The sequence below is a fragment of the Symphalangus syndactylus genome, chromosome 7, assembly GCF_028878055.3.
Source record: "Symphalangus syndactylus isolate Jambi chromosome 7, NHGRI_mSymSyn1-v2.1_pri, whole genome shotgun sequence".
NCBI lineage: Eukaryota > Metazoa > Chordata > Mammalia > Primates > Hylobatidae > Symphalangus > Symphalangus syndactylus.
This window is the reverse complement of record NC_072429.2, coordinates 7,887,226-8,174,477: the sequence shown is the minus strand read 5'-3', so window position 1 is coordinate 8,174,477 and position 287,252 is coordinate 7,887,226. Positions and strand designations below refer to the sequence as shown.

The window sequence follows — 287,252 nt, the reverse complement described above, 5'->3', positions numbered from 1 at the left end:
ACCACTTCTCATAATTCTTCTCAGTTCAGACTGCTGTCTTCTCTCACAGAGATGACCGGAATAGCCTAACTAGTCCTAGTCTATCTGCTTTTTCCTTTGACCCTTCATTTTAGTCTCAGCACAGCAGTCAGTGATTATTTAAAAATGGAAGTCAGAGTGTGTCTCTTTTCAAATAAAAATTATTCTTACACTGAGATAAGAGTTTATTCAAAGCTAGTACAATAGGGGCATTGCAATAGGGGAGGGAGATTTGCTTTACTGCAAATCCAACAAGGACAAGTTGGGTTTAATAGGCAAGGGTAAGGATGAGGGGGGGCAATGGATAGAAAATTACTAAGAGGAGATGTTACAGCAGACCAATGCACCAAAAGCAGGAGTCGCAGCAGAGAGTTTAATAATTGTAGGGCAGCCAAATGAGGAGATGGGAGGAAACCTCAAATCTGACTCACCGAGAGGTTTGAGAATGGGGTTTTTAAGGGATCTGGCTGTGTGAAGGGCTAAAGTGTGGGGATTGATGATTGGTTGAAAAGTGAGGGGTCAAGTTACGGGACAGGGAGAGGAAGAAACTGCATTCCTGTGTTTGGTTGGTTCCCTGGCGGGGATCTTCAGACCCATTGGTGTCAGCCATCCTGCTGGAATTCAGGATCTGGAAAACACCTTAAGCAATTCTTGGGTTAGAAGATCCAGTGTCAGAGATTGTCTATCGGAGCACTGGGGGAGCAGGTGGTCAGCACACTACATGACTCTTGCTTAGTTAGAGCTTCAGGGAGTGGGTCAAAGTGCACCACTACACCCTGCTCAATGTCTAACTGTAATTCTGCCTAAACTCTGGCTTGTAATTCTCGCTAACCCTGCAAGGGTGGTTTCAGAGCCATCGAGGGCAAGGGAATTCTTGCTAGGCTGGCTTTACAGCATTCTTGCGAACACATCAAAGGTGGGGGATGAGAAACTCTGTCAGATATTAAGAATGATCAGATGTCAAGAGTTGGGGGATTCTTGCTAAACTGACTTACCAAGACTCTTTGCAAAGACTGGGCTGGGCAGGACAGGATGAGGGCCAAGGTCGATGCCTAGTGAAAAAGAGGGCTCAGAACGGCCTGACTAAAGTTTGGTCAAGGAGGGAGTCTTTATCACTCTCCGCTGCTCAGAGCATTCTTGTCTCATTCAGACTGAAATCCACTGACACAGAACCCATTAAGAACCTCCACATTCTGCCCCCTTGCCTAGGATCTCCTACTGTTCTCTCCCTTTTCTTTCTGCTTCAGCAACAGTGTCCTTATTGTTCCTTCAACAAGCCAGGCCTGCTTCCACCTCAGGGTATTCGAATCCGCTTTTCATTCTGCCAGAAAGACTTCCTTCCCACAGATACTTAAATTGGCCCATCCCTCATCTTCTGCAGGTCTTTCTTCAAATGTCACCTTCTCAATGAAATGTTTCTTAACCATTTTGTGTATAATTGCAAACTCTCCCACCCTCCATGTTCCTGTTCACTTTTTAAATTCTTGTTTGCACTCATAGGGAAGTTTAAATTTTTCCCCTGAAGTTTTGATAATTTGAGTCTATAAAACAAAATGATACATTGCTTAACAGGAAAAAAAGGCATACAAATTTTATTGAAGTTCATACAAGCACAGGAGTGATACGACATACAAAAACTCAAAGCCAAGAGAGTTGATATTTTTATACCATCTTGAAGTTACAGGAAGAACAGGGACTTGGATCATGGCTAAGGCGGGTTATAGGAGGGGCTTGGATCATGGCTAAGGCGGGTTATAGGAGGGGCTTGGATCATGGCTAAGGCGGGTTATAGGAGGGGCTTGGATCATGGCTAAGGCGGGTTATAGGAGGGGCTTGGATCATGGCTAAGGCGGGTTATAGGAGGGGCTTGGATCATGGCTAAGGCGGGTTATAGGAGGGGCTTGGATCATGGCTAAGGCGGGTTATAGGAGGGGCTTGGATCATGGCTAAGGCGGGTTATAGGAGGGGCTTGGATCATGGCTAAGGCGGGTTATAGGAGGGAGAGAAGAGGAAAGACCTGAAGAAAAGGTAGACTCATTATGCAAATGAAGCTGCACAGGTAGCAGCCTGAGAGCAGATGGTAGCCCATGGTTAAAGTGTGCGCCAAATTTTCAAAGGTGTCAGACTCTCAGTTAATCTTTCCCAGGTCTGGATGAGAGGAGAGCCTCAGAGAAAGCCTATTCACATCTGTTGTTTACTTCACTTCATTTCCTCTACAGATGCAAGTCTCCTCTATAAAAGACAGCTTTTCAGGACTATTCCTGTCTGCAAGCTCTCTGAATAGCCATCTCAAGATATGTCAGGAAAGTATGTTTTGGAGTGAAGTATTTTGGTTGCCTTCACACTCATCACTATCTCAAAACATATTTATTCCTCTTATTATCTTTCCTCTCTCTCTTCCAGTAAAATTCAAGCTGCATTTGTGCACAGGTTTTGCCAGTTTTGCCCACTGGTGTATTTCTAGAATCTGGCACAATGCCAGACATAGGATAAGTGTTCAATATAATTTTTGTTGCTGTTGAATGAATCAATAATGAAATCCTATACAGTAATGAAAATGAATGAGCTTTGCATGTATCAGACTAAAAGTGTTTGTGTTGAACACATATATACATGATACATATATGCATATGTATATGTACACATATATACACGATACATATATATACATATATACACATGATACGTATATATGCATATATACACATATAGGCATATATACATATATATGCAGAAATCTTTATATAAAGGGTATCTGCTATATACATACATATTGTATAAAAGTTGAATACAATATACAATTGAATATTGTATGTATATAGCAGATTACCTTTATATACATACATACTGTATATTGTATGTATATAGCAGGTTGTCTTTTTATAAAGATTTAAAATGCTGCAAAAGTAAACAATGTTTAGGGACACATGCATGTGGAGTAATTATCAAACAAAACACAGGAATGCTGAAAGCAACTCAGGAAAATGACTTGGGAGCACTGTGAACAAGGCTTCCAAATTTTGGGTAAATTTCTCTTTTGTAACCCAAGTGTTGGGTATGTGGGTATTTGTTTTATTATTATTAAACTGTGGGCTGGGCACAGTGGCTCATGCCTGTAATCCCAGCACTTTGGGAGGCTGAGGTGGGCAGATCACGAGGTCAAGAGATCAAGACCATCCTGGCCAACATGGTGAAACCCCATCTCTACTAAAAATACAAAAATTAGCTGGGCATGGTGGTATGCGCCTGTAGTCCCAGCTACTCGGGAGGCTGAGGCAGGAGAATTGCTTGAACCCAGGAGGGGGAGGTTACAGTGAGCCAAGGTCACGCCACTGCACTCCAGCCTGCCAATAGAGCGAGACTCCATCTCAAAAAAATAAATAAATAAAAACAAACAAAAACTGTGCCTATGAATATATTATCTTCTGTGTATGGTACACATTAAAATAATTTAAAATAACAATTATCTTGTGATTTTGATTTGCATTTCTCTGATGATTAGTAATGTTGAACATTTTTCATATACCTGTTGGCCATTTGAATGTCTTTTTGAGAAATGTCTATTCATATCCTTTGCCTATTTTTTTTTTTTTGAGGCAGGGTCTCACTCTGTCACCCTGGCTGGAGTGCAGTGGTGCCATCATTGCTCACTGCAGCCTCAACCTCTGGGCTCAAGCAATCCTCTGTACTCAGCCTCCTGAGTAGCTGGGACTACAGGCCTGCACTGGGACACCTGGCTAATTTCGTTTATTTTTTGTAAAGACAAGGTCTCACTATGTTGCTGAGGCTGCTCTGGAACCCCTGGGCACGAGTGATCCATCCACTTCCACCTCCCAAAGTGCTGGGATTACAGGCATGTGTAATCGCCATTGTGCCCAGCCCTTTGCCCATTTTTAATGGGATTGTTTGTATACTGTTGTGGTTTTTTTTGTTTTGTTTTTTCTTTGAGATGGCATCTCGCTCTGTCACCCAGGCTGGAGTGCAGTGGCATGATCTGGGCTCACTGCAACCTCCACCTCCCAGGTTCAAGCAATTCTCCTGCTTCAGCCTCCCAAGTAGCTGGGGTTTCAGGCATGCACCACCACGCCTGGCTAGTTTTTGTATTTTTAGTAGAGATGGGGTTTCGCCACATTGGCCCGGCTGGTCACGAACCTGTTATTTGAATTCTTTGTATATACTGGGTATTAGTCCCTTGTTGGATGAGTAATTTACAAATATTTTCTCTCAAGTTGTTGCTTCACTCTGCTGTTTCTTTTGCTGTGCAGACACTTTTTAGATTAATATAGTTCTGTTTATTTTTCTTTTTGTTGCCTGTGCTTTTGAGGTCTTAGCCATAGACCTCAAAAGCACAGGCAACAAAAAGAAAAATCTTTGCCTAGATCAATGTCCTGAAGAGTTGTCCCAATGTTTCCTTCTATCAGTTTTATAGTTTGGGGTCTTTAAATCTTTAATCTATCTGGAGTTGACTTTTATATATGTTGAGAGAGAAGGGGTCCAAGTTCATTCTTCTGCATATTGTTATCCAGTTTTCCCCAGAACCATTTATTAAAGACGTAGTCCTTTCCTCATTGTGTGTTCTTGGCAACTTTGTTGAAAATCAATTGGCTGTAAATGGGTGCACTGATTTCTGGGTTCTCTTATTCTGTTCCATGGGGGGGTGTGTGTCTATTTTTATACAAATATCATGCTCTTTTGGTTACTAACACCTTCTAATTAGATATAAGCTCACTCCAGTTAGAATGATTATTATTAAAAAGACAAAAAAAATGACAGATGTCGGTGAGGATTTGGAGAAAAGGGAACTCTTATACACTATTGGTGGGAATGTAAATTAGTACAGCCACTATGGAAAACAGTGTGGAGATTTCTCAAAAAACTAAAAATGGAACTACCATACAATCCAGCAACCCTACTACTGGTAAAGGGAGAGAAATCAGTGTATGAAAAGGATACCTGCACTCACGTTTTTCACTGCACTATTCACAGTAGCCAAGATATGGACTCAACCTAAGTGTCCAGCAATAGATGAATGGATAAAGAAAATGTCATACATAGACACAATGGAATACTATTCTGCCATAAAAATGAATGAAATAATGTATTCACAGCAACACGGATGGTGCCGAAGGTCATTATGTAGAGTGAAATAAGCCAGGCAGAAAGACAAGTACTGCATGTTCTCACTTATATTTGGGAGTTTAAAAACTTGATCTCATGGACATAGACAACAGGAGGATAGATACCAAAGGCCAGGAAGGCCAGAAAGGAAGGGGAATGAAGAGAGGTTGGTTATGGGTACAAACATACAGTTAGATGGAAAAAATAATTTCTAATATTTAATAGCAGACTAGGGTGACTATACTTGGCAATAATATTATGTATATTGCAAAGTAAATCGAAGAGAGGGCTTGAAATGATACCAGCGCATAAAAATGATAGATGCTTAAGGTGATGGATACCCCCAATACTGACTTGATGATCATTACACAGTCTATGGATGTAACAAACACTCACATGGACCCTATACATTATGTCAATTATTTTGTATCAACAGAAAAGTAATCACAACCAGCGGTGGGAGCTACAGCACACTGATCCTCCTAAATGCATCAATTTCCGGTTTTGTTTTTTCAAACCACTCCCGCTTGCTTAACAAGTGCGCGGGCTGTAGGCAGCACGGCCAGGAGCTGGAGACCTCCTGCCTCGTGTGCGGCGTGCCTACTCCCTCGCACTGCAGCCCCTACGCGGACTGCCGCGTTTGAAAGCTCTCGCTGGCGGAGGCGGTTCCTCTCCCGGAGGTCGCAGCACGCACCGCGGCGTCCCCTGGGAAGTGTAGTCGGCGTGGGGCCCGAGGCATGCCGGGAGTGGTAGTACTCCCGGGGTTGGCGAGGTTTCGGGGACAGCTCGCGGCCTTTCGGGGGTTCTCCTGGCTTGGGCCATCCAGGCTTGGCTAGGATTGCCGGCCTAGGGTTGAGGCGCTCGCGGTGGTTTCTTCCGGGCCGGGGTGGATCCGGGCGTCTCCAGCGAGTGGGCGGCGTGCAGCCTCGTCTGGGCTTCTGGGACCAGCCCTGCGCGGCTCGGGGCCCTTGGCCACTGGGTCCCGGGGCGCCGTCCGCGAGCGGCCTGGACTGCCGGAGACCCGCGGGAGGGAGCGCCTCGCCAGGTGAGCTGGGTGCGCCGGGCCGTTGGGGTGGGGGTGCCAGCCTTTTGTCATTGTTCATTCTGCGATTTTCTTCTGTGCATTTTCTTCTCAGTAACGGAAATAATAAAAGCGGTAGCTGATGCCCGCCGAGAGCGCTCGGGTGCCAGGCACCAGACTAGTGCATCGCCCGAACGAACTCCACGCATCCCTGCTAACAGATAGGGTGGCGGTGCGCTGTTCCCGCTCTGTCAGGAGGAGACCGAGGCAGAGTGGCGAGGTCATTGCCTCAGATGTAACTGGGGCCTGGGGCTTGGATCGGGATCCCCTTCCCGGCACTTTGGGCAGGTCACGACCTCCTGATTTTCAGTCTCCGTCACATCAGTAAATGTGGAGATTAAAAATACTGCATGGAAAACACTCACCGCTTCCTGGGAGGCGGTGCACGTCGCCGCGGAACCGAGGCCTTGCACGGCAGCTTCCCCTGGGCTGGTCGAAGCACCCGCTGGAACTGGCCCGGCAGAGCCCCAGGTTGGCTCCGTGCCAGGGGGCACCCTGAGGAGTCGCTGCAGATCGCGGGCCTAGAGGCCCTCACACTTCCCTGGCTGCCCCAGGCAGCCTCTTCCCTTGCTCTCTGTGGGGCAGGAACGGTTTCCACCCCTCGCACCTGGGGTTTGTGTTTGGGCAGCGACGGCTGTTTCTGGTTGTGGATGCCATTAGAGGCGGCACCTGTGGAGTATTACTTAGGAGAGACAGCAAAGCTCTGGCATGTGTCTTGGGTGGGGACAGTGTCTTAATCCTGTTACCTTGGGTAAAGTGTGGTAAGGCCCGACGAAGATCTAGTAAGAGGCTGGAAAAGCTGAGTGGTTGGATTATGCTCACAGTTTCTTGGGGAGAACACAGCATTCCACGGAAGGGCCACTCAGGGCAAGCAGTGGGGTCTGTCACGAGGGTGGGGACGCGGGGAAGCCTCTTTATTGTGGCTTCCACAGGGAGGAAAGGGCCAGGCAGGGCAGGCAGGCTGAGGATCAGCCAGCTAGGCTGGAAAGTGGCACCCCAGGAGACTGGATATTCATTGCGACTTTTAGGGCGTGCAGTTTAAAGCTAGCTAAGGACTCCAGACATCCATGGGTGAGTCACAGTTTGCCTAGAGGTAGCTGAGAGGCCCTAAGGTGGAAGCTAAAGAGTCAAAGTACAGAAATAGAAGTATGGAGAAGAGATGGAGGTTGGCAGATTGCCCTAGTAAACACTCTTCTTGGTTTACAGCATTATGGGGGGTGACTTTTTTGAGACCTGATGGACATTATGGGTGGTTGTAACTTCCTCTCTCCAAGCCATCTCCTGACGCCAGGGTTCCTCTTGACACCTTTTTCCTCTGCAGACCCACCGTGTCCACACTTTGCGCTCCCTGGGCAGGAAGACTGAGGAGGAAGGGATGGCTGTGGATCTGCTGCCCACTCAGGTGAGAGTGAGTGAAGGTTGTCTTTTTCATCAGTTGGCTTCTGGATTCAGAGATGGTAGACATGTTTCCAGACTTTGTCCAGGTACTTTTTGGTCCAACTAAAACGATGAAAAATCCGGAACCTCAAAAGTTTTTCCCAGTGTCTTGGGCTTAGCAAGGGGCTGCTGAGGAATGTGCCTCTTTTGTCCCAAGACTACTCTTAATTCACCCCGTTCACTTTGTGATCCACATTTGAGGCGGTTCTGAGCATATGCTTCCTGCTACAGTGGTGCTGGGGGGGGAGAGTGGGGCATGAAGCAGTCTTTGTCTTCATAGAGGATAGAGTCACTCTTGGGGCTACGATGTGGAAGGGCCGGAAGACACCCTCCACAAGCCTTTATTGAGCCCTATGTACAGGATCCTGTGCAGCACACAGGGGATGGAAAGAGGAAAGCTGTCATTTCCATCTTCTGGGAGTTCGTGGTATCGATCTTAGGAAACATGATTAAATGTTCAGGGGAAATATCCCAGAAGTGGGGGCATTCTGAGTTTATACTGGAGGCCAGGACTGATATTGGTACTTAGAGAAGACTAAGGGCATCCCAGAAGGAGTTCAGCGTGGTTTGGGCTTTGAAGCCCAGGAGGACGCAGGCCTGGGGCCTTCTCCTAGTGCAGCGGGGATGTTAAGCTGTCCAAATGTCCATCTCACCTGTGTAATTGATTCCTCTATTTCCTTCTCTGAGTCTTTTCTTTTTTCCTTGCTAGTGTAGCCTCCCTACCTGGGCTCTTTTTTCTTGTTCTTTCCCCATTTGAGATTCATTTTCCTTACTTTAACCCTCAGCTTTCTGAGTATCTTCCCCAAATCTGTCCTCAGGCCTGACCTTTTTCCTAGCATTCCTGTCTGTCATTCCGATGTGGAAGTCCCATCTTTCCTTCAACACCAGCTCCCTTTCCTCTAGTCCCCTCCCTTCTGTGCATTTTCTTTTCTGCCATACCCCAAAGCCTATTCTTCATTGACTCCTTTTCCAATAGCCCAGAGGCTAGAAATGTGGACTCTGGAGCTTGACTTCATGGCTTCAAATCCTAGCTAGGGATGTAGCCCTGAGCAAGTTATTTTATCTCTCTGTACCCCATTTCCTCAATTTTGGTGGGGTTAATAATATACATACCTGAGTTGCTATGAGCATTAATAACAGTAGTAGCTGGGCACGGTGGCTCACGCCTATAATCCCAGCACTTTTGGGAGGCCAAGGCAGAAGGATTGCTTGAGCCCAGAAGTTTGAGACCAACCTGAGCAACATAGTGAGGCCTTGTCACTATACAAAATTAAAAATAAAGTAGCTGGGTGCGGCAGCATCTGTAGTCCCAGCTACTCGGGAGGCTGAGGCAGGAGAATGGTGTGAACCCAGGAGGCGGAGCTTGCAGTGAGCCGAGATTGCGCCACTGCAGTCCAGCCTGGGCGACAGAGTGAGACTCCGTCTCAAAAAAAAAAGACCAGCAAAATGCAGTGCACAGGAATATCCAGCTATTACCTGGGCTATCTGCTGCCCAAAGGTATGGTTCTTCACTATCGGAGCTCTCCCACACCCACAGCAGGAGAGACTTACTTCATTTTAGCCAAGGGCAGAGGTAGGTTTGTTTGCAACTCAGAGCCAGTTTTTGTTGTTGTTGTTTTTGGAAGGGGTGACAGCTAATTCAATATCTAATCCTTTTGTGGGTTTTTGTTGCTGTTGTTGCTTTTTTTTAGAGACACAGTCTTGCTCAGTCGCCCAGGCTGGAGTGCAGTGGCGCCATCTCAGTTCACTGCAAGCTTCGCCTGCCGGGTTCACGCCATTCTCCTGCCTCAGCCTCCCGAGTAGCTGGGACTACAGGCGCCTGCCACCACGCCCGACTAATTTTTTTTTTATTTTTTTTTATTTTTAGTAGAGACAGGGTTTCACCATGTTAGCCAGGATGGTCTTGATCTCCTGACCTCGTGATCTACCCGCCTCAGCCTCCCAAAGTGCTGGGATTATAGGCGTGAGCCACCGCACCCGGCCTATGTAACCCTTTTGATTAAGTCTCCTGGGGACCTAGAGTGTCCCAATCACAGGTCTCATTACCCCATTTAAGTCAGTGCAGTGGTGATATCCATTATCACATTCTGTCCTCATTAAGGGTACCGAGGGACAAATTTCTCTCTACTTTTTAGGAAAACAGCAAACAAGCATATTTTTTGGAAAAAAATAGGTTCTTTGCAATATTACATACTTCTGTGTAATATATAATTTATCGTCTGGGGAAAAGACACATGGAATTTGGTATTGATTGCTTAATAGTCATAATTTGTTAATTACATATTTTTCTGCAGTAAATAAGTACTTTTTTGATATTGTCAGTATTTTTAAAAAGAATAATCTTTATTTTTTTACAACAATTTTAGATGAGAGAATAATTACACAGTTATCATACCCTGCACTCAGCTTCCCATTATTCACATCCTACATTAATATGGTATATTTGTTACAATTAACGAGCCACCATTGATATATTATTAACTGAAGTCCATGCTTTATTCACATTTCCTTAGTTTTTACCTGCTGTCCTTTTTCTGTGCCAGGGCCCCACCAGGATTCCACATTATATTCAGTTTCACATCTTCTTAGGCTGCTGTGGCTTTGGGGCTTTCTTAGACCTTCCTTGTATGTAATGGTCATAATAGTTTTGAGGAGTACTGGGTTAGGTTGTTTTTTTTTTGTTTTTTTTTTTGAGGTGGAGTCTCACTCTGTCACCCAGGCTGGAGTGCAATGATGCGATCTTGGCTCACTGCAACCTCTGCCTCCTGGGTTCAAGTGATTCTCCTACCTCAGCCCCCGAGTAGCTGGGATTATAGACATGTGCCACCACGCCCTGCTAATTTTTGAATTTTTGATAAATACAGGGTTTCACCATGTTGGCTGGGCTGGTCTCGAACTCCTGGCCTCAAGTGATCCGCCTGCCTCGGCCTCCCAAAATGTTGGGATTACAGGCGGGAGCCCCCATGTCCAGCCCTGGTTCGGTATTCTGTAGCGTGCCCCTCCATTGTGATTTGTGTGATGTTTTTTTCTCATTATTAGCCTGGGGTTTGGGTTTTGGGGAGGAAGGTCACAGAGATGAAGCGTCAGTCTGATCACAGCATGCTACAATTGCATACTCATAACATGACTTATCCCTGTTGCTGTTCACCTTCATCACCTGACTGAGGCACTGTTTGTCAAGTCTCTCCACTCCACAGTTACCTTCTTTTTCTGCCTTCCCATACTGTATTCCTTGGAAAGACGACGCTATGTGTAGCCCACACTTATGGCCTGGCAAGATAGGCACCACTCCTAGAGGTGAAGAATCGACATACATTTGGAAATCTGTATGGAGGATTGTCGCTTTTCTCCATTTATTTATTCAAACATTTATTTATATCAGTATGGCAACCATGGATCTTTCTGCTCTCTGTACATATCAATTATGCTTTAAAAGCTTTTTTTTTAGTGGTTACCCTATAGTTTTCAATATAAATTTACAACTAATCGAAGTCCACCTTCAAATAACATTATACTGCACCATGGGTAGTGGAGGTGCCTTCGAGTATTCCCGCTTCCTCCCCCTCTTCCTTACAGCATTGCTGCCATTCATTTCACTCATCCGTATGCTATCACCACCCGATACACTGTTACTATTATTAAGCAAATAGTTATCTTCTAAATCAAGAGTAAGAAAAATGTTATCATTTGTTCCTTCTCTATCTTCCCTCCTGTCTTTATGTAGATTCAAGTTTCTGACCTATCTTATTTTCCTTCCCCATGAAGAACTTCTTTTATTATAACTTGCAAGGCAGGACTGCTGGTAATGAATTCCCTCAGTTTTTGTATGTCTGAGAAAGCTTTATTTTTCATCCTTTTTGAAGGATAATTTCTCTGGATATTGAATTCTACATTGGTGATTTTTTTCCCTCAACACTTTAAATATTTTGTTTAACTCTCTTCTTGTTTACATGTTGCTAATGAGAAAATCTGCTGTCATTCTTATCCTTGTTCTCTATAGGTAAGATTTTTTTCCCCTGTTTTCTTTCAAGATTTTCTCTTAGACTTTGGTGTTCTGCAGTTTTAATATAATATGCCTAGGTGTAGATGTTTTGGTAGTCATCCTGCTTGGCCTTCTCTGACCTTTCTGGATTTGAGGTTTGGGGTGTGCTGCTAATTTTGGAAAATTCTCAGCCATTATTACTTTGGATATTCACTCTGCTCTGTTCTCTCTTTCGTCTCCTTATGGCATCCCAATTACATTGTAATTTTAAATGATCAAGTAGAATTGTATTTTTAACATGGAAGGATATACATGTTATATAGTAAGAAAATTCGGGATATGAAACAACAGTAATCATTTATCATTTCTCACAGTTTCTCTGGGTTAGGAATGCAGGTGTGTGGGAGAAACAGCTTACCACACAAAGTCTGGTGTCTCGGCTGAGAGATTTAAAGACTAGAGGCTATAGAGTCATTTGAAGCCTCAGCCATTCACATGTCAGGTAGTTGATGCTTGCTGTTGGCTCACTGCTGTGATCACAGATAGGGCTATTGGGTGGAACATCTACCCATAATCTCTCCATGTGTCTTGGGCTTACAACATGGTGACTAGGCTCCAAAAGTGAGCATCCAGTGAGCCAGGTGAAATGTGTATTATTTTACTACCTTTTCTTAGAAGTTACATGCATCGTTTCCATTGAATTCCACTGGACAGCTTCAAAGGGAGGAAACACAGAACTCACTTCTTGGTGGGAGAAATGTCAGTGTCACATTATACAAAGAGCATGTAAGATGAGAGAGAAATTGATGTGGTCATCTTGGGAAAGTATAATCTTCCACATCTGTCAGAATTAAAATATGTATAGCCTGTAATCCCAGCACTTTGGGAGGCCAAGGCAGGCAGATCACCCTGAGGTCAGGAGTTCAAGACCAGCCTGGCCAACATGGCAAAACTCCGTCTCTACTAAAAATACAAAAATTAGCTGGTTGTGGTGGCACACGCCTGTAATCCCAGCTACTTGGGAGGCTGAGGCAGGAGAATCATTTGAACCTGGGAGGTGGAGGTTGCAGTAAGCTGAGATCACGCCACTGCATTCCAGCCTGGGTGACAAGCGAGACTCCATCTCAAAAAAACAAAACAAAACTCTCTCTCTCTATATATATATATATACACACACATGCATAGACTTTGATCCAATACTCCAGTGTCTAACAGTTTATCTTATAAACATAGGCATACCCAGAGATAATCTATATGACATTGGTCATTGTGCATTGTGACAGCAAAAAACAGAAACCATCTAAATAATACTAAATAAGGAAAATGGTTAAAATAGTTATAGTATTTATACAGTGGAATATATCATGCAGTAATGAAAAAGAATACACATTTGAAGGCCAAGGTGGGCGGATCATGAGGTCAAGAGATTGAGACCATCCTGACCAACAAGGTGAAACCTCATCTCTGCGAAAAATACAAAAATTAGCTGGGCGTGGTGGTGTGCGCCTGTAGTCCCAGCTACTCAGGAGGCTAAGGCAGGAGAATTGCTTGAACCTGGGAGGCAGAGGTTGCTGTGAGCCAATACGGCGCCACTGCACTTCAGCCTGGTGACAGAGTGAGACTCTGTCTCAAAAAAAAAAGAAGAAAAAGAATGAGGTTTGAGGCTGGACATAGTGGCTCACGCCTGTAATCTCAGCTCTTTGGGAAGCTAAGATGGAAGAATGGCTTAAGGCCAGGAGTTCAAGACCAGCATGGACAACATAGCAAGACCCTGGCTCTACAGAAAAACAAGAGAATTATCTGGGCATGGTGGTGCACATCTATAGTCCCAGCTACTCAGGAAGCTCAGGTGGGAAGATCACGTGAGCCCAGGAGTTCAAGGCTGCAGTGAGCTATGATTTATTGCACTACTGCACTCCAGCCTAGGCAACAGAGTGAGACCCTGTTAAAAAAAAAAAAAAAAAAAAAAAAGATTTCTATGTGCGGATGTGATAAAGATCCATGAAATGCTAGTAAAGCAGGATTGAGAATTTTCCCATTAAAAAAGGATACATGTGTAAAGCACTGCTAGTTACCTGTGGAATGGGACCGCTAATTGGAGTTAGGAGAGAATCCCTAACAAACATCGCACTGCGTGTTCTTTTGTATCCTTTCTATTCTTTAGCACATGTCTGTTTTCATATTGTTTTGTTTAAAAAACAGTCAAAAGAACACGTGTGTGTAATTGGATCTAAAATCTGGAATCTATTCCTAAAAGAGGAACAAAAGTTGTCTTGAGTAATAGAATTTAGTATCATTTACATTGGGTTGTTGTTTTCAATTTAAACTTTTTTTCTGAAGTTTAATTTGTTTAATTTTAGTCTCTGATTATGTTTAATTTGTATACTTTTTAAAAAGCGAATGAAATTTTAAAAGAAAAAGAATGCTTTTTTTTTTTTTTCCTGGAAGTATTCTAAGGCCTGGGGGAACAGGATTGGCGGTAAAGACGGAAGTTGGGTTTGCCGTGAGTATCCTGTTAACGGCAACGCGGAGCCTGTATTAGTGTGCCAGGACCATAACAAAATACCAGAGACGAGATGGCCTCAACAATGGAAATGTGTTTTCTTGCAGTTCTGGTGGCTGGAAGTCCAACATCAAGGTGTGGTCAAGTCTGGCTTCTCCCGAGGCCTCCTTGGCTGGTTGATGGCTGCCTTCTCGCTGCCTCCTGCCGCATGGCCCCTCCTGTGCATGAGCATGTCTGTGTCCTAATCTCCTCTTCTTATAAGCACATGCCATATTAGATTAGGATCCAGCCTAAAGGCCTCATTTCAACTTAATTACCTCTTTAAAGATCTTGTTTCCAAATACTGTTACATTCTGAGGTATAGGGGTGGAAGCCAAAAATAAAATTAGAAGACCCCCTGCAGCTGTCCGAATGGACTTCCTCCTTGGCTTTCGAAATTTAACCTGAAAGACTGGTTCAGGCCGTGACAGGAAGTAGTGGTTGGACATGCCTCATTGTACGCTCCAGCATTAATATCTACACAAACCTTAAATCTGGTAAGAAACATTTAGTCTATTCTCTCTAAAGCCTGCTACTTGGAGGTTTCATCTGCCTGACAAAACCTAGGTCTCCACAACCCCTTATCATGACCCAGACATTCCTTTCTACTGATGATAACTCTTTCAACCAACTGCCAATCAGAATATGTTTACCAAAAATACAGAAATTAGCAGGGCATTATGGCACGTGCCTATAATCCCAGGTACTCAGGAGGCTGAGGCAGGAGAATCACTTGAACCTTGGAGGCAGAGGTTGCAGTGAGCCAAGATTGGTCACTGCACTCCAGCCTGGGCAACACAGCAAGACTCCATCTCAAAAAAAAAAAAAAATCGCCGGGCGCGGTGGCTCACGCCTGTAATCCCAGCACTTTGGGAGGCTGAGGCAGGTGGATCATGAGGTCAGGAGATCAAGACCATCCTGGCTAACACGGCGAAACCCCGTCTCTACTAAAAAATACAAAAAATTAGCTGGGTGTGCTGGCGGCGCCTGTAGACCCAGCTACTCACTCGGGAGGCTGAAGCAGGAGAATGGCATGAACCTGGGAGGTGGAGCTTGCAGTGAGCCAAGATCGCGCCACTGCACTCCAGCCTGGGCGACAGAGCAAGACTCTGTCTTAAAAACAAATAAACAAAAAAACACCAGATACTTACTTTTCTAGCTTTTTTTTTTTTTTTTTTTTTGTTTTTTTTTTTTTTTTGAGACAGAGTCTCGCTCTGTCGCCCGGGCTGGAGTGCAGTGGCGCAATCTCGGCTCACTGCAAGCTCCGCCTCCCGGGTTCACGCCATTCTCCTGCCTCAGCCTCCGAGTAGCTGGGACTACAGGCGCCCGCCACCGCGCCCGGCTAATTTTTTGTATTTTTTAGTAGAGACGGGGTTTCACCATGGTCTCGATCTCCTGACCTCGTGATCCGCCCGCCTCGGCCTCCCAAAGTGCTGGGATTACAAGCGTGAGCCACCGCGCCCGGCCACTTTTCTAGCTTTAATTATAGGTAAGGTACAGGCTTGTGACCCAAGCTTGACCTACTTCAGACTTTCAATCAGGAGCTAGAGATACGAGGAAACAGGAGGAGAACAAAGGTCTCCAACCCCCAGTTTTGCAGACCGGTACCAGCTCCTGGCCTATTAGGAACCAGGCTGTACAGCAGGAAGTGAACAGCAGGTGAGCGAGCATCACCACCTGAGCTCTGCTGCCTGTCAGATCGGCAGCGGCATTAGATTTCATAGGAACATGAGCCCTATTGTGAACTGCGCACATGAGGGCCCTAGGTTGTGTGCTCCTTATGAGAATTTAATGCCTGTGATCTGAGATGGAACAGTTTTATCCTGAGACCATTCCCCCAACCCTCCTGTCTGTGGAAGAATTGTCTTCCACAAAACCTGTCCCTGGTGCCAAAAAGCTTGGGGGCCTCTGATGTTGAGTACAGTCTGGTAATTTGTGGCAATATCAGTAACACTGAGTTGGTACAGGAAGGAGTGGCACAGCAAAAGCAGTAGCTGTCTCATGTTGGTGAGGCTGTACCATCTACTTTTCCATGACAACAGTATTCTTACAAGTCTGGTTTCCTAGTGTGATCCTGGCTGTGGTCCGGAATGTTGCTGCCCTAGTTTCTGTTTTATTTTCCAAGCCTAGTTCTGTGACTATCAGTTTCCCTGGAGCTACCTGGTCCCTTGTGTAAATGAGCCAAAGTCAGTTTCTATTGCTGGAAACCTAACAAACTTCACATTTCTTATAATCTTCTTATAAAGCCACCTGCCACAACCCAGATTCTCATCTTGCATTTTAAAAATACAGCTTAGACAACAAGTGTTTCTAAGTGAGAACATTATAAGCATTTTGGGTGGAGTTACCTTTCCTTATGCAGCACTTTCTCATCCATTTCCAGATGATAAGCAGCCTTGATCTCTCTCTCTCTCTTTTTTTTTTTTTCATATAGAGTCTCACTGTCGCCCAGGCTGGAGTGCAGTGGCACAATCTCGGCTCACTGCAAGCTCCGCCTCCCAGGTTCACGCCATTCTCCTGCCTCAGCCTCCCAAGTAACTGGGACTACAGGTGCCCGCCACCACGCCCGGCTAATTTTTTGTATTTTTAGTAGAGACAGGGTTTCACCATGTTAGCCAGGATGGTCTCGATCTCCTGACCTCGTGATCCACCTGCCTCAGCCTCCCAAAGTGCTGGGATTACAGGCGTGAGCCACCGCACCCGGCCCTGATCTCTTTTTTTAAATGCCAGTAGGACTCCCTTAGTCACTGTGAAAAATGAAACACCCTTACACATTGCTACTCACTCTAGGGAGGTCGAGGGAGATACCACACACTCATGAGAACAACTGGATGAGATGATTGATAAGAGGTCTGGAGTTCTAGGGTCGGTCATTTTATTATTTCTTAATATTTAATGAGCTTTGCTAGGCTCACTGAGTTTTTAAAATATATTTTCAAAAAGTTACATGTGCTTCCAGCTTCTGGTAATAGAGAAATAGCTCCTTTCAGACTAATTCATCTGTGGATAACAACTACACTCTGGATAAAATATAAGAAATCTTAAGGTACTGGAGAGAAATCAAAAGCAGACAGATATTGGACACCTGTGTATATTTGGAAGAAGGAATTGTCACCAGATAAATTTTCTGGTTTTTACAGCTTTTTGCCTGGGAGTAGGCCACAGTCAGCACCAACAGAATGATCAAAACTTGGTCACAAACTTGCATTCTTACTGGTATGAAGAACCAACCACAAGATAGAGTTTGAGGCAAACTTAGCAGTTAGAAAGTGAGAGGAGGAATCTTGGAAAGGAGAGAGGCAAAGAAGGGAAGCCCCAAATTCTGTGCACAAACTCTGCCCAAATCTCTAGCTGACCCCTGAACCATACATGCATAGGACAGACTCAGAGTAGCCCAAATAAGAACTGAACAAAGATATTTGATGCTGCCCACTAGAGAGGTGGCAGAGTTTGGAATTTGACTCTAACTAAATTAACTACCTGCTTAAAAAAATCAGTTCTCTTCAAAGGAACATAACAAAATCCAGAGTTTCTACACATTGTATACTATACAATTTCCAGGATAAGGGAGGCATATGAAGAAATGGGAAAGTGCAACCACAACTCAAGAGGAAGACAATCAATACAGACAATGACCCAGATGACCCAGGTATTAGAATTCACAAAGATTTTAAAGCAACTACTATAACTGTGCTCAAGGACTTAAAGGAAAATATACATGTAAAGAATGAACTAATAGGAAATGCAAGCAGAGAAATAGAGACTGTGAAAAAAGTAATTCTAGACTATGAAATTTTAGAACTGAAAAATAAGATACCTGAAATTGTAAAAAAAAAAAAAAAAATTACTGAATAGGCTTAACTTTTGGAAATGAACATAAGGAGAAGTCAGTGACAGTTGAAGGTAGATTGACAGAAATTATCCTATCCGAAAAACAGAAAAAAGAGCCTCAGTTACCAATTAAATGATATTAAAAGGTCTAATATACATGAAATTAGAGTTCTAGAAGGAGAGGGGACAGAGAATGGGACAAACTATATTAAAAGGAAATAATGGCCTAAAATTTATCAAATTTGGCAAAAAACATAAATTTACAGACTTACAACATTTGATGAATCTCAAGCAGGATAAATACAAAGAAAGTCACAGCTACACACATCATTGATCAATGACATGCAATAGAAATAGAGTGTGAACCAAGAATGCAAGCGACATACCTAATATAAAATTTTCCACAAGCCACATACCTAATATAAAATTTTCCACATCTACATTAAAAAAGTAAACAGAAGCAAATAAATTAACTTTAATAATATATTTTCTTTGACCCAGTAGATCCAAATATTATTTCCACATGAAATCAATATAAAATTGTTATTGGGATAACTTGCATATATGTTTATGTATGTATGTATGTATATGTTGTATGTGTGTGTATATATGTTTTAAAGTAAATCATCTGGTATGTATTTTATACAGATAACATATCGCAATTCAGAAGAGCCACATTTCATGTACTTAGTAGCTACATATAGCTAGCTGGTTTCTACCATATTGGGGAAAGTCATAGAGAAATCATAAAAACCAAAGATTTGAAAGCAGCCTGAAAAAAATTGTACTACATGCAGAGAATCAGTATTTGAATGACCATTGGCTACTCATCAGAAACAACAAAGACCAGGAAGCAATAGAATGACATTTTACATGCTGAAAGAGAGAAAAAAAAAATCAACCCAGAATTCTATATCCAATGAAAATACTCTTTAAGAATCAAGATGAAGGGAGGCCGAGGCGTGCGGATCACGAGGTCAGGAGATCGAGGCCATCCTGGCTAACACAGTGAAACCCCGTCTCTACTAAAAAATACAAAAAATTAGCCGGGCGTGGTGGCGGGCGCCTGTAGTCCCAGCTACTCGGAGAGGCTGAGGCAGGAGAATGGCGTGAACCCGGGAGGCGGAGCTTGCAGTGAGCCGAGATTGTGCCACTGCACTCCAGCCTGGGCGACAGAGTGAGACTCCATCTCAAAAAAAAAAAAAAAAAAAAAATCAAGATGAAATAAAGGCATTTTCAGGTAAAATAAAATTAAGCTAATTCATTGCCAGCAGGCCTGTACTATAAGATACACTAAAAAGGAAGTTATGTAAGTTAAAAGAAAAATATGCCAGAGGGGAACTCTGATTTTAGGAAGAATGAAGAGCATTAGAAATGGTAGCTATCTGGATAAATATACTTTTTTTCCTTTCGATTTCTTTAAAATGCAGCTGATTGCTTAAAGCAAAATAATACTATTGTATTATAGGAGGGGGTTTACAATGTAGACAGCTATAATGCAAACAACAACCATGAAGATAGAATTTATTCACATCTGAACTGGAAAAGCTCTATCTTTTTCTCTAGAAAAGCTCTGTTTTTATCTCTGGGAATTCTTGGTGGTCTATTTTTTTGACTCTTGGCCAAAACAAGACAAAGGCAGCCTTTTTTTTTTTTTTTTTGAGACAGTCTTGCTCTGTTGCCTAGGCTGGAGTGCAGTGGTGTGATCTTGGCTCACTGCAGCTTCCCTGAGTTCAAACAGTTCTCATGTCTCAGCCTCCTGAGTAGCTGGGACAACACGTGCGTACAACCAAGCCTGGCTAATTTTTTGTATTTTTAGTAGAGATGGGGTTTCACCATGTTGCCCAGGCTGCTCTTGAACTGCTGAGCTCAGGCAGTCCACCCACCTTGGCCTCCCAAAGTGGTAGGCGTGAGCCTAGCGTGAGCCACTGAACCCAGCCATCAGCTTGTGTGAGTTTTTGTTGTTGTTGTTGTTTTGTGTTGTTTGTTTTTTCAGACGGAGTTTCGCTCTGTCTCCTAGGCTGGAGTGCAGTGGTATGATCTTGGCTCACTGCAGCCTCTACCTCCCGGTTCAAGTGATTCTCCTGCCTCAGCCTCCTGAGTAGCTGGGATTACAGGCATGTGCCACCACTCCCGGCTAATTTTTGTACCTTTTTTTTTTTTTCATAGAGATGGGGTTTCACTGTGTTGACCAGGAAGGTCTCAAACTCCTGACCTCAGGTGATCTGCCCACCTCCACCTCCCAAGGGGCTGGGATTACGGGTGTGAGCCACCACACCCAGCCTGGCTTGTGTATTTTTAAGATCTCAATGCCACTGGCTACTCCTGGTAAGCTTCCTTACTGATGGCTTGCAACTGGCCTAAATGATTGGACAGGACTTGCTTGATTACATAAAAGGCCCCTGCTGAGAGTTCCTCCTTTGAGCTCACCCACACCAAGATTCTTCACACAGATCTGGAGTCATGGCATGGTCTGTGCAAATAAGGGGGACTGCACATGGAGTGTCTCTTGGCTTTCTAGTGCTTCCCTGAACTCTCTTCCTCTTGCTGTGCTGTACCCTTTGCCTTTAAATAAAAACCTTAACATGAATATGCTCAGTGAAGTTTGGTAAGTGCTGTCAACTCTCTGAACTGGGAAAATCTTTGTAACAACTATAGCATAAAGAAGGGTGTGATGTCCTATATACTTGCAAGATTCTGGCATTCTATGTGAAACGATATATTAGCTCTAAATAGGTGATGAGTAACCAAAAATGTATAACTATTCAAGTAACCACTAAAAATACAAAGAGGTCTAACTAAAAAGTCAACATATAAATTAAAATAGGCTGGGTGTAGTGGCTCACTCCTGTAATCCCAGCACTTTGGGAGGCTGAGGCAGGTGGATCATGAGGTCAAGAGATTGAGACCATCCTGGCCAACATGGTGAAACCCCGTCTCTACTAAAAATACAAAAATTAGCTGGTGGCACGTGCCTGTAGTCCCAGCTACTCAGGAGGCTGAGGCAGGAGAATTGCTTGAACCTGGGAGGCAGAGGTTGCAGTGAGCTGATATTGCGCCACCGCACTCCAGCCTGGTGACAGAGCGAGACTCCATCTCAAAAAAAAAATAAAATTAAATTAAAATAAAATAAAATAAAATAAAATAAAATAAATAAAGTAAAATAAATAAAATAAAATAAAACATAAAATAAAATAAAATAAAATAAAATGGAATTTAAGAAAATTCAAAGCAAAAGAACACACACACATACATACACACAATCTCTCTAACTGAAAAAACTGTAAGCCTAATGATAGGGTATAAAGTAATAAGTGAAAGTTTGCTTTTCTGCCCCTCTCCACAAATATCAAAGAATAACGAAGGTGACAGCTTGTATTCTTCCAGATAGTTTTGCATGCGTCATACATATGTATATACAGATGTAGAGTTTTTCAACAAATATAGATTCTTTTGTGGCTGGCTTTTTCATGTGAAACAATAATATATCAAGGTCAAATTCCAGTGTCATAGAGATCTACCTCATTCTATTTAATGGCTGCATAACATTTCATGGAATAAATGTACTTATCCATTCCCTTATTGATAGATATGTAGGTTGTCTTCAATTGTTCACGTTGTATTTCTTTCTTATTGATGCTGTAACAAATTACCACAAATGCAGCATCTTAAAACAGCATAAATGTATTCTTTTACAGTTCTGGAAGTCAGAAGTCTGAATTCAGTTTTACTGGCTTGAGGTCAGGCTGTCGGCAGGGCTGGGTCCTTCTAGAGGCTCTCGGGGGAAGATCTGTTTCCTTGCCCTTTTCACCGTCTAGTGGTTCCCTGCAGCCCTTGGCTTGTGGCCCTTTCATCCATCTTCCAAGCATAGCACTCCGGTCTCTGCTTCTGTCATCACATCGCCTTCTCTTGAGAAAGATCCCAGGCTGGTATTTAAATTCCTTGTTGGCAGGAACTTTGCCTGTTTTCCTCTACTCCCACTGCACGTGGCATGTGTCATTGTTCCCAGTGAGTACTCCATAAATACTTTTTTAATTAAATAGCTAATGGGTGGTTCCAAAAATTACATAAACACTTGACGTGAAATACTTAGAATCCTGAGATTTTCTGTACATCCCACTGTCACTTTCTTCTTGCGTTTTCCATTGAAGAAGACGGTCCTGGGTGAGCAGGTATGGGTTTGCCATTACAGGAGCATGTGACATTCAGGGATGTGGCCGTGTTCTTCAGCCAGGACGAGTGGTTGCACCTGGACTCTGCCCAGAGAGCCTTGTACCGGGAGGTGATGCTGGAGAACTACAGCAGCCTGGTCTCACTGGGTAAGAATTTTTGCCTATGACGAAGAATCTGTTATAGGAATGCCTCACAGGTCCATCTTTGGGGTTCCGAGCCTGTGGCCTTGTACCCTACTGAGCCCCTCGGAAAGGCTGAATTGCTGTAGAGTGGAAAGTGTACATCTTTGTTGTGATGCCCTTCTTGCTATCTGTTTCTCTACCCTCCACTCTCCCTCACATCCCACCGCCAATCAGTTTCCTCCTTGGAGTAGGCCAATGACTAGATCCCAGTTTAGATTCTGAAAAACATATAGGGACCCCCCATCTTAGAGGCCTTCATTGCCAGGGCCCTATAATGGTTCTGAACTGAGACCTTCCCCCCCACCCCCCCCGCCATTGACAGCTCCAGTGCCCCTGAGAAGTGCTTATGCTGCCTTGTCTGCCTCTCAGGGCTTGCCTTCTTTGCCGTGTCGGTTCAGAGTGAGTAGTATGTCAGTTCTTGGACTGGTCTTCATGCTATTTGTTCAAACTTCATTTCCTTCCTCATGAGCAGGGATTCCATTTTCAATGCCAAAGTTGATTCATCAGTTGCAACAAGGAGAAGATCCCTGCATGGCGGAAAGAGAAGTCCCTGCAGATACCTGTCTAGGTAAGTGAGAGGCTGGGAAATGGGCACAAGGGGGTCTGTATAGATAAGTAGGTCACAAAGAGGCAATTCTTGGGAAACTCTTGGAAATACTGAGTCCTATTGAGATGCTCAGGCCAGTTGTATTTTGTTTGAGTTGTATAGGTTAAAGTACACACAATTACCTAATTGCAATTATCTAATGTTAACCTATTTTCTACCATTGATTGATGAAAGGAAATCAGGTTTTAACAGAGAGTGGTTTAGAGTCACCTCAAACTAAATCTTTTCACCCAGAATCAAAGCTGAGCTTGGGGCTTGGGCTTATTTCAGGACGTTAAGACATACTGACTTCAAATCTCCTGCAGATTTTCATTATTCTCAAGAGATTCCTACAAAAAGAGTGCAGTCTTTTGGTTGCAGCTTATTAGAAGAAATGAATATGTCTCTCTTTGTGATAAAATAAAAAGGGGAAAATAAAAAGAAAGGTAATATGAAAAAAATTGTTATTCTTCCAATCACCAGGGATAGATTGTTGCACGGGGGTGATATACTCCATGTTTTCCTCTTTTTTATAATGAGCATCTTAAACTTTGATCACACAGAATCATCACAGTCATGCTGCAGGGCTGTTGTAATTTTCAAAACCTGAATGTCCCCCCCACTCCTTTTTTTTTTTTTTTGAGATGAGTCTCTGTCACCCAGGCTGGAGTGCAGTGGTGTGATCACAGCTCACTGCACTCTCCGCCTCCCAGGCTCAAACGATGCTTTCACCTCAGCCTCCTGAGTAGCTGGGACCACAGGCACCTGCCACCACTCCTAGCTAATTTTTTGTATTTTTGGTAGAGACGGGGTTTCGCCATGTTGTCCAGGCTGGTCTCAAACTCCTGAGCTCAGGTGATCCACCGGACAGCCTCCCAAAGTGCTGGGATTACAGGTGTGAGCCACGGTGCCCAGCCTGTCTTCTTTTTAGCAGACTGTTTCCCCCTTCACAGACTACAATATAAAATCACAGTCACATGAAATAAATTTAAGAAAACCAATCCAAATATTTAAAAAATTATTGGGTATAGAGTTTCAGAGAGAGCATGGCGAGAAAACGTAATGAAAGGGACATGTGAGTAAGAAGGAGAAAGTGGACAGGCTGCCTGCTTCACTGCCTGGTATATGCACAGTGGAAAATGATGGCAGAGTGGAATATCCCATGGTATTCAACGTGGGCTTATCATTTGGCATTTTTCTGTATCCTCATATCTTCTACTCAGCCTGTTCTTCTGCATCTAACTTCACTACACCCGGGTGGAATCGCTTCATTTTCATTGTTAATTTGTCCAGTGTATTCTCCCATGCCATTCCTTAACCGGTTTGCCCCACTTTCCTTTATCCCATCCTGTTCCTCCCAAGATTCAAGTCAGCATTTGAAATCTGATTGTATCACTCTTCTTTCATATATATGTTAGCAGTTTTATTGTCTCACTGACACATCAGTTTGTTTCTTCCAGCAGAGGAGGCATTAATTCTTCTGATTCACTTTAGGTTTTAAGACGTGGCCTGAAACAGAAGCATTGCCTCATAGACAGGACATTTTTATAGAAGAAACATCTCAGGGAATGATAAAGAAAGAATCCATTAAGGATGGTCACTGGGACATTAACTTTGAAGAAGCTGTGGAATTTGAGGGCAGGATAGAAGAAGAGCAAGAGAAGAAACCTCTTAGACAAATGAGAGATTCGCATGAGAAAACCATCAATGAAGATGGAAGCCTTACAAGTCTTGAATTGGGGAAAAGCTTATTTATAAATACAGCTCTTGCCACACAACAGAGTGTTCCTATAGAAAGGATACCCAATATGTATTATACATTTGGGGAAGATTTCAAACAGAATTTTGATCTCATGAAATGCTTCCAAATTTACCCAGGAGGAAAACCTCACATCTGTAATGAATGTGGGAAGAGCTTCAAGCAGAATCTTCATCTTATTGAACATCAGAGAATTCATACAGGTGAGAAACCCTACAAATGTAATGAGTGTGAAAAAACCTTCAGCCACAGATCATCCCTTCTTTCTCATCAGAGAATTCATACTGGAGAGAAACCTTACAAGTGTAATGAATGTGAGAAGGCATTTAGCAACAGTTCAACCCTGATCAAACATCTGAGAGTGCATACTGGAGAGAAACCATATCGATGTAGGGAGTGTGGTAAAGCCTTTAGCCAGTGTTCAACCCTCACTGTACATCAGAGAATTCATACTGGAGAGAAACTCTATAAATGTGGTGAATGTGAGAAGGCCTTCAACTGTAGAGCAAAACTTCACAGGCATCAAAGAATCCATACAGGTGAGAAGCCCTATAAATGTAGTGAGTGTGGGAAGGGATACAGCCAGTTTACATCTCTAGCTGAACATCAGAGGTTTCATACTGGAGAACAACTGTATAAATGCTTGGAATGTGGGAGAACCTTCACACGTATTGCAACCCTTATTGAACATCAGCGAATTCACACTGGACAAAAACCTTATCAATGCAATGAATGTGAGAAAGCCTTCAACCAGTATTCGTCCTTTAATGAACATCGGAAAATTCATACTGGGGAAAAACTTTATACATGTGAGGAATGTGGGAAAGCCTTTGGTTGCAAATCTAACCTTTATAGGCATCAGAGAATTCATACCGGAGAGAAACCATATCAGTGTAATCAGTGTGGAAAGGCCTTCAGCCAGTATTCATTTTTAACTGAACATGAGAGGATTCACACCGGAGAGAAACTGTATAAATGTATGGAATGTGGGAAAGCCTACAGTTACAGATCAAACCTTTGTAGACACAAAAAAGTTCACACGAAAGAGAAACTCTATAAATGGAAGGAATATGGAAAACCTTTCATCTGCAGCTCCTCACTTACCCAGTATCAGAGATTTCTTGCAGGAGATAAGGCCTATGAGGGTTAGTTCATCTCTCAAATAATCCAAGACTTCTCACTGGGGAATAAGGGGATAATAAATAGGGTACAAACTCCTAAAACATTTGTCTTTTTTACTTCTCCTGAAGGAAATACATTAGTTGCCACTAAGTCATAATAAAATTGATCAGTGAGACTATGAAGAGCACTGACTTGTTAAGTTTTAAAAGAACCATAAATTCTAAGGTATCTAAAAACCTATGAGTATTTAATTCATAGAAAAAAATGTAAAAGGCCTAACTTTTAAAAACTCATGAAAAATAGTTGAATATACATTTTGTTTCTCTCATAAGACCATATTCCCTTTATAAGAGTAAGCATCAATATGTGAATTTTCTTTTAAAAACAGTCACTGAGTTAATAATGTAAATAAGCATGTGGCCTTCTTTAAAATAGCCGGCCAACATAGGAAGCGCTTCTTTTCATAAAGAAAAGCTAAACATGAAAAGGAATTATTTAAATTTAACTCTTCACATGGAAATAATAATAAAGCTCTTTATATGAGCTGTCCCACCAGCAACTTACATATGTAAACATACATATATACACATATGCATGTGTGTGTGTAAACGTAAAAGTCCTTTATTATTAAAAAATGTAGTTTTATTAATTTAGAATTTAGTTCTTAAAATCTTGCCCAAAGGTAGACTCTCTTTTACTTTCTTCTGTTATTTCTTAAATTGATGTGGTTTTATATAACTGAACAGAGTACTATTACAGTACCGTAGAAGGCAGATTAACTGAAGCAGCTGGAAAGACTGTCAAGCACATACTTTGTTATCTGTTGCAGAAGGGATGTATTTGGCAGAATCTCAGGCTACATGTCTGGTAGCTCATTAGAGCCAGGAGAGATTTTAGTTTAATTATAGCCTTTCATTGTACTAATGAAGGATTTGAACTTAGTGAACAGAGTCAAGATTAGAATCTAGGTCTTCGGTTCTGGTGTTTTGTGATCATTATAGGCTCATTTCCAACCTGAGGTCCCAAGAGCACTATTTGTTTTGTAGCCTGGTTAGACAGAGTTGCGGTAATTTTAAGTTACTGTGTTATCTTTAAGGGTTTCTTCTCACCTTAATCTTAATAATTGACTCACAACTATATTCTTTTTTCTTATGAGTCCCTAATTATGTCTGCTTTTATTATAATTGTACTTAAATCCTTAAAGCTAGCTGAGGTCCAGATAGTGTAATTGCTTTTGGAGGCTTCACATATAAGGTTGCCTTCTTATTACACATATTTTAGGAATTATTTTGTGGAAAGTTATATATGGAGAGTTTATTATTAAGCATTCTTTTCATCAGTTTAAATGTTTAGTTCCTCCCAGGCATTTTTCCTCCAATTTTATATTTGATTTTCATTCAATTCACAGTTAGTGTCATTAAAAAAAAATTCTAATACAATTAGCTAGACCTTCTGAGAAAAATGTTAGAATTAAACTCAGTCAGTATAGTGTATTTCTTAACTGACTGGTTTTAGCTTATCAGAAAGTAATTGTTTTATGTATTTAAATACATTTACAAAGAAAATGAGTCTTTTAAACAGACCTCACTATTTAACATTGTACGCAGTAGTGGTGAGCATGCTTAGTACCCAAATTTTGGTTTCTAAATGCCATTCCCCACTAAAAGGAACCAGGGTTCCTTGGAGAAATGGCTGATTCCATGTTTGCAGCAGGGGAAGTGGGTGGTGTGGCTAAAATACCTTTTTTATTAAGAAAATAAAATAAAAAGCAAGATAGTATTTGAAGACTAATGGGGTAATGTCAGAAGGGGAAAGGCACCAAGTTGAAGGTATTCTCACTGGCCAAATTTAGGACAACTTAAAGTCAAAAAGAATAATCACTCTTATTGATGATAATACTAAGAAGGAAAAGAAGTTCATAATGATGAAAGTAGAGAAAAAACAAAACTATAAAATTATTTGAAGAATGTTTTCTTTTAAATGTACATGGAATGATAAATTTGGAAAAATTACCATTTTACAACCCTTAATATAATTAAATCTGGCAAAAATCAATGGTAAAACCCATTAAGTGAAAAAAATTTTAAGGAACTTTGTTTACAAGGTGTCAGAACATCACAGACACCTATTGCAAAAGAATTGCCTTTACAGTGAGATTTGGCTGTCAAACTGCATTTCACTACTTCTGGAATAAGCCAACATTATGTGGCTCTTGATGGGATGCAGTATGAAGCATGTGTGATCATCCTTGATGTACTGCCAAAAATGTTTACCTCAAATTTAATTAAATCTTTTGTCTAGACTTATCTTCCTGTTTAAAGAAATACAGGAATAGAGGAACAAGTTGAATTACACAGTATGGAAATAGACAAGTCCAGAGTTGGTATAGGACAACTGGTCTGGACTTTTTTTAATATTTATTTTAAAATGGTTTTCTTAAATTTATTTTTTTAAACATAACACGAGGAAGGTGTTAAAACTGGTGTAATAGCTCAAAAGAATAAGTATTCCAGATTTCAGGAGGGATGAAGAGGGAGATATTCAGAAACCTTACCAGATTCCTCCCAACTTGATCATAGTGGATTAATGATGTGCTTTGTGGATGTGGTTAGTCAATGATACCAGCTTGACCGATCTTTCTTTCTGCACCAAACCCCATTGAGTTATCTGGTCCCCTTGGCTGACAAAGAGCCATTAGGCGAGGATCACTGGCATCATCCAGGCTGATGTTCTTCAAGCGACTGACCAACCGATCAGGTCGAGGAGCTGCAACAGCCTTGGGGCCTTCAGACTCGCCAAACATTCCAGGCACTGCACTTGCCAGTGCACTGATGAAGAATCACTGAGAACTCCACCTCATCTCCTGCCTGGAGCTCAAGGCCATCCTCAACTTCTTTCACATGGCAAAAGAGCTTCTTGCTATCCCCTGCTTCATAGTTAATGAAGCCAGACTGATCTTGCACATTCCACTGTGGTCCTGTGCAGGGGTTGTGATGTGGTAAGCCACAGCTTGTGCATTTTGGCCCTGTTCTGGACTTTTCAAAAAGCAAATGTAGTAAAACAAAAAGTGGTCTCTTCTAGATTAAGAGACATAACCAAATGGAAAGTGTGATCCTTTATTAGCTTCTGATTCATAAGAAAAAAAAACCTATAAAAGACATTTGGGGGGATATTTGGGGAAATAGGAAGATGGAATGGGTATTAGATAATGTGGTATATTTGATTTTTCTAGAAGTGATAATTGAGTTACATAGGATAATGTTCTTAGAAGATGCATGCAGAAGTTTTTTTAAGTTTGAAAAGTCATGATGTTGGCAGCATATTTTCAAATAAATATGTACAAAATTAGTCAATTTTTTTTGTGGTGGATCTATATGTGGTGGATGTTCATTGGTCATTTAAAACATTTTTCTATATGTGTCAATTTTTAATAAAAATTAATGCAAAAAGTGATTGGATAAAGTGATGAATATTAATCTTTCAATCAGAATTCTCCATTTATATTCTTAGGAAGTTCCTGTTTGAGAGTTTATCCTCCAGGGATGTAATCATTGGAAATAAAGTAACTAGGTGGTATTGGTTCCCCTTTGAATGGAATGAGCATGCTCCACTTTATCTCTCATGCTATATGTAACTAAGGCATGGAACAGCTGTCTGGGGACCCTCAAAAGTAATGATAACAGGCAGATTTGGGAAGGAAACTAGAATTTGAAACAAGATCATTGTGGCACTCCTGGGCATTCCTGTGGTGAGGACGCAGATGGCTGAGCAGGCATCTGAACCTCAGAGTTAGGAACCTTTCACTCTGGTTAGAGGATATGTGAGCCAAAAAGGGTTAGGAGAATCCCCGTTGCTTTTCTTCCCTCACTATCTTCCTGCTACTTGGACCTGGAGGTGATGTATCCATGAGGTGTGTAGCAGAGAGGAGAACCTAAACCCTTGAGTTTCTAACCTGAAGATCAGGAAGAGGAAGTGGCTCTGAGAGCTGGAAGGTGTCAAGGTGGTGACAAAGATAAGGAAGCTGAAGAAAGTGATCTCATAACAGTTGTTTATGCAATCTGGGGCTCTCTCCTGGTCTATACATATATAGGTCTGACCCGATAATTGTTTGGGTCTGACACTGGGCAAAGATAGATCCAAATAGCACTGAGAATACTTAGAAAACTGGACTGACATTAGAACCACAGCCCACAGGAGATGGATTGGAACTGGTGATCAAGACATAGGCAGTTAAATTGCCTGCTGGAAAAAATACTCTAACATATTCTGGAAGAATTAAATACCCAGAGGCTCATAATATTCAAAATGTCCCAGATGCAATGCAGAATCACATGCAATACATGAGTCAGGAAATTTTCAACAATTCAAAGGAAAGACAACAGACACTAACCCCAAGATGACAGATGTTGGAATTATGAGACAAAGACTTTAGTGTGACCATTCCAGAAATTGATGGAAATGTTAAATTTTTCAGCAGGAAAAGAGTAATTTGACTCACTTCTAATAAATAGAAATATGACAGAAGTGATGCGATGTCACTTAAAATATTTGGTTATGAAAAGACTGGGGCTTCTGCATAGGCACGTGCTCTCTTGAATCACTTGTCCTTTCAGAAACCAGTTGCCTTATCATGAGGACACAGCCTGTGGAGAGTTCCACGTAGTAAGTAACTGAAGCCAATGGCCAACAGCCAGCAACAAACTGTGGCCCTCTAGCAACCATGTGAGTGAGCTTAGAAGTGGATCCTCTCTTGCCTGAACCTTCAAATAGGACTGCAACCACAGCCAACTACTTGCCTATAACCTCATGTAAGACCCTGAGCCAGAAAGACCTAGCTAAACCACTCACTTCTGGCCTCTTAACCCCCAGAAACTCTGGGTTAGTAAATGTTTTAACTGGTTGGTTTTGGGGTAATTTGTTATGCAGCAACAGATAACTGACACAGAACTTTGGTACTTGGAGGTGGGCAGCTGCCATAATGAAAACCCAGAATATGGGAGGGGTTTTGGAACTTGGCAGTGAGTGTTAAGTAGGCATGTGCTGGTAAAAACCTCAAGTGCTTTGAAGAAACTATAGCAGCATCATGTCTGACAAAGCTGTAGACTTCTAGAAAAGTGAGGTAAGTGTTATTGGAAAACTGGAGGAAGGAAGAACTTACGTAGTGGCAGACTGAAAGTAAAACATGTGCCTAATATGATCTCACTAGAGAGATTTCCTGGCCGAGTGTTGCAGGTGCCCTCTGGCTTCTTGATTATGGTAACATATGAGGAGAGATTAAAAACTGTAGGAAAGACCATTAAACAAAAAGGATCCAGGGCTTGATGGTTTTGGAGATGAGAAGTCTCAAGACAACAGGATTTGCTAAAATTAAGAAATCACTTCTCAGCAAAGATCAGATTTAGAGAACTTGGAAGACACCCTCCAATAATGAAGCTCCTTATAATATTTAATAAAAATTAATAAAAAGAGTTGACAAAGATGTGGAAGAATTGGAACCCTCACACACTGCTGGTGGGAGTATAAAATGGTGCAGCCTCTTTGGAAAACGGACTGGAATTTACTTCAAAGATTAAATATAGAGTTACCATGGGACTTAGCAATTCCACTCCTAAATTTATACCCAAGAGAAATGAAAACATTTATATATGTACATGAATGTTCATAGGAGCATTATTCATAATAGAAAGTGGAGACAACCCATTGTTCATCAGCTGATGAATGAGTAGGCAAAAAGTGGCATATCTGTATAATGAAACGTTGTTTGTCAATAAAAAGAAATAAAACACTGATAAATGCTACAACATGGATCAACCTTGAAAACGTGCTGAGCAAAGGAGGCCAGGAACAAAGGACCACATACCGTATGGTTCCGTTTATATGTGATTTTCAGAATAAGCAAATCTGTAGAGCCAGAAAGTAGATGATTGATCTCCAAGGGCTTTAGAGAGTTGGAGAAAATGTGGGGTGACTGCTAATGGATGTGGAGTTTCTTTTTGGAATGATGAAAATTTTCTAAAATCATGCTAATTATCACGCAACTCTGAATATACTACAAGGCTTTGGATTGTACACTTTATATGGGTGAATTGCATGGTATGTGAGTTCTATCTCAATAAAGTTTGTTGTAAACAACCTATTGCAAATGCTTATCTGTTAATGCCAATCTGTAATAAAATTTTATATAGTTCATCTTTGGAAATGTTCTTTCACACTGATAGCATTGTTGGATGCTGGTATCTGTCCATAAGCATATTATTTCAATTGGGCATATCCATTGCTTGGAAGTCATTTATAGAATTTCGTTAGATTCTTTGGATCTTTGCCTTTCAGCACACTGTTACGTTGCAGATTAAGAAGGGTTGGGTGGATGCTCCTCAGTTGTACTGTTAAGTGAATTTTGAAATATGTATATTTCTTTTGCATTTGCATTAGGATCTAAAAATGCTGTTGGAACTGGAGTTTGTGCTCAGAATCCATATGTGTGGAAAATATTTGTGAGAATGGAGATATCACTTCTTATTTTAAACTTGGACAGCATGTGAAATATATAAAGCATTTTCACATTACTTGCGATTCAAATATTAGTTGTCATTGAAATGACTTTGCAGCAGAATAAGCTTTGCACATAAGCTCTGATTTGCTTTGAAATGTTAGGTTGAATTCATTAAGAAACATCAAGTTTGCAGCAAAAGCTAGTTTCTAAAGGCATCCCGTGTTTAATGATAGTGGTTGAACAAAGTTCTTCTCATTCAGAAAAATTTCACCCTCAGCCCTGAGCTTAAAAAATTGCAGTCAAGGTGGAGCCAAGATGGCCGATGTTAGACCTAAAACCATTAAAATCCTACAAGAAAACCTAGGCAATACCATTCAGGACATAGGCGTGGGCAAGGACTTCATGTCTAAAACACCAAAAGCAATGGCAACAAAAGCCAAAATTGACAAATGGGATCTCATTAAACTAAAGAGCTTCTGCACAGCAAAAGAAACTACCATCAGAATGAACAGGCAACCTACAGAATGGGAGAAAATTTTTGCAACCTACTCATCTGACAAAGGGCTAATATCCAGAATCTACAATGAACTCAAACAAATTTACAAGAAAAAAACAAACAACCCCATCAAAAAGTGGGCAAAGGACATGAACAGACACTTCTCAAAGGACATTTATGCAGCCAAAAAACACATGAAGAAATGCTCATCATCACGGGCCATCAGAGAAATGCAAATCAAAACCACAGTGAGATACCATCTCACACCAGTTAGAATGGCCATCATTAAAAAGTCAGGAAACAACAGGTGCTGGAGAGGATGTGGAGAAGTAGGAACACTTTTACACTGTTGGTGGGACTGTAAACTAGTTCAACCATTGTGGAAGTCAGTGTGGCGATTCCTCAGGGATCTAGAACTAGAAATACCATTTGACCCAGCCATCCCATTACTGGGTATATACCCAAAGGACTATAAATCATGCTGCTATAAAGACACATGCACACATATGTTTATTGTGGCACTATTCACAATAGCAAACAGTTGGAACCAACCCAAATGTCCAACAACGATAGACTGGATTAAGAAAATGTGGCACATATACACCATGGAATACTATGCAGCCATAAAAAATGATGAGTTCATGTCCTTTGTAGGGACATGGATGAAACTGGAAAACATCATTCTCAGTAAACTATCGCAAGGACAAAAAACCAAACACCGCATGTTCTCACTCATAGGTGGGAATTGAACAATGAGAACTCATGGACACAGGAAGGGGAACATCACACTCCGGGGACTGTTGTGGGGTGGGGGGAGGGGGGAGGGACAGCATTAGGAGATATACCTAATGCTAAATGACGAGTTAGTGGGTGCAGGAAATCAACATGGCACATGGATACATATGTAACAAACCTGCACATTGTGCACATGTACCCTAAAACCTAAAGTATAATAATAAAAAGAAAAAAAAAGAAAAAAAAAAAAAGAAGCTGGGGGCCAACAGCTAAAGTGAAGCTATGCCTCACTTTTGGGTGCTCATATCTTGTAGTAGTTCATAATGGGTGCTCGTATCTATTATAGTCCACAATGGAAGATGAGACAATGGTGCTCATGAGACTCTGCCACCTGGGTGAGCAATGATAGCTGATGATGTAAGTCACAGATATCAGATATGCTCTGAGCAGAAAAAATTCTGAGAACCACCCCTCTACAGACACCTCCATCAAAACTTTTATAACAGAGAGCAATAACTATTCTTGTTTTTGGTCTTTTTGCCTATGGATCATGAGCTCCCTGAGATATGCTCACTATATCTTTGTACCCACAATTAATGAAAGTCCCTGGCTTAGATAATAACTAAATTAGTACAAGTTAATAAAAATAAACAAGTTAATGGCATTCACAGCAACCTGGATGGAACCGGAGACCATTATTCTCAGTGAAGTAACTCAGGAATGGAAAACCAAACATCGTATGTTCTCACTCATAAGTGGGCACTAAGCTATAAGGATGAAAAGGCATAAGAATGATACAGTGGACTTTGGGGACTCAGGGGGTAAGGCTGGGAAGTGGGTGAGGGATAAAAGACTACAAATTGGGTGCAATGTATACTGCATGGGTGATGGATGCACCCAAATCTCACATATCACCCCTAAAGAACTTATGTAACCAAATACCACCTGTTTCCCCAAAACCTATGGAAATAAACAATTATAGATAAATAAATAAATAAGTACAGGCTAAAGGAGCAAAGATGGAGAAGTGATGATGGTTTTGAAACCATGACATGTAAGCAATGTTTGAAGAGACTAGAGGATGTTGATCTTGGAGAAAAACCAAGAGAAGAAGATGTCAGCCACAATAAAATACATGAAGGACTTTAACAAAAATAAATAAATAAATAAATAAATAGAGAAGTGCTTCCTTTCCCCATTATTAACTAGAAGAGTTTGTATAACAGAATTATCTACTTCATGAAGGGTAGCATTTGTCTACTAACATTCTAAGCCTGGTATTTTCTTTGTGGAAATATTTTAAATTTCAAATTTGATTATTTTTACGATTATAATTCTATCAGATTTTCTATTTATTCTTGTGTAAATTTTATTTTTCTAAGAATTTGTTCATTTTACTTATTTCCATTTTTTGGCATGAACTTGTTTATATTATTTTTTTCATTAACCTTCTAACTTCTACTCCATGAATTTGTTTATATTATTTTTTCATTAACCTTCTAATTTCTACTCTTTCAGTAGTTAAATTCTGTCCTTCTTTTTTTTTTTTTTGAGATGGAGTCTCGCGCTGTCGCCCAGGCTGGAGTGCAGTGGCGCAATCTCGGCTCACTGCAAGCTCCGCTTCCCGGGTTCACGCCATTCTCCTGCCTCGGCCTCCCAAGTAGCTGGGACTACAGGCACCCGCCACGACGCCCAGCTAATGTTTTGTAGTTTTAGTAGAGACGGGGTTTCACCGTGTTAGCCAGGATGGTCTCCATCTCCTGACCCTGTGATCCGCCCGCCTCAGCCTCCCAAAGTGCTGGGATTACAGGCGTGAGCCACCGTGCCCGGCCAATTCTGTTCCTTATTTCTAAAGTTTTTGTGTATGCATCTGTCTTTTATTCTTCATCAACATTACCAGAAGTTTGTAAATACTAAGTCAACTTTTGGCTTTGTTAATCCTTTCTTGATAAGTTTTTTTATAATTAAATTCCATGCTTAATAAACTTGGCTTTTTATTTCCTTCTAATTTCTTTAGTTTTGTTCTATTATATAGCTCATTAATTAATTTTCAAACTTTTTTTCCTAATTTTTGTATCAAGATTATAAGTACTTCCAAGCACTTCCCTGACTAAATTTCATAGTATTTTATTTTTCAGTCAACTTTCTCAGATTGAATCACAAGTTTTGCTCTATGATATTCAGTTAGGAGTATTTTCTATTTTGTTTTGGTCATATTAAAAACTTTAGTGATATGCTTAGTTTGTTCAGGGTGTGCATATAGGCATTTAATATGAGGAATATAATTTCTCTCATAAATTTTATTTCATTACAATTACAAAAAGATAAAGAATTATGAAATAACATTTCCCTAAATTAATTACCTGTGAACACACTTTAAATGATCAATGTGATATACTTGTAAGTCTTTAATTTTTCCTATGTTTTACTTGCTTTGCTTATATTTGTTGAAATATCATTTTATACCTGCATATAACAAAAGTTGGGGAAAAACTGGGCATGCTTTTTGTTTTCGATTTCATTTTCCTTTAATAATACACTTATTTTTATTTCACAATTTTTAATTGGTATGTAATAACTGTACATATTTTGGGGCTACATGTATTTTGATACCTATCTATAATGTGCAATGATCAAATCAGGGACATTAGGATATCCATCACTTCAAACACTTATCTTTTCTTTGTGTTGGAAATACTACAATTCTTCTCTTCCTATTTTGAAATGTACAACACATTATTGTTAACAATAATTTTCCTGCTGTACCATTTGAATACTAGAATTTATTCCTTCTATTTAACTGTATTTCTGTACCCTTAACCAGCTTCTCTTCATCTTCTCCTATCCACTTCCCTTCCCAGCATCTGTGGTAACCACCGTTCTAATCTATACTTCCATGAGATCCACTTTTTTAGTTCTCACATATGAGTGAGAATGTGATATTTGTCTTTCTGTGCCTGGCTTATACATTTTGATGGAAATGATAAAATTTTGTTCTTTTTTATGGCTGAATAATATCCCATTGTGTATATGTACCATATTTTCTTTACCTGTTCATCCATTAGGTTGATTCTGTATCTTGGCTATTATGAATAGTGTTGCAATAAACATGGGCATGCTGATATCTCTTCCCTATAGAGATTTCCTTTCTTTTGGATACGTATCAGCAGTGGGATTGCTGGAGCATATGGTAGTTCCATTTTTAGTTTTTTGAGGAACCTTCATACCATTTTCCATAATGGCTGTACTACTTTACATTCCTACCAACAGTATACGAGCATTCTCCTCTTTCTGCATCTTCACTAGAATTTTTTTTTCTGTCTTCTTGATAACATTCTAACTGGAATGAGATGATATCTCATGTGCTTTTGGTTTGCATTTCCCTGATGATTAGTGATGTTGAACATTTTTTCGTATACCTGTTGGCCATTTGTATGTCTTTTGAGAAATTTCTATTCAGGTCTTTCGTCCATTTTTAAAATTTAATTTAATTTGTCCCTCATCTTCTTTGTGATGGTATTTTTCCATCATTAAGTCAGATTGTTTCTTTTTTATTGAGTTGTTTGTATTTTTTATTATTCTTGTTATTAATCCTTTGTCTGATGGATAGTTTGCAAATATTTTCTCCCATTCTGTAGGTCTCTTCACTTTATTAATTATTTCCTTTGCTGTGCAGAAGTTTTTTAGATTGATGTAATCCCATTTTTGTTTTGGTTGCCTATGTTTTTTTTATTTTTTATTGTTTTTTGAGACAGAGTCTCACTCTGTTGCCCAGGCTGGAGTGCAGTGGTGCAATCTCGGCTCACTGCCACCTCTCCCTCCCAGGTTTAAGCAACTCTCCTTCCTCAACCTCCCAAGTAGCTGGGATTACAGGCACCCACCACAACATCCGGCTAATTTTTGTATTTTTAGTAGAGACAGGGTTTCACCATGTTGGCCAGGCCGGTCTCAAACTCCTGACCTCAAGAGATCCACCCACCTTGGCCTCCCAAAGTGCTGGGATTCTAGGTGTGGGCCACCATGCTCAGCCAGTTGCCTATGATGTTGAAGTCTTACCCAAAAAATCTTTGCCCAGACCAATGTCCTGTAATGCTTTCTCAGTGTTTTATTTTAGTTGTTTCATAGTTTTAGGTTTTATGTTTAAATCTTTAATCCATTTTGAGTTGATTTTTGTATATGGTGAAATATGAGGATCTAGTTTTATTCTTCTATGTGTGGATATCCAGTTTTCCCAGCACCATTTATTAAAGAGACTGTCCTTTCCACAATGTGTGTTCTTGGCTTCTTTACTGAAAAGCAGTTGGCTGTAGATGTGTGGATTTATTTCTGGGTTCTCTATTCTGTTCCGCTGGTCTATGTATCTGTTTTATGTCAGTACCATGCCAGTACCATGCTGTTTTGTTTACTATTGCTTTGTAGTATAATTTGAAATCAGCTAGTGTGATGCCTCCAGCTTTGTTCTTCTTGCTCAGGATTGTTTTAGCTATTCAGGGTCTTTTGTGGTTCCATATAAATTTTAGGATTTCTTTTTTTGTTTCTGTGGAGAATGTACTTGGTATTTTGATAGGGACTATATCTGTGGTTGCTTTGAGTAGTATAGACATTTTAACAATGTTAATTCTTGCAATCTATGAGCATGAAATATCTTTCCATTTTTTCGTGTCCTCTTCGGTTTCTTTCATCAGTGTTTTATAGTTTTTCTTGTAGAGCTCTGTCACTTGTTTGGTTAAATTTATTCCTAGGTATTTTATTTTTTGTAGCCATTGTAAGTGGGATTGCTTTCTTGATTTTTTTTTTCAGATTTTTGTAGCATATATAAACACTACTGATGTTTGTATGTTAATTTTGTACCCTGCAACTTTACTGAGTTCTTACATAAGTTCTAAGAGTTTTTTGGTGGAGTCTTCAGGTTTTTTAAAATATAAAACCACGTCATCTGTAAACAAGGGTAATTTGACTCCTTCCTTTCTAATTTGGATGCCCTGTATTTCTTTCTCTTGCCTAATTCTTCTGGCTATAATTTCCAGTACTATATTGAATAAAAATGGTGAAAGTGGGCATCCTTGTCTTATTCCATATCTTCGTGGAAAGGATTTCAGTTTTTCCCCTGTGTGGCTTACAGAAAACATCTTATAGATATAACAGGTTATTTTAAATAGATACCAACTTATCTCTGATCATACAAAAAGAAACAAAGAAAAACCTTGTACACATTAACTCTCTTCCCCCACTTTGAATTTTTGATGTCACAATTTGCATTTTATATTGCCTATCTCTTAACGAATTGTAGTTATTATTTTAAATAGTTTTGTCTTTTAGTCTTCTTAGTAAATATATAAGTAGTTTACATATCACGATTATTACATTAGTGTAACAATCATGTTAGTGTCCTTTTCTTTTGGTTTGAAGAATCCCTTTAGCATTTTTTTATAGGTCCAATCTAGTAGCAATCAATTGCCCTAGCTTTTGTTTGTCTGGGAAAGTCTTTATTGCTCCTTCATTTCTGAAAGATAGCTTTTCTGGGTATAGAATTCTTGCTTGGCAGATTTTTTTCCCCCTTCAGACTGGAAATACATCTTCCTACTCCATCATGGCCTGTAAAGTTTCTACTGCAAAGTCTTCTGCTAGGAATATTTCATCTCTCTTACATGTTATTTGCTTCTTTTCTCTAGCTACTTTTAGAATCCCTTCTCTATGTTGGACCTTTGAGAGTTTGATTATATGTCTTGGAGTATTCTTATTTGGGTTGAATCTGATTGCTAACCTTTGGTCTTCCTGTACCTGGATATTTGTATCTTTCTCCCGGTTTGGAAAGTTTTCTATTATTATTTCTTTAAATAAGCTTTCTACCTATTTTTCTTCCTCAGTTCCCTCTTTAAGTCCAATAATCTGAATATTTGCTGGTTTGATGTTGTCTTATAAATCCCCTAAGCTTTCTTTATTCCTTTTCATTATGCTTTATTTCTCTCTTCTATGTATTTTCAAATAGTCTGTCTTTGAGCTCACTGATTCTTTCCTATGTTTGATCAATTCTGCTGTTGATGTTCTCTATTGAATTTTTCATAGTATTTTTCAACTCCAGGATTTCACTTTTTTTTTTTCTTTTTTGAGATGGATTCTTGCTCTGTTGCCCAGGCTGGAGTCCGATGGCGTGATCTTGGTTCATTGCAACCTGCACCTCCTGAGTTGAAGCGATTCTCCTGCCTCTGCTGCCTGAGTAGCTGGGATTATAGGTATGCACCACCATGCCTGGCTAATATTCATGTATTTAGTAGAGACAGAGTTTCACCATGTTATCCAGGCTGGTCTCAAACACCTGACCTCAAGTGATCCACCAGCCTTGGCCTCCCAAAGTGCTGGGATTTCAGGCGTGAGCCACCGTGCCTGGCTGATTTCACATTTAAAAAATTTTTTTATTTTAATCTTTCTGTTAAATTTTCTGGTACATTTCTGAATTAATCCTATATGTTTTCCTAGTTTGTTGAGCTATTTAGAACAGCCATTTGGAATTCTTTTTTTTTTTTTTTTTTTGAGACAAGAGTCTCACCTCTGTCACCCAGGCTGGAGTGCATGGACTGTAGTGTGGCTATCTCAGCTCACGGCAGCCTCCGCTTCCTGGGTTCAAGTGATTCTCCTGCCTCAGCCTCCCGAGTAGCTGGGACTACAGACGTGCACCACCACACCCGGCCAATTTTTGTATTTTTAGTAGAGATGGGGTTTTACCATGTTGGCCAGTATGGTCTTGATCTCCTGACCTCGTGATCCGCCACCTTGGCCTCCCAAAGTACTGGGGTTACAGGTGTGAGCCACCATGCCCGGCCTGGAATTCTTTATCTGAGACATTATACATCTCCATCACTTTGGTCTGCCTCTGGCACCTTGTTTTCTCTGTTTGCTTAGGTCATATTTCCTTGAATGTTTTTGAGCTTGTGGATGTGCAACAATGTCTGTGCATTTAGGGACTGAAGATTTATTTTAGTCTTCAAAGTCTGGCCTCATTTGTGCTTGCTTTCTTCAGAGGGCCTTCCAGGGATTCTAAGCCCACTGACTATTGAGTTCCCTGAGCCTGTGACCACTGTACCCATCTCAGCACTGGAAGATGCTCTACGCCCAGGCTTGCTGTGAGTCTCATGAGGACTTTGAGGTTAATGAAGTTTTGTGTCCCAGATGGACCTGGGGAAGACCCAAGGAATGGATATACTGGGACTCTGTGGGAATGCTAGCCAGGGACCTGAGTCTAGAAGACTGTACTGTAGGCTCAGATGGGTGCGCCTCCTAGCAGGTCTTTGCATAGGTGGAATGGGTTCCTTACTGCAGCAAGAGGAGCTGGAGTTGAGACTGGGTCCCCTCGGAATCTGCTGTGGGACAGAGGCTGGAGAGCCCATTATGTTGGCCCAGATAGGTGAGCATCTCCCGGCAGATCTTGGTACAAATGAGATAGTTCTCTGATTGCAGTGGGAGGGGCTGGAGCTGAGACTGGTTCCCCTCAGGATCTGTTGTGGGATAAGGTTGGCAAGCCTGTCAGGAAGGCTCAGACTCCTGGGATTGAGGTATGACTGAGTCTCCCTCTGGGTCCTTGTGTGAGCAACTCCGAGCTAGGACCTACAAGGGAGTGATGAGGACTGGAGCTGAGCCACAAGGCAACTTTGAGGTTTACTTCTAAGATGGAGATGACCAGGCAGATGCCTTTCCACCAAGGCACTAGTGTACACAATTCCTTCTGGATCCTTTAACAGATGGTTTTGGTTGCAGGTTCTAAGTCAAACAGTGTGGTAGCCAAAGCCCCTTGGGGGACTGGGCCATTTCTGGGCTTGAACCCAGGAAGAAGATTGGTGGATCAGCCAACTGGTGTTAGTCTGCACTCTCAGAATAATCCTCCAAGATCTTGGGCTCCACCAAGATTTCACAAACTGCTATCTGAATCCTGAGGCAGAGAGACTTTTGATTGTGGATAGGTGCAGAATTCTTGTTGTTGTGGGGAGATAGGAGCAGGTTACCTTCTATTCTGCCATCTTGGTGACCAGAATTTTCTAATTTTCAATGTTTTTTTGACCTATGATTTATTTAGAGGTATGATTTTTAAATTTCAAATATGTATTTTAGCTAAATTTTTAAATATTGATTTCTAATTTAATTATGTAAGGTTACATTAAGTAAAAAATCATTTCAATTTATTATTATTCTTTAATTGTCCAATATGTTGTCAGTTGTCATAAATATTTCATATGTGTTTGAAAAGAATGTGAGTTGTTCAATTGTTGGAGGCTCAGAGATATAAGTGTTTTCCTTAGATCAAGCTTGTTTGTTGTATTATTCAAATTATATATTATTATTTTTTCTGCTGAGCTGTCAATTACTGAGATACATGTTAAACTTTTTCCCTAGGATGGAAGCTTTGTCAGTTTCTCCTTGATGCTATGATAACTTTTGATACATTAACCAGGTTAATTGAACTTTGATATCTTTATAATATTTATTTCATGACCCTTGTCTATCCAGTAATGTTTTTTTTTTGCCTGAAAATCAAAAGCCCTGTAGATACAGAATTATGGTGATATATATTAGAAACACTGTAGTTTAAATTGCTTTAGAAATAAGGAAGAAACTGCCACATTTGGGAACTTTGCTAGGAATATAAATGCCTATTCTCTTTCACCACTAAAACTTTGTGTTACGGGTTTGTCACACATTATTGGAAATGGCACTTAGTCTAATTCCAATTGTTAGAAATGGACAATTTTATATTAAAAGTTGAAATATAGGTTCCAGAAATTTCTGATTTGATAATTCAGGCCAAATATCCTGCTGAAAATAGCTAAAAAGGCAAAAGGCTGAGCAAGGAAAAAAAAAAAAAAAAAAAAAACTCTTGAAAGCATCAAATAGCTGGAAGGTGAGTTGGAAATTCTCAGCCAACATCAGGGAGGGGATTGGAATTCAGAGAGGCAAGCCATAGCCACTAGAAAACGTAAACAACCATATGAACCAACTTGACCTAACTGACACCCCCAGAACACTTCAGCCAACAACAGCAGACTACGCATTATTTTCAACACATACAAACCATATACCAGGCCATTTACAAAGTCTCAATACATTTAAAAGGATTGAAATAACACAAAGTGTGGCTTTTCTGGCCACAATGATATTAAATCAAAAACAGGAATAGAACAGACCCAGGCGCAGTGGCTCACACCTGTAATCCCAGCACTTTGGGAGGCTGAGGCAGGTGACTCACTTGAGGTCAGGCATTCGAGACCAGCCTGGCTAACATGGTGAAACCCTGTCTCTACTAAAAATATAAAAACTAGCTGGGTGTGGTGGCACACACCTGTAATCCCAGCTACTCGGGAGGCTAAGGCAGGAGAATCGCTTGAGCCTGGGAGGCAGAGGTTGCAATAAGCTGAGACTGCACCACTGCACTCCAGCTTGGGCAACAGAGTGAGACTCTGTCAAAAAAAAAGAAAAAAGAAAAGAAATAAAATTGGGACATACCCAAGTATTTTGAAAATTAAAAACAATTTTTAAATAATCCACGAGTAGAAGAGCAAACTAACCCAAAGCAAAGAGAAGAATACATTAAGGATTCAAATGAAAACCAGTGCAGTAGAAAATAGAAAGACAGGAGAGAAAAATCAGTGAAACAAAAAGTTGCTTCTTTGAAAAGACCAACAAGATTGAAAAACCTTTAGCTAAGGTAAGAAAAAAGGTAAAAAAAACACAAATGCATAAATAATAAGCGAATATGGGGATGTCATTACTGACCCTACAACAGTTGAAAGGATTATAAGGGAATACCAGGAATAATTGTATGGCAACAAATTAGACAACTCAGATGAAATGGAAATTTCAAGAAAGACACAAACTACCAAAAGTGATTCAAGAAGAAGAAACATAAAATCTTAATAGATTTATAATAAGCAAAAAAGAAAAAAACAAAACAAAACTGAATTCATAATATAAAATCTGGCCACAAAGAAAAGCTTGGGCCAGAGGTGTTCACTGGTGGTCTATCAGACATTTAAGACAGAGGTAATATCAATTCTTCACAAACTCTTCCAGTAGAAGGAATAGGAAGGACCACTTCCTAGTTTGTTCTATGAGGCCAGTATTACCCTGAAACCAAAGCCAAAGACATCATGAGAAAACTACAGAATATAGGTACAAATGCCCTCAACAAAAGATTAGCAAAACAACTTTAGGAACAGAGAAAAAGAATTATATACCATGACCAAGTGGGATGTATCTGTGGAATGCAAGGTTGATTTAACATCTGAAAATCAATTAATATAATAGACAATATTAATAGGATAAAGGACAAAATTTATGTGATTATCTCAGTAGATACAAAAAAGATATTCAATAAAATCCAATACCCATTCATGATAAAAAAAAACTCTCAATAAATTAGGAATAGAAGGCACCTTCCTCAATCTAATAAAGTGCATCTATAAGAAGCTTACAGCTAACATCATACTTAATGGTGAAATACTGGATGCTTTTCCTATAAGATGAGGAATAAGGCAAGCATGTTTGCTCTGCCATTTCTAGTCAGCATTGTAGGGAAGTTCTAGTCAGTCCAATAATAAAAAAGAAGGCAGTCCAGATTGAAAAAGATAAATAAAACTGTATTTATTCACAAATATGAAGAAAATACCAGGACAGGCACAGTGGTTCACGCCAGTGGTACCAGCATTTCGGGAAGCCAAGGTAGATGGGTCGCTTGAGTCCAGGAGTTTGAGACCAACCTGGGCAACGTAGCAAAACCCTGTGTCTACAAAAACAAAACAAAACCAAAATAGCCAGGCATGGTGGCATGCACCTGTAGTCCCAGCTACTTGGGAGGCTGAAGAGGGAGGATTGCTTGTGTCCAGGAGGTCGAGGCTGCAGTGAGCTGTGATTATGCCACTGCATTTCAGCCTAGGCAACAGAGTGAGACCCTATCTCAAAAAGAAAAGAAAATACTGAGGAATCCATAAAAAAAAAAAAACCCAGCTACTAGAACTAATAAACATGTTGAGAACATTTGAGGACCCAGGATTAAGACACAAAAAGCAACTGTACTGCACTATACTAGCAATGAACAACATGAAAATGAAATTAATAAAACTAGTCCATCAAAGAGAATAAAATGCTTAGGAATAAACTTAACAAAAATGTGTAAGACGTGTATGTTGAAAACTACAAAACACTGACTGAGCGATATTAAAGAAAATCTAAATAAATCGAAAGACATTTCATGTTCATAGACTGAAAGACACAATATTGTTAGGTATCAGTTGTTCCCTGACTGATCTAATAAATTCAGTGTGACTTTTCTCACATGCCAATAGGCCTTCTTGCAGAATTGACAAGATGACTTAAATACTTACGTGGAAGTGCAAAAGACTCCGAAGAGGCAAAACACTTTTGAAAAATAACGAAGTTAAAGGACTTCATACTCCCTGATTTCAAAGCTTACTAAAAGTTATAGTAATCGAGACAGTTGTGACACTAATGCAAGGAAAGATGTAGATCAATGGAACAGAATTGATAAAAAAAATTCATTTGTGATCACTTGATTTTTATCAACATACCAAGGAAATTTTATAGGGAAAAGACAGCCTTTTCAACAAATGATGTTTGTTTTCAAGAAATTATGCAACAAAATGACAATCGGATATCTACATGCAAAAAGATGAATTTAGACCTTCATGTCACACCACACATACAAATTAAATCAAAATGGACTATTGGCCTAAACATAAGAGCTAAAACTGTTACACTTTTAGAAAAAAAAAGGAAGTCTTCACGGCCTTCAGCAATTTCGTGGGGAAATTTCAACACACGGCACTACCATGCTTGGACATCAAGATGCAAAAAGATCAACGTGTATCCAAACTTCACTTTATATACAAAAATTAACTCAAAATATAGACAGAAATGTAAAACCTAGGAACATAAAACTTCCAGAACAAAACATAGAAGAAAATCTTTGTGACCTTAGATTGAGCGAAGATTTCTTACATACAATATGAAACACACAGTCCATAATAGAACAAATTGATAAACTGAACTCTAGTAAAATTAAAAACTTCTGCTCTTCAGAAGACACTGTTAGGAGAATAAGAAGAGAATAAGAATACAAGCCACGAACTGGGAGAAAATATTTGCAAAGCATATTTTTGGTAAATTACTCATAATATATAAAGAACTCTCCAAACTAAATAAGAAAATAAAAAACCTAATAAAAAGTTGGCAAGGTTTCACAGATGCCTCACCATATATGCACATATACATGACAAATAAGGGCATGAAAAGATGTCCATCAACTGGTAAATAAACAAAGTAAATATATCTGTACAATGGACTACTACTCAGTAATAAAAGGGGATGAACTATTGATGTACTCAATAACACGTATGAATCTAAAAAATTATGCCGACTGAAAGCAGAGAGTAGATACTGTTTAATTTCATTTTATGAAAACTCAAATGAGAGACCAGTAGCTGCCTTGAGATAGGAGTGAAGGGGAGATTACAAAGGAGCAGAAAGGAATTTTGGGGGCGATGGATAGGTTCTCTGCCTTTTTTTTTTTTTTTTTGAGACAGAGTCTTGCTCTGTCGTCCAGGCTGGAGTGCAGTGGTGCGAGCTCAGCTCAACCCTCCCAGGTTCAAGCAGTCCTCTCTGCCTCAGCCTCCCGAGTAGCTGGGATTACAGGCACGTGCCACCACACCTGGCTAATGTTTGTATTTTTAGTAGAGATGAGGTTTCACCATGTTGGCCAAGCTGGTCTCGAACTCCTGGCCTCAAGTAATCCACCTGCCTCAGCCTCCCAAAGGGCTGGGATTACAGGCATGAGCCACTGTGCCTGGCTGGTTCCCTGTCTTGATTGTTATGATGGTTTCCCACTTGTATACATATTTCAAAATTTGTCAATGTATACACCCAAATATGTGCAGTTTATTAGATGTCAATTATACCCCAAAACTATTTTTAAAAATTGGGTATGCATTTTATGTATGTTTGGTTTATTTCCTTCTTCTATAAATTATTCTTTATTCATTCACAATGAAATAAAAACAGTACGTGGCTTCAAAACTAACAGAAGGTTAAAATGGAATGGGCAAAAAAGCAGCCAATCCAAAGAAAGGTGAGAAAGAAGCGGAGAAAGAACAGAGAACAGTCAGGAGGAACAGAGAGCACAGAAGGCGGCCAGAGGGTGCTGGCTGCAGGGATGCCATTAGATATAATGAACTAAATGGTCCAATTAAAGGATTAAAATGTTAAGCTACATTAAAACTGATACGTCTACAAAGCTCAAATAGAGCACATAGGATACAGAAAATTTGAAAGTAAAGGAGAAGTTATATCATGCACCCTTTAACTGAAAGCAAGCTGATGTAGCTATACTGGACTAACAATGGGGGAAATTAGCAAGACAAGTTATTTCTGGGAAGTCAGTCAGTCAATTCATTAGGATAAAAGGATGATGTCACCAAGAAGATAACAATTAGAAATGTGTATGTTCTAAATGTGGTTTCAAAATAGTAAAAAGCTCATTCTTTAAAAGAAGGGTAAAAAGGGGCCAGGTGCTGTGGCTCATGCCTGTAATCTGAGCACTTTGGGAGGCCAAGGTGGGCGGATCACCTGAGGTCAGGAGTTCAAAGACCAGCCTGGCCAACATGGCGAAACCCTGTCTCTACTAAAAATACAAAAATTAGCTGGGCATGATGGCAGGCACCTGTAATCCCAGCTACTCGGGAGGCTGAGGCAGGAGAATCCCTTGACCCAGGAGAAAGAGGTTGCAGTGAGCTGAGAGTGTGATAGGCACTCTAGCCTGGGCAACAGAGCAAGACTCGGTCTCAAAAATAAATAAATAAATAAATAAATAAATAAATAAATAAATAAATAAATAAATAAATAAAAATTAAAGAAGGGTAAAATGGACAAAACTGCAATTGAAATGGGAGAAATAGTAAAATCCACGATCAGTGGGAGCTACTGAAACAACTTTCTGGCTGGGCACAGTGGCTCACGCCTGTAATCCCAGTCCTTTGGGAGGCCAAGGCAGGCAGAGCACCTGAGGTCAGGAGTTCAAGACCAGCCTGGCCAACATGGCAAAAACCCGTCTCTACTGAAAATACAAAAGTTAGCTGAGCATGGTGGCAGGTGCCTGTAATCCAAGCTACTCATGAAGCTGAGGCAGGAGAATCACTTGAACCCGGGAGGTGGAGGGTTGCAGAGAGCCAAGATTGCGCCATTGTACTCCAGCCTGGGAGACAAGAGCGAAACTCCCTCCAGTAAAACAAACACCACCACCAACAAAAAAACCCAAAAACCCCAACTTTCTGTCAAACTGATAGAGCAAGGAGACAACAAAATCAAGATACAAAATATTTCAATAACAAATTAACAAATTTGACATCATGGGTATGTATAGATACTATCCCCAACAACCACCAATTCCATGTTCTTTTAGAAGGCATGGGAATACTTACAAAAATTGGGACAGAAGAACTCTCCTCTGCCTTCCTACCTCTGCTTCTCCCTATAGTCCAGAGATAAGGGAGTTTTCTTTAGAAGTGGAACATGAAGGCCGGGCGCAGTGGCTCACACCTGTAATCCCAGCACTTTGGGAGGCCGAGACGGGCGGATCACGAGGTCAGGAGATAGAGACCATCCTGGCTAACACAATGAAACCCCGTCTCTACTAAAAATACAAAAAATTAGCTGGACGTGGTGGCGGGTGCCTGCAGTCCCAGCTACTCAGGAGGTTGAGGCAGGAGAATGGCGTGAACCCGGGAGGCGGAGCTTGCAGTGAGCAGAGATCGCACCACTGCACTCCAGCCTGGGCGACAGAGCAAGACTCCATCTCAAAAAAAAAAAAAAAGAAGTGGAACACGAAGTATAAGTTGGGTGACCAAATTTAACAAATAACAACACAGGATTCTCAGTTAAATTTGCATTTCAGAGAAACAAAAAATAATTTCTTAGTATAAATATGTCCCATTTTCATGCTAAAAAAAAAAGTGTGTGTGTTGTTTCTCTGAAATTCAAATTTAACTGTGCATCTAGAATTTTTTCTGGAAGCCCTAATCATAGGAGAGTGGGGATTGTCATCTGGAGAGTCTTCATCTCTTCCCTGAACTAAAGGTTTGGTTTGGGGCCCCTGGCTCAGTCATGTGACTTGGAGAGCCGACCCGTGGGGAGCTAGGAGAGGGAACCTTTCTTCGGGGTGCCTTCTACCCTTTGCATGGTTCTCCCTTGAGCAGCCATGGCTCAATGCTCCCCGGCGCCCTGACCTCTCGGCCTTGTGAAGGCAGCACCTCCTTCCATTCCACCCATGTTCCAGCCAGGCACGGGCACGAGTGTAATGAAGACAACAACAAACACAGGCATGATTTGCGAAAACACAGACATTTTAACTTTAATAAGTTATAAAAGTAAGGAGTCAAATTTTACATTACAGAACAAAGATGTATTGATTGCTGTATCGGTAAGCCAGAATTTTGGGATTTGAGTTCAGCACCTTGATTCAGTATAGTGGCTACCTGTCATACAGGAGGGAGTAGAATCATAAAATGCTTCATCTGCTAAGATGTTGCTATTGAGCACCATTTATATACTCAAACAGAAAAACCTTAAAATACAAATGAAAGGCTTATACATGAAATTCCATGGGTTTTCCAAAAGGAGTAAATCAGAGAGCTGGGTTCCACAAATCTAACACGAGTCTGCCCACTAAGGAGAAGTGACTCAGGGACACTGTTGCAGATTTTCTAGTGCAGCGGAAGGTCTGAGTCTCATCATGCAGTTAGAAACTCAGCTAGAAGACATCTGTCTCCTCTGGGCGCCAGGAGCCCCTCAGATGCAGAAGAAGCTGGCTTGCGAAGATCAGGACTGTTACTAAGCCGGTTCTCCGAGTGGTCCCCAGCTCAGAGGAGATTGCGTCGCTTCTCAGAGCCTGGTGAACGTTGGCATTCCTTGGACAGAGAGACTTTTGAGGACCATCCGGCTCTAGAGGACTCTTTTGATATATGGCTCAAGGATTGAGGATGGCACAGAGGGTCATGGCCGTCAGTCCCAGAGGGCACCTTGCCCCCTTCAGCAGAAGACAGGTGCCCAGGGAATGTCCCAGCTGGGCCACTTCCCAAAAGCTTCCAGCCTCAAGCCAGGAAGCCCTGCTCTGCTGAGATCTTGGAATGGAGTGTTCCCATCCAGAGGCCCCTAGGCTGGGTAAACCAAGTCATACTCTCTGCCTAGCGTTAGTCCTGAACTTCCTCCACATCCTAGGACAGACCCAAGTAAGAACCGCCCAGTTCTTCAGCCTGTGAATAGCACCAGCTGTCCTGGGTTCAACCAACAATGGAAAGCCTCAGGCTCCATTTCCTAATTACAGAGGCAGGATTGCACACACGCTGTAAACCACATCTTAAGGAAGGGGTACTATGAGAGATACTCCGGAAGGTTTTCTCCAGTTTGATTCTCCAGGAGACACGGGGACAGTGCACAGCACGTGTGGGATGCGGTGGCAGAGGGCGGGAGGCTAGCCATCACCCAGGTGGAGACTGCAGCATCAGCCCAGATTCCGTTCTTGCTGGTTCCTACGTCGTCATTTTGTCCCTTGGATCATACAGACCCACCTACACATGTGCAGCCTCAGACAAACATACTTAGCACCTCAAAACTCAATAGAAGGTAGCCACTATGCTATTATCCTGAGCCTCATCCATATAACGGGGAAATCAACATGAACAAGTTCTCGAAGAGTGAGGATTGGTGAGAGTACACAGCCTCTAGAATTTTCTTAAACAGGAAAAGCTTAAGAATTATGTGTCAGGCTAAGCCCAGCTAAGGAGCTGATGTGCCCCTGGGTCTTGTAATCCCAGAAAGTTTAAGCTTCACGTTCACAAAATATCAATGCGGTGAGAGGTAAAAACGAGCCACTCTTCTCCCATCCGCCCCCACTCCCTCCTATTTCTCTCTTACTCGCATGCTGCTCACAATGCACCATTCTCTGGAAAATAGGAGCTATTAAAGTTTTTAGGAGCAAAAGATAAGGTAGGCTCTCTCCATCTCCCACCCCGTGCCCCCATCAGAGGCCACGTTTTACGGGTCACTGCTGGGTTCTGGAGCTTCTGAGAGACAGAGGCGAGGTGGGGCACGGCTGGACAGGGAAAGCCCATCCCTAGCAAGCAAGCAAAGCCCACAAAGCCCAGAATCCCAGAATCCCAGAAGCCGTAGGCTTGGCCACAGGGAGATTCCAGGCCCTTGAACCGCTCACTGAATCTTCCCAGCAGAGCACGTGCCTCTCTCATCTTTCTCAGGTTCTTGGGGAGGGAAGAGGCTCTCTGGGGAGCCCTGGAGCCGAGGTGGCCAGGGAGGAATGCAGGAGCTCCTCCCCCGAGCCTGGAAGGCAGCCAGCAAGGCCAGGGTTAGTGGCCAGGGGAGAGGCCTGGGAGAGCACCCCACTGTTTTCTTGGCATGGACCCTGTTTAGACCTATCCTTATGTCCCATCATAGGATTCTCATTACTTTCGCAGGTGAAGAGGACAGCTGCACAGCTCAGACTCGGTCGAGACATCCAGATGAAGTACAACATGAGCACCAAGTAGGTCAGCAGGCCTTTAGTTCTTAACTAGCAAGGCTGCATCAGGCCAAGTGGAGGCCTCCTTAAAATACTCTGAGTTGACCTTTAAAGATTGAGTTTTTTCATGCAAAAATCTAGACTTCTTCCGAAAAAGGACACTGTCTGACAAGGCCGGGGATAGTGGAGCAGAGACGAAGAGAGACACAGATTTCACAGTGGCAGTAACAGCCAGAGCCAACAATCAGCTCTAGGTGGGTGTGGCTGTCAGGGTGGCCACGGTCCCCAGTGGGCCACTGCACTCACCCTGGTCGGCTGCCTGGCCCTGGAAGATTGAGTTCATCACCTCCACTTCATTGTACTCATCTTGGCAACTGGTCAGTTTTGCAGTAAATCACCATTTCTCCTCAGAGTCCCACAGGCTGTGTCTGGGGATCGGTAGGGAATGTCATGCATTACCACCAAGGAAAGGAAGATTCCCAGTCACTGCTTAGCAACTTGGGGCCTATTTTCTTTCTCTCAGAGTGATCCCTCTTGCCCTGCCCTCACTGATGGTGGCCGTAGAACCTCTATATTCCTCTCCACTCCACACCTGACACCACCGCAGGATTTGGTCGCTCCTGGGCTGGGAAGCACACGTGCTAACCTAGTTACCACATGCTCACGCCTATCTTTCTTACATCATTCCCCTTCTTTGTTTTCTCAAAACCTTTTGGAATCGGGAATTTTGACTTCATCTCCATGACACAGGATTTGCTATCCCATGGAATATCTCTATAAGCAAGAAAAAAATGCTAGTGATGCTATCTTTCCATTTTATCAGAACTTTCCGAGCAGCTCTTTCTTCCGCATCTCATCAATGAGCTCTTGGATTCTTTGGTTTCTGGTCTTTTCATATGGGCTCGGTCGTCGAGGGATTAGGTTGGGTGGCTGGACTTCATCTTCCAGACCATGGATTTTGTAGGGTTCATCTACAGCATTGGTTTCTGGGTGATGCTCTGTGGCATTGGTGCTGGAGGCATTGAGAGGGACCTCCAGGGGGGTGCTCGGTGATGGCTGCACCTCCATGGCTAGAGTGGGCACTGGGAGGGTGGGCATGAACACGTCAATGTCGTTGTGCTTCCCAGGCGGTGGCTCTATCCTGCCCTCCACGTTGGTGAGGTTGTTGTGCAGGTTACAGGACTTGCAGCACAGCTTGTTGTAGCCTGGGATGGAGCAATAGCGAGACAAGACTTCCATCCTACAGAATATTGACTTGTCGCCTTGGCAGTGGCCCTCTGAAAAAGAAAAGTGGGACAAATAACCAAAGGACAAGATAAGGGGAACTTTGTTCCCCCACAGGGCGCAGCTTGCTGGCGGAGGCATATGGAAGAGCCCAGAGACAGCACAGAGGCAAGTGAGCCCAGTCAGAAGGTCTGTGTGGGTTCAGTGTCAGGGCACCCCCAGTGCAGGCAGCGTCCAGGGACCCCTGCCCGGAAGTGCTGACACACAAGCTGTGAGCAAGGCTTCCCTCTTCCAAGCAGGCCGCAGCTGAACCTGGATGTTTCAGTATCTCTTAAAGTTTGAGAAAGAAATGAGGCCCGTTTGTTCTTACAGAGTGATTCCAAACTCATCTTAAAGAACAGGATTTTATCACATCTTCACATTTGACATCCCAGTGGTAACCCCAATGAAATTCTGTGGCAAGGCTTGACTCTACAATCATCTATAAGTAGTAACTGTAACAAAATTAAACCTAAAAGAGCCACTTCCTAAGACCCAATATAGCAAATCCCAGGGCCGCTGTGGCCCCACCATGCTGCACAGCTCCGGGGTGTTGCTCCCATTCTGACCCAAATGCCCCAGATGACCTTTTAACTGAACGGCACCTAAAGGAAAGTTAAAAATCACCCAAACCTGCGTGGGCTTTCTCACACTTGCCTCAACTTACCCGACAATCGCAGGTCCAGCCTCTGCTACATCCCCCATAGCACCGCCACCTTGCGCATCCAGCCATTTCCCAAAGAAACGTGCTGCCCTCACACAGATTAATCGTTCCACCCTGCACATGCTTCTCTTTCCTTTCCACCCAAGAAACTGGTCATCTGTGGTCCAGCTTGCATGGAGAGCCCCGACTCTCCACAGAAGCCACCACTATCTCTCACTTTCCACCCGGCCGTCTTCTCCCTGGCCCATCTCGACCACTGTCTCCAGCTCCCTTCCTTCAACCCGTCAACTCTTCTTGCGCTCACTCTCTCTTTACTTTCTGTCGTCTTCCCAAGTTTTCACCCCTTCCCTCTTCCCATCCCCTCATTCCACAACACAAAAATTAAGATGAGTTTTAAAAATTCACTCAAGAAGAAAGAATAAGTCATGTTACAGGAGATACTTGATCCACTATAAATTCCGAATCACTGACCTCCATGAGCCCAACACCACCTGTTGTGGTCTCTGCTCAGCCGCTCTCTACCCTCCGCAGTGATGACTTCAGACCTTTCCCACACAAACCCCCGATGTGCCCTCCTTTTCCCTCACTCTCCTTAGTTGGACTCATCTACTCTTGAAAGGAAGGAAGGAGGGAGAGGGTGAAAGGAAGGAGGAACTGAAGGAAGGAAAGGAAGGAAAAAAGGAAAGGGAGGGAGGGACAAAAGGAAGCGAGGGAGGGAGAAAGGCTCAGGCATTGGATGGGAGCCACATCTGACAGTTATCCCATACACCAACATATGCCACAATCTACACCTGAACTGTCCAAAGCAGACAATACCCCTTCCTTCCATCAAGGGCCAGTGGTTCTGATGTCCTGCTTCTTAATGGCCACTGCTCCAGCCTGTAATTTTCCCTTAGAAGCTGGTGACAGACCATCAGCTCCAAACCCCTGAAGCTTCAGACTTGCTACAAGCCAAATCCACCAAGGGCCTGTAGGTCCCAAAAGCCCCTGAGACCCAACCCCTGCAGCGTGAGCTTAGGGCCTCTGCTGCACCCCCCGTCTCGGTGCATGGTGTTTCCGGCACACAAGCCAAACACCTGGGTGCCCCGTCCTAGACACTCTCAGATATGCCCTTGTTCCTCCCCTTCTCCCACCTCCACCCTGGCTGAGCTGCCTCTTGGCTGCACTATGGGAGGGGTCTGTGTCCATTCTTCACCCATGCCATCTAGCTATCCTGCTTCAGTCAGAATGCTGTTTTCTCACTGAAGATGTGACCACGGCACACCCACCCCCACCTCGCTTGAAGTCCCTGACCTGTCCCCTTCCCCTCTCCAGCCCCCCTCTGGCCTTACACTCCTTGCTCTGCATGGACCTCCTTTTGGCCACAGGGCCTTTGCACATGCAATGCCTCTCTCCTGCCTTCAGCTACCACCCTTCCTCCTTCAGGGGCAGCTGGAGCACATCTTCCTCAGGCACGCATCCCCTGACCTCCTTGAGCAGGTAAGGTCTCTGCAGCACATGGTCTCAGCAGCTGTGCCTTCTCAGCCAAGCTCACATCTAATTGTCAGATGAGTGACTAGTGCCAGACTTTTTCATTATCCTGAAAGCTCCACAGGGCAGAGCCCCAGAGCCTAGAACAGTGAACCAAATAATGCATAAAGGTGTAAAAAAGATAAGGTATGAAAAAGATCAATGTGAATAACTGAGGAAGTTCAAAACAGGGAAATTTTGAATCTGAAAGTGGCAAAGCTCCAGGCAAGAACACAGGGAGGCCCATGCATCAGAGGGCGCCCAACTTTGGCCCTGAGCTTCTAAGTGGCCAAAATAAGAACACATGACTGGCTGCAGGGTCCACCAAGAAAAGGGAGTTAAAACCCATCGGCCATCAGGAGAAGCGGGGATCTCCCTGACACTGAGCCCAAGAACCACGCTCACAGTGCCAAGGAGGAAGGGGAGGGCCTGCTGCCCAGGGGAGATGCCAGAAATCAAATCGGAAGATCCTGAGATGTGGCTGTCAGGATTTTAAAACTGGCAGAAGGCTTTTCTCAGATAAAAATCTTACACAGTTGCCCAATATATGAAACAGATAGACTCAGACTACTGATGGTAATACTGTTTGAAGGTAGGTGGAGGAGACACAGAGCTCCCATCCTTGCCCCACCCCATCCTCTCCAGCAGCCTGGTTTGTGAAACCACTGAGCCCCACCCTCAGGGAAACACAGGGGGTTCTGGATAAGAGCTGATGGTAGCCTCCCCACCCCCTACCCCATAGGTTTTGACAAAGAAGGCAGCCTGCGCCTGATGGTGCTGGGAGGGACGCCCCGGCTGCACACTGCCCCCTCTCCTGCTGCCCATGGTTTTTCCTTCACACAAATAAGGCTAGTGTTACACATTTATCCACATCTCCACTCCCTCACTGTCTCCCCCACCAGGCTGGGATCCCTGAAAAGCAGGAATCACATCAGCCTGGTACAGTGGTGGGCCACCTACGGCTAGTGTGCCAAGTCCCTCCCTCCACCTGGTTTCATAAATAAAATTTTATTGGATCAGGGCCACGCCCATGCATTTCTTTTTTTTTTTGAGATGAAGTCTTGCTCTGTCACGCAGGCTAGAGTGCGGTGGCGTGACCTTGGCTCACTGCAACCTCCACCTCCTGGGTTCAAGAGCCTCCCAATAGCTGGGACTACAGGTGCACGCCACCATACCTGGCTAATTTTTGTATTTTTAGTAGAGATGGGGTTTCACTATGTTGGCCAGGCTGGTCTCGAACTCCTGACCTTGTGATCCATCCACCTCGGCCTCCCAAAGTGCTGGGATTACAGGTGTGAGCCACCATGCCCGGCCCATGCATTTCTTATCTGTGGCTGCTTTCCCACTATAAAGGCAGAGCTGAGTCCTGTGGCAGAGACCATGGGGGCTCCAATGCCCAAAATATTTACTACCTGGCCCTTTACAGAAAAGGTTGACTGATCCCGGGTCAAGTGCATGCCCAGGTCAGAGCCAGGCATGAGAAAGTGCTCCGTAAATGTCCACTGAGTGAGGGCGGCAGCCGCAGGTGGGGTCCCCCTTCCACCCGGTCTACATACGGGACTTCTATGTCTGATTTTCTCCCAACAGTGGGTGGCACTGCTCTTAGTTTTTAACAATAAAAATACGTCAATGAATAAATACAAAATTGAAATAAAATCCTGGCCAAGAGCTTGACTATGCAAATATCCTACAAAAATTTCAAAATAGCCTAGAAAAATTTCAAAGTCATCATGACCAACTGATCTTAAAGGCACCCCAGGTTTGTGCATTTTAAGTATTATCACAGACCACAGGGAAGAGTGATGCACCTGCGGCAATGACTGGCGGGGCCTCTCCGCCAAGATGATCACTGTGGTTTTCTAATACTTAGTCTTCAGCCATTTCCAGCAGCAATCAAGTAGTGAGACCTATTGTCTTCCAGTGAATGACAATCAACCATTGAGAGTAAACACCGTTTTCATAAACTGAAGTCACTGTGGGCTACTCCCACGATCTCGGCTACACCTGAACAGCACCTGTATTATTCTTTGCTTAGTCATATCCTTTAAATTAACTCCTTTTTACACTTAAAATTTGTTTTAGGAGAAGACCTTATACTATCACCACTCATGGAAAACTACTGCAGTGAACAAAGGTAACCTAAAATAGGAATACAAAAAAAAAAAAGTTTTAAGTCCTTTTAAGTCAATTTCAAAGTCAAACTTTAACTCATCAAATTCTAGAGAGAGACTCCTGCCTGCCAAGCTCTGAGCTGAAGGGAAATGAGCAAATGTGAGACAGGCTAAAGCTGGTAGCAAGTGAGGCCTTCTTCCTGAGGTCACCGTAAAGCATAAAAGGAACTAGGAAGGGACTGCTCAGCGCAGCGCAGCCCCGGCTATGTTTGTGCACCACCGAATCACCTTCCATTTCCCATGCTTTGGAAAATGCTGGATGGAGAACACCTCATTCTCATTTCTCAGTAAAGGAGTGGTAGGCTCAGGCACCCATGCCAACACTCAAAAGGTCATGCAGCTGGTTAAAAAAGCAAGAGGCACCCTCCTCCAGATGCACCCTCCTCAGCACCTGGGCTGTAGGCGGTGTCTCTAGCTCTGGCCTAGGAGCCGCTTCTTAGCGGGAATTGCTCCTGACCCATCTCTGGGAAGAGAGACTGAGTGGAGGCAGGACACAGCCCGGGCCCCAGGTCAGGAAGTCTCTGTTGAACCTAGACCCTCTTTCTGGCCATTGTCAGCAATGTGAGAGGCCACAGGCCCTGTCGCTGCCTGGGAAGACCTTGGAAGATACAGGCAGGCCAGGTGCCCAGACAGCCACCACTGCCCTGCCCCTCTCCCGACCCAGGCTTTCCTGGGGCTGGCCCAGCCCCCCACCTGAGCCAGATGGGCACCTCTCCTTTCCTGAACAAGTAGCCCAAGGCTGAGAACTGTGCCTGGAGCCAGGGTAGTGACCTGCTGGTGGCTCACAACAGGTGACCTGGACCAGCAATGTCTGGGCTACTGACCCTACATTCCCACCCCACAGGCTCTGCTCCCAAGATGAGGAGAAACCCACCTCAGGCCCTTTTCCTGATGAGGAGACCTCCATAGAGAACCTAGATATTCTTGCGAGGTGCTCATTTGGCTGATTCAAAACCTGGAGGCACGGTGGGGTACCCGCACGGTTTGCTATCAGATTTTGGAAAATGCCTGCGGAGGGGAGATACACCTTTCAGAGGGAGGGGCCCTAAATATCTATGTTGGGCAGTGGGGAGTGGGGCAGTAAAGTCATTCGAATCAGAAACCGGGGTAATTAATGCCTGAGTGAGGCCCCACAACTCCTCAGCGTCTGGGCCATGATAAAGAGAAGGAGCCATCAGCTTGCCAAACCCACGCACCCAGTTTTATGGAATTTTATTGAGTTTATTTGTGGGATGCATGACAGGAGGTCTTTCCATCATTAGTAAGAATAAAAGGTCATTTTCACAGTCACTTTGGCACACGCTAACGTCTCATAAAAAAAAAACCAGAAAAGCAACGACAATGGAACCTATAGAATACGTCACTAAATACATACAAAACACTAATAAAATATCCCTGATAAACCAAAGTGCATATGCCCAGGACAGTATTGCACCTTCCCCAGTCGCGCGTGTCGCTCGCATGGCCTCGTCAAAGTTGGAAGTTAACAGTCGAGATTAGTACGCAGGTGCACACCAGTTATTTACAGAACAGTGGTCAGAGCCGCAGGAGTAGGGGCCGGCCGCCTGGCAGGGGTGCGGTGTGAACAGAGGCGGTGGCTGGGGTGGAGGGGCCGGGCGGAGTGCTACATGGATCGCGGCTCAGGGCCCAGGGGGTCGTCCCCTGGGTGTAAGGCCGCACTGTGGAGCACCCTCGGGGGCTCCATGCAACAGTCGGCGCCGACTGGCCAGTGGGCATCAGGGCAGACTCCAGTCCGCAGAGACGGACCGTGCGCACCGCTCAGCCCAGGGAGAGAAGCCGTCTGCACTTGGAAACCTTAACCTTGGCAAAAGGTGGATGAACGCTCCAGCTCGCCTACACCTTCCCTGCCTTCTACCTGGCCCACGTTCCCCCTCTGAAGCTGGAGTTAGCAGCCAATCCTGTTACCTTTCAACTTTAAGGCATTTTCTACATAGTTTTTCTAAGCAAAAAAGCAATAAAAATTGAGGTAATTCTGTAGTTGTTCACACTGGTAGGCGAGGCACGCCCGCACCACACAGTCACTCTCTCTCAGCCCTACGGAGGGGGTCCTGTGCGCGAGATGAGAAAAGGCCATTGGGGCTAATGGGCGGACAATGGAAGTGGGGAGTGTCCCCACGCCCCGGAGGGACGCGCCCCTCTGCCGCCTCCGTGACCGGACCCCCGCAGGACAGGGCCGGGCGGGGCTGTGAGTTGCGCGAAGGCCGGGTGGAAGCAGGCCAGAGTTTCACGAGTCAGAAGGACACGCTCAGCAAAGGGTCAGCAGCAGCAGCGACAGCGGTGGCAGCCGGGAAGCCCCTGGCAGTGCCGGAAACTCGGGGTGGGGTCCCCGCACGACGACGCAAGACCGCGCCCCCGAAACCCCCCAGGCCGCGCCTCAAGGGTGGGCGGGGCTGGGGGCGGGCTCGGCCCGGAGGGTCGCCCTTTGGCCACCGGCCCCTCCTGCAACCACAACAGATCTTTGCCCCTTTACAAGCCATCACCAACCGGGTTCCGGCCCCAGCAGAGGCCCGAGCCCCTGCCACGCCTCGGCGAGCCTGGCCCCGCCAGCAGGCAGTGCGGCCCGGAGCAGACGCCGAGCTCAGAGGCCCGGGAGAAAACGGTCACCCCAGAGCGCGCCCGAAGAGTCAGGGGAGCTTTCCATAGACAGAGAGGAGGGGGGCCCAAGGCAAGCTCCACAGGGCGCAGGGCATGCACTGGAGGGCAGAGGCAGAGTTATAAACGGGTCGGTTACTTGACGAGATCTTCTGGATGGGCGAGTCAGGGTCCGGGCGGGACAGCCACTGAACTACGTAGCTCTTCTTGGAGGGATCTGAGATGTTTCCTAAAGGGAGGAGAGAGGCGCTGCGGCTGCAGGGCACCAGGCTGGGGCCCCCACCCCAGGCAGAGAGGCTCCAGGTCTCCCCGGGTCCTGGGGAAGCGTCATTCAAGGCCCTCCCCTCCCCGCCTCCCGGGGCTCCCACCTCCTGCCCCTCCTGACAGCGTGCTGGGTCTCAGCTCTCCCGTCTGTCTCGCTGCCCTGGCATGCAGGCCCTGCCGCCTTCTTTTCTGGGCCGGCTCCTCTGCCCCTGCACCCTGCCCGCTCCCCCGGGTTCCACCTGCTGACTCGAGCTGTGAGCTCCCAGAAAGCTGGGACAGAGCAGTGCCATGGGAATGAGAGATGCTGGATACACCCTCCCCAGTGGGGGGCAGGTGCCTAGACCCCCCAGAGCTCCCTCCTCTATAGAAGGGAACTGTGGCAGGCAGGGTCTACTCTTGAGCTGTGTGTAGACCTTAGAGGTGACACATGTATAGCATTTGGCCAGGCATCTGTGCGCGGTAGGTATTCTGGTTCTCCTCGAAGGGCACAGAGCACCCCCTACTCACACAGGCGTCCCCCTGTTCACACAGGCACCCCCTACACCATAGCCACCGGCATTCCCTAGCTGGCCGAGTCCTGCTGTCACTGTGAGTATGCAGTGCCCTGAGGGCAGGGAGGGGCGAGTCAGCTCCACACAGCTCCCTCCATTTCCTGCCAGGCAAAGTCCCAGACCCCGCCTGCAGTGCTCCCCTTCTCCACGCTCACAGATGTTGAGTCCAGCTACTCTCTAAGAAAAGCCAGACTGGCCTGAACCAAGCCTCCGACACCCCCGCCCTGGGCTGCTGCATGCTGGGAGCAGGGGCAGGGGCTGCAGGGGACTTACGGGGACAGGGGCCAAGCCTGCAGGTCCTCGCCGTCTCAGGCCGCTCCTCCTGGCAGATGCCGAAGCTGTCATCCGCAGTGCGGCAGAGCACTGGCCGCTCCTGGGTGCCATTGCCACAGGTTACTGAGCACTGCAGGGGGAGAGTCGCCAGGCAGGGTTCACTTCCCACACAGGGCCCACACTGGCAGAGCTGGAGGAGCCCACGGTCCCCAGGCACATGACCCATGCGCTCAGGAGGAGGTGTGGGACAGTGGGGAGAGTGGGGTTGGAGGCTGCCTTGTCCCACCTTCGGGGGCTGCCTCAATCTCCTGGGGCTCTAAAGAAGGGACCCACATGCCTGTCTCTCTGAGCTGCTGTGAGACGGTGTCCATATACAGACTGGCATAGGCTTGGCACTGCTGGGCTCTCAGTGACATTCTCCCCTCTCTGGCTGGAGGAGGTCCAAGGCCCAGGAGAACCTGCTGTGCCCTGGGCAGGGGTTGGGGTGGGGCACTGGGAAAACTCTGACCCAGCCTAGGAGGCGCCAGTAGGCTCCCCACAATCCTGGACACGAGGCTCTACCACTAGTGCCCTCACTGGCTCCTCCAGCCCCCAGCACCACCACTGGTCCACCGCACTGACCAGGGAGGTGCCAGAAGGAGCAGTCACGCCCAGCCTTGCCCAAGGAAAATGTTCCGGTCCTCACCACACGCGCAGGAAAAGGCTGACTCAGCAGACCCGGATTGCTCAAAGCCTGCACGTTCCCAACAAAGGCCTGTTTTGTTTTTGTTTTGTTTTTTCTTTTGTTGTTGGTTTTGAGACAGGATCTCGCTGTGTGGCCCAGGCTGGAGTACAGTGGCACGATATCAACTCACTGCAACCTCCGCCTCCCAGGCTCGAGCAATCCTCCCACCTTAGCCTCTTGAGGAGCAGGGAGTACAGGCACACACCACCACACCTGGCTAACTTTTTTTTATTTTTTGTAAAGACGGTGGTTTGCCATGCCGCCCAGGCTGGTCTCCAACACCTGAGTTCAGGCCATCCACCCACCTGGGCCTCCCAAAGTGCTGGGATTACTGGCGTGAGCCATTGTGCCCGGCCAACGCCTGTTTTCAAGACTGGCCCTTGTGCAGCTCCTGGGAACCAAGCTCATGGAAGGTTCCACCCATCAAGAGTGCTTTTGCACACCTGAGGCCTTGGGTCATGCAGTACCAGTTGGTCTGGGTAGTTTGTACCAACAGTGATGGATGGGAACACCCGCTTTTCCTCTAAAGTCTGAGGTCACACCTATGCAGCTGACCCCAGTGAAAGCCCTAGACGCCCAGGCTCTGGTGGGCTTCCCTGGTTGGCAGCATTTCACATGCATTGCCACACACGGGGGCAGGGCATTTCTGTGACCCCACTGGGAGGGGACACTGGGAGCTTGCGCCTGGATTCCTCCCAACCTCCTCGCCTGTGACTTTTCTTTTTCCCGATTCTACTCTGTATCCTTTCACTGTAAGCCCCTGCAACTGTGAGTCCCACTTCTGAGTCTGTGAGTCCTCCTAGTGGATTACTGAGCCTGAGGGTGGTCTTGGGGAGCCCCTGATACACGCTCCTCCAGCTCTGCCAGCGTGGGCCCTGCATGTGACCGGGCTGTCAGAGCTCACGTCAGCTCTGGCGTGGCCTTGGCTGGCTCTCAGGCCCTGCCCCTAGGACCACCCCTGTAGCCCTTCAGTCCATCCTCATTCTTCCTCCCAGCACAAGCCTAAGCACGCCCTGCTCATCTCCCCTCCTGCAAGTTTGGCTGGCCTCCTAGACCCCTCCCACCTCTGCATGAGACCCAGACCTCCCCTAGGATCCCGGAGCCCCAAACCTCCCACTGGGCCTTGGAGCCCGGGCTACCCTCAGTTTCCTGGGATTCCAGACCCCGTATCATACAGAAGCCTCTGCCTGTTCAGTAAAGACACACATTCCACTGGTTTCCTAGCACAGCACTGACCACGTGGCACCCACTGGTGCCGTGAAACCCATGGGATGTGGCTCAGGACAGGAGCTACATCCAGGCCCACATGCCAAAAGGGGAGTACTCCGGTCACCTCAGTCCCACCCAAGCTCAGTTTGGGAGCTGAGGGCAGGGGATCGGGGGATTGCTTACCTGGGACCAGGGCCCGGCTCGCCAACGACCGGGGCAGAGCTCACGGCTGCAGGCCCGGCGGCTCTCGGGCCGGGCATCATTGCAGTGCTTGGTGTGCACGGAGCGGGTGGTGTTGTTGTGTAGGGGCTGAACGCAGCGCACGGAGCGCACCTGCATGCCTGTCCGCCCACAGCTCTGGCTGCATGGCTCCCATTCGCCTGTGACCCACCTGCCAGGGCAGAGCAGTGCACGGTCAGGCTTCTGCAGCACTGGAGAAGCTGCGTGGCTGAGCTCCAGCGCCACTCCCTGCAGCCCAGGCAGACAGCGAGAACAGAGGGCAGCCTACTCCCCTCCCCGGTGCACCTTCTCTTATTCTCACTAAGATGCTGGCCATCCAGGCTTGCACAGAGGGGAAACTGAGGTTCAGCTGCCCCAGGTCCTACTGACGATGAGTCCCATGCATGTCACCCCTGGGAGGCCCTGGTGGAGCTGGTGGCTGTGGAGGTCCCTAGCCTCAAGAGGTTTCCCAGCCTCCTTAGGGTCTGGGCCCTGCTACCCGGCCTCACCTTCTGCTGACGTCACAAATCCTTCTTGGCAGAGCTCGAGAGCAATGTGGGTTCCCCAGCACCCCGTCCTATGTGGCCCCACCTGCCCATTTACCAACTGGCTTCCCCACTGAGGTCCCTGGACCCAGAAATGCAGCTGGGCCCAGCCCCAGGGCCTGAACGTCAGAGCCACTGCTTAAGAAACATCGACCCTGCGGTACAGGGCCAGGAGGCAAGCCCCGGGCCTCCGAACCTCCATTTCGCCATCTGGGCATCCCTGTTTCTCGTCATCTCTAAGATGCACATAACTGTTCAGTTTGGCGGGTCTGAAGCTGGGGTGCGCCTTCTGCCCTGCAGCATCTTAGATTCCATGAAATGTGGTGAGAGAGACTTGGTCAAATGCCTTGGATGATGCCAGGCCCAGGCCCCACACCTCCAAGCACGGGAGCCCCTAGTGGCCCCTCGCCTGTCTCCTCTAGTGGGAGCCCGAGCTGGGGGCACTCACACTGGCTGGGAGCACTCCTGCGGGTTGCATGCTCTGCGGATGGCTTTGGGCTTCGAGAGGGCGGCACAGAAGCCGCGGTGCACCATCTTGTGGTCCAGCCTCCGGCGGCAGCCGTACTTGGTGAACTGGGACCCTGAAGACAGAGAGCTCGAAGGGGCTCGGTGGAGCAGCACGACCCGCCCAAGGGTACAAGGAGGGGTGGGCTTCACCAGCAGTGCTGGCCTCATTTTCCTGCTCACCCTTGTGATGACGATAAGGGTGGGCACGGCACCGAGCCTGCGGCTGGCTGGGGGAGGCCTTGGTGCACCCCAGGTGGAGAGATGAGAGGGCAGGAGAGAGGCCACTTTCTCCCCTAGGCTGCTTCTCCCTCGCTGGGCTCCTGGGTCAGAGTGGAGGCCCTATTTCCTCTCTACTGCTAGGGCACCGCTTCTACCTTGACTTCACATGCCCAGCGGGCCTGGTGCAAGCCAGGAGCCGGGCAAGCACTGGGCCCGCAGCCCACATGCTTCCTCCCACAGGCCCGCAGCAGCCGTGCTCAACCCGGGAGATTTTCTCCAGCAGGGGACATCTGGCCATGTCTGGGACATGTTTGGTTGTCACAACTGGGGTAAGGGGTGCTACTGGCAACTGGTGAGCAAAGGCCAAGGATGCTACTCGGCGCACCCCACTGTGCACAGGACAGCCCCCATGGTGGCGAGTGACAGACCCCAAAATGTCAGTGATGCCCAGGCTGCGAAACCCTGGCCTGCTGGGTAAGACCAAAGAAAGCACGGAGATAAAGCCCGACCTCCTCTGGGTGCCTGGAGGCATCCCAGGAAGCGGAGGCTGGGGAGGCTGACGTGGTGGAAGGGCGGTGGAGGGCTCAGGCGAGGAGAAGCCTGCGCAGAGGCCCCAAGGGGGGACACGGTGTATCCAGGAAAAGCCCTCAAGGCCAGCGTGGCCAGGACCTGGGGGCGAGGCACAGGGTGGAAATATACCGGGAGGGGCCAAGTTGCCCCAACCCTGGAGGCCGTGAGGAGAATTTTGTTTTTTATCCTAAGAGCAGAGGAAGCTGTTGAAGACTACGACACCAGGAAGAGACACTGTCTGACATGTTCCCTCAAAAGGTCACTTTGGGGTGAGAGTGGACACACAAGGGCCAGTCCAGAGGAAGGTGCCAGGACCAGGGGAATGGCCAGGAAGATGGGAAGAGCACAAAGGCCCAGGAGATTTGCAGGAATCACCAGGGGTGGATGCGCTGATGAAATCCAGGCCCGGCGTGGGGCCAGGGGTGCCCAGGGGCCCTGGAAGAGGACCCTTCCATCCGCCTGGGCCAGGGAGTGACCCCACCTCTTGGTGAGCTCCTTGTCCTCTAGGTGTAGGCCCAGCACGGCATTGAGGGAGGACTGTCCTGGCCACTTGCCTGGTATTGCCCAGCCCGCAGGAGCACGGAGAACAGATCAGCGCTTCCTGTCTGCCTCTGGGTCCTATGTCCCATCAACTGCAGACTCTCTGGGGTCCAGGGTGGGTAGGACCCCTCTGTGCTCAGCCGTGTCCCAGAAACATCTGGGAGGCTTTTCCCAGTGAACAGAGGGAGAAGCCTCTGGGGGTGTCATCTGCACTGCCAGAGTCTTGCCTGTGTGATCCTGCCAACGCCATGGCGTGATCCTTCTGAGCCGTCCACACATCAACCTCCTGCCAGGCCAGCCTGTCACTCCCACACTGAAGCAGGCCCACAAATACAGGGTCCACACCCCACACACCCTTTGGCCACATTTGACCCAATGCCCCAGCACCCCCCCCTTCCTGCCCACCCACCGGCCCCTCCAGTGCCATTAAGCCCTTGCCCACCCAGGCAAAGGTCCCTGTTGTGGCTCCTCGGCCCCTGCTCATGCTGGCCCCACCCCAGGGATGCCCCCTACCTTCTCGTGGCCACCCTCATGTCACCCAGGTCCCCAACTTCGAGACCCCCTCACCTCCGCCACAGGGCTTAGAGCACGGAGACCACTTCTTCAGGGCCCACTCGTAGACCACAGAGTCATCTTCCAGGACATTGTTGTCATCGACATGCAGCGAGTCCTCATGGATCATGTATTTGTACGTCAGTGAGACCCGGGTGTCCCCCACCGGGATGACCTGTGCCGGCCCAAGAGCCTTGATGTGCCTGACCTGCCCTCCATGCTTCCTCCCCAGCCAGCTTAGGAACGGCAGCCGAGGCCGACCCCAGAGGAGTCTCATCATTCATGGCAGTTACATTCCATGAAGTCGCCCCGAGCACCAAATTCTTGAATACAGAACTATTACCCCAGGGGGCACAGGGTGAGGTTCCTGTGAGCCTCTGTCTCAACATTTTTGTTACCCGAACAATATATAACCTTGTTTTATGTGTGAGTCTGTTTATTTTTTGTTTGTTTTTGTTTTTGTCTTTGAGATGGAGTTTCACTCTTGTAGCCCAGGCTGGAGTGCAGTGGTGCGATCTCGGCTCACTGCAACCTCCGCCTCCTGGGTTCAAGCCATTCTCCTGCCTCGGCCTCCTGAATAGCTGGGATTACAGGTGCCCGCCACCATGCCTGGCTAATCTTTGTATTTTTAGTAGAGACGGTGTTTCACCACGTTGGCCAGGCTGGTCTTGAACTCCTGACCTCGGGTGATACACCTGGCTTGGCCTCCCAAAGTGCTGGGATTACAGGCAGGAGCTACTGCACCTGGCCTATGTGTGAGTCTGTTTAAAGACACTTTATTTAATATTTACTGTGATTCATTAACACTGAACCCACAGTCAATCACACTGCAGCCCATGCCTGCACGAAGCTTATTCAATACTTGTATTTTCTTCTTAAGACACCACCGCTTCCTGGGCTTAAGAACACTGGACAGTGCTTCAGCAATAGGGTCGGGGTGATTTTAAACAGCGAAATCACCCCCAAAATAGCACAAAATGTGACGTATGTGACACTCAACAGACTGCAGAAAGAACCCCCGTTTGTAGGATGAGAGCAGAAACAAGCAGACAGCGTGCCGAGTTGCTCCCACCTCCGCTGGGGACACGTGTGTCAGGCGACTCACGTGCGTGCCCGTTTGGGGCTCACAAATCAGTTTTAGTGAGCAGGTGAATTTGCAAATACAGAAACCGTGAGGACCGAGGACCAACTGCTCACACTGACGCGGGTAGGTCACCAAGGGCACTTCTAGGGGGCAAGAAGTCACTGCAGGTGAGGAAGGCAGGGTGGCATGGGGTACACAGGGCATACCTGGCTCACTGCTGCACCTGCTTACTGGTGCACCCACGTGTGGAGCGCTGGGGGCTGGTGGATTAATCCCAGTGCCAGCATGCCCACCTTAGGGGAGGGGCTCTAGAGCACGGGAGCCTTATTTGTGATATGTACCTTTTTGACAAATACAGTATATCCCTATGCAGTTAAAATTAAATTTTAAAAAGTGATCTGACCTCCTCGAAACCAGGTAAAAATAAAAAGTGATTTGAAAATCCAGCCCCCTTGGTACTTTCCTGTAACCAGGAGATCTGGGGTCCTGTCCTCTTAGAGACACATTCCAGCTCAACCTGGGTCTGGGCATCTAGCTTCCCAGATCCTGAGTGTCACCTCCCAGAGTGTCACCGGGTCCCAATGTAACAGCACACTCGAACGAGCATGCTGATGGCAGCTGTGAATGTCATTCAGACAGTGAAACCGAAACCCTCAAAGGCAGAGTGTGCCCAAGGTCACCTAGGGGTCATGTGGGGTCCAGAGCCCCGGCTCGTGGACGCATGTCCCTTCCTGGCTCTGACCAAGTCGGAGCCCCTTGGTGCCAAAGGCAGGCCAAAGGGGCCATGCAGAGTGTCACCTGAAGGGTCAGGAGGCTCAGCATCCCAGGCACCCCCATCCCTCCCCCAGTGGCCTCCCGCACCCTTGCCTGGCCCCAGCCCTGCCTGCACTCACCAGAACGGTGATGGTGCCGTGGAGGGGGCCCACGGTCTGCAGCGTCTCCCGGCCGTCCTCGTCCCTGTACTCCCACTCCACGCCCATGGCAATGAAGGTTTTGGAACTGGCATCCACGTCATTCTCTTCATTTAAGATGAACTTGCCTGTCTCCAGGTTCTTGACGGCTGAGAATGGCAAGACCAAGTCCCCCGTTGTGGTCACCCAAGGGCAGGACTGGTTTGGGCTGGTCGGGGAGTGGGGGGCAGCTAGCTGGACCCCTCGTCTCTCTGGCTGCCCCCCCCCACCAGTTTCCTCTGTGCCACAACAGCCCAAATGGCTCTGGGAGCCCCGCTTGCCCGTCAGTGCTCCCTTGGGCACCAGATGACCCTCGACTCGCATCCTCTGCTCCCACCAGCCCTGGAGCTGCCAGCTCCCCTGGGAAGCCACTCGGTAGCTGTCAAGCCACCTGCCCACAGCCTACTGGGAGCACTCAGTGGGCACCTAGAGGCCACCCTGGGCAGGATGGCTGGGAGGGGTCCCTACCCCGTGCAGGGCATCTGCAGGACAGGCGAGCACAGGACCCTGCTGGGGTAGGGCTTCCTGCCACGGGGTGAGTATATGTCTGGCTGAAACTGCAGAATCCCCACCCCATCAGGGACCATGGCCCAGCCGAGGCCCCAGCAGCTCCCCACAGCCCCAGGAGAGGCCTGGCCTGATTGGGTGACACTCAGGTCATCTAGGAGCAGAGGATCTGGCTGGCCAGGAAGCCCCATGCTCTCTGCAGTGTGGGGGGTGGCTGCTGCGGGGCAGCTGGGTGATGTGAGTTGGGCCGCAGACAGGGCACTAGTGAGAGAATCATTCCCTGTCACATCCGCTGTAATTCTGTCCACTCACAAAGCCTCTGCTTGGTGCCACAGGTCCCTGCTTCTCTCTGGCCCTTGCTCCCTTTCCACAGAGAACGCCCTCAGCCCCAGAGGTGGTGGCAGGAAGCAGTGTTGGGACAGAAACGTCTTTTTGTTCAGAAACTGACTTTTCTGTTCACCTTCTGCTTCAGGCAAGTGGTACAGGTTTTTGTATTTAGGGTAGCAATCGAAAGTTTCCTCTTAAGTAAGAGGCCAGGCACGGTGGCTCACACCTGTAATCCCAGCACTTTGGGAGGCTGAGGTGGGCGGATCACGGGGTCAGGAGATCAAGACCATCCTGGCTAACAGGGTGAAACCCCGTCTCTAGTAAAAATACAAAAAATTAGCCGGGCGTGGTGGCACATGCCTGTAGTCCCAGCCACTTGGGAGGCTGAGGCAGGAGAATTGCTTGAACCCAGAAGGCGGAAGTTGCAGTGAGCCAAGATCAGGCCACTGCGCTCCAGCCTGGGCGACAGAGAGAGACTCAAAAAAAAAAAAAAAAAAAAAAAAAAAAAAAAAAAAAAAAAAAAAAAAAAAAAACAAAGAAAAATGAGTATCAAAAGAGAGTGAGATCCTGTCTCTAAATAAAAACAAAATAAAATAAAACAAAAGGGAGATAAAAGGGCATGGTGTGTTTGTCAGGCAGCGTGAGAGCTCCGACCCTGTCCAGCCTCCTGGGGACGGGAATGAATGTGGGGCTCAGATTGGGGAAGGGGCTTATCCAGGGGCCCCAGCAGTCCCTGATATCACTTCTGACCTTGGCCCATGAATTCCCAGAAGGTAGGGCCCAGGCACCTTCAGGGGGAGGGTGGACAGGACCTGAGAGCCTCCTGCGTGGCCTGGGAGGTCACGGTCTCCCAGGCAGCACTGCTTCGTGGAAAGGGGCACCCAGAGGTGTGAGAACGTCCATATTTTCAGGAGATACCAGGATCCCTATTTTCGCTGGAATCTTTTGAATTTAAAATTAAACGAATTGAAAATGTAAGTGCACCGTGTGCCCCCACCTGCCAGCTGGCCTTGCTGAGGGGATGGGAGGGCTGCCCAGGACCCTGCTGCCTGCAGACCCTGCCTGCCTTCCTGAGGGCAGGGGGCCTTCCCGCCCCGACTGTGAGAACAGGGGACAGGGAGTCATCCTGTAGACTGAGGGACACATGTTTTGCATATATGTCCTTTCATAGCTGCTGCCAAGTGGAGCCCTCTGATCCCAAACCCTGGCCTCTCCACAAGGGGAGGACCCTGGGAAAGGGCCCAGGTGGGCTGAGCAGAGGGACAGGTGGGGGAGGAGCTGCCCTGGCTCGGGTCATGGCTGCACAACCCGCGTCCCTGACCCCTGGCACTCTGCCCATTGATCCCAGAGGAGCCAGGTCTTGAGGACGCCGAGTTGTCTGGCTCTGAGACTCACCCAGATGGTGGCTGGTGGCCTCTACCTCCTGAATGAGCAGGTGTCTGGCTCCTGCAGGGATCTCAAACATCTTGATGTAACCTTTTTTTGATGAGGAAAGACACAGCAAACTGAGAAGGGAAGGGGCTGCTCAAATTCGCACAATGCAAGGAGGGGCCTCGCTCTTGAAGGCAGTTCCTTTGGGGGCTCTCCCAGGACCCTGGTATTTCTCAGGCTTTGAGCACCCACCTGAGAGGGGCCACCAGGAAAGCTGCTGCCTCCGGGCTAGTCTCTAAGGCCCAACCCGGGCATCCTCATGTACTGGCATTCTCCAATCTGACCCCTGTGACCCCGGCCCCCACTCTCCTCTTCCCCACCCACCCTGGCACCCAGCTGGGGCTGTCACCCTCACTGTCACAGACCTCTCCCCCTCCCCAGAATAGTCACGACCCGGACAGCCCCAGGATGAGCCAGGCCCGCAGCTGTCCGGGTATGAGCTGCTGCAGGCATCCAGGCTCCAGGGTGGAGGGCAGGGACTCACTCACCATGCTTCTTGGGTGACCGTGTGAACGTGCCCTTGACCACTTTGCAGTGGCTGTTGTCCCCTCCGCACACGCCACACTTGTCTTCCTGCTTGCTGGAGCCGATCACACCGTCACAGCCCACCTTCTGTTGGGGGAGGAGGCAGTGAGCACTTGAGACGTCCAGCTAGTAGAGTCAGGGTCATACTATGTTGCCCCCAGTCTCGAACACCTGGCCTCAAGCGATCCTCCTGCCTTGGCCTCCCAAAGCATTGGGATTACAGGCGTGAACCACCTCGCCTGGCGTCATCTTTTATTCTCTCCAAAATCAGAGTGCGTCTAGTCATCAGTTAAATGGACCTCGCCTGCCACCTGCAGCAGCGTCTCGACCTGGCAGCTTCTGTCTGGGCCCCTGTGCATGTGGCTGGTCTTGGGCAGGGGACTCATCGAGGCCCAGGCAAGCACCGTCCCTGGCTTCATGAACATTTATGTTTGGCAAGCAGGAGATGCTGTTTATTTTTACTTATTTTTGAGATGGAATCTTGCTCTGTCGCCTAGGCTGGAGTACAATGGTGCAATCTCAGCTCACTGCAACCTCTGCCTCCTGGTTCAAGCAATTCTTCTGCCTCAGCCTCCCGAGTAGCTGGGATTACAGGTGCCCACCACCATGCCTGGCTAATTTTTTTTGTATTTTTAGTACAACAGGGTTTCACCATGTTGGCCAGACTGGTCTTGAACTCCTGACCTCAGGTGATCCACCCTCCTTGGCCTCCCAAAGTGTTGGGATTACAGGCGTGAGCCACCGCGCCCAGCCAAGTTTTGATATTCTTTAATAGACAGAATCCAGTTGGATATTATTTTTTGACCCGGTATTAGGTTCCCCATGAATATTTATGTTTTCTAATTATGCAAAATTGAGCAACCTGCTATTACCTGTCAAAATCAACGTTAATAAAATATTTACCTATTATTCTTTTTTTTTTTTTTTTTTGAGACGGGGTCTTGCTCTGTCGCCTAAGCTGGAGTCAGTGGTGCAATCTTGGCTCACTGCAGCCTCCGCCTCGTAGGTTCAAGTGAGTCTCCCACCTGAGCCTCCCGGGTAGCTGGGACTACAGGCATGTGCCACCATGCCCGGCTAATTTTTTTTTTTTTTTGTATTTTTAGTAGAGACGGGGTTTCACCATGTTGGTCAGGCTAGTCTCGAACCCCAGACCTCAAATAATCTGCCCGCCTCGGCCTCCCAAAGTGCTGGGATTACAGGCGTGAGCCACCGTGCCCAGCCCCTATCCTTCTTTAATATCAATGTCAGGAGTGAAGTGATAGCCACACCCACGGAGATAGTGAATTAGTGATCTTCCCTCCCCGTTAGGTTTACAACCATGTTCACAGCTGCCATCTAAAGCTACTTGTACTACAACTGTTTCTCATGCTTGCTGCCTGTATTAATTATGTTTTTGTTTTTCAAAATTTCCTGTCTTGATATTTTGACATCTTAAAAATCTTCCTGTCTGGGGAGAGACTACACCTCCCAGGGCTACCCAGTTCTAAGGGGCAGCAAAGCACTGGGTGGGGGACACACCTTCCATATGCAAACCAGCCAGTCCTCAGTCTATACCCCAAGCACCTCCTTTATCCAGGCTTCACATACCAAACCAAGATTCCTTCACCCTACCTCATCCCACGGTTGGGTACCAGGCAACTGGGGACCACCCTAAACTCCAGAGCCCACTGGAATGATTCAAACTGGCCATTCCTGAGCTGTTCCCCTTGCACTGCCCTGCCTTCCTGAGGAGGCCTTTCAGTGACACTGGCCTCCCCACGTCCTCACTGGGTCACCTCCCTAAGTTAAAATCCCAAGGGTACAGAGCAGACACCACCTGTTCTTGTTTTGGAGTATGTGGTGTCACCATCTCTGAGCCAGCTGTATAGCCCAGGCTCCCTGCCAGGCTCTGGCTGATCTGGCTGATCCGGCTGAGCCAGCCTCCCCGCCCTGCCGAAGTCACAGGAGCAAATGCAGAGCAGCCCTTGAGCACCCTCCCGGCTCCAGCTCCCGGCTCCAGCCCCCAGCTCCCAGCCTCTAGTCCCCAGCCGCTGCCCCTGCGCCCACTCCCCTAGAGGTGCCTTCCTGCCAACGCTGCTATTTCTCAGGAAGGTCAAGCCAGAGTCAGCCTCCACGACTCCTGCAGTCAGTTCTGTCTACACAAGCCCTAAGCAGAGGCTTCCAGTTGTTTTCAGGGGAGCCTGGCAGAGACAAGTCTATGTTCACGTCACTGTCACATGCTACGGTGACACGACTGTTTTTCCTGACAGCCAAAGATTGAAGCCAAAGGCATCATAATAAAAGAAAACAGAGGAGGGCATTTCTACAAAGCACCAAACCAGTGACGCTCACAGTGGCCACCCAGATCCAGCAAGAAGCTGCCCAGTGCCCTGCAGGGTGCAAGGATGGGGCCTGCTTCACAAGGGTCCCCTGTAGGTCATGTGCATTGGAAATCACCTGGGATGCTCCTAAAAATTCATGCTCCCAGGCCACCGCCACACTGACCTGTGGAATCAGGATGTCTGAGGCGGAGTCCAAACTCTCCAGGGGAATCCTAGGCATACTCAAGTCTGAGGCTCCCAGCACCGGGGGGGTAAACGGACATTCGCTAAGAGCCTGCCCTGGTCCGGGCGTTGTTTCTGACACTTCGTGTGCTTCACCTCACGCATCTTCCCAGTACCCCGAAAAGGGGGAGGTCAGTACCCAGGAAGCTGAGACTTGACACGGTAGCCCCCGTGCCGGCCTCTGTGTACTCACCCTGCAGTCCCCGCGCACACAGAGGCTGAAGGCGTCCTTGTAGGAGCAGCGCGTCCCGTCATGCACCATGCGCTTCATGGACACCACCTCCCCGGTCTCCCTGGACTCGCAGTACAGGTGGCATCTCTCCTTGGCTGGAAGGGAAGCAGCTGGGGGTCTGCAAGGAGCCCTGATGGCTTCCCCATGTATGTGCAAAGGAGGCACCATGCAGGAGAAATTTACACAAGGGTATTTAGCACTCACCTGCCCCCATGTGGTCCGCCTTCCAGGGCAGACAGAGAGGGAAAGGGTGGGGTAGGGGAGACAGCAGCCCCCTTCCTGTCTCTGTGTCTCCTGAGCCTTTGACCCTGGTGGTTGTGGACTTCGGAAGAGCTTTTCCCAACCAAGCCAGCCAGGCTGTTGGTGCAGCCCGGCTCTCACATCCCCGAGGCCCCGCTTGGAGACCCCTGAGGCTGCAAACAGCTGTTTGCTGGGTCGCGATCTAAAGAACCCTTTTCAGGCCGAGCAAGATGGCTCACGCCTGTAATCCCAGCACTTTGGGAGGCAGAGGCAGGCGGATCACTTGAGGTCAGGAGTTCCAGACCAGCCTGGCCAACATGGTGAAACCCGTCTCTACTAAAAATACAAAAATTAGCTGGCTGTGGTGGCTGGCACCTGTAATCTCAGATACTTGGGAAGCTAAGGCAGGAGAATTGCTTGAACCCGGGAGGCCGAGCTTGCAGTGAGCCAAGACTGCGCCACTGCACACTGCACTCCAGCCTGGGTGAAAGAGCAAGACTCCATCTCAAAAAAAAAAAAAAAAAAAAAAAAAAGCCAGGTGCGGTGGCTCACGCCTGTAATCCCAGCACTTTGGGAGGCCGAGGCAGGCGGATCACGAGGTCAGGAGATGGAGACCATCCTGGCTAACAGTGAAACCCCATCTCTACTAAAAATGCAAAAATTGAGCTGGGTCTCGTGGTGGGCGCCTGTAGTCCCAGCTACTCAAGAGGCTGAGGCAGGAGAATAGCTTGAACCCAGGAAGCAGGAGGTTGCAGTGAGCTGAGATTGCGCCACTGCACTCCAGCCTGGGCAACAGAGTGAGACTCTGTCTCAAAAAAAAAAAAAAGTAAATAAAGACTCCTTTTCAGTCAATCTCTGAAATCCAGAATGAGGCCAGCCTACCTCGATTCAGACTCAGGTTCCTGGAACCTTCCCTTCTCAGCCTTTATCTCAGAGGCAACTAAAATGCTGGGCCCCCAGACTGTAGCCTCCGCCAGAGGGGGACCCCACCTGCTGTCACCTCCAACCCTGCATTGGCCCACATGGGGCAGCAGGCGCTGGGCTCGGGTGACAGCCATGGAGGAGAAACAGGGACTGTATGTTTACAGTCCGTCCCAGGAGGGTCCCCAGCTGCCACACAAGCACTGCCATGCCCAAGGCCACCAGACTCCTCAGGTCCCTGAGCCAATAAATGCCTTCTAGTGCTGAAACTGGTTGGAGTCAACTCTCTGACACTCACAACTGAGAGTCCCGACTAACAGAGAAGGTCAGAGGTCACCAGATTCCTTGGCAGGGTCAGCCCCGGCCTCAGCCCTGAGCTGACCACACAGCTCAAGCCTTGTCCACCCATGGTGGACTGCAGGAGCCCGGCCCCTGCCGAGCCCGCAGCCCAGCCACCTCTTCTGTGTCCTCAGCTACTCCGGGTGTTCTGGCTGCTCTGGGATTGCAGCCCTGCTAGGAACTTCAATGCCCCACCCAGGAGTGGGCCAGGGCAGCCACACCAGCCACAGTGGGCTCTCCTGCCAGCCCAGGGTCGCGGCAGCCTTGCCCCATGCAGGATCAGAGGCACAAGCCCCCATGTGCCCACCCTAGGACCTGCCTGCTGAGCCCCCACTGCTGCCTCCCAGAAGGGCGGGCTCACCATCCCGGTGCTCGTGGGGCAGCCAGTGGTGCTGGGCGTCGCCGTGCTCGAAGTACAGGTCCCACTGGCGGCACTGCTCCTCGCGGAAGTCAGCTAGGGAGTCGGGGCAGTCCTGGCGGCTGCAGAGCTGGAAGTCGTAGGCAAGGCCCGAGCAGGTGCGGCCCCCGTTGGCCGGGCTGGAGGAGAAAGCAAAGCCTTGCTGCTCGGTGCCATCGGAAAGAGGCAGCACCCGTGTGCCACTTGTGAGATCTTTTTAGGGGGGATCCCTGAGTCTCAGGTGTCGGGGGGGCAGCTCTGCTGAGCAAAGGGATCTTGCCCTGCCATGTCCCAGCTGTAAGACCTGGGCAGTTCCCCAGCCTGTCAGGCCTCAGAGTGAAGCTCTTGAAAGGATAGGAAAGGATGGCCACAACCTCCCTCCTGGGGCTCCTGTGCGGAGGCAGCATCTGCTCACACCCCCTCCCCAGCACTGATGCCTGGGCTTGGAAATGAACAGGGAGCTGTGATTGGGGGTTTAGGTTTTGTGTTCCCCACAGGGCGACAACCCCAGCATGGCAGGAGATGAGTGAGTCTCCTCTGCAGCTGGCCCTGGGCACCGAGCCTGGCCCAGAAAGAGGCATGCTGAGGCCCCAGGGTCCCGGTGCTGCAGTTCTTAGCAAGTGTCTGGCACGAGGCAGACGTACCACAGCCTCCGGGTTTTCTCCCTGCGGAGAAGGCGGGCTGCGTTTCTGTAACGTCTTTGCTTCACTGGGAACAGCACCAACCCACGCACTGCCTCTTGAGGTTCTAAATGCCCAGCAATCTCTTCCCGAGTCTGGCGTAAAAGCCCCAGGGGTGCTTGAGGAGGGGCCACAGGGCTCCCTGTCTGCTCCTGGCCGGGAGGGCAGCCTGGAGCCTGGGGCAGGAGGACAGCAGGGGTAGGAGAGGGCTCCATGCACACGCGTGTTCACACGTGCTGCTGAGGGAGGCTGTCTTACTGCAGGATCCCTCCCCAGAGCCGTGACTGCTGTCCCTCTCTGGCTCCCCAGGGTCCAGTTCAGGCCTGGCCAGAGCAAGCAGAGCAGCCCGAGTGAACAGGACCCAGGAGCGGCTGCAGAGGCTGGAGCCCAGCAGCTGGGACGCACCGGAGCCCTGCCCGCCAGCTGGTAACTGGGCCCGGCTGTGCATCTGTGATGCCCAACTTGGAGGCTGGAAATCTGTCTTGTTTGTTTTTCTAATGTGAAATTACAGACTGTCAATATTTTCAGGCAAATCAAAATCTTTAAAACACCAGACAGGCCAAAAAGGAAAGACGGAAGCTCTGTGTGTCTAAGCAGCCACAGGGCCTGCGACGTAAGGGCCCGCTGGGCAGGTGGGAGACAGGAGTAATGCTGATGTTTGTGGAGGGTTCTCCCTCCACCCCAGCCCCCCGGGACACTGCCTGGGTGAGGCCAGGGCTAGCGTTCAGGCAGGAGGAGACAGGCAGTGGAGGAGGGAGAGGAGGGTGTGGATAAGAAAGTGGCTATGGGCTGAGGAGGCAGCATGGGCCCGGGAGATATTTACGGGGTGTGTGGGGTGAGGTGGGAGGAATGAGAAGGGGCAGGAGGACAGCACAGGGCATGGGGCCTGCGTGGCGGGCGGGGTTGAGGTGTATCTGAGCATGGGGATGCAGCTGGCATGGTCCGGCTCCACAGGCTGTCCCTCCCCTGGGCAGCCAGACACTGATGACACGTCCCGACCCTGCCCTCACCTGGCTGCAAATAGCTGCCCAGGTGCTAGCATCCGGGGGGGCTGACAGACCACCCCTGCTTACCCCCATTTCCCCAGCTCGGTCCCACCTCCTCTCCTCCATGCCCGTGGCCGGGAGAGACAGAGTAAACCTGTTAGAGTGGGCTGCAGGCAGGTGGGCTGTGGGCCCAGGCCAGGGGAAGGGGTAAGAGGCAGAGCTAAGTGTTCCCTGAGCCGTCACCCCCTCCCAGGTAGGGTGAGGCAGGCGGGGCAGCCTGCTCTGAACCTCTCCAGAACTGGCGTGCAGCCACAGGGCCCTCCAGGACAGGGCTGGCTGGAGAGGGTCTCCTGGACCCTCAGCTGCCACTCAGGAAGGCCAGGGGAACATGGGGCCAACTCACTGTGGGTTGTCGCACTGGCGGGTCCTGAACTTCACGCCCGTGCCGCAGGTACGTGAGCAGGAACCGAACGGACTCCAAGCGCCCCAGTGGCCGTCCCGCTTGAGGATGTCAGGCGTCAGCCAGATGCAGTGTCCTTTAAAACAATGCTGAAAGACAGGAAGCCAGTCCCTCCACTCACCCTCACACCGGGCCGTGGGGACAGTCCTGCGCTCTGCAGCCTGCAGTGTCTGGGACACGTCCTGGCCCCACTCTGGGGCACAGGGGGAGCTCACCCTCCTCGCCCCTAGATGCTCAGAGCCCCTGGAAGACAGGCCTCATCGGCCAGAGGCAGTAAGAGGCACAGTGAGGGGCTGGCCCGCCCTGCCTCCTGCTGCCTTCCAGCAGCTCTGTGTCTCCTCAGCCGCAACCTGCACCACACCACGTCGCCAGGATAGATGCCTCCTGGGTGCCCACACACAGCCCGTTTATAAAGATGCCACTGGCGTATCAGGCCAGTGACTGCAAGACGTACAAGGATTATTTAAGCAAAAAAGGCACTTTAGAGGAAAATACTATGGAAAAAAGGGACAAGTAATATCCGACATGGTAAAAACCGGGAATCAAGTTCAACGCTGGCATGTAGGAAAAACGATTCCACATCTTAATCTGATCACAGTGCTCTCATTCCTCCAGGGGGAGGAAGCGTCCACAGTTTAGGGACCCACTTTAAGAAAAAGATCGCAAAATTAAAGAATTAAATTAGGTGCAAAATGGATTATTGACTTGAAATGAGAAAACATATCACACGAAAACGTTTTAAAACTGACAATGACCACAAACAACCAAAAAACAGAGCACAATGATTTCTAATACACTGACCGACAGGACTTTTCCTTCAGTTCTGACTGCATACGCTTTTTTTTTTTTTTTTTTTTTTTTTTTGAGACAGAGTCTCACTCCGTCCCCCAGGTTGGAGTGCAATGATGATCTTGGCTCACTGCAACCTCCATCTCCTGAGTTCAAGCGATTCTCTTGCCTCAGCCTCCCGAGTAGCTGGGATTACAGGTGTTCACCACCACACCCAGCTAATTTTTGCATTTTTTTTTTTTTTTTTTAGTAGACACAGGGTTTCGCCATGTTGGCCAGGCTGGTCTCAAACTCCTGACCTCAGGTGATCCACCCACCTCAGCCTCCCAAAGTGCTAGGATTACAGGCGTGAGCCACCGCACCCGGCCGACTGCATACTCTTTAACCCTTCTTTGTATGACCTAATTTTGCAGCACTGTTTCCACAAAGAGAACAGAAAGAGAATGCAGCCATTCCTTAGCAAACTCTTCTCAGCAAACCATTCCTCAGCAAATTCTTTCTGTAAAAGGGCCAGAGAGTAACTATTGTAGACTTTGCAGGCTATATAATCTCTGTTGCAATTAATCAATTCTGCCATCAGAGCTTGAAAGCAGCTATAGACGACCTATAAATGAATGGACATGGCTGTGTTCCAATAAAACTTTATTTACAAAAACAGGCAGCAAACAGAAACTTTGAACAGAGTCTCTGTTACCCAGGCTGGAGTGCAGTGGCATGATCTCAGCTCACTGCAACCTCCACCTCCCGGGTTCAAGAGATTCTCCTGTCTCAGCCTCCCAAGTAGCTGGGAATCACAGGATGTACCACCACGCCCGGCTAATTTTTGTATTTTTAATAGAGACAGGGTTTCACCATGTTGGCCAGGTGACCAACCTGTGTAACTAGCAAAGTTAGAGCAGCTAGCACTAACTTTGCTAGTTACACGTTGAATGGAAGTATAAGGAGGTTGGTGAACCCTCTCCGCAGTAACTGATGAAAATTAGTTTTTAAAAAGCAGCCATTTAAAGTCTCTGGAAATTGTCCTAAGGTCTATACAACAAATGAAGAAGCATTTTTTTTTTTTTTCAAGAAAATCTATTAAATCTTGGTAAGAAAAGCAAAAGTCTATGGCATTCGAGCCACAGCCCTCCCCCATTCCTGCCCTAGCTCAGTGTGACAGAAGCTTTACTGCCAAGAAGACGGGGCTGCCTCTACTCCAAGCTCCAGGTCTGAGGCTAGAGTTTCATATTGAGAAACCCAGGCCCCACTCATAGGGCAGAAGCTCTGCCCTAGGTACTCCAGGCCAAGAATAGTGGACCTGATAGTCCCCCCACAGATTGCTTGTAGGGTAGAGGTTCCACGCTGAAAGGGGCAAGCCCAGAAAACTAGTGGCCACCATTCCCATCTAGTGAGCAGTCTGTAGGCCAGGAACGACCTTGCTCCTAGCTCTGGCGCAGTGGTGCAGGGGCCTGCCCAGAGGGAGAGTCAGAACAGAGGGCTTCATAGCTCTCCCTAAGGGGACTGACTTTGATCTGAAACAGAGCGTGGAGGATGTTCACGTCTAAGGGCACTGTCAAAAACAACAGGGGTCTTAGCAGTGAGCAATTAAGAGGAGGCCAGTGGTCTCTAATAGCAACAAACAAAATGTTAAACCAGCTACACGTTGAGTATCCCTTATCTGAAATGCTCGGAACCAGAAGCGTTTGGAACCAGAAGTGTTTCGGATTTCAGATTTTCAGATTAACGATGCTCAACCTATAGAAGTTAAACAGACAGAACCAGGGACAAAGACAGCTAAGAGCCCTCCTGAAGGTCTGAATACACTCTGCCCTGTGAAAGGTCTAGAATTTAACTAGATCATGTTATAGAGCAAGCTATATACCCCAGGACATTGTCAAAAACAATACAGCAATCAGTCGCACTAGCAGTTAGTAGCAGCTAGCAGTTAGTGAAGGCTAACAGTTGGGTGTGATAGCAATACAGGCAGAATGACCAGAAACTTAATGGAAAGATCTGGGAAAGAGATAGTCAAAGAGAGCCTGGCTAATGCCACTGTCCCAGGGGGTTAGGGGCAGGGGTGCAGTCAGGGTGACTGTGCATATGACCAAGGCTGTGACCTCTGGGGAGCAGTATCAGTGGCCGCACACTGCAGGGGAAATAAGCTTCATTGAAACAGCAGGACCAGGGCACTAAAATCAACAAGCAAACAGTAGCAGCAAGGCCCAGGGGGATCATTATCTGCAGTTTCTTCAATGTATTATCTAAAGTTTCCAGTTTTCAAGGAAACTTTCTGAGCCACGAAAAGAAACAGGAAAGTGTGACCCATACACAGGAAATTAAGCAGGTGACAGAAGCTATCTCTGAGGAGGCCCAGATGTCTGACTCAGCAGATACAGATTTCAAAGCAGCTATAATAAATGTATTTAAAGAACAAAAGGAAATCATGTCTAAAGAACTAAAGGAGACTACAGGAATGACATGTCACCAAATGGAGAATCTCAGTAAAGAGACAGAAATTATAAAAAGAACTGAATAGAGGCCGAGTGCAGTGGCTCACACCTGTAATCCCAGCACTTTGGGAGGCCGAGGTGGGCAGATCATCTGAGGTCAGGAGTTCGAGACCAGCCTGGCCAACATGGTGAAACCCTGTCTCTATTGAAAATACAAAAATTAGCCGGGCGTGGTGGTACATCCTGTGATTCCCAGCTACTTGGGAGGCTGAGACAGGAGAATCTCTTGAACCCGGGAGGTGGAGGCTGCAGTGAGCTGAGATCGTGCCACTGCACTGCAGCCTGGGTAACAGAGACTCTGTCTTGAAAAAAAAAAAAAAAAAAGAACTAAATAGAAATTCTGGAGTTGAATAGTACAAAAACTTAAAAGATAAATTAATTAGCTGGCTCAATGGTAGATTTGAGCTAGCAGAAGATGCAATCAGTGAACTTGAGTATAGATTAATCAAAACAGTGCAATCTAAACAGCAGAGAGAAAAAAATGAAGAAAAATGAACAAAGCCTCTGAAAAACACGGAAGCCCATTAAGTACAATAAAAAATGCATAGTAGAAGTACCAGAAGAAGACACAGAGAAAGAAGGAGAAAATATTTTTAAAAGAAGGCTGAAAACATCCAAAATGTGATGAAAAACATTAACTGACACATCTAAGAAATGCAATTAAATTCAAATGGGGGTAAATGCAAAGAGGTCCACACCCAGACACACCATAGTCAAAATGTTGAAATTAGACAAAGATGAGGAGAAAATACTGACTACTGAACGACTCACCATATACAGGGAAATCCCAATAAAATTAACAACTCATTTTTAATCAGAAATAATGAAGGCCAGAGGCAGTAGTGTCAACCAAGAAGATTTAATTCAGCAAAACTATCTCTCATAAATAAAAGTGAAATAAAGATATTGCCAGATAAACAAGGACGGAAAGAATTCATTGCTAGCAGACCTGCCATGTAAGAAACACTGAAGGAAGTTCTTCAGGCTGAGAGCAAGTAACACCAGAGAATAATTCAAATCCCCATGGAAACTGAAAAAAGCACTGGAAATGGACAAACTTCAGCAAAGATACAAACTACCAAAGCTGAATTAAGAAGGTATAGAAAATCTGAATAGACCTAAACAAGAGATTGAATGAGTAATACAAAAACTCCGCAAACAAATACCCAGGCCCAGATGGCTTCACTGGTGAATTCTACCAATTGGAATGTAAAGAAATCTAAACATTAAAAAAAATTAATATCAATCCTTCAGAAACTCTTCCAAAACACAGAAAAGGATTCCCAACACATTCCCTGAGGCTAGTATTACCCTGATACCCAAATCAGAAAAAGACATCACACAAAAAAACTACAGACCAATATCTCTTATGAGTATAAACATAAAAATTCTTAACAAAATACCAGCAAACGGAATCCAAGAGTGTATTCCAATACGGATGTCTTCCTTTCCAATACGGATGTCTTTTATTTCCTTTTCTTGCCTACTTGTCCTGGCTAGAACTTCCAGGACAATGTTGAATAGAAGTAGCATGAACAAACATCCTTGTCTTGTTAATGATCATAGGGGGCTATGGTTTGAGTGTTTGTGTCCCCTCCGAAATTAGAAGCTTGATTCCTAATGAGACAGTTTTAAGAGGTGGGGCCTTAAGGAGATCCTTAGGCCATGAGGGCTCCATCATTCTGGATGGGATTAGTGGCCTTATAAAAGCGCCAGAGGGAGCTAGCGAGGCCCCTTTTTGCCCTTTAGTCCCTTCTGACATGAGGACAAATAGCCATTAAGCACATGAAAAGCAACGGAATAGGATTTTTTTTTTTTTTTTGGTGACAATGAGCTTTTTGAAGTCAGTTATTTTTCTTGATTTCATTGCCCTTTTTTATTACTTTAGTTGCATATCCCATTAATTTTTATCTGAATTTTCTTTCCTTTCTTTAACAAATAAATTTGAAAATAATAAAAGAAGGTACTTTTTATACATATATGCCAATCAGAGTCTGTCATTTCTCCCTTATTTTATCAAAACATTCCGGAACCACTTTCAAAATGGCAGTTAAAACAGTATATTATCTTTATTTTCAGACAAAATGATCTTCTATATAGAAAATCCTAAAGAATTCCCTACAAAACTTAGAGCTAACAAACAAATTAAGTGAGGTTTCAGGAAACAAGACCAATACACAAAAAAATCAATTGCATTTCTATAAACTAATAATAAATGATTTAAAAGTGAAATTAAGAAAATAACTCCATTTACAATAGCATCAAAAAGAAGAAAAGAACCTTAGGAATAAATTGAACAAAAGAAATGCAAAACATGTCCACCAAAAATTACAATACATCATTGAAAGAAGTTAAAGTTCTAAGTAAATGGAAAGACATCTCAATGTTCATGGATCAGTGTTAAAATGGAAATACTTTCACATTGATCTACAGGTTCAACGTAATTCCTATCAAAATGCAGACTAGAATTTTGCAAAATTGAGAAGCTGCTCCTAAAATTCATATGGAAAGTCATAGGATGTAGAATAGCCAAAATAATACTGAAAAAAGAGCAAAGTGGGAAGACACTTCATCATTTCGAAGCTTACTATTAAACTACAGTAATCAAGACAGTGTATCCCTGGCATAAGGACAGACAAATATACTGATGGAATAGAATAAAGGCCTAGAACTAAACCTTTACATTTGATAAGTTAAACTGTGACAATTCAATGGAAAAGGAATAGCCTCTTCAACGAATGGTTCTGAGACAACTGGATATCCACATGCAAAAGAATGACGTTGGACCTCTTCCTCACACTTACACAAAAATTAACTCAAAAATGGATCACAGATATCAATAGAAGAGCTGAAACTCTGAGAGTAAAACATACGAGTAAATCTTCTTGACCTAAGTAATGGTTTCTCAAATACAACACCAAAGCACAAGTGATAAAAGTAAAAATAGATACATTAGACTTCATCAGAATTAAACACTTTTGCACCTCAATGACGCCATCACGAAAGTGAAAAGACAACCCACAGAATGGGAGGAAATATTTGCAGACCACTCACACTGCTGAGTGTGATAACAGACTTGTATCCAGAATAAATAAAAAAACTCTTAGGATTCAATAATAAAAATATAAATAACTCCATGAAAAAATAAGCAAAGGATCTAAATAGACATTTATACAAAAAATATATACAAATTGCCATTAAGCACATGAAAAGACGGTCATCATAGGTCACTAGGGAAATGCAAATCAAAACCCCAGTGAGATATATCACTTCACATGCACTAGGATTGGTATAACAAATACAATAACAAGTTTTGGGGAGGATATGGAGAAATCTGAAGCATCATTGCTAATTGGAATGTAAAACGGGCTGCTTTGGGAAACTGGCAGTTCCTCAAAATGTCAAACATGGAGTTACCATAAAATCCTATGACTCCGTTTCTAGGTCTACATCCAAGAAAAACGACACATGCGTGCAATACTTTGTACACGAATGTTCGTGCGGTATTTCCCATGATAGCTGAAAAGTGGAAACCACCCAAATGTCCATCAACTAATAAATGATGAATACCCACACAGTGGATTATTATTCAGCAACAGGAAGGAATGCAGTGCCGTTGCACAGTACAACAGAGATGAACCCTGTGAACACTATGCCAAGTGAAAGAGGCCAGGCGCAAAATGTCGCATGTTGTATGATTCCATTGATATGAAATGTCCAGAATTGGAAAATCTATAAAGACAGCAAGAGGATGAGTGGCTATGAGTGGCTATCTGGAGTTGGGCGAGAGTGGGATGGATTGGGGTGGCTACTAAGGGGTTTGGAACTTTTCGGAGTGACAAAAATGTTCCAACACTTGCTTGTTGTGATGGCTGTAAAACTCTATGAATACACTGAAAATCACTGAATTGTACGCTCTGTTTTATTTATTTATTTATTTTTGAGACAAAGTTTCGCTCTTGTTGCCCAGGCAGGAGTGAAGTGGCGAGATCTCAGCTCACTGCAACCTTCGCTTCCTGGATTCAAGGGACTCTCCTGCTTCAGCCTCCTGAGTAGTTGGGATTATAGGTGCCCACCACCAGGCCCGTCTAATTTTTTTGTATTTTTAGTAGAGACAGGGGTTCATCATGTTGGCCAGGCTGGTCTCGAACTCCTGACCTCAGGTGATCCCCCTGCCTCAGCGTCCCAAACTGCTGGGATTACAGGCGTGAGCCACGGCACCCGGCCTGTACACTTTAAAAAGTGAATTTAAATACAGATCTCACCTTATTAAAGCTGTTAGGGAAAAAAACCAACACCAACCAAACAGGTAGCAGACGGAGTTGGCCAGCACCTGCCCTGACATACTGAGGGAAATTCTTTCTTTTTAAAAAAATGATCAGTACTTTAAAGAAGTTATGGGTGATGCCATCTGAACATTTAGGATGATGAAATTTGGAGGAGGTGCTCTCTGGTTTCCGTCCTTGATGTGGTTTTCAGGGCATTTCAAGTTTTCTCTGTGGGAGCTTGACTTTAAGATACTCTTTGGATGAGCAACGCTCAGTAACAGTTGCTGTGGATGCCCTCACTGTAGTGGCAGCATTTGCAGCTCCCTGGCGTCTTTGATGTTGTCAACATTTCATGTCAAATCAGAAAGATGTCTGAACCATTTTCCTATGTGTTCATCAGATTCACTCTTCTTCATTAATGAGACTGTCAAACGCTCCAAGGCCTGTGAATTTCTTTGATATGTGTCTCTTCCTCCTAATGAACAACTGCTTTTAGTTTGATATAAAACCTTTCTTTTTTTGGTGACAATGAGCTTTTTGAAGTCAGAGTTATTTTTTTTTTATTTCCTTGCTCATTTTCTACTACTTTAGTTTCATATCCCATTAATTTTTATCTGAATTTTTTCCTTTCTAATAAATTAGAAAATGATAAAAGGTATATTTTATACATATATCCAAATCCAAGTCTGTCATTTCTTCCTTATGGTATCAAAACATTCCCAAGCCACTTTCAAAACGGAAGTGAAAATAGTGCATTCAGACGTAACCAGCATTTCTGCATCTCGCTTTCATTGCAGTTTCTCTTCTGTCTTTGAAATTTTTTAGAGCCCTTCATTTATTGTCATCCATACGTTGTGAGGCTAGGCCAACTTTTATTTATGTTTTATTTATTTTATTTTTTTGAGATGGAGTCTCACTCTGTCATCCAGGCTGGAGTGCAGTGGCGTGATCTTGACTCACTGCAACCTCCACCTCCCAGGTTCAAGTGATTCTCCTGCCTCAGCCTCCCCAGTAGCTGGGACTACAGGCGCCCGCCACCACGCCCGGCTAATTTTTGTATTTTTAGTAGAGATGGGATTTCACCATGTTGGCCAGGCTGGTCTCAAACTCCTGACCTCAAGTAATCCTCCCACCTTGGCCTCCCAAAGTGTCGGGATTACAGGTGTGAGCCACCACACCTGGCCTAAGCCAGCTTTTGAACAAGCAGACCATCCTGTTACACTTGGCCTTTCTAAAGAAATATCCATGTTGGATCTGTGTTTAAAGTACTCCATCTATAAAACAAACCTAAAGATAAAACAAAATACTGCCCATATGGAAGTAGTCACAACCTCCGGTACCGCTGAGGCACCTTTGTCTCCAAAGATCTGAGGGAAACGGCCAGCACACAGCCCATATTCTGCAATGACCCTAGGTGAGTTGGCACAGCAGTGTGGCGAGTATTTCTGGAAGCTACTATTACACCTGGACAGACACAATCATTTAACTCTACTTGTAAGAGACAGAATCATGGCAATAAGCCAAAAAAAATGCCCTCAATCCATTTTCTCTGTAGCCAAAGCAGCAAAATGTCCAAGGCCGTTCTAATGGCACCCACGGGAGGGGAAGTGTATCAGTGGCACCCACGGGAGGGGAAGTGTATCAGTGGCACCCACGGGAGGGGAAGTGTATCAGTGGCACCCACGGGAGGGGAAGTGTATCAGTGGCACCCACGGGAGGGGAAGTGTATCAGTGGCACCCACGGGAGGGGAAGTGTATCAGTGGCACCCACGGGAGGGGAAGTGTATCAGTGGCACCCACGGGAGGGGAAGTGTATCAATGAGAAGTAGGAATGAAAAGAGAATTGCTCTTAAGTATGGTTAAAATATCTTATTTTTGCAAAATTGACAAAAACGTGACCATGTGAACCCATGGCTTGGCCTCTCCTAGGGCCTTGGAAGGGACTCATGTAAGCAACAGGCCCTGAAGCATAAGCATCATGAGCTTCATGGTAAATCAACTTCTGCTTCCCTCTTGAAGCCCCTCCATGGCTCCCACTTGCAGCAGGACAAGCCCTGTGGCTGGCATCAAAGACTCAGTATGACTGGCCTCTACTTACCCCTCAGGGTCACCTTCCCCCAGCTCACCAGCACGCAGCGCTGACGGCTCTGAACAGACCCCACTCTCTTCCCTCCCTGCCCCTGTGCACTCCTTCATCTCCTCAACACACACCTGGTGCAGCAGACCCTGTGCTGTGCCACCCAGATCCCTCTTCAGGACCAAGTCGTTTATTCCTCAAGCTGTGGGGCATGTGGGCTGCTCATGGCTCACAGCCCCCAGACCAAAGTCATGTCCCTTTCGTGGGGACAGCCATAGCCAGTGACTGGTCAGGGTTGCGGTTCAAATGTCGCTTCAATTGGGCCAACTCTGAAAGGCTCCAGAGCTGCACGTGGCACTGGCCGAGCCCTCTGCTGAGGTCACATCCCTGTGCAGTGCCTTACTCTCCCCACGGTGCTGGCCCTGAGAGTGCGCCCTGGAATTCCTGCCATCAGGTCTCCGTGTCTGAGGTCGTTTCTGGGGAGCCATGCTCCTGTGTCCACACCTGAGCTGCTCCCCTCCCGGGCTTCCTTCCTGGTCCTCCTCACTCGGGCAAGCCCTGCCTAGTGCCCACCTGTGCCCACACCTCCCCTTCCTTCCTAGCAAAGGCCCCTCATTCTCATGCCTTACTAAAACCCTCCCAGGCGTGCCTCTGTGGCAGTCTGAGCCACGTGGGGACTGCAGAGGCCGCCTCTCCGGATTCTCCCTCCCAGAGGGAGGGAGGTACTGTGGGCAGGCGGTCAAGGGCTCCTCCCATCAGGCTGGCCCAACAGGAACTGGCTGGGGTCAGGCAGGCCTGGCTCCCGGCCCCTGGGGGGTCCTAGCCATCTCCTTCCTGGGCACCGTTACCTCATCTCTTGCCCCCAAAGCTTCCCTCACTCGAGCATGGAGGGGAGGGGAACAACCCAGAGAAGTGCTGGCTGGCGTTCCTCTCAGCCAGTGGTGCAGGTGGGGCCTGCAGGCGAGGAGGGGCCCAGGTAAGGCAGTGCTGTGGCCTGAGTGTGTGTGTCCCCTCAAATTCACATGGTGAAGCCCTAACCCCCAATGTGGGGGCCTTTGAGAAGTGTTAGGTGATGACCCTTGTGAGTGGGATTGATGTCATGAGAAGAGACCTGAGAGAGATGCCCTCTTTCCTGCCATGTGAGACCACAGGAAGACGGCAAGCCAGGAGGAGGGTCCTCCCAGAAGCCAACCTTGCTGGCAGCCTGACCTTGGGCTTCCCAGCCTCCAGGACTGCGAAGAACAAGGCTCTGTTGTGTAAGCCACCCAGTCTGTGGTATTTCTGTTAGAGCAGCCGAAGCTGAGGAAGATGGAGTGAGTGGGTGAGCTGTCCTGGCACCGCGGAAGGCTGAGGCCGGGGCAGACTCTAAGTCACCAGGAGGATGGAAGGAGCCACACAGTGGTCCTCCTGTCCCAACTGGGCAAGCCGGTGCCTAACCTGGAAATGGAAGCTGGGCATGACCACTCAGGGTGCCCCCAGAGTCTGCAGTGTGGGGGACCACCCCCTAAGTGCCTACAAATATTCCATCCACTAGAGACACTTCAACATTTAAGGGAAAGGTTATGTGTGCTGAGTGAATTTGGAGCCCATCATATGGGGAAATGAATGAATGAACGAAAGAATGAATGAATCTAGAGCTGAGGGGATGTGGAGCTTCCTCGGCCTAATCCTCTGGCCTACTGCCCCCCGCCCCCCTTTTTAACCCAAAGGGAATGAACCCACCTCTCGCCTCTCAGCCAAACCAGCCCGCCCAACACACTGGGTTCGGTGGGAAGGCTCCCCTCCTCCCCGCCCCCACCCCACCCCTCCAGCTGAGCAACCTGGCCGCATCTCTCACTACCCTGGTCCTCTGCTTCATCTCACGGAGGCCAAGGCTCTGAACCCGCAAGCACCATGGCATCCTCGCCTCCCCGTGCCCACAGGTCCAGGGCAAGCAGTGGATGGGTGGATGGGCCGTGCAGCCGCAGAGCAGAGGGTGGGGCAGATCACCTGCGGGCTCTGTGGCTTCTCTCCCAGCCACCTCCGTGTCTAAAATCTAGAGACAGATCTTCTCTCTCTAGGAAATAGTGGCAGCAGGAAACTGGGTGAACAGAGGTATAATGAGGCAACAGAGGCCAAGAGGGGAGTGAGGTGCTGGGACAGCCAGCAGGAGCTCTCCACAGCCCCCTGCCGGGTGTCTGGGGATGCTGAGGGACAGCTCTGCCCCAGAGCCACTTAGCAGGCAACCTGCCATTTCTCCAGCCCAGCCAGGCTTTGCCTTGCTCTCTCCTCTCTCCTTGCCCCTTTGGCTCCCCTTTGGCTCCCCTTGCAGGAAAGGGTGGGAGAGAAGATGATTGCTTTCCAGATGTAAAATCACAGTGTGAGAGAACAGTGATGCATAGGACAGGGAAACATACAGACCCACATTCAGGGATTCTGACAGCAGCCTGGGAGGAGCCCCTCTTCCACGTTCCCCTAACATCCCCACACTGAATCCTGATCTAGGTCAGTTTCAACCTGTGCTCCTTAGGAACCAGGGGAGGCTGAGCAGAGCCCCAGCTCTGCCCCTCAGTCAGCACAACTATTCTTTAATACATAAAAGGCAATTTCACTTACTGGGCTAAATGCAGAGGATCCTACCACCAAAATGAGTGAAGGGCTGTGGCCAGGTCGGTGGTCTCTGTGAGGAGGGGATACTTTGGTTGCATCTGTTCACTGTCCTTACCAGACCTCCCCCCGCCCCACTTCTACCTTGCAGGAAAAGCAGGGGGCAGTCAGCTGGGGTGCAGGCCAGCCACACACGCACATGTGGGGGCCCCACCAGCTCCTGCTCCTGCTTCCTGAGCCAGCGTGCCTGTGCGGGGCCTGCCTCCCATTCCCTCTGCCTCCTCCCTGCCTGGGGTGAGTGCGGTGGGCAGGGATCCATGCTTAGCTGGTCCTGTTCTCCAACTCAGCTTTTCCCAAGCTACCCCTGGGGTCCCGGCAGATATTCTGCCCCGCTCCTTCTGCTGTGGGCCTGCGGGAAGGCGGCTAGCGGGATGGTTCTGGCCTCACCAGGCCCCCAGCAACTTACCAACAACAACTCACTTCGGACTTCTAACTCTTCATTAAGTCTGGACACATCTTAAAAACACCAATTCCCAGGTCTTCAAACAAAACCTTATACACAAATGTTCACAGCAGCATGACTCATGACGGCCAAAAGATGGAAACCACCCAAATGTCCCTCCATGGAGAAACGGATACACCAAATGTGGCACATCCACGCAACAGGAGGTTATTCAGCGATCGAGAGGGATGGAATATGGATAGATGCCACACAGGATGACCCTTGGGAACATTCTGCTGAATGAAGTGAGTCAGACACAAAAGGCCACATATATACGATTCCATTTATATGAAATTCCGGAATAGGTAACTCTATAGAGACAGAAAGGAGGTTGCTGCTAGCCAGGGGATGGGGCGAGGAGGGAAGGGAGGGGTGACTGATAAATGAGGCTTCCTTTTTGCAGTGATGAAAAGCTCTGGGACTGGGTAACGGTGATGGTTGCCCAATATTGCGAATGTGCTAAATGCCACCGAATTGTGCACTTCACTTTTATTTTTATTTTTTGAGACAGGGTCTTGCTGTGTCATCCAGACTGGAGTGCAGTGACGCGATCTCGGCTCACTGCAACCTCCACCTCCTGGGCTCAAATGATTTTCATGCCTCAGCCTCCTGAGTATCTGGGATTACAGGCACCCACCACCGCACCCAGCTAATTTATGTATTTTTAGTAGAGATGGGATTTTGCCATGTTAACCAGACTGGTCTTGAACTTCTGACCTCAGGCAATCCACCTGCCTCAGCCTCCCAAAGTGCTGGGATAACAGGCATGAGCCACCACACCTGGCCTGAATTGTGTACTTTAAAGTGGTTCAGATAGTGAATTTTATGTGAATTTTACCATAGTTTAAAAAAGAACACCAAAAACAATTATTGGATCCTACCCCAAACAAAAGTCTTCAAGGATGGGCCTGGGAATTTGTTTCTTTCAGAAGCTCTGCCAGGGACTAAAATGAGACAGCTGGCCCAGTCCCAAGCCAAAGACTTCCATCAAGGAGCCACAGGTCCAGACATTTTGGGGGCATTCTAGGCCTGGCTGGGATGTGCACCGGTGTCCACTCCCCACTCCCTGCCCCCACTGCAGGGCCAGGGTGGTCTCAGTGGGGCTGAGCCTTCCTGGGCTGGGATCCAGGCTTAGCTCATCTGCATATGCCAGCCCCCTAGCAAGTAACTGGCTGAGGAGTGGGTGTGTGATTTCATCTGAACCAATGAGAATCAGGTCTGGAGTTCTGGGAGGACAACAGGGAGGAAGTGCTTCTTTCAAGAGTCACCAGAGGGTGGGAAGTGGGCCTGGGGCAGCCACCAAGTGACCTCGAAGGACAGCGTGCCCAACAAGGGACAAACACTGATGTCCTGGGGATGGAAAGGCTAAGCCTCATGCTGGGCCCGAGGACTCCAATGCTGACCTCAAGGTGAGGTGACCCACAGTGCCCAGGGGTGACTGAAGGCTGCCAGGACCCCAGAAATTGCTCCTTAGAGGGGAATTCCTGAGTGGGGGGCATGAAGCACCGTGAGGAGCTCTCAGATGCCAGGTGTGCTCCAGCATCAGAAGCACAGGGTGGAGGAAGCTCTGGCGTATAGCGTGTGAGGGGTAATTAGAAGGGGGAAAGGAGAGGGCAGCAGAGGTCCCCTGAGAGGGTCCCCCACCCCCACTCAGGGCCTGTCCCTGGTGACCTGGGCACCTAAGATTCCTGTCCTCTGCCCTGCTGCCCTCGAAGAGCCCTTGATCCTGCCTCACCTTGCCAGGTGCACACATAGTCCCGTCCAAGGGGGGCCCCTTCTTGGTCTTGCAAAAGTAGGGGTTGTCAGGGTGGCTGCACCACAGCTGCTTGCAGGGGTCGAAGGTCCGGAACTGGAAGACAGCACCACAGCTTGCCAGGTCTCTCCCGCCTCAGGGACCTCCCAGGGATGCCACCCGCCCCCGGGTCCTGGAACCTGAGATGCCCCAGTGGGACTGGCCCATGATGGGCCTGTGTGGCTGGTGGGTGTCGTGATTCTGGGGCGGTGAGGACCTTGCCCGTACAGCGTGGGGGCTGCAGCATCCCTGGACGTGGCTGGGCCTCTCCGCCTCCAGTCTTTGGAGGCTGCACACCTCAGGGAGCCTGGCAGGCAGCTGGGCCCTAAGTGCCAGCCTGAGGCTAGGTGGGCACCTGCTGAGCCTTTGCTGTGGATTCCCCTCCTAAGCCCTGGCAAAGCCGTACCCCCACCCCCACAGGCCTGCCCTCTCTGCAGCCTTGGCCTCCCCTGGACTTCGCAGTCCTCCTCCCTGGCCTTTCTGCTTCCTGTCCTGACAGCACTTCCTGCAGGACGTCCCTGAGGGATCAGCTGAAACTCAGACGTGGCCCTGAGGCTCCCCTACTCAAGCCTTTCCAGAGGGAATCGAGTCCACTGTGCTCCTTAGGGAGTCCTGGAAGGAGTTAGCCCTCCTGCACTGGTACTTGACTCCACCACTTGCTCGCTTTGTGGACTCAGGCAGGTTACCTGGCCTCTCTGGGCCTCCGTTTCCTCATCTGTAAAATCGGACTAGTTTGCTTCTTTCCTTCGTGCAGCAGAGGCGAGCATTAAGACGCTCATAGACACTGAAGCTCCCGCGTGTGGCCTCCATGCTGACGGCCAGTTCCTCTGACAGCTCAGCCCTGGCACTCGGCCCCGGAGAGCAGTGAGTGCTCCCATGCCTGCCGCGCTCTCCTCCAGGCCTCTGCGTCTGTGGCCCTCCCTTCCTGAATGCCCTCTCCTTCCGCTTGGCCTGCAGGCCTCCCTTCTTCCTTGGGAGCCCTCCTGACCTCTGCAGGCTGACACAAAGGCCTTGCCAGGCTCTCACTGCCCCTGGCTGACACCCTGGTCACAGCCCTGTCCCCCGTGTGCTTCCTGCCTAGGACCCTGTCTGGGCCTGCCAGGTGGGCTCAGGGTGCCTGGGGGTGGGGAGTGGTGGGTGCAGAGGGAGAGGCTGCCACTCTGGAGGGCTGCTCTGCCCTCCCCACGCTGGGCCGGTCCTCACACTGTCCCAGGAGCTGCCCCTACACCAGCACACCTCCCCCCAGGCCTGGGAGGGGACCCGCTGCAGGGCTGCACACTCACCGCCGTGCACATCATGTAGCCCAGGCCGAAGTCAAAGCGGCACTGCTCATTCATGGAGTAGTGCAGCCCCGGGAGCTGGGGCAGCGCCGGCCAGTCATGGGCGAAGGGGTCATCCCGCAGGCAGTCATAGGAGCTGTGGGGGACATACGGCGCCGCAAGCAGCCTTCAGCATGGCTGACCGTCCACAGCCCTGGAGGCAGCTGAGGCCCCTGCTGGAGCTGCCATGGCAGCCCTACCTGCACATCCCAGCCCCTGGCTGTGCTGCCTCAGTTTCCCTGCTGCATCTCTTGTCCTTGGTGTAAGATACCAGGACCTGGCCTGAGCAGACCCCAGGGTAGCCGCCTTGCCCACTTGCCATCCAAGGACAGACCCTGACAATGGGTTCTCCTGCAGACACCAGGCTCCTCTCACAGGTGTGCCCTCTCTCCTCCGCTGCACAGAAGCTCAGAGGACCTGAAGTCGGAGGGCTCTGGCTCTGGTCTGCATGGGGACTTGCACCCTCCCAGAGCTGACCCCAGGGACTGAGGGGTCGCCCGCGGGGGACATGGGCGGTACTCACTGCAGGTAGCGGCTCAGCTCCTGCTGGCTGCAGCGGGACCAGTGGAAGCGGTGGAAGGCGGCCTGCACCAGGGGTGCCATGATGCTGCCCAGCCGCACCTCGTCGCCGCAGCGGTTGCCCTGCCCGTCGTGCTCCATGCCCAGCCTGCAAGGGGCGAGGCAGCTGGCTGAATCCCACTGGCGCATGGGCCTGCCGGTCCCACCCCACCCCGATGATAGGAGGGTGCCCCATCTTTCCCCAACGGGCCTCCTGACCTTGGCCCACTCTGAGCTGGGTGGCACCGACCGTCCACCTGCTGCAATTTGAAAGCCGAGGCACTCTGGGGAGACAGTGTCCAGCCGGTAGTCCCCCAGGTATCCTGTCCCCAGGAGGGGCACGCACACCTGGGCGGAACCCTGGCTTCCCTGCCTCCAGCTTTCTAACCCAGGGCAAGCCACCCTCCAAACCTCCGAGCCTCCTCTATGACATGGAGTAGAGCCCACCCTGCCTGGGGGCTTGGATGGGATAATAGGGCAAGGTCCCCAGCTCTAGCTGGCCCAGAACGCCTGCTCAGTCTGCAGGTGAGCCCTTCCTCCTTCTATTGGTTCCTTCAGCAGAAAGTGGGCCTCGGGCCAGCACTGCCCAGCGCTGGGAAGACAGGAGACCACACCCCAAGTGGCTTTGACACAGGGCGTGTCCCTCATAAGGCACAGAGGAGAAGTGGGCAGCCAGGGCTGGGGATCCTAGGGTGGCCCCTCTGTGCCCCGCCCTCCCCCAGGCCACTTACACATGGCCAGTCTCATGGGCCACCACGAATGCTGAGGAGAAGCCGTCCTCGTGGTTCAGGGTGCAGCTGCGGACCGGATGGCACATGCCGGTGACAGGAGCATAGCCTGGGAGGAGACAAGAGGCGGCTCCAGACGCTGCCATAGCCTGGACGGGAAGGTGAGGCCTGGCCTCACTCCCAGGTGGTGCTTCTCCTCAAGGCCCCAGTGCCCTCTCTTCCACAGGCAACGACCCCCGGCTGGCACAGCTCCGAAGACACCACAGCAGACAGCTCATAGCCTGCGACATCTGGCTGACAGCAGGCCCCCAGCCCGTCACCACACAAGCCCCGTGGCCGTTCTGCCTGTAACAGCCACACTGCAGCTGGAGCCCTCTGCTTAGTCAGATGTCACCTGCTATGGCTTGTCTGACACCTGACTTTCCTGCCTGCCATTCTCTTTCACGCCGCCTGCCTCTGCCTGCCTCACTGAGTGGCCCCTGAGCAGCACCTGCCTCCATACCTCTCTCTCTGCTAGAGGCATCCTGCCGCTCGTCTGCCTGGCATCACACCCTCCAAGCCCACCTCTTCTGGGGGGTGTTTCTTGGGTCTCCCCTTGTTTCTCTGGGGTCCTTGAGACCCCAGCTAGACCTGTTTCCATAATGCCGCAGAAGGCTGCAAAGCTGTTCAGCCGATGTGCCACACTACCCTGCAGAATATCCCAGCAGCGGGCTGGCTGGTGCGGACTGAGAGGTCAGAGTCGCCACAGAAGATGAGGCCAGTGGCCTACGACAGCCCAGGGCCAGGGGGAGGGTGGCAGAAGTTCATGACGCAGAGACCCCACGTCAAACTGAGGAAGATACATAATGAGACCTATTCATTTCCCCAGCTCCTGTCTCAGCAGAGGGAGGCGGCTTGGACAAGATAGAGAAGTGCATACAGGGCTATGGGTGCCACACGAGGTCTCTGCTTGTACCCCTGGGAGTCTTCCTAGAGGCCTGCCAAGCATGGAGCCCTGACTTTCAGAACCCCAACCTGCCCTCACTCCTGCCATGCCCCACTGAGAGACCCTGAGGCCATGTGTTCCACAGAGAAGGGAAGGAGGGCCATTGGGACCCCGGGTGAGCCGGCGGTGTACGTGACTAAAAATAGAAGCATCGTGATCTAACCCTTGTCTTTTCCCATTGTAATAAACAGGAAAATCTGCATTGTTTGCTCTGCAGATTTTGAGACGAGTGGAGAGTCTGTGTGCTGGAGTGGAAGGGTGCCATCTCCTCTTTGTCCTTTGCATGCCAGCCTTGCAGACGCATCTGCCTCCGCGGGAGGCTTCTCACCCATCCTACTTAGCATTACAGGAGCCTGCGAGATTTGAAAGTGCATCTTTATGTTTTTCTTTGTTTTCTTCCCTCTTATTTTACTTTGTGGCTGTTTTCTCTCTCCTGAATCTTATTAGATAGAGTGTGCCTCCTCGATGGAGGGTCTGCCTCCTAACTTTTCTCTCATGTTAATCTTTTTGTCTTTTGCTCCCATTGGGAGATGCCCTTGACTTTTTATTTCAGCTTTCGATTTTTTTTTTTTTTTTTGAGATAGAGTCTCGCTCTGTCAGCCAGGCTGGAGTGCAGTGGCGCGATCTCGGCTCACTGCAAGCTCCACCTCCTGGGTTCAAGCAATTCTCCTGCCTCAGCCTCCCGAGTAGCTGGGACTACAGGCGCCCGCCACCACGCCTGGCTAATTTTTTTATTTTTACTAGGGACGGGATTTCACCGTGTTAGCCAGGATGGTCTCGATCTCCTGATCTTGTGATCCACCCGCCTCAGCCTCCCAAAGTGCTGGGATTACAGTGTTGGGATGACAGGTGTGAGCCACCGTGCCCGGCCTTCTTTCGAATTTTTTACTTTCCCCATCCTATCCATAATTTTATACAAATGGTTTGTTGTTCTCTAATTCTTCATAGAAACCTCTTATGGGTTTATGGATGTATTTTCTCAAACATTCTGGGAATCCTACTTTTAAAAACATGCTTTTCTTGTCTCTAAATTATCTCTATTTTCTCTAGAGCCAGTTTTCAAACCTTTTGTTTTGTTTTACATCTTGGTCCAGCTTTTTCATGCTGTAAGGATTTCTTGTGTTTTGGTTTTTTAAAAATATCTGGTAACCCTTGGCTGTCCTTTCATAATTTTTTTTTTTTTTTTTTTTTTTTTTTTTTTTTGAGACAGAATCTCGCTTTGTTGCCCAGGCTGGAGAGTGCAGTGGCACAATCTCGGCTCACTGCAAGCTCCACCTCCCGGGTTCTAGCGATTCTCCTGCCTCAGCTTCCTGAGTAGCTGGGATTACAGGCGCCTGCCACTACACCGGCTGACTTTTGTATTTTTAGTAGAGATGGGGTTTCACCATATTGGCCAGGCTGGTCACAAACTCCTGACCTCAAGTGATCCGCCTGCCTTGGCCTCCCAAAGTGCTGGGATTACAGGAGTGAGCCACCACACCTGGCCAATTTCACATTTTTAAATGGGTTACTTAATATAAAAGCTATGTCGGTTTCCTCTCCTAGGGGATAGCTCTGCTCCCCATTAGTGCCCTCAGCAAGACAAAAGAGCCAAGAGCACTCTCATCACACGGTCAGGGCAACACCCGGCTGCACTGCGTTTGAGGGGAGCTATCCACTCCTCACCCAGACGTGGTAGTTTCAGTCTTTTTGACTTAACTATGCTATTAGATATGTCTTGATATTTCATTGTGTTTTTCTTTTTTTTTAAATTTTCCTTTTTTTTTTGTAAGACAGGCCTTGCTCTGTCGCCCAGGCTGGAGTGCAGTGGTGTGATCATAGCTCACCTCCTGGGCTCAAACAATCCTCCCACCTCAGGCTCCCAAGCGGCTGGGACTACAGTCCTCCACCACCATGCCCAGCCTCATTGTTTCAATTGCATTTTTCCAATGTCTAGTGAGGTTGAGTGCCTTTTCATATGTTTATTGCTCATTCATATTTTGTTAAGAGCCTGATAAGAGTCTCCTGCCCATTTTCCAACTGGATTGTCTTTATTATCCTTACTATTATTTGTAGGCGTTCTTCATATACTTCAGATATAAGTCCTTTTTTATAAATATTTCCCCCAGTGGATTAGCAGTGCCTTTAATGCACAGACTTTTGAAATGTGCTACTATTTATCAGTTTTTTCCATTGAGTTCGTGGTTTTTTGTTTTTTTTTGTCTCTTTTTTTTTGAGACGGAGTCTCGCTCTGTCGCCCAGGCTGGAACACAGTGGTGCGATCTTGGCTCACTGCAAGCTCCGCCTCCCGGGTTCACACCATTCTCCTGCCTCAGCCTCCCGAGTAGCAGGGACTACAGGCGCCCGCCACCATGGCCTGCTATTTTTTTTGTATTTTTATTAGAGACGGGGTTTCACCGTGTTAGCCAGGATGGTCTCAATTTCCTGACCTCGTGATCCACCTGCCTCGGCCTCCCAAAGTGCTGGGATTACCGGCGTGAGCCACCGTACCTGGCCTTTTTTTGTCTCTTTTTAAAGAAAACGTCTCTTATGCCAAGAACATGGAGCCATCCGCCTACGTTATCTTCTTTCATTATTTTGTGTTTCTTATTTAGACCTAAAATCCATGTGAGATGCTCTCTGTCTATAGAGTGAGTGGAGGTGACAGGCCTCCTTTCTTTCCAAATTGGCCCCACACCATTTGTTAGACTGTTTTCTTCCTCTTCTCTGAAATGTCACTTTTGTGACACATAAGTGTCCCTATACACATAGGTTCAATTCAGGACACTGGACTCTGCTCTAATGATGTATTTGTCCATCCATGCACTGCCCCATACCCTCACCCAGCTAAGGTGGCCACAGCCTTCCCTGCCCTGACACTCTTCCCTGGGCTGGGCCATGGCTCCCAGGGCCCCTTGCACGACCAGGGGCTCATTTCCAGCTTCGCACCTCTGTGGCCCTGCATGGGTGAGGCTCACCTTGCATGCCGGAAGGCCCAAAGTCCTGCCGTGTGAGGAAGATGGCATGATCGTGGTATTCATCGTGGCCCGTGTCTGGCTTCTGCTGGAGGTAGGCCCAGCGGCAGACATTCTCCAGGCTCTGAGAGGGGTTCCCAATCTCGATGAGGCTCATGGACTGCAGGGGGATGGACAGAAATGGAAGAGAGAGGTTGGTGCCTGGTGGCCCAGTGGGGAGCCAAGCAGGCTGTAGTGTTGACAGACTCCATCCACCGGAAATCTGTTCCAGGTGGTACAAAGGCCCTGCCCGGTCACTCTCAGGACCTGCTCCCACTGGGCTCCACTCTTCGACAGGGTGGAAACTCACCTGCGTGAGTTTCCACACAAAGTCACCGCAGTTTTCAGGTGAGATGCAGAAGCCAAGCTCTAGGTCACTTAAGGCCTCGCTTAGTCCCACCATCTACCCCATTTCCAGAAGTCCCTGTGTTTGTTCTATGAGGCACCTGTTCCGTGCAAGGTGTCCACAGAAGGCAAATGCCACGTGGACCTCACCCCAAAGAGCTACAGTTCTGAGAGGGTCCGTGGCAGGGGAGGCGGAAATCCCAGTGTGCTGTGCAAGGCTAGAGAAAGCAGGAGATCACCTGATACGTTCCCCCTGTGTGAAGGTACTTGCAGAAACCAACACGGTGGAGGAAAAGAAACTGCAACTGACATATTCGGTTGGTGCAAAAGTAATCGCAGTTTTGCCATTAAAAGTAATGGCAAGGACTTTTGCACCAACCTAATAGAAAAACAGCCATATCAAGAACAGGGGCATACACAGATGATTCCCATAGGAACTATGCATGGGAAGCCCGGGGAACTATCCCATTCCATTTTGTATCATGACGCACACCTGACAGCCAGGGTGGCCTCGGGACCGTGCATCCTGTACGCTCTCTCTGCACCATGACATCAGCAGGCACTATCATTTGGACTTCAGGACTAAGAAGGCTGTCCTGGACAGGAAACTGAGACTCAGAGAAGTTAAGCAGCTTGCCCAGGTCATGAAACTAGGAAGCAGAAGAATTGAGATAGGATCCCAAGAAGCCTGAAATCAAAATCTATATTCAACTCACTGCCCTAAACTTCCTCCTTAAATAAGACATGCACAATATCATTTCAAAAGCGAGGCTTCTGGGAGCAGCACCCTTCCTTTTTTCCTCCACAATCCTCACAGCAGACATTTTGGTTTCTGTTCTCACCATAGACTCCAAACACCGAAGTAGTTCCCTCCAAGAGAACCAAGAGTCCCTCTCAGTCCTGGGCGTGTTCCTTTCCCCTTTAAGGATGTATCTGGCCATAAAATAGAGATGTGCATTCCTTGGAAGCTATGTATGCAGGTGTTTTTTCTCTTGCATAAATGTATCCACAAAGTAGAGCCACATATTTCTCTTTGTGTCTATAAATAACAAAAAGTTGGCCAGGCATGGTGGCTCACACCTGTAATCCCAGCACTTTGGGAGGCTGAGGTGGGTGGATCGCCTGAGCTCAGGAGTTTGAGACCAGCCTGGCCAACATGGTGAAACCCCATCTCTACTAAAAATGCAAAAATTAGTCTGGCTTGGTGGTGTAATCCCAGCAACCTGGGAGGCTGAGGCAGGAGAATCACTTGAACCTGGGAGGTGGAGGTTGCAGTGAGCTGAGATCACACCACTGCACTCCAGCCTAGGCAACACAGTGAGACTCTGTCTCAAAACAAAACAAAACAAACAACAAAGGGTATTGTTAGCAAGCCAGTTAGTTCCAGAAGAAGGGAGCACAATTCAAGGCTAGGTAAGACAAGTCATTCCCAGGAGTCCTAGTATGACTGACAAGATAGCAGACCAATTCCCAAGTCCCAAGCACAGAGTTAATTGTAAAGACTTTATTTCCTGCTCTTGGGAGATGAGATAACTCATTCTAACAAGGTTTCCATGAGTCCTGATGAAATAAATCATAAATCAGAGTGTGATGTCCTGTGACCAGGACTTGTGGGACATTGGCACAGATGTGGACACCCCAGAGGAAGCTGGAGGAGGGCAAGGGGAGGTGCACTTCCTGTTCCCATCATGACCAGGAAGAGCATGTGACTAGCTCTGGCCAATGAGCTGTGAGCAAAAGTGGGGCATGTCTCCTTTTGGTTGGAGCATCTAATTGCCCATTGAGACCCTTCAGAGATCTCTCCTTTCTGACACGAGATCTGGCAACATAAAGACAGTGGCTGCTCTGTCACCCAGGACCTGAGTGACAGTGAGACCCGAATCCTCTGCCAACCCACATTGAACATACAGCATGAGCAGGAAATCTTCGTCGTTTTAAGCCACTGGGATGCAAAGTGTGTTTGTTTCTGTAGCATAACCTCACCTACTCTAATTGATACAGGAGGAAAGGAGTGGGTATCTGCATCACATCCAAGCCTGAACCTCTGCAGCTCATCCCGAGTCCCTGTCAGGTAGTATCCGCCTCTGGGTAGCCTTGAGAGGTCACAGTTCCGAAGGAGGAATCAGGTAAAAGAATGTCCTTTCTCACTGTCACCAGCTAGGGGGTGAGCCTGGGATGGTACGAGAAGGAAGAGTCTCATCCCTCGGGTGGATGTGATTCGGTGCTAGAGCTTGGGCCTTGTGGTTGATTGTACTTGCTGAACTTAAGATTGGCAGCCCAGATATGGATGAGCCTGGGGGACCTTATGTTAAATGAAACAAGCCAGGCTCAGAAAGACAAATACCGCACGCTCTCACTCATATGTGGAAGCTAGAACAGTTGATGTCATAGAAATAGACAGCAGTTCCTAGAGGCTGGGGGGCAGCAGGCTGGGGACGGCCAAAGGCTGGTTAACATGTACAAAAGTGCAGCGAGATGGGGGAATAAGTGCTAGTGCCCTATAGCGCCGGAGAGTGCCTGGAATCTGTAAGAATGTATTGTGCATTTTCAAATAGCTAGAAGAGTGGACTTTGAATGTTCCCAACACAAAGAAATGATAACTGTTTGAGGTGACAGATATGCTAATTACCCTGATGTAATCATTACACATTGCATACATGTGTAAAAATATCACGCCCTACCCCAGAAATGTGTACAATTATTACATGTCAATTAAAAATAACAGTAAGAGCAAAATCAAAAACCAAACAAGAATGACTTTTTAACATAAAATTTTTAAAAATTGCCAGCCCAAATCCAAATCAGAAGGTCAGCACAAAGGTCACTAATGAGCGCTTTTGCTAGGCACCCTAGCAGGTGGCAGGGCCCCTGCTGCAGTGTGAGTGTCTCCATCCAGCACACCCAGCACAGCTCAGCAGCCTTGCTGGGCTCCAGGCAAAGGGGCCTTGCTTCCTCCAGGGCATGTCTCCCAGCATCAGTGTCAAGGGAGTCCTGTCCATGATGAACTCACCTGCCTTCAGGGTCCTAAGCCCCATGTAGTGGGACAGTAGCTTCCGACGCCCTGCTGGGCTGCGGTGACTTCTGCCTGCCCTTGTTTCCCTTTCATGACACAACCCCTCCTTTAATCTGAGTCAGACCCCAGGCTTCAGGGGCAGGCAGGCCTGGCCAATCCCAGCACCATGCCTTCCTGGCCACCATGAAGGATCAGGGTGAACATACAATCAAAGTGGGCCAAGGAGTGGGCAAGGTGTGAGGTGGGGGGCCTGCAGTGGCTGGAGCCCCCCTGCACTACAGGAGATCCCCCACCAAGGATTAAAGGAGGATGAGACCACTGTTGAGCTAAGACTGGGGCTGCAGTCTCATCTGAAGGCTGTAGTGGAGGCAGGTCAGCTCCCAGGCTCATTCAGGTGGTCACGGCGGGCCCCAGCTGAGCTGTTGCACACCACACTGTATGGGCCCCTCCTGGGGCCGTCACCCATGTCAGCTTTACCCCACACCGTCGCCCCTGCTCGAGGGACCCAAAAGACAACAAGAGAATGCACCTCCCCTACAGAAGCCACAGTCTGCTTTTGACAGAATCTCAGTCCCGCCTACCCCAGGGCATGGACATTAAGAGACTGGGTGGGGTGGAGCCAAGATGGCCGAATAGAAACAGCTCCAGTCTACAGCTCCCAGCGTGAGCGACGCAGAAGACGGGTGATTTCTGCATTTCCATCTGAGGTACCCGGTTCATCTCACTAGGGAGTGCCAGACAGTGGGTGCAGGACAGTGGGTGCAGTGCACCGTGCCCAGGCCGAAGCAGGGCGAGGCATTGCCTCACTCGGGAAGCACAAGGGGTCAGGGAGTTCCCTATCCTAGTCAAAGAAAGGGGTGACAGATGGCACCTGGAAAATCAGGTCACTCCCACCCTAATACTGCGCTTTTCCAATGGGCTTAAAAAACGGCACACCAGGAGATTATATCCCACACCTGGCTTGGAGGGTCCTATGCCCACGGAGTCTCGCTCATTGCTAGCACAGCAGTCCGAGAGCAAACTGCAAGGTGGCAGTGAGGCTGGGGGAGGGGCGCCTGCCACTGCTCAGGCTTGCTTAGGAAAACAAAGCAGCCGGGAAGCTTGAACTGGGTGGAGCCCACCACAGCTCAAGGAGGCCTGCCTGCCTCTGTAGGCTCCACCTCTGGGGGCAGGGCACAGACAAACAAAAAGACAGCAGTAACCTCTGCAGACGTAAACGTCCCTGACTGACAGCTTTGAAGAGAGTAATGGTTCTCCCAGCACGCAGCTGGAGATCTGAGAACGGGCAGACTGCCTGCTCAAGTGGCGTGAACCCAGGAGGCGGAGCTTGCAGTGAGCCGAGATTGTGCCACTGCACTCCAGCCTGGGCGACAGAGCAAGACTCTTGGGTCCCTCGAGCAGGGGCAACGGTGTGGGGTAAAGCTGACATGGGTGACAGCCCCAGGAGGGGCCCATACAGTGTGGTGTGCAACAGCTCAGCTGGGGCCCGCCATGACCACCTGAATGAGCCTGGGAGCTGACCTGCCTCCACTACAGCCTTCAGATGAGACTGCAGCCCCAGTCTTAGCTCAACAGTGGTCTCATCCTCCTTTAATCCTTGGTGGGGGATCTCCGTCTCAAAAAAATAAAAAATAAAAAAAATAAAGGGATGGAGGAAGATCTACTAAGCAAATGGAAAACAGAAAAAGGCAGGGGTTGCAATCCTAGTCTCTGATAAAACAGACTTTAAACCAACAAAGATCAAAAGAGACAAAGAAGGCCATTACATAATGGTAAAGGGATCAATTCCACAAGAAGAGCTAACTATCCTAAATATATATGCACCCAACACAGGAGCACCCAGATTCATAAAGCAAGTCCTGAGTGACCTACAAAGAGACTTAGACTCCCACACAATAATAATGGGAGACTTTAACACCCCACTGTCAACATTAGACAGATCAACGAGACAGAAAGTTAACAAGGATACCCAGGAATTGAACTCAGCTCTGCACCAAGTGGATCTAATAGACAACTACAGAACTCTCCACCCCAAATCAACAGAATATACATTTTTTTCAGCACCACACCACACCTATTCTAAAATTGACCACATAGTTGGAAATAAAGCTCTCCTCAGCAAATGTAAAAGAACAGAAATTATAACAAACTGTCTCTCAGACCACAGTGCAATCAAACTAGAACTCAGGATTAAGAAACTCACTCAAAACCGCTCAACTACATGGAAACTGAACAACCTGCTCCTGAATGACTACTGGGTACATAACGAAATGAAGGCAGAAATAAAGATGTTCCTTGAAACCAACGAGAACAAAGACACAACATACCAGAATCTCTGGAACACATTCAGTGTGTAGAGGGAAATTTATAGCACTAAATGCCCACAAGAGAAAGCAGGAAAGATCCAAAATTGACACCCTAACATCACAATTAAAAGAACTAGAAAAGCAAGAGCAAACACATTCAAAAGCTAGCAGAAGGCAAGAATTAACTAAAATCAGAGCAGAACTGAAGGAAATAGAGACACAAAAAACCCTTCAAAAATTAATGAATCCAGGAGCTGGTTTTTTGAAAAGATCAACAAAATTGATAGACCACTAGCAAGACTAATAAAGAAGAAAAGAGAAGAATCAAATAGATGCAATAAAAAATGATAAAGGGGATATTACCACTGATCCCACATAAATACAAACTACCATCAGAGAATACTACAAACACCTCTACACAAATAGACTAGAAAATCTAGAAGAAATGGATAAATTCCTCGACACATACACTCTCCTAAGACTAAACCAGGAAGAGGTTGAATCTCTGAATAGACCAATAACAGGCTCTGAAATTGTGGCAATAATCAATAGCTTACCAACCAAAAAGAGTCCAGGACCTGATGGATTCACAGCCAAATTCTACCAGAGGTACAAGGAGGAACTGGTACCATTCCTTCTGAAACGATTCCAATCAATAGAAAAAGAGGGAATCCTCCCTAACTCATTTTATGAGGCCAGCATCATCCTGATACCAAAGCCTGGCAGAGACACAACAAAAAAAGAGCATTTTAGACCAATATCCTTGATGAACATTGATGCAAAAATCCTCAATAAAATACTGGCAAACCGAATCCAGCAGCACATCAAAAAGCTTATCCCCCATGATCAAGTGGGCTTCATCCCTGGGATGCAAGGCTGGTTCAATGTACACAAATCAATAAATGTAATCTAGCATATAAACAGAACCAAAGACAAAAACCACGTGATTATCTTAATAGATGCAGAAAAGGCCTTTGACAAAATTCAACAACCCTTCATGCTAAAAACTCTCAATAAATTAGGTATTGATGGGACATATCTCAAAATAATAAGAGCTATTTATGACAAACCCACAGCCAATATCATACTGAATGGGCAAAAACTGGAAGCATTCCCTTTGAAAACTGGCACAAGACAGGGATGCCCTCTCTCACCACTCCTATTCAACATAGTGTTGGAAGTTCTGGCCAGGGCAATCAGGCAGGAGAAGGAAATAAAGGGTATTCAATTAGGAAAAGAGGAAGTCAAATTGTCCCTGTTTGCAGATGACATGATTGTATATCTAGAAAACCCCATCATCTCAGCCCAAAATCTCCTTAAGCTGATAAGCAACTTCAGCAAAGTCTCAGGATACAAAATCAATGTACAATAATCACAAGCATTCTTTTACACCAATCACAGACAAACAGAGAGCCAAATCATGAGTGAACTCCCATTCATGATTGCTTCAAAGAGAATAAAATACCTAGGAATCCAACTTACAAGGGATGTGAAGGACCTCTTCAAGGAGAACTACAAACCACTGCTCAATGAAATAAAAGAGGATACAAACAAATGGAACAACATTCCATGCTCATGGGTTGGAAGAATCAATACCATGAAAATGGCCATACTGTCCAAGGTAATTTATAGATTCAATGCCATCCCCATCAAGCTACCAATGACTTTCTTCACAGAATTGGAAAAAACTACTTTAAAATTCATATGGAACCAAAAAAGAGCCCGCATCACCAAGTCAATCCTAAGCCAAAAGAACAAAGCCAGAGGCATCACGCTACCTGACTTCAAACTATACTACAAGGCTACAGTAACCAAAACAGCATGGTACTGGTACCAAAACAGAGACATAGATCAATGGAACAGAACAGAGCCCTCAGAAATAATGCCACATATCTACAACTACCTGATCTTTGACAAACCTGACAAAAACAAGCAATGGGGAAAGGATTCCCTATTTAATAAATGGTGCTGGGAAAACTGGCTAGCCATATGTAGAAAGCTGAAACTGGATCCCTTCCTTACACCTTATACAAAAATTAATTCAAGATGGATTAAAGACTTACATGTTAGACCTAAAACCATTAAAATCCTACAAGAAAACCTAGGCAATACCATTCAGGACATAGGCATGGGCAAGGACTTCATGTCTAAAACACCAAAAGCAATGGCAACAAAAGCCAAAATTAACAAATGGGATCTAATTAAACTAAAGAGCTTCTGCACAGCAAAAGAAACTACCATCAGAGTGAACAGGCAACCTACAAAATGGGAGAAAATTTTCACAACCTACTCATCTGACAAAGGGCTAATATCCAGAATCTACAATGAACTCAAAGTTACAAGAAAAAAACAAACAACCCTATCAAAAAGTGGGCGAAGGATATGAACAGACACTTCTCAAAAGAAGACATTTATGCAGCCAAAAAACACATGAAAAAATGCTCATCATCACTGGCCATCAGAGAAATGCAAATCAAAACCACAATGAGATACCATCTCACACCAGTTAAAATGGCCATCATTAAAAAGTCAGGAAACAACAGGTGCTGGAAAAGATGTGGAGAAATAGGAACACTTTACACTGTTGGTGGGACTGTAAACTAGTTCAACTATTGTGGAAGTCAGTGTGGTGATTCCTCAGGGATCTAGAACTAGAAATACCATTTGACCCAGCCATCCCATTACTGGGTATGTACCCAAAGGACTATAAATCATGCTGCCATAAAGACACATGCACACATATGTTTATTGCGGCACTATTCACAATAGCAAAGACTTGGAACCAACCCAAATGTCCAACAATGATAGACTGGATTAAGAAAATGTGGCACATATACACCATGGAATACTATGCAGCCATAAAAAGTGATGAGTTCATGTCTTTTGTAGGGACATGGATGAAACTGGAAATCATCATTCTCAGCAAACTATCGCAAGGACAAAAAACCAAACACTGCACGTTCTCACTCATAGGTGGGAATTGAACAATGAGAACACATGGACACAGGAAGGGGAACATCACACACAGGGGACTATTGTGGGGTGGGGGAAGGGGGGAGGGACAGCATTGGGAGATATACCTAATGCTAAATGACGAGTTAATGGGTGCAGTACACCAACATGGCACATGTATACATATGTAACAAACCTGCACATTGCACATGTACCCTAAAACTTAAAGTATAATAATAATAAAATAAAAAAAAAAGAGACTGAGTCACTGGGGGCCATCGCGAAGGCTGCCTGATGCTGACGTGTGTCATTTATGCTTCAAGAAGTTCCTCTCTTTGTGAAAGCCAATTCTGAGTTGTGTTCTTGTCACTTGCAGCGAAGAGAATCTGATCCACGTGATTCCTCCTTTGGGGGACCACAGGGACCCCAGTCAGGACACCTCTGGCCCATGAAAGATGGCGTCTGGTCTGGGGGCAGCTGATATGTTCTGGGGGCAGTTTATATGTTTTTCAGTGGGAGAAGGGCCCTGGCCAAGTCTTTGAGGAGGAGTCAAGAGTCCATCCATAAAGACATGCCCCAATATCAGGACCAGAGGCAGGAATGAGGCTAGCATGTAGGACAGAGCTGCGGGCAGGAGCCAGGCCGAGGCAGGCTGGGAGCAGGCAGGCTGGAGGTGTGCAGGGAGGTCCGCCATCCTCCCTGTGGGCTTGTGGGGAGCACTGGGAGGATGCTAGAAACCCAAGCGCCTCCAGGAGCAAGGCAGGTGACAAGTCAATGAGGCAGGCTGGTTGCACGAAAAGTAAGTCCATCTTGTGTTTTCCCAGTTTCAAAGGAGAAAGGGTAGAGAGGAATATTTCCCTATTAGAATAGAGTGGGGAGGGGGGTGATAAGGAGTGGCAAGGACTGTGGCAAACCCAGGTGCCCAGGCACAGCTGAAGGGAGCAACATTCACCCAGTGCTGGCGGGAACAGAGGCCCAGAGCTGCCGGATGAGATTTCTCAGGTCAATCGTGAAATCCGGATTTTACAGACACCTACCTAATAGTAAACACTGGCTCAAATTAAAATCAGTTATGCAGCCAAAACAACGCATCCTCCCCGTCACCACTTTATTCCAGAACGCTGGAATAAGGGCCCTGCAGTGGGCAGCCCCTTCTCCATGTCCTGCAGACTGGATCCACTCTGGCCGGTCACCTCTCTCCTCCCAGATGCTGGCTTCTGTGGTTCAGCCTGGGTTCCCAGCCCCTCTTAGCAGCCAAAGTGATCTTGCTGCTGCGGCAAGACAATTTATTGAAATATTGATTTGTGTTTTTGTTCTTGCTTTGCTTTTTTTCTTGGCCCATTCCAAGAAGGCAGCCTGCCACTTTCGTTCTCCAACCCCAAGGAAGTTGTGCTGCAGGGTCCAGAGCTAAAGGGGTCTATGACCCCCTTCTGGCTTTGGGGTTCTGAGGAGACTCCCTGAGGAGGGGGCAGAGGGGAGGGCTGGGGTGCATGGGCACAGGGAGGGGAAGCTGCACTGGGGCCAGGGGAGCTCTGGGAGGCAAGACTTCAGAAGACATGAGAGTGTGCTAGACCCTGGGAGCCTGGGTCCCAGCAGGGGGTACCCCAAGAAGTAGAGGAGAGGGTTACCTCAGTGTCCGGGCACCCCAGGACTCAGCCTGCCACTGGGAGCTTAACTGACAAGCCCCGGAGCTGCTTGTACTTCCTCTGTCTCTGCCAACATCCCAACATCTCCAAGGTCCCGGCCTATCTCTGACGGGCACAGAGGAACCCAGGGGCAGAGATCTTGTCCTAGCTGGGTCTGGAGCATTGAAGGGCTATGGGGTACCCATGATGCCCAGACATTAACCTTGTGCCCAGAGGCCAGGGCAAGATCTGTGTGCATTCTTAAAAAAGCCCTTTGGGTCAGTGAGGAAGGAGTGGGGATAGAAGGGGACAGTGTGGCACTGAGATGCATGCAGGTGTGGCTGGTGCTATGTCAGGAGGGTCAGGACCTGGTGGCAGGAGCTGAGAGGCATCAGGGCTGCAGGGTGGGAACAATGAGGCAGAGATGGCACAGTCTCTGGCTTTGGGGGTTGGTAGCGAGGCAGAAGAGGAGGCCTGGGAAGAGGACGGCAAGCTCCAGAGGAAGAGCGTGGGGTCCGCAGTGCATGGAACATGGTCCCGGCAGTGTCTTTCCTGGCCAGCTTGCCCACTGGGAAGAGCTGGGCAGTTTTGCTTTGGGAGCTCTCCCACTTCTGGGGGTGCAGCCCTTGTGGGTGGTCAGCCCCAAGCCTTAGCTGGGATCCACGTTAGGCCCATGGAGCACAGGTTCGAAAGGACTGAAAACTGGCTGAAGTGGGTTTGCCTGGTGGCAGCACCCAAAACAACCATCCACAAACTCCTGCTCATGCACCCCAGAGCCCCCTTTCACCCACCCACTCCTCCCACTCCATGAGAGCTACAGGCATCCTTGGGTTCTGCATGCCTCTAAGGACTCCTCACAGAAAGAAACTGATGTCCAGGCAGAGACCTCGGGGCAGCTGGACAGGTCTGCGGCCCAGGAGGGAAGTCTGGGCTGGCCGTGGACAGGGCAAGGCCCTCGCTACTGGAGGCCGTCAGAACCCAAGGGAAGAGCCAAGCTTAGGTCTCTCCGCTGAGACCTCCAGCCAAGGATACTGTCCTGACACGCAGCGAACTCCCCTGTGGGTCACTTGGGCTCCAGTGGAACCACCTGCTGGGATGCGACCTCCTTTGCTCCTCTGCCACCTGGCCTGCATGCAGGAGGCCAGATGGGTCCCTGCTGCCTGGGGCACCCCAGCCCCCACCATCCTGCACCCTTGCTATGTGTCAAGCATGGGAACTGCGCTTCCCCTGAGAGAGGAGGAGGAGACACATTTCTCATATATGGATCTCCTCCAGAAGTGAGGGAGGCTGCACTGCTTGTTTCAACCGAGGATTCTTTCACCAGCTCACCCTGGTCATCTGCGTCCCTCCCAGTCCTGAATGCATCTGACTTCCAGCTGCCTGCTCGGCTCTGCGCGGCTCCTCTAGGAAAGTCTGTCTGTGTGACTCCACCTGTTCCTAGCTGCGCTGAGGTGGGGACCAGGAGTGAGCCCCTTGGGCCATGGTGTTCCTGGGGAGTAGCACCCCAGGATCTGCAAGGGGGTGGCTGCAGGACCAACCAGGGCTTTACAGGGCAGCCAGTCCTCTCCCAGGGGCAGCTGCGGGCACCCACCCTCCAGAGCAGGGGGTGGTAGATGGTGCTGTATGACCGTGGATGGACATTTCGAGACCCTGGGGCTGCATGGTAGCTGCAGGGTCCACCTCCTGAGTGAGGCAGGGCCTCTGAGGGCAGACTCTTCATAGTGGTAGCAGCTCCCAGAACTCCCAGCTCCAGCCTAGGGGCCCCAGAAGAGCCAGGCAGGAGAAGCCTGCAGTCGGGATGTGGATGGAGTCCAGGGGCCCACCCAGTCCAGGATGCAGGAGGAGTCCTGAGTGGGCTCACCCTAGCTCAGAGCACGGGAACAGATGAGCTTCCTAGGAGGCTGATCGGACCCTCCACAGGGGCCCCAGGACAGTCGTCACCCCTCATGGAGGGCTCTGCCACCCCTATTTGGAGGTGACATCGGCCGCTGCAGGCATGGGCTCCCAACTGGGCTCCACTGCCCGAGTGCTCTGGGGCCCTGGCCCAGGCTGGCTCTTCCAGAGTGCAGGGTCCTCCTTGGCCATCATGAGTGCCCACCTATGTCCACACAGAGACCCTCCTTGCTATGCCGGTTCACAGAGCTGCCCAGATGCAGGAGGCAGACACTCGTCCAGGCCCCTGGGGCCCTCCCAGAGCTGCACCAGAAGCCTGGTCCCAAGAAGGATGGCGTTTCCTCCAGGTTCAGCCTGTTTGGCTCCCCTGGCCTGGGCTGGAAAGGGTCTGAGCACATGCCTGAAAGGCCAGTGATCCCACCATGAGGTGGAGAGGGCAGATCCGAGGGCCTTCGCGAGGCAAGAGCTTGATGGCCCTCACCTTGGGTCAGAAGGTCACTTTGCTGAACGCTCCCCAGGGCTGTCAGGAGTCTTGGCCAGGGCAAGGGTGAGGAAACACTGAGGGCCCCTGAACCTCAGGCCCAGCCTGCAGGGGTCTGGGTAACCCCACGGGCCTCAGGGAACAGCCAGGAGCTTAAGGGGGCCTGTGGGCCTTGGGTGGGCAAGTAGGCTGCGTCCAGCTCCAAGCCCCAGGCCCCAGACCCCGGCTCTGAGCTGCCTGCCTGGTCCCTTCTCCTGGGTGTGGTCGGTCCCCTGCCGGATGGGGCATCTACTGGGGATGTGCCTGTTGCTGTCGCTGGCCTCTGAGTCACTAAAGCCCAAGCTCCTTGAGGGCCGGGTCCGAGTCTGTGCCCAGCCCTGGCCCACGCCTACCCTCAGCAGCCCGGCTCCTCCCGCCACGGAGCAATCCCAGCTTCTGCTCTCCATGCCGGGATGAGGCAGCGAATGCGGCCAGAGGAGCCTGGCTGCTGGGCGCTCAGTGATCAGGAGGGAACACCGGAATGAAGGAATGAACGCAAAGCACCCTCAGGAGCCAGGCTGGGCAGCGAGCGAGGGGTCGACTGTGGGGCGTTCTCAGGAGGCCTGGGGAAGTGAACCCGAAGGGCCGCCCCGGCAGACGCTGACCCCAGTGAGAAGTTACTGTCCGCAAGGAGCGCCCCGCTAGGCTCAGGCTGGGCACACAACATCTCACCTCAACTGTGTTTTCCTACCTTCCGGATGACAAACTGCGTCTCAGACAACTGAAGGGACTCGCCGAAGTCCCACAGCTACAGAGAGGTCGGGGTGGCCGCCCCCGGCGCGGGGCGCAACGCGAAGGAACGGCCGGGCCCGAGCGGCCACCAGGTGGCGCTGCTGCCGCGAGAACGGCGGCCCGGGCCGGGGACGCACCCTGAGCCCAGACTCCGCGGCTGCACCTGGGCTCCCGGAGCTCCAGCGGCCCCAAGACAGCCTCTGGGTCTCACCCTAAATAAATCAATTACGACCTGAGCAAAAAGTTCTGTTCCAATCGTTGCTCTCCGGCATTTCCATTGTTTGCTCTGGAATGAGCTGAATTATTTATGCTCTTCCCTCCTTCAGTCAAGGAGACGTGGGAGGAAAGCGGGATGGGGATCGGCAGCCTGGAGGCCGTCTCTGTTGGAACCGCGCCCGCCCCGCCAGGAGGCTCTGCCTGCTGGGCAAGGCGCGCTCAGCCAGCCCCGCAGGCCGCTACCCGACCAAGGCTCACCGAGGCCACTGCAGGTGGCAGGTGAGGTCACCTGGGCAGCTCTAGGCCCGGACTAAGTATCTCATCTGCTCTGTTCGTGGGCAAGTTACCTTACTTGTCCCCACCTGCAAAATGGGCACAACTGCAGCTCCGAGCTTAGAGCTGGGGGGCTTCCGCCCATGACGGTTCAGGCAGGGTGCAGTCAGCGCCCACAAATGTCCCTTGTCCTTGTCTCTGCCGTGCTGTTGATACTGATGGAGTAGAACAGCAGTCCCCGGAGACTGGCCTACCTGCTGGGGCTGGCTCATGCCCCAAGGGGATGTGGCTTCAGCAAAGCTTCTCAACCATCCCCATCCCAGAGGGGCCCTCATGCCTCAGACCAGCCTCCCAAACAGGTGCAGGATAGGACAGCAGGGAGGTTGGGTTCCGGTGAGCAGACCACATTTCTCAACCTCAGCACTCCAGACATTGGGGGCCAGATACTTCCTGTTGGGTGGGGCGGGCACCCTGTTCATGGCAGGATGTTGAGTGCACCCCTGGGCACTCCTTGCCAGGACCCAGTGGAACCCTCCCCCTAGTCATGACAACCAAAAGTCTCTCCAGACACTGCCAAATGTCCCCCGGGTGGGGGGAGGGGTGGCAAAGTCACTCTTGGTTGGGAGCAACTGACCCTCAGGGGACCAGGGCAAGGAGCCCGAGGCTGGTGCTCCTGACCACCAAGATCACAGAGTCCAGCCCCTCCTCCCAGAGCAGAGTGGCTCTACCAGCGTGTGGCCCCGGGCAGGCCACTCACCCCGTGGAGCCAGGGTCCTCACTGTCAAATGGGGATGATCGCAGCGCCTACTCCATAGGGTTGCCGTGGGGATGAGGGCATAAAGTCAGGTAAAGGGCTTCAGACGGTGCCTGTCCCAGAAGCTCTACAAACAGTCACTTGCACGAACACCTTTATGACTGTCGTCATTCCTGTTATGTGCTAGGGTTTCACAGACCTCCTCTTATGAGGGAAACTAAGGCTCCGTGATGTTAAATTGCTCACCAAAGGTCCCGCGAGTATGGACAAAGCCAGAATGAATGGCAGGGACAGGGTCCCACCATCCCTGCTCCGTGAGCACACGTTCTGCCATGCTCCCCAGCTGAGTGCAATGTGGGATCCCCCAAGGCTGGAGGTCTCTTGTTCCAGGCAGGGCTTACAGATCAAATCTCATCACGACAGGGAACCACAACAAGAGCTGGGGCAGGAGGCATGCACCTCATTTCTCTGCCAGAACTCCCATATCCTTCCAGCATTTTGTTTCCAGCCATCCTCCCCAAAGCCTGGGAAGCTGTTCCCAGAGAGAGCCAAGCTGCCAGAACAGGATTCTCAACTTGAGCCTTCCCAGGCATGAGCCAGTACAGGCCTGTGGGGAGCCAGGAGAGGGGCCTCCTGCTAGAATCTGAATGTTGTGTTCCCCACATTTGAAAGGTTGAAAGCTGAGAACCAATGTTATGGTATTAGGAAGTGTAGCCTTTGAGAGGTCCTTAAGTCATGAGGGTGGAATCTCCATAAATGAGATTAGTGCCCTTACAAAGAAGCCTGAGGGAGCCTGAGGGAGCCTGTTCATGCAAGGGCACAGCTAGAAGGTGCCTTCTAGGAGGAATGGGTCCTTACGACACATCGATTCTGCTGGTGTCCTGCTCTTGGACTTCCCAGCCCCCAGAACAGTGAGTAACACAATTCCATTGGTTATAAATTACCCAGGTATTTCTGTTATTGCAGTCCAAACAGACTAAGGCACCTCCCAAGGGCAGTGTCCAGCCTTAGTGCCTCCTAGTTCTCTGGACCCAGGTAGGTCTGGGTCAGGAGGTGGATGGAGGATGACGTGGGTGGGCCATCATGCCTTGCACCCCTATCAGGTTGGGGGTTGGGACCCAGATGCTCAGGAGGACAGGGGGCTGTGCCTGGGTGAGGCATGGGGTGTGCTTCCCCACCTCGCCCCCTGTCCCAGATCCCCAGGGCCCTTGATATATCCTCCCCAGACCTTCACTCCCTGGCCTTCCTGCACCATGGCTGGGCCACTGTAAATCCTCTACCCTACAGGTGGGTGGGTGGGCACACCAAGCCCCCGCCCCCAGCACCTCTCTTCTCTTGCTTTCCACTAAGAGACTCACATGCAGAATTTCTTAGACCTTTCACCTCCAATGCTGAAAAATTCCAACAAGCATTCCACACTTTGTCTTAACCTGGTTTTTTATAACAAGACACTTTATGTCCTTCTCTGATGGTCCCCAAGTCTCTGATTTCCATTTGCTTTGATTTTCATCATCCTAGGAAATATTTAAAATGAGAACAGTTGAGTAGCTTTGGTACCTTCTCAAAAAATCAATTGAAAAGCCAGTTGCTATGCAACCTCAAGTGTTGCCGATGCTCTGCTCCCTGGCTGGTGGTATATTGTATAAAATAAGATCATTTCTTTTCTTATGCTTTTTTTTAAGAAATGGAGAAAAAATGTTGTTTTAGGAAAAACTTGAGATAACTCAGAGGCTTCTCATAAGCTAGAAGAGAAACAACATGTCACTCAAACAAGTGCTACCAATTTTATCCCCACTGGAGCCTGGTGAGGCCTGGGGTACAGGCAATGGGGGAGAGGCAGGCGGGGAGCTGGTCTATTTCTGTCACAATTTGGGATGAATAACAGGAACCGAATACCTGGGCCACTTTCTGCCCAAGTCTGGGTCATGGTCTCACAGCCCCCAGAGTCTGTCCCCACCATGGGGGGGACAGCTCAGCCCCCTCCTGACTGCCATAGCCTTGGTTTTGCCATGCTAAAATTCTCCTAGAGACGGGGGCCTCATTCCTTGATGGGAAGCCTGTGGTTCCTTGAAGAGCAGCTCATCAGAATTCATCCTCACCATGTGCCAAACTTTGTCCCCAGAGCCCCATCGAGAAGCCCTGGCTGTGCTTCTCTGTGAGCAAGCAGAGCCTGTTCCCTTGGACGCGGGAGCTGGGCCTTTTGCCCCCAGATCTTGGCTGGGAAGTCCCCATCCTGGCCGCTCCATCCATGGTCCCCTACTGCCTGCCACCCTGCTGTATTCCTTGCTGGTGCTCACCACTCTGTTGCTGCCTTGTCTGCTGCTATACTGCCTGGACACAGGGCTCCTCTCCCCTCCTCCTTCCGGCACCTCCCTGGGATTAAACAGCAGCTGCCCGGGAAGCCAGAGGCTCTGGGCTGGCCGGATACTTTGGGGGCACCAGGATACATCTCCTCCCGTATCCGTCACACACCTCAAAGACCTGAAAACAGGGCCTCCCCCAGTGCCATGCAAAGTGAAGTCTGTGCCTGGTGGACACAAACTGTTCCAGTCCACAGTGAGACAAGTACAGAAACTAGAAACTTTTATAGCAATTGGATGGGTTGAGTTGATGTCCACAGAATTTAATAATGAAAATCCAGAGCTATAGTTTCTGGATACCTCGGTTTTTGTCACATTTGCTTTTCCCAATAATTCATTTATAATGTACGGTACAGAAGTATTGGTCTGTGATGGATTTGAAATAGGAAAAAGAAAACAGCCAGGTCTTTGGCATTGAGGTGCACTGTGTACTGCTGCTCCCCAGGACGGCCTCTCCCCTGGTCACCTGGGGATGGCAGATGGCTCCTCCTGTCCCACAGAGGCTGCTCCCAAGCCCTGTGGCCCACAGCACATTTGCTAAGTCAGCCAGGGCCCATGACCAGCACCCATTTTCCTGGCCGCTGTGCCCTCTACCCCAAGCCTTCAGCCCAGCCCCTAGCAGTGCCACCTCCTCTGCTCTGCTATTTCCTGCACTTTTGCAGTGGGTCCAACCCAAAGCAATGAGGATTCACAGCCTCGGCTCACTTCCCCTCTCACAGCCCAGAACCCCCCAAAGGAGGGCAGAGCGGCAGGCAGGCCCCAGCTGTTCTGGCAGTCCACACTCAGCTGATCAACTCAGGAGATCCCCAGGACATAGCGGACCCCATGGGCGCTGGAGTCCCCTACCCCCGTCACTGCCTCCCGGGCTTGATCTGGGAGGCTTCTAGGAGGCAGGCGGGGTAGGGCCAGGCAGAAGAAGGTGGGCAGAGTATGGGGTGAGCTTTGCTGAGCCCCACTCTGGGCAGGCATGAGTTAGGAGCAGAAAAAAAGGCCCAGAATGCTGGAATGTTCCAGAACATTCCAGGAGGCCAGTCATCCCTGAATTCCTGGGGTCTGACAGAGGGACCAGCTGTCTGTTGTCCTCCAAGCTAGGCTGAGGGGCCTGGAGACAGGCACTGGGGCGGCCTGGGTCCCACATCCCTCAACTCAGCACTGCCTCTCCCCTGCCTCCTCAGCTGGTGGTCCACTGAGCCCTCAGGGCCGGGGGTAAGCTGGCTCCATCTGTAGTTAGCTCTGGAAGCGTGCATCTAGCTTCTGGTTCTGTCTTCCAATCCCTCACCACCATCAGTTCTCAAGCCCCTTCCCAGCAGGAGGCGGAAGCAAGGCCAGCCTCAGTTCACCTATGTCCTCTCTGTTCTCTTTGTACCTGGTGTCACAGAAGTTGCCTGGTGCCCACCACGGGCATGGGCTGCCCTGCTTTGCTGGCTGTGGATCTCAGCACCCCCAGGGCCTGCACATGTCCCCATGTTGTCCCTGGGAAGAGCAGGCTGCACCTGACAACCGGTCCCCTCCCCACTGCCCCATTCCTGACTCTGCCAAAAGGGGAAGCGGGGCTCCAGCATGGCCCCAGTGAAGCAGAGCCTCTGCAGGTGCATGAGGGGTAGGGGTCCCAGCGAAGCAGAACCTCTGCAGGTGCATGAGGGGCGGGGGTCCCAGCGAAGCAGAGCCCCTGCAGGTGCATGAGGGGCGGGGGCCAAGGAGGCCCTGGCCAGGAGGGTGGCGCCTGCTAACCCAGGGGCGTGGGCTTCTCATGCAGGGGAGACCACGTACCTATGGCAGCCTGCGTCCTCACTCCAAGATTCCCCATTTCCTTCAGGTGGACCTGCTGCAGGTGGACCCACTGCCCCAGCCACAGGAAACATGAGATAGTGCACATAGGATGGAACACGGAAACCTCATTACTCCTCCCCAGCCCACTGCAGAGATGAGGTGCCAAGGGAAAGCATGAATTCTCTTTGATGTCTTCATTGAAATCAGAAATAAAGGACTGAGCGTGACAGAGACCTTTCTCCAGGGTGCTGAATTCAGTCAAACGGCATCGTTTGGATCCTACCATTTTTAAATGCTTTTTTAAAAATCATTTTAAAAATTTAAATTTCATAAATTTAAAATGCACTGTTTTGTTTATAAAAGCAGCATGCTGGTCCAGGCTCAGTTGCTCACACCTGTAATCCCAGTGCTATGGGAGGCAGAGGCAGGAGAATCATTTGAGGCTGGGAGTTCACGACCAGCCTGGGCAACAGAGTGAGACCCTGCCTCTACAAAGAAAAAAAAAAAAGAAAAAAAAAATTAGTCGAGTGTGGTGGTGCGTGCCTGTAGTCCAAGCTACTTGGGAGGCCGAGATGAGAGGATCCCTTGAGCCCAAGAGACAGAGGCTGCGGTGAGTTATGATCACACCACTGCACTCTAGCCTGGGCAACAGAGCTAGGCCCCATCTCAATAATAATAATAATAAAAACCATGCTCATCATATTGAATTTTAAAAATTCAGTAAAGTACAAAGAAGAAAATGAAAATTAATTAGCCTACTGCCCACAGAGAAATCCTGTTCACATTTGATGTGTTCCTTCCAGTCTTTTCAGTAAATACATTTGTACACCAAATTGAGATCATATGGAAAACTGAGATCCTGCTTTTCAAACAACAAACAACTTTAGACTGTAACCATTTCCCAATGCCATTAAACATGTTTTGACAACGCAATTTTGTGGTAGCCGAATCTTCTACCACATAGGTTTATCATTACTTAACTAGACCACTATTATTGGACAATATAGGTTGTTTGCTGTTGTTTACATGAGAGAGAATGCCATGACCCTTGTCTTGGTCCTAAAACTTGGCCCACAGCTGGGATCACTGCTTTGGAACACAGTTGTAGAAATGAATGCCTGGGGTCACAGAAATGAAAGTCTGGGGTCACAGAAATGAATGTCTGGGGGCAAACATCAAGAACATTTTAAAGGCCGAGCACGGTGGCTCGCACCCCGTAATCCCAGCACCTTGGGAGGCTGAGACGAGCGGATCACCTGAGGTCAGGAGTTCAAGACCAGCCTGGCCAACCTGGTGAAACCCCGTCTCTACTAAAAATGCAAAAAATTAGCTGGGTGTGGTGGCAGGCACCTGTAATCCCAGCTACTTGGGAGGCTGAGGCAGGAGAATCACTTGAACCCAGGTGGCAGAGGTTGCAGTGAGCTGAGATCGCGCCACTGCACTCCAGCCTGGGCAACAGAGCAAGACTCCATCTCAAAAAAAAAAAAAAAAAAGAACATTTTTAAGGGCAGTGATAAATATTGCTACATTTCCTTGGAATATCTGTACTCATACTGAAAGCGTGTGCCTGCTTCATTCACCCAGCCATAAATCCCTTTTCATCTTAACAGGGTTGATGCTTTATAAATGGTGTATTATTTATTTCTTTAATAGTAGAGTTAGATATTTTTCCATATGGGTTTTCTCCTAGCCACTTGGATTTTTTTCTTTGTTTCCTTCCATTGCCAATTTTGTTTCCTTATGATTTAGAGGAGGTCTTTAGATATTAAGATATATTTGTCACATTGCAAATGTTTTTCCTGCTTGTCATTTGCCTTTCCATTGTGTTTTTAACAGAAGTTTTGTATTATACTTATCCAAATATATCTATATTCCCCTTTACAATTTCTTCAATTGGATTTATGCTTAGAAAGCTCTTGACAACCAATATTTTCTTCTTGATTTATGTGATTTAAATAGTTGAATGTTGTATTGGCTTACATTTGTCATATGATAATTTAATTTCCTATTTATTAATTTATGTTACATATTTATTTATAACAGAGTGAGCATTCTGTGTTTATCATGGTAGGTTATTTGTAAGAGGGGTATTTTCAACTATTTTATTCAACTGAACTGTCTATGAAAGTTTACGCATATATGGCACTATTTGAATTATCTTCACTTTACAAGACGTTTGGAGGAAGTCTCTCACTTGCTTGGGTTGCGCAGCTGTCTCAGCCTTTTTGACCGTTCATGTTCCTAGATGGTGCTTAGAATCACTTCATAACATTGCCAACTATGAATCTGGGGAAGGCCAACCTCTCGATTATACCCAGCTTCCCATGAGGACAGCATTTGTGTCTTCATTTGTGATCACTTTCTTCTTATCATTAATCATGTACAATTTCCTTCCAATGGCGTCCTTTGTCTTGTCAGGACTGTTCCAGGTATTGTACATTTTTGGCTACTACCGTAATGGAAATTTTCTCTCCCTGTTTTCCCTACTACCAAGTCTGTTGTTTCGGTTCACACAGAAGCTATTGATTGATTTTTTAAACAATGGTCTTATATTTGGCCACGTCACCAGACTCCTCTCCTCACCCTACAAGTTGTACCACAGATTCTTTTAGGTTTTCCCCACACATGATTAACAGCAAACAATGAGAATTTGTCTCTGCTCTTTTCCAATACTAGTTGCGTGTCACATACAAGTATCTAGGATTTTCAGAACCACAGTAACTAGTTTATGGGTCTTTTTGTTTGTTCGTTTCCAAGACTATCTCCAGGACAGTGCTCCCCAGAGCGGGTTCAGCAGGCTGTGGACTTGGTGAGCAAGAAGCTTCCGTGGAGAAAGTTTTCAGAGACCACCTGTACTGCTCTGACTCTCGGAGGTGCACCATGCACAGCTCCATGGGAAAGTCTCCGGGAAATTTCACCCCTAGGAATGCCCATTTTCCTCTGTTTGACCAGGATTTTCCAGACTTCTTTGACTTTGGGACCCCTCTGTAGTCCTGTGTAACATCTACTCATATCCTAAGAATTCGCTGTGCAGAACATTTAGGGAAATGTGCTTCTTTTTCCACCTTTAAATACAATCTTGGTTGTCCTGTTGCCCTCTGTTACTAGTTTTCTGGGGATTTGGAAAAGGAGGAGTGCCCTGTGAGGGGCTACGGGGCCGTCACGCCCTTGCCTTGCCGGAGCCTTCAACACTGCAGCCCTGGGGCCTCTCTCCCAGGCTCCCCCCAGGCAGCAAGCTCCTCGTGCCCGCAGTTGCTTCTGCTACCCCCAGCTCCAGACCCCGCAGGGCTCCAGACCCACATCCACATCTTCTTGGCCTTCTTCGCTGGGATGGCACCAGGTACCTCTAACTGCACATCTCAGCTGACCTCTTCAGCTTCCCTCCTGTGCTCCCCAATCTCAGGGGTTGATACCATCATCTACCCGGCTGAGTGTCTCTCTGCCTTCACCCACCTAGTGCCACATCCTCTCGAAGTGGCCTCCTCCGTCCTCCTGTCTGTATCCCTGGACCCAGGCATGGTCCCAGTCCAGCTGCCATCGTCCCCCATTTGATGGCAGCGACTGTCTCCTAAGCCACTGCTCCCACCTGCCCCTTCTGCACACAGGAGCCAGTGATCTTCTCAGAAATGCACATGGGATTGTGTCACTCTGCTTAAAGCTGCCCTCATGGGCAAGCCAAACCCCTTGGCGGGAGACGCGGATCTGCTCTGCTCCTTGCGATCTGCTCCTTCAGGCGTCTTTGGCATTGAGTCTGCTGTTCCTGTCCCTGTGCTCTTCCCTCTGGGTTCAGCTGCCCTCCCTCCCCTCCCAGCCTGTGAACTCAGAGCATCTCTATGCTGTTGAATTCACTGGACCATCTTCAGGTGTGGGTGGAACGGTCACTTCCTCCCGTTGCTTTTCCTGACCTTGTAAGGAAAGACTGCCTGCCCCGCGTCTCCTCCATCCAGTCCTGAGCCCTGGTGCAATTGTGTCCTTGTCTAGATCTGCCTTCTGGAAGCGGTCCCCTGAGGACAGGGACCGTGCCAGTGAATATTCCCAGCACAGCACTTCCCACACTGAAGCCCTTCAAGCAGTATTTGTTAGACGATGAGTTTTGTCCTTTGGAAACTGATGTGATGAACAGTATGAATAGATATCCTGATATTCAACAATCTCCACATTCCTAGGATAAGCCCTAGATGATCACGGTGGAAGTTTCTCTTTATACATTATTCAATTAAACTCTTAATGCCTTGGGATTTTTACTTCTATTTTCAGAAGTGAGACAGGTCTGTACTTTGTCCTGACGGGCTACCTTTGGCATCTTTGGGTATAAGGATCCCATTGACTACGAAAGATACATTGGGTAGATTTCAGAATACATGAGTTTACAGGGTATTGTATTAGTCTGGCCTGATAAGTGCTTGCAAATGAGTATGAATGCACTGGCAAAACTTTGGAAAAGGTGAAGAACTTGAGTTCCCTCCATGGTTATGGGACTTAACGGCGTATTCTCCATTTTTTGGAGTCAGCTTTGAAATATTCACATCCCAGGAAATCCTCAATTTCCCCAGGATCTCCATGTCCCTGGCATAGAGATCCTCAAATTCTCACCTTCAGTGTTTGACTCTTTTCTGCAAATGTTCTGACTGTGGTCACATACCCCTTCTACCTATCTGAGGCAGTTAAGGAAAAAAAAAAAAAGAAAAAGAAAAGGCTTAGGGTTGGGACAATTTAGCATAGAACCTGCTAAGGAGTAGTTAATAAAGGAGGCTTTATTCCATTAAGTACTCAAGACTGGGAAAGAGCAGACACTTTTCAGGCCAAATAAGATCCAAAGCTTTGCCAGCACTGGTAAGCAATTAACCCTAGTCAATTACAAAATTTTTCTTTTTAAACAATATAGGAGCAATCTGGGGGGAAAATGCAAGCTGCCACCTGGCACCCAGACCAATCAATGGGATAATCTTTTCTCCCCTTTCTAGCCCCAGGACCAGGAGTTTCCAATTTTTGGAAACTTCCAAAAGAGGATATAACTCTGTCCGTCTCTCATGCCAAAGGCTTGAGAATTCCTAAAACACCAGAGGATCCCGGCAAGGAAGGGACAGGCTGGAAGGACCCGGCTTGGGGAAGGCCGGAACAGGGAACTCCACTGGAGGCAGGCAGAGAGCCACATGGGATAGTCCAAAGGCCCCCCGCCCCACCCCCCGCCTGTGAATGGACAGCTGGAACCAGATTGCTGGGCTGGGGCCCACCCCCAGGACCTGCATCTGTGTGGTCCAAAGCCCACTGCCACAAACCTGCGACAGAGGGTCAGCAAGCCTCTCTCTGCCCTCCTAGCCAGCATTCACTGGCAGAGGAGGCCCTGCACATCCCTCCTCCACTCATCATCCCTGGGCCTCCAAAGTGGTCGGCTGCAGAGAGCCTCCCAACAGCTTCCTAGTGGGCTGATGGCCCTGCATGTTTTCCTTTCTGCCAGGAGAAGCATCTTGTTGTAGTCACATTACATATACTCTTTCTGATCTTTTAGTTTGTGCCTTCTCTCTTTTTTTCTAGATTAAATAGGTCAGAGGATTGCTTTTTCCAAAGCTCTCTTCTTTATTGATTCTACGTGTTTCTTCTGTTTTCTAATTTATTGATTTCTGCTTTTTCTGAACTATTCCCTTATTTTTTCTTTCCTTAGATTTTTGGTTTTGTTGCTGTTGAAATTCATTCAAATGTATTGAGTTGAAGGCAGGACTAATGTGTGTCGAACATATCACCCAAGGAAGAAGCTTTTGGAAAACATCTGTGAATTTGCCTCTGAATACAGCTTTAACCACATTCCAAAAGATTTGACAGTAGCGCTCTTGTTTTTATTAGTGTTCCAAATAGTCTGTACTGCAGTCCTAATATTCTCTTTCCTTGCTGTGTTACCCAGGCTGGAGTGCAGTCGTGTAATCTCAGCTCACTGCAACCTCTGCCTCCCGGGTTCAAGCAATTTGCCCATCTCAGCCTCCCAAGTAGTTGGGACTACAGGCACATGCCACCACACCCGGCTAATTTTTGTATTTTTTTTGGTAGAGACAGGGTTTTACCATGTTAGCTAGGCTGGTCTCAAACCCCTGACCTCAAGTGATCTACCCACCTTGGCCTCCCAAAGTGCTAGGATTACAGGTGTGAGCGAACGTGCCTGGCCCCCAGTAGGTTTTTTTTTTTTTTTTTTTTAAGTTTTCAAATGAATTGGATTTTTTTAGGTTTATAAGTTCTGCTGCCCCCACCCCTAGTTTTAGGCATTTCATCAGCGAACATGGACAAAATCGTTTTCGCTGTATAAAATTCACAACATTTTCTTTATGACCCAAAACACTTCTGTAATTTTTAAGTGTTCTATGATTCCTTGAAAAGAAGGTTCATCTTTCCTTTTTTCTGTAGGGCAAGGGAAACAGTGACATAACTACTAATTTAACTTTACTCATTGTGTCATTCAAAAATTCTATGTCTTATTAGCATCTCATCTGTGAAAGGCTTTGAAAAGGGTATTAGAGACTCTCATAGTTAGGTTTTCGCCAATTTCCCGTTTGTTCCAAGGATTCGTTTTGGGATGTTTTGTGTTCTCTTGGGGTGCACGAAGGCCTGCGACTGGCATCTGCCCTGTGGGTGCCTTCGGTCACTGTGGAATGAGGTGCTTGGTGGGTGTAGGGAAGTGGCCCCAAATCTACTTAGTATTCCTGGGATCCCTTCTGCCACCAGAGTCCTTCGTCGTCATTTTTACATCGTGTGCCTTATAAGTTGTATGCAGTTTATTTTTTGAGACTGAGATTCTCTTTGAACAGAGTTCAACCTTTATATAATTATCTGATGTGTTTGATCCTATTATGATTTGATTTTCTATGCACAGTCAGACCACAGGCTCGAATTCAGCTGTCTGGGTGAGAAGACTCCTCAGGTGCTGGATGGCCCTGGCTGCTTACCTGGGCATGCCACTAAGTCACATTAAGCCTCAGTGTTCTTATCTGTGAAATGGGCAGAGTCACAGTGTGCACCCCTCCATCTGCCCTGCAGATTAAGGGCATTCATCCGTACAAAGTGCTTCCCACACGGCAGGTACAGGCACTCTGCAGTCCACACGGGCCGTACCATGTGGCTCCTCTCTTCCTCTATCTCTGTCTGCACAGCATCCCGTGTTTCCATCCCAGGTCACTGTCCCTGGTGGCTACACACCCATACACACCGCCAGGAAAGGGCGTCCCAGGTTTGGCTGCAAGAGGAAGTGGGATGGGCAAGAGCGCCCAGCTGGGACAGCAGCTGAGACCAGAGGAGAGGAGGCCACAGATTTAATACGGGGGCAGAAGTCCAAGGGAAGGCCGTGTTAACCACGTGTTTCTGATGCTTTGACATCTGAGCCTTGCTGACTCTGGAGGGACTGCCCCGCTGAGTGGTAACCAATGTTTAGAGACAGGAAAGAACTCATCCACGAGCACGTTTTTCAGATACAAACCAACCAATCCAGCGCCCACATCCCCAGCCACCTCCTTTATCAGACTTCACACTCCGAGCCATCATCCACCTGCCCTTGTTACCCAGAAAACTCAGGTGCCAGAAAACTCAGGACCACTCCACTCCCCAGAGCCCACTGGAATTATTCGAACTGGCCAACCTGAAGCCAGCTCACCTTGTCCCCATCGGCCCTTCCTGCAGAAACAACATGGACTCAGGCTGCTGTTTACCCAACTCCCTCTGCCTCCTGAGCAACCCTGGTGCCTCCCTGTGTGGCCCCCGTGGCCTGGTACGTCTCTTCCTCCTGGGATCTGGGAGTGACAGACTCTTTTCAGTGAACAATAGTAATGGCCACATTTTAAAACAAGTGGTGAAAGGGAGGAGGGATCTAGGGGCAGCTCATGAGTTTCTCGTTTCTTATAGGAACCTCGGGGGAGCCAGGGAGAGGCAGGGTCATTCTGGCAAACGCAAACACTCTCCAAGGAGGCCCGTGCCTCCCTCCCAGGCCCCTCGCTCCGAGTGGGTGGAGGCAGGCCCGGCTGGCCACGGTGCACTCACCTTTCCATAGCTCAGGAGGATGATCCGTACCAGGACCACGTTGATGTGGGCACCCAAGGACTCATCATGGTAGATTTCATTGACCTGAAAGAAACAGGGAGGCATCAGCGGGAACCACGGGCCCTAGGACTGGCTCTGGCTCTGCCAGTGGGATGACCCCCCAACCGGCTCCCAGGCCTGGGACCTCCCACCCGCTCCTTCCTCTTCCCATGCTTTCCACCCAGGCGTCACCGTCAACTAGGAGCCACCTTGTGACCCCTCTCTCATTGCCCCCTGCCCTCTGCCTCTCCAGGCTGCCACCACTGCCTGCTGGGATCACTGTAGCCCCTTCCTGAGCGACCCCACCCACCAGCCCAGGAATTCCTCACCTGGGGCCTGAACATGCAGCGTGGGCAGGGAAAGCAGCCCTACACTTGCTGTAGCCTCCAGCTGAAACATGACCTTCCCTTCAACAGTGAATGTGGGCGATGGACCCCGCGGCACAGGCAGGGCTGGGACTGGCCCTGGAAGAAGTCACTCCAAGCTGTAGCTGGTGGGTGTGGGGGTTACCTACGAGCATCGCTACTTGGAAATGGGGGCAGTTCTAGGCCCACCACCAGGTATAATGTTTAAACATGTTAATAAAAAGCTTGTGTTACCGCACCCCCAACGTGCTCTCCCTGTTCTGTTTTGATGGCTGGAGCCCCTGCAGTCGCCGTCCTCTGTATTTATCACAATCGCATTCTTACATGTGTTTCATTCTTCACATTTAGAACCATTATTCTGAGCAGGTGCCAATGGGCTTCAGCAGATGTCAAAGGGACCCGTGGCACAAAAACAGGGGGGTGAGCTCCCCTTCCACGAACACAGCCAGCAAGACCCTCCAGAAACACAGGTCAGGTTACCCCGGGCTCGAGGCTGTTAGGGGCTTCCTTCACACTGAGCCCCCACCCTCCAGCTTCCCACCACACACACCCAGGGCCCTCCCCAGCGCAGCCCCCTTCCTGTCACCTCCTTTGTGGGTTGACCAAACCCTACTCCTCCTCGAGGCCAGCTCAGGGGTCACTTCCCTGTGGAAGGCCCCCCGCAGGCCTGATCCGCCCCTCATCAAGCACAAGATGTGTTATTCCTGGAGCCCTCTGTGTGCCCCTGTGGGCTGGGCAGCCACCTACATCCTCCCTGCTTGCACGCCCAGGGCCAGGCTGAGCAGCACCTGGCAGGTACTCAGGGATACCCGCTGAAAGGCTGAAGCTATTGGCACCATCAGGAAGTGGAGAAGCAGGGACTGGCCATGCACCCCTCCCCACATGCAGACCCAGCCCAGGGGCTGCTGACAGGCTCCAGACATGGCCAAGACATACTTCCCGGAGCCTGCTGCCACGTCAGGCCAGCACACACTCCCTGCACTCCAATCTGTAGAGCCCCCATCTGAGCAACAGTAATTGCTGCCTCGAAACAGTGGGAAGGCACCTCAGGAAACCTGAGGGCTAACAAGGAGAATGACATCGTGACTGATGGGTGGACAGGCACACAGGGCGTGCAAGACAAGGATCCCGGGGCCCGCTGGCATCAGTGCTGGGAACAAAGATGGCACCGATCATGGGGCAGAGTTCATGAGCGTGCGGACCCTGCTGAGGGCACCATCCAGCCCAAACGCAGCTCCTCCCGGCAACTGCTGCCCAGCAAATCTACGTCTGATTGTAAATGGGCTCCCCACTCCCATCCCTCTTTCCTACAGGCAAGGGACAACTCATCAGACCCACAGGAGCGTGGCTGGTCACCGTGGCTCCGGGCTGTGGGTGTCTGGGGAGGGTGGCTCGGCAACCCCTGTAGGCATTGAGGGTTGTCCTCTAGACCCCCAACGACCCATCTCGCCCCTGTGGCTGACAAGGTGGAACTCCGAGGAGGGCACCCAGGTCCCCAGTAAGCCTTGCCGTTTGGCCGTCGCCCTCCGTTTCCTCTGTAAAATGAGGATCGCAGTCCCCCCATCACGAAGCTGTTGTGGCGATGAAATCGCCATGCAGGTGCAATGGAAGGGTGCTTGTGCAAACAATGAAACGGTTTTTCATCGCTGGTAAACCATAGTGCCCTGCAGCTCCCTGTGAGGTCCTGGGGGTAGGGGATGAACCCCTAAACCACAGAAGTCCTTGCCCAGCTTTGAGGGTCAGACTAGATTGTTTAGTCCATGCTGGCACAGTAGCCTTAAAAGCCAGTTTTTCTTAAGAGAGAAGGGGTTTCTTTAATTGTCCACAGTATTGCTTTCTCTATCACGACAAAGCTTGGCCAGCTTGGCTCATGGAGTCTGACCGAGGGAAGGTCCCACCACAGCTGAAGGGAGCAGAATAGAAGAGACGAGAAAGGCCAGGGATGAGGGGCCAGGCTTCTCCTCATCCCCAACCTCACAGGTCATACAGAACAGTCCTGACATCTGAGAAGGAAGGAAAAGCGAGAGAGCTTGATCCTGGCTGCTGCCTGGGACCTGAGAGGGGACAGGTTCCTAGCAGTAGGAGTGGCTTCCAGGGCCCAAGTGGAGGCCCAGCCTGCTCAGGCCTGACAGGGTGGCCCAGCTTCCAGCTGTGCATAGCAGATGCTGCCAGGGTCCCCTGCACCCCAGGGACACATGGGCAAGATAGCTGGGGACTGGCTTGCAGGTTTACCTGGCTCTAGGGGGCACCACCAGGCTTCAGAGCGAGCCCACGGGGCACTGGCCGACAAGAGAGGGGGGCAGGCCTGCTTGCAAGGCTACTGCAGAGAGGACACGCCCCTACTGCCCCCCACCAGTCCTCTGCCTGCAAATGGGGCTTTGGGGAGGTAATTAGGGGTAGATGAGTTCATGGGGGTGGGACCCTCATGATAGGGTTAGTGTCCTATAGGAACAGACACCAGAGAGCCTGCATCCTCTCTCTCTGCCATGGGAGGACCCAGCAAGAAGGTGGCTGTCTGCAAACCAGGAAGAGAGTCCTCACTGGGGAATGACCCAGTTGGCAACATGATCTTGAAATTCCCAGTCTCCAGAACTGTGGGAAATGAATTCCTGTGATTTAAGCCCCTGGGTCTATGGCATTTTGTTACACCAGCCCAAGCGGAATGAGACAAAGGCTTTATCAGGAAGAGACCGAGCCACCTCCCGCAGGCCAGACTGCAGCATTCCTTCTATCCTGGGGCTGAGTGCCCGAGATGAGGGCAGCACCAGATATAGGAATGAAACAAAGCCCTGGCCAGGCGCGGTGGCTCACGCCTGTAATCCCAGCACTGTGGGAGGCCAAGGCGGTGGATCACCTGAAGTCAGAAGTTTAAGACCAGCCTGGCCAACATGGTGAAACCCCGTCTCTACTAAAAATACAAAATTAGCCAGGCATGGTGGCGAGCACTTGTAATCTCAGCTGCTTGGGAGGCTGAGGCAGGAGAATCACTTAAACCCAGGAGGTGGAGGTTGCAGTGAGCCAAGATCGCACCATTCACTCCAGCCTGGGTGACAGAGCAAGACTCTGTCGCAAAAAAAAAAAAAAAAAAAAAAAAAAAAAGAACGAAAGAAAGTTGCATTTTTCCCCATGTTTGAGCCTAAGTGTGTAAATGTTGACCTCACCACCCACACAGACCCTCAGCACAGCCACGGGCCCCTCATAGGCTCTCAATGGGACTTCTAAAACTAAACCAACCCTGGCCTCTCGTGCAGCCCACCACACCCTGGGACCCAGAATGGCCTGGGCGAGCCTGGCCTGGTCTCTCCTTTCCCACTGGGCTGAGGCTGGCAGCCAGCAGACCCAGCAGAGCCACTGCCTCACCACGAATTGTGGCTCTGAGTGGATCAGAACCAGTACAGAGCCAGCCCTCCTGCCAAGAGGCGGAGAGGGACGCTCAGATGCCACAAGACCAGCTCCAGGATCATGGGCCTCGAAGGAAAGGCAGGGAACCAGAGGACATATTAGTGGGAATCTGCCCAGTGGGGCCTGGAAGGACGTGGCATGTCCTGAGACCTGGGAAACAGAACAGGGTAGCTCAGCAAAGCGGGGAGGGCACTCCTGGCAGAGGAGGCACCCATGCAAACCTCCCAGGGCTGGAAGCAGCGAGGCACCTTCCAAGCACAGAGGGGCTGCGGAAGGGATGCCCCAGCAGAGGAGGTGGGACGGGAGCACTGAGGCCAGACCATGAAGTCAGGAGGATTCCGAATCCACTCTAAGAGCAGTGGGAGGACATGGAGGAAGGATGATGGCGGTGAATTTAAGAAGCTTACTACAGGTGCCTTATGGAAATTAGATGGAAGGGGTCAAGATGTGGGAATGTGGGGTTCAGCTTTGGGGATGAGTGCCGAGAAGGGACGCATGTGAGGGATGATGTGGATTGGAATGGGGGTCATCTGCCCAGCCTGAGCGAGTGGAGGCTGGGGCTCTGGAAGGGCGTTCCGGGGGCTCCCACAGGGCGGAGGGAGGAGATGCGGGGCTGGCCCTCTCCTGGCTCTGGGCCAGGCCCTGCCCCTCAGGACACAAGATCTTCCCGCTCTCCTAGCCCTGCCTCTGGGGCCGAAGGTGGCAGCTCTCATCTCAAGAAGGAATCTTGTGTCCTTCTGGAACATTGAGCAGATCTAATCCCGCTCCCTGATTTGGGACAGGAGGTGACCAACCACTCCAAAAGCCCCGCCGCTGGGCATCAAACTCCCTGGGATAGACCGTCAGCCTCACATTCTGCTTGGGGGTGGGGTCGAGGCAGCTGAGCCCCGCGGTGTCAGGCTGCAAGGCGTGGGCCCCTGGCTGGGGAGCTCCACTGCGGGCTGTCCGCCAGCAGCCAGCTCCCACCTCCTGCGCTGGGTGCCCTGAGCCTGGCCTCTGGACGCCTCAGATGGTTTGGAGATGAACTGGGGCTCCCTGGGCTGCTCAGGAGCTCCAGAGGGTATGCCTGCAAATGCTCCCAGCAGGTAGCCAGGGAGGAGGCCAGGCCACAGCCAAGGCCCCCTCAGCCTGCCCTCCCTGGTAGCCTTCAACTGTGGTGCGCTCTCCCCGATCCTCTCCCCAGGAAACCTCTGTCCCTTCCTCCCTTCCACACCAGAACAGCACACAGTGCCCCAGGCATGCCTACTCTCTGGGAGGCAGGCCCGAGCAAGGCCGTGGTGGGGCTTGCGATGGCCTCCTGGCTCCTGTGGGTGGCTGCTGGGCCTGGGATCCCGCTCCGGAGCCCTCACCTTGGCCCCCTCCCAGGCCAGGTCTCAGCAGCCCCTCCCAGCAGTCAGGAACCCCATGGGGCACTGTGGCCCAGAGACCACTGACCGCTGGCCTGGGTGGTTCTCCTGCCCCTGCGTGTGCTGTGGCAAAGTCCAGCCCACAGTCCGGGGCTGGGCTCCTTCTGCTGTCCGGCCTTTCAGTCCCCGTAGGTTAATATGATACATCAGGAACAGACATGCAGGCAAGCAGGGTTTGTGGGGCATGTGAGAGGCAGGGGCGCTTCACAGTGTCCTTGTCCTCCACGGGCCTGAGGAGTGAGCCCCGTCCTGCCCCCTCTACCATCCCAGGGCTCTACCTGCTTTTCAGGAGGCTGCAAAATTGCCACAATTTCCTGCCCAGCCCCGGCCAGAGGCCTGCAGGGCCCACCTGGGCATGGGAACCACTGGGAGTAATCAGTGCGATTCCCGACAAAACACAGGCGTCCTCAGTAAGGACACAGCTGCAACAGTTCTGCAGAGCAGAGAGTCGACTGATGTGGCCAAAAGGGCAACGGAAGGCAGAAGGCGGCCTCCACACGCCTGCCTCCCTCACATCCCCCTCCTCCCCTGGCCCCACTCACTTTCTCTCCCAGACAGGAGACAGGCGGTAGGGCTCCCCAACGGCCCCCCTCGTGTCCTCCCTGCCGCCGCCACCCGCACACACCATTCTTCACTATGATCACCACGCGGAACAGATCTCACCTTCCCCTTCCGCCGTCTAAAACCCTCAATGGCTCTCCGGTGCCTTCAGAAGCAGGGCCCAGCCACTCGCCTGGCATTCAGAGCCCTCTGCACGCTGGCCCTGGCTGGCTTCTCCATGCTCCACTTCAGATACTTCCCCACATGGCACCCTTGCTCCTGACACTCCAGCCAGCCTTCCCCAGAGCCGGCTGCCCTCTCCTGCTGCCTGCGCATCGGTTCAGGCCTGGAATCCTCACTCTCCCTGTCCAGCCCCTCGATTCTTTAGATATCTCAAGAGCATTTGAAAAAAAAAAGACTCATCCTAAAAAATATATTTCAAAGGAAAGAGGCAGTGACCGCCTTGCTTAAACCCTTCCCACCCCAAAGCACAAGACGGCAGTTCCTGGAGTGACCTCCAGGCCAGGAGGGTCTGGCCCTGCTGCACCTTCTCGGGCTGCCCTGGCCCTGCTCCCTGTGCTCCAGCGGCTAGCCGGCTGCTCCTTGCACAGGGAGCCTGTCTCCACCTCAGGAACTTTGGACTTGCAGTGCAACTGCTCCCAGCAGTGTCTAGCCCATAGTAGGTGCTCAGTAAACATTTGTTGAATGAATGGAATCACTTTGAAGACATGGAATAACAGGAAATGGGCAAAATGTGTGACCCAGCATAGGCCTGTGACCCCTCTCATCGGGGAGGCCCCCCGGCTAAGGGCCTCCCCTCCCCTCCCCTCAGCAGCCCTGGGGACCCTCCTCCGCATCCACCCTCCCCAAGGCCTGTGTGTGCTGGGGAGCAGCAGCTCTGCTTTCCCAGGTTGCAGGGGGAGGGGAAGCCCAGGGACAATGTCCTTGAGTCCTGTCTGAGAAATTGATCCTGGAATCCTTAAACCTTGGGGGGAAATGTTCAAAGCCGCAGCCATCTCTGGGTGGAGAGCGGCCAAGGGCTCTCTTGTTTGGGGAAATACATTGTAATGCACCTTTTGCTTATGCAAAGATGCGGCCAAGTTTCTGTTCTGGAATAGACAATGAGGAAGGAGCGGCTCTGCACGACAATGTAAAAGTTTGCCTTGCTGGTGGCAGAGTCCCCCCACCAGGGACGGGGAGCCCTGGGAGGTGGCCTGAGGCTGCTGGCCAGAGGTGACTTTGTCCTCTGCCAAGGTGGGGGAGGGGTGCAGAAAGGGGGGAACTGGTGCAGGCTCCCTACTAGGGGAGGCCTGCTGGCCCGCCAGCCACAGAGGAGACAGGCAGGGGCCCTGGAATAGCGGCCACCCCAACCTTCAGGAAAGTTCCCATATCCTTCGCTCGGCTGAGCTTTGGGCCACCAAAGGCAGCCTGTGGCCCACCTGGCAAAACCATATCCAGGAGCAAGCCAGGCCTGAAAAGTCTGTCCGAGGCCTGGGGGAGGGAAGCCTGCTGCTCTGTGGCTTCTCTGGGACCCCCTGAAATAAGTGGGGAGAAGGCTGTTCTCTCTGTGCCCCTTCAGAGGCCAGGCTTGGACCACCAGGGTGGAGGCAGAGAAGAGAGTGCAGCCAGAAGCTGGGGAGAGAGGTCTGCCGGCCTCCGGGGAGGAAGAGTTTCATCTGTGCGCATTGCAGGGTGCCTAAACGGGGCTGCCAGAGCCTGGGCTTATCATGAGGATAAATGTTCCCACTGCAGATCTTCTTCGCCCTCTGGCTCCTCAGCAAATGCTTCAGAGGCAATGCGAGAAGAAACATGACTCTTGCTCAAAATAGCAAACTATCATGAAATGGAAATGGTCAGGATCAGAATAATTACTAGGGTCAGTTCATACATCAAAGAGTGAGGTGGCCAGAGTCCCCTTCTTCAATACCCAGTGCAAGAACACTCTGCCCAAGGCCACCCCCTCACTCCTCAGGCGACGTCTCATGTGCCCGTCCACACTCTGCTGATACCTCTGCAGGTGCCTCAGGGTGGGGACGGGGCTCCTCCACCTCCAGGCCAGCTCATCAATGCACAGAGCCCAGCAGAGGCTCAAGAGGTATGTGCTGCGCCCCTCACTGTGGCACTCCAGCAGGCACGTTGAGAAGACAGGTTGCATTACAAACCTTCCCGGGTCTGTACTAGCAACTGCAAGAGGCTGCCCCTCCCCCTCTCCTGAATTTGGGGGGTTAGCAGAATGTAGGGGGGATATTCCCACTCTGAGGTCAGATTGCATGGGTGCCAGCATGGGCTCTGCCATAATCCTGCCGTGTGACTTGGGGCCAGTTACTAAACCTGTCTGGGCCTCAGTTGCCTTATCTATAAAACGGAGATAATAATAGTCCCTGTGTCTCAGGGTTGTTTCAGGTTGAAGCAACAATGAAAGTTGTCACGGGCGTCCGTGTGAAGAGATCACCAAACAGGCTTTGTGTGAGCAATAAAGTTTTTTAATCACCTGGGTTCAGGTGGGCTGAGTCCAAAAAGAAAGTCAGCAAAGGGTGGTGGGATTACCATTAGTTCTTATAGGTTTGGGATAGATGGTGGAGTTAGGAGCAATTTTTTTTTTTTTTTTTTTTTTTTTTTTTTTTTTTTGAGACGGAGTCTTGCTCTGCCGCCCAGGCCGGAGTGCAGTGGCGTGATCTTGGCTCACTGCAAGCTCCGCCTCCCAGGTTCACACCATTCTCTTGCCTCAGCCTCCCGAGTAGCTGGGACTACAGGCACCCGCCACTGCGCCTGGCTCTTTTTTTTGTATTTTTAGTAGAGATAGGGTTTCACCATGTTAGCCAGGATGGTCTCCATCTCCTGATCTCGTGATCCACCCGCCTTGGCCTCCCAAAGTGCTGGGATTACAGGCGTGAGCCACTGCGCCAAGCCAGGAGCAATTTTTTGTGGGCAGGGGATGGATCTTAAAAAGTACATTCTCAAGGGTGGGAGAATATTACAAAATACCTTCTTAAGGTGGGGGGGAGAATATTACAAAGTATCTTCTTAAGGGTGGGGACGGTGTATCATACAAAGTACATTCACAAGGGCGGGGTGGGGCGGCAATATCACAAAGTACATTATCCCAAGAGCGGGGAGGGTGTATGGTCACAAAGTCAATTGATCAGCTAGGGTGGGGCAGGAACAGATCACAATGGTGGAATGCCATCAGTTAGGGCAGGAACTGGCTATTTTCACTTCTTTTGTGGATCTCCAGTTGCTTCAGGCCATCTGAATGTATATGTGCAGGCCACAGGGGATATGATGGCTTAGCTTGGGCTCAGAGGCCTGACATTCCTGTCTTCTTATATTAATAAGAAAAAGTGGGATTGGGGCAGCGTGGAAACCTAGAGTGGGCGAGATGAAGTTGAAGGAAGATTTTGGGGTAACAGGTGATACTGTGGGGTTGTTGGAAGGAGCATTTGTCGTATAGAATGATTGGTGATGGCCTGGATGTGGTTTTGTATGAATTGAGAAACTAAACGGAAGATACAAGGTCCGAATAAAAGGAGAAAAACAGGTATTAAAGGACTAAGAATTGGGAGGACCCAGGATATCCAATCAGAGATGCCCAAAGGGGTTCAGCATAATTATTTGCTTGGTTGGAGAGTTTTTGGGCTCTGTCCTTGAGTTTTTTTATGTTGTCATACACCAGGCCAGATTGATTTCGGTAAAAACAACGCCCAGGTGATTGAAAAGCTTTATTGCTCACACAAAACCTGTTGGTCTCTTCACACGGATGCGCGGGACAAAAGTGAAATCCCCAACACCTAGTACAGGCTGAATGAAACTGTCACCAAATTACGGGAGGGTCCAATAGCCCAAGCTGTTTCCCTGGGACCCCATGCACAGAACGGTCCACCTGGACTTCGCCCTTACACCCACTGGCTCTCCTCCTGGCCATCACCACTGGGAGAGGTCTGAGTGAACAGCTTGCACATGCCCCTGTGTTTTCCAGAGCTGGAGGGGCTGCTGTGCCCAGGCACATCCGCGAGTGTGACCCAGCCCTGGAGCTCTCCCTGCTGGCTGAGTTGCCTCGGGGTAACAACAGCCATGCCAACACTTAGGGACTGACCTTCCCACTCACTGACCGGATGCCTCATCAGAAAGGGAAATGCTGCAGAATGGGGAAGGACCAGTGCTGGTGAGGCCGCAGGACGCAGAAGGACACGGCCGAGGCCGCAGGCCAGAGCCCAGTGTCCCCCAGGGGCTTCTCGACCACTGCGAGCCACTGACAGGGAAAGGCCGAGAAAAGTCAGGGATGCTGATTCTTGCTGGCAGTGGCTGCGGGACGGCCCTGCCTCCCTGGAACTCTGCTGAGCCTGTCAGCTGTCCCTGGCCACAGAGCCCTGGGGGCTCAGTGAGGAGTTTCCTTTCAAAGAGGGGCCCCAAGTGGCCAGGGCTCGTATCAGCCCCGGCCCTGGCATCCCCCCACACGCCCGTCCCAGAGCCTGTGCGGCCCGGCCCATCCCCTGTGACTGAGCTCGGTCACCTGGGTCCGTGTGGGTGCCACCATGTAATTTGAGACCAATGCATTTCTATTCCCCGACACATCATATCCTGCTGCTGCTCTGTCACCAGTGTGACCTAAGGAAAGAGGGAAGGAAAATGCCGCTATGGGAGGAGAGGGCCGTGGCATCAGGGGACAGGAACGGCGTGGGGGAAGGGGGCAGCAAGCAGCTGCCGGGGTGGGGGGCGGGCTGCTGAGCCCACACCAGGCTTGGAGCCGGAGCCCTATCCCTACCACTGCCCCGCCTTAGGGTGAGATGCAGATAGTCCCCCGGGTTCTGGGCTCCACTTCCCACTGAGATGCGACCCTCTGCTGAGGGTGGAGTCCAATCCACATGGTGGCTCGGCAGGTGGTGAGAACTGAAAGGGATCTCATGTTAATGAACAGGCCTCAGGCAGCACGTGGATGCCCCTAGCTCCAGAGGGGTGTGTGTGGGATGCAGCAGCTCCTGCTGGCGAGGGCCAGGGCGTGGGTAGCTGGCACTGGCTGGCAGAGGCTGTAGAATGGACATCCATCAAGGCATAGGGCTTGGACTGGGCAGGGGTCCAGCATGCCTAAGTGGCCCAGGCATCAGACCCAACCACCTCAGAGCAAAAGTGAGGAGGACTCAGGCCAGCCTCCCTACTCCCCAGGCATCCATGCATGATGAGGAAGAAGGGAGAGGCCCTGGCAGAGCAGGTATGAACCCCTCGGAGACTGAGAAGGCACGACAGAGGGCCACGGGCCATCACCTTGCACTGTACCCCTCGACCTGGGCAGGGGCCCCCAAGGCACTCAGAGCGCAGAGCAAGAGTAAGGTGATGGCTGCAAGAAGGGGCCTGCATGACAAGCTCATGGCAAGGGTCGTCTGCTGCCAGCATATCCCTCCCTGAAAGAGCAGTCATGCAGGGCGCTTTCCAACACCCAGAGCATAGATGTTCCAGCGCCTCTTGGGGTTGGTGGGAAACAGCTTTGCCCTTCTGTGCAGCAGGTCACAATCCCCCTGCACCACCAGAGTCTGTTTATGTGGCTTAGTTCCCTTGCCAGACTCTGGCAGATGGGAAGATAGATGAAATCCTGCCTGCCGCTACACAGGAAGCCCAGAACCAAAGGAAGAGGGGCTGAATTATTGGAGGCACAAGTGTCTGTGGATCACTTCTGCTCAGGCTCGGAAGGGCCAGCAGGGGCAGCCCCCAGGCCAGGCTCCCTGCCAGGCGCGGGTGGGAGGTCGTGCGGGCTGCAGCCAGGCTTCCTTCCTCCTGTCTGGCTGCAGGGAAGTTTTCCTTGCTCTGAAGTTTCCCCACTCTGTGAACATTCCCACGGGGCACCCTATGCTGCCTCGGGTGCTGTCCCATCCTGTTAACTCACGGCACCATCGTGATCTCCAATCACCTTCGTTTGTTAGCTGCCTGTCCGTCTCCACTAGACGGGGACTCTTCTGCATCCTTGCTGATGCATCCTGGGTGCCCAGTACTCCCGTGCTTCCCCATGCTTCAGGACCAAGGCCAAGCTCAGCCGCATGCACCTTCTCCCACCCCAGTGGGCTCCCCAGGGTGGCCGAGGGCTGGCACCTCTTTTGCACAGGCGGCTCCTCTGTGTGGAATGATGCCCTTCCACTTTCCACTTGGGAAACACCAACTCTGTGACCAACACCAGCTCAAGGATCACCCCACTGTGACCATCTCCACGACCAGGTGGAGACAGCTGACCGTCTCCTTTGGCTGCCAAGGCCCTGTCCTCGCTGTGCCAAGGCAAGCAGGTGGCCCCCATGAGAAAAACGCTTGTCCAGGACGGGAGCTGGCTGGGGCTGCTCCCAGACATCATGGGCCGAGTGAACAGCTGCTTGGCTCGCTGGTCAGCTCTGAGCTTCCCCGCCTGTGCCGAGCACTTCCCCGCGTGCGATATCTCTCCCCTCCCATACCCTGCAAGTGAGTGCTATCCCACTGTGCCAGTGAGGAAGCCGAGGCACAGAAAGATCGAGAGGCTCACATAAGTGGGCGTGGGAGTCAGTGCAGAGGCTCTGGGGAGCAATTTGGCAAACCTGCTGCAACTAGAAACGGTATCCCGGGACCCGGCCATTCAGACATCAGCATGGATGATGGAGACACAGCCTCTGCCATAGAAGCAAAGGCATAAGGGCACCCAGCCACCAGGAGTTCCACACCCACAGACAGAGTTCATTTTTTATGGGAGTCTCTGAGATCACAGTTGTTTATGGGAATTCATTTAGTCACTTATTCATTCAAAAGAGATTTACTGAGCACCTACTACGTGCCAGGCCTTTTCCAGGTACTCAGTGAAAAATCAGGTGGGCAGACCCTCTCTGGGCCCGATACAAAGTCACCTTCGTGGGAGTCCCTAACCCTCCTGAGACACACCACCAAGGAGACGCCTGGACTGGGGAGCAAGACCCAGGATTGCTTGACCGCAACTCAGCTCCGGCGGCAGCCCGGGAGGGGCCTTGGGGAGTGAGAGCCCGTGCCAGGTCAGCCCGACAGCCCGGCGTGGCGCATCATCGCCCCTGTTCTTGTGGTTCAGCTGTCACCTCCTTGCTGGAGCCTGCACAAGACAAGCTCCGAGGCTGCCTCCAGCTGTCAGCCGGGTGTGTGGATGGCTGGCCCTCCTTGTCCACAGGGACTCTAACTCCCACTCTGACAACCATCAGTTCCCCGCGGGAGGCCAAGGACAGCATGCTGGGAGGCTTCCACATGAGCTGTCAGGAGGTCTGCGGAGGAGGGAGGAGGTGGGGAAAGGCCCACTTGCGGGGAGGGTGCCGCACATTTCAGGAGGAAGCAGAGGTGAGACCCACCCACAGGACCCCCGTCAGAGTGTTCCCCACCTGCTCACCACCCCCGGTCTGTTGACCTCCCCAGCCCTGCTGGAACATGTGCTCACCACGACATCCCCAGCACCTAGGGCTGCTCTATTCGTGTGCACTAAAGGAGTGAGTGAGCAGGCAGGCAGGCCTCAGAACAGGAGGACACAGCAGATCCACGCAGAAGCCAAGGCAAAGCAAGAGGCAGAGTGGACGGTCTGCGGGGAGAGGCGGGTGTGGCCAGGGGACTCCAAATGCTGTGTGGGGGTCGGTGAGGCCTGAGGTGAGAATCCATGGAGCATGCTAGGGGATTTGGGAGCTCTCGGTCTTCAGGCCACAACAGTAGGGGAGGACCAGCACAGGAGCCACCTTCCCACAGGTATGTGACTCCGTCTGCCGTGCTCTGGCCATGTCTCACTGAGTCTCAGTGACCTGATGCAGGCAAGGGAACCTCACAGGGCCGCTGGGGCAAGGTAGTGAGGTCACAGACATGCCTCCTTGCACAGGGCCAGCAGGTGCAAAAACAGCAAATGTGAGTTTCCCCCTCCTCAGGTGGGGAGAGGTGCTTCCAAGGATAGAAAGCACAAGCCCCAAACCTGCTAAGAGAGAGGAGTCTATCTCTGTAGACCACAAAGCAACCTCGCTGCCGCTCTCTAAGTCCCCCAAGCTCCAGCAGGGCCCAACCTGTGCACTGCGATTCATGATGCGGCTTTTGCATGTGCTGTGTCGTCACCAGGAGCCCTCATTAGAGGCAGCTGCAGTGGCCCTTGTCCGAGGAGCCTTCCCTGACCAGCTGCCCCAGGCACCCTTCCCTGATGAACCAAGGTGTGATCACGTGTCCTGACCCTGCTCGTCATACTCCTGATACTCCTGTGCTCTGAGCTCCCCCAGTGCAGGGACACAGCGGCCAGGAGTTCGGGGAGTGCCGCACATGACTGAGGACAGCTCTCAACTCAGCATGCTCCTTCCACACCCGTGCTCTGCTGAGCGCTTTCCTGGTGTTCAACTCGAGTGGTGCTCCTAACAGCCCCGGGAATTGGCACTGACCAGCACAGGGCTCAGCAGGACAGGCAGTTGCCTCCTTCCCTCAGGCTGGAAAGAACGCTCAGGCCACCCACACGCCAGACTTGTTCTGCAGCAGTGTTCTGTTTCACCTGTGCAGTGTGGGTTCTTAATTTCAATTTGTGGCCTACATTGAAAAATAATTAGATTTCCCATAAAAATTAGATTTCCAGCTTCTCATGGAAGAAAGAGCTGGCAGCAGTGGTCTGCTTATTCCGACAGAAACACAAGTGAGTGGAACCAGGACGAGCTCTGCGGCGGGGCGTGGCCTCTCCGGTTGCCCCAGTCCCCACCACTCCCAACAGCCTTCAGCCACCTGGGCCCCTCGGGCCTGGCTCCTGTGAGCTCGTGAGGGCACTGCCCTCTTCTGAGCCTTGCATGCAGCCTCGCACACACTGCTGGCCCTCACGGCTGTGTCTCCTGCTGGCACACAGGGGCAGGCTGTAAGGCCAGCAGGACAAGCGTGAGGAACAGAAACAGGGCCAGCAACACCCCCAGGGCCACGGCACCACTAGCAGACCCTGAACCCTGCTTGCCTCCCCCCGCTTAAGGGACCCATGTTTTTGTGTCCAGTTTCAGAGATATTTTTCTCTTTCCCAGGAACCAGAGCCAGAGACTGGTGAACTATGAGTGGGGGCGACGCCTTCCGCCTGGCTGGTTTGCAGCTCTGCGACCAGCTTACGAGATCTCTACCACGACCAGCCGAAAACATTCCTGTCTGACCACTGCCTTCCCCGCCGCCACCATGCGGTCTCAACACTCTTGAAAGTTAGTGAGAAATTGAGCCCATATGCCTTCTGATTGTTTGCAAACCCTGGCAAGGCTTTGGTAAGTCCAGGCCAATTTCTGGATTAAATTAGACAAGAAAAGAGGAAAAATATCTGAATCCTGGCATAGAAAGAAATCATTCATTCAAAAAAAAAAAAAAAAACTGTTGTAGAACATACTGTACAGAGAATGTTCTCATGCTGGGAGGGGTCAAAGGTTACAGCCTCAACTGAAGGCACAGAAGACCCTTGGATTCCACGTTCCCCATAGGCCTAGGAGTGTGTCTGCCCTCAGCAGAAGAGATGCTTTGGGGGCTCAGGCATTCACCCAGAATATAAGCAGTTAACACAGCCGGGAGAGACTATTCCGTGTGCCCAGAAAACTGCTCCTCCTGCTCTGCTGTTCTACAGAGGTTAAGAGCAGCTCATTCTATCCTTTCAAAAGAATCCCCGAAGTAGCCTCACCGGTCCTTTGAGCTGACAAGGCTAGTGTGGGGGTGGGCTGGGGTCTGAGCAGCCCATTGTGCTCAGTACTTCCCTAATACATACACCCATGTGCACTGATGTAGTGAAAGGCACGTGCTAACTTTGGAGGCCTGGGGCCATTATAGCTCAAGGCAGGCACTAAGCAAGTACATTTCTGCAGAACCTGGTAGCAAATATTCCTTTAGCACCCCATAGTGAATGTTCTCAGCTTTGTGGGCCATATGGTTTCTGTTGCAACTACCCAACCCGCTGTTGTAGCACAAAAATGGCCACAGGCAATTCATATATCAAGAGGCGTGGCTGTGTCCCAATAAAACTTTATCTACAAAAACAGGTGAAGGGCCAGGGGGCCCTGGGGCCAGAGTTTGCCAACACAGCTTCAGAATCTCCAGTTTACCTTGACAAATTCACGTGAATTTAGCTTTCATGCAAGTAATATGTCCAAATTTACTTTAATGTAAAACTGATGTTTTAAAATGCTTACCATCCAAAAAAGGGGGGAGATGCCTTACATCTGTCTGGTGGCCTCTGGCAGGCCTGAGAGTACATGTTCTCAGCAGCAGTAGGTTGAGCGCTGGCCTTGCTGCAGGCTGGGTATCACCCACTGCAATGGTCTGCCTCCTGTCTACAAGGAGTGCAGTGGGACCAGTGGCTCACACAGACAGTTCAAGGTCTTTGTAGATCCTGATACTTAAGAAACACATTGAGGCCTTAGGCTTCTCAGGGAAGAGTAGGATTGAAATTAGTGCTTTAGTTAAATGCTTGAAGCCACAAAGGAAGCTTCAGCCTTGGGCCCAAGTTTATATTTCTTGAAGTCTTGGCACAGACAGATTTTACTTTTAAAAATGTATCCATAGCCAGGCGTGGTGGCTCATGCCTGTGATCCCAGCTACTCAGGAAGCTGAGACGGCAGGATCACTTAAGCTCAGGAGATTTGAGTCCACCATGCAACATAGCATGACCCTGTCTCTAAAAAAAAAAAAATCTTTAAAAAATTAGGCATGGTGGTGTGTGCCTGTAGTCCCAGCTGCTTGGGAGGCTGAAGTTGGAGGCTGCAGTGAGCTATGATTGCAGCACTACGCTCCAGCCTGGGTGACTCAGAGAGACCCTGTCTCAAAAAAAAAAAAAAAAAAAAAAAATGCATATATAAACATATTACTTTCACAATGGCTCTGATCTTCCAAGCCATTCATCCCTGCCTCCCATTTACCTGAGCCTGGAGAAGACTCCCTGTCTGTACCTGGGGACGAAACTTGAGGTGCCACACACATCTGAGCTGCCTCCTAGCATGGCAGCCTCACCTGTCAGGCCCAAGCCCACTCCTTAGGGGTGCCCAGGCCCACACACATGGCCACAGCATCTGGTTTGTGAGCAGAGACTAGCCCAGGCACTGGCAGAGCAAGTTTTTGAAAATGTGAGAAATACCGAAGCCCCAGGGTCAGTATCAGGCATGTTCAGCAATGTCAGCTGTGTCCCAGCCTGGCAGCACCCGCTACTTCAGGGAGCATGTTTCCAAGCAGGAAGGGTCAAACTTGACAGTGGTCTCCCAATGCACTCAGGGGCAGGGGGCGGGCCTGGGCAGAGGAGAGCCCCTTATCCTCCCGCCTGGGTCCAGGGGAGGCAGTAATGCAAGGTGGAGGCTGGAGGCTGAGCCAGAGTCGAACGCTGGAAGGAGCAGGAGCAGAATGAAGGCAGAGGGAATAGAGTTCATTCTGCCAGTGACCGGGCCGGGGGGCCAGCAAGGCTGGATGGGCCACACATCTGCCCATGGCTCTCACTCCATCCTCCTAGCCTCACAGTGCTTGCGGGGGGAGACCCCTCTGCCCTTAGACGGGGGAATGTGGGCATCCCCAAGGGGCCTCAGCATCTCTGACCAGGCCAAGGGCCGCTGAGCCTCAGGAGACTGGACTCATCCCAGGGTTGCCAGCAGCCAGGAGGGCTACTACGGCTGCGTGTGCTCAAACTCCAGTGTAGGCCGGGCGCAGTGGCTCACACCTGTGATCCCAGCACTTTGGGAGGCTGAGGCTGGCAGATCACCTGAGGTCAGGAGTTCTAGACCAGCCTGGCCAACATGGTGAAACCCCGTCTCTACTAAAAATATAAAAATTAGCCAGGCGTGGTGGCACGCGCCGATAATCCCAGGTACTTGGGAGGCTGAGGCAGGAGAATTGCTTGAACCTGGGAGGTGGCGGTTGCAGTGAGCCGAGATCACGCCATTGCACTCCAGCCCGGGTGACAGAGCAAGACTGTATCTCAAGAAAAGACAAAAACAAAAAATCTCAGTGCAGAGAGCCTCTGTGGACGAGGGCCCGCCCCCTGCCTGCCACAGGCTCAGCACACACCCAGCGCCTTCTTAGCACGGCTGGCTTTGCCTGGGCCTCAGAGGTGTGTGGACGTGCCCAAGCAGAGGCTGGGGAAAGGCCACAGAGAACGGGAGCCTGAGGTGGCATCCGGGGGCACATGCAGGGCAGGAGGTGGTCCCTCAGGCTGTGGGGTCTGAGCACAGGGCTCAGGTTCCTGGGCTCGCCCTAGGGACAGGCTGACTTCATAGATGACCAGGGCCCATGCTCAGAAGGCCCTGAACTTGGGGCTTGACCCTCTGCAGCTCTGTCTTGAAGTTCTTCGTCATGTCACCCTTGCATATGTGTTTTGTAAGTGAAGGCTCCTGGGGCAATGGAGCATGGTCCCACCTTCCCAGGACAGGCTTTCAGCTGCCCCCAGCAGGTGCAGGATCAGGCATGTATTCCCCACGGCATCTCAGGGCAGGCGTGGTGGTGGCCATCCCTCCCACAGCTGGCAGGAAAGGGGCATGTCTGGTGGATGGCTGGCCAGAGCCCATGTTTTGGCGGAGGTGAGCCTCCTGTGAGTGACACCTGCATAGAGATGGGATTGGCCATGGCCATATGCTCTGGGCTGGAGCAGTGCACCAGTGGGAAGGGGGCATGCCTGGCTCTACTTCCCCAGACGCCCTGGGCAGGACACAGCCAATGTGTTCTTCCAGGGGTGGCAGGAAGCTCTCAGACCCCAGTGGGTGCACCCTTCATGCTGGGGGTGCACTCACTCTGCCAGGACCCCGTACCTGAGGAGCATTCCCTCAGCAGGATTCCACTCTGTGAGATCCTCTCTTCTTCCTCCCAGCCTCCCTGAATCTGGCCTGTGTCTGTCATAAACTTCTGGTCAGCCTGAGGCACCCATCAGGGATCAGCCACAAAATACACATTTGTTTAATTTCAGTGACTCCACACAGAAGCTAAATGCTCTAATATTTGCATTTAAAATAGCCACTGCACAATTTAAAGATGAATAAGAAATTCATGCTAATAATTCAAGGCTCCAATTTTTGTTCACTTAGAACAACATTAAAAAGCAAATAAAAAACAGCACGTCGAGAGAGAGAGAGAGACAGAGACTAACGAAGAAAGGAAGTGGCTTAACTGTCCTTTTTTTTTTTTTTCTGAGACGGAGTCTCGCTCTGTCGCCCAGGCTGGAGTGCAGTAGCACAATCTCGGCTCACTGCAAGCTCCGCCTCCCGGGTTCACGCCATTCTCCTGCCTCAGCCTCTCCGAGTAGCTGGGACTACAGGCGCCCGCCACCACGCCCGGCTAATTTTTTTGTATTTTTAGTAGAGACGGGGTTTCACCATGGTCTCGATCTCCTGACTTTGTGATCCGCCCGCCTCGGCCTCCCAAAGTGCTGGGATTACAAGCGTGAGCCACCGCGCCCGGCCCTTAATTGTCCCTTTTTATGGCACTTTCCTCTGCTCTTTGAACAAGCGTTCCCACATTTTCATTTTGCGTTGGGCCCTGGGAGTTACGTACTGGCTCTGCCTTTAGGCCAGTGTTCCCCACTGGTAATATCCTGATGAGTTTTGCAGCAGCCAGATATTGAGGGGAAATAAGAATGCATGTAATACATTGGCTCCTTTGACTTCTTTATCTCCCCGCCACACCTTTCTTTCCTTTTTTTTTTTTTTTTTTTTGAGAGAGAATCTCACTCTGTCGCCCAGACTGGAGTGCAGTGGCATGATCTCGGCTCACAGCAACCTCCGCTTCCCAGGTTCAAGCCATTCTCCTGCCTCAGCCTCCCGAGTAGCTGGGATTACAGGCACGTGCCACCACACTCGGCTTATTTTTGTATTTTTAGTAGAGATGAGGTTTTGCCATGTTGGCCAGGCTGGTCTCAAACTCCTGACCTCAAGTGATCCACCTGCCTTGGCCTCCCAAAGTCCTAGGATTACAGGTGTGAGCCACCGCACCAGCCTATCTTTCCTCTTACTTTGGGAGAAATTCAGGTGGAGGGCTGCTATGGCTGAACCCAAGAACAGTCAGTGGTTGGTGAGGAACTGGAGCTTGGGCAGTACAGCTGCCAAGTAGGGCAGAACCTCGAAAGACTAACTTCTGGGGACAGCAAGAGGCATCAAACACATCATCCAAGGGAGAAGCTGTTCCCCTGGGAAGGGAAAGACTGCAGGATCTGACCACACACAAAAATGTAGGACATCAAAAACTATCCCAGGCAGAATAAAACAAAAGGTACACAACAAGACTGGGGAAAATATTTCCCACACATGTGAGAGACAAAAAGTTAATCTACTTAAGTACGCAGACTCTTCAGAAGAATAAAACACCCCCAAATCCCAGCAGAATCAAGGGCGTGAATAGGCCAAGCACAAAAAATAAAATAATCTGTTTACAAATACACGTATATTTTTTAATGCAGGTTCATTAACATCAAGGAAATACAACAAAAAACCTTATCTCAGTTGTAATGAAATCACCACTGCTCAAAAGGACCCAGTGGTGTGAGGAGGTGGGGGACAGGCATTTGCTCAATGAAGCGGGAATAGATGAAACCATAACAGAGAACATTCCAGCGTAGAAAGCTTAAAAAATGGGCAAATCTGTTGGCCAGGGATTTCGCTTTCGGCAAGTCAGCTTAAGGAAATAAGTAAGCAAGAGCGATAGATTCAGCTCTATGAACGTGAGACAGTTAGTGGCATGTCTGACCTCTAATGGAGAAATAAGTTTTGCTATGTGAATATGTCATATAAATAATAAGTTAGGTAAAAAGTGTGTGACAGTCACACAGTGCGATGTTATGCAATCATTAAAACAACTTGGTAGACAGTAACTGCTGGGAGAAGACATTCACATACCTACATGAACTTATGCTAATTTTACATAGTAAAAAAAATGTCCAGGCACGGTGGCTCACGCTATAATCTCAGCACTTTGGGAGGCCCAGGTCGGAGGATCACCTGAGGTCAGGAGTTCAGGGCCAGCCTGGCCAACATGGTGAAACCACTGTCTCTACTAAAAATACAAAAAAAAAAAAAAAATTAGCCACCCATGGTGGTGCACGCCTGTAATCCCAGCTGCTCAGGAGGCTGAGGCAGGAGAATCATTTGAACCCGGGAGTAGGTTGCAGTGAGCCGAGATCACACCACTGTACTCCAGCCTGGGCGACAGAGTGAGACTCTGTCTCACAATAAATAAATAAATAAATAAATAAATAAATAAATAAATAAAATCATCAGTGTTAAATAGGGACTATTTCGAGAAACCAAAAAACATGCTTTTCTAGATGTAAGGAGGAAGATAAGAAAAACTGGACCCAGGAGGGGCTGCTGGAATGGGAAGGTGGGTGGTTGCCTAAACCAAAGAGCCCCTTTCTGTGCCCAGGCGGCCTTGTGAAGTGCTCCAGGCGGCCTCGTGAGTGCTCCATTTCCAACCCTCTTCCCTTCTGGCAAGTCTGAGATGAGAAGGGCAGCTTCATTTTTCCCATGGAAAAGGGAATATCACATCTTGTCTTTAACATAGAAAGGAAGCAGCCCCTCCAGTGACTTCCACGGCTCCTGGAGCCACAGGCAGCTCCCCTCCACCTCTGGAAGACGGAAGCGGTCGGCCTTGCTGGCCCCGACTTCCCCTACCTGTGCCCCCTGCTTGACAGGCCAGGCCTTCTCCATTCTTCCAGCTGGCCCCATTCCTGCCTCAGGGCCTTGGCGCCGCCTGCCCCCTCCCCCAAACCTGGAACAGGCTATCCGTATCCTACCTCTTCGCACATCCTTCCGTTGTCATGAGCCTCAGCTCCCGTGCTATCTCCCGTGCACCAGCCCCTGACCTGTATAAAGTGGCCTGCCTTCCCCTACCCTTCTTCCTTCTCCGTCTCATAACTATTTTATTTCTTTCATTGCATTTATCATTATTTGAAATGATCCTGTTTGTTTTTCACTTGAATGTCGTCTGTGTCCCCCTTCCTAGAATGCAAGGTAGCAGGGCTACGTCCTGTCATGCTCACAGCTGCACCCCTTGCCTGACATACAATAGACACCCATAAACACCGGTCCCCCGTATGAATGGCAGCCAGGGGCACCAGACAGAGGAGGGTGGCTATGCCGAGAATCCACCCCATCTCAGCAGCTGAACACAATACACTGTACCCCGTGTTTCCTTACTCACACCGTGGTGCGGCGTGGGTCTGGAGGGCCCAAGCTTATGTTGTGGCTGCGCCTACTGGGACATGTGGCTTCCAAGGTTTCCGTGGCAGGGGGAGACAGAGATGGAAGGGACTCCAAGCTCTTACCAGCCTTGGTCCACAGGTGACCCAGGTCACTTCCTTTCACACAGGCCACTAGGCAAAACTGGCCATGCAGCTCCACGTCAGCTACAAGGGAGACTGGGCAGGGGAGGGGAGCACAGGGATGATTGACGAGGCTGAACTGCCTGTGCCACCCCTGGACCCCATATCCCAGCCCAGGCTCTGCCACAAAGAGATCCCAAAGGTAGTTCTGCAAGCAGAAGTCACCCCAAATGATGAGGGAAACTGAGGCAGTGCAGGGCTGCCAGGGTGGAGCTGTGCCTGCACTCAGCCCACCTCTGCCTCACCTCCTCCTCAGAGCCTGCATTCCCTGGGTCCCCACCATCGGGGCCCCCACCAGCTCCTCCTCCCAGGGCTCGACAGCCTTTCCCAGAGCACAAGCTGTGCCACCATTCTCTGCATCCAGTTCAGTGGGCAGCTCACTGCCCAGGGCTGGCCTCCAGACCCCGGGCTCTGCATGTGCCATTGCCCAGCCCCACCTGCTCTACAGCTCCAGACGAACACCTCACTGGGAGCCCAGTCCCAGCCGGCTGCTGCCACCTCTGTCCTTCCATGCTTTTGCTTTCGCTCCAGCCATGGGGAGCCCCGTGACCAGCTGGGACTTACAAAAGGAGTGTGACAAGCCACTGGCCAGGCCTTGGAGGGCCACTTGGGATTGTGGTTTGAGGCCCCCATAGCACCCAAGTTCAGAGACAGGGCACGGTAGGCAGTCCCTCTGTGCACAGACCCAGCCCTGCCCTGTCGAGCACAGCAGCTGCCAGCCACACTGTGGCTTCCATCCAGGTGCAAATTAATCCAAATAAAGTACTCTTTGGGGTGACTACCATAAAAAAGAAAAAAAAGACAAGTGTTGATGACGATTTGGAGAGACTAGAATCCCTGTACACTGTTGGTGGGGGGCAAAATGGTGCAGCCACTGTGGGAAACAGCGTGGAAACTCCTCAAAAAATTAAAGAAAGGATGAATTACCCTGTGCCCCGCAATTCTACTTGTGAGCATATAGTCAAGAGAACGGAAAACAGAGTCTGGAACACCCACGTTCACAGCAGCATTATTCACAGTAGCCCATGGGGGGCCACCCGAGTGCCCATGGACGCCTGGATAAACAAAATGTGGCCGATCCACCCACACACAGGATACTGGTCCTCCCTGAAAAGGAAGGACATTCTTACACATGCTGCAACATGGGTGGCCCCGAGGATGTCATGCTAAGTGAAATAAGCCAGATACAAAAGGACAGTTACTCTTTGATCCACTTATTCGAGGTACCCAGAGTAGTCAAGGTCTTAGCAACAGAAAGTGGAGTGGTGGGTGCCAGGAGTCGGGGGGAGGGGAGGAACACGGCTGAAACTCAATGAGCACAGTTTCAATTTTACAAGATGAAGAGTTCTGTGGACGGTGGTGGCGACGGTGGCCCAGCCATGTGAATGTGCGTACGCCACTGAATCACGCGCTTAAAAATGGTGAAGACGGTGACTTATGTTCTGTATATTTCACTGCGATTAAAATTTTTAAAATTAAAATTAAAATTCTCTTGGAACAAATAAGAAGTTAAATTAAAAATTCAGTTCTTCAAGGACACCAGCCACACTTCAAGTCTCCAGAGCCCTGGTGGCTACTGCGCCAGAAAGGGTGAAACGAGCACCTCTGCTCCCCAGCACCACAGGAAGCTCTGTCGCACAGCAGAGCTCTGGGAGGCCACCCTTTCTCAGGCGCTCCCACTTGCTCCATGCCCCTCGTCCCCAAGACCACCAAAGGGCCCGGCATGCCTTAGATCTGTCCCCAGGACTCTCCGGACATGCACAGGCTCTCAGTGAGGACGCAGGGTATTAATCGTCAGGGCAACGCCATGCTCCAAGCACAGCAGCGCCTCGTCTCCCTCGCCCACACTGAGCTCTTGCAGTGGGAGCTGGGGCTCAGATCAGAGGCCGAGACCCCCCGCTGACCCTCTGCCACCAGTCTCCCAAGCCCCGGGACTCTCTGCCATGCCCCGCTGCCTCTGCAGGACACCCCCGCTGTGCCCACGACAAGCACACTGTCAACACATTTGCTGAATGAATCAGTGCTCACTTCTGTGCAACAGGGGACAACAGACACGGCCGAAATACTTCCTCAACTTCTGAGACTTGTCTCCTAAAACGGTTTCTCTGTTGTGATAAAACTTATCTCAATTTAAGAATTTTAAAATTTCTCATGCTTTTCTAGAAATGAACCTTCCCATTATTCAAAATAGGGGGTACGGCTGGATCACTAGGGTTTGAATAAAGTTGGATGGCAAAAGTGAGAGAACGTTCTAGACATCCTCCAACCAGCTGTTGTGACAGAGAGACCCTGGGCACCAGGGGAAAGGCTGATCTGCCTCCGCCGGCCTCATGAAGGACTCACCATGGGCCCCACCTTCGGTCAGCATCCTTGGTGGTCTCTCAGAAGTGACCCCTCCTGGACTGTCACTAAATAGTGCCACTGTCATGATAACAAAACCACATTTTATGTGGAAACTAAAAACGTGTTCACCCTATTGACAGACTGAAAAGCACATTCACTGACATTATCTCATTTAATCACATCAACCCCCACGATGAAAACACTGACCCATTTTATAGACGAGGAAACCAAGGCTCAGAGGATGGGAGCAGTGTTCCCAGTGACGTGCCTGGAAAACGCAAGGCCTGCAGTCGCCATCAGACTGTAATTCCAAGCCCAGTTCTTTCCCCGCTGGGTTGGAAGGCAATATAATGCTAGGGGAAGAACTCATATTGTGAAGGCAGCCAAGATTTTATACCTACCAGTCTCAGACCTAGCATGAGGACTTCCCAAGATAATTTAGCATGGCAAGTGCCCAGCGTGGGCCTGGCACAGTCACATAGTAGGGGCTCGATAATTGTAGCCACTGTGGTTTTATTGTTATTAATTTTTTTTTTTTTTTGAGACGGAGTCTCGCTCTGTCACCCAGGCTGGAGTGCAGTGGCGCGATCTCAGCTCACTGCAAGCTCCGCCTCCCGGGTTCACGCCATTCTCCTGCCTCAGCCTCCCCAGTAGCTGGGACTACAGGTGCCCGCCACCACCCCGGCTAATTTTTTGTATTTTTAGTAGACACGGGGTTTCACCGTGGTCTCGATTTCCTGACCTCGTGACCCGCCCGCCTCGGCTTCCCAAAGTGCTGGGATTACAGGCGTGAGTCACTGCACCTGGCCGTTATTATTATTATTGCATTAAAGGTACGTTTCAAAAATAAGATGAGGGTAAGTGTGACAACGCTCTCCCAAATAAAATGAATTCTGCCAATGCAGCGGACTTCAGCCCCCTGTACAGATAAGGCTGGGCTCCAGAAGGCTCGCTGACTCATCCAAGACTGGTCAAGAGGAAAGTGAGCAGGAAGGTGGTGTCTCTGTCCAGTGTTCAGCTCACTCACATTCCCCCCTGCCCCTGAGGTATCTTTTCACCAGGGCCCTGGGGACTCTGACCCATGTGTCAGCTTCGCTCCTGGAGGGGCTCACCCCGGTCCGAAAAGCAGAGCTGAGCAGCAGACCCCGAGCAGACTGCACACCCTGCTGCCTGCCTCCAGCCTGGCCCCAGAGGACCTCATTCATCCACAGGTTTGGACACACAGCACGGGGTTCTAGAACTTCCCACCTGCCCGGCTTCCACACCACCTGCAGCCCTCCCTAAGCCCTGGCTTCCTCCCACAAATACCCCCCTGCCCCCTAACGCCCCACTGGCAGCATCTCACATTCCAGGCCATGCCCTGGTCCTCCTCACCCCTTCTTTTCCCTGCAGGACTCAGCCAAGCCAGTCTGCTCCCCTGGGAACCTGCATTTTGAAGACTGGATGCCCCTCATCCCCACAGTGGCTCTGACCACATGAGGCAGAGAGAGGAAAGGCCTGCACAGCCTCCACCCATACACGGTTCAGCTTCCTCACACCTCCTGCTTAGGTTGTTGGGGTGTGGAATGAGGGGGAGGTGGTTCTTTAATCTCTTAGCATTAGGCAGACAACGGCCAGGCGCCCAGAAGACGGAGGTGGCACATAGACACCCCTTTCAATAGCCCAGACTCACAGGGAGAAAGGAATTCCCTTCCCGATTTTCAAATCCTCCCACTGCCAGCTTCAAGGAGGGGCCCTGGGTTGGTGTCTGGCCCTCGCTGTAATGCACATGAATCTCTACTTTAAACAGAAAAGGGGCTTCTGTTCGGAGCCAGAGGAAGGCAGGACTATCTAGATGGGCTGAATAATGTCACTTTATGTCTTACTATTATGTTAGCTTTTCAGGTAAAATGAGGTTGCCTTTTTAAATAACTTTAGTTTTAAAAGTGGCAAACATCAAGGAAACGTATTTTTCAAATGACGCAACATCGAATGACACCGTCATCCAAATGACTGGAGTTTGCGTAAAACCGCCTTAGCCTATAAAGAGCCTCACCAAGTTAGAATTACCCGCAATTTGGAGATGAGAAAACTGAGGTCAGGGATGGTCAACTTGTCTCACCCGTGGACCCAGCAAGCCTCCCTGAGACTGTGTCACTCACCTCCAGCTAACAAGGAAATCGGCAGAGCCTCAGGGGACCTGGCCCAGCTGGGCCTCTCTGGCCTGTGCAGCCCCACCCTGCCCCCTTAGCCACCCCACTCACAATGTTCATGAGCGTCAGCAGGTACTTCTGCACGTGCTCCTTCCCGTGGAACTGCACCACGGAGTCATCCACGCCCAGCAGGACCTCGATGTTGTAGTCATCGTCCGCAGCATGTCTGCGTGCCCTCCGCCTCGAGCTGTTGACGCGCTCCTCTAGGACGCCCAGGGCGCGGCTGAGGCTGTCCAGGCTGCCCGGGGAGGCCCCTGCAAGGAGGAGACACAGCATCTTCAGCGGCAGGGCAAACCCACCCGGACACAACACCCACCAGGTGCCAGCTGGGCCATCCTCTCATTTAAAACTCACAGCACCCTGAACCGAGGGTATTGTTCCATTTTACAGAGGAAAGTGAGGTGCAGAGGAAGGTGGCAGAGACTTGCCAAGCTGTCTCAGACACAGCAGGGCTCAGACAGGCACCTCTGTGACTTCCAGGACCGCTCGTTCCCCAGCCCCTGGTGGCAACCTCAGCCACAGCAGGGGCCACAGTGGCCTCCACACCATGGATCAGGCCTGCTGAGACTGTGAGAGACCCAGCCCAGCATCACCGTCTGCCTTATGGAGCCCAGGGCTGGCATTCAGCCATGGAAAGGCCGGGAACCTCAGCCCACACTGCCTGATGCTGGAGTGGGTACAGCCACCTCTTCTCCCCCGAAGGGCTGCCAGGTGCCAAAGGACTGGTGTCCCAGGTGTCACCGCCAGCTGTTATGACTGGGGAAACCGAGGCCCATCCTGGCTGTGCATGTAGCCCAGTGTCTCCTTGGGCCCCTCCCAGAACTTTCTGCTAAGTCCTCCACTGAAGCGAGGCCCCACATCTCTGAGCCAGGTCCCGGGCCCCTCCCCAGGTGAACTGTACCACCTCTCGCCTGATTGAATTGTGCAGAGACCAAGATGAACCCCTCTGTGGCAGCTCCCCTGCAGTTGGCCCTGGGCAGGCACTGACCTCCTGCCCCCAGGGTGTGCCCCTGGCCACTTGGGGCTGCCATCCTGGGGAGTCTGCCCCGGATATCGTCCCTGCCTTCTGTGCAGTATGGTTTCTGCTCTGTTCTGTGTCCTGCGGGCCTGGAGACCACCCTGGACCAGGCTTCAGTTCCCGGCCCTCCACTGTCCGTCTGAAGGCCACGGCAAGGCTGGCCAGGTTGACCTTCAGCATCGATGGCAGCCCCAGACCACACTGCCCACTTACCCCCAAGCCCCAGTGTCCTGGAAGCCCCCTTTCCCTTGCACTGGTCTCTGTGTCTAAGCCAGGTCCCAGCCCCAGGGTCCTGCGTCTCCATGGCATTCCGCAGGCAGGTCCTCGGGGACTCCTGGCCCGGGACAGACGCAGGGCTGCAGGTCATCGTGATATCACCAACCCACAGGGCGGTGGCCAGGCCCCGAGGCCCCTGCAGCTGAGGGAGACCAGTGTCCCTGCTGCAACACCTCTCTACAAACAGTCTTCCAGAACGACACTTTTCACCCCCAACGCCTGTCTCCTGCTGCCTCTTCCAGGCAGGGACAGGCACTCCCTCCCTGTGAGCGTGGCCCAGGACAGGCCCTGGAGGCAGAACAAGGCCTCTGCAGGCGGCACGGCCACTCGGACAGTGAGGCAGCCTGGCACCAGGCCCTCATCGCGGCACACACTTCCTCACCCAGTGCTAACAGCAGGCCACTCGGTGGACGTGGCCATTTCCGTTTTATAGATGGGGAGACCCATGGCATCCCAGCGTGGCCTACTCTCAGCCAGGAGCTCTCTCCTTGCACCCTGCAGCCTGGCTCAGACAAGACAGACTGGACATGAGGTTTCAGGCACAAACCTGCAGCCCGGCTGTGGGCAAGACCAAGAGAGACAGTGGAGGTGCGAGGCAGAGGGTGAGGGCTGGGACAGAAAAGTGGAGTAAGTGGGGCCAGGGCTGAGCAGCTGCTGGGGTTCCAGTACCTTCAGGGGTCCCTGTGCCACCCCCAGCTCCACAGTTCTGTGTCCCCTCGACGCACACACACAAGCACACACACGCACACACACACGCACACACACATGCACACACACATGCATGTACACAGCAAGAACTGCCCAGGGCCACTCCAGGGACAGGGGAGGGGGCGGCAGGCCGGGCTGTGTGGAGCTGAGCAGTCTGCTTAGCTGCCTGGATGATTCAGGGCCATCCATGCCGTTCCCAGAGGAAGCGCCAGCGACTTAAGCCTGACGGGGGGTTGCGGAATCGCCACTCTATTTTTGTACATTTATTTCTTTGCATTTCCAACGAACAGAGACGGCTCACCTTCAGAATCACCTTGGGAAGCAGAGTGATGGTAATTTCCATAGGAAAACTCTTCTTCCCTGGGGAACAGGCCGGACGTTACCCTCTGCCCTTGTCAAACTAGGGATCACACACGGGCGGTGCCCTCGACAAAACCAGATCACAGAGGCACTCGTTGAGGTCACATGGTGCCATCTGGTTGATAGTATTTGAAAATTGGGAGATTTCATGTTTAAAAAATCTAGAACATCCAGCTTCTCTTGAGGAATTAGGAGATGGGGCCACCCCAGGGGTAGCCCTGGGCTGTGAATTGAGGGGCCACACCTGGAGACAAAACACACAGGGCTTGGCTCACCAGGCCACCTGCCTGCCACCGTCAATGTCATTCTGGCACCAGAAGGCATCACAGCATGTCCTCCTGGCCCTAACCCCGGAGTCACCATGCAGGGACCCCTCCAGACATTCCCCGTAGGAGGGCACGTGCGCCGCGTCGGGACAGAGCTGGGCTGCAGAAGGCATCACAGTATGTCCTCCTGGCCCTAACCCTGGAGTCACCATGCAGGGACCCCTCCAGACATTCCCCGCAGGAGGGCTCGGGCGCCGCGTCGGGACAGAGCTGGGCTGGGGCACGTCTTGAGGCTGCTTCTGCTGCCAGCAGAGTTTTTAACTAAACTGTGTGTTGCAGGCCCATTAAAAATAGCAAAGGTTTCTAAAGATTTAGAATCTGAATTTCACCTGAAATGGGATTACTATTGTTGACGTCATTCTTTTAATTGTGATAATTTTGGGGGGGAAATTTGGAAATTGTGTTCTAGAACACTCCTTCTCTGCCCAGGACCAGGGACCAATGCCTGGAGAGATGGCCCAAGGCCCAAAGGCAAAGTGGGTGAGGACAGGAAGACAGGGGCCTGGGCCACCTGGCAGGTGACAGCCGCGCCCTGCGTCTGGCCCCTGGAAGCCTGGGTCGTGCTCAGGCTGGACAGGACAAGGGGAGAAGCCCTAACATCTGCGATGCCCTCAGGCCTGGGGCCACAGGCGCTCTGGCCCAGCCACCCTCCTGTCCTCCTCTGTCCCAACAAGACCCGGCAGTCAGGCTGAAGCCCCAGCTTGTCAATCATGAGTGCCACCTCAGTTTTCCCCACAATAAGATTGACCCTGACCCTGTCAATCACGAGTGCCACCTCAGTTTTTCCCGCAGTGGGCTTAACCCAGGCCATGAAGAGACTCTGACCACATGCTGGCGCTTGCAGGCCTCTTCCCCAAATAGAGCCTTGCTATAGGGAGCTCTGGCCAGTTGTCCTGGCATGGTCCTGAGTCGGCTTCCTAGTGATCCCTTTGGAGGCAGCCTTGGCCTTGGGCCTGCCCACCTGCACTGGTTGCCCACCTGGTCTAACGGCCCCTGTTCCACTTGGTCTCTCCAAGGCAGAAGGGGGCTATTTGCTGCTCTCCCCTCCTCCCCGGGAGCTCCCTATGTTTGTAGCCCAGCCCTGCTGAGCTGTGGTGACCGGGAGCTCACACAGCCTCTGCTCTATCCCTCGGCACTGACCCTGCCTGGATGAGTGGTCAGCGCGCCCGTCTCCTGCGGAGGCAGGACGATGATGCTGCCCTTGGTCTTCCTTTCCTCTGTGTGCAGCCTTCCCCACAAGAAGGCGCTGGGCCCCCTGGGGGTGCTGATTGACCAGGCCCCAGAAGTCATACCCAGGTGGGCTGCAGCTACCCTGAAGGGAGGGGTCTGTGGCACACAGAGCTTTCCAGTTCCTGGCATTCCCTGTGCTCGGCACCCCTTCTGGATGGCAGCTGGCGATCTCTTTGCCCACATCGTGGCCAGAGAATGACACTGTGGGAAGCACTCCAGAGCCCTCCTGTTTCAGAGTCTCTAGAATGGAACAAGAAGACTCCACGGAAGAATCAATCAATAAACAGGGAGAGGATGGAATGAGGGGAGGCAGCAGTTCTGTCCAGAGAATTCCATCAGGGGAACGGGTGGGTCACAGTAGCCATGGGCTCATCCACAGTGCACAGGGCACGTGGGCGAGGGCTGCACCTGCCAGCGTCCTAGGCCCACCCCGAGTCTCCAGCAGGGGTGTGCGCACAGCCCTTCACAGTGGCAGCTCCGTACCCCAGCAGCCATCCAATCCCCTCGCCAAGGTGGAGGCTCGTCACCATCAGCATATCGTCCCGTTTTAGCATCAGGGAAACAAACCAAGGAGCGGAAAAATTACACGACTCGGACAAGCCACACCACCAGAGAGGAGGAGTGGGCAGGCACCCAGGCCTGAGTCCAGCGTTGTTTGCCCACATGCCCGCAGCCCTCCTGTACTTCACCAGTACTGAGGGGTGATTTGTGGGAATAAAAATTGTAGAAACAAGTACGATTAGCCTAGAGAAGAGAAAACCTGGGGCTGAGTCTGTAACCTTGGGAGCATTGTGGGCAGGTGTGGGCTCTGAGGGCGGGTGCAGCAGGCAGGTGTGGGCCCTGAGGGCGGGTGCAGCGGGCAGGTGTGGGCTCTGAGGGCGGGTGCAGCGGGCAGGTGTGGGCTCTGAGGGCGGGTGCAGCGGGCAGGTGTGGGCTCTGAGGGCGGGTGCAGCGGGCAGGTGTGGGCCCTGAGGGATGGTGCAGTGGGCAGGTGTGGGCCCTGAGGGATGGTGCAGTGGGCAGGTGTGGGCTCTGAGGGCGGGTGCAGCGGGCAGGTGTGGGCCCTGAGGGCGGGTACAGCGGGCAGGTGTGGGCTCTGAGGGCGGGTGCAGTGGGCAGGTGTGGGCTCTGAGGGCGGGTGCAGTGGGCAGGTGTGGGCTCTGAGGGCGGGTGCAGTGGGCAGGTGTGGGCCCTGAGGGATGGTGCAGTGGGCAGGTGTGGACTCTGAGGTCAGGCAGGGGCTTTGCAGTGCTAAGGGCGGCTAAGTGTTCGCTGTCCCCTGTGCAAAGCCAGGCCTAGGCCTTTTCCGGGCTGGCCTCTTCACCTGCGATGCCCTTTCTGCTGCTGCCGCTGTGCTGGCCAAATTTAGGCCCCTTGAAAGACCCAGAAGGAAGGGAGCCCGCTGCGTCCCATGGGACTCAGAGCTCTTGGAAGACAGGAGCATGTTCTGCCCCCATCTGCCTCCTCCACAGCCCCACTGCGTACCACTAGGGGACGACAGGGACAGGGGCTGGGGCAGGGATGCTTAAAACCTGAGGACCACACTGTTCAGTGACACGGCAGACTGCTGTCCCCTCTCCATGGGATGGCCGTCCTCTCATTGCTCTCTTCCTTCAGGTGTCTGCTGAAATGTCAGCTCCTAAGGGAGAACTTTCCTTATTTCATCCTAAACTGAAATCGCCCCTCCCCGATTTCTCCCACAGCACCCCGTGCTCTTCCTTCCTGCGACGCTCCACCGCGGGCAGGTCTTGTCTCATTTGTGAATTTGCCCGGGCATTAACTGACTTTCCCTCTCAGATAAAGAACCCTGGGGGATGGAGACCATGGGGTCTGGTGTGCCTGAGTTTCCCCAGTGCCCCACAGGTAACCGCAGGGCTGTGAGGGGCCTGGAGCCATGGCAGGGAGGTGCTCTGGGAACAGAGGGCCCAGCAGAGGTGAGCTGGGGGCCTCTGGGGAATTGGGAACTGGGATAGAAGGAGAGGCAGGTGCAGCAGGGCCGGAGGTGCCACACTGGGGGTGGGGAGCCGCGAACAGGAGCAAAAATGTGGTGATGGTTGGAGGAACATGAGATGGAACAAAATCCAGCTACAAATTACTTGCATATGGCATAACCAAGTAGAAATGACCAAGAGGAGTTAAAACAAGTGGGGCAAAGAAACGTACCATGTAATTGCCAACCAAGGCATTTAAGGAGACAAACTGCTAAAACAAACAACTCATGGAAAAAAATATGAAAGATACGAAACTTTATGCCCCTAAGAGCTTCAACCTGATGCAAGGAAGAAGAGACAAGGCCACAGTGATAGCAGCACTGTAATACACTTATTCCAGACAAGTTTGATACAACATTAGGTAAGGATAGAAACTATTTGAATTGATAGGAAAGCCTAGTGCTGAAACTGAACAACCAGAACATGTGATCTTGTCAAGCACACACGGGAGAAGTTCCACATGTTACCACACAGTAGGACACAAAACTCAAAAATTGTGCCCACAATCACCATTACTGAGACAAAATCAGAGATAACAATAAAACCCTAAACATCTGAAATTAAAAGCACAGTTCTAGTAGGTCTAAGACTAAATAGAAAATACACATTCCACTCATGGTTCAAGTAGAAAACCTGAATAAACCAATAACCTCAGAAGAGACTGAAAGAGCAGTCAAAGAAATGCTTCCATAGAAGAGCTTTACCAAACCCACAAGGAATAGACGCTCCTCATCTTACATAAAATAAGAATGCAAAGATCGATACTTTTCTTGAACATAGGAATAACCAGCTAGTAGAGTGGAAAAAAGAGCTTATCAACTATAACAACAAAACTCCCAAGTATCTAAGAATAAACAAAAACTAATGAATGTTCAATGACTACACAGAAAGTAGTATAATATAGTCTAGGATCTCCAAAAACACCAAAGAAGACCTCAGTAATGAAGATACATTGACATAATCTTGGACTGGAAGTTGGTCCTCCTCCAAATGAATCAAGAAATTTAGCATAATCTCCATCGAATAGTTGTTAAAACCCAATAAAGTGATTCCAGCATTCATCTGGAAGACTACACGTGACACCAGACAGAAAAATAATGAAAAAGAATGATAATGAGGAGGTTTTCTTCAAATTAATGCAATGTATTATAAAATAATATTAATGAAAACGTAGTTGTGTCAGTGTCGTGAAACAGATCAATGGAGCTGAATAAAACTTCCAAAAACAGGCTGGGTGCAGTGGCTCACGCCTGTAATCCCAGTACTTTGGGAGGCCGAGGCGGGTGGATCACCTGAGGTTGGGAGTTTGAGACCACCCTGACCAATATGGAGAAACCCTATCTCTACTAAAAATACAAAATTCGCTGGGCGTGGTGGTGCATGCCTGTAATCCCAGCTACTCGGGAGGCTGAGGCAGGAGAATCGCTTCAACCAGGGAGGCGGAGGTTGTGGTAAGCCGAGATCACGCCATTGCACTCCAGCCTGAGCAACAAGAGCAAAACTCCGTCTCAAAAAAACAACACAAAACAAAAAAAACTTCCAAAAACAGATCAAGAATACGTGGGGTTTCCAGGTTAAAATGGCAGACTGAACACAGATATCTGATTTGGCTCCTTTGTAGAATCCCATTAAAAGTTTAGTAAAGAAATTAAAAAACAATTTAAAGTCACAAGCCTACAAGGATAGGGAGAGCAGGAGGGGAAGAAAAGGGAACTGTGGGAGGCTGGAAACAGATGGGCAAGTGGTAACAGACTTGGTATATCAAGAAAGCTGAATCCCAGGCTGGCCATGAAGACAGCCACATTCGACAAAGTCTCCCAGAGAATAAGAAGAGAGGAAAATCAGGTTACAGGAGAGGTCACAGGCAAAGAATTACAATCAGAATGACTCAGAGTTCTCAAAAGCAGCATTCGATGCAAGGAAACAGTGGAGCAAAGCCTTGAGAATTCTGAAGGAAAATGATTTTCCAACTGGAATTCTGCCTCCAGACACATTCCCCATCAAGTATGAAAGTAGAATGAGGACATTTCTAGACACATCAGTTCTCAAAAGATTTACCTGACAAGCACTCCTCTCAAGAAGCTCCCGAAAGGTGTGCACCATCAAAAACAAAGAGGCAACAAAGAAAGAGTAAGACAGATACAGAAAACGGGAGCCCGACAGAGAAGACATGGCCTGGGAGGCCCACGGAAGGTGGCGAGAAGTGACCCTGGGGTGATGGCTCTGCACCAGACGTGGAGGGCAACTGAGCCACACTAAGCAGTGTGACCCACAGATGAACCGTCTTCACCAAGACCCCAACTCCATCAGGCCATCTGTAGCCCAGGGACAGAATGCCCAGGAAAGAGCCTGGCCTAGGTTCTCAGCAGTACTTGGCTTGGCCCTGTGCCAATGAGGGGCGCTCCCCTCCTCTGCTGAGGACGCACAACATTCACAGAAGTTTCCAGCTTTCCCCCCACCGAGAGCTGAGGCAGGCCGTGGCGAGTTTAGAAGTAGGATGAACAGGTCAGTCCCGTCCCTCTGACCGTATTTCCGCTGCAGGTCCGGCGCGTGGTCCCCACCTTGGCCCTGCCAGGTGCCTGACTGTGCTGAGCCCAAGACTCCCTCGAGACCTTGCTCACGACTTCCCCAAGAGGGGTCTTGACAGCTCCCAGAGAAGCAGGAGTCAGACCACGACCTGGAGACTGATCTGCTCACCTCCTGGAAGCTCCGTCCAGCGGGGGCAGTGCTCTTACACTGCCAGCGTGTGCCAGCTCTCCGCTTTAATATTAATCATCTTTGATATTCATTTGCAGGTAATTATAAATAGTTGCTCAAGTAGCAATATAGTAAATAAAATTAGTCAATGATAAAGGTAGCAAATGGTGCTAGGAAACGGCGGAGGTGGAGCAGGAGGGGACAATCTGGCAGTCTGGCACTACTGAGGGGATGATGAGGAGGAGCACCCTGTGGCTCATATCCTAAAGATACAGGATGTCTGTCGAATATCCCAGTGCCCTCCTCAGACTGACCCTTGGCCCATGGGCCATTGTTCGGCCCCATGGACTGGCTTGCGGATGGGCAAACTTGCACAGGTCTGTAAGGAGGCAGTGGGGAGCTGCCCCTTGCAGCATTGCTTGGGTGGAGTGAGGGGAGCTGGAAACAACACGGGGGTCATCAGTGGGTGAGAGGAGAAGCAAATGTGGTGGGGGCATCCCACAAAGTGCTACCAAGGTTAGAAGTTTGATATCAAGAAGATGGATGGATCTTAAAAACAGAGTGTGCCAAATGCAAAAGGTAAGAAACAGAATGAGACAGACAATTCAGAGCAACTTACGTAAATTACGGATACACAGACGCAAGACAGCAACACTCATGTTGCAAAAATGTACACTAAGGACACGATATGGTTTGATCACCTGAAATGGTTGCTCACTGCAGGAGAAAATCAGAAGGAAGAGAGCAGGCTGGGGAGATAAATGGCTTTTCTTTCTTTCTTTGTTTTAATGATGTTAGGGCAACTGGTTAGAGGGAGGAAAAGGTCAAATTTTGACCTCATGCCCTAAGCAAAAACAGATTCCAAGTGGATGAGATGATCAAAAGGAAGTCATAGAAGTGCTAGAAGAAAATGTAGCTAGGCACCTTTTTATAATCTTGCTGTTGGGCTAAGCCTAGGGCTCTTTCCCAGCCCTCTCCTTAGCTGCCCCATCCCCTGTGAGCAGTTTCCCACTTTGCTGGACTCTGCTGGCTGAATGCGAGGGCAGATGGCACACTTGCTAGGGGATGGTGTGAGGGTGGATGGGCATACTCGCTAGGGGATGGTGCAAGGGCAGATGGCACACTCTCTAGGGGATGGCACAAGGGCAGACAGGCACACTTGCTAGGAGATGGTGCAAGGTGGGGACGGGCACACTCACTAGGGGATAGCACAAGGGAAGATGGGCACACTTGCTAGGGGATGGCCTGAGGGCAGAGGGCACACTCACTGAGGCACCTGCACACAGACAGAGGTGCTGTGCTACTGCCTCAACCTGCCAACCATGTGGACGGGAACAAATCATCCTCTTTTTCCAGTGCTTAGGAGTCCCCAAAACGTAAGTCCTAATGACCTCCCTGCAGAGCCGGAACTGCCATACTGCCCGGAAGAGGAGAGGGAGTCTAATTAGACTGCCCTGTCTGGCCGTTACACCTTTTCTGCTAGTAAGCCACCCTCCCCTGCTTGCAAGAAATTAGACTAAGGCCATGATGGTGGCAAACAGGCCAGAATGCCAGCCCAGTTCCTGCACACAAGCACTGCCAGGACCTGCAGGGGCCAGCACCAGGCCCAGGAGAACCAAAGCCTGGAGCACCAGCAGCCTCTCCTCCAACACGAGGAGCCCCACCCAGGGGAGGTCGACGGGAGCAAGGTCATCCCCTCCATTTGTTACCAACCAAGAGACAGTCGCTCTGTGGCTGTGCATTCCCCTGAAGATAATCATTAAGATGAAATATGTTTATGTGGAAGTGCAATCAGGACACGGCAGAAAGCCCTGTTTGGAAGCAGGCAGGCTCTTTGGAGGCTCTGGGAAGCAGAAGGCAGACTCAGCCCCACGGGGGCCATCAGCACAGAGCCCCGTTGGTGCACTTTATTAAAAGATGCACATTAGGATTATGACATCCCAACCCTTTATAACTTCATTACTGACTTTGAATTAATTTTTGCAACTTCAACAGACACAGCTCATCCAGTGCCACTTTTATGACCTGAGGTGGATCGGAGGGTGGGAGGGGCTCCTGGGGCCAGCCCGGCCATCGGGAGCGCATCAGGAACAGCTGCACCAAATCTCGGAGCAGCCCTGACAGTTCTCAAAACTCCCATGGGATGGGCTGCCCCACGGACAAACAGACGCTCCAGCCCAGGCCTGCTCAGCCTGAGCCACGCTTCAGGGAGAAAAAGGAAGCACTAAAGGAGAGAAGGCCTCTCTGGGCCAGTCCTCAGAACGTAACCCCCCCCCGCCCCCCCGCCACAGCAGAGGACAAAGGACACCCCTCACTGGTGGACACAGAAGGTCCCGGCCTGCGCAGTAGCTGCACACCCTCACAGAGCCACCTGGGGTTTTGCAGCACGGGGGCCTGCCCTGTCTGGCCGTGACACCTTTTCTGCTAGTAAACCACCCTCCCCTACTTGCATCCCATATGGCTCATGGGGTGCCAACCCCACTGCACCACAGCTCCAGGAGTGCCCAAGGGGTCCCGTTAGGCCACTGGAACCCGATGCTGTGTGTTGCTGTGCACGGGAAGACTCCCGTGCTTTCCTCTCTGCTGGGAAAATGTGATTCTGGGGCTGCTAGGTACCTCCTGCTCCCAGGAGCAGCAGAGGTGAGAGATGAGGGCAGCCCTGTGTGCTGCTGACACTGTTCAGGTCCCCAAATCTAGCTGTGGCTGAAGCTGATGCACCCCTGGACATTCTAAGTCTTCGAGTTAATTCATTTAGCTTTCTGTCTCCTGGCAACCACAAGAGTTCTAGGTGCCCTTACAAACACAGACACAGCCAAATGTGCTGGCTGAGAGAGACACCATGGTTTGGCTTTGCAGCCAGAGCTCTCTCAGACTATTGAGGCATCAGACCAGGCCACTCTCTTTTGCCCTGTGCCTGCACCTCCCAGTGTGGGGTGAGGAGAAGGTCCGCTGTGTATTTAAGGTCTATGACCAGAAAAGGGGCCAGGCTGTGGTCCAGCTCCCAGATACGTGTCCTTGGGAAATGGTGCCCAGCAGAGGTGTGAGGCTGCTGAGGTTGAGCCCAAGCCAGCAGGGCCACGCTGAGTGACCAGCAGCTGTGCGAGCCCCTGAGGTGTCCTGCAGCAGGGCTGGGGGCCTCCTGTCTACAGCCCCCACAGAGGTTCCCAAACACAACTTCCCCTTCTTCCCCCCAGCACCCGCCGAACTGCCGAGGCTCCTCTGCACCTGTCCCATGCCACTCTCCAGCGGCCCCGGCAGCCCAATCACCTCCAAGGATTCACAGGGGTCTCGGGGCCTTCAGAGGCTGGGGCGGGTGAGAAGAGCCAGCAAGCTCTGCCCCTGCCTACTATCTGCTTAAGCCAGGGAGGGTCCCCAGGACTCACCACAGCCCCCAGGAGGGCTCCAAGCCTTCCCTCTGCCGGGCAGTTGGCCCAGGGAAGGGGAGCTGGCCTGCGTAATCTCACAGGGGCACCGCAGCCCACGGCAGCCAAGTGGTGGGGGCCAATGGAGAGGCCGGCAGGTCTTTTACTGAAAATATTCACTGTGAACTTCAGAACAAAACAAAGATCCCCACGGGTCCCAATGGAAGGGAGAACTCCCAGGGATTATGTTCTGAATGCAGGGGAGGTGGGGGCTGGCAAGTGGGGTGCTGACAGCCAGTGCCACGGGACCCATGTGGCCGGAGCCTTGGCCAGTGGCTTAGCAGATGACAGGCAGAAAATCCCTGTCACCAGCCTGGTACATGCTCCAGAGCCCCGATTTGCACATCTGGAAGCCTGGCATTGCTCCCCGGGAGGCCTCAGGTACCTTACACTCAGAAGGTCCAGGGCCTGCTGCCCCCCTCTGCCCGCACATGCACCTCCAGCTGCACTGCCAGCTGCACCGTCCACCTAGGGAGTGGCGCCCGCATGCAGCCAGACCCATACCAGGAGCAGGGCCTGCCTCTCCCCCTCCCTCAAAGGCAGCACCCTCCTCACTCCTCAAGGTCTCTGGAACCTGCCCCTACACCCTTTATACCCTCTGTACTGCCCACACTCCTGACTCCAGCAGAATCTGCGCCTCATCCATCTCTGCACGCTTCAAATCCAAGTTCCAAGGCATTTCTCTACCTGCCAACCTCAGTTTCCCTTGTTGTGGCCTTCATGTCCTTTGATGTTGAGCCCTGCATTCATGCAGGGTGGGCGTGGGCCCTGCAGGGGTGAGGTCCTGGTCCCCTGGGAAGGGCTTGCAGCCAACAGAAGCGGGAGGTCTCAGATGCTGCCTGACCCTGTGCAAATGAGGCCCTCTCCTACCCGGCCATGAGCCACGTGCCCCAGCACCCGCCTCTGCTCCCTCCTCCTTCCTGACCCCTCTAGGTCAGGAGTCCAGGCACACAGCAGTGCTGGGGTGCTGGGGCCGAGCACAGGCTCTTCCTGGCTGATTGTGGGACCTGGGGCAGCACTGCACAGTGGGCCACACTGTGCCACCAAGCTGCCTTCCTAGGAGGAAGAGTTCCCCAGATGCCCGGGCACTTCACACACCTCCTGTTTCTTCTTCATGGTAGCCGGTGGAGTGGGCATGGGACCTCTGTTACGCAAATGAGGGAACAAGCCCTGGGCCCAGGCAACAGGCACCCCTGCGTGACCCCAGCATCTGGCTCTGTCCCCCGCATCTCGAGCTTCCAATGGACCATGGTGGTGATTGCACCTGGTCCAGCAGCCAAGAGGGAGCTGAAGGTACCAGGGCCCTGGCCCAGCTGAGGACCTTGCTGCCATCACCCACCATGACCCTTGGGCACAGAGACCCCCCACTTTCAGTCATGGCACCAAGCACAGTCCCTGTGTCTGCCCAGGGCTTGCTCAAGGAGCAGGAGTGACCGAGGACAACCCTGGGGACTATGCCAGCCCTCCCCCATGCTGGGGGTGGAAGGGTGGTGGGGCCTGGGGCCTCTTGACACTCCCACGCCCTGACGTCCCGTCCTCCAGGACGCTCCCATGCCCCTGCGCCTCTTGAGGGGGCAGGGAAACCCCGTGTTGGTGGGCAGCAGCCAGGCTCCCTGGATCTGCCCAGAGAAGAGCCCTCGGGAGAGGTGATGTGATGCTTACCACGCCCCCCTCAGCTGAAGACCCTGGAACTTCCCAGACCCTCAGCCCTCTCTCCTAGTGAATGTCAGGGACCTCCCTCTCCCCTCAGGCTGCTGGGCCCCCAAACCACATGTCCTCCTTCCCTCTGCTCCAGCCCCCCATGGGGCTGAGGAGCAGGCCTGCCCAACCTTTGTTTCTGGCCTCTCCTGTCCTTCACGCCTGGCTGTGGGATCTTCTCTCAGACCTGCCTCTCCCACGGGTAAATTCCAAGGTGCAGACTCAGAGACAGCACCGAGAGGCCCCCAGTGCAGCCGCCACTCTGAGCCCAGGCCATCCAACCCTGCAGGGATGGGGGGTTCCTCCCATTTGTCTTCCTGTGTGAAATCCGTGGGTCCAGAAGCCTGGGTTTGGGGGTGGTGACAATTGGCCCTGGTGGACCCCACACACTCCTGTCCCATGATGCTTCCTGCCCTAGAATACCCCAGCTACAGTTGAGGAGGGAAGGGGCTCCTCATACTCCCCCCACAGCACCCAGACCATGGTGTTGACGAGGCTTAATTTGATCAGCCCTATTTCGAGCAGGGAGGAAATCAGAAATCAGAGTGAATGCTGAGTCCTGAAAATTTAATCCCCAAGGCAGCCTCACAGGGGCCTTTCCTCACCAGCTGGGGGGTGGCAGGAATGCACTCCAAGCCCAGATCCTGGGGCCACCCGGAGAACCAGGAGGGGAGGGAGGGCCGCCCTTCCTGCAGAGAGGATGGCAAAGGCACTGCTCGCCGGGCCCCAGCTGCCCCCAACACTGCAAGGGCTCAGAAGACTGGACCAGCAGCTGGCCAGGCAGAAACTATAAAAATCATCCTAATTCTACTTTATAAAGGCTGGGGGTTCCTTTTCTTGCTTAAAAGCTGGTGTGACCCTTCCAGGTAGCAGCCAGCGGCAGGCGTGTGGCTCACTGAGATGGGCTGGGTGGGTGGCCCTCTGGCCCATGCTCACCAACCTGCCCACGTGCTCCTGCCTGCCCTGCAGAGGTGACACGGCTGCCATCACGGCCATGCATGTTGTGAACTGACTCCTGCCAAGCCCTGAGAGGGCATCAAGTCTGGCAGCAGCCCCTGCAGGGCCCAGCTGCCTCTGAAGCTCCGGCATGCTTCACCCGGGGCTGGAGCACCCTCCCCAGAGCGCCCAGTCCTGCTGCCACTTTCTGCCGGGCAACCCCTCCCTCTGCTTCAAGGTTCAGCCTGACTTTCCTCCTGTTTGCAACAGTTCCTACCTGCCTGCCCTGGGCCCATGCCCTCCACCAGGACAAGCCACTGTCTCCTTCTCTGGCTCCCAAAACCTTCATCTTCATTCATTTGTTCATTGTTCATTCACTCGTCAAGTATTTTGGTAACTACCATTTGCCAGGCCTTGTGTGGCACCACCTCCAGGAAAGCGCTCTGGGGTGTCACCATCACAGGCTGGCCTGCTCAGTGATCACTCCTCAGACATATGCACACAAGCACATGCACGCACTCAGACACACATGCACACTCACACACGAATGCACTCACACTCACACATGCACACACACACGAATGCACTCACACACACGCACACACGAATGCACTCACACACATGCACACTCACACACGAATGCACTCACACTGACATGCACACACACATGCACACACACGAATGCACTCACACACATGCACACTCACACGAATTCACTCACACTCACACATGCACACACACACGAATGCACTCACACATGCACTCACGAATGCACTCACACTCACATGCACACTCACACACGAATGCACTCACACTCACACACACACAAATGCACTCACACACATGCACACACACACGAATGCACTCACACTGACATGCACACACACATGCACACACACGAATGCACTCACACACATGCACACTCACACGAATGCACTCACACTCACATGCACACTCACGCACAAATGCACTCACACATGCACACACACGAATGCATTCACACACTCACGTGCACACTCACACACGAATGCACTCACACTCGCGCACACACGAATGCACTCACACACCTGCACACTCACACATGGATACACTCACACATGCACACACACAAATGCACTCACACACATGCACACTCATACACGAATGGACTCACATGCACACTCACATGAATGCACTCACACATGCACACACACGAATGCACTCCCATGCACCCACAATGCACACACACATGCACACACACACGAATGCACTCACACATGCACTTACACGTGAATGCGCTCACACATACACTCGCACGTGAATGCACTCACATGCACACTCACACGCGAATGCACTCACACATGCACTCACGCAAATGCACTCACACATGCACACTCACATGCGAATGCACTCACACATGGAGACTCACACGTGAATGCACTCACACATGGAGACTCACACGTGAATGCACTCACACACATATGCACTCACAGGCGAATGCACTCACACACATGCACACTCATGCGAATGCACTCACACATGCACACTCACATACGAATGCTCTTACACACACATGCACGCAAACGCACATGCATACATTCATCACGTGAGTGCATATGAGTGCATGTGCATGTATGTGAGTCTATGGATGTGTGTGCATGTCACACGTGTGCATAGGTGACATGCACACTCATGCACACACATGCACACACACAAACGTGCACATGCACACACACAGGCTCTACAGTGAACTCCTGGAAGACTGAGGTGGCCCTTGACCCCTCTCTAAGTCCCCAGGTACCCACATGGGGCTTGGCAAAATGAATAAACGGGCCAAAAACTCCTGTTGGATACATGGAAAACTGTAGCTATCCTTATGCTACTTCTGAGCAGGCGGAGACAGGACAGGGTAGGACGAGGCGCAGCGTGGATGTGGGCGGAGTGTGTGTATCTCCTTGGTGGGAGCAGTTGGCTGTGGAGCCTGCATCGGTTTCCTTCCTGGCCGTCATTTACAGGGAGAGCGTGAGGGTGGCGTGAGGTCAGCGGGGCAGGTGGGTGCTGTGTGCTTACTGCAGCCATGCGGTGGGTGCACGCTGCCGCCATCTTCTCCTCTTTTTCTTGGGAGCTGTTGCCATGGCTCCCGGCACCTCCTGACATCTGTAGGCACCATCCTGACAACGCGCTGCCGGCCGCAGGCCTCACACCACAGCAATTCCCACTTGGGCCTCCCTGACCCTCGACCTGCGGGTCCCTGCTAGGCTGGGCATGTTTCTCGATGCCCCACCTCTCTGACCCTGACATATTTTGTTCACATGTTGAACAGACAGAAACGGTCTGCATTTCCAGAAAGAAATATACTCTCCCAATTTTCCTTGAAGCATGCGGCCCTCTTGGCTCATCTTTTGCTTATTCCCTCTTCACTGAGAAATATTTTGCTCCCGTGAGAAAAGCCATGTGGGCGGGGGGATGAGAGGGCACACTGTCTCCAGCCCGAGGTGGCCAGCGGTGGCTGGGAGGGTGCAGGTCCATGTTGCTGGGTCTTATTTTTGTAAGGAAGTGAGAAATCTGGATTTGCATGTGAAGTCTCTGATCTCTAAATACTGGCAAAAAGCAATTTAAGAATACCGTAGGTGCTGTGCTGCTTGTGAAATGAGCCAAAGCTGTGTCCCCAGGTCTGTCTGCCACCTCGGCTCCACGCCCTGAGCACCCGTCTCCCTGTATCCTCCATCTGGCCTGGAGAGCTTTTGAGCACGGTAGGTTCTGGCCAACCAGAGCGAGTCCGCCTGCCTCTGCCTCACAGTGGCTGAAGCTTCCTGGGCCGCAGTTCATGCCCCACTTGTTTCTCCACATCCCTTTCCCATTTCGAAGGACAGCTCCTGATGGATGTGTTTTACTGTGGAATCCTCGCGCGGGGGCCTGAGGAACACTCCCTGGTTATCCACGTGGCAGCTAACACTCAGCGCGCCCCAGGCTCCTCCTCCCTCTCATGGACTCTCAATTCAGCCCCACACAGCCAAGGGCTCACCAACATCATGTGCGCTTCAGACAAAGGACTAATTTCCTTAATACATAAAGTGCTCTTACAAATCAACAAGAAACAATCCGGCAATCCAAAAGGGAAATGGACAAACGGTATTGATACAAAAGTGCTGGGTAGAGAAGGGCATGCTCCGTTTAAATGATATGGAAGTGGGGAAGGGCATGGTCCCTGGCTAAGGGCTCCACCCTCACGGACCTAGGTGAGGACAGGCACTCTTGCCTTTGAGCCCAAATGTGACATTTCCTAAGACCACCCCGGTCCACCACGTCCCCATCCTGTGCCTATAAAAACCCGAGACCCTAACAGGCAGACACAGGTGGCCGGACGTCGAGAGGAGCACATGAGCGGAGGAACACACGGGTGGCTGGACGTCGAGAGGAACGCACCAACGAGCGTCAGCATGCTGCAGGCCACCGAACGGCAGAAGCAGAACGACACGGAGTTTGGCCGGGGCAGTCGGAGGAGAGCCCAGGCTGCTTAGTGGCCCGACTCCAGGGAAAACCCTTTGCACTCCATCCTCCTTCTGGCTTCCCCCATCTGCTGAGAGCGACTTCCGCTCAATAAAACCTCGCACTTATTCTCCAAGCCCATGTGTGATCTGATTCTTCGAGGACATTAAGGAAGAACCCGGGATACAGAAAGCCCTCTGTCCTTTCGACAAGGTAGAGGGTCTAACTGAGTTGGTTAACACAAACCGCCTACAGACAGCTAAACTAAAAGAGCACACGCAGCACGTGCCCACTGGGGCTTCGGGGGCTGGAAACATCCACCCCTAGATACTGCCGTGGGGTCAGAGCCCCACAGCCTGCCCGTCTGTATGCTCCCCCAGAGGGTTGAGCAGAGGGACACTGAAGAAGGGAGCCACACCCCCATCGCATGGCCTGCAAGGAGGACAAGAGAACTTCTCCCATTTCAGTATGAGGGGACAATTGTCAGAAAAGACAAGACAGCAGCTTTTGTTTTCTTTTCTTTCTCTCTCTTTCTTTCTTTCCTCCTTTTTTTTTTTTTTCTTTTTGAGACAGAGTCTCTGTCGCCCAGGCTGGAGTACAGTGGGGTGAACTCGGCTCACTGCAACCACCGCCTCCCGGATTCAAGCAGTTTTCCTGCCTCAGCCTTCCAAGCAGCTGGGATTACAGGTGCCTGCTATCATACTCGGTTAATTTTTTTTGTATTTTTAGTAGAGACAGGGTTTCACCGTGTTGGTCAGGCTGGTTTCAAACTCCTGACCTCAGGTGATCCATCCACCCTGGCTTCCCAAAGTGCTGGTATTATGGGCATGAGCCAGCGAGCAGCTTTTCAGTGTATGAGAAGATACTCAACCTCACCCTTAATTAAAGAAATAACCTGCATCAGATGTCCAAATAAAAATGTATGGATCGGGGGTACATGCTGAGAGAAATGGATCCAGCCAACCATCCTAGGTTGTGGTCATCCTTATCAAAGTTGAAAATGCACAAACCTTTTGAATCCACAATTCCAGTTGTCAAATTTAATCCTACAAATGTCCTCATACAAGTGGCGAAGGAAATAAGTGTAAGGATATCCAGGGCTGCATTATAAGAAATGGTGAATATTGAAAAGAAGTGAAGTCCCCATCAATGAAGGTCTGGTTAAGCAAGTGATTCACAGGATGGAATGCCTACGCAGAAGGAATGGGCACATCTGGAAGGGCTGATGTGGATGATGTCCAAGATATGTTACCTGACAATCACGAATGCAGGGCAGTACGTGGCATAGTCTACAGTGTGCAGGAAAAGTCAGAAAAATGAAAACACAGTATCTACAGGACACAAAATCCCTTGAGCCACAGATTCCAATCCTAGGATTTATATGTATGTGTGTGTGTACACATATGTGTGTATATATATACTTGTGTGTGCGCAGGACATCCTGAAAGGACACAGAAGAAAGGTGTGCAGTGGCTGCCCTGGAGAAAGGAGCTGAGTTCCAGGACAGCCAATGGGAGAGGGATGAGGACATCAGTGTGCATTTCCTGTGGCTGCAATCCTTAGTCCAGCCAAAAAGCAAGCCACGCACATGCACGAGAGGCCAGGACTCTCCCGGCAGCCAGGGCTGCTCCCCCAGGGGTCGGGGCAGAGGGAGCCGCCAGCCTGGCCTGCTCCCTGATGACCCTACACTTGGCAGCTGAAGGGGGCCACCCTGACAGTCAGGGCCCAGCTGTGACCTGGGGTGGAACTGGTCTGGCACCGATCTGCTTGGCCTGGCTCTGGGTGCTGGCACGGCAGTATCTGGTGGGCTGCGGGGCCCCCAGCTGGGGCCCTTTGAGTGATGATGAGCCTGCTGGGCTGGGACCACAGAGTGAGCAGGACCAGGATTCCCCTCAACCCCAGATGCCCTCCATGACTGCAGGGCCCAGACACAGAGAGGGAACCTGACACTCACCGGGAGGGCTGAGAGGCAGGCAGAGGGGGAAGGGTGTTCCTGACCACGGCCCATGGGACCAGCAATGCAGAGCGCCTGGGAGTGAGGGAAGCCCCTGCTGTGCCAAGGAGGGAGGGCCAGGAGAGGAGAGCTGGCCGAGGCCAGGGAGGAGGACAGAAGTGCAGGGAGACTAGAGGGGGCAGGGCAGCCCCGGCTTCGGGGAGATGGGGCTGGAGAGGGAACCAGAAGGGAGAGTGGGAGGCAGGGGAGGCGGCGTGCAGACACAGACTGAGAGGCGGAGTCGCAGCTTTAGTGCAGAAAGTGGGGCCAGGGAGGGTTCCAGGTTCCTGACCTGGGCAACTGGTCACCCTGGGAAGCCTTCCCTGCAAGGGACCCTCGGGAGGAGCCACGTGGGAGGAGGAGAAGGCCGTGTGGGGCATGTTGGGCTGAGATTTCTGTGGGGACCCAAGGACAGACACCCATGAGACACTCAGGCAGGAGTGGTCTGGAGCACAGAGAGAGGGTGGGCGGGAGGCCCCAGGTGTGGGCGGCCTCTGGGATGAATCAGTTGCAGAGCACCCCAGTGGCGCACACAGGAGCGGGCCAGGTGCACGGACAGGGCTGTTCCTGACTCAGCTCACTCCACCAGGACCCTCTTCTGGGCACCAGCCTGTTTTCTTGTCCTTTCCAGCCAGCGGGGCAGAGTTGGGGGTGGACTTGCCCCAGCCTGAGGACCTCCAGGGCCCTGGCTCCTCCCTGCTCCACCTGCCACAGGCCGAAACCAGTGTGGGTGTGAACTGGAAGGAGTCTCCGCAGCAAGGCCCAGCTCTTATGCCGGCCACTGCCTCGCACCCTGCCTGATGCAGTCTGTCGGCAGCAAGGTAGGTGCCCTGAGACCTGGAGGTGCCCCCGGCCCCAGCACCCACCATGCGCGGCTGGGCCAGCTGGGCCTGCCCTTAAGGCGGGCAGAACCCTAACCAAAGCCAGCGGACAGGCACTGCCTGCGGAGCATCTGGGGAAGGCTCCTGGGGGGCTCCAGACTGTGGGCAGTGCCTTCGCCTCGGCCTCCTCATCCAGCCAGGAAGCCCTGTGCTCCTTCCCAGAGGAGGGAGCCGAAGCTCTGGGAGTCTGGACTAAAGTCTCCGCGGTGTGTGGCCACCCGAGAACAGCTCAGTCAGTCTGGCTGGATCCTGGGCTCCTCCCCCAGCCCGTGCTTGAGAGGTGACAGCCAGCACGTGAGCAAGTGCCCTGGGTTCCGGTCCCAGCAAAGCCACCTCCAGCTGTGCACCTCGGTCAGGCCACCTTCTGTCAGAGCCCCAGTGTCCTGATCTGAAAGGTAGGCATAAGGATGCCGGCCACAGCCTACAAGTAAGACACATAGAAAACCTGAGGCCCAGAGAAGCCAAGGAGGTCCTTATAGGCTTCTGTCAGAGAATCGGAGGAAAGGAGGGGACGCCAGAGAATCTGGGCTTAAGTGACTTGGCCGTGATCAAAACACAGGCCGGGTCACAAACACAAGACCCCACTGCCCACTCCCAATGGAGAGGTAATTCCAGGTCAGTGGCATGCAGCCTTCCCCGGCCCCCAGGCCCCCGGCTGCCACCAAGAAACACTCTTTGTGGGGGTCCTGCCCCTCTGGGGTTCAGGGGCACCTCCCCCAAGGCCCAGCCCTACAGGAAGCCCTTCCTCTGCAGCCGTTCTTGAAATCACCTCCAAGAAAAAACAAATGCTTCAGCTTCCAAAGATATCCCCAGGCAGGAAATGGGCCGCAGGCAGCATGAATGTTTAATTACATTAATTGTCCAAGTTCAGCGCACATCATCCCTCCTGAAGCACCTTATGGGAAATTGTAATTAGGTGTGAAATGGCTCATTTTTACAACTCCCCTTTCTCGGGGTTGTCCAGGGCAGATGTCTCTGTCAGCTGGCGGGCCAGGCCTCTCCTGCCAAGTCTCACCCTCGTTGGTTCTAATTTAATTTTCTGACCTTTTCTCTCGACATCCTTACCCCGTACATTCCTGCGCCTTGGCACACTACACTAAAGCACCATAATTACTGAGCTATAAACCTCTCATGGAAATCTGTTTTTGACTTTGTTAGAAAACACTATAATCAAATCCCTGAGAGGGAGGATCGATGGGCTTGGCCTGCCAGAGGAAATGTATCACCGGATTAAGTGGTTTAGCGGAGGCGGTCCCGGCGGGAGGAGGGCAGGGCGGGGCTGGGCGTGAGGTGGGCAGGCAGGGTGCCCTCGTGGGCAAGCGGGGAGGGGATGCACAGAGATAGAGGATGGGCAACGTGAGATTACCAGAAAGTGCAGTCTAGACATCCCAGGGCCTGCAGGCTTCCTGAGTGCCTACCTAGCCCTGGGCACCCACAGGGCATTGATGCTGAGATGCTCAGCTGTGCAGAGGGTGTGCAGGTCTTGTGGTCACTTATGTGCTCCAGGGCCTGCTTCTGCTGATGCTAGGGCAAGACCCGGTGTCAAATACACATCAAATACATATGCTTAACGTTATGCCCGCGAGGGCTGTCCACACGGGCACACAGAGACGGTGAGACCTGGGGGTACTTGGGTCCAATTACTCTCACCTTGGGTCTCACTTCTGGGAGCGTGGACTTGGCTGGCACCACTGCACTGCAGTGTCTGTGTCTATACAGACTTCCTTCATTTCACGCATGTACTTAAAACATACCACCATTCATGCACTGTCAGGCACTCCTTCATTCTGGAAAACAATAGGGCTATCAAGGCCTGCGCGGTGGCTCACGCCTGCAATTCCAACACTTTGGGAGGCCAAGGCAGGCGGATCACCTGAGGTCAGGAGTTCAAGACCAGCCTGGCCAACATGGCGAAATCCCATTTCTACTAAAAATATAAAAATTAGCCGGGTGTGGTGGCGGGCACCTATAATTGCAGCTACTCAGGAGGCTGAGGTAGGAGAATCACTTGAACCCGGGAGGCGGAGGTTGCAGTGAACCAAGATCATGCCATTGCACTCTAGCCTGGGCGACAGAGCGAAACTCAGTCTCAAAAAAAAAAAAAAGGGTGGGGGGGGGCGGCTATGAAAAGATGAGAGGTACCCAGGCCTGTATTGCACATCCACATCAGTGACAGTGTAATGGTACGCAGACCCCCTCCCCCTATGCACATGCATTCTGAAATAAGCCAGGCCCAGAAGGACAAACACAGCATGCGTCCACTCACATGAGGATCTAGAATCAAACACATGGAATCGGACGACCCCACAGTGGCTACCAGAGCTGGGGGAGCGGGAAATGGGGAGTTGCTGTTCCGTGGGTGTAAAGTGTTAGTGATACAAGTCAGTTCTAGAGGTCTGCTGTGCAACGTTGTGCCTGTAGCTAACCATGAGGCACTGTGCACTTCGAAACTCCTTAAGAGGTCTGAGCTCACGTTAAGTGTTCTCACCACAAAAGCAAACAACCACAGCAACGGAAACGAAGGGACAGAAGGAAACCGTGGGAGAAGATGAGTGTCCACCCCCTCGATGTGCTGATGGCGTCCCGGTGTCTGCACAAGTCCACACTCGCTGAACTGTAAGGGGCCGGTGATCCCTACAGTCCCTACCATGGCGAGCATCAACTTGAGGAGAAGAGGATGAGAATTCTGATAATAGAACAAATCACAGCTTGACAAGTAATCAAAAAGGACAAATTGGTGCATATGACAAGTCGTTCCCTGTCTCACAGGTGACATGGATCAATGTTTGTCCAAAATTTTTATCCAAAGTCTCATAAATACACATATGAGAGTCTTCTCGGTGCAGTGAATAGTGAAGTCGGCAGAGGCAGCGGCTCACCCCTGTGATCTCAGCACTTTAAGAGGCCAAGGGGGTAGGATCACTGAGCACCAGAGTTGGAGGCTGCAGTGAGCCATGATTGTGCCACTGCACTCCAGCCAGGGCCACAGAGCAAGACCCTGTCTCTAGCAGAAAAAAAAAAAAAAAAAGAGGAAATTAGCCAATATCCCAGAGTGAAGGCAGAACCCATATCAACTTTTGCCAAAAACGAGAACTCCACGGTTGCCTCCGCATTCTGTCTTTTAAAAAGTGTCAATTTTACATTATGAAATAGAGTACATCTTTTTAAAATAAAATCGATGCCCAGGAAGATATTCCACGTTTATCCCAGACTTTGGTGCCCTCTCGACACTTGGTTTTGATTAAATTAATCAAAACTCCAGTTTGCTAAGCCAGTGCACCTGTGCGCGGCTGTTACATTGTACCAACATTTTATCAAATCTCCGACTATGCCCAAGTGCGGCGCCATGGAAGCCACACGGGATCCCTAACAGACAGAAACATCCACACTGCTCTTAAGCTGGCTCAGGCGCTGTTCTAAGCACCTCGTCTATAGTTGCCCCCTGATTCTTCGCAGCAGCTGTGTGAGTTAGCTGTGATGATTATCTTCATTGTGCAGATGCGGAAACTGAGAACTGCTATCCCAATTTCACACTGCTCCGAAGTGTCAGAACCAGGATTTGAACCCTGGCGTGGCTACCAAGAGTCTGTGCTCCTGAACACTGTCCTTCTGGGGCTGTTACATTTTAACTCTGACATGTCAAGGAAGTCACTGTAAGTTTGTTGAGTCATTTCGTAGCTGCTTGATCTGTAAGGTAGGGTGACAATGGCTGCAGGTCCTGCCACTGAGACAATTCCCACGTGTGTCTGTATCAGGATGAGGATGAGTAGATTGGTAAAGTGCCTTGTAGACTGTGATGACCCTATTTTTGTCTTTGATTCCACTGCCAGCACAATACTTTTTTAATAAAGGGCTGTTGAACTGCCAATTCCCATGTTTGTATACATTCTTCTTATGTTTCTTTGGTTAAAGTTTCAAGATTATCTTAGGGTTCAAATGTTTAAACGTCAAATCCTTTGGCTCATCTGACTAATTACAAGCATAAAATATGGCATTTCCAACAAGTCTGGAGAATGGAAGCACATAAAATTATGCACAACCATGAGCATCTCTGTCAGGAGACGTACATGGAAACCCTTCAAACTCAAGTGAAAAAGGTTTGACGTAGTTAAAGGCTGCTGACAAATAACTACTGCTCTGAGAAATCACCACTGTTTACTGGGAGAATTTGTTTTCCAGCAAATATATCAAGAAAAGTAAATATCAAGTATAATTTGCAGAGTTGCAGATAACTCCACATTTCGAAATAAAAAGCTTCTGTGTCTGTGTACAAGTGTGCAAAACACAGCAGAGACATTTTTCTTTCTAGCCAATCCTGCCTAAATACTGACCAAACATCATCAGTGCCATCTCCCATGACTGTGACAGTGTATCTTGTGTGTATGTGTTATATTATCTGCTTTGTTAAATGTTATGCTTGTTACAATGTGTCACATTAAAAACAAAAACAGGCCGGGCATGGTGGCTCACGCCTGTAATCCCAGCACTTTGAGAGGCCGAGGTGGGTGGATCACGAGGTCAGGAGTTCAAGACCAGCCTGGCCAACATGGCGAAACCCTGTCTCTTCTAAAAAAACACAAAAATTAGGCAGGCGTGTTGGCAGGCACCTATAATCCCAGCTACTCGGGAGGCTGGGGCAGGAGAATCGCTTGAACCCGGAGGCAGAGGTTGCAGTGAGAGGAGATTGTACCATTGCACTCCAGCCTGAGTGACAGAGTGAGACTCCGTTTCAAAAACAAAACAAAACAAAACAAAAAACAAAACAAACAAAAACAGAAAAACTGAAACACACACTACACTGACTACACTGAAGCCCTCAAGCCACTGAGCAGCCATCTCCAGCTCCCCAAGGACCAGGCACCAGGGTCTGGGGGTGGCCCAGCATCATTCTCCCCTTTCTCAGAGCAGCAGCCCAATGTTATTTCCTGGAATTCCTGGAACCCTACATGCACACAGCCCTCCCCAAGCCGAACATCCTCTCCTTCACAGAATGCGGGATTTGAGCCACAGGAGCCAGAAGAGGAAAAGGTAGTGGTGTCACTAAACACCTGGTCACAATGGTTAAGACCCTCCTGTGTCCAGGACCCCGACTGCCAGGCCCTTCCACAGCCCGACTCCCCATGGACTCTGCAGGTTTCCTAATGTCCTCCCAGTAACTCCTCCTGGCTCAGGGCAGCTGGACTCCAGGCAAGCTCTCTGCCAGAAGAGACCCTCTCCTGCCACAGGCGCTTTCCCCATCAGATGCCAGAGATATCACCGGCCCTCGAGGCTTAACCCCTGCCCTGTGGGGAATTCCTGGTGCTCTGCCTGAAATCACCCAGGTGGGCAGTCCTCAGGTGACATCTGCCAGCTCTGCATGGAGAAGGCCTCACCGTGCATCTCAGAGAGAAGCAGAGGCTGCACCCCCACAGGAAGTGGGGCCCAGTCCACTGTGCCCTGGACTCTGCTCATCCACTAGGGCCGCGCTTCTGTGTGCAGGGCTTCACCCTCGCTCTCTTCTCTGCCTGCTCCACACCTGCTGCTTCGATCTCTGTGACCATGGACCTGCTGACAGGTGCCCCCCAACCCACCTCCAGCCTGCACCTCCCCAGGCTCCAGACCCCACCCCCTGCCGCCTGCAACTGCCCCTGGGGTGTCACAAGGCACCTTCATGCCAACAAGTCCCAGACAAACCTGTCACCTTTCCCTACCCCAACCCATCAGCCATTGCTGCTCTGCCCATCTCATCTCCACATCCAAGGAGTCCCCGCATCCTGGCACCTTCCCCATGTCCCCGTCCATGATGAGCTCAGCCTCTCCCTCTACCTGGATGCAGCAGCCTCCTCCCAGACCTCGCCCCATCTGCTCCTGCTCCCTGCCCTTCACTCCCTGTAGCTCGAGTCCTCACCTGAGCATGCCCCCATTAAAATCCTCTGTAACTCCCTCTTCTCAAGCTTAGCAGACCCACGCAGGAGTGCAAGCACACTGGCTAGGGCCTCCTGACGAGCCTGATCTGCCTGCCAACCCTCCCAGGGACTTGCTCATATTCCCACAACGCTCTTACACCCGTGGGTCTGAGAAAACCCTGCTCACTCTGCCCAGAATGCCTGCCCTGCCCTTTCTGGCAGACTCCTATTCAGTCTTCAAAACCCAGCTCCCAGCTTGTTAGGCCCGCAAAGAGAGCAGGTTACTCTCTCTCCTAGATTCAAGCACCCTATGCTTCCTTCTTTTAAATCACTGATCATGTGGAAGTATAAGCTCAGCAGTTTCCAAGTCCCCTAACCAGACCATGAGCTCCAGGGGTAAAATCATGCACCAGATTCATCTCTGGGTCACCTGCCTTGGCTGAGAGGAGGCTCAGTGAAGATTTGGCAAAATGGGATGAAGGAATAAAGGAGCAAGAATACGAGCTCACCCTCATGCCTCAGAGCAGCATGAAATGCTCAGGGTGTGTGAGACACAACTGACGTCTTCGCACCAATGGAGCCAGGTGCCAGCCTATGTGTGTCCGAGTCCTACCAAGTCCCAGGCTGCATAGAAATCAGAGAGACCCCAAATCAAATGAGTGAGGGGCCCTTACAGAAACTCACCTGGCCTCTTTGTCTCAGGCCCTAGGGGTTGGTGCTGCCAGAAGCTCTCATAGGAGAGGGCCTTGTTCCCACCTAGTCCCAGGCATCTGGGCCAGCGAAAGGGCTGGTGGGCCAGGCCTTGCCCTGGGAGAGGAAGGGCCGAGAGGAAGGAGAGGGGAAGCGGGGTGGACCACCAATGCTCAGACCAAAGGCAGAATCCAGTGCTGATGGTTGCCAATAGGGTCCTCTCTCTTGCTGGGCCCCCATGAACCATGTGAGCCCTGCACAGAGCTCCTGCTAGATCCTGGGGGTCTCCCTGCACTGGGATTGCTCCAACAGTGCCCCCACCCTCAGGGCATGGGCTGCCCTCTGCATCTGGCTAAGTGCCTTCCCAGACACCCTGCAGCCTCAGCCTCCTGTGACCACTCATGTCCATCTAGCCTGGTCCTGATCCCAGGTGCCCTTCTGTTCTAGCTGCCACTAAGCAGATGAGAACCTCCCTCCCATCCAAGCCCTGAAATATGCTCAGCCTCAGAGCCTCTTGGCACATCTCAGCTTCCAGATGTCCTGTGCCCTGTGAGATGTTAACCACACTCTGCTCAGTCCTCTGCCTTGAGGTCAGCTCCACTCCCAGGCAGGGGAAAGAGCTGCCTTGGGAGCAATGATGGGCATCATCCCTCTGTGCTGTGTTCGGGGTCTTCCCTCCCTCCAAGTCCCGAACTCACTTTCCCTCCCTCCTCCCTGAGCACACAAAGGGCAGGCTTTGTCTTCAGGTGCTTGGGGAAGAGGGACGCCAATTGTTCCAGCCACTCCCGTAAGGGTGAACCGGGAGACTAACCATCAAATTCATCAGGAAATCCCAACCTCCAGGCCCTGACTGGGGCCCTAAGACCCCAAGCAAGCAATACCAATGAAAGCCAGAGGTGCTTAAGGTGGAGAACAAGAGTGAGCTGTCAGAGGCCTCTGATAAAGAATCATTTAAAAAGACTTTCTTTGCTGCAGCTCACGCCTATAATCCCAGCCCTTTGGAAGTCTGAGGTGGTAGGATCACTTGAGGCCAGGAATTCAAGAGCAGCCTGGGCAATATGGTAAAACCCTGTCTCCATACACATAAAAAAAAATTAGCCAAACATAGTGGGGTGCACCTGTAGTCCCAGCTACTCGGGAGGCTGAGGTGGGAGGACTGACTGACCTGGAGAGGTTGAGGCTGCAGCGAGCTGAGTCCATGCTGCTGCACTTCAGCCTGGGTTACAAAGCAAGACCCTGTTTCAGAAAAAAGAATTTCCCCCTTCGATGTATGCTATGGACTGAATATTTGTACCCCCAAAATTCATATGTTGAAACCTAATCCCCAGTGGGATGATTTTAGGAGGTGGGGCCTTTGGGGGGTACTTAGGTCATGAGGGTGGGGCCTCACAAACGGGATTAGTATCCTTATCAAAGAAGCCCCATGGCCAGGTGCGGTGGCTCACACCAGTGATCTCAGCACTTTGGGGGGTTGAGATGGGAGGATAGCTTGAGCACAGAAGTACAAGACCAGCTTGGTTAACACAGCAAGCCCTCATCATTACAAAAACTAAAAATAAAAAAATACGTTGGATGTGATGGCTCACATCTCTAGCCTCCGCTACTTGAGAGGCTGAGGCAGGAGGATCGCTTGATCCCAGGAGTTTGAAGATGCAGTGAGCCAGGACCGTGCCACTGCACTCCAGCCTAGGTGATGAGTGAGACTCTGTCTCTAAACATTTTTTTAAATTAAAAATGTAGAAATAACAAAAAAGAGGCCCTAGAGAGCTCTCTTGCCCCTTCCACTGCATGAAGACAAAGCACGAGAAGGTGGCATGTGTGAACCAGAAGGTGGGCCCTCAGCAGACACAAAATCTGCCAGCACTTTGATCTTGGACTTCCCAGCCTCCAGAACTATGAGAAATAAACACTGTGTAAGCCACCTGGTGTTGGTGGTGCTTTTTGTGGTAGCAGCCTCTACTGACTAAGATGGTATCACTTCAGTTACTCTCAAGAAAGGCTTCGTCACCTGGAGCCAGTTGCATCAGTTAAGCGGTGCTGCCCAGCTCGGGGCGGCTGGGGGAAGATGAGGCGATGCGTGATTCTCAAGGTCAGCATGTCGGAAAGTCTGGCAGGGTTTACTGAGGATGGAATTAAAGTAGATGGGGCCTGATGAGGGACTCTGGGCCTCTCTGTGTCCCTGTCTGCTTTGTCTGGAAAACGGCGAAAGGAAGGAGGCATCTTGGAGCATCTGTGTCCTCGGGTTTTACCTTGATCCCTAGATTAACCAGGACACAAAAACCCAGTGCTTCTTGTACGGCAAGGTGCTTGAGAAAGGAAGAGCAAACACACAAGCTGAAGAGGCCCAGGCAGCCATCGCTCCCAACACGCACGCCACAGTGTGGCTGTGGCTCCTGAGAACGGTGGTGTTAAAGGACAGTTACTTAACCAGAACTTGGGGTCCCCCTGCCCCGCCCCACGGAGGCCTTGAACATCCTACAATGAACACACACCGAAGCCATGTTCTTGGAGAGACCTTGGGGAGGCTGTGCGCTCTAGAAACAGCCAAGCTGTTCTGTGGCTTGGAAGAAACAAGCAGTTCCATCCACTCTGGGCTCACAGATATTCCTCCTGAGCTTGAAGGGAGCCACAGTGGAACTTGGAGCTGCTCTAGTTCTCTGAAACATGCAGCAGGTGGAACCGCAGACGTCTCTCTAGAGAGCTGAGTCCCGGTTTTCACCTGCTGGGTGTCCACGGATTCCTCCCCAGCTACTGTGTAGGGGCTAGCTCCCCTCAGGGACTGCTCCAGGGAGACCCTGGAAGTCACCGCAGCTCCCTGCTCTGTGGAGGGAGCTAGCATGAAGCTGCCATGCTAGCAGAAGGAACAGAGGGTGCCAGCGCTCTGAGTATGCTGGAGGGCAGTGAGTGCTGTGGGAAGGGGCTGGAGGGCAGAGGGTCTGCGAGTGCCAAGGCAGGTGGTGCGGGGAGAGCTGTCTGCAAAGCCTTAGAGTGCCAGGGTAGGTCCCACGGGAAGGGAACATGACAGCAATGACTCGAATGAGGTGGGGGGGGTGAGCTGAGGGTGTCTAGAAAGGGCATCCAGACGGAAGGGGGACCCCAGGCAGAGTTTTGAAAAGAAGGGCAAGGAGGCCCAGGATGGCAGGAATCAAGTGAGTGAGAAGGAAAATGGAGGCCATGGGGTCCCAGGGCGAGGCGCTGGGTCATGTGGGGTCACGGGGGGGTAGATGGCCTGGGTGCCGGGTGCTGACTTCTGAGCTGAACGAAGCAGAAGCCACTGTGGGATTTCCAGCAGAGGACAGTCATGATCCAGCAGAAGGCATCAAAGGATCCCTGACCACAGACCACCCCAGGACCCTTCCACCATAGCACAGGATTCCTCTTGCAGGAAATGCCCCAGTAGGCAGATCTAGAGAGGCAGAAAGTAGATGAATGGTTGCCTGGAAGGTGGGGAGGGAGGAAGGATGACAGCTAAGGGGTGTGGGGTCTTTTGGGAGGGAGAAGATGTTGTGAATACATTAAAAACCATTGAATCGTACACTTTAAATGGGTGACCTGTATCGTGTGTGAATTATATCTCAATAAAGCTGTTAGAGAAAAGAATCCCTGCTGCCGTGTTGAGGACACGTGGGGGTGGGGAGGCAGGGAGGTCTGCTGGGGGCTCCTAAGGTCATCAGAAGAGGGCAGAGGCTTGGCGCAAGTGACCACAGTGGAGGTGGTGAGAAGTGATCAGGGTCGGGGTGGATTTTGAAAGAAAAGCTAAAAGATTTCTCAACAGGTTTCTCATCAGTGTGAGAGGAAGAGAGGGGTCAACCCTAACTGCAGAGCTTTGGCTGTGCAAATGGAAGGAAGGATCAGCCGTGCACAGAGCTGGGGAAGGCCGAGGGTGGAGTGCAGAGAGGGTGAGCGCCAGAGTTCAGTGAGGGGCATGCTGAGTTGGTACTTCCAAAGCTAGGTTGGCAGGTAGAGAAATGCCTTGAAACTTGGATTCGAAGAGTGCAGAGACAGATGAGGTGCAGATTCTGCTGGAGTCAGGAGCGTGGGCAATACAGAGAGCATGGAAGGTGGAGGGGCAGTTGGAATATGGGTCTTGGGTGCAGGAGAGAGATCTGGGCTGGAGCAAATCTGGGAGCCATTTCATGGTACGTAAAGCAACAAGAGGAATGAGATTGCCCACAGAGGGGGCAGAGGGAGACCAAGGAGCGTCCAAGACAGAGCCCTGGGTGCATCAACCCCAGAGGGTGGGGGAAGAGGAAGGATCGGCAAAGGAAATGGGGATGAACTGCAAGTGCTGTGATTAGACCAAGAAAGTGGGTGTCCGGTAAACCACACCAAGGGAGCAGGAGGGACTAGCCTGCCACGTGCTAGGGATGGCGACTGAGGATTGGCAGGGAGATGCAGCAGCATGGAGACATCAATGACCTAGGGGAGGGCGCCTTTGGTAGAGTGGCACACACAGAGGCCTGGTCCAAGTGGGGTTAAGACACAGTGGGAGGAGAGGAATCGAAGATGGCATCTCCACCTAGGGGGTGGTGCTGAGAGAGCAAAAAGCTGGGCCAGTAGGTGACAGATGAGGGAAGCACCAGGTGTGAATGCGGATAGGGAGCGGATGTTGGAGGTGTTCAGAGGATGGAAGATATGAAAACTCACCTGGAAGGAGGCAAACAGATTGAGGGGAGCGGTCTGGCTGCTAGCGGCACCTTGCTGCTGAACGTCATCGTAAGCAAGAGCAGAAGCAGGGCTGAGCTTTGTTCAGGGGCACCCATGCCAGCATGAAGTAAGTAGAAAGTTTCATTTTACCAGGACTAGGGCATTGTTCAGCAGATGTTACAAAGCAAGAGTGACCCCAATGAGGGAACCTGCAGTTTAAGACAAGGAGGCTGGGTAAGGGGTGGAGGGAAGGATCAGTGGTGTGAGAGACCGTGACAAGGCGGCAGCACTGGTGGCCTGCAGGTTTGCTGGAGCACAGGTCAGAGCCAAAGGGAACTGGGAAAAATAGAAGGTCATCAGAATGCAACACTGGAGTGGATTATGCAGGGATGGGGGCCGCTGGCAAAAGAAGGTTTAAGATATGACCAAGGCCAAATCCAGTGGGGAGTCCTTTTTGGAAACCTTGACAGCTGTGGTCATGGTCGACCTCATGGGAAATTTTGCAAACTTGATCCTGTGTCAAATGAGTTCCCATGATGCGTGTCAATGCGTGTGGATCTTGCTGTTTGGGGGAGGGCGGAAACTCTGCAGACCCCATACCTTGCCGCCCTCGACCCTGATACGCGATGCCAATAGACACACTGCCGTGGAAACCACAGACGTCACCAGATTCAGAGCTTGAGCCCCCCTCTCCCAGAGGCTTTGTCCAGTAAAGGGAAGAAGAACAGGGTTCAACTCTCCTGGCAGAACTCTACGGATGCTGCAGAAGACAACGTTCACGAGCTTGGCTTAACTCACAAGGGACTTCCGGTTTTGTGAAAGAGGAGGAAACTCAGATCTCAGGAGAGTTTTATGGCAGGAGTGAGCCTGAGTGTTGGTTTCCCTAATAGATGGCTTTAGCTACATAGGTGAGGTAGATGAAAGCCCTCTGTAGAATATGCTGGAGAACAATGATCCAAGACTACAGAGAAAGCGAAGTGTGAGCGGAAGACAGGAGTGAACCTTCGAGAACCGGAGGTCATGCCACTGCCTTGTTTCAGGTGGAGGAACAAAGCCTTGTCACTGTGTTGCCAGGGACAGAGTGCAAGGTGCCTGGAAGCTCCTCGGGAAGGTCAGCTGTGTCCCTCATCGCAGGCAACGGGACCCTGCACCAGTGGCCAGTACCTGCTGCCCCAGCCAGTCTCTGTGGGGCATGCACTGCCAGAGATGACCTCATGCTGGTGGAAAACGAGGAGACAGCAGATCAACCCAGCCAGGCTTCCGCGTCCAGCAAAGCGAGGCGAGTTCGGGTTGTTATTCTGCTCTTTCATGAGTCAGGGCTTTGGGCCTCGCTGCCTTCCAAACAGAGTCAAAATCCATTTGATGTTCAAAACGACATGAAAATTGCCATGTCAAAGGCTATTCTGTAATTTCAGTGTATTAAAGTCAAAAGAGCATAGCCTTCTTGAAGAAGTTTCCTTTGGGCAGAATTCAAGTTTTCCTCTTTCTTTTACTTGCACAATTTGAATTTATTTCACTTTTTCAGGAAGTGACCATTTTTGCAAGAAAAGTGTAGTCAAAAGAGATAATGCACATGAAGTTTCTTTTTAAGTTCTGAGTACGTCGAAGAGATTTACAGTGCATTAAAACAAATTATAGGCAAAATAGTGTGTGTACCTAGCTCTATGCATTTTTTAAAAGGGGCAAGTGGGGGACCATCTTGTTGATTTTTCAAACCAGCAGCCCCTTTCTGCCAGTGGGAAGGCCTTGCCCCACCCAATGTGTCTCTGGTGGATGGGTAATTCATGCCCATCCTACTCCCTCAGTGGCTGTGGTGGGGGAACACACAGCCCACACCTGGTACTCAATGCCCTCAGCACAGTGATTGGTCCAGGGGGTGAACACATGACTGCAGTGAGACTAATCATGGGTCTTCCATGAGATCTGAACATTGGGAGAAAAAGATTCCCTTGCTGGCTCAGTAAGCTCACAGCGTAGGCCTGGGGCTGCGTATATGAAGAGCTAATCTGAGAAGGAAGTCTCTGCAGAAGAGAGCCAAGTCCTAGGAGGAGGAGAGGCGCTGAGCCTTGGCAGCCTCGTGGGGGCCAGCTGTGCCTGCTGTCTTGCTCGTGTGTGCCAGCAAATTCCCTTTTCTTGGCTTAATTGGATTTTGATCTCTAATTATACCTTGAATGACCCTGACATATCCAGCATCTTCTACCTTCCTTATTGCTGTGGCCCTTTAAAAAAAAGATTAGGAATCATCTGTCATGAGAATTCCGCTTCTGGAATGGTGGTGAGAGGAGCCCCATGGACACATTCCCCTCAGAACAACCATAACTGGTGAAAAGTATTGAAAAGTCACCACTAACAACAATTTAAAGACTCTGGAAATTATCCTAAGAGCACACAACACACTAAGCAACATCATCTATTCAAGAAAATCCACCAAATCTTGGGAAGAAAAATCCCAGTAGGAACAGCAAGAATCGGTGGCATCTGAGCCATCACTTGCTCTCTCTTCCCCCCTTCTAGTCCTCCCAGTTCAGCTTATGGGAAGTTCCACTCTGGGGGTGTGTGGCCAAGAACACAGGGCTCCCTCTTCCCTCAGATACCAGTCAAGGAATACAGTATTTCACCAGGACAGATGGGCCATCAGCGTTTCTCATGGTCTCCAACTCCCAGTGACAGAGGGTAACTCCCTGCTGAGTGTGAGCGAGAGGCCAGAGCACCTTCCTCCACCAGCCCTAACTCAGGGCAGAAGTCCCGACTCAGGTGCAGCAGGGCGAGAGTACTGGGCTCTGAATCACCCTAAGTCCAGCCTGCTTGCTAGAAAAAGATTCCATGCTAGGGGGAGGCAAACCAAGAAGATCAGAGGCTACCACCTGCCCAGTACCTGGAGCAGTGGCTTCAGTGAAGATTCTGGCGGCAAGAATTTAAGAGGAGGCTGACATCTCTATGAGAACAACAACCTGAACCATAGACCAGCTAATTTACTGGGGAAAAAAAAAAAAAATCAGGAGAACAGATCGTTATGAGGATCTCTTCCAGGGAGAGAATGAATTTCAAAGACTGGCCTCAAAATTATCCCTACCCAAATTGAATTGGATCAAACTCTGTGACAATTTATGTCTCAGGACATTGTTGAAAATAATAGAGCAATCATCCATCAATTAGTGAAGCCTAGTAGCTGGGTGTGATACCAAATGAAGCAGAGAGTGTAACAGACAGATCAGAGACAGGGACAGTCATAGGGAGCCCTGCTGAAATCACTGTCATCCCAGGATGACTCTGCACACGCTCAAGGCTGTGCCCTCCGAGGAGTAACAGCCGAGGCTTCCCACCGTGAAGAAAACAGACTTCGCGAAAATAGTCTAACCAAATCGGGAAACAAATAAATACGCAAACAACAGCAAACAGCCTCAGAGATGGGGGAGGGGAATCAGTATGCAGAGCTGCCACATGACCTAAAATATCCAGTTTCACACAACAGAAACACAAATGACCCATTCACAGAAAAAAAGGGGGCAACAGAAACTGCCGGTAAGAAAGCCCAGATGTCAGATTTAACAGCTGTCAGATTTAGCAGCAAAGATTTCAAAGCAGCCATTGGAAAGATGTCTTCTAAAAAAGGAAATCACGCTTCTGTAAAGGAGTGATGATGACAAGGTCTCATCAAATAACGACTATCAATAAAGAGAAATTATAAACAAGAACCAAATGGAAATTCTGGAGTTGAAAAGCACAGTAACTGAGAGGCATAACAGTAGATTGGAACTGGCAGAAGAAAGAATCTTGAAAACAGATCAATAGATATTATGCAATTTGAAGGACACACGGAAAAAAGAATGAAGAAAAATAAATGGAACCTAAGAAAAATGTGGAACACCAATAAGGGCATGAACATATACATAACGGGAGTCCCAGAAAGAGTCAAGTGAGATAAAGGAGCAGAAAAGATGGAAGAAACTGTGGCAAAAAGCTCCCTAAATTTGGTGAAAAACATTAACCCATGTGTCCTAGAAACTCAGCAAACTTCAAACAGGATAAATGCCAAGAGATCCACACCCAGCAACATCACAGTAAAAATGCTGAAAGCCAAAGACAAAGAGAAAATTCTGAAAGCAGCAAGAGAAAAATGACTTGCTACCTACATGGGAATCTCAGTGGGATTTCCAGCCGACTTCTCCTAAGGAATAATGGAAGCCAGAAGGCAGCAGAATGGCATATCCAATGTAAAAAAGCTGTCAACCAAGACTCCTTCTCCAGCAGAACTATTTTTCCAAATTGAGGTGCAATACAGACAGTCTCGGATAGGTAAAAACTGAGAGAATTACGAGTAGACCCATTTTATCAGACATACTAAAGGAAGTTCTTCAGGCTGAAAGCAAGTGACCTCAGTTGGTAACTTGAACTCACACCCATACACATACAGTACCAGTAAAGCTAATCATGCAACTTTAAAAGACAATATAAATGGATACTTCTTCTCTTTTCTTCCCTTAACTGGCTTAAAAAGCAATAGTATAGAAGAAGATGTATATAATTGTATTATTGGGTGCATATAATATATAAATGTAATATATTTGACTAACAGCACAAAGCAGGTGAACAGAAACACAGCTACTGGAGTAAAGAAATGACACGAGATGGGAACTGGAATCCACCGGAACAAATGAAGAGAGCCAGAAATGGTCAACGAGAAGGCAAACTGTTGATATATATGTACTCTCCTCTCTTTTCTCAGCTTCTTTAAGCATGAAATTATATAAAGCAATAATTACAACAATTGTTAGGTTGGTAGCATATATAGAAGTGTGGTAGGCAGAACTGTGGCCCTCCAAATATGTTCACGTTCTAATCTCCAGAACCTATCTATCTGTAAGGTTATATGTAAAGGAAAATTAACATTGTAAATCAGATGACTTTAAAATACTGAAATTATCCTGGATTAGCCAGATGGGCCCAATGTAATCACAAGGGTCCATAGAGGGGGAAGAGGGAAGCAGAAGAGAGAAACTGGAGGGATGGCTGCATGGGAAGGACTTGGCCTGATGTTGCCGGCATAAAAGACGAAGGACAGAAGTCATGAGCCAAGGAATGCAGGTGGCCTCCAGAAACTGGAAAGGGCAAGGAAACAGATCCTCCCCTGGAGGAGGACCCAGGAGGAACAAAGCCCTGCCAATACCCTGATTTAAGCTCAGTGAGATTCATTTCAGACTCTGACTTCCAAAACTGCAAAATAATACCGTTGCATTATTTAAGCCACTAAATTTGTGGTAATTTGTTGCAGCAGCAATCAAAAACCAATACAAGTTGCACAGCAATAACAGTACAAAGATGGGGGTGGAAGAATAGAGCTATATAAGAGTAATGTTTCTATAGCTCACTGGAATTAAGTTAATATAAATCTAAAGATTCTGATAAGATGCATATAAGGGAGAGGACATCACCAAAGTGACAGAATAGAGGACTCCAAAATTCTGCCCCTCCACAAAAACAGGAAATAGGCTGGCAAATCTCAGAATCGACTTTTTTGGAACTCCAGAATTTAACCAGAAACCTACAACAACCGGGGAATGCTTAATGAAGAAAGAAGCTACTGAATTTTGGTGACAGTGGGTTATGGTGTTTTAATTTACCTGCTTACCATTATCTTATTCTCCAACTCAGCAATGGCCATGAAGATGGCAGACCACATTCCTGGTGTAGGTTGCTGGTACCAACCTACACATCCAAGGAGCTCAATGACTCCAAGTTTGAAAACTCAAAAGAAAGAAATATGGACCTTATATCCAGAGAATTGTGGTTGTGGGTTTTAACCCATCTGCTGGCTTGCCTTTGTTTCAACTGTTTCGGAGCTTCCCCAGGACTGAAGTGGTTTCCCAGACAGTGTTTGTCAAAAGTATTTAAAGGTAAATGTATTAGCTGCAGACACCTGGGGCACGGGACAACAGTTGGGGCAAGATGCACAATAAACAGGTCTAGAGGCTTGGCAAGGAAGAGGGTAGGGAAGGAGATATTTGAGGAAATAAGGTTTTTGGAAAGCTCTCGTGCATACCAGAGAATCTAGGATTCTACCACTGACATGTCTAGGGTGAGATGCATGCTCAGAAAAGACCTAAGAAGACTCAAAAGTTTTCACCTCTGGCTGACACATTTAGGGTCTGTGCAAGTAGGAAGTGAAGGCTAAGACAGAGTTGTAAACAGTATGGCTAAGCATCAAAGGTGTGCTCAAACACAGAACCAACCTACAAAGACTAGGAGAGTATTTCTTCCTACCCTAGGCTTTTAAGAAAGTCTCTGTCAAATCACTAGCTGACCACTAAGCTAACAAAACAGAGACTTTGGTGGCCATACATAATGAACAATGCAGACTTTACAAAAATAGTTTAGAAAAATCACAAACAAGCAACAACAATACATAAAAAACAACAAGCCCTGGGAAGTGGGGGGCATCTGATTTCCAGAGTCTCCACATTCAAAATGTCCAGTTTCCAGTAAAAAATACAAGGCATGCAAAACAACAAGAAAGCATGGTCCACTCACAGGAAATAAAAAAGACCTTCCCCGAGGAAGCCTAGACACTTCATGGGCCAGACAAAGACTTTAAATAAACTGTCTTAAATGTGTTCAAAGAGCTAAAGGAAACCACGGGCAAATAAGTAAAGCAAGAACATAATGTATCACAAAATAGAGAATATCAATAAAGAAAGAGAAATCATAAAAAGGAACCACAAACAATTTTGGAGCTGAAAAGCATAATAACTGAAATAAAAATTTCAATAGATCAGTTCAATAGCAGATTTGAGCAGGCAAACAAAGAATCAGCAAACTTAAATTATCAGCAATTATCCAATCTGAGAAGTTGAAGGAAAAAGAATGAGGAAAAAGGAACAGAACCTAAGAAATCAAGTACACCAAAATACAAAAAATGAGAGTTCAAGAAAGAGAATAGAGAAACAAAGGGACATAAAGAATGTTTTTAAAAACAATGGCCCCCAATTCCCAAATTTGATAAAAAGAACATAATTCTACACATCCAAGGAGCTCAATGACTCCAAGTTTGAAAACACAAAGAGTTATATCAAGATACATTGTAATCAAATTGTCAACAGACAAAGACAAAAAGAGTCTTGAAGTCCACAAGAGAGGAGCAGCTTGCCACATATACAAGGGTTCTCAACGAGCTTAACAACTGATTTGTCATCAGAACAATAAAGGCCAGAAACTAGTGGGATGACATATTTAAGGTGCTGAAAAAAATACTGTCCTGCAGCTAAGAATTCCAACAAAACTATCCTTCAAAAATACAAGAAAAATTAAGACATTTTCAGAGAAACAAAAACTGAGAGAGTTTGTTTTCTAGTTGACCTGCCCTCCAATAAGTGTTAAAGAAAGTCCTTCAGGTTGAAATAAAAGGACAGAAGACAGTAACTCAAAGCCATATGGCGAAATGAAGAATACTAATAAAGGGAACCTCACAATCTTCGTTTGTAACTCCTCTCTTTTTTCCTATATGATTTAGTCTATAGATGCATAAAGCAATAATTATAAATCTACATTAATAGACACACATGTATAAAATGTAATATGTAACAGTATTATAATAAAGGGTGGGGAAGACAGAGCTATATAGGAGCAAAGCATTTTGTATACTATTGACACTAAGTTGATATCAATTCAGATAAAATTGTTATATGTTTAAGATAATAGCTGTAATCCCCAGGATAACCAATAAGACCACAACTTTTAAATATACAGCAAAAGAAATGAAAAAATGAATCAAAACAGTACACTAGAAAACAATGTATTAAACACAAAAGAAGGAAATATTTGAGGAATTGAGGAATAAAAAATATGACATATACAAAACAAATACCAAATGGCAGAATTCAGTCCATCCTTATCAGTAATCACCTTAAATACAGATGGATTAAATGCTGCAATTAAAATTCAGAGAATGGGAGAATGGATTAAAAAATCCCAAGATATAATACAACTATATGCTGTCCACAGGAGACCAAATTTAGATTCAAAATACCCAAATAGTTTGAAAATGAAAAGATGGATAAAGAAATGCTATGCAAATAGAAACCAGAAGAGACCTGGCATGGCCATACTAATATCAGACGAGATAGACTTTAAGTCCAAAAATTTTACAACAAAGAACAGCATTACATATTGATGAAAGAGCCAATCCACCAAGAAGATATAACAATTATAAACATAAACACACCTAACAACAGAATCCCAAAATCTATGAAGCAAAAACTGACAGAATTGAAGATGGAAATAGACCGTTTTACAATAATAGTTGAAGACTTCAATATTCCACTTTCTTTTTTTTTTGAGACAGAGTCTCGCTCTGTCGCCCAGGCTGGAGTGCAGTGGCGCAATCTCGGCTCTGCAAGCTCCGCCTCCCGGGTTCACGCCATTCTCCTGCCTCAGCCTCTCCGAGTAGCTGGGACTACAGGCGCCCGCCACCACGCCCGGCTAATTTTTTTGTATTTTTAGTAGAGACGGGGTTTCACCGTGGTCTCGATCTCCTGACCTCGTGATCCGCCTGCCTCGGCCTCCCAAAGTGCTGGGATTACAAGCGTGAGCCACCGCGCCTGGCCAATATTCCACTTTCAAAAATGGATAAAACAACTGGCACGTGATCAATAAGAAAGGAGAGGACATGAACAACACCGTAAACGAAACCTGACAGGCGTCTATAGAGCACCCCACTCAACAGTGGCAGAATGTGTATTCTTCTCATGTATGATGATCATTCTCTAGGACAGATCATATGTTAGGTCACAAAACAAGTCTCAATAACCTTAAAGAGACTGAAACCATACAAAGCATCTTCTCCAACCACAATGGAATAAAATTAGAAATCAATGATAGAAGAAACCCTCTAAAAATTCACAAATATGTAGAAATTAAACAATATGCTCTTAAAGAACCATTAGGTCAGGCAATATGTTACAAGATAAATTAGGATATATAATAAATAATAAATCTTGAGACAAATGAAAACAAAAACACAACATACCCAAAACTTACAGGCTGTACAAAAGCAGTGCCCAGAGGAATATTTATAGCTGCAAATTCCTACATTAAAAATGATAAAGATCTCAAATCAATAACTTAACTTTACACATTAAGGAACCAGAAGAAGAAAAGCAACAGAAACTCAAAGCTAGCAGAAACAAGGAAATAACAAAGATTATAGTGAAGCTAGACAAAATAGAGAATTGAAAAACAATGAGGAGTCTCAATGAAACCAAAAGTTGGTTCTTTGAAAGATCAACAAAACTGACAAACATTTAGCCAAACTGACCAAGCTAAAAAGAGAGAAGGCTCCAATTACTAAAATCAGAAACAAAAGTGGGGACATTACTACCGACCTTATAGAAATAAAAATGATTATAAGAGAATACTATGTACAACTATATACAAACAAATTAACCTGGAAGAAATGAACAAATTCCTAGCAACACACAAACTACCAAAATTGACTCAAGGAGAAACAGAAAATTTGTACAGATCTATAACAAGTAAAGAGCTTGAATCAGTCATCAAAAACTCCCAATAAAGAAAAAACTAGGACCAGATGGCTTTACTGGGAATTCTACCTATCACTTAAAGAATTAATATCAATCTTTCTATGAGGCCAGCATTACCCTGATACTGAAGCCAGACAAAAGCATCATAAGAAAACTACAGACTTATAAATACAGGTGCAAAAATCCTCAATGATATTCTAGCAAACCAAATTCAGCAGCGTATTAGAAGGATTATATACAATAACCAAGTGGGATTTATCCGTGGAATGCAAGAGTGGTTCAACACACAAAAATCAATCAATATAATACACCACATTCATAAAATGGAGGAAAATAAACCACATAGTCATCTTGGTTGATGCAGAAAAAGCATCAGACAGAACCCAACACCCTTAATGATTCAAAATTACTCCAGAAACTAGGACTAGAAGGGAAATTCCTCAGCATGATAAAGGGCATTTACGAAAAGGCCAAAAGTACACATCATGGTCAATTGTAAGACTGGAAGCCTGCTCTCACCACTTGTATTCAACATAGTACCGGACATTCTAGTCAGAGCAATTCAGCAAGAAAAATAAATAAATGAATAAATAAATAAATAAATAAATGAATAAATGAATAAATAAAAGGCATCCACGTCGCAAAGGAAGAAGTAGCACTTCTTGAGGGAAAATGGGGAGTGATGGCTGTGGGTCCAGGGTTTCTTTTAGGAGCAATGAAAATGATCTAAAGTTGATTGTGGTGATGGTTGCACAGCTGAGTGAATACAGTAAAAATTATGGAATTGTGCACTTTAAATGCTGAACTACAGCATCTGTGAATTACAGCTCAACAAACCCACTATAAATAAAAAATTAAACAATGATCCATTCCTTACCTCTTTGTTCTCAGAGCCATTTCCAGCCCAGCCCAGGCCCCAGGCAACCCTCTGTGGGTGACGCAGCATCACCTGCTTTCTGGCTGTCCAGTGTCGTGTAGTGCAAGGCCCTGGGAGGCCACTGGGTTGGTCGTGTGGTCACCAAGTAGGGGAGCAACTACTCGGTTGACAAACCCTGTACAGCTGCTCCTAACTTTCGAAACCTGGCTGATGGGAGGCCAATGTCACCCTCTAACAACGTCACCCTCTAACAACGTCACCCTCTAACAATGTCACCCTCTAACAACGTCACCCTCTAACAATGTCACCCTCTAACAACGTCACCCTCTAACGCCCTCCCATAGCAGCCTCCGCTTGCCTTCTGACAGCAGCACTGTCTGCCCACAGGCATCACCCATCCTGCCCGCACATTGCTTCCGCCAGTAGAGCCCCAGCTGAAACACCGGACAGGAGAGGAGTCCAGAGATCCCGCTCACTCTAGGGAAGGAGCAAAGACCCCTTCAGCTTGTCCTGCCTCTGCAAAGGCAAAGCCTCATACATTTGCTCACTCCTCCCTCCCAGGGCTCAGCCAGCACCTGAAGCTAGTGTAGCAGAAAGAGCCCAATTGTGCATCAGGCAGGCCTGGGTTCAAATCCCAGCTCCCACTTTCTAATTGTGCCATCTCTGAGCCTTCCATCTCTTAGAAACAGAGTTCTTTCCACCCGTGCCCTTGTGAGATAGCATAAGTGAAAATGACATCCACATGGTACTGGAAGCAGAGCTGCAAGAAACCCACCCAGGCAGGGTTTGAACTTGTCATCTCCAAAAAGTCTTGGGAATCGTATTTCTGCCCGATGGTGACCTACTTCAGCAAGGACCCAATGTAGAAATGACTCTGCCACCAAAAAAGCAGGACTCAGACCCCCTCCGTCACCTCCCCAATTTATGGATTAAACAATGAGGCCAGTGCCTGAGGGGTCTGCAGATGAGAGTCAGAAACCAGCAGCCCCCCACCCCACAGAGACAGGTCCCTGCTAACTAGACACAAGTATTGGCCTTCTGGGGTGTCTCTGCATGTTCTGTGTGTGGTGACCTAGCCCTGGCCCTCCAGGAGGGACGCTATGTACAGGACATTTTGGAAAACAGTCTTGGTGTTTCCTCAAAAAGTGAAACACTGTGTTATCGTGTGAGCCAGCAATTCTCTTCCTAGGCATATACCGAAGAGTAATGAACATATATGTGCACACAAAGACTTGTCCACAAATGGCCATCGAGGAGAAGCCGGCCAAAGAGAAGACGGCCCAGAGAGGAGGTGCTGTGTGCAGAAGCAGCTCTGGGAGGAAAGAGGTGCACAGGCCAAATTCAGATTACTGACACTTTTTTTAAAAAAATGCAGAGATTGCCTGCAGAATTACGTATTTTTTACTTATCTTGAAAAACTGAAGATCTGGCAACACTGACCTTGAATCTGCCTAACAGCAACAATGATCAGAACTCAGAGGTTTTCTGTCTCAGTGATTTTTTTTTCTCTTTTTTTTTTTTTTTTTTTTTTTTTTTTTTGAGAGAGGGTCTGACTTTGTCACCCAGGCTGGAGTGCAGTGGTGCACTCTCAGCTCACTGCAACCTCTACCTCCCAGGCTCAAGCAATTCTCCTGCCTCAGCCTCCCAAGTAGCTGGTTCCACAGGTGCACGCCACCACGTGCAGCTAATTTTTGGATCTTTTTTAATACAGATGGGGTTTCACCATTTTGCCCAGGCTGGTCTCAAACCCCTGAGCTCAGGGATCCATCCACCTCAAACTCCCAAAGTGCTGGGATTATAGGCACTTTGCTGCACCCAGCCTTGTCCCACTGATTTCTGATCTTATTTTGTATTATCTTTTTCCTTCTATTTTCTTTGGATCAATGTTGCCTTTTTCTAACTTCTTACACTGGAAATTTATCTCTCTAATTTTTAGACCCTTTTCTTTTCTAATGTAAATTTCCATCCACGTTTTGATATTTAGTGCTTTTATTATCATTCAGTTGTATTTTTGAAGTTCCATCATTATTTCTTCTCTGACCCATGAATTATTTAAAAGTATTTTTTTTAATTTCCAAATAACGGGGATTTTTGCCTTGGAGGCTATTAATTTCTCTCTCACAGGCACGATGGTCACGGAACAAGACCTGCTGACACTATTCTTTTAGTTTTTGTGAGATTTGCACTTAATTGACCAATTGTTACAAGTGTTTCCTATGTGCTTGAGAAAAAGCAATAACCTCTACTTGTCAGATGCAAAATTCATCAATGTCAAGCTTATTATTTGTGTTATTTAGAACTTCCTTATCTGTGCTGGGTTTTTTGTCTACTTGATCCAACACCAATTGGAAAAAATGGTTGGATTCTCTAAAAAATGATGATAAATTTGTCAATTTCTCTATTTCTAACAAAGTTTACATCAAATATGTTGAGGTTATTTATTAAGTGACTCTACCTTTAGAACTGCTTTATCATCTTGGGGAAATGAACCTTTTCTCATTAAACGGTGACCTGTCTTTCCCCAGCAGCGTCTCCTGTGTTGAAGTCTGTTGAGTCTGAGATTGATACGGCAATGTTGGCTTGCCTCTGGCAGCCTGACAGATCTGTTTCCATACTTTACTTTCAACCTTTTCTTGCCTTTTTACACTTTACTCTGGTGATAGTGTCAAACTGGATTTTGAATTTGGGGTTTGTCTTGTTTGTCAGATATGACAGCCTCTGTCTTTGAATTTGTGAGTTTAATCCGTTTACATTTACCTGGATTATTGATAAATCTGGGCTTGTTTCTCCCATCTTACTCTATGATCTCAATTTGTCTTGGTTTTTCTGTCCTTTTTTCTCCTTTATAATTTTTCTTATTGAAGAAAACATCCTGGCCGGGTGCAGTGGCTCAGGCCTGTAATCCCAGCACTTTGGGAGGCCAAGGTGGGCAGATCACTTGAGGCCAGGAGTTCGAGACTAGCCTGACCAACAGGGTGAAACCCCATCTCTACTAAAAATACAAAAAAATTAGGAGGGTGTGGTGGCACATGCCTGTAATCCCAGCTGCTAGGGAGGCTGAGGCAGGAGAATCACTGGAACCCAAGAAGCAGAGGCTGCAGTGAGCCGAGATCGAGCCACTGCACTCCAGCCTGGGTAACAAAGTGAGACTCCATCTCAAAAAAAAAAAAAAAAAAAAAGACATCCCTTTTTCTCTAATTTGTCCTGTCACAGCTGTGCTGGCTGCCCCAGCCAGGCTGCAACCCTGGGGACACGCATGCCCCTCCAGCAGTGAGTTTAGACCCTTCTTACCCTTTGGCCTCAGGCACCTCACTTCCTGCCCCCTCTCCTGGGAGGTGACATACCATGTCCACACCAACTCCAAATCTGACCATCGGCTCCAGTCCAGTCCCTGCACCAGGTGTGCTCATGAGCCTTTCTCTCTGGGGTGGGGCTGGGAGCGGTGGTTCCTGTTGCTGTGTCCTGCACTGACTCCACATTTCCCAGTTCAGAGGTGATCGGCGCCCCCTCTAATATGCCATCCCAGGGCAGGGTGGCAGGGCACAAGGCCACTTCGGTGTCAACATGGATCTCACTACAGGAACTAGGAGGGGCCCCCTTAGGAAGAGGCATTCTGGACTATTTTAACCACAGTCCCCACTTCTCCCTCCTGTCTCACAGCCCCGAGCTTCATACACACACGCTGCTGCCTATTCTGGAATTATCCAGTATTATTATTTTATATTCATGTCGCTGGGCATATGATGCTCCCATGACGAGGGGCCCTGGAGCTTTTAGACCACTCCTTAGAAGGACTCCAGCCAGACCTCAAAGGCCACCTATTATCAATTGTGTTTCTATGAAGTATACAGACTAGGCAAATCCAAAGACACAGGGAGTAGATTAGTGGTCACTATGAGCTGGGGAGGGGAATGGGGAGTGACTGCTCTGGGTGCAGGGTTCCCACTGGGGTGATGAAAACATTTTGGAACTAGATGGTGATGATGGCCACACAACACTGCCAAAAACCACTAGATTATGCATTTTCACACTCATACGAATTACAGTCCACTGACTTTTAAAAGGTCAGAGGAAGCAACTCAAATGCTTATAGGAGGTCAGAAGAGGCCCAAATGGGTGAAGTCAGGGGAGGCGTGCAGATTAAGCCCGTAAGAATATTCTCTAAGCCACCAGGTCACACACACACTCCCTCTCACCGTCCCTGAAGCCCATAGTCCCCTCTGCCTGACTCTCCTATCAACTGTTCATGGCGTCAAAGATGCACAGAAATATATTTTGGCTGAAAGAAACACAACAGGGCACAATGAGGAAGGGCTGCCAAGCAGCCTGTTAGCAGCATTTGTCATGGTTCATCTGGGAGTCTGCCTTTTCCCCCAACCAGACTCTTCAGGGGCAGAGACCAGATTGTGCAGACTCAGTGCCCAGCAGGGCACTGGCCTGGGGTGCTTGCAGACACTGACTGGATGAATGAATGGATGGATGGATGGATGGATGGGTGGATGGATGGATTGGGTGGATGAATGAGTGTGTAGCTGAATGGATGATGGATGAATGAATGGATAAATAATTGGATGGATGGATGGATGGGTGGGTGGATGGATGGATTGGGTGGATGAATGAGTGTGTAGATGAATGGATGATGGATGAATGAATGGATAATTGGATGGATGGATAGATGGGTGGATGGGGGATGGGTAGATGGATGAGTGAGTAGATGAATGGAGATCAATGATGGATGGATGGATGGATGAATGACTGAGTAGACGAATGAATACATGATGGATGAATGAATGGATAAATGATTGGATGGATGAATGGATGGAAAGATGACAGATGCATGAATGGATGATTGGATAGATGGATGAATGGATGAATGATTGGATAGATGGATAAATGGATGAGTGATTGGATAGATGGATGAATGGATGAATGATTGGATAGATGGATGAATGGATGAATGATTGGATAGATGGATAAATGGATGAGGCTGGGTGTGGTGGCTCATGCTTGTAATCTCAGCACTTTGGGAGGCCAAGGCGGGCGGATCACGAGGTCAGGAGATCGAGACCATGGTGAAACCCTGTCTCTACTAAAAATACAAAAAATTAGCTGGGCGTGGTGGTGGGCGCCTGTAGTCCCAGCTACTCAGAGAGGCTGAGGCAGGAGAATGGCGTGAACCCGGGAGGCGGAGCTTGCAGTGAGCCGAGATTGCGCCACTGCACTCCAGCCTGGGTGACAGAGCGAGACTCCGTCTCAAAAAAAAAAAAAAAAAAAAAAAAAAATGGATGAGTGATTGGGTAGATGGATGAATGGGTGAGTGGGTAGACAGACAGACTCTGATACTGGAAAGTGAATCCTTCACATCCATGGCAAGTGAACTGGGTAACAAAGTCAGAGGCAAGGCCACAGCAGCGTCATTTGTCACTGTTGCCATTTGCACACATTTTAGGGGCAGAATCGGTCATGCTTGACCACAGGTCATCTCTAGAGGGTGAGGGTTGGGGGTCAGGAACTGTAGGGTGGGCTCAGGGCTGGGGCTGCTGATGTGGCCTTTGTGCCTGTGAGCAGACTGCATTTCCATCAGCCTCATCCCCGTCTTCTCTCTCTGCCTCCACCAGTGAGTTCAGATTCTTCCTACAATTCAACCTTGGGGTCCCCTCACTTCCTGTCCCATCTCCCAAGACCTGGCTGGGGCCTGACTCAGAATGGGGTCAGCAAAGCCCTGAGGTAGAGCCGTCTCCCAAGATTACGCCCTGGCTGGGGCCCGCCTTACCTCCTTTCAAAGGATACCATGTGAAAAATCCAATGTGCCCCCAACCAGGGGTGGCATGGTACAAACACTGATGGCACAGAAGCCACTTCTTGCTCCCTCCCTGTGTCTTCATCCTCAGGGATCAGGGGCTCTGCAGCAGCAGGCAGGGCTGGGCAGCCCTGGAGTGTGTGGCACAATCTGGGCACTGTGACCCTACTGGACCCCTTTGCACAGATGCTGCTGGGCCTAGCAACTGGCTACTCCCCACTGGCTGCTCTGGTGGGCCCTGGGGTCTCCCTACACCCTCAACACATGAGCAGGGGCAGGTACCCACCAGTCTCCTTCTCTGTCCCCAGGCTCTCCCGTAGCTTGGCCTTGGTCCACCATGGAGAGCGTCTCTGACATGGTCCTTCTTCCCACAGGGAGACTGGGAGGGTCTTGTTCTGCCCTCAGAGCACAGAGGCCCCAGGTTCCTTCAGGTGGGAGCACAGGTGCCTTTTGCACAGGGCCCAGCAGCCAGCTCAGCCCACAGAACAGTAAGCCGCCAGGTCCCAAGTTGTCATCTTGTGACCCGCCCCTGGGGACATGGGTGCCCAACAGGAAAGAGGACTGGGGCTTGTTATAAGGAAAATAGTGTCAGGACTGTCACGGAGCTTTGGGCCTGAGGCCTCGGCTGAGGCCAAAGGAGCAGGACTCATCCAGAGACAGGACAGACCCTGGGCTCCTGGTGCCCAGCTCAGGGAAGCTCCTGGGTGCGGCTCAGTTCACTCCAGCATTTCCTACATGGATGAAGATGTGGACGTGTCTGCTCTGACCATGGGCGTGTGCATGCCTGCGTGTGTGAGAGAGAGAGAAGAGAGAGGAGAGAGTTTATGTATGTGTAACTACCAACCAGAGTCCCGGAGTCTCACACTCCACTGCAAACCAGGCAGGCGGGGCCAGCACGAGTGGGGGGGCCAGGCGCGAATCAGCGGGGAGGGAGGGGTTGTGTTCGCCCTTCCAGAGGAGGCACAGAGCCTCCCACCCAGTGCTGCTGGCAGGAACACGCCCAGGGTGGCCAGGCCTTCTGAAGGAACTGAAAATTGAGATGTTCATGTGAAACCTCCTGATTTTTAAGTGTACACTCAACATTTCTGAAGACGTTGTACGAGTCAAATAAAACATTGTGGGGTGGGGGGGCGAGGCCGCCCCAGAGCTGCAGGGGTGAGGCCTGGCTTTAGTCCAGCACCCCAATGTACATACAGACGTGAAGACTGAGGTCAGGCCAGAGCAAGGACTCCGCAGGCCAGGCCCACACTGGCAGCCCCGGCTGCCTGGCCCATCACTGGGGTCACCAAGGCCCATGGGGAGCAACAAGGACACCAAGAAAGGGAGGCCCAGGCCTGGCCCCCGGGGTCTCTGTCACCAAGGGGTGACACTGTGAGTTTCTAAGGTGGCCGAGGTGGTTCCTACAGGCCTGTGAGTCCCCACACTCCTTCCCAGTTCAAGGCCTTGGGACAAATCCAAGCCCAGTTTTGTCCTAGTGGTGATGAAGGTCAAGAATGCTGGCAGCTCCCGGGATATTGCCCAGAACAAAGGAGCACAGGCACCTGACGTTCTGGACACAAGGTTGGAACCCTCTTGAGACCATCATCGGCCGTTTGCTCTGCAGGCTGCGGGGGCCTGGAGGACGTCCAGGCACGGGTACAGGTGCCGGGAGCCTGGGGAACAGAACCTCAGACCCGGAACTGGGCACAGATGCACCGGCCGGGGGGTCTGTCCACCCAGCCCAGGGAGTCCTGGGGCTGCTCCGAACCCGGCGCCATGCCTGCTCCCTCAGTGCCGCATCCAAGAGCTCTGTCTGCCTGGGCCGGGGCCCTGCGCCCTGCCCGCTGCTGGCTCCCGCTAATGCGCTACAGATGGGCTTCCTCGCTGCCTCCAAGAAAAACAGGACGACCGCAGATTTCGCCTTACAGAAACGGAACCGCTGGAAAGGCCTCTCTTGACATTCCCGAAAGGAAAATAAAAATTCCTCTGAAGTACATTTCAACTCCGAGGCAGCCCTGGCCACATCGCCAAGAAGCTCGGTCCTGAGCACCGTGGGCTCCAGTGAAGGTCCCCAGCACTGAGGCCGCCTCCTGACCCCCATCCCAGCCACTGCCCCGGGCTGCTCAACCCTTACACGGCTTTCACACATTTTGAATTAGCTGCCAACAGTTTAAAATGAAGAGATTTTATGTAAAATCAATTTTCAGCTTCTCTTATAAAATTGGAGGCCCTCCTGCTACTGGCCGACCCCATGTCTACCTGGGCCCAGTGATCTCTGCTGGCATCGCCTGCCAGGCCCCATCAGTGTGCCCATACGAGACCACTGTCCTCAGCCTGCCAAGCCCCCATCAGTGTGCCCATACGAGACCACTGTCCTCAGCCTGCCAGGCCCCCATCAGTGTGCCCATACGAGACCACTGTCCTCAGCCTGCCAGGCCCCCATCAGTGTGCCCATACGAGATCACTGTCCTCAGCGGACGCCTGACCCGCAGGCTCCAGGCAAGGTTGAGAGGACAGATGCTCACATCCTGGGGGATCTGGCCTTCCTGGGGCCAGTGTTATCCAGCTTTGCCCTCCAGAGCCCTGTGCACACGCTGGGGCTGGGACTGCCCACGGCTGTGGGCTCTGATTTGGGTGGGCAGAGCTGAGCAGGCCATTATGCTTCTTATTCCCAGCCTGACTCCCACCCCCGGGCCACCCCCTCCCCCCGCCCGCCCGCCAACCCAGACAACGTGTACTGAACTCCTCGTCAGCTCGACCCCTGAGCTCCTCCCCGCAGCCCACCAGGTGCTCCTGCCGTGGTTTGGGCAGCACCTAGTCCTTCGCCCTGCTGGACGTCGCCTGGCCAGACTTGCAGAGCCATCTCAGCCCTTTGTTCTCCTGACTCCATCCCTCCAAGCCTGGCCACCCCGGCCTTGGCCCCAGCTCCTGCCACGTGAATTGTCAAAGGCAGAGCATGAGGAGGCTGAAGGCAGCCCCCGTGGCACACCCCACGGAGTCCCTGCAGTTGGCCAAAGAAAGGCTCAAGCCTGCAGCTAGGAATCTGCAGCTGGACTCAAACATGTGTCCAGAATGATCTGGGAAGGGTCCTTGAGAAAACGCCCAGGCACAGGGACCTTCCCAGGCCCGGATCCCACAGAGGAAATGATTCTAGCGAGTGCTACCTCGACACGTCTGAGGTCTGCGCAGGGGTGGAGCTGTCACAGGCAGCCGGGTGGGGCTGTGATCTGGGTCCTCCCAGCCTCAGGGTGATTTGGAATGGGAATACGGTTCTGCCCAGCAAGGAGTATCCCCCTCTGACCAGCCTGTGGACTGCCTACCAGGACCCCCAGCACCCTTGCTGCACGATGGTGCTTGGGGGCTGATCCGGCCGCTGCTCTCATTCCCACGGCCACCTGATCCAGGCCGCGGTCTCTCCCTGCACACAGGACAGCAGCCTCCTGCCGGCTCCCTGCCTCTTCCCTGCTCACCCTCCTCGGAAACCAGACCATGCCACTTGCTGCAGGGCACAGCCCCTCGTCCACGACGGAGCCCACAGAAGCCACTGTGATCTGACCCCCAGTCCCCTCAGGCCCTCACCCTGCCCCTCCTGCCACACCCCCAGACAAGCCCCGTCCTCACCCCTCAGGTACTTCGCATCTGCTGCCCTGGCCCCTTTTCCTCTTGGGGAACTGCAACCCACACTCCAGGCCTCAGCCCAATGTCCAGTGACTGCAGGCTCACTCTGTGGCACTTCCCAAGTTTTTCATTGTGCAGATATTTGTGGACTGACTAGTGCACTGTGGACTGTATGAGGTCAGGGCTGTGCCTGTCTGGTCCCAGAGCCTGGCCCAGTGCCCGGCCCCACTGTGCGTGCCAGGTAGAGATCTGCTGGATGAATCAAGGGAGAGAGGAAGGGGAGCAGCCCTGGGATTCCACAGGTGCTTTATGTCCAGAGACAACCGCGCAGGGAACAGTGGCTAAGGCACGCTGGGAGCAGCGCTCCAGCCCCACAGCATCCCCAGGGCGGAGGCTAGGATTCACGCACTGCTGCCCTCAGGCACCAAACGGGCCTGTGGCAGTCACAGGTGCACATTCCTGATACCAGGTCTGTTGTTCCAGCATGGACGGGGCCATCTTCCTCACCATCTGCAGTCTGGCATCGGGCATTCCCAAATAAAGGATAGACAGTTAAGTGTCAGAAAGTGCTCGTGCTTGGGCCTGGAAGGAAGGGAGCCTGTGTCTACTGGGCACCCCCAATTTTGGCCACTATGCAGCGCCCTGTGTCCTCAACCACAGGGCCTGGACCACAGCTCCGTGAGACCGCAGGGAAGAAGCAGAGTCACAGGAGAAAGAGTGATGAACAGCATTGGCCACTTGATTTGCAGGGCACAGTGCAAAATGGAAACGCACAGTCCCGTGTTCAAAAAGTGATGAAGACGTCTAAGGCAGGAATGACAGAGCATTAAAGTGGGCATAGGGCCCTGCCGGATGGGTCACAAGCCGAAGTCAGTCCTGGTCAAGTGTGAGGAAGTGGGACTAGCAAAGGCCCAGGGCCACCCGATGTCCCATGGGCCCATGGGACCAGTAGCCACCCACAGCTGCCAACCTGAGTCTGCAGCCCTGACACTGTGGCAACAACAGGAGGCGTCAGTGCCAAGCCCTCCAACGCCTGCAACTGTTGCTCCCGAGTGAGCACTGGGTGACCAGGCTTCCCAGGCACTGTGCTCATTCTTTCTTTTCACGGATATTTATGCACCAACCGTGTGCCAGGCATTCCTCAAAATGCTGCAAATTCCACTGTAAGCAAAAGATTCTCCTCGAAGCTAATGTGCTAAGTGACCTGGAGACACATCCTCACTCACCCTCGCTGGGCCCCAGTTTCTGCAACCGTTAAGTGGAGTTCCAGGCTTTGGTGCTTGGAAGGCCCTTTGTCCAACAAACAGATGGGGTCACAAGCTACCGGGTTTTGCCAGCCCTGGCTCTGAGCGGGGACAGGAGGGCACTGCACAGGGTGTCAGCAGCCCTGGGTTCTAAGCCTGCTCCTCCCTCCTGATGCAGGAGTCAAAAGGCCTGGCTCCCACTGTTTCTACAGCTTACTATCTGTACGACCATCAGCACCTCAGTTTCCTCATCTGTAACGTGGGCACAGCAAAAGCACCAACCAACCCTAGGGCTCGTTACAGGAATCCCAGGAGAGGATGCACCTGCAGCTGCAGCGCGCCGGCAGACGCGGTCAACGGTAAGTGCTCCAGGAACGCGGCACGTTCTTGCTCCCTGCTGTTCCCGCTGCTGCTTGGACAGTGGTACCCCTGCACCTTGGTTTTCTCTCTGCTTCCAGGACTACCGTGCCTATTAAATGAAACCATGAAGAGTGCCCGCCCTCGCGCAGGCCCTCGGTAAATGTGCATGTCCTTGAACGCCAACTTGGCTCCAACGGGGCAGGAGAAGGATCATTCAGACTCAGCTACAGGAAAACAGGCTTTTGTGCAACTAACACTAACAAAACCGGAAAGGAAAGAGGAACTACGGCCTGGGGAAAAGCTTGTATCAAACATGACAGAAAGTCAATATCTAAAAGAGATAAAGGGCTTATCCCAATATATAAGACCCCAGGAGATAAACGGGCAAAGGACTTAGACAGGAATAGGAGACAAACAAAGTAATCAAACCGAGGGAAGATCACTCATCCTCGCTAGTAATCAAAGAAGCGCAAATTAGCGCAAAAAGCAACGCCGCTTTGCTGCTGGAACAGCAAAATATTAAACAGTAAAGCCCCCGTGCTGGTGAGGATTTGGAGAAACCGGGAGCTGCTGTGGGAACCAGTCTGGCTCTGCCCCGAGTGGTGAGTCCGTTAAGCGCTGGGATTTCCTAATTCATTTAGTCACTCAGTAAGTGCTCCCTGATGGCTGCTCAGGGCCAGGGCTCGAGCGCGTCTGGGCTGGCTCAGGCCGCCATCTGCCGGGTCAGCAACAGATACCTATTTGCAGGAACAGAACCTGAGGTCAGCTCCCAGGATGTCCCCAACCCTGAGTTTCAAGAGAGTTTGCACCAGGAGCAGGGAGCATTCCAGCTGTCTCGGGCAGCTTTTGTGTGGGGAACAGCTGGTAGTGCTGCCTGCGGCCCCTTGGGGTGGACAGGAAGGCTCTGCCTGCGAAGGCCTAGAGGCAGCCACACACCCTGCCCTGCACACTCCTAAGTACGTGCAGGCCACAGTTCCTGCATCCGTTCATCCCGGCCAGTCTGGGGTCCCTCCCCACTGTGGCAGGCAAGGGGAAGCAGGACCGGTCCTGCTAGACAAACAAGGATGCACGCACGTCCATGGGACCTCAAACCTCACACTGTCCCTGACAGCCCCCCCCACAGAGCAGAGCCTCTGCCTCCCGGAGCAAGAGGAGGTGGCACTGCATCCCAGGGCCCGGCTGCCTGTGGGGCTGCATCGGGGGCTCCTGCCCCTGCCCCGTAAGTCTGGGAGCACATGGGTCTTGGCCTTGGCACCTTCTTTCCTGGGAAAATACCTCCCTCTGGGCCAGGGCAGTGCAGAGCAGTGGAAGCGGGAAGTTGTGGAGTCAAGAGTGATGGGTGGGCCGGGCACGGTGGCTCACGCTTGTAATCCCAGCACTTTGGGAGGCCGAGGCGGGCGGATCATGAGGTCAGGAGATCGAGACCACGGTGAAACCCCGTCTCTACTAAAAATACAAAAAAAAAATTAGCCAGGCGTGGTGGCGGGCGCCTGTAGTCCCAGCTACTCGGAGAGGCTGAGGCAGGAGAATGGCGTGAACCCTGGGAGGCGGAGCTTGCAGTGAGCCGAGATTGCACCACTGCACTCCAGCCTGGGCGACAGAGCGAGACCCCGTCTCAAAAAAAAAAAAAAAAAGAGTGATAGGTGTCAATTCTGGCTCCTGCACTTGGCCCAGACCACCTGACCCACCACCCCCACCAGCATACCTGCCCAGCCAGCCTCATGCCACCAGCCAGCCTCCCAGCCACATCACCTTTCAGGGGCAGGACATGTCCTTGATTCCTTCCTTCACACCACATCCTGGAAGCTCCACCTCAAACTCATCCTGAACCCACTGGCTCCACCCCACTGGCATGGCCACCACCATCTGTCACTGGGATTCCTCCCTGCTTCCACCCTCTCCACCGAAAACCCTCCAAAGGCCTCCACTGCACAGAGAATGAATTCCCACCCCACACCGTGGCCGTCCCTTCAAAGCGATGAGTGCTGCCCATCCCTCCAGGCCCCGCACGCCTCCCACTCCCCCGTTACGTCCTCGGCTCCAGGTACTAGCTCTTCCTTCTGCCCCTTGGTCACACTGCAGTAACTCCAGCCTCAGGGCTCCTGCATGTGCTGTTCCCTCTGCCTGGAACACCCTTCCCAGGGCTGGGCTTTCCCATCACCACCAACCTGGGGCGCCTCCCTCCCTTACCTGCCTTCTTACGCTGCCCTTTCACCCCGTTTTACTTTGTTCACAGGATTCTCCACTGTCTGCAAGCATCTGCTCACCGGGTCTCCCCTGCTGGGCTGTGGGCCCAGAGAGCAGCGACTCGATCAGGCTCCTCCGCTGCTACAGCCCCAGGACCCAGTCCTGCCCCGGACACACGGTGGACACACAGCAAGAACGTGACGAGTGAATGAAGGACAATACACTTGTGGCAGCAGGCAAGGTGCTCTCTCTGAGCCTCAGTCTCCCCCTAAGCAGTAGAGCTGCTAACGCTATTATTCCCCCATGATTTGGGGAGCAGCAATATTCCTCCACGATTTGGGGAGCAGCATTATTATTGAGCGTTACTGAACCCGCATGGCACTCAGGTGCCCAGCCTTTTCCCAACCAGACCAGCGCCAGCCACCTCTCCATGCAGGCCCAGTGCCCAGGTCACCTCCTGTCCTGTCCTGCAAGCCCTCTCTGTGTGTGCTGACAGGTTGGGATGGGAGGCGTGGGAGGCGCCAGCTGTGCTCCTGGCCGGATTCTCTACCAGCTTCGCTCGTGGCGCAGCCCACACCTCAGGGCAAGCCCCGGCCAAAGGGACCAAGTCAAGAGCTCTGAGAGACATCCCAGAAAGAATCCAGCCCACGTCCCAAACGTGTATGTGCACAGGCGCACGCAAGAGGGTGAGACAGAAGGAGAGAAAAATGAAGCCAGAGAGCAGGAGAGAGAGAAGACAGACGCCAGCACGCCCATCGGACTGCATGACCTTTCCCCGCTCAGAGCTCCTTCGGGGCCCAGAGCACAGTGCTGCCTAGGATTAATTTCAAAGAGAAACGGGTCAAAGAAAATTGGAAATTTTTATAGAAAATATTTCAGACTTGGAGCTGGATGAAGTGTCTGCCAACCTGCAGAGAATTCTGAGAGGAGATGGGGCCTGTGGTCAGAGGCCTCCGGCTGGCACAAGATGGCAGCGTTTGGACCTCGGACCCAAATGCAGTTTCTGAGCCGGGCCTATCCCGGCTGCTGCTGGGGAAGAGCTTCCTGTCCCCTTCAGATGTCCCTCCAGCTGCCTCTGCAGCCCTGATGCTGGTACCCAACACCTCTCACCTGTCGCCCCACCCCTCTCTATCCCCAAGAGGCCTCTGTCTAGGGACCCACCATGGGATGCAGTCCCTTTGTCCCCATTATGCAGGGTGCCCATGTCTCTTTCACAGTCATCCATGGGGCACCCAGGGCATGAAGGGAGCCTCACCTGGGTCCCAAGCAGGCCCCACTGCTCCTTGCCCCAACCTCACCCCAGCCAGCAGGCTCCTACATCCAAGGCACAGATGTCACAGACATGAAAAGATGCCCTGGACACATCGCCTCTCTCCCAGGAGCCTGCCTCTGCCATGCTGGGGACCTGAAAAGAGGGGCCGTGCCCAGCCCACAGCTGCTAATCAAACGCCAGATGCCCCTGTGAGCAGATCACGGCTTCACCCTTGAGCCGTGTACTGTCTGCATGCCAGGCGTGGTTACCTTGTGCATAACCCGAAAAGCTCTTTGGAGGACATTCCCAACACAGATCCAAGGGAAGGAAACAAAGTATCAGTTCACCGTGTCTGTGGAAGACGGCGAGGCAGAGTAGGGAAAGGGGGCCGGAGAGCAAGTGTCACAGTGAGCACCGGGCAGGCGCCCTGTGCCCTGTGTAATTCCAACAGCCCCTGCGCCACTGCACCCGGGTACAGTGGAGATCTCAGCACCCAGGTTCTGAGATCCTGAGGGGCTGGGTGAGCTGCTCTGGGCCCCTTAGTGAGCCAGAACAGCAGCATGCCAGGTGGAGCTGAGCACACTGACCCCTGCACCAAACTGCCCGGTGCCCACTTCACTCACCCACCTCGTGCTGGAAGCATCTGTGGGAGCAGCCCTAATGCGGCTCCTCAGAACCACTGGCCGGTCTTCCAGAACTGTCCGCTGCACTCGAGTGGGGGCTGCAGCCAAGCCAAGGCCAAGGCCACCATCCTCCAGGTCCCACTTGTCACCTGCCCACGGTGCTCCACCAAAGATCCAGGCCCTCCCAGCCACATTCACCTGGTCGGCTCCACCCCTGAACCAGAAACCATGCCGGGAGGGGAGAGGTGGCGGGGGAAGGGCAGGCCTGAGACTCAGGGACTAAATTTATGTCAGAGGCGCAGGGGAGGAGCTGCGCACGTGGGGGCTGTCAGGCGGAGTGCCAGGCCCAGACGCCGTGGAGGGGGAGCACACCCTGGCATGTCTCCACTGCGGGATAAGGGGGGCCGAGCCCTCGCCGGGGCTGCAAGCCTCGCTTCTGCCTTCACAGCGCAGGGGGTGGGAAGCACCCACAGGGCAGCTCTCCGAGCAGTAGACTCCAGCCAGAGAGCCAGCCAGGCCCGGGAGCTGGCCCCTCCTGCTCTCCCCGGCTGACCCCAGGCAACTCCAGCCTCGGAGAATGTGCAGCCTCGGCTTTCCCAGCGCCGGCCCCCGCCCACCCCTTCCGCGTGGGCCACATCACCACACTGGCATCTCCAACAGCCATCCCAAGGGCCCGGTCTGCACGAGGACAGGAGCGCCGCAGCGTCTGCCAAGGGTGCGCTCAGCCCTGAAGCACGCCTCCCGGAGCCGCCTCGGGTTTCACAATCAGTGCTTCTCCCTGGGTTTCCCGGGGCCTGGGCTGCAGGCACAGCTCCGGGGCGGAAAGAGAGGATGAGCTGAGAGGGCTCCAGGGATCCAGCGCCGAGGCGCTGAACTCAGTGAGTCGGCAACAGTGGCTTGGCAGGGCCCAGGCTGACCGGGGTATGAGAGAGAGCGCCTAGAGTCCCAGGCCTCAGGGGTCGGGGGAGTCGCTTGGGAAGTGCCTGGTTGGAGACACAGAGACAGGTCTGGGCACAAGACGCTGGCCAGGTCCAGGGCTCACCCTGCAAATCCAGCCAAAGGCCTCTCTCCATTCTCCCTTAGGACCCAAGGTTCAACACTTAGACATGTCAGCTGAATCATGACCCCCCCCCGGACGTCCATGTCCTAATCCCCAAAACTCACGAGCATTACCGTATATGGCAGAAGAGACTTTGCAAATGTGTTTAAATCAGGGGTCTGGAGATGGGGAAAGTAACCTGGATGGTCCCAGCAGGCCCTAAATGTTATCCCAAGTGTCCTTCTAAGAGGGAGAGCTGGCTATAGAAGAGGAGAAGCCGTGTGACCAGGGAGGCAGAGACCGCAGCAATGTGGCCACAAGCCGAGGGACGCCAACAGCCCCCAGGAGCTGGGAGGGGCCAGGAATGGATTCTGCCCTGGAGCCTCCAGAAGGAACCAGCCCTGCCAGCACCTTGATTTTAGCCCCTAAAAGCCTATTTCAGATTTCTGAGCTGCACAACGATGAGAGAATGCATGTGTGCTGTTTTAAGCCATTAAGGTATGGGGTAACTTGGTACAGCAGCCACAGGAAGCTGAGATGGACGTCAACAGCTACAGGGCAGAAAGGCTCTCTGACCTGGCATTCAGCAAATTTGCACCCCCCAACAAAGTACACGGCCCTCCTGCCCCATCCTGGGCCCCCCAGCCCCCACCAGGCCAAGCCTCACATCTGCTGTGTCAGTGGGGCTGGCTATCTGCTCCCCAGTCCTGTGGCCTGACAGAACAGAGCTCCTCTCTCTCTCCTGTGCCATTGCTCCAGCCTCCCCCACAGCCTCCCTGCCTCCAGCCTCCCTCACACTGCAACCAGCACGAGCTTGCTGAAACACTCAACTCTTTGCGAGACTGGAGGGCGCCATCCCCACCTTGGGTCATTCAAGTCTGCAGCTTCCACAGAGGCTGCCCCACAGCTCTCTGCCTCCAGCCCTGGGCTCTGCACACCCAGGGGGAACTGTCATGCCTGAGGTTCCCTCCCACCCCCGCCGCCCACTCTTCCCCCAGAATCCCCTGCGGCCTGGAAAACTCCTACCCAACTCAAGGCAAAGTCACAGGGTGGAGACTGTGGGTCAGGAGGGGGCTCTTCCTGGGTTGGTGGGGAAGGGCTGGCTGTGGGCTGCAGGTGGCAGCCACGCTCAGCCACGTGCAGGAGCTGCCCAGTGCCGGCGCTTGTCCTCTATCTCCTGGCGGGCTTGCCTTGGTGCAGCGAGGCTGAGAGGCTCCGGTGGTGGCGTGCCTCCTCTGCCTGTCAGGGAGGACGCTGCAGCCTGACAGCAGGAGGCAGAGGCTTGGCACCGGCGGCGTCTGGGGTGGAGGCAGCCAAGGTCACTGGCACATTGCTGTCTGACTTCTCTTCCTTCAGCCCAGCGGGGTGTGTGCACGGCAGCCTGGTAGCAGTTCCCCCAGGATGGGAAGCACCTACCCCTCCTCTGTCCCAAGGCCAGGCCGGGGGGAGCCCCAGGAGAGCAGCCCACAGAGGACAGTAGAAGATGCTTCTGCCTCTGCATCACAGAAAGCATGGGTAGCCAATGGGTGACCGTGTTTTGTTTGGTCCATATAGTGAGCATGGGAGGGGACCCCAGGCATGACAGCTCCCAGTGGGTGTGCAGGGCCCAGGGCTGGAGGCAGAGGGCTGATGTGGAGGCTTCTGTGGAAAGAGGGCTTTGGCTGGATTTGCTGGCTGAGCCCTGGACCTGGCCAGCGTCCTTGTGCCAGGACCTGTCTCTGTGTCTCCAACCAAGCACTTCCTGAGTGACTCCCCAGACCCCTGAGGCCCGGTCCTTTCGCGTGGTGATAGGGGCTGTCTCTCGTACCCGGGTCGGCCTGGGCCCTGCCAAGCCAGCTGTTGCTGACTCACTGAGCTCAGCGCCTCGGCTGGATTCCTGGAGCCCTCTCAGTTCATCCTCTCATTCCAGAAATTTGAAGCCACATTTTAACATCAGGAAGGTTCACATAAAAAGTCTGATGTCTGGATTCTCTTGATAGGATGTTTAGCTGCACCAGACCCACACTTCTACCAAATTGAGGTCAAGGGAGTTGAGGAGGGTCTGTCTCTCCTTGCAGGGCCTCCCAGACGCCCTGTGCCCACGGCAAGGCCAGGGCTGGACACCACGTGCGGCTGCACTCCCACTGCTGTTTCTTTTTAGTGGAGATGTATTCTTGGTCGTCCACGTTTCTACCAAAAGGAGAGAAATGAAAGCCAGGCCAAGGGCGGGTGCAATTATCCTTTCTTCCTCCACTGCTGCCCTTGTTGGCATTGCCCGCCAGGCCTCTGAGTTTGCAGCTCGTCTTGACTTTCTGCAAATGGCACCGTGTGTCTGAAACAGAGACCACATGCCCAATACACGACTCGGGGTCTTTCTCACTATGTGGCAACCTTTGCAGAGTCCCAAGGTCAATCTCTGGGAAGCTAAGACAGGCCCTCAGTGTCAGCAGCAGGGTCGGCTTCTCTGTGCACGTGGTCTTGGAGTAAGCCTCTCCAGGTCCCTTAATGCGGGGGGTGGCGGAGGACTGCCAGGCTGAGAGTGGCACTTAGGCATGCAGGGAAGAGCTCCCACACGACAGGGTGGAGGGTCTGGTGAGGGAGGCAGCAGGACCAGGACCTGCCTAGGCTGTGCCTCTGGGCTATACGCCCTGGGAAGGAGTGAAGCCTACAGTGCTGCTCCTCCACGTGACCCAGACGGGCGCCTCCCGGGTGTGCTGTGCACTGCGTGGCCAGCCTTGTACGCGAGGGCCATTCACATCCTGTAGCTGGCTGCACGGTGCCCCCAAAGATGCTGGAGCCTGCTCCCTGCAACCTGAGATGGGTACCTTCTATGGGAGGAAAGGGCTTTGCAGATGTGCTTACAGTAAGGCTCTTGAGATGAGAAGATTGTCCTGGATTACTAGGGTGAGTCCTAAATGCAATCAAGGCATCCTTGCAAGAGGGAGGCACAGGGACACTGTCAGAAGAGGAGGGGGCGACATGACCCAGGGACAGAGATTGGCATGATGCGGCCACAAGCCAAGGGAGGCTGGCAGCCCCCAGGAGCGGGGATGGGCCAGAAACAGATTCTCCCCTGGAGCCTCTGGAGGAGCACAGCCCTGGCCACCCTTGATCTTGGCTCAGTGAGATTAATCTCAGACTTCTGGCCCACGGAGCTATGAGAGAGTACATTTGTATTAGTCCATTTTCACAATGCTGATAAAGACATACCCGAGACTGGACAACTTACAAAAGAAAGAGGTTTATTGGACTTACAGTTCCACGTGGCTGGGGAGGCCTCACAATCATGGCAGAAGATGAAAGGCACGTCTCACATGACAGCAGGCGAGAGAGAGTGAGCTTGTGCAGGGCAACTCCCGTTTTTAAAACCCTCAGATCTCGTGAGACCCACTCACCATCATGAGAACAGCACGGGAAAGACCCACCCCCATGATTCAATCATCTCTCACCAGGTCCCTCCCACAACACGTGGGAATTACGGGAGCTACAAGACGAGATTCAGGTGGAGACACAGAGACAAACCATATCGACGTTTCTATTGTTTCAAGCTCCCTGGGGGCTCCCTCCTTGACAGTCCCACACAGGATGAGGTGCACACACACCACAGAGGACAATGCCACAGGGTGCCCTGTCCCTGCACCCCAGCACAGTGTCCCTGGGCACAAAGCTGGCCTTGGGAAGGGCAGAGAACAGGGATTTGAGATGCCTGTCAGAATGCCTGGGGGGGACACCTCAACCACCTCTCCCCAAAAGGCCACCCAGCCTCAGAGCTCTGCCTCCGGTCCTGGCCAGGTTCCTAGGCCAGCAGCACTAAGCAGGACCCTTCTGCCAAGGCCAGCATGGCCAGGGAGGAGAGAAAAGGACCCTCCCTGCTCCCTCACCTCTTGCCCCTCCTAACACCCTCTCCCGGGTGTTGCCTAAGCTGCCCAGCGCACACACTCATCTCCAGCCTGGGTCTGTGAAACAGGTTAAAACCGTCATTTTCCATCCATTTCCCCAGGCAATCTGCAATCCAGCCACTGATCTTGGATGACAGAGACTATTAGTGAAAATGATTCCCTGAGGCCCCATGAGCCCCTGAGATCACCCTGGGCAGCCCGTGGGCTTCTCAGGGAAAACAGGACACCCTGAAAAGGAGGCACCCCCGACGCTGCAGGGAGATCCCCCACCCAGACAGATGCCCACCCCCCACTGGGACACCCAGGGCAGGTGTGTCACCTTCCCCGGCAGAACATAAATAGCAGGGTGCTTCACACCCACTTCCAGACGTTGCTTTTGGGGAGGCAGGAAGAAACTGCCAGCCAGCACCTCCTGCCAGCTTCTGCCAGGGCCACACTGATATATCAGGGCTCCCTCAGAATTCACTGGAAGAAAGGGTCCCCTATACACACGCACACACACTTGCCCCCAGGTCCTGGAGTTGTGTGCCAGGCAGGCTGTGCCCCTCACTATGCCTGGCCACAGGATACAGCCATTATGTATCTCCCAGTTGCCACTCTGGGCCCTAAAAAGGCCCAGGCAGATGGAAAGCTGGACGCCTGAGGTCACCGTGGGCCCTCCACCCAGCTCCGGCACTCACTGTGTCTGGGGCCCTTCCAGCCACTGTGTCGACCTCAGCCCAGGGCCGTGTGGGAACGATTAGGTGCACGGAGTGGGGGCTGGGTCACTGAAGGCCCGAACCCCTCACGCAGGGTCATGCTGATACCAGACAGGAACATCAAGCAAAAGGGACTTGGCCCCAGCCCCAAGTCCTGGGATCCAGACCTATAGCCCCAGGCCCACGCTCACACCCACAGCCTGGGCTCTCAGCTGGAGACCCTGGGCTTGCAGCCTGGGCCCCAGGCCTGGAGCTCAGGCTGGACAGGCTCACCTCCTCCCCAACAGCCCATTACCAAACCCCTACCTTCCAGCCCAGCCTCACCCCTGACCTGGCAGCTGGCCTTACCCAGCGTCTTCTAAGGCCAATGGTTTCTGGGCTTATTCTGAGTTTGAAATTCCTTTCCTGTGTTCTGAATTTCAAGTTCTCATTAAAGATATGTGGATTGCGGGTGGGGGTGGAGGGAGGATTCAGCAGAAGATGCCAAACACCAGCAGAAGCCCAGAAAGTAAGGCAAGGCCGGCCAGGCTGTGGGGGAAGGGCTGCCATGTTCAGGAAGACAAGCACCATATGGAATCTGGGATCAGATACACGGCCAAGGGCACACGGCCAGCTCACCTCGCCTGAGCACAGGTCCCCAGAACCACCCTGAATATTCCAGGAGAGGCCCGCCAGAAGCACCAAGCCCACAGCACCAGTGACCAGCCCCTGAGCTCGCGGGGACACAGGGGTTGCTAATGCCACTGGGCTTGCCCAACAGCAGCTAGCTAGCAAGGAGCAAAGCCGGGCCCTGCCCCCGGGTCTGGAGCACTTGCTCAGCCCCATTTCACGCTTGCCCTCCTGGATTACTCCTCCTTCGTTCCCTGCAAAATAGTCCAAGGGTGGGAAGAAGCAGTCGTGGCTGAGACCACAGCTGGAAAAGGCTGGGCAGGCAGTGCCCCGTGGCCCAGCTGTCTGCAGCATAGCAGACGCCGATTTGTCACCAAGGAACAAGGGGCCACCGGTTGCATTGATTGGCTCCAGAGTACATTGGGCTTCCTGATGGAACAATGGCTTGCAAAGGTATCTGATGCTGTTTCATGAAATTAGAAACGTGCCTGGCCAGGCTGTACCCAATTTATCTGTCAAGCTAGGAAGTCAGAGAGACCTACAGTAAATGAGGCGGGGCTGCTATGGAGTGACGGGAGTACCTTAGTAAACCACAGCACGGGGGCTGGCCCAGCCCAGGCCCCTGGAGCAGTCGCTGTGAACATGCAGGTGTGCCTGACCCTGGGCCCCAGGCTCTCCTCACCCAGGGGTCCTGACCAGAGGCTGAGGGCTGAGCTCACAGCTTCCCACTCTCCCAGCAAGAGCCAAGCACAGGTCAGGCATCCCTGACCACACGGGGGACCCTGAGAACTATGAGCCTGCAGAACCACATCAGACACCAACCCTGGCTTCACCACAATCCAGGACCAGAGACTGGGGGATGCTGGGAGTTGTGGGCTGGCACAGTGGGGCCAGATCTGAGGCGACAGTCATGGACTGTCACCATGGCCACCCGGCAGCTCCTTTCACGTTTCTGGGCCCAGGGCACACATGGGTTCTGAGCTGAAAAAGACAGAAGCCCATGAGTCTGCGCAGAGACTGCTGAGGCTGCTGGGAGCACCTCCAGAGGCTTTGTAGGGCACGTGCCTCCAGGAATCCAGAAAGAGCATGCAGGGCCTTTCTCCCTGAGCAGCCAGGTGAGGGTTGCGACCTACCACAGGCACCCTCCCAGGGACCATGGCAGCACAGAGGCAGGAGAGGCGCTGTCTGGGGCTCTGGAGGCCTCTTCACAGGCACAGACTCAGAGACGCAGGCACTGGACTCAGGCCTGGTCGGGGCCCCCGCCCCACTCCACGATACTTGCTCCCCTTTAGGCAACAGAAGATGGGCCCTTGGACAGCCTTCATAGTCCACTATGGAGGACCCAGACCTGAAGGCAGAGGTGCCTGGGCTGCTTGTCACCCACATGCACCCAGAACAGGGGCCCCAGCCTCAGCAGCCCTGCTATGCCCTGCCGTCAGCCAGGCAGCTGGCCCATTTCTGAGCCACTGAGACCGGGGCTCAGCCTCAGCAGCCAAGCTGGTCTGCGGAGAGCTGCCTGAGTCTCAGAGGGCTCTCCACACAGCCTGCCCAACTGCAGTAGCCTCACCTGTGTCCAGGGCCTGTGGCCCCCCTAGAGGAGGGGATGTGGGTGGCCGGCGATACACCACGTGCACACGGCCTTGCTCAGCCTCCTGCGCCACCAGCCCCTTCTCCAAGGGTTCAATGAAGAACTCCTCCTCCTCCATCCGGATCAGACCAGCCTGCGGGACAAAGACAACACGGTCAGATTTCCAGCACACAAAAGACCAAGGAAGGGGAACAGCGAGGAGACCCCCTCAGGAAGTACCTCCCACCTGAAGACCCCGCCCAGCACCCCCAGCTGGTGCTCAGCTTAAACCCTGGGCAGGCCGGAGGGCATGAACATGTGGCCCCAGAGGCCACCCCACCCGCCCTGTCTAGGAAAGGGGCCTCCGTCTGGGTCGCCTCCACCCCTGTACACCAACCCTGTCTGCTTTCAGAAAAGTTACTGTGTTTCTAAAGTCAAAACCGTCCAGAGAAGCCTGGAGACATTCAAGGGCAGCTGTGGGCCTGTGTGTGTCCCTGGAGGGCACCCACCAAAGTGCATCAATACGGGCCAAGTGCTGCCCCCACCCCCAGGAGCCCAGAGTCCAAGACAAAGGTCAAAACAGCCAGCCGGGGATCGAATCTGCTCACACACATGTTCCGTTTGGGCCAAACAATATTTTTACAGCTCTGAAGCTAACACTCAGAATGATGAGACTGCATGTCTTGAACACGGAATCCCAGCTTTCCTTGGAAACGCAGGCCCTGACCACAGCGGGCCTTGGACGGAACACATGCCCCTGCAGCTGGCTCCAGTCCCCACTGCCCCCCCACTCTCTCTCCTGCTCTCTGTGTCAGCCACCAGCCCAGACTCTACAGGCAGCTGAACTGCTGCCCCTGACCCCCTAGGCCAGCCAGCGCCATCCCTGACTACAAACTCCTCGCTGGGTCCTCATTTCCGTTGGGACTCAGGCTGCTCTGTATGCTGGCATTCAGGCTCTGGGCCTGCCCCACCCTCCCAGACCACGGCTTGCACACCCATGCTCCTCACTGGGCTGTGTGCACCCTGCCGAGCCACCCAGCCCCTGAACCCCATGCTGTCAACTCAGGAATCCCCATTCCCCCACCCCACCACCCCACCCCCAGCTCGGCCATCTGGTAAACCTGTGTTCTCCCTTCGCAGCCTGACTCAGCCCCCCTCACCTCCCCTGCCCTCCCCTGCCATCCAGCCTGCCCTCCCCTGCCCTCCCCTGCCATCCCTTGCCCTCCCCTGCCCTCCCCTACCATCCAGCCTGCCCTCCCCTGCCATCCCCTGCCGTCCCCTGCCCTCCCCTGCCCTACCCGGCCGTCCCCTGCCCTCCCCTGCCCTCCTCTGCCCTCCCCGGCCATCCCCTACCATCCAGCCTGCCCTCCCTTACCATCCAGCCTGCCCTCCCCTGCCATCCAGCCTGCCCTCCCCTGCCATCCCCTGCCCTCCCCTGCCCTCCCCGGCCTTCCCCTGCCCTCCCCTACCATCCAGCCTGCCCTCCCCAGCCCTCCCCTGGCGTCCAGCCTGCTGGCACCATCAGGTCCACCCATCCCATGACCACTGCAGCTCCTACACTTTTATCTTCTGGTCCATTATACATAAACCAAGCTCTCACACTGGAAGCGCACACTGTGTCCAGCCTTCAGAGTGTTTCCTTCAGATTACAAGCTTATGACCCATGCAGGGGATTTTAAAAGCTTGAATTAGCTGCTCAAACTTAAGAAACAGGAGAGTTCACATCAACGACCAGATTTCCAGACTCTCTTGAAAATGAGAAAAGCTGGCATGTCCAGCGCCCGTCGACACTCCAGCTCAGCTGGCACTGGCCGGGGTCCCTGTCCAGTCTGGAGTGTGCCCTCCGGTGGGCAGCCCCTGGCACCTGCCATCTGGATGTGTGGAAATCACACCCCCAAAGCAACCTCATCATGGCCTCTGCCACATCATCATCCTGGCTGTGGGGGGCACAGGGGCGTACGGGCTGCCCTCCTTCTCCCTGACCCGAGGTGCCCCGTGAGCACCACCCTGTTGCTGGCTGGGAGCCTCTGCACACCGCGATGCAGTCAGTGCCCCCAGGGCCTGCTGGGCGGCTGTCCCTGCCTCAAGTGTAGCGAGGGAGACTGGAGATGCCTCCCAGCGCACTCAGCCTGGGCCCTCGGGAAGCTGATGTGCCAGGCAGGGCCTGGTGGAGGTGCAGGGCCTGGAGGAACACAGAGCCCAGCATCAGGCCTGGCTCCAGAATGAAGGGTGCCTCCGGTGGGAGATGACATCTACCCAAACCCACCCAATCCCTTTGTGCTGGCCAGGCAAAGAGTTGGAGAGAGGACCAGTGCTCTAGACAGGGGAAACCGCACATGCCATGGCCAGGGAGGTGGACGGAGCACAGCTGCTGGGAAGAGCTGACCAGGTGGGTGGACAGGAGCATCGAGGGCATGGTGCCCAGTGGCCCGTCACTCAGGGGGCTGGTGAGGGAGGTTGTAGGCAGCCTGGGGCTTCTGGGGGGATCCTTGATCTGATTCCTGTTCAGAAGCATGGTGGCTGCTGCAGGGGGAATGGGCTGCGGAACAAAACTGGGTCTGGGGTCCTGGGGAGAAGGTGTTGCAGGCACCTGGGAGAGGGGTAATGGTCCAGACGGGAGCATGAGAGATAAGGACAAGTGGGCGGTATGAGGGAGGTGAGGAGCGAAATGGACAGGACATGGTAGGGTAGATCCGGCTGAGATGTGAAGGAGGAGGCAGCAGCCCGGTGGGCTTCCAGGTCTGGCTGAAGAACCGGTCCCCAAAGTTACCCAGGCCCCCACCCCTGGCAGCTGTGAGGGTAGCGGACATGGTGGAGAGACTCTGCAGGTGTGATCAGGTCAGCTCTGGGGCTGGCTGGGCCCTGAATGCAGTTGCTTGCCCACTTCCTTATGCCGGGGAGTAGGGGGGGGATTAGGCAGATGCTTAGAGGACGAGGCCATGGGCAGAGAGGGAGGATGCCAGATGCCAGCTTTGGAGATTGGAGCGATGCGGCCTCAAGCCAAGGAACGCTGGCAGCCCCCAGGAGCTGGCAGAGGCCAGAAAGTGTCCTCCCCCGGAGCCTCCAGAGGGAGAGCAGCCCTGCCGATGCCTGGATTTGGGTCAGGTTATACCGACTTCGGACGTCCAGCCTCAGAACTGTGAGAGAACGAATTCCTGCTGTTTTAAGTAGTTCCTTACAGCAGCCACAGAAAACTAATTCAGGGTCCTGGTGGGTGGCCGGCAAAGCGGGTGCCGTTCTCCGAAGGGCATGAGAAGAAGGGCAAGGAGCGCAGGACACTCTGGGCTCAGGCATCCTGGCTTCTGGGGAAGAGGCCGAGGAGGCAGTGGGAACCAGAGTTACCAGGGCAAGACTGAGGTCAGGGAAGGAGGTCAGCAGGGCTGTGGGAGGAGAGCGGAAGAGGGGGTGGGAACCCGGCAGGCCCCACGCTTGACTCATCCCTGGGCCTCAGGGCCCAACCAGGCCTGGCAGAGACTCAGCACATGCCTGTGGGATGAGCGAACCGATGACCCCAAAGCTGCAGGCCACGTCCCCCAAGGGAGGCACCGAGCAGGCAGGCGGGGAGACCACAGCCGTGCCTGTCCACTGGCGTGGGGGCAGCGTGTTTGCCAGTGCAGGAGTTGGGAGGGTCCAGCACTGATGGTCCCGGTGTGTGGTGTGGGGAAGGCGGGTGCCTCAAATCCATCTTATTACTGAAACTCATTCGATGAAGTGCAGGAATTAACCCTGGGGGGCGGCAGCGGGCAAGCTGTCCTGGAGCGTGACGTTCTGAGTTCCTGGCACCCTTTCTATCCGGCCAGGTGGCCTCAGGCAAGGTGTCAAGCTCCCCAAGCGTCCAGTGACTCGCCTGTACGTGAGGCCGGCCATTTCCCGTGTGCATTTCCTGTGCACACTCACACAGGAGCACATGCAGCCTGGGAGACGCTGAGAACCAGGCCACGCCTCTACCCAAGTCATTTCATCCAGCCAGCTTGCTTTCCAAACGAGGAAACCGAGGCCTAGATGGGCAGACAGGCTGCTGGGGACACAGGTTCTAGGGATCAGAGCCCACACCTACGCAGAAAGGGCATCTCCCAGACAGGCCCCTGGGCCAGACTGGGCCGATTGAGCCAATTAGGGCAGGACACTGGGGCATGAGGACCCCTTATGGCAGCTCCATCTTCTGGGAGACCTTGCAGCCCAGGCCGGGAGCCATCGATGCCACAGGCCTGAGGCCCTGGGGTTATTCCGGAGGGACCTAGTGTGACGATGAGGCCAGGCTCAGCCTGGTGAGGGGCAGTACTCTCTGGCCGGAGCAACCCAGGGGACAGTGTGGGGTCTCCCTGACCAGCGGGGGTCAGGCTCCCCTCCCTGGCTGCCTCCCTGAAGACAATCACTGGGCTGAGCCAACAGCACTCGCTCCATCGGATGCTGCCCTGGGCCTTGCCTCCTGAAAGGGCACCCTGGAGAGCACAGGAGCACACCAAGGTCCATCTGAAGCAGGGCCTGGGCTCAGGCTTCCTCACACAGCCAGAAACCTCCAAGCGGTGGCATTCTCAAATGCAGACGCTCAACATGCTCCTCACAGCCCCGCCCATCTCTGTTGACCACTGTGCGATGCGCACACGCATGCTGGACTGATGAACATGGTGGCACCTGCCCCAAGACCAAAGGCTGACCACCCCAAGACCAAAGGCTGACCACCCCAAGACCATCAGCTGACGTCCTGCCAAGACCACTGGCCAGAATAATGCGCGGGGTGGGGGGCACTTCACAAAAGAAGTGGCGATCATTTTATTCCCTGATTTTCAAACACTTTAGTATGCATCCCAGGAATGATCTGTCTAAAAAACATAGAAGAAAATTGACACGAGAGCAAAGCACAAAATGTGAGCTATGTTTTGCTGCATTTTTTTTCCAGGACTTTGATTTTCCTGCTGTCAGTGTCAAATGTATCTGTTTTTACATGTAATTTTTATTAGTTAGAATCAGTTTCCTCTCCCCACTCAATAAATATTAAAGAAACTCCAGAAGCACACTAGGCTGAAAAGCACTCAGTTGGGAGCCTGCTGGTGGCCTGTCTGTCCAACCCCACAGCTGTCCAGCCTGGGGTCTTGCAGAAAGGTTGCTACCCCGACCCGGCTCTCGGTGTGAGTCCCGCTCTGCCCTTGAAGTCTGTGGATGTCTGGCAAACCCAGCCAGGTTCTCCCCTGGGGGATAGAGAGAGGACCATGGGGAGGGCTCTGTCCCTGACCCTCAGGTGCCACCGCAGGGGCCCAGAGCCTGGCAGTACCCGGGTCATCAAGTCAAGTTGCCGGCATTCAGATCCCGGTGAGTTATACAACGCCCGCCCTGCCTCTTCCTTCTATGTAACCTGCTCCTTTGCAGTTGGATTGATGGTAAAGTAGTTACTAGAAATGGCAACTAGACGTTAAAAATTTATAAAGATCCAAAGGCTTAACAGCTCTCCTCTATTACTCTGAATTTTTAAGTATTCAACCACAGACACCCTGGAAGTTAGGGGTTCACGGGAAATGCAAGCATGCATCCTCTTCCCCTCTGCAGAGCACCCAGGCTGGCTGGTCCTCACTGCCCCTCCCATGGAAGCCGCAGCTGCAGCCATCAGCAGCCTCCCGTGTATGACTGGGACCTGGTCTGTCACTCAACCTTGTCAACCTCCAGCACAAAGACTGTCAGGTGTGTGCCAAGGTTGCAGTGGCAACAATCAAGCATAGAAGGCACAAAGCATAGGAAGCACAAAGGTCCATGCACAGAGGGACCCAGACTTTGCCAAGGGACAAGACTGCAAGTCCCTGTTGCCCTCAAACTCACCTCCTTCCGAAATACACACACAGCATGCACCTCACCAAGAGTCCCCCAGATGCTGGCCTCTGCTAACATTCCCATCCCTGAAAGGATTCCAACTCCAAGATTCCTTCTCCCCTTCTTCCTTTTGTAATGACCCTGGGAGATGTGCTGGACAACGGGGCAATGGCCAGGCAGCCTCTCCTGCTGTGAGAGCTGCCTGGTGGAATGACAGTCTCACAGGGAGAGCTGCACTGTGCCTGCAGCCCCCAGGGCGCCTCCTCACAGAGCCTGCTTGGGCACTCTTTTGCCCCTCCCAGCTCCCCAGGGAGGTCTCTAACAACCTCGGGAGCTTTCAGGGAAGGGGGCTGGACCCCTCACCACTGAACAGTCCCAGGAGTGGGAAATAGCGTTGAATGGGATTTGAGTCACTCCGTCCTCACCACCGTGGGCTCCTTCACAGCTCAGCATCCCAGAGGATTTCACTACTGACTTTTCCACTTTTCCAAAAGGGACGCCAGCAGGCAGGAGCTGTCGTGGGGTTAGGAAACAGCTGTCCTCACCCGCGTCTCCACTGGCTCCTCCTCTGTGTCTCATGGGGTCCTCGCCAGGTGCCAGCCACTCCCCTCCGTCCTCTTGGAGAGCGACCCCCTGTCCAGGGCTCTGTCTTGGAGCTATGGCTGGAGCTGAGCCTCCAGGGTTCTGTTGAGCACAGTGACCACAACAGAGTTGCCTCTGAGCTCCACAGAACCTGATGACCTTGCCTGGCCACTCTACCCTTCCCTGGACCCGGTCTCAGGCCCTACAGACCTTTACTCCAGAAAGTCTCTTTTTTAGCCTAAGCTGGCCAGAGCCAATTCCTACAGGACCAAGGAACTCCAACAGTCACATGGCCAGCGAGGCTCTAAGGAAAGCTAGACTCCACTTTGAAGGGCAGGGAGGGGGGCGAGGCAGGCAGGGAGAGTGAGCACCGGACGCTGAGCCAGGGGACCTGGTTTCCAGTGCGGTCATGGCCAGTCCTGTCCCCTTGCAGGCCCCCAGTTCCCTCATCTGCAAACTGAGGAGCTGGACTGGGTAACCTATGAATTACTGCTTATCCCGTTTATTCATCACCCCAAAAAGAAACCCCATACACGTTGGCAGGTACCGATTATCCTTCTAAAACTCTGCTAGGACCAAGGAGAGCTCCAGGAGAAAGAACCAAACCAAAAACCAGAAACCCACTCCTACAAAATAAAGGCCAAGGCCGTCTCCTGGCACGCAAGGCCTTCCATGGGGTCCCAGCAGCCCTCTGTCCCCGGGCGCACCCCCAGTGTCTTCCTCTCTCTCCCTGGGCTTCTATTTGCACCTCAAAGCCCGTGCCACTGCCCTTCTCTCTCATTATAGAAGTAGAGAGGTGGTAAAGATCTGTCAGTACCAAACTCCAAACTGAGACTCCCCTCGACTCAACCAGAGAGTTTAAAATGCAGTTGAAAAGGGAATCATTTTTTTCATTATAAAGTTCAATGCTTTTTTTTTTTTTTTTTTTTTGAGACAGAGTTTCACTCTGTCTCCCAGGCTGGAGTGCAGTGGCACAATCTCAGCTCACTGCAACCTCTGCGTCCCAGGTTCAAGTGATTCTCCTGCCTCAGCCTCCCAAGTAGTTGGGATTACTGGCACATGCCGCCACGTCCAGCTAATTTTTGTATTTTTAGTAGAGATGGGGTTTCACCACGTTGGCCAGGCAGGTCTCAAACTCCTGACCTCAGGTGATCCACCTGTCTCAGCCTCACAAAGTGCTGGGATTATAGGTATAAGCCATGGTGCCCGGCCAGTTCAATGCTTTTTAATATATAACAGCTTTATGGCACTGTGATTACCATACCATACATTTCAGGCATCTAAACTGTATGCTGAAAGTGTACAATTTCAACCACAACCACTACTGATTTTAGAACATTTTCATCACCCCAAAAAGAAACCCTGTACACATTGGCAGTCACTCCCCACGTTTTCCCCAACCTCTCCTCCCCCACCTAGCCCTAGGCAACCACTAATCTCCATTCTGTCTCTATGGATTGGCCTATTCTGGACGTTTCCTATACATTATTTAAGAGTTCTACAGTTTTAGCTCTTACATGTAGATCTATGATCCATCCATTTACAGGTAATATTTGTGTATGGTGTGAGGAAGGGGTCCAACTTCATTTTTCCATATGTGGATATCCAGGTGTGCCAACACCATTTGTTGAAAAGACCATTCTTTCCTCTACTGACTTGTCTTGGACCTTTGTCAAGAATCAATATGAGGATGTATTTCCAAACTCTCAGTTCTATTCTACCAATCGATATGTCTGTCCTTCTGCCAACACCACACAGTCTTGATTACTACAGCTTTGTAGTAAGTCTTAGAATTACGAAGTGTGAGCCCTTCCTCTGTTCCTCTCCTCAATAGTGTTTTGGCTAGTCTGGGTCCCTTGTATTTCTGTATGAATTTTAGGATCAGCTTGTCAGTTTCTGCCACAAAGCTAGCTAGGATTTGATAGAATTAAATGCATTCTGGAGCCATGTTTGGTACCCATTAGTTCACCTCCTAGGCCAACCTTTAGGAACCACTGGCCTACAAAGAAACTCTGCATTAGAAACCAAGGGCTTGGCCAGGCGTGGTGGCTCACACCTGTAATCCCAGCACTTTGGGAGGCTGAGGCGGGCGGATCATGAGGTCAGGAGATTGAGACCATCCTGGATAACACAGTAAAACCCCGTCTCTACTAAAAATACAAAAACTTAGCCGGACGTGGTGGTGCGCGCCTGTACTCCCAGCTACTCGGAAAGCTGAGGCAGGAGGATGACATGAACCTGGAAGGTGGAGCTTGCGGTGAGCTGAGATGGCGCCACAGCACTCCAGCCTGGGCAACAGAGCAAGACGCCATCTCAAAAAAAAAGAAAAAGAAAAAAAAAGAAACCAAGGGCTTGAGATGGGAGCCCTAAGTCTATCAACTAACGAGCTGAGCCACTGTGAACAACTCTGGGCCCTGGGAGAGGGTGCACAGAGGGATGGCTTCACCCCTGCTGCTAGAGAACGCCCTCGAGAGCATCGGTCTCAGTTCTTCTTCGCATCCCTTCCCAGCACCCGCCACCTGCCATTTTATGCAGCCTGGACTTGACTTTAAAACTGAGTTACCTGGCAAGTGGGGAAATCATAGGTCAAAATAGTGGAATTGCCCTCTGCACCTATGCTACAAGGATAATGAGGATTACGAATCAGAAGACGTTTAGCATATATTCTGGAAAAAAAAAGCTATGTAATGTATAAACTATTCATAATTTAACTTTAATAAATGGGGGCGGGCAAAAAATTGCCAAACAAGCCCACAAAAATCAGACAAAGAGTAGACGAAGAAAAAAGGAATTACAGTTTAATTGCACTTGTTTCCTAATCTTCAGTTAGGATCAACAGTTACTGATAAATTTCTAAAGTCAATAGATACAAGTTGAAGAATTCTACTCAAAATTAGAAAAGTCACAACTAGTGAAACTAATGTATACCTTCCAAATTACTGAGATAGACCATATAGAAAATACAGTAAACTAGAAAAACAGCAAAAAAAAAAAAAAAAAAATCCAGAAAAACAGAAAACATAAATTAGATGACAGAAGTAAGAACAAATAGATGTTATAACAATAAATGTAGGCTGGGCATGATGTGATCCCAGCACTCTGGGAGGCTGAGGCAGTCAGGAGTTCGAGACCAGCCTGGCCAACATGGTGAAACCCCATCTCTACTAAAAATACAAAATTAGCCAGACGTGGTGGTGCTCACCTGTAATCCCAGCTGCTCAGGAGACTGAGGCAGGAGAATCACTTGAACCCAGGAAGCAGAGTTGCAGTGAACCGAGATCATGTCACTGCACTCCAGCCTGGGAGACAGAGAAATACCCTGTCTCAAAAAAAACCAAAACCCAACCGGGCGCAGTGGCTTACGTCCATAATCCCAGCACTTTGGGAGGACGAGGCAAGTGGATCACAAGGCCAGGAGTTCGAGACCAGCCTGACCAATATGGTGAAACCCCATCTCTACTAAAAACACAAAAATTGGCTGGGTGTGGTGGTGCGCACCTGTGGTCCCAGCTGCTTGGGAGGCTGAGGCAGGAGAATTGCTTGAACCCAGGAGGCGGAGGTTGCAGTGAGCCAAGATTGCGTCACTGAACTCCATTCTGGGCAATAGAGTGAGACTCCATCTCAAAAAAAATAAATAAATAAATAAATAAATGGTCAGATTATTATTAATTATTATTTTGGAGATAGTGTCTTGTTCTGTCGCCCAGGCTGGAGTGGAGTGCAGTGGCATGAGCTCAGCTCACTGCGACCCCCGCCTCCTGGGTTCAAGCGATTCTCCTGCCTCAGCCTCCCAAGTAGCTGGGATTACAGGTGCACGCCACCATGCTGGCTAATTTTTGCATTTTTAGTAGAGATGGGGTTTCGCCATGTTGGCCAGGCTGGTCTCGAACTCCTGACCTCAGGTGATCTGCCCACCTCAGGTGATCCGCCTGCCTCGGCCTCCCAAAGTGCTGGGATTACAGGTGTGAACCACCACTCCCGGCCAGTCAGATTATTTCCAAAACACTCTATGCTCTGCAAAATAATTTTACAAAATTTACCGATTTATGCTAGGCTAAAAGATTTCTCAGATTTTTTGACCACTTAGGGAACAGACACACCCATGACATATTGGTGACCAAAGAAGGCAAGCCCAGCTGCAGCATGATCTGCTTACGTAAAATCATGTCTCTCTCTGTGCCCAGCGTCAGCGCGGCCTAACAATTCGGCATGTGGCCTCCGAGTCACTCTGCCTCAATTCAAATGCTTACTTCACCTCTGACTGAGTGGCCTCTCTGCGGCCAGTGTCTGCCGGGTTGAATCGGGATAATAACGGGGCTTCCACGGCTGATGTGAGGGCTGAACGAGATACTGCGTGGACAGCACCGGGCACAGCACCTGATAAATCAGCCGACTGGCAGCACCATTACCGTCATGATGATCATGGCATGACAGTTGTTAGGAAATGCGTAACAAAGGGTCAGCAGTGTTATGATCCGGCGTGAGTTTCACTTTTTATTAATATTTTCTGTATTTTTTTTTGTTTTACATTTTTCAAAGGGCATATAGCAAAACAGACAATTCATGTGAAGATAGGAGAGACGGAAAGGGGGAGGGCAAAGAGAGAAAGATAAGGGGGGGGAACGGAATAAACAAGATGCCAACAAGAATGCCTCACGGGGCCAGCGCAGGGGCCAGCCAGGCGGCCTTCTGCTAAATCAAGCAACACTTGAGTGGCTCCCTCGGGACCTGGCCTGTCCAGAATGTCCCATACTCAGCCCTCTGCAGCCAGCTCCCCCGTCTCCACGGCTCCTGCACACACCAATGCCAGGGTAGCCTCCAGGAAACAGAGCTGGCCAGCCAGACCCAGCCAGGACACAGAGGTCAGTGGGTCAGACCCAGACCCTGGGACTGCAACAGGCCTGCCTATTTATCACGAGAACTGACACTCATCCCTGCCAGATGCTCTGGCTGACATTTCCCAGGTCTTGTTCAGCATGAAGACCACGTCGGGGAATGTCCCCGGTCACAAATTAACATTCACATAAATAACAGGGCTCTCTCTACTAAAGAAGAAAAATGAGTCGTGCTGCAGGAACATTTGCCAAACTATCAAAAAGCAAGATTTTTCTTTCTGAGCTTCCATGTCTCACCAGCTGGACCACAGCAGATTGTGGCCTTGAGACATGTGGTGGAGAGCTCGTGGAATAAGGTCCAACTTCCCCATTCAAGATCCTGCCAACAGGCCAGGTGCGGTGGCTCACGCCTGTAATCCCAGCACTTTGGGAGTCCGAGGCCGGTGGATCACCTGAGGTCAGGAGTTTGAGACCACCCTGGGCAACATGGTGAAACCCTGTCTCTACCAAAATACAACAAATTAGCAGGACATGGTGGCGGGTGCCTGTAATCCCAGCTACTCGGGAGGCTGAGGCATGAGAATCGCTTGAGCCCGGAAGGCGGAGGTTGCAGTGAGCTGAGATCGTGCTGCTGCACTCCAGCTTGGGCTACAGAGTGACAGACTCTATCTCCAAAAAAAAAAAAAAAAAAAAAAAAAAAAAGACCCTGTCGACAGGCCCTTCCCTGGGCTGGCATCTGGCCCTGGGGCAGCCCACACCAGCTGGAACCTAACACCTTTGCACAGCTGTTCCCTGCCAGCCTCCCTGCCTGCTTGGAGGTCTGCACACACCGCCCCTCCCTTCCTCCGACCAGCCCGCCTGAGCACAAGCACTCCCAAATACAGAGCCAACACGGTGGGTCTGTCTGCTCAGGGGGCTGGGGTGGCAGGGGCACATGTCTGGGAGTTGCCAACATATGCTTCCATACCAGGTTCCCCAGGGGACTCACCCTGGAGCGCAACCAAAGCCTGCAAGGCCGCACTCCAGGAACTAAGGGCCTGGGGACCCAGGACCGTCCCCCAGCATTCACAGCAGGCTCACCCACATCCATCAGGGGATGCTGCCCAGGGAGACTGCCAGCACCCCCTCCCACAAGAGGCCGGGGCCAGAGCCTTCCCTAGGTTGCTCGGGCAGCCGTCACAGAGCAGCACAGGCCAGGGCTTGAACAGCAGAACCTATTCACTCACAGTCCTGGAGGCTAGAGCTCTAAAATTAAGGTGTGAGCACAGGTGGTTTCTCTCGAGGCCTCTCTCCTTGGCTTGTCGACAGCATTTTTCCCCTGTCCTCGCATGGCCGTCCCCCTGTGTGTACTTCTGTCCTAATTGCTTCTTCTTAGGAGGACACCAGTCATTCATGTTGAATCAGTGACTTCATTTTCAGTTAATTATCTCTTTAAAGACCCTGCCTCCAAATACAGCCAACATCCTGATCTACGGGAGTTTAGGACCTCAACAAAGGCATTGGGGTATCTAGGGAGGCGCCACTCAGCCCATAACAGCCTCCAGGCACCAAGTCCACACAGAATGGGAGCAGGCTGCTGGCAGGGTCCGGTGGCCAGAGCTGGGCGGGCTGTTCCTTGGGGAGCCACTCTGGACAGGCCGGAAGGTCAATGCCAGAATCACTCCCCAGGGGCCAGAAATCCAGCATGGAGGAAAGCTGCCACTCCAGGGAAGTTGGAGCCCGCCCAGGGCTGGCCACATGGGATGCCCATCTCATCCTTCCTTCTGAACTGGGCATTCTCACATGGGGACACGGGGCAGTGAGTGCAGGCGCAGGGAGACAAGAATGCTGCACAGCCAACAGGTGGCGGACAGGCCTCAGGGCCCCTCCGCCAGCAGCAGGCCACTCTCTCACGGCCCAGCAGGAGCCTTGCTCCAGAGCCCACGACTGGAGCCAGCTGAGGCTGGTGTCTCACATTCCTGCAGAGAGGCTGGCTAAGGCTCCCGTATGGGGGCACTCCCCATGCCCACTGCACCCCAGAATTTTCTGGGCGATCCCAAGGCTGAGTCTACACAGCTGTTAGAAGACGGGGTATGCAATTCTAGATGTGTGGCATGTTTTGGACAGCATCCAATACCCTTTCCATGGCAGCTCAGCCCGGAGAGGAAGTCCCCAGTCTTGAGGACCCAGGAGGCAGGGTCTGCTCCTTCCCACATCGGATGCTCCTCCAGGAGAGGCCAGGTGCTCAGAGGGAAACCAGTGCCCACCAAGGGCCCAGCTGCCTGGCTGGTGGGCGCAGATGGGTTTGGTGGGCAAGGAGCCTGCAGTCTTGCCCTCTACCCAGAATTCCCTTAACATGTGTCTGTCAGGGCAGGGGCAGGTAGCGGGAGTCACGGCCATGGCAGGAAAAAGTTTGCTGGGCTGGCTCCCAGCAGTGTGGGGAAGACACACTACCTGACAGATGTGCCCCTCAGAAGCAGGGGCAGACGGGAACTCCCATGGGGAGAGCACAGGCTGGGACACAGCCCACCCAACGCCAGTCCCCCTACTCCACTGTGCAACAAGGATCAGCCTTTCCTCTCTCCAAGCCTTGGTTCCCCCAGAAGGGGCTGCAGTTGACAGTTGATGGTGAGACTCAGTGGGGCATGTCTTCCATGTCTGCTTGTGCAAGGGTGCCCAGATCAGGCAATTTTCCCAGGCAGAGAACCCCCCCGCCTTTCACTTTCCATCACAGGCTGTCATCTCCCCGGGTCCCTGGGCCACAGGCCCCTCTCAGGACCCCTCCAGCCTCAGGCACACACAGAGCCTGTGCACTGCCTCACTCCAGCTTCCTTCGAATTGGGCTTCTTTTCCTGCTGTGATCTCTGGGGCCCACTGTGCTATCCAGGGCACGCTGACCGCCGACCGTCCTCTGCCCGCCTGCCCAGCTGCCACTCCCGGGCGGGCAGCCCTGCCGGGCCCGAGGCTGTCTGCTTCCCCTTCTGTCCAGAGTTCCCAAAACAAAAATCAGGCCATGCCATCTGACGAAGGATCCTGTCTGGTTTATTTATGGGAAGAGCCAGGGCTCTGAGGGCCAGGTTGTCTGGGCCGTGGCCAGGCTGCTCTGCAGGCCTTCAGACACTGCCCAGCCTGTGTCCCCACCCATCCCGGGTGGATCCGGGGACGGGGGCGGGGCCCCAGCACTAGTGAGCCCACACTGGTGACTCTGGGATGTTTATTTATTCTAGAGTCAGGACAGCGGCCCCAGGGGCCCAAGGCCCCTCTGTGGGTGGTTGGCCCACGGGAGAGCCTGAGCAGCAAGGCCAGCAATGACCAAAGGCGCCGTATCCAGAATGCAGGCACGCTCAGGTGCACCTGCCCTCCCTGGATGCCACTACAGATTCGGGGAGACTGAACTCATGGGGTCAGGTGCCCCACAGATCATGGTCCTCACAGGGGACAAGGCCACCAGGTGTCACACTGGGAGACAGTGGCGCCCCAGGGTATGAAGGCCACACCAGGCTTATGTCCAGTACCCCTGCCTGCACAGCACAGCACAGCACAGCATCCATACCGCAGCACAGCCCCGCCCTCTGGCAGTGCCAAGCCCAGGATCTCAGGGACCCCACCAGAAACCAGACAGGTGAGCAGGTGGCAGCTCCAGGCCAGGTGCTGACCTTGTGCATACCAGGCCTTCCCCGAGAGCAGGCTGCAGCCCCCCAGCCGGTTCTCACTGCCACAGGACTGCACCCTTCCTGCAGGGCTCTGCTCACCCCCACACTCCCTGCTCAGAGATGGCCTGTCCTACTGCCCCACGTGAAATCACACCCAAACACAGCGGAAGGATGGAGAAGCCAACTGGAAGGTGCTTTCAGCGGTCAAATCTGGGGCAATTTGAACACAATAATAAATAATAGTAATAAGTTAGAACCCATTGAATAAAATAAATATCCACAAATCAGTACTGGTAGAAACAAATAACTGAATAATAAATAAGTGGGAGGGGAAGGGCAGCTCTTTCTCACAGGGGAATTCAACTAAAAATGTAAAAGAAATGATGAGATAGAAAATCACGGTAGTAAACCCCATCGGCAACAGCACAGTCAGGACTGCTGCAGGTACGACTTATCCATGGAGGCTACAATTAGTGAGCAAAAGGATAACAAGAAGCAGAATGCTCACATCACATCATAGCAGCTACCCACAGGAGATTTAATCATCGCAATGGGAAAAAAAAAAGAGTAAAATAGTGGTTTGCTCATCAAGTCACTCATCTGAGACCTGAAAAAACCTCATAGTCATAGCCCTAGAGGTCCTGGGGCATCCAGTGGAATCCCAGTAGGTGACACCTTAACCAAATGACGAAGGGCATCACTGACAATGGGAGACAACTGGACATCCCAATGTGATAATCCCAGCGTGATGCCCTATGGAGGGTACAGTGCTTCTGTGACAGTCCTGCCAGAAACATATAAGCTCAATCCAGTACAAGGCACACCAAAACACCCATGTGGAGGCACCGTCTACAAAACAGCTGACTAGTCCTCTTTGAAAATAGCCAGGTCATGAAACCTCAGATGGGAGGAAACAGAAGAGACACAACAACTAAATGCCATGTGGGATCCTAAACCAGACAACAGACATGAGTCGGAAGACTGACAAAATTCAGTGCAGTCTGGAGTGCTACGGTTAGAATGTGACTGGTTTGTTCCCACCAAAACTCATCTTGAAATTTGGTCCCCAGTGTGGCAGTGTTGGAAGGTGGGGCCTGGTGGGAGGTATCTGAATCATGGAGGCAGATCCCTCGTGAGTGGCTTGATACTGTTCTCAAGGTAGCGAGGGAATTCTTGCTCTGGAGAGACTTGATCAGTTCCCGAGCCTGGGTTGTCATAAAACCAGGACACTCCCTGGGCTTCCCTTCTTTGCATATGTGGGCTTTCCCTTTCACCTTCTCCACCACGTTATGACACAGCACAAAAGGCCTCACCAGAAGCCAGGGCCATGCTCTTGAACTTCCCAGCCTGCAGAACCATGAGCTAGATAAACTTCTTTTCTTTATAAATTACCCAGCCTCAGGTATTCCATTACAGCAACACAAAATAGATGAAAACTAAGACACTAAGTACCAACGCTTAGTATCAACCAGCAAAGTTCCTGGTTTCAGTCCTTGTTCCACGTTGCATACAGAGGAAGCTGGGTGAAGGGCATAGAGGAAATCTATGCTATTTTTGCAACTTTTCTTGCAATTTTTCCAAAACGGCGTAGATCTAAAGTTATTTCAAAATTAAAACTTTAAACACATAAAAATAAAACTGGGCCCCAGCCTCCTTCAGTGCTCTGTGGCCGATCCATTCTTCACATTGGCTGCCTTTCCCTGGAATGGAGGCGCCCAATGCATCCCCAGTGTCCAGGGAGCAGGTCCTGTAGAAGGTGGTAAGTACCACAGATGGGGCAGCAAGTACAGAGGCCCTGAGAAGGAAGCAAGCCTGGCATATTCCAGGAACACCAGGGAGAACCGTGTAGCCGGAGGAATGCTGTTGTGCAGAGGGCCCATGCCTGAGCCGCCCTCTGTGGGCCCTGCTGTTCCCTTCAGGGCACTCTCCAACCCTCTACCCTGTGCATGGGGCCCACTGGATGCCCCAGGAGCTCTAGGACTGTGACTATGAGGTTGCTTCACGTCTCGGGTGAGTGGCTTGATGAGCGAGCCACCCTCACTGGCCAGGAGAGGACTTCCTTCACAGGTGTCAGTGGGATTGAGCCACCAGCACGATGCTGACACATGGGTTTTGGTGACTTCCACTCACATCAGACAGAAAGAGTGCAGGGCTCTGGGATACAGCTGCCCAAGCCTCAAGCCTGAGTGGTACTTGTGGGCTCCTGCATCGGCTGTGGTGCCATCTCCGGGCTCTGGTGTTCAGGGGTGGGCAATGGCAGCAGACATCCTTCGCTCTGTGCCTCTGTCACTGGTGCCCAGGGCAGTAGCCCACACCCTCAAAGGTTCCGTGTCATTTCCGGGCAGTCTTCCAGGGCTGGCTGCATCCGCCTGCTTGGAGTGCTTTCAGAGGGAAGCTGTTGCCCTGCAATGCCACGACCCTTCCCGTGTCCTCTCTTGCCTCCAAGCCGTGCTGGACATCATGCTCTCCCAGGCTGGTCTGCAGAGGGATGGAATGCCTGTCACAACTGGGATCCCTCTTGTCATTCTGCCTGCTGGTGGCAGAGTGTGGAAGGTGGAAGGTGGGAGTGTGCCCACCATTAAACGAGGTTGAATTCTGGGAGTGCAGAAGTAACAGCCTCAGGACTGATGGGGTAAGATGAGGCTGCAAGATGTGTGGTTCTTCCCTTACTCTATAAAGGTCCAAATGGTATTCATTCATTTATTTATTTATTTAGAGATAGGATCTTACCATGTCACCCACTGCAGTACAGTGGCTCAAACACAGCTCACTGCAGCCTGGACCCCCTGGGCTCAAGCGATCCTCCCAACTCAGCCTCCCAAGTAGCTGGGACCACAGATGTGTGTCACAACAGCTAATTTGCAAAAAAAATTTTGTAGAAACGAGGTCTTGCTATGTTGCCAGGGCTGATGTTGAACTCCTGGGCTCAAGTAATCCTACTGCCTTGGTCTCCCAAAATGCTGGGATTCCAGATGTGAGCCACCACACCTGGCCCAAACATTAAATGTAACACGACTGGATGAGGACGTATGGCTCACATTTTCTTGCACACTCTGGGCAAGATCCACATTGGTGGTCATCATTACTGAAGCGTGGTAACCACCTTCAAGGGAACAACGGAAGTCGGCATTCCCGGGGGCAGAGAGAAGCGGCAGAGTCAGGAGAAATGCCATAACCAGCACTAAATACATGGGGCTGGGGAATGCGGGGCAAGAAGATATACAGCATCTCCACACAAACAGGTTCCAAAGAGCCATACATTGTAAGCAGTAACGGCATTGCTATTTCCCCCCCAGCTGTGGGAGATATAAACACGAGATTAGCTGGGACAGCACACTCGACCGTAAAGAACGGGAAGAGATGGCTTCTGAGCCTGAGCAGTAACGAGGGTCTCTGCACGCACTGAGCAGACAGTGAGCAAACGCGTTCACGCCTCTCCTCCCTGTCCCCTAAATCTTCCTTGATACATCTTGCCATTCCCCATGTGGGCTCATGAATCTTGTTATAAATTTTTTAATCGAATTGTCTATGTAGACAGAAGCCCTGCAAGAAATATATGCCCAGGGCCCCATGTATCCTAGGGACAGCCAGCCATGCCTTTGGGAACAGCCTAGAAGGACTGTCGGGAAGGGGCCTGGGTGGGTGGGAGTCAGCTTGCCCGAGGTGACTCTCTCTCTCCTTGCAAGATACATCTGAGAGAGAAGCCCATTGTAAGCAGGGCCAATCCAAGCTCCCACCGCGCCCTGGAGTGCAGACCACTGCCCAGACGGCTTCCTGAGGTCCTGGCTGGGGCCCTCCAAGGCACCCCATTTCCAGGCCTCCAGCCCCAGCCCCCCAATAGCCTGCCTTGAATTGTCTTCTGCTTAAGTGAGTTGAGGTCAGTTTTGCCATCCAAAGAGCCTCCTGTCTTCCTAGAGGTTGTCAGGAGCTATGCTGGCCGGTCCCCTGGGCTTGGGACATCCTCTGTTGTTGGGGGGAGAGGGTGGGAAGCATCTTTCCTACAGCCATGACCTGACCTTGGTGACGGCCACAGCTTCTCACTCACAGCACTCGTGTAAGTGCCAGCCTGAAGCCGCTCCTCCTTGTCCACGGGGAAGACAGTCTGACCCCACTTTCCTCTGCTCCCTGAAAACAAGGAACATTATTGGTGTTGCTTCGTCCTGACAGACTCACACTCCCTTAAAAAGTGCTAATCTTCACAAAACAGGCAGAGGCCTGTGCCTTCCTTGAGGAAAGTCAGATTAATTAGCTGACTCCCACATGAGGAGCCTCTGATTCTTGCAGGCTTTGTTTATGGATCAGAAATCAGGCTTGAAGTGAAAACTGACATCTCAATGTGAAGAGTATTTTCCCTGCTAACTGCAGTGAGTCAGGGCCGTGCGCTGAGCTAGACAGATAGGGAACATGGCCTTCCCATGTGGACTGGAGTGTGCCAATGCCTCCGGGCCACAGCCCGGGACAAGCACGGGATATCAGCCTCCCACTGCTAGGCCAGAACAGGCCAGGGCCCCATAGATCCCGGCCCACGACAAGCACTGGAGTTGGCATTCCAGGGTGGGTTTTTTGTTTGTTTTTCTCAAAATGGAGTCTTGCTCTGTCGCCTAGGCTGGAGTGCAGTGGCACGATCTGGGCTCACCACAACCTCCACCTCCCGGGTTCAAGTGATTCTCGTGTCTCAGCCTCCCGAGTAGCTGTGATTACAGGCGCATGCCACCACACCCAGCTAAATTTTTTTTTTTGTTGTATTTTTTTAGTAGAATGGGGTTTCACCACGTTGGCTAGGCTGGTCTTGAACTCCTGACCCTGTGATCTGCCTGCCTCAGCCTCCCAAAATGCTGGGATTACAGGTGTGAGCCACCGCACCCGGCCAGGGTGTTTCTTGGTTTTTGGTTTTTTTTTTAAGGTATTGGTGCATCTCAAACATTCCAGCAATCCCAGCACTTTTGGGAGGCTGAGGCAGGAGGATTGTTTGAGCCCAGGAGTTCCATACCAGCACAGTGAGGCCTCATCTCTACAAATACTTTAAAAATTCGCTGGGTGTGGTGGTGCATGCCTGTGGTCTCAGCTACTTGGGAGGCTGAGGCGGGAGAATCACCTCAACCCTGAAGGTCCAAGCTGCAGTGAGCTAAGATGGTGCTACTGCACTCCAGCCTGGGCGACAGAAAAAGACCCTATTTCAAAAAGAAAAAATATGACTGGGAACCAGGAGAATGGTGCTGATGAAAGCATGCAGCCTGTAGTCAGAGCTGACAGCCCAGAAACACGTCCAGCCAGCCAATTATTTTTAATGAATGCCCTTCCTTTGGTGACTCAAGCCCATGAACAGAGAAGATGGGTGCATGGCTAGAAGCTCTGTCCAGGCTCCGAGGGCTGCCCAGCAGACCCACCCTAGGGGGTGCCAGGGTCAACCCAACCCAGGGATGCTCAGCACCCGTGCAAGTCTGATCCCCCCAATGTGGCCCAAGGAGGCAGCTTGTGGAGGTCCGGAATGGTGGTCTGGAGACTGGGCACCCACAGACTTGGGGAATGGAAGGGCCACCCCAAGCCCTGCCCCCGCCCCCACTGCAGCTTCCCCGCAGGGCTGCACCCATTGTCTGCAGGGTGGCCTCTGCCCTGTGTGCCCAGCTTCCAAGGTGGCCTGTCCCTGATGCCAGAGAAACTTCCTGCAGGCCAAGCGGAGGGGCTTGCTTTCTAGGGTCAGCAGGAAATGTCAACATTTTCCCTGAAAAATCCTTCAATTCCCTCATTGAGTCTCCAGTAGACATAGGTCTTGTATACACTCAACAGGACAACTCTTTTCCACCCCAAATGCTGAGAGCCTCTGAGGCCGTCTAAAGAAGGAAGGGTCAGAGTGCAGACTCCTGGCATGGAGGCCTCCTGTCCTCTCAACTACTGCCTCCAGGCGTACGGGCCTGCGGGGAACTTGGCGGGTTCCCACTGGCTGCATGGATCATTGTTTCCACTTCAAAACCAGGCCTAGAGCACCCTACTGGAGGCTGCTGGGTTTGTCTGTCATCCTCAGAGCCTGAGAGCATCTGGCACCAGGCCTGGCTGAATAAATAGATTCTGGATTAGAAAGGAAACCTGGCTTTGAAAAGACAGAGAAGAACCAGGTCCCTGCGTCCCTTCCTTCCAGGCTGATGTTCTGGGCTGGTGGGTCTCTGTTGGGCTCCCCACTCCCTTCACCTTTTGCCCTGTCCTGCAGCCCAGCAGGCAGACCTGATGGACTGGCTCCTCCTGACTCTCCCTGGGTAAAGGGGGGCACTGACAGGAAACCGGGGCTGGGGAGAGAGACAGAAGGTTTTCTTTCTCCCGCTGTGGTAGCCCCCAGCCTCCCCACCCTGCAGGCTCCCTTGTCCTGACTGCAGCTCTGTGAGTTGTGCCTTTGTCAACTCCCTTCTGTTGGTCCCTTATGTGTCCCAGGCCCCTGACTGATCTGAGATGCCTGTAGCCCGACCAGGCAGCCCTCACTCTCATAGTCCGGGTGCTGGTCCCACCTCTGGGGTTTGGGATGGGACTTCCATACTCCAGCCCAATTTCCACCCTGAAGCACGTGGGTGAGCCAGTTCCCTGCAACTACCACAGACTCAGGACACAAAGTCCCAGGCCGGTCCAGAACACTCTGAGCAGGGCAGAGGAGCCCCGCCCATGGCGGCTGGGGCAGTCCCGCAGTGAGAGTCAGGGCAGGGGGAGCTGGAGGCTCTGGAAGGGATTTAGGAGCAGCCACCAAGGCCACCTTCCACACACGCCTTCAAAAGCCCTTCCAATTCTGCTGAAACCACTAGTGGGGCCTGTGCTGGGGGCAAGGGAGGCGCGGAGACAGATGGGGCTGCGGAAGGAGGCTGCCACGAGCAGGGAAGGCTCCTCCAACCCAGGACGCCCCACTGCAGGAGGAAATGCCTTTCTGGCTGTGGTCCAGGAGACTGAGGGTCCTGCTCAGCCACACAGCACGTGCCAAGGTGCAGAGGACAGCCCAGGGGAAGAGCAAACCGAGGAGCTGGCGGTGCCTCGGACGATGCAGTGATGGTGAAGCAGAAGGATGGGGGAGGCCGGAGCCATGAGGAGAGGCAAATGACTGCAGGATGCACACCTCTGTGGTCCGTGGGACCTCAGCAGACGCTTTGGGTGATGCCAGAGAGCCATGGAGGAGGTGGCAGCAGGGGCTGTGCTTCTGAGAATGCTGACAATGATGGGACCCGGGAGCAGCCGGAGCTCGAGGGATGGGCAGGGGCAATGCTGGGGCCTGTCTGTGCTCGGAGGAGGGGGAGGGGGGTGAGCAAGGAGGTGGGTGAGCAGGGAGAGGGAAGGTCCCAAGGGGGGATGCCGCCTGCAGAGGCCAGCAGTCAGGAATGTTGAAGTAGATCCTTCAGCGAGGCTGGGGCCCCTGCTCAGAGGCAGGAAAGGAAGGAAGGAGGGATGGGGTTGGACCCAGCAATTCATCAAGGAAGGCAGGGGGCGGGAGACAGTGGTACAGGCAGGGAGCAAGTACAGCAAAGAGGACCATTGGCATCCGACTCAGATAAGGAAGGACCACAAGGCAGGTGGAGATGGGCTCAGTGGGTAAGGTCCCCAGGGGCGGCCTGGGCAGAGGGCAGGAGGGAGAGGCGGCGGGCAGAGAGGGGCTGCTGCGTGCTGAGGGTCAGGAGGGTGGTGCCCAGGAAGACCAGCTGCCTGCCTGCCCCCAGGGTGGACAGGGGACAAGTCAAGCATAAAGATGCGACGGTGCAGGCCAAAAAAAGGACGGGCCACTGGTATCACTTACACAACCGTCAATGGGTTTAACATTGCAGTTAAAGATCAACCAGACTGAGACGGAACAAACAAGGCATGCTGTCTGTAAGACATGCCTGAAACATGCTAAGAGACAGAGAAAACTGCAAACCCAGACAGCAGGGTGTCTGTAGTATCATCAAAATAGAATTCAGAGCAAGTACGAAATGACTGGAAACTCCTGTTGTATTGACAAGGCTTGGTGAAAGCACACAGTCACCAAGCTTTACAAACCAAGGGCCGCAGCATCTGCCGTGGTTAGAAGCACAAGTGGCCCAACAGCCCTGTCAAAGGGAAACGCTAACGGCCACTCCCAGCGGGTGACAGGTCTCCTAGACCACAGCAGAGGGGCACAGACTCATTGAATCGGGAAATGGGCTGGATTGATTTCTGGATGGATCTGACAACTTACAACTGAAAGCAAATGGGTATTCTTTACAAGCATGGGGGAACATTTACAAAAATTGATCCCGGCCTCCCCTGCCTGCCTGGCCTGAATCCCCCAAGCCTGTCACCCGTAGCCTCCCACCCCACCTGCCCGGCAATGCAGAAACCCGAGATTGCTGCCTCTCGGCACCAAGAACCAAGAGGCGACGTTGGTAGGGTGACCGCCCTCTGCCCCACCAGTTTCCATAGCACCAGAGGCCAGGGTCCCCTCGTGCCACAGTGACCCTGCAATGCAGATTCCGTGCCCCCTTCAGAAGCCCACCTGACATTCATAGAAGCTGAGCAAACACCAGGAGACAGAGGCAATTTCAGACATTTCCCGAGGCTCGGGGAACCCAGGTTTTCCCCTTCACTCCTAACTCAGTGGCAGGCCTGGCCCTGCCAAGCCTCCATGGAGATGAGCTCTTCCTGTCCCAAGGTGATGGTGTTAAGTGGGCCTGTGGAAGGTGATGAGGTCATGAGGGTGGGGACCCCATTAATGGGGTTAGTGCCCTTATCAGAGAGGCCCAGGGAGCTTGTGCACCCTCCACCGTGTGCAAACACAGTAAGAAGGCATCACTATGAGCGGGGAAGCAGCCCTCAGCAGACACCAAACCCACTGGCACCCTGATCTCACATGTCCAGCCTGCAAAACTGTGAGAAATACATTTCTGTTGTTTCTAAACACCCAGTCTGTGATATTTTGTTATGGCAGCCTGAACAGATGGACACCTGCAGAGCCTGGGATGCCCAGAATACACACATGGCAGGAGGGGTGTGGACAGGCTCTACGGAACTGGGAAATGCCTAGAAATGCTAGAGGGGTTGGGGGCGGGGGGTGGCATTCACAAGCCCTTTAGGAAACTGAGATCTGCACTGGTTAGGGGTGGGGTGTCACTGGAATGGCAAGATGCAGATATAAATGCTGACAAGACCCAACTTAAACCCAGAGATGCTAAGGTCTGAAAACATTTGGATTGTACTAGGAATCAACACAAAGGTTAATAACCTAAAATTCAACTACTCGGAAGTTTTTCCAACGTTCCTCTAAATAGCTCTTAGGTTACTGGAATCAAAATCATAAATCTTTTTAAAATGATGACAGTGAGAATTCAGCACATCAGAACCTGTGAATGAGACCAAAGCCACCACCAGAAGCAAGTTCACAACTTCATAATTATAGACCAGAGTGAAAATAAACGAAGCCAGTGCTCCAGTCAAGAGGGCAGAAGAGAGAGCAACCATAAACCTAAAGATGTTGATGCAAAGAGCATGAGTGACAAGATCTCACTTCTGAGTGTGACATATATGTAACAAGATGGAAAAACAGTTTGTATAGCTGTAACAAATTACTGCAAATGTAGTAGATTAAGAAACACAAATTTGGCCAGGCGTGGTGGCTCACACCTGTAATCCCAGCACTTTGGGAGGCCGAGGCAGGCGGATCACGAGGTCAGGAGATCGAGACCATCCTGGCTAACATGGTGAAACCCCGTCTCTACTAAAAATACAAAAAATTATCCAGGCGTGGTGGCGGGCGCCTGTAGTCCCAGCTACTTGGGAGGCTGGGGCAGGAGAATCACTTGGACCTGGGAGTTGGAGGTTGCAGTGAGCCTGAGATTGTGCCACTGCACTCTAGCCTGGATGACAAAGTGAGACTCCGTCTCAAAAAAAAAAAAAAAAGAAAGAAAAAAAGAATCTTTGTCTTTACACTGTGCCATCCAGGATAATCTCCTTATCCTAAAAGTCAACTAATTAGCAACCTGACTTCCATCTGTGACCTTCACTCCCCCTGCTATGTCACCTGATTTATTCCCAGGTTCTTGGGACTGGGACATGGACAACTTTGGGAGAAGCAATATTCTGTCTCTCACAGAGACGATCTCAGAAGGGCAGGATTTCATGGTTTTTGCTTTCTCCTTAGTACTTTTCTACACTATTCGATGATAATGACCATATGTTTTGTGTGTTTAAAAGTAATTTTTAATTGTGAATAATGTAAATTATTGTGAATCATGTTTTGTCAATTGTTGTGAATAACGTGAATAATGTTTAATTGTAAACAATGGAAAACTAAAGAAACAAAAGAATAGCATCCTCTTACAGCACCCATAGATGCTGTCTTTGCAACACTTTTCGGCTGGTCTTTCGTCCCCGTCCCCCTGACTATGAGCTGCCTGAGGACAAGCCAGATCCCTTCACTTCTGTGGCTCTAGCACCAAGCATGGGGACTTTGGCACAGCAGGCTTTAGCAGGCATTTCTCAAAGTGAAGATAAATCCCCTTATAAAGGAGGCCCTGGTTTAAGAAGAATGATGTGCACACTCAAAAATTCACTTTAAGGCCAAGATCCAAATAAACACAACGATATTATTTTATTTAAGAGTCTTCATACATAAAACTTAATTCAGTAACAGTCTGAGAAACGCAAGCCAGCAGACAGATAAACCGTCATTGCTCCGGCTCTGGAAAAAACTCTTCATCTACGCGGAGCCAGAAGAAAAGCCAATTAAAAGTCAGAGAGGTCCCGCAGGACAGAGACAGGGGGTTGTCCCCATACACTGAGCGCAAGCCCCAAACACAGCCCTCCTCAGGCTGGAGCCGGCGGCCAGCCCCCTCCTGGCCTCAGTGAAGACTGGACTCCTCACTCTGTCCAAGTGGGAGGAACTGGTCTCAGCTGCAAGAACCGCCTACTGTGATCTGGGCAAGGGTTCTGGAGGCTCTGCTTGCTCCTGTCCCCCAGGAAAAAAAAAAAAAAAAAGACAGCAGAGGGCATTGCTCAGGGGCCCAGCCTGGCTGTGTCATCCCTGAACATCCCGGGCTGAAGGAAAAAATTGAGCCCAGATGAAACTTGAGATCTTTAGACTTAAATCCCTACTCTGTCACTTGTGGCTATTTGGCCTCTTTTGACCTCTGCTTTTCCGTGTCTAAAATGGCACAATATTACCTATTTTACAGAGTTGTCAAAGGATTGAAAATAAGATACTGAAGGCAAAAGAGGTGAGCACAGTATCATTATGCCCATTTTACAGAGTGGGAAACGGGCTCCAAGAGACGACATGACTCTTTCAGGATTAGACAACTTATGAATGGTGGATCCAGATCTGCTCACGCAGGGCTGGGCTCCTCCCCAACCCCACACTGGGACAGGGGCATCTCTGGAGGGCTGCCCTGTGGTGCCTGGATGCCGCGGGGAGACAAGGCTGTGTGCACACATCTCCCTCCACTGGGCAGCACCTGAGTAACTGGGGGAGATAAGTGGGTTTCAAGCATCTCCTTTGTGAATCACTGGGCTTGAGTATGCTGAATTCCAGTTTTGACGCAGAACTTGGAGACAACCCACCCTCTGAGAAAAGACACAAATGAGGGCAGGACCCTGCACCATGTGCCCTGCTGCCCCCAGCAGTGTCCTCTCATCCAGCGTGTGAGGAAGGAGTGCAGCCAGAGAGCCGGTGGCAGCAGTGCGTGCAGGATGCCCCGCCCACAGCATGCCGTGCCTGGGAGAGGAGCGAGGGCAGGCCCCCAGCTGCTTGGGAGAAGTCAGCCTGCACACCTCGCCCCTGGGTGCCCTCCAAGGCAGCCCTCAGGCCCCAGGCTCCAGACTCTAGGACTCCCTGCAGAGGAACTGCAAGCCAGTCCTGGCCCTGCGCAGCCCTTCCCCTGGCCTCTGGCCAGCCTCAGGAAGGGGAGTGTAGAGTGAGTAGGAAGCCACACAGGAGCAGAAGCCGGGACTTCTGCCTCTCACCACACTGCATTTATGAAAATAGAGGGGGGTGATGGCCAGGTGCGGTGGCTCACGTCTGTAATCCCAGGATTTTGGGAGGCCGAGGTGGGCGGATCATGAGGTCAGGAGATGGAGACCATCCTGGCTAACACGGTGAAACTCCGTCTCTACTAAAAAAATATAAAAAATCAGCCGAGCGTGGTGGCGGGCGCCTGTAGTCCCAGCTACTCGGGAGGCTGACGCACAAGAATGGCGTGAACCCAGGAGGTGGAGCTTGCAGTGAGCAAGATCGTGCCACTGCACTCCATCCTGGGCGATGGAGCGAGACTCCATCTCAAAAAAAAAAAAAAAAAAAAAAAAAAAAAGCGGGACAGCAATAAGGCCCCAGACAACCCAAACTGCAGCAAGATTCTCTGCGGAGGCAGAGCTGCCTCCTACTGGGGGTCCTCCGGACCAGGAAGGAACCCTGAGGACTTGTAGCCCAGTGGGTCCAGCTTCCCAACATCCACCTTGCCAGCGGCACCGATAGATGTGGCCACAAAGGTGCATTCACATTTGCAACCTGTGGCTGAATGCAGACCCTGGGTGCTATCTCCTGGTGGGGCAAATGGCAGTAAGCAAGCAAACAGGAAGTTGACAGAGAGTGATGCAGCCGTGAGGACAACAGTACAGGGTATTGTTGAGGGGGACAGGGGACTTCCTGGAAGAGATGACATTGGAGCTGAGGCCTAAATGATTGGAAAGAGCCAGACATGGAGAGATCTGGGGAAGTGGGCTCCAGCACAGAGAACAGCACATGCAGAGGACCCGAGGTCAGAACAGACCTGCCATGTTTGAGGAAAGGGAAGAAGGCCAATGTGAGTGGAGTGTGGAGAGCAGAGTGATGGGTGGGGGAGGGGGACATGAGGGCAGAGTGGTGGGCGGGGGCGGGGGAGACGAGGGCAGAGTGGTGGGCGGGGGGCAGGGGACATGAGGGCAGAGTGGTGGGCGGGGGCAGGGGACATGAGGGCAGAGTGGTGGGCGGGGGCAGGGGACATGAGGGCAGAGTGGTGGGCGGGGGCGGGGGGCATGAGGGCAGAGTGGTGGGTGGGGGCGGTGGACAGGAGGTCAGAGTGGTGGGCAGGGACAGACTGCACAGAGCTTCCTCCGCTGTGGGGAGGAGCTTGGATTTTCTCCTCTGTGCAGTGGGCAGGCCCTGGAGGGTCTCAGGCAGGGGTGGAAGAGACCTGATTCCCCTGCCAGTTGCTCTGGGCATGTTGTGAGAATTGCTGGGGGCAGGATCTCCCTCCCTCTCTCTATGAAATTCCTGTTCAGCTGGGATCTGCCTCTGGCTGTATTTCTGCTGGTAGAAGTCCCTCCCTGACTATAAACCGCCCAACACATAGAGGGGTCCCTAGGAGGCTCAGGTTCCAGGTAGGATGGTGTGAGCACACCTCACCTGCATCCGCCACTGCCTGCAGCCACCCAAATGCGCTGGATTCATGAGCAGCTAGCCGGGGACCCTGGAAAGGAAATAATAGCGTGGAGACTGGGGAAGGGGACTGGAATGTGAGGTTCAGCAAACCCGCAGAGTTTACTCTTCATTCTCCGGTACTCCTCAGCCTAGATACAACGCAGGTCAAACCCCAGAAGCAGGCACTGGGTACAGACAGACAGAGCTCGAGACAGGCCCTGTTGTTGTAGCTCAAGGACAGAAAAAGCATTTCCGAATGCTCAGAGCCAAGCCAACACCTCATTTTTCTTTCCTATTTCCTTTTTCTTTTCTCCGTGTTCTCACCCGCCAGCTCATGGCAGCTCACAGGCACCTAAAACTCTAAGAGTGGAGCCTGGCTGTGTAGCTGGAGGTGCTGTGGTCCTAGAAGGGAGGAGTGAACACCCACTGCTCTTTCCTCTTTTGGTCCTCTCAGGAGTGTAGTTGCAGGAAGTGTGCAAGAGAGCTGGGTCAATAAAGCCCCAGCTTTCTGGCCAGAGAGAATGAACAAGGAGCCGCAGGAGACTGGACAGGGCTAGGAAGATGGCAGAGACAGCAGAACTTGGGGAACTGGCATCAGAAAGAATCTCCTGGGCTCGTGCTTGAGCTGTGCATGAGTGGATCTGACCCTAAACAACACGCCATAGATTCTGGGGACTGACTTAGGAGGTGGACCAATGCCCAGGTCCCAGACGTGCCACTGGGTTCTGTTTACGTGGGATTGATCGGAATAGGACTGCACAGGCTTTTAAAATGGATCTGACACTGAAGCACAATCCACAGGCACATTGGAACTTGCAGCCTGAACCTAACAGGGTTAATTATGTGATCAAACAAAAATAATGACCTTCTCCAGAGCATTTAAACAAGATCCAAAGTCTCATAGGGTAATATCAAAGTGTCCAGGATACAGTCCAAAATTACTTGGCATACCGAGAACCAGGAAAATCTCAACTCCTCCAGGCAAATACAACCAACAGATAACAAGACTGAGATGGCACATATGTTGGAATTAACTGACAATGATCTTAAAGCAGCTATTATAAAAATACTCCATCAAGAGCTTGCAGTGAGCCGAGACTGTGCCACTGCACTCCAGCCTGGGCGACAGAGCGAGACTCCGTCTCAAAAAAAAAAAAATACTCCATAAAGTAAGGGCAAAAACTCTGGCAACTAATGGAAAGATAGTCTCAGCAAGAAATAGAACACATATTTTTAAAAAGGACCAAACGGAAATTTTAGAACTGAAAAATACAGTAACAGAAACTTTAAGAACTCACTGGATAGGCTCAAGAGAAGAATGGATATGACAGAGGAATGAGTAAGTGAACTTGAGGATAGAGCAATAGAAGTTACCCAGTTCAAACTGCAGCGAGTAAAAATATTGTGTAATGCAAAGAGCCTTGGAGACTGTGGGAAAATACCAAAAGATCCAACAGTCATATCCCAGAAGGAGAAGAGAAAGAATGTATTACTAAACAAATATTTGGATAAATAATGGCTGAAAACTTCTCAAATTCTGTGAAATGCACAAACCTACCGATTCAACAGATCGGCAAACCTCAAATGAGAGAAATCCAAGGAAACACAATCCCACACATGTTATAAACACACTCTGAAATCTATAGACAAAAAAAAAGTCTTGAAAGCAGTCAGAGAAAAACAGTGCATTACTTATAGGGGAAAAATGGTTCAGATAACTGCAGATTTCTTAGCAAAACTGTGGAGTCCAAAGGAAGTGCAAAACATTGTTAACATGCTGAAAAAAATGGAGAGGCTGAGGCAGGAGAATAGCGTGAACCCGGGAGGCGGAGCTTGCAGTGAGCCGAGACTGCGCCACTGCACTCCAGCCTGGGCGACAGAGCGAGACTCCGTCTCAAAAAAAAAAAAAAAAAAAAAAAAAAAAAAGCTGAAAAAAAAAAAAGAACTCTCAACCCAGAATTCTATCTCCAGCAAAAATACACTTCAAGAATTAAGGAGAAATAAAGACATTCTCAGATGAAGCAAAACTTACAGAATGCGTGGCCAGCAGATCTACCCTAAGATGGTTGCTGAAGGAAGTTTTTCAGACAGGGGGAAAATGATGCTAGAAAGAAATTTTGAACATCAGGAATAAAGGAAGAGCAACAGAAATACCTGAAAAAATATAACAGATTAGGCTCTTGCATATCTTAGAGAGGAATGATAACGTTGTCTGATGTAGTTGTCCATGTACGTAGGTGTATAAAAGACAACAACATTCAGGGGAGGACAGAGGGACCTATATGAGGGCAGGGTCTCAACATTCAACTTGAAGTGGGAAAATATTGATTCAAAAAAGACTCTGAAGAGTTACATAGGTTTATTACAATCCCTGGAGCAACCACTAAACACTACACAAAGATACACAACCAAACACAATAGGTAAATTAAAACGGAATACCAAAACATGCTCAAATAGAAAAAGCAAAATAAGCCCAAAGCAAGCAGAAGGGAGGAAATGATAAGAGTAAAAATCAATGAAACTGAAAATATAAAAATAATAGAGAATATCAGTGAAACCAAATTTGGTCTTTGTAAAGAGCAGTCAATTGATAAATCTCTAGTGAGACTGAAGAAGAAAAACAGAAAAAAATGTGAATTACCAGTGTCAGAATATTTTTAAAAAGGATATCACTAACGACGTCACAGCCATAAAAAAGATAATGGAATAGTATAAACAATTCTATGCACATAAATTCATCAGTGTTGAAGAAATGCATGATTTCATCAAAAACCATAAGCTACCAAAACTTACCCAAGATAAAGTAGATAGCATAAAAAGTTCTGTAACTATTAAAGAAAAAGAATTCATAGTTTAAAATCCTGCAAAAAAGAAATTTCCAGGTCCAGACGGTTTTACTGGAAAATTCTACTAACCTCTCAGGAAAAAATGGCACCAATTCTCCCATTCATTTTATGAGGTCAACATTACCCTGATATTAAAACCAGACAAAGACAGTTCAATAAAAAAAAAACCCTACAAACCAATATCCCTCAATGAACATAGACACGAAAACCCTCCACAAAACACTGGCAAGTCTAATCCAGCCATGTACAAACAGTAGAGTGCGCCACAGACAAGTCATGTTTGTCCTGGATTTGCAGAGCCTGGCACAATATCCAAAAGTCAGTGTAACCCACCATATTAACAGACTAAAGAAGGAAAAAACATATGTTTATATCAAGTGATAGAGAAAACCATATGATATGATATGATTCATTCATGACTAAAAATTAAAAACTCAACTAACAGAGAAAGAAACGTGCTCAACCTGCTAAGAACATCTACAAAAAAACTAAAGCTAACACAATCCCACAGCCTGAGAAACTGTTTTCCCCTAAAACAAGGAGCGTTTTCACGACTCCTACTGAACCTTGGGTTGAGTCCCAGACAGCACCTCTGTACGCACCCAGCACCCTGCACAGACCCTCAGGCCAGGGCAGGAAGGGGCCCCAGAGAGCTTCCCCCAAACCCGTGTTCCTGGGGAAGGTGGATGTCCAGGAAGGGTGACTGGCCCCTAAAGCCTAGGGGAAGGGGGGGCCCTCCTGCTCCAGCCTCATGAAGCCTTGATCTCCGGTGCCAAGCCCGGTGCCAGCAGAGAGCCAGGCAGATGAACTCAACCCGGGAAAGGACACCCAGGAAGGAAGCAACTCCATGAGATCGAGTCCCGTAGCACCAAGTGCTCCCACAGGCTCTGAGGACACGGCTCTTATTCCAGGACCAGGCCTGACAGGAGCACAGCCTGAGGGATGAGAGGGCAGGGCAGTCTTCTGCTGGGTGGGGAATGGGCCACCAGGGCCAGTCCCACATCTGTTGTGGCCCTGGCAGGATCAACCCTGGGCCTGAGTCCTTGGGGGTGAGGCCGGCACGTAGTAGGGGGGCAGGCGAGTAAGAAGAATCCCTCGGGGAAGTCAGTGGCCAGCCAGCCTGAGCCCGGCCCAGACCATCACCCTGCTAGCATGGGACAAACACAGGGGGCCCGCACTGCAGAGCTGCCCCAGTCCACGTGCCCCTGCCCTGTTGTGCTCCGCCATCCGCCCCAGCAGTGCTGTGACAGCATCGCACCCTGCCAGCCTCAGTGTGCAGGGACGGCAAGACCTGGGGCCCACAGGAGGCCCACCGGCCCTCTCGGGACTTGAGCACCCAGCCAACCCTGGGGGGCCACTGCTCAGCACTCCAGGACAGCTCCATGACACAGCAGCAGCTCTGCCCATGAGCATTCAACAGCCCGGTCTGGGGGGCCTCACCACGCAGGGGCTTCCCGGGTCATGCTGCACCATCTGCTAACAGCACCATCAAGTATACCAGGCTGGGAGCCAGGACGTCCCAAGCCTGTGTGACCTCATTCTCTACGCTCCACATGGCTGCCCCACAGAATCTCTGAAACACAACTCAGACCTGTCACTGCCTGCCCAAAGCCCTCCAGTGGCTTCCCACCACGTGACTGCCCTGGTACCCGCTGATTTCTCCTTCACTCAAGTGCCAGCCATGGAGATCTCCTCTGTGTCCTTGGCACACTTCAACTCAGCACCTGCCTCAGGGCCTTTGCACCTGCTGCTGCCTCCACCTGTAATGGCCTTCTTCCAGAAGTCCATTCCATCAGAGGAGGCTCTGATGCCTCCTCACAAGGACCTTGGTGAAGGGTGTCCCTTCTCCATCACACTCCACGCTGCCATCCTGTCCTATTTTTCCATAACACCATCTCCCAGTCATCGACACGTGGGCTCTTTATTGGGTCACTGTCTGCCCTCTGACCAGAGATCTTACGAGAGCAAGGTTGTCCTTGCTGGGTCCACGTCACCAGACCAGTGCCTGGCATTTCACAGGCACGGAGTGAGTATGGGAGGTTGCCGTCCCTCCCGAGGCTCCCTTCCCCTACTTCAGGATGGCGTGAGGCTTCCTTGCCAACATCCCCGTGGTGCAGAGTGGGCCAAGTTTGCTGCCTTCTGGAGCAACAGCAAGGAGAAAACAGGGGTTTAAGTGGAGGATCCAGTGCTCTGATTTCTCCGCAGTCAGTAAAGCATTCAAGCTGCTTGGTGGAGGTGGGAAGGTAGGCGCTGAGAGTTGTCTGACACAATTGTCTTAGCAGCGGGAGACGCTGATGGGATGTCGGGAGTCACCAGGACCATCTGACAAATGACCGCCTTGGGGATCCGTGGAGCTCAGCGGCGCCCAGAGAGAGCACTCGAATTGCCAGCTGGAAAGGTCACGCACGCCAGCTGGAAGGGGAGCCGCGCAGCCCCTGGGCAGGCTGAGGACAGGAACGGGCAGCCGCCACTGTTCATGAGCAAGGGTGCAGGGGCACCAGGGCCCACAGGAGCTCCTGCAATGCGATGACCACGCCTGCAGGCCCCCACAATAGACAGCCTCATTTTTTTTTCTAGGCAAAAACTTTGGGAGGATCCTTTTTAATTGTATTTGCAAAACAGTTTCTCCCAACATGATGCCCATGTGTGTGTGGATTGGGGGAAATTCCCAAGGCCTCTCAGAGAAGTGCCTCCTTCCTAAGGTGGTGGTCCCAGCAGATGAATCTGGCTGGCGTCCTGAATGGAAGCAGGGCACTGGCTGCCATGGAACCCCACCCTCCTGCAGGTTCCTGGCCCCTCTGCCTCCTCTTCCCTCCCACCCCAGGGGGCCTAGGATGCGGGTAGGCCAGCTGGGAGCCAGACACCCACTGAAGCCCTCGGGGCACCGCTCCCTGCCGTTAGCACCCCCTCAGCTGCCCACTCATTCAGCCATTCTTCTAGGAGGACAGGCCAGGCAATGGTGAGACCCTGGGTCCAGGGAAAGATACGAAGTGGGCTGAGGCGGGCGGTTCCTGCCCTTGAGTCTCTTCCCGCTGCCCTGGCAGCCCTGTGCCTCCTGACTGTGGACTGGAGTTCTGCAGCTGCACCATCCACAGGAAGCTACGTGGAGAGATGGGCCAGCTCAGCAGAGAGGCGCAAACACCAATTCAGTTGAAAACTCAGTGTTCCCCGGGTAGAGGCCAGTTAGGAGCCAGCATGCCTCCCAAGGGTTGTGCAGGGAGACTTTAGCCAGGCACCCGCTAGGGCAGACTCAGTCCCACTGCTTCTGCCTCCAGTGGCCAGAAGCCTGGGGCCATTGCTGGATAGAGCTGGAGAAGGCCACCTCTTTGGGACCCAGGTCACAGGATGTCCCCAAAGCCATCCCAGTTAGATGTCTGCAGACACCTGCTCCCTGGAAACAGTGACCCAGACCTGACCTTCAACTCCAACCGTGCACAGCTTCCTAGCCAGGCCCCCAACCCTGAAGCCTGGTCCCTTAAGACACTGCAGAAAGCTGGGGCTAACTGTAATCCCAGCACTTTGGGAGGCCAAGGTGGGCGGGTCACAAGGTCAGGAAACCAAGACCATCATGGCTAACATGGTGAAACCCCGTCTCTACTAAAAATACAAAACATTAGCCGGGCGTGGTGGCACGCACCGGTCATCCCAGCTACTCAGAAGGCTGAGAGGCAGGAGAATCACTTGAACCTGGGAGGCGGAGTTGCACCGAGCCGAGATCATGCCATTGTACTCCAGCCTGGGCAACACAGCAAGACTCAGTCTCAAAAAAAAAAAAAAAAAAAAAAAAAAAAAAAAAAATGGCTCTGGCCCTGCCACTTTACCGGGTGGGTCACCTCTCCGTGCCTCAGTTTCTTCTATTTAAAACGCATGGGGGAGGAGCTCTGAGGGCAAAACACCGTGGGTTTGCCTCAGGGCAGGGCAGGACCCTGGACCCAGCAGGCCCCCACTGCATGTCCCTCCTGCCCTCCCTGCCCTGCCCCTGCCCTCCCGATTCTGGGGTTCAGGTGAGGGAGGCCTTGGGAGCAGCCTGCGGCCCTGGGGACAGACAAGAGTGCCCCTGAATGTCCTGCGGATCTGCCCAGGTTGATGCCTTGACTGCTCCTTCCTGTCACCCAGGACCCTCCAGGAAAGGCCACCCCAGACTACGCCTGCCCAGGGCTCCCCGCATGTCCCATGTCCCCACAGCGCTCGGGCGCTGAGATGCTCTGCTATCTGCTGTGCGGGCCTGTGGACAGCCCTCCTCCCCCACCAGGCTGCAGCTCCCAGCAGGCATGGGATCTAGGTGTGCCTTGCTCATACCACAAGGCAGAAACACACAGTGAAGTAAGACAGAGAACTGGTCTTGTTGTCTTTGGGGGTTCAGCCCCCCAGCTCCAAGCTGGAGGATCAGGAGGCATCTACAAGCCTTTCTGAAGTCCCCATGTAGGCTGCCTTGCAGGGTACAGTATGGCCTAAAGACCCCAGAGGGCTCCCCGGTCATTAACTATCTCAGGATTCCCAGGAACAAGGAGAGGTTCAAGCCCACAGAAGTATCTGATTGGCGTCTCTGGGCCACCCACCAGTGCTAGAATCCCAGCTGGGGTGAGGGATGGTGGTGCAGAGCTTGGCTACACAAAATGTGGCCTGGAGCAGCCTGGGGGCCCCTGGGAGCTTGTCAGAGATGCTGAATCCAGGCCCCACCAGACCAGCTGAACTAAAACCTGCATTTTGGCAAGTTCCCAGGTGGTTTGATGACATTAAAGTCTGGACACACTGCTCTAGACCCTCCCAGGGTCCCTCAAAGGTGGGCGTAGAGGCCCTACTGCCCTGAGGAAGCACAGGCATCAGGGCCTTAGTCCGCCTCCTGGGGACAGTGAAAGGGCCACCACCCCAGACCATGGCCAAACTGCAGGGGTCAGGGAGGCATGTGGCCCAGGACAGCAGCTCAACAGTGTGCCCACCCCCACCTGCCCCTGCCTGCCCCAACCCACTGGACCTCCGCCCCTTTCCACCCCAGGTTGGAGCCAAAGACCACCCTCTCCACTCCCCACCCCCCCACCCCCCAACCCACCGAGTGCAGGGCCGGTTGACTCCTGTCTCAACAACAACAACAACAGGAAACCATTTTTCCAGACAGCATTATATAAGGGGAGGATGCGTATGTTCAGCAGATGTTCACTCTGAGGCCGAGCCTCCCCCGCCCTCTGAACAGGAAGGCCGTATCCCCATCCCTCTCCCCCAGGGCCTGGCGCTCCTGGCCCAGGTGGAGCTGACCTCTGGCTGGCCACTTCTCTGGAAGGGCCTCGTCCAGCTCTGTCCTGTGCAGGGTCATGCCCCTCCACTCTGCTCTCTAGCCCATGGGCAGGCGCCGCCTGGCCCAGAGGCACAGCAATGGGCCAGGGTCAGACAGTGGTGAGCAGCATGCCAAGAATCACAGGAACGTCCACCTACCAGCAAAGGCACAGTGACAACAGAGGGCCTGAGCAGTGGACACTGACAGGGACTCTCCTGCTTGACCAAACTTTAGTCCGGCTCCTGAACCTTCTCCTTTGCCCACTTCCTTGTAAGATCCAGTTTATCAAGAACTCTGCTAAGTCACGAATGCCCCATCTCTCCATATCTGATCACCCTTGATATCTGGTCAGGCTCCTCATCCCCATCACCCCTCTAGTGATGTCTGGTCACCCTAGCCCGTCTTCAACTAGAATCCCCGACCCCTGATGTTGCTGTTAGTAATTCCCCATCTCCGGCCCCCACCCTGCTCCTTGGCTATCACCCCCCACTCGCCCGTGCTGTATTCGGAGTTGAGCCCAGTCTCTCTCCTCGACTGCAAGAGCCCGCCCCAGCAGTTCCTGTGTCTATCTCCATGGTCCTGAAGAAAGTCCGCCTTACCACGCTTCAATAAGTATCATTGAATCATTTTTCATTTAACAACACTCTGCCTTGCTGAAGGGAAGGTAGAAATGACAGAAATGGGGAGGAGGGAGAAGGGGCATGGGAACCCTGTGCCACTAAGGGCGTACTCTAGACCCTCCGCCCTAGGCTGATGTTAGAAGCTGCAGAGGTGCAAATATAACAGTCAGATGACCATGGGAGTGGTCAGCTGAAAAATGGCCCCCGAAGATATGTCTGGGTTCCAATCCCTGGAACCCATAAATGTTACCTTCCATGGCAAAAAAGTACTTTGTGGATGTGGTGAAGCCGAGGATCCTGAGATGGAGTGACTGCTGGATTTTCTGGGTGGGCCCTGTGATAGACAGAATGTTTATATTCCAATGTGGAAAGCTACTCCCCCAAGGTGATGTATTAGGAAGTGGGGCCTTTGGGAGGTGATTATGTCACCAGATTCCGGCCACACGAATGGGATTTGTGCCCTGATCAGAGGGACCCCAGAGAGCTCCCTCACCCTTTCCACCATGTGAGGATGCAACAAGATGCCTTCTTGAACCAGGGAGCAGACCCTCACCACAACTCAACCATGTGCGCAGCTTCCAGAACCGTGAGAAATAAGCTTCCGATACTTGTAAGCGGCTTCGTTTATGGTATTTGGCTATAGCAGCCTGCATGGACTAAGACAGGCCCTAAATGCAATCACACTTCTCTTTATCAGAGGAAGGCAGAGCAAGATGAGCCAGGCAGAGGAGAAGACCACGTACAGGCAGAGCAGAGGGAGATGGAGGATGTCGGCCCTGAAGCCCGGAGCGAAGAGGCCACGAGCCCGCTGGCCGCCACCAGGGCCTGGAAGAGAACAGGACGCACCCTCCCCTAGAGCCTCTGGAGGGAGCGCGGCCCTGCCGCACCTGCGTTCTGACCTGTTGAAACTGATGTCAGCCTCCAGAACCGTGAGAGGACCCGTTTCTATTATTTCAAACCAGCAAGCTTGTAGTCATCTGTAGGCTCCTCAGAAACCAATACAATGGGGAACTCTGATATGGACTAAAAGTGGTGAGAGAATTATTGTAGAAGAGTGGGACTGGGAGGGGCAGCGGGGTTGTCAGTGAGCTAAACCCTCATCGTCCAGGGCAGGAAGTCAATGGACAACATCGAAACCCAATACATCAAGAAATAGCAATAGGGTAGCATTTCAGCACTGCATGGCAACACCAGAACCAGCCAGTAGCCTAAAGCCTCACAGGGGCTCCCTCCTCGGGAGTGGCCTGTGATGAGGGGACACACACGCATTCACATGCATACACACACTCACACGGAGACAGAGGAGGGCCTGGTCAGAGCAGGGGTGTCAGCTCCAGGACCAGGAGTTCCCAGCCAGAACCTGACGGTGGGGCGGGTGGGGGGGTCCTCACACGCCCCACACCCCTGCCTATGCCCAGACCTCCAGCTTCAGGCTCTGCATCCACACGGAGGCTTTGGATTAGGTGCAGCCTGGGAGCACACAGACGGGCCAGGGCCAGGGCCAGGACTGGCATTTCCCGAGCTCCTGGTCCCATCCTGCCCCTCCCACCAGGTCGGCCCTGTCCCTGTCTTGCTCAGCTCGGGGGAAGCACCTCTCGCCAGCCATCTGGGGCTTGGCTGGGCCTCAGCCTCCTGGCTGCCACGTCTCACTGGGAGCTGGGCGGCCGCCAGCTCTGAGCTAAGTGAGTGCAGAAGAGAGTGCAAGGAGCGGCAAGGCCAGACTCCTCCTCACCCCGTGGCGTGGCGTGGCGTGGCGTGGCCTGGCCGGAATACTCACTGTTTTTCCCTGCTTTTTGAGACAAGAGTAGTAAATCCACCGTGCTGTACTCAGAGCCCAGGAAGCAGCCCTCCCCCTCACAGCGCTCCTGCCTGTGCATGCCTCTGCAGCCCCCGGGCTGCGTCCCTCTCTCATGGGCCCACATCCTCACTGGACTGTCTCCTTTTTACAGATGAGGTGAGACAGCATGCAGAGGCCCATGTGCTTGTCCCACAGGGTGACAGGCCAGAATTACAAGCCCCTGATTCTGGGGGGCCACTCTCTTCCACCAAGCCCTTGTAGCCTTCCCGCACCCAGGTGGGGCTCCCATCCCACCCCCAGTGCCCCCAACCTCTACTCCAGCAGACCTCCGCCTATGGACAGGAGTCTTGGGCACACACGTTTTTGTGCCAGGCCCAACCAAGAGCTGCAAGGGACATAGGAATGTCCCTTAGCATGGCCTGGGAGCCTCAAGCCCAGGGCCTACCTAGAAGTAACTATCTTTCCTGACGTTAAGCGACTCCCCTCCCAGAGCCTAATCACAGCCAGCTACACCCCCTTCTCACAGTTATTCAAGCCTGGAAGGAAGTTGGAAGTGGTACTGGATTCCGACTCCCACCCCCACCATCCCCAAGGCCCCACCCTGGCCTCCTCCTCCCCCTGCCCCTGCATGGAGCAGGCCTCACTCACTTTCTCTCCTCTGCTCCCCCTGGGTCCCTGCCTCGGACCCTCCCACCTAACACAGCCTCTGCCCCACCCCAGAGAGCTCCTCCCAAGACACGCGTCCACGTCACCATGGAGAAGACTAAATACTCTGGCTTCTGGAAAGCACCGAGGCCACAGTGCTTTGGGAAGGTCATGTTGGGGTCCCAGGGCTGACTGCACTCCTGCCAGTGAAGTGGGGGTATCCCCAAAGGGAGTTTGTTTCCCACCATTGTGAACCAGGGGAGCCAGGATCCTGGGTCAGGAAACAGAGCTTGGGTGGGAGGGAAGCCATCTCCTTTGTCCCACTCACGAGGAGAAGCCGGAGCTAGACGCTAGCATGAGCCCTCCTAGCACCACCAGCCACAGTCTCCACCTCCGGGGACACGAACTTGGATCTGAGTGGTGCAGGTACTACGTTATAGAGAGGCCACACCCAGGATTGCCCATGGCACGCAGAGGAAAGCTGAAACAACGACCCTTCCAGAGACAAAGCACAGCCCCAGACGGCCGGCCGCAGGAACGGGCCGCCCCCAGGAGCTGCCGAGCAGAAGCACCGCTGGAGAGAGGGCTTGGTGGCTGCACCAGGTAGCAGAACAGAGGAACTGAACAGCCACAGCCACCGCAGAACTGGGGGATCTGGACAGAGCTCTCACCGTACGCTAGGAAAGGATCAAGAGACAGAGGGCAGGGAGAAAAGCTGGGAGACGTGGCCAAGTCCCAGAAGAGAGTGGGGGAGGTGAGAGAAGGAATACTTGAAAAAACAATGGCCAAGAATTTCTCAAAATTACATGAAAGATTTCAACATGGATGGATTCCTAGAGGCCTTATCAATATATAAATAAGAAAAAGCTCCATAGCTAGACCCATGACAATGAAACCTAAGAACATCAAAGACAAAGAGAAAGTTCAAAAGCTCCCAGAGGGAAAGAGCAGATCAGATCAGTGTAAACAGGGAGGCACCAGGCAGACATCCAAGTCCCGGACTGGGGCATGGGCACCGGGCAGCAGACGGGAGACAAGAGCACAGGAAGTCCTGTTGGCAAAGAATTCAAAGGCTCTCGCCTGGAGGGAAGAGGCTGCCCCATTCCCTGAGGCCAGAGTGACAGCCACCACAGCAGAGGACAGCTGCATCCCTCAGAGGGGTCGGCAGTGACAGAGGCCACACCAGAACAGCAGAGATCTAGCAACCCAGAAGGGTGACGCCCTGGGAGATGCTGAGAACAGTGGGGCCAGGGCTCTCAGAAGCAGGGATGGGGAGTCAGCCACAGCTCAGGGGGTCACTCCATGTGGGCATCCCAGGCTCCTGCCTAGGCCCCCTAGGGCTCCCCAGACCCACAGAACACCCTCCCCACTCCAAGGGATGGCATTTGAGACCTTCCTGCTATGTCTCTCCAGGAACCTGTGAGCTCCAAGAGAACAGAAAGCTGCCTCTTCACTCCCAGTCCAGCAAGGCCCGGGGCAGAGCAGGCACGGAAAACTGCTGTCAAACATGAAGTGGGGACTGGACGCAGTGGTGTACACCTATAATCCCAGCACTTCGGGAGGCCAAGAACCGCTTAAGTCCAGAAGTTCAAGATCAGCCTGGGCAACAAGTGAGACCCCATCTCTGCAAAAAATAAATTTAAAAAATTAGCCAGGCATGGTGGTGCACACCTGTACCTTCAGCTACTTTGGAGGCTGAGGCAGGAGGATCCCATGAATCAGGAGGTCAAGGCTGCAGGGAGCTATGATTGCACCACTGCCTTCTAGCCCAGGAGAGAGCAAGACCCTGTCTCAGAAAAAGGAAATATATTTAAATTTTTTAAAAAGAATACAGAGTGGTGAGAAAGGATGGAAAGAAGGGAGGAAAGGAAGGAGAGAAAGGATAGGGAAAAAACAAAAGAAGGAAAGAAAGAAAGAAAGAAATTCCAGCTAATTCTCAGCAACAGACAATTACAGGAACACAAGGACAAAGCCCAGAGCCCCAACCCCATGCGGCCTGGGTCCTCATAGCCTCCAGCCCTCCTATCGCTCTGCCAGCCAGCAGCAGGGCCACCTCTGAGCATCCTTTTCCCCAGCACTTTGGCCTCTTTCCTCCCAGTGGTTTCTTGGTAGTTCCTCATAAATCCATGCGTAGGCTCTGGCTACAGCTATCCTTGTCCCTGAAGATGGACTCAGCTAGCAGAGTCGCTGATATGGTGACACAATATCACACACCTCATCCAAGCCTGCTCGGACGCTGTCCTTCTGACCCCAATTCCTGTCACCAACACAACAGGAAAGGAGCTTGAAGACCCAGGAGGCCACAGCACAGTTCATCGTGGAGGGAGAGAGATGCAAGCAGGTGGGTGGAGGGTGCACTCATGAGACTTCTATAAGCACAGGCCCAGAGGCCATCCCAGCGACACTGTGTGGGGACTCCTGCACCTCTTCCTGCTGCCCAGACCATGGGTGGCCAGCAGCACTGCAGTGTTGGTGTAATCTATGTCCCCCGGATGGCCAGTGGGCATGGAGCTTATGTGTGCTGAGGAACACATGCCCCACACAAATGCCCCCACACGTGCATCGCATACATCACCCACACACACGTGTGCATTTCAACACACGTCTAGGGGAGGTTAGCGTGCCAGCAGCACTTGAGACTCCCTGGCCAGACTCACCGCCAGCTGGGGAGAGTGGAGCAGACGTGCAGGGTGGAGGGTGGAGGGTGGAAGGTGGAAGGTGGAAGGTGGAGGGTGGAGGGTGGAGGGTGGAGGGTGGAGGGTGGAGGGTGGAGGGTGGAGGGTGGAGGGTGGAGGGTGGAGGGTGGAGGTGGGGCTGGTCCACAGTGAGGGAGGGAGGCAGGTGTAGACTGGGCCAGGGAAAGGTTCTGGAAACCCAGACTGAGGTTCCCTGGGGTCCCTGGGGCTCATCCAGGGCTGGGGTGGAGCCAGGACATGAGGAACGGGCAGTGGTGGATCTGAAGCCCTGCTGGTCAGCAGAGCCTCCACCTGCACGTCCTCCCCAAAGGTCAGGCAGGCTTCACCCTGGCCACGTCTCTACCCTGGCCATTAGCAAAGAGGCCCTCCTTGGACCAGGAGGGACACAGCAGGCCAGCCCTCCTGCCCTCCCCATCCAAGGCTCCAGCCACTCTGATGGAGATTCTGAGCTGAGACATTCCCAGCAGAAAGGGTCATTTATCTCAGAGCTTAACTAGCCCCTTCCAATTAGTGAGGAATAAAATGGCAGCATTTACTCTGAAGAACTGCGATGCGAGAGTATTAATTAAATGCACTGCCACTGAGCCTTAGCACACGGGAGGCTGAGCCCTCATTAAAACGGCATGAGACTAAAGCAAGAGAGGGAGGAGAGGCGGGGCGAGCTAGACAGGAGATGGGGAGAGAAGGAGATGCTGGGCGTGGCGGAGACAGCCAGGGACGGCCACAGCTGCCCTGCCAGGAGGGACAGGGCCCACTGCAAACTGGGACAGCTGCTTCCAGCCCTCTCACAAGAAGGCTGGTGGGGGAGAAGCCAAGCACTCGCAGAGGGTGCTCCTGCACACCCCACGCCTCCATCTTTTTGGAATCTTGACAGAAGACAAGGGCCACTGTCCAGTGGCTGGCATTTGTCCCCATGAGACCACAGAGAAGCAGAGGACAGCTCCTTCTCAGACCAGGGCGGGTGGGGCGATGCCAAGGCCCCCTCAGCTCAGGATGGAGCTGAGCCTCCCCAGGATGACTCCCCTGGGGGAAACACTGATGTCGCTGTTTGAGTGTTGAGACGTGGGGCCCTGGCCTCTGATGGGGTGGGGACCCGAAGGGTCTTCCAGGAAGGTCAGACCCCAACCCAAAAGCAGCAGGCCTGGGCCACAAAAAGAGCTGGTCCCCGGGCCAGAAAGCCCTCTTCCACCATGCACTCTGGGCAAGGGGCGTGTGTGCCATTAGGAACACAGCTGTGTGCTATTTCTCCCCTGTCTTCCTCCAGCTGAAGATTTCACACGGCTCTGTTATGACTGAGGGTTCCCAACAGCTATTCCCTCAACACACAGGCCCCCACACACATGCATGTGCGCTCAATGCACTCCCACATGCAGCATACATGCACCCACATACAAATGTCCACATACGCATCACATGCACCACGTGTGCACTCACACGCAGGCATCACACAGGCACCGTGCAGACACATGCACACATGCATCACTCACGTATGTGCATCTCCCGTGACACATGCATCACATACACGTCCACACATGTGCACTACACGCAAGTACACACATGCACCAGGAAAATGCCCCATACATGCACATGGCAGACATTACCCACACATACACTTGTGCATCAGTCACACATGTGTATTATATGCAGGTATCATATGTACAGGCATGCAGTGCACACATGCATGCACCAAACAGATGCATTATACATATGCCCACACATGTGCACACATGCATGACACTCATGCACTCACACATGCCTCACATTTGCGCACATGCATCACACTGACGTGCTCACACATCATCCACACACGTGCACTCACACCCTCTGCTGCGCCCAGCCTCACTGCCTGCTTACTTTCCCAGTTCTTGCCACTATCTATCTGAAAAGGTATTTATTTGGCCTCCTGCTTATTGTATGTCTCCACCACCTCATCCCACCCCTCCTAGCCCTCCCCCATCCACACTCATCCAGTAGAATAGAAGCCTCTCCCCTTTGTTGAGGCAAAAAGCTGTGACCCTCTTTTCACCCAGAAACCACATGAAGCATGCGTGCAGACTGGACTCGGCCTTCACCAGCCTCTCCCAGGCCCAGCAGTCATTACGCCTGGCTCCCCAGCGCCCACACCCAGGTCCCCGCTGGTCAGCACGTTCATAGCCAGCCTGCCACATCTCCGGCCTGGCCCACAGAATACCTGGTCCCAGACTCCTAATGTAGGAAGACTGCCCTGCCAGATCTCAAGGCTTGCTTCTCTGCATTCAGGCCACTCCTGCCGCCCAGCCTGAGGGCTCCTGCAGCAGCCGGTGATCAGTCAACCTCCCCAGCCTCCTGTTTGCCTTGCAGAGCCAGCCGACTCCCAGGAGAGCTGCACAGGCTGGTCAGCAGCCTCACTGTCCCTGCCTTGCCTGGTGAGGGAAGGGAGGCCACGGAGGAAATTCCCTCCCGCTCCATGTCTGCCTCATGTCCTTCTCTCTCCTGCTGTGCTCCTGGGCAGCAGCTCCCTCCTCCAGCCTTCCAGGTCTCCCAATCCTGGCCCCAGCCACTTCCTCGGGAACCCTAAGCCTGCCTGGAGTCCACCCTCCTCCTCCTTTTTTTTTTTTTTTTTTTGAGACAGAGTCTCGCTCTGTCGCCCAGGCTGGAGTGCAGTGGCGCAATCTTGGCTCACTGCAAGCTCCAAGCTCCGCCTCCCGGGTTCATGCCATTCTCCTGCCTCAGCCTCCTGAGTAGCTGGGACTACAGGTGTCCACCACCACGCCCGGCTAATTTTATTTTTTGTATTTTTAGTAGAGATGAGGTTTCAACATGTTAGCCAGGATGGTCTCGATCTCCTGACCTCGTGATCCGTCCACCTCGGTCTCCCAAAGTGCTGAGATGACAGGCGTGAGCCACCGCGCCTGGCCCACACTCCTCCTTCTGATAGCACAGCCCCTGTGTCACTCAGGAACCAGCTCTCATCCCTGGGTCACCAGTGGGGAAGGAGGGCACGTGACCCAGCCTAGGCCAGGTAGAATACGTTGTCATCTGACTGCATGAACATAGCTCAGGGATGAGGACTTGCCACAAGGTAGTCCGTGAAGTTAAATCCAGGAACTATTGCTGGAATTGTTGGAAAGAAAAAGCTGTTTCCCTCGGGTTGTTGCCCTGTGAGGAGGTAATGCAGCAGCTGCCTGCATCCATTTTTCTGCCTCAGAGAAGAACAGGCCTGAGAGTGAAATCGACGTAGAGGAGAGCAAAGCCACGGGTTGGGGATGTGGGAAAAAAACAACTGAAAATTTACTTGGGCACCTGGATCCAGCCACACCTGAAGCTAGATAGTTCTAGATATTTTTCTTTTTGCAGATTAACCAATAAGTTTTTTTTCTTTTTTCTGAAGCCACTTTTACTTGGATTTCCAACACTTGAGGAATAATACCTGACTAATACACTCTCTCTTCTATAGCTTCAAACTCTCCCTGTCTCCTGGATCCTCGTCCTGGGTCCATGAGCAAACTCAAGCCACCTAAAATCCTCTGTGCGAGAGGCAGGGCCACACACACATCTACACAAGTGCACACATAAACACTGCATGCATATGTGGATACTCACATCTAAGACTGCACATCCTCTGCAGCTGATGTCTGCCCCACCACAGCATGTGTGCCATGTGCACCAGCTTCCCTCCACTCCCTTGCCTCTCACTGGCCCCTCACCTGGTCAGTCTAGCTTCCACCAACTCCCCAGTGACCCTGCAAAGCCCCCTCTTGGCTGCTGGGCCTGGTGCCCCCTGCCATCCCAATTCCCTGAACCCCCTCCTCTTGAACCTCTCTCATCCTTTAGTACATGGGTAGCCCCGCTCCTAAGACCCCAGTGCCTCCTCCACTTGTCTGCACATGGTGGGGGGCCAAGGAGCACTTCTTTCTCCTTCTGCCTCCCTCTTCCTTTGGTACCCACCCACCCTAGGACGTGGAATCCACAGCCCTCCATACAGAGTGCTCCCAACCCGAATTCTACCCAGACCTTGCCCCTGCACCTAGGACCTGCATTTCCAGCTGCCAGACTCCTTCCAAGAGACAGCCCCAGTGACACACCCTCTCTCCAAGCTACCCTTCTTCTCTACCACCCATCTGCGCAGTCAACAGCTGGGGAGTGCTCTTCCTCGGCCTCTCCCTCAGCCCCTAGGCCCACAGACCCAAGTGCCTGGAGATCCTGGCCTCTCCATGTTTCCTGGGTAGATGATGCTGCCTCTGTTGAAAGATGTTCTGGCAGAACACTGGATGATCCAGAAATATTTCCATTATATGTGGCATGAGCAGAGGCAGATCACAAAGGGAAGGTACAATACGACCCTTTTGTCGTTACGTATGTTTACACATATGTGCATCGACGTGGGAGACACACAAAAATGTTGAAAGCTAATGGCACTGCAAGGATTTCCATTTTCTCATTTTGGCTTATTTCTGCATTCTGTTTTATATGAAGGCACATACGACACTTTTTAACTTCAAGACAGGAAAAAAAGTTGCCAGCCATTGTAAGTCACCCCAGGACTGCCGGTGCTGGGAATGCCAAAATCTGATGGGACCCAGCGCAGGTGGGGAGAGGAGCTGAGGATGTGCCAGCGGCCTGTGCCTTCTTTGAATTATTCCTCAAGGGGCCATCTCAAGGTGGAGACTCTGAAAGTGCAGAGAAATGAAATAACCTGCCCACGGTCACACAGGAGGGAGTGCAGGGTCCAGTTCCCCTCCCCCACCCAGGTCCGCACTACGGGCTCTGATCCACGCCCTCCCTTGAGGGCAAACCCTGAGCCAGGCTGGGTCCTCCTGCAGGCCCTGAAATAGAGCTTCATTGCCACGTCAGACACCGGGAGACCCGAGGAGGCTGTGAGCCAATTCCAGATGACTTGTCAAGGCCACGCCAGCCAGAGTCAGGGAAGCCTCTGGCTGCCTCTGTAATATAAGAACCAGGATTGGAGGCCCCTCTGGGAGGGCACTGGACGAGGGCCTCGGCAGCCCCGCAGGCAGGTGGGGCCCAGGCCAGGCGGGACAGAAACCCAAATGTGGCGATGCAAACTGGACAGAAAGAGGCCTCTCTGGGCTAAGGCTCCCTCACTCGGGGCCTGACGGTACCAGGGGGAGTTGATCTCTTACACACAAGCTGGCGCCAGACCCCTAACTGCAGGTGTCCCTAAGGAGAGGTGCCCGGCAAGGCCTCTCCTGGGAGTGGACGCTCTCCTCTGAGCACGGTGCGGCGGCCGGGCCGGGCCCAGCATGGGTGCGTGAGGACTGGATCCTGCCTGCAGACAGGACCGGCGGGAGGCAGAACTTGAGCTGCCTGGGACTGAGGCCACTCCAGAGCCAAGACTGACAGTCTCCACAAAACCAAGGAGCCCTCACCTGTCCCATGGCTGGCAGGGGCTGCACAGGAAGTGACAGAGGCCTGGTGCCCTCCAGAGGCAAGCACCGAGCCAGCCAGTGTCAGGGAGCAGGTCTGCACATCTGATGGAAAATCCATCCGTGGTCCCCCTTCTGACAGGCCTTTGGCTGCCTTCCCTCCTAAGTAGCTGCGAAGGGAAATGGCCTGGCAGAAGGAAAGACAATGGGGCCCCAGGGGCAGCAGTCCAGGAGGGCCTGGGCCCCCCACCCTCCAGCTGTAGGACTCCCAAGCTAAGGACAGAGAGAATACTTCGGGGAGGAGAAGGAAGCAGACACCAGGCTTCGTGGCAGGTGTCAGCACGGCTGAGGGCAGGCAGAACAGCCACCAGCTTGATCTGGACACCTGGTCCTGCCACAGGCCACAGCACTTGCCAGGGGCCGTTGGGACCTGTCACTGCCCTGTGGGAGCTCCCTGGAGGGTTCTTAACCTGGGCTCCATAAACTGGGAAAAGAAAACACTTCAACTTCATCTTTACTAACTGCGAACTGAAAGCTGCCATTCCCTTCAACTTTGGAGAGAGGCAGCAACCCCCAGACTTAGCAGCACCTGTGCCCATCAGGGCAGAAATCGCAGGCTTCAGCACCTGTCAGCACCACTGCTGCAGATCAGACCAAATGGTGTTTACACTCAGCACAGCTTAAATTATAGAGGCTGTAAGATGCACTCCTAGGTTTTATTATTTAATGCATTAATTAAAAGCACACAAAAAAGTTTTACATGAATGTTCCTGGCAGCATTATTCACAAGAGCTAAAGGGTGGAAACAACCCAATCCATTAACCCATGAGTGGATTTAAAAAACTGCGGTACATCCATACAATGGAATCATATCTTTCCATACAAAGTAATGAAGCTCTGATGCGTGCTGCAACCTAGATGAACCTTGAAAACATTATGCTGAGTGAAAGAAGCCAGACACGAAGGGCAAATATTGGGTGATTCCATTTATTCCATTCCATATGAAATGCCCAGAACAGGCAAATCTATACAGGCAGAAGGTAGGTCAGTGGTTGCCTAGGCCTGGGAGGACGGGGTAATTGGGGGTTACTAAAGGGTCTGGGGTTTCTTTTCAGAGTCTCGAACATCGAAAATTGTGGTGATGGTTGCACCATTCTGTGAACATACTAAAGCCATTCATTGAATTTTACACTCTAAGTTGGTAAAACATATAGTATGTGAATTATGTGTCAGTAACATTATTACCAAAAATGTTTAAGGTATAATAATGATTAAAAAATTTAAAAGCATGTGTATGTTGATAGCTTTATTTCTCTTTTTTTTTTTTTTTTTTTTTTTGAGACAGAGTCTCACTCTGTAGCCCCAACTGGAGTGCAGTGGTGCGATCTCAGCTCACTGCAACCTCCACCTCCGGGATTCAAACGATTCTCGTGCCTCAGCCTCCCGAACAGCTGGGACTACAGATGCCCGCCACCACGCCCGGCTAGTTCTTTGTATTTTAGTAGAGGCAGGGTTTCACCATATTGCCCAGGCTGGTCTCAAACTGCTGAGCTCAGGCCATCCTCCTGCCTTGGCCTCCCAAAATGCTGGGATTACAGGCGTGAGACACCATGCCCGGCCATTAGCTTTATTTCAATCGGATTTATTTCCTTTGTATTTTGTAGTGTACACTAAACACATTATTTTGATCAGGGGTCCATGGGCCTCACCAGGCTGGCAGGAGGGTTCATGACATGGAACAGCTGTGCTAACTACCAGGACAGAGGACAGGAAGGTTTCCTGGAAGAGGGGTGAGGAGGAGTTGGCCAGGCCTATGGGGTTCCCAGCACTTCAGGCAAAAGCCCAGAGGTTCTCAGGGACCCCCCACTGTCTGCTCTACTAATGCAAAGCCCATGAGGCTGAAGGAGTCTCAGCTTCCTCAGCCACCCAATCACACCCTAACACACACTAGGCCCTGGTTCCTTCAAGTCCTTACGTCATTTTCAGATTTAACTTCAGCCAAGACAAATGGTCCCCTCCTGCACCTGCCACAAGTGCTGTTTCCAACATGGGCAGAGTTGACAGTTGATGGGTGTGTGTGATCTTTCAGAGCTTCTGTCCCAGGCCCACAGGATGAACGGGAAGGTGGATACGGTGGGTAAAGCAAGCAGGAAATGATGATGGTCAAGAGGGGCCTTGAATGCTGATTCTGGGGGCCTGTGCTTTACCCTCAAAGTGGAGGAGCCATGGGGAGCATTTCGGGTGGGGCACGGAAGGGAGGCTGTGTGCTTGACATGGGCGGCTGGAAGGGAGTGGGAGAAACAGGAGGCAGGGAGAAGACAGGGCAGATGTCCTGGAGGCAGAATGCAATGGGGACCCACAGCTCCTCCTGACAACAGCAGCCTGGCTTTCCCCTGGGGCCCATCCCCTCCCCAGCCCACTCCCAGAGGGCCAGAGGACAGATGCCAGCCCTGGAGCCACAGCAGTCCTGTGACCAGGCCTGGCCAGCCAAAGTCCTGCTCCGCTGCCCTGGCCATAGTGATTTTCCTGAAGCATGTGACCCAACCTGAGCCAGTGAGGACTGGCCACTGGGCTCTCCCAGAAACCCTCGGGGAACCTGGACCTCTCTCTGCCGGGCACCGGGTGCACTGACTGCCCAGGCAGGACCGACGGGGAGGGCGGCTGAGCTGAAACCATGTGGGAAGCCTGGGCCGCCACCCTGAGCCCCGCATTCTCCCTTTGGCCCCAGCCACTTCAGCCCCGGTTCTCTGTCCTTGCAGTCACAGGAGTGTGGACCTGCGGACGGCCTGTGGGACGGACGGGGGCACAGGCGCCGGCTGCACAGGTGTGGACGGGAGGACAGAAGCGACGCCAGCCACCTCTGGGCCACATCCTCCGATTCACTCCCAAAGGAGAAAGGCCAGGCGGCCAGGCCCTCCCAGCTGAGGGGTACGGAGGAAGGGACCACAGCGCTCCCCCAACAAAGGCTGCCTCTCCATCCTGCACATCCCCTCACCACACTGGCCTCCATTTCCCTTCTTGGGGCCTGGCCGCCACGAGACTCTTCTCCCATTCCAGACTGGAAATCTTTTCCACATCTTGACTAATTGTGTTCAGGTGGGAAGGATTTGGTGGCGAAATGGCATGTGTGTGTGTGTGTCCACCCCCAGCTGGGCAGCTGCCCCAGGAATGCTGTATTGGCAGGAAGAGCTAGAGGACCCCTGGCCTCAGCCATGTCCTGAGGGGCTCTCGGTGATGTCAGCAGTTCCTGGCCTCTTCCAGTAAACATCTGTTCTCCTTATTCTGACCCAGGAATTCCATTTCAGAACAGTAATGGCCTCCACTGGCAACACATCCCAGGCAGGTGATGCCTGGGGCAGGGAGAGCATCCTACCCCAGCCTGTGCCCCGCCCCCGGCCCCGCCTCCCCACTCCCATGCCCGCCCAAGCCCGGCCCACGGAGCTCTCAAAAGGGACAGAATCTGCACCTGGCTCCACGTGTTCCCAAGCGCTTTCACACTGTGGTTCTGCCTAGCAGCGCCATCAGGAAAATATTATCTTGTAGTAACAAAGGCTCTTCGCTGCTCAGTGCTGGCCCTGGGCCTCGCTTCGTTTAACCCTCATCATAACCCACCAGAGTAGTTACTGTCATCAGCTTTTACCTTTCACAGATGAGAAACAGGAGGCTCACTCGCCCAGGGAGGGAGGAAGCAGAAAACCAAGCCCACGTGATGGAGCGAGATCGCGTCTGACTCCAGTGCACGGGGCCTTGCAGGGGCTGACGGCCAAAAACTGAAGTCATGGGAAGGAGAGGGAGAGAGGGGGGAGGAAGAAATGACCGTTCCAAAGCCCATGCGGCACTCATCTCAAAATAAGAGAAACTCTCAGGTGCCTACACAGGGAATGAATGCGAGTGAAGCCCGCCAGGGTAATGATAGGGAGCAGCGGAGACCCCCAAGGCACCTGGAACTGTGGGACCCTTCTAGAGGGTTCCATCCTTGCTCAGCTCTAGCCCTCCAGCACATAGGCCCGGCAGATTTCCTGGTTCTCAAGAGAAACTGGAAATCTTGAGCTTTGTGAGAAATTTTCAAACACTGGAAAAGCCAAACAAAACTCATCTGTGGGTGGACATGGCACACGGCCCGCCAGTTTGCAAACTCCGCCCTGCACAATGGGAACACTGAAGTTCAGAAAATTATCTCATTGTGAAGGGTAAGGCAGGGACTCAAAACAGGGCTCCTCAGTCCACATTCGTAGAGTTTCCAGGTTGTACCACTGAATCTACTTGCCAGCCTTCTCCTGAAAGTGTCTCACTGAACCACATCCCCCGTAGAAACTCAGGGCATCTTTCAAAGACTGCAGTTTTCCTGTCAGCCTGCAAACAACCCTGTGCATGCCTGGTGCACTGCTCCCCGGCCACAGGGGACACCTAAGAGACCACGAAGGACTGAGAGAGCCTCCTTGACTGAAAGGGAAGGTCAGTCGCTGCCACTCGTCCCCATAAAACCACAACATGGGCACATCCTGCATTCGAAGCTCTACTTGATGCAAGAGCCTCTAGCAGGGAAAGGAAAGCCGTGCCACCGTGGGGAAATGGGCATGGGAGATCCATTTAGGCCAAGGTTTGTCCACTTTGGGTCTGCCACCACCAGCATTCACAGAAACAGCAGCAGCAGCACCTGGTTCTCAATTCCCTTAGAAGGGGGCTAGATGCTCTGAAGGCATGGTTGTAGCTCCCACACAAAATTACTAAAGACATAAAAAGAATACATATTGAAAAAGAAGAGACAATATTATGAACTGCAGAAAATAACTGCACACTTAGAGAATCCTCACCGCCAAAAACATCCACAAAGAGGAAACCAAATAATAACAAGGAAGTTCATGAAAAGTCTAGATGCAAAATAGAGAAACTCATATATCTGGGAATGCAAACATGGGAACATCCAAGCAAGAGATTTAGGTGTTTTTTTTGTTTTGTTTTGATTTTTTGAGACAGAGTCTCGCTCTGTCGCCCAGGCTGGAGTGCAGTGGCGCAAGCGATCTGAGCTCACTGCAAGCTCTGCCTCCCGGGTTCACACCATTCTCCTGCCTCAGCCTCCTGAGTAGCTGGGACTACAGGTACCCGCCACCACGCCCGGCTAATTTTTTGTATTTTTAGTAGAGACAGGGTTTCACCATGTTAGCCAGGATGGTCTCGATCCCCTGACCTCGTGATCCGCCCGCCTTGGCCTCCCAAAGTGCTGGGATTGCAGGCGTGAGCCACCGCGCCCGGCAAGAGATTTATTTTAGAAGGGCTTTTTGTGATTATCTGTAGTTCATAATTGTGCCACTCTAGTAACAGAGAGGCTGCTTTGCTAAGACATGGGAAGACGCAGGTCATTGGGAGCAAAGGATCTGAAGCAGGGGCTGTTGCCAGGGAGGGCACACCTTGAGGACAGCAATGCTGGGGCTTGGGCTTGCCAGGTCAACCATGGGTGTCAAGTGGTTCATGGCAGCTCTGCACATGCATGTATGATTTGCACTAATGTGTCATTTTTAACTCTGTTTTCTCCCTGGGAATAAAGATGTCTGTCTAAATTCTGATAATATCATTAGTCTGAAAGAAGCAGGTCCCGGGTATTCTGAGTAAATAATCATCTACTGTATTATAAAAGTGTTCCCAGATATCTATAACAATCTGCTGTAAAACATAATGGAAAAGACCCTATTGATGATGGCAATAACATTCTAAGTCTCTTAGTAATAAACCTACTGGGCTACATTTTTAAACATCTGAATCAATGTTCTTATTTCCATGTGAAAATTAAACATCATGAAGATGTCGTTCATTTGTTCAGTAAAGATTTGCTGAGGGCCTGCTGCAAAGGGGACACTACTTTAGGCATTTTTTTAAAACCTCACGATGGTGATACTTGCCCTATCAGATGTCAGAACATATTGTCAACCAACAGCAATGAAAGACCCCTGGACTGGTGCAAAAGAAAAACAGAAGAGGCCGGGCGCGGTGGCTCACGCCTGTAATCCCAGCATTCTGGGAGGCCGAGGCGGGCGGATCACGAGGTCAAGAGATCAAGACCATCCTGGCTAACACGGTGAAACCCCGTCTCTACTAAAAATACCAAAAATTAGCCGGGCGTGGTGGTGGGCACCTGTAGTCCCAGCTACTCTGGAGGCTGAGGCAGGAGAATCACTTGAACCCAAGAGGCGGACCTTGCAGTGAGCTGAGATAGCACCACTGCACTCCAGCCTGGGTGACAGAGTGAGACTCCATCTCGAAGAAAAAAAAAAAAAAAAAAAAAACCAGAAAGGCCAGAAATAAACCCCATACCCTCCATGAACTTCATAGATGATGGAATATACATCCCAAAGTCAAGAAGAAAGAGTGAATTAGCAAACGAATGATGTTGAGACAACAGCATGGCAATTTAGAAAAAAATAAACACTTAAAAGCAACACCTTATACAGTAAAAGAAACACATTTCACTTGAATTAAAGGAGTTACATATTTAAAAATCAAGTCAAGAAGAAAGCAAAACATATAATGGAGTATTTCTTTGAAAGGCTGATACTTTTCTACAGCCTGAGTAACCAGAAGAAAGCAACTAGAGAGGCTGACAGAGCTGACTGAAGAAATGAAACGCCAGCCGGGTAGAATAAAAAAGGAAGCTCTGCAAATATAAACCCACCCAAGCTAGCAGAGGGTTAATGACTGGCCCCAGGGAGAACCAATCAGCTTCAGAGGAGGAAAGCTGGGGGCAGTAACCACCAGCCATTAAAGAAACAAGTTTCAACAATAACACGATTGCCTGACTCCCACCAAGGGTCCCAGGCCAGCCCAGCCCCAGCGGACTCCTGCAGGCCTTGGAGAGCCAGGTGGGCACCTGCGGGCAGGTTGGGGGAAGGCTGTGAGGACTCTGGGCCCCCAGAGTCTATCAGGACAGGCTGACACCAGGACAGAGATGGCCTACATCTACCCACCCCATGCCATGCCCAGTCCTGGACCAGCCATCCCCGGCCCCAGATGCCACAGCGTAGTCACCACAGCCGAGACTGCCCCAATCAGGGCCACCTGCAATGTCCAGCAGCCTCCCTGCAACTGCCCTGGCTTTGGTTCTTAATGTCCCTAGTCCCGAGGATGCAGAAGCTCCGCAAAGAGAAGAACGCAGCAACTCTGGCAACCTGACTGGAGGCGGACGCCTGACACACATTTCCCCTCCCCCAGTGCCCGTGATCTCCACCCAGCGCTGGGCACCCTCCAACCTCCACTCCATTCACTCCCAGATGGAGCAAAGGCTGGCCTCATTGGCCACCTTGCCCAGGACACCACCTGCACAACCTTCCCAGCAGCCCTGCTCGTTGGACCACCCTCCCCAGTGAGGACACAGCCCGTGACAGCCTGGGCACCTCAACAGGAAAGACAGCCCAAAGGCCAAGCCGCCCTATCTGAGGTGGAGGATGCTCTGGCAAGGCAGGGACTCAGCCTTGACCTTGTTTGCTAGAAAATGCACCAAGAACTCAGTAGCAGGCCAAGGAGAGGAGATATTAATTCCCCTTTTCAGCAATTCACCCTGCTTGTGTGGGTGGGGAGTTATCTGTACCTCTGAGGAGGTACAGATTTCATCTGGTGCTCCAGCTGCAGTGAAAGGAGCTGGGCTCTGGGCTCTGTGGGACCTGGGGTGGGTCATCCCCATCGCTGTGCCCTGATTTCCTCCCAGGACATTGGGATGGCTTGTTATTGGTTCCCAGAATGTACCTGTTGGCAATGGGGGCTTTTCGGTGGTGTCACAGGAGGTGACATGTAACTAGGAAGGTACAGGTGCAGAATGCAGCCGACGATGAAGGGCCCCCAGCCAGGAAGGGTCCCCAGGAGTCCTGGCTGATGAAAGACTCTGGGAAAGAAAGGTGGGGACAGGGAGAGGGCAGAAGGGGCAGGGAGGGGAGAGGACATAAAGGGAGAATGGAGACAAAAGGGAAAAAGGGGGGATGAGGGAGAAGAGAAGGGAGGGAAGTGGGAAGAAGAGGAACGAGAAAAGAAGAAGGGGGAAGAGAGAGGAGGGAAGGGGAGGAGAAGCTGGAGAGAGAGGAGGGGGAGGAAGGGAGGGGCTCCTAGCACCAGGACCCAGCACAACTGCCCTATGACGGTTGTCTCTGCAGCTGTATTTGGAGCTGTTGCGGAAACTCAGGCCTTCTCCCTGTCGGCAGGGCTGAGCCCTGGCCTGGAACCTCCCCTTGTTCTATCAGAGCCCCCAGGCTGGGTGAAGTCCACTGGGATCTGTTTTCACTCACAATGCTTCTGACACCAAACACGTTCTTTCCCTCACACCAACCAGTTCTCCAACTTCCAGACGCTAGCTGGGTGCCCCACAGTTCAGTGCAATGCTCACGCCAACTACCTGGAGTCAGCTTAGCCCTCAGGTTAAGGGCTCAGTCCCACAAGGCGGCCCCACTTGTGGTTGCAAGTCCCAGCTTTCCACCTGTACCTCTGACCAGGCGGCTATAAATTGGGAGGGTCCCACAACTCCCTCCTCAGGTTCTGTAATTTGCTATTAGGTTGGTGCAAAAGTAATTGTGACCTTGGAATCAGACAGACATGTGTTCATTAATAGAACAGATCACAGAACTCAGGGAGGCACTTTACCTACTATTTCCAGTTGATTATTAAAGACACAACCCAGAAACAGCTGCATGGGAGAGATGGCAGGGCAAGGTAACGGGAAGGGCTGCAGAGCATCCACGCCCTCTCTGGGCACTCACGCTCCCAGCACCTCCACGTGTTCACAAACCCAAAGCTCTCCAAACCTTGTCGTTTAGGGGTTTTCATGGAAGTTCCATGACTCCCATCCCCAGAGGTTGGGGGAGTGAGGCTGAATTCTCAACCCAATAATCCAGAAACTCTTATATCAGGAACCAGGGGACTCAGACCAAATCTGATAATAAAAGGTGTTTCTACCACCCTTAACACTCAGGAAATTACAAAGGTTTCAGGAGCTCTGAGGCAGGAACCAGAGATGAAGAACAAATATACATTTATAACTTCCCACTATCACAGGATCTCAGACAGCACCTCAGTCTGTGACCCGACCTGCATTGCCCCAGAGGCCCAGACCTCAGCTCAGGGCCAGTGCGCTGGGATCAGTGGCCAGTGGCCAGCCATCGTGCAGAGAGGGGAGGGCAGAGGGGAGGGAGAGAGGGGAGGGCAGAGGGGAGGGAGAGAGGGGAGGGCAGAGGGGAGGGAGGGAGGGAGGGGATGGGCGAGGAAGGGAGGGAGGAGTGGAGAGAGGAAGGGAGGGGAAGGAAGGGGAGGAGAGGTTACCAGGAGCCTCCCAGGGCCTGGGCACCTGCCTGGGAGGGCACTGAGGAACACCGAAGAGGATGCCTACTGCTGCCCCCACCTTGCCCTGATCAGGTCTGCAGGATCAGTGCTCAACGCCCGCGGAGCTCCAGGTGCCCGCCAGGTGTGGACAGCCCTGCAGCGAAGGCCAGCTGCTGCCCTGGGAGCCCTCACCCCCTTATCCTGCCCACTTGCCTGTGAGGACCCCTCCCTACCTTGTGGCCCTGGGGATAGCCATGCGACGGCTGCTGCCTTCCTTCTGCCAGGGCTCTGAATTTCCAGGTGAGAGACCCGAGAGCAGAGGGCCGGGAGCCGACACCGCCATGGCAGCTTCCCACATCCCAGGCCGGGCCATCCCCACTGGCCATCACTTCCTTCCACCTCAAGCCCCCCACAGAATTCCCTTTGACTGAGGCCAGCCATCCTCATCCCCCTCTGCTCCCTCACTGACACACACCTTGTGAGGCAGGTGGTGTCTCAACTGGGAAAACGGAGGGTCACAGGCCAGCAAGGGAAGAGCCAGGCCCCAAGTCTGGTCTGTGAGCCCTCACTCCCCACAGCCTTCTCTCGTGAGCACCCGTCATGCTGTGCAAAAGACTCTCCTGTGTCGCTTTTGAAAACTCCAGACCCCAGGGCTCACACAGGTCTAAACCAGAATCTGTCAGGATGGGACCTATGTACAGACGCTATTCAAAGCTCCTCAAATCCCATGCCCATCAGTGGGCAGGCAGATAGATCACACAATGGAAAAACTTCTGCAAGACAAGCCACAGATTTCTTGTTTTTTTTCTGGTTTTTTTGTTTGTTTGTTTGTTTGTTTTTTTGACAGAGTCCCCGTCTGCCGCTTGGCTGGAGTGCAGTGGCGCAATTTCAGCTCACTGCAAGCTCCACCTCCTGGGTTCAAGAGATTCTCCTGCCTCAGCCTCCCAAGTAGCTGGGACTACAGGCGCATGCCACCACACCCAGCTAATTTTTGTATTTTTAATGGAGACGGGGTTTCACCATATTGGCCAGGCTGGTCTCAAACACCTGACCTCAAGTGATCCGCCCACCTCAGCCTCCTCAAGTTACACAGACGTGAGCCACCGTGCCCCGCCTACAGATTTCTTCTGAGGAGGGAAATGTCTTTGCTTGGAAAAACACCTTCTAGAAGCACATGGGATAACAGATAACAGTGGGACTGGAAGAGCAGGGGACTGTGCAGGGAGCGCCACCACCTCAGAGTAGCAGGCAAAGTCCGCTGTAAGACACAGGAGGAGAATGGAGGGGTTGCTCCAGAGAAACTGGACAGAGGGAGGGAGACACCACTGGGAGGGAAGAAAGAGAACCCACTAATGAAAGTGGAAATTCCCCCACACATGGCCCAAAGGGCTTTCCAAGTACAGAGTCCTGTTCTCCCAGAAGCCGCCCGCGTGGCCGGGAGGTGCTGGCTCCCCCATCTTCTGCAGGAAGCTGCCCCTCCCTACGAGGGCTTCCCGTGTGCATAAATGAGGACTGGGTTTCATTCCCCGCCCAGCAAAGTGGACAGCTGAGGCCCTGAGGCTGAGAACACAAACACCCCGGAATTGCAACGCCTCTGACTTTTGGAGGTGAGAGAAGGGAGCGTTAAGAGTTAAGACACATTTTATCCTGATTTCAGCTCCTTTACTGATAAAAATGGGATCTTAGAAAACGAGAATTCAGAGGATATTGCCTTCACATGAAATCCTTCTTAATCCACAGCAAGCGTTGTATTAAGCAGAGAAATACCGGGGGCGTTGCCGTTAAAGCCAGGCACTGATGAGGCTGCATGTAGCCACGGCTGTGACTTAGCATCGCTCTGAAGGTTCCAGACGGTGCAGATTGGAGATGAGGATCCAAAATTATCAGTGTTTACAGAGAGTGCAACTGTATACCTAGAAAACCCGAGGGACTCCACAAAGATATATTAGAATTAATGAGTTCAATCAAGCTACTTGATAAAAGATAGTGCTATAAAAATCAATAGCCTTTCTGTGTACCAACAATAGATGGAAAGTATTCAATTCGCAATGGCAAAAAGAAAAAAAAATCCTTGAAATAATCCTGATTTTTAAAAATGGATGACCTGTATAAAAATATATATCTAATACTTTACGGTGCAACATCAAAGCAGAATGAAATAAGCTGAAAAATATACTATGTTCCTGATAAATACTGTAAATTATGTCAATTCCTCCTTTAATTAGTTTCTAAGTTTAATTTACTATCAATCAAATTCATGAGGGATTTTTCTACCCGACAAAACAATTCTAAAATTCATTTGAAAGAATAAACATATGTGACCAGCCAAGAAAATTTTGTAAGAGAATACCAGCAAAGGGGGAAGTATCCAGCCAGATGTTCCAAAGCCACACAGTCCAACAGAAATAGAAATAGAACTCGAGCTTTATATGTAGCCATGTTTAAAAAAAAAAAGACACAGGTGAAATTAATTTCAGTAATATATTTAAGCCAGTATGCCCAAAATATTACCATTTCAACCTGTAATCAATACTTTAAAACGATCTATGAAACATTCCACATTCTTTTTGGGGGGTACTAAGTCTCTGAAATCCAATGTATATTTTACACTCAGGGCACCTCTCAATTCAGACCAGGCACATTTTAAGTCTTCAATAGCCTTGTGTGGCTTATAGCTACTGTATTGGACAGCGAAGCTTCAAAGTACTTAATACTTTGAATATTAGAGCCTTAAAGTTCTAATAATAAACACAGATTAGTATTGGTACAAGAACAGAAAGATGGAAAAGTAGAATGTATCTGTGGTACTGCTTAACCTGAGGTTTCATTTGCAACTGACTGGCGATGGTAGATACTATAATCCATAACATAGACAGATATAAATATACACCAGTATGCTCACAGCTCTCAAGCCCCTTTTCATCTTATGTCCAGAAGCTCTGTCCCAATCAGAATGGCCACTAGCAAGCCTTAGGCAAGCCTTGCCTGAAACATAAAGACACCCTACCGTCCATGTGCTCCCAATCCCTGCTTTCAAACAGCTGCATGGGAGGGATGGCAGCGCAAGGTAATGGGAAGGGCTGCAGAGCCTCCACGCCCTCTCTGGGCACTCACCCTCCCAGCACCTCCACGTCTTCACCAACCCAAAGCTCTCCAAACCTTGTCGTTTAGGGGTTTACAAAGGAAAAATACCCGGGTGTAAAGATGACAGGCTTTAATACTTTGAAATACTTTTAATACATTGAAATTTCAGATTAGAGCTTTCAAAGGAAAAATACCCAGGTTTAAAGATGAATCCTAGACATTCTGCTCAGAGAGCTGGTGAGGACTGGTCCCTCCAACACGCATCTTTCCATTTCCCATCCCCTGAACTGAGGATGCAATCGGCGGGTCTCACACCCTGGCCCTGGTCCCCGCCTCCTGGGCCACGACACTTCCAATGCAGTCCCTCACTGCAGACGCGTGCCGTGTCAGCACATTGGACACTCAAAATGGCTTTGAAGAGTCACGCTGTGAGGTCGAAAAGTTAGGGTGCACGCAGAACGGCGAATGTAGCTTTGCATTGGTGAGGCAAATACCTATCCCTGGAGGAAGGATCGCTACTTCGTAATTCACAAGAGGAGGACCCCGGGAGGTGGACGAAACTGCCCGAACTCAGTTCCCGGGAGCCGTGACAAGCGACGGCCAGGCAGGAGAAATAGCCCACCCATTAGGCTGCAGACAGCATCAGAGAAACCTGCAGACAGCATCAGAGAAACCAAGCACTGCGCCAGTGGGGCCCACGCCTCCAGGGAACCACAGTTAGGGCACAGAGTTGCAGTTTAAATGGGAGTGTCTCCTCTTTCTTGGTGGCGTATAACGTAATGGTGTGTCCTGTAACTGATGGCACCTTAGAGCTAATGAGATGCAGACACAGCCACTGCTTTCTCACCCCCGGGCCTGGGGTAGGCGCTTGCTGCACACCCATCCTTTCACTGCCAGTGAAGTGCGTGCGGACAGAACCCATCTTTTGCTATTGGAGGAACTAAGGTTCACAGCATCGTGGTGCTTGTCCATCCTGTGCAGTCACGAGGGGCACAGCGGACCACATGACCCGCAACAGCCTCCAGCCCACACTAGGCCCCTGCTTCCCTGGGTTAACCCGTGAAATGCACAGGGCAGGGTGGGGATGGCGTAGAGCCTGCCTGGCTGCAGCAGCACCCAGGCGTTGGTCCTGGACACTAGGGTTCCCTTTGCCTCTGAGCGGAAGCTGTGCACCCCACTCTGCAGCCCTGGAGTCGTCGTGCAGTGTAATTGAAATTCATGGACAAGCCCGAGGAGCCAGCTCCAGGCTCGGTAATAACTTCTCCATATTAATGGCAGCACCGCAGACCCGGTGGACAGCTGACATTTAATATGAAACATACGCAGCAGAATGTGCAGCTCCTACCTGGATCCTCCCATTCCGGGGTAACCACCAGTAGGGGATGGGGGTGTCTAAAGTGGCGCCAAGATCGAGGGGGCTGGGGTCCTCCTCTCCCCTGAGAACCTCAACCCCACTTAAGGCCCCTCCTCTACAGAGTGCAGGAAACCCCTCCCGAGAAATACATGAACACATGCTGGCCCACGCACACTCACATGCACACCCTCCCATGCAGACACACTCGTGTGCACACACTCACATGTACACACTCATTCAGACACGCACACACACATGCACCCCCACACGCACACTGTATGCACGTACCCCTACATGCAAGACATGCAGAGGCAACACGTACATGCACACACTTCCACACACTCCCGCCATTCACAGGCCCAGGACACACACACGTCCACGTGCAGCCAGCAGCCTGCTGTCCCGGCAGCAACACAGGGACCCCCAGGGCTGCCCAAGCCAGAGAGGCAGGTGGGGTAAAGAAGGACACGTCTGTCTGCCAGCACAGACCCAGGGTCCCAGGAGGGCCGCCACGCACACTTGCCTCTTTGGGTCTTCAGATACCAGAGTGGGCAGGCCCAGACCATAGCTCAGGCAGCCACGAAGCAAAGCCAGCCTCGCTGCAGAGTGGATGTCCCTGGCTGATTCCCTTACTCACCCAGGTGTGGCCCCTGTGAGCCTCACAGCAGGCGTGGATGAGGACCTGGCCTTCACCTCCCAGCTGACTGCACGAGGGCCTGAATTCACTCACTCACCCAGGTGTGGCCCCTGTGAGCCTCACAGCAGGCCTGGATGAGGACCTGGCCTTCACCTCCCAGCTGACTGCACGAGGGCCTGAATTCACTCACTCACCCAGGTGTGGCCCCTGTGAGCATCACAGCAGGCCTGGATGAGGACCTGGCCTTCACCTCCCAGCTGACTCTGCACGAGGGCCTGAATTCACTCACTCACCCAGGTGTGGCCACTGTGAGCCTCACAGCAGGCCTGGGTGGGGACCTGGCCTTCACCTCCCAGCTGACTCTGCAGGAGGGCCTGCATTCACTCAGGCATGACTCGCGAAGTGCTGGGGACACGGGCGACAGGGAAGCCACAGCGAGCCATCGGGCAGGAGAAGCCTGCCGCACCTGAATGAACACATGGCTGCGCGCATTGACCAGTGCCAGAAACACACCCAGCCACACAATGGAGTGCAGGCCGGGGCTGGGCAACACGATGCAGGGGTCCCAGGGAGAGCTGGCCTCGCTGGGCTCCAGCTGAGACCAGCGCTGACTATGCCGGCCTTCCTGAGGGGCTGGGAGCCAGCTCCACTCTGTCCCTCCCTTAAGGATTCCAGGAGAGACGCCGGCCCACACAGAGAGAACTTGCATCTGTAACTCCTAGAGCCTCGGTTTCCTACCTGTGAAATGGGGCCACGGTGGCTGGCTAACAGGAAGACCGCAGGGACTGGGTTCAAAGCCCCAAGCAGAGGTGGATGGTGTGGATGCTGCTCCCCAGACCCCTCCTGAGGCTGGCCGCCGCCTCCAGAGGCGCTGCTGGATTCCTCATGCATCTCTGTAGGGGCCTCAGCTCACGCAGGGCAGTAGGGGAGGGAGTCACTGCCCCATCCTCCCACGGGCACCTGAGGAGAACACTGGAGTTCTGCCTCCTGCAGCCGTTGCTCCCGGAGTCTCATTCCAGACCAGCAGAGCACGTGACTCAGGCCGGGGCTGGAGGGCCCTGGCCAGGTCACGTGAGCCTTGAATGCCAGGCCAGTGGGTTTGGATTTTCTTAAGAGCAGTAAGAACCAGCGAGGTCTTAAGTGAAGGCGTGACATGAGTTGCTGCATGGTTTCTAAAAATCCCTCTGGCTGCAGAGTGGAGAAGCGTTGTCGGGGAGAGACCATGGAGCAGTGGGGGGCACAGGAGCAGAAGGTAGGGGTTGGTGCCAGTTGTGCAGGGAAGCCGGGCCTTGAGAGAGCTCTAGAATTGGCGCTGGCTAGGGGAGGGCAAGCCTGGAAGGGTGGGGTCTGGAGGAGAGTGGGGAGAGCCATGTGACTTGAAGAGTATGGGGTCCTCCAGGGAAGGGGGTTCCAGAGGCAGCCGAGCAGGCAAGCCTGGAGCCCAGGAGGACTTCTAAGCCCAACATGGGGTCTGGAGTCCAGGAGAAGGGTGGCCACAACCATTTTCACCACCCTGCACAATTGTCCTCCTCCCTTCTTGTATGATAGGCCCCTCTTCATTCCAGAGTTTGGGAGTCTGTCCCTCCCCCTCAGTCCCAAAGGTGGGCAGGAGACCTGGGCTAGGCCCGCACCACAGCCATGGGTTTGAAGATGGGCCTCCAATCCCTCCCCCAGCTCTCACAGGGGTCACCCAGAGAGGAGGGCTTTCCATCTCAAAGGCTGCCTCCTTGGAAAACAAGTTAGGCCTGGAGCCGCTGGTGGCCGGATGTGGTGGGCTGGGGGTTGAGGGGTGGAGAGCAATTCTGAAATGAACACTGAGAGGCAGGGCTGAGAAATGGATGAGCCCCTGGATTCAGCCAGTCCTGAAGCCGACACTCCTCAAGACCCCCAGATAAGTGGGGCCATGGTGTCCCTTGTTTGTTTCATCCAATATGAGCAGGGGTTTCCGTCACTTAAACTGAGCAAGTCTTAAGGTGACAAGTATGGCGGAGGCTGAGACTGGCCTTAGCAGCTGTGTAGGCTGCTTGCAGCTGGGGCCCACAGGAGCCTCTGCTCCTACCTGGGGAGCCCCGACACCCTAGGGAACACAGAGGTTCCTGCAGCCCCTCTTTGGTCTTCCTGACAACCTCTCATTGCGATCCAGGCAGTGCCAAGGCAGGGTGGGAGGAAGGAAGACCCTACCAGCGGCAGCTGCAAATCCCAGGCGCCCCTCACCCCACTGCACAGTCCCAGGGCCCGCCCACACCTGCCTGATCTGCTCTAGCACCTGAGCCTGCTGGAGCCCAGTGTGTGGCCTCGAAGGCAGCAGCTTTGCTGGGAAAAATGAAACTCAACTCGATCCGTTAGGCCAGCTTCCGACTTCTCTCTGTGGCCGTTATGACTCTTAATGTCCAGCAAGACAGAGTGGGTGCCTCACCCAGAGAGCAGCCCCGCAGGAGAGCCCCAGCCTGAAAGGCAGCAGCCCTGGCTTTCTTCTTGCCGTGTGACCTTGGGTCTCTCTGAGCCTCAGCCATGCAGTGGGGCAGCTCTATCTCACAGGGTTGTGGGGTTCGCATCAAGCACCCAGGGAAGGGCATACACTTCCTCCTTTGGGCCCCAGGATTGGACCAGGCCTTGGAGGGCAGACCGTCTCCACCGCCCAGCCCATGGAGGCTTCATCCACCGCTGCCCAGCCTGACAGGAGAGGATCCCCGTGCTGCCCTGAGTGGGGAGGCAGAGGCGGGAAGGGTTGCTTCCATCCCACGGAAGTCCCAGCTGCAGTCTCCCACCAGTGAGGACTTAGGCCACCCATAGGAGCTGCAGCCCAGCGCAGGTCACCAGCCAGTCGAGGCCACTCAGCTCCCAGGCCTGCTCCCGGCTCCACTCACACTGACGATGGTCAAACCCACAATGAGAACGTCTCCAGGAGTCAAATAGGAAAGGTGGGAAATGTTTTAAAGAAATGCATTTTTAAAATTCTTTTTGCAGGCATGAGGAAAAGGCAACAAAACGTAGCGAGCATGGCCTTGGAATCAGACAGATTTGTGTTCAAATACTGGCTTCGAAGCTTGAAGCAAGCTATCTCGACTTTCGGAGCCTCGGTTTATTCATCTGTAGAACGGGGATGATGTCGGGATTACGTTCCATAGGGTGCTGTGAGGATTAAACAAGGCAAGGTGGCATAGGGGGCTCAGCTGAGAGCCTGGCACACAACATTAATAGGAACACAGTCAATTGTCACTTACCATCATTACCTTTTACACCAAAAGGCTTCTCATTGGGTTTTTAATGGGCATGTAAAAATCATGTGAAATTAGCACACTTACCACGCTGCCCAGGAGATACTAGAAAACTCTTCCGTAGCAATGTGACGCACAAGAACCCTCTGTGCAGCGTGTTTTGCTCATGCCTTATGCAAAGGTACATTTTGCTGTGGATATTATGAATAACCCCTCGCTGTGGATATTAACCCTCTCTGTGGATATTATGGATAACTTCTATCTAGTCACTCAACCTCCCAGAGCCTGAGTGTTCCACCTGTAACCGGGGATGAGATGCCTCCCTGACCGGGGCTCTGTGAGGACAAGAGGCACCCTGTATAAAGCCCAGGTCCTTAGCAAAGAAGCCTATCGTGGTAGCAGCAGAGGGGGATTTAACAGCTGAACAGACACATACGCAGCAACAAAGTCAGAAAAGGAAAGAAGAGGCCGGGCACGGTGGCTCAGGCCTGTCATCCCAGCACTTTAGGAGGCCAAGGTGGGCAGATCGCCTGAGGTCGGGAGTTTGAGACCAGACTGATCAAAAGGAAAGAAAGAAGGAAGGAAGGAAAGGAAAGGAAAGGAGAAGGAGGGAAGGAAGGAGGGAAGGAAGGAAAAAGAGAAGAGAAGAGAAGCGACAAGAAAAGAGGCCAGGCGCAGTGGCTCATGCCTGTAATCCCAGCACTTTAGGAGGCCGAGGTGGGCAGATCACAAGGTCAGGAGATCGAGACCATCTTGGCTAACATGGTGAAACCCCGTCTCTACTAAAAATATATATTAAAAAAAAAAAAAAATTAGCTGGGCGTGGTGGCGGGCGCCTGTAGTCCCAGCTACTCAGGAGGCTGAGGCAGAAGAATGATGTGAACCCAGAAGGCAGAGCGCTTGCAGTGAGCCGAGATCGCACCACTGCACTCCAGCCTGGGCAATTGAGCAAGACTCCATCTCAAAAAAAACTAAAAATAAAAATAAAAGAGAAAAAGAACCAATGGTACTATCCAAGGCCATTGTTCGGTGACAGCATTCAATGCCACTCAGGCAGGTCCCAGCTCCTCTTCCAACCCCAATATTCTTCCCAGCTCTGTCTGATATATGGGACACCTCAGCAGGCCTGTCCTGCCCAGACCAGTCCACGCCTGGTACCTCTGCACACGCTCCTCCCTCTGCCCGGGTTGCCAACCTGCGTCTTTTCCAGCTGGCCACTCATTCTTCCAGCCCCCATTCAAACAGCCCCCCCAGGAGCACACTCTCCAAGTCCTGGCCAGAGTATCCATCAGCCACCCTGACGACAGGAGCCCTGGGTGGGTACCAGAGCTGCCTAATCGCTGAGCAGTACAGGGGATAAACACATGAGAAGGTGCTGGCTGAAAAATGAATCCCCAAATGAACTGCTGAATGAAACAGTGACAAGTCCTCCCCAAAATGCTCTCCATCAGGAATGCATAGTACACAGGTGTTGGCCCACCAACAGACTGCGACCCCATGTCCACTCCCACCACCTCACCTCACCCTAAGTCCGCAGCAAGCATCTCCTTTCATTTAGGAAATTCACCTCCAGCGTAAAATGGGACACGCCTCTGAGGCCCAGGATGTCCTCAGAGACAATGGGCAATGTCAAGGGCTCGCCAGTTTAACCCAACTCCTCCAGGGATATTTACAGTTGTTTGCAATATGGCCAAGTTCTAACTAAATCCAGCCAAAGGCAGTGATTTTCCAAAGCAACAAGTGATATTTTCTGTGTCTCCATAAAAAGAATGACAGTGGTTGCAGAGCCCTGGTGTAATTGCCGGCTCTGCAGACTGTAGGATGAGCCTGAGCTGCCCGAGTACGGGCGTGCTCAGGGGCCATGGGGGCTGGGAGAGAGGCCACTCACTGGGAGCAGGAGTGCCCTGAGTAGCAATTAGAGCGGAGCCCATGGTGGGCGGCTTCAGATGTCTGGCCAGCACAGTCAGCCTGACCACCACACACCCAATCCAAAATAGAAAACTGCAGTGGCCTCTGCTGTGTGCCAGGCCCCGGGCAGCCGGACAGAGCACCGCCAATGTCAGCCTCCTCCCTCAGCATCGATCCAGGCTTCCTCTGAGGCCCCCTTGTGCTGAGCCATGGTCCCTCCTGCCCTCTCCAGGAAGCAGAGCTTCCTAGAGCTCCAGTCACAGGACTACAGAGGCCCAGGCAGTCTCAAAAGGGACCCCCTAGCCTCTCTCTTGTCCTTCAGGGGCTGTCCCCAAAAGATCGAGCAGTTCATGGGCACTAGAGCTTTCATTTCCAAATGCACCCCTCAGCTCAAAATAGAGAAAACCAACTTTTCAAAGAACCAGCTGGAGTTCAACAGGAAGCCACAGCAGAAAAACCAGTGATTCTCGGTCAGCCAGGGGGCAGAGGGCTAACTGGGCATTTCAGCACCACTGCCTGCTCCCTGAGCTGGTATTACCCGCACGCAAGGGAGCAGGAAGACTGACTGCCAGCCCATAAGTCCACCACACACATATCACCCATGCCAGTATGCACAAGGACGGACACAAACTCAATAGATGCTCAACACACTAACGTGCAGAAACCCAGACACATACGTGCACAAGAGACACTGGCACACGCACATGTTCACACAGGTGCACAGGCACCCAGATGCAGGTACACACCAACGTTCCAGAACACATGTGCACACACTCACAAAGGTACACACACATACACGGACCCACCCCTGGATGCACGCCAGAGACCTGTTCAGGCAGGCAAAAGAGAGAGGCGCACGCTCCTGCCTGCTGAGCCTTTTGGAGACCCGGGCGCTCCCGTTGCATAAATGGCCCCCTGCTCAGACCAATCAAAACAACCTGCTTTCCAGCCAAGCCCTTCAGTTGGAGCACGAGGCTCACTAAAGCACGGGAAGGGCACGGAAAGTCCTCAGCGCAGGCCTTGCCCTCCCAAGGGACTCCCAGGTAACCCTTTTCCAAAGCCCAGGTGAGGGCTGCGGAGAGAAAGGAGCTGGAGATGTGCGTACTCACCAGCCCATCGCAGTTGCTGAGCGCCACAGAGGAGGCTTCGGCTAGGCCGGCCACGTCTCCGACGTACAGACAGCTCCCGAGCAGGGGCTCCACGCGGGTGGTGCCCGTCTCGCCCTGCCACTCCATAGTGGCCCCGGGCGCCACGAGGCGGGCGTTGGGCCGCAGCCGCAGGTGCAGGTCTCGGCCAAAGACCGTGACATTGTAGAAGAGGTGGCTGCCAGGGTCCTCCTCGTTGCCTCCGGGGAAGCTCGGGGTCCGGACCGGGGCGGTCCTGCGGGCTCGTACCCCTGCTCTGGCCGTAGCTGCCGACACCACGTGGGACACCAAGCGGCCCTGGGCGTCAGTGCGCACGGGCACCGCCAGGATGCGCTCCGCTCCGTGCCCCAGGGGCCCGCCTGCAACGGGAAGGGGCGTTAGATCGGCGGAGACCACGGGGGCCCCAGAGCCTCAGAGACCCGCCGGCAAGCCACGCCCCCCAGACCCCGCCCCACTGCGAAGGGAAGGGGCATTCCGCCAGGCGACCCCAGAAGCCAGCCTGAACCTCCCCGGCTTTCCTGCAGCCGGGAAGGGGCGTTAACAGGGCCACCACTCCGGGGCTCCGCCACTCCCCAGCCCTTCCCTCCTCCGGGGACCTTGCCTGCCAAGAGCTCTGCCCCCTGCCCCGTTCAGGGTTGGGGCTCAGTGGGAACCTCCCTGTGCCCGAAGGCACGACCCCGTCAGAGAGTCCCCCGACCCTTGCACCTACCGTCCTTGGCAGGACGTGGAGCTGCTCGGAAGCCATTCCGGGTTGGTCCCCTTACCCGTGTGCCAGGACCCCTCGGCCGGCCCCTGCCGCCCGAGTGCCCTCACCGCTAGCCTCCCGAGCGGCGGAGCCTCGGCTTCCCCGAGCACGAGCGGCCTGTCCTGCCTGTCCAGCTCCCGCTCAGCCCGCTGCCGGCCCCGTCTCCCCGAGCGCCCGAGGACTGGGAGGGGTGGAACAGGGTCCCTCCGATCTCCGGGGATTCCCTCCGGGGCGCCCCAACCAATCCTTAGGGCCCAAGGCTACGCGCTCGGCAGCCGGCTCCTCCGGAGCGTCCCCGGACGCGAGCCCGGGCGCCGCCTCGCCCTGGCTCCCCCACGGACCCGCTGGGGCTGACTCTGCGCTCTCGGCCGCGGGGCTTTTCCCGGCCCTCCGTCCCCACCCTCCGAGACTCAGGAGCCGCCAGTGCTCCGAGGCTCCCCCGGCCCAAGGCGCTCGGGTGCGGTGCGGGGCGCCCCCTGCGCGACCAACACGGCCCCGAAGTTGGCCAACTTGGCCCCGGGCGGGGCGCGCGGAGTTTGCCCAAGTCAGGCTGGACGACGCCTGGGGAGGGGGCGGCGGGGCACGCGGGACAGGGCCAGGCCGGCGGGGGTCCCGGGGAGTAGGGGCCGGGCCGCACCTACCTGGGGGGTCGGCGGCAGCGGCGAGCCTGGCGTTCGCGGGCGGCGGCGGCGGCAGGAGCGGCGGCAGCAGCAGCAGCAGCAGCAGCAGCGCGGGGCAGAGCAGGCGGCGAGCGGCTCCCGCCGGCGGATCCATGGCAGCCGGACTGCAGCCGGGGCCCCGCACTCGCAGCCGGCGCGAAAGTTCCCCGCGAGCCGCCCAGCCCACATCTGGGGGCAGCTGGAGCCGCCCGCAGCTGCAGCACCGCAGGGCGCGGGGCGGAGGAGGCGAGGCGCGGAGGGGCGGGCGGGGAAGCGCGGAGGGAAGGCGGGGAGAGGGAAGGAGCGAGCGAGCGAGGGAGGCGGGAGGGAGGGAGGCGAGCGAGGGGGAGGGCGGGGACGGCGGGCGCCTCAGCCTGCGGTGACCCGGCGCATCTTGGCGCGGCCGCCGCCGCCGCCCGCTTCCCTCTTCGCGCCGCCGTCGCCGCGGTGCCGGGCTCGCAGCGAAGCAGAGACACCCCGAGGCGGCGGCAGAGAAGCGCCGCGGGCCGGGCCGGGGGAGCCCCGCAGCCAGCACCCCCAGGCGCACAACCTCCGAGGAGCGGCGCCGGCCTAACGTCCCCACCTAGAGAGCCCTTGGGGTGCCGGGTCCCACCCATCAGCCCTGGAAATCAAGGGGTGCATCCCCCCCTCTCTGTGCTCTGGGGCAGGACGGGGTGAGGGAATGAAA

The 287,252-nt window shown here is 51.3% G+C and overlaps 2 protein-coding genes across 3 annotated transcripts; one reads left to right on the top strand and one right to left on the bottom strand.

The window, feature by feature from the left end:
- The first annotated feature begins 5,830 nt into the window (after window positions 1–5,830).
- On the top strand, window positions 5,831–29,284 carry ZNF354C (zinc finger protein 354C). The gene is made up of 5 exons (XM_055285013.2): window positions 5,831–6,181; window positions 7,539–7,619; window positions 22,202–22,328; window positions 22,837–22,932; window positions 24,445–29,284. The coding sequence occupies exons 2-5, from the start codon at window positions 7,593–7,595 to the stop codon at window positions 25,857–25,859; spliced, it is 1,665 nt and encodes a 554-aa protein (XP_055140988.1). The 5' UTR covers window positions 5,831–6,181; window positions 7,539–7,592; the 3' UTR covers window positions 25,860–29,284.
- Window positions 29,285–48,898: 19,614 nt separating this feature from the next.
- ADAMTS2 (ADAM metallopeptidase with thrombospondin type 1 motif 2) lies at window positions 48,899–286,812 on the bottom strand. 2 transcript variants are annotated; one of them, XM_055284998.2, is made up of 22 exons: window positions 286,547–286,812; window positions 285,125–285,519; window positions 217,054–217,207; window positions 151,612–151,814; window positions 124,998–125,081; window positions 98,187–98,343; window positions 94,248–94,353; window positions 93,482–93,625; window positions 92,923–93,055; window positions 91,583–91,696; window positions 77,080–77,225; window positions 74,975–75,150; window positions 73,075–73,208; window positions 70,302–70,425; window positions 69,778–69,858; window positions 67,492–67,658; window positions 65,530–65,689; window positions 63,575–63,707; window positions 62,546–62,753; window positions 60,430–60,559; window positions 59,481–59,570; window positions 48,899–52,398 (listed from the first exon to the last, which is right to left on the bottom strand). In XM_055284998.2, the coding sequence occupies exons 1-22, from the start codon at window positions 286,677–286,679 to the stop codon at window positions 51,941–51,943; spliced, it is 3,630 nt and encodes a 1,209-aa protein (XP_055140973.1). In that variant the 5' UTR covers window positions 286,680–286,812; the 3' UTR covers window positions 48,899–51,940. The 2 variants fall into 2 exon arrangements, with proteins under 2 accessions (XP_055140973.1, XP_055140974.1); XM_055284999.2 differs by lacking the exons at window positions 48,899–52,398; window positions 59,481–59,570; window positions 60,430–60,559; ... (7 more) ...; window positions 74,975–75,150; window positions 77,080–77,225 and adding an exon at window positions 90,584–90,632 and having other exon boundaries at window positions 91,578–91,696; window positions 286,547–286,760.
- Window positions 286,813–287,252: the final 440 nt, after the last annotated feature.

Bases quoted from the DNA above. Each gene is read 5' to 3' on its own strand.
- ZNF354C (XM_055285013.2), top strand. From the start codon at position 7,593: ATGGCTGTGGATCTGCTGCCCACTCAG. The intron at 7,620-22,201 runs GTGAGAGTGAGT...TTGCCATTACAG, and splicing joins TGGATCTGCTGCCCACTCAG to GAGCATGTGACATTCAGGGA. The intron at 22,933-24,444 runs GTAAGTGAGAGG...GATTCACTTTAG, and splicing joins CCCTGCAGATACCTGTCTAG to GTTTTAAGACGTGGCCTGAA.
- ADAMTS2 (XM_055284998.2), bottom strand. From the start codon at position 286,679: ATGGATCCGCCGGCGGGAGCCGCTCGCCGCCTGCTCTGCCCCGCGCTG. The intron at 151,815-217,053 runs GTGAGGCTACTG...TCCTCCTTGCAG, and splicing joins GCCACAGGCCCTGGACACAG to GGGCCTCCCCGGGCAGCCTG. The intron at 63,708-65,529 runs GTGAGGGGGTCT...CTCTGTCTTCAG, and splicing joins CTCTAAGCCCTGTGGCGGAG to GGTCCCAGTTCACCAAGTAC.